This window comes from Myodes glareolus, chromosome 2 (assembly GCF_982192425.1).
Source record: "Myodes glareolus chromosome 2, mMyoGla1.1, whole genome shotgun sequence".
NCBI classification, from domain to species: Eukaryota; Metazoa; Chordata; class Mammalia; order Rodentia; family Cricetidae; genus Myodes; species Myodes glareolus.
In genome coordinates, this window is record NC_142027.1 from 54,678,143 (window position 1) to 54,966,500 (window position 288,358).

Here is a 288,358-nt window from a genome sequence, read left to right on the forward strand (position 1 = left end):
CTTTCAAGAGGAACCTAGTGACGTCTTTGAATGCTGCTTTCCTAAACAGTTCTTCAAAGAGTGGTAGCTGTAATCAGAAAAAGTCTTACTGCAGCACAGTTTGGAAATCTTGTCTTAAATATATTAGATAAGTATTTTAATTTTCTCATTTTTTTCACATGAATTGTCTATAAAAATATTTTTGAGGATTTAGCATTTCATGTTTTTTAATCAATTAATTTCTCAGCAATCTTCTCTCATTTTATATTTCTATCCCAGTTACCTCTCCTTCCCCTTTTCCTGCAACCCTCACTTTTGACACACTCCACTGCACATCCACTCCTCAGAGAGGGTAAGACTTCCCATGGGGAGTCAACAAATTCTGGCACATCACTTTGAGGCAGGATCAAGGACTTCCTGCCTTTATATAGGCTGAACAAGGTATCCCTCCAAACAGAATGGACTACAAAAAGTCAGTTCAAGCACAGGGGATAAATCCTGGTACCACTGTCAGTGGCTCCACAGACTGCCATAGTCACCCACCTTCAGAGGGCCTATTCTGGTTCACCAGTGTCAGTCCAGAGTCAGTGAGTTCCCACTACCTCCGGTTAGTTGTTCCTGTGGGTATCCCACCATGGTCTTGACCCCTTTGCTAATATTATTGCTTCTCTATCTCTTATACTGAACTCTGGGAGCTCAACTCAGTTCTAACTGCGGATCTCTGCATCTGCTTCCATCAGTGACTGTATGAAGTTTTTATGATGACAATTAAGGCAGTCATCAAACTGATTGCATGGGAAGGCCAGGTCAGGTACCCTCTCCGCTGTTGCTTAGGGTTTTACCTGCAGTCATCCTTGTAAATTCCTGGGCATTTCTCTACTGTGAGGTTTCTTGCTAGCTCCATAATGACTCTCTCAATCAAGATATCTATTTCCTTGCTCTCCCTTTCTGTCCTTCCCCAACTCAGTCATCCCAATCCCTCATGTTCTCCTCCCCACTTTCCTTCTCCTCTCCCCCACTTCTGCCCTCCCTTCCCCCCACTCCCAATTTTCCCAGGAGTTATCTCTTTCCCCTTCCCTCAGCAGCACACCAACTAAAATTGGAATGATACAGAGAAGATAAGCATAGCTCCTGTGCATTTTATGTTTTCGAAATTATGAAAATGAAGGTCACTGAGACATGAAAAACTTTTATTAGAGATGTGGGGAGCACCCCATTGAGGACATATTCATAGGACCACCAATCTGATTGGATATTAAGATTTCATCCTTTTTGTAATATAATATACAGTGTGAGCTATGTGACAAGCTTGAGAGTACATTTTTCTGTTTTCATGGTAGACTGAACACAGGTGTGCAGTATATACAGAAGCTTTATGTAGGTAGTCTGTCGCTCTTTGCCCCATCTTCTCTTAACCACTTGGGCTTTGCTTAAATTCTCAAATAATGGTTCTCAAATTTTGACCTTGGCGGAAGATCTAGAAATGTGTGGGAATCGGACTGGCTTTACCTACAGGAATCCAATTTTCCTTCCAGCAATTCTTAAATAAATTTAATAAGCTTTAAAATGATAGAAAATAGAATAGGAGACAAAACTTTAAAGAGACAGGAAGGCTCTAGCAGAGCTTTAACAAGGACTTTAAAATGTGATTCAGCTTGCGAAATTGAAAATTAATATAATGAAGAGAAAAGAGAACAAGATGCTAAGTTTCAAATGTCAGAAGAACCTTAGAGATCAGCCAAATTAAAGAGAAATGTGGGTGTACCTCAGAACATATGAACAGTTTATACCATGGCAGCAAATTCTCTGCTCAGGTTGTTTTGACCACTGTACAAGGAATAGTGAGACGAGAAATTGTTTTGTAGCTGAGACTCCATTTGAATGTGTAGATAAATTTTTCCATGCAAGGAGAAAGAACCATGAAAACAACATGTGTATTAAACTTGCTTTTCTATTTGCTTGCATGGTTGATTACATAGATGGACCATTACTTACGTAATGCAGTCAAGATGAACAACAAATTGTGAGGTAGCTAGATTCTGGTAATGAGGAGGAAAGGGGATATAGCAAAAGGTGTTTTTTCTCTCTGATTTGTGTAGTTATGGTCAAGAGGGGACTGGGGGAGTTGAGAAATAAATATAACACCTTGGAATCATTAGCAAAATAAGGAATATGTTTTGGTGTTCTAGTCAAATGATGGATTTGTGATTGAAGATGTTATCTTTATATTCCTTCATACATCAAAACTAGGATCAGGAAGAACTTCAATCTTTCAGAATAGATGCTATCTTCTCTGGGGAAGCTACCCTGACCCTTTCAGCAGAGAGAAGAACAAGAAGGTTCTTCTGGTCTATTGATGCATATTACAATTTGTAAAGTCAATAGACTATTAAGTGAAGGCAGACTTTATGAATGGTCAAGCCTGAAGGTGTTCCCGAAATTTTATGTATGGGAGGCTTGCACCAGAGTGCAGCACTGCAGTGGTGGTGACACAATTAATAAGTCGTGAGTATTAGAAGATAGTTAAGTTATGGAGACTGTTTCCCAACTAGTGGATCCGCATTGTCTTGGGTGACTGTGTCAACTTTCACAGGACTGAATAACTCCTAAGACAATGGATTGCTTTGATTGAGTGGGAACTTGCTGCACCATTAATACTCTTACATGTAGTTTTGCCAGTGTGTTCTCATTTTCCCTAAAGCCCCCACCAAAGCGGAACCAATGCCAGTGTCTTTCAGACTTCAGAATTATGAGCTAAATCAACTGTTCTTTATGAAGTGTCCAACTTTTTGTATTTTGTTATAGGAACAGAAAATGGATTAATGTTGTAATGAGACTGCTTGTTCATTTCTCAGCTACCCAGATTCTCAAAATAATCACACAGAAACTAAATAGTTTAAATCACTGCTTGGCCCATTAGCTCTAGTTTCTTATTTGCTAACTCTTATATCTCAATTTAACCCATATCCATTAATCTGTGCATCACCAAGAGGTCATGACTTACCAGCAAAATTTCAGCATGGCTGTCTTCAGCAGCAGCTCCATGGCTTCTCTTAACTCTGCCTTCTTTCTCCCAGCACTCAGTTTAGTTTTCCCCACCTAGTTCTGTCCTATCCTATCAGGCCAAGCCAGTTTCTTCATTAACCAATGATATTCACTGCATACAGAGGGGAATCCTACATCACCTCCCCTTTTCTGTTTAAATGAAAAAAGGCACTGCCTCGATGTCACCCAAGGTTCTTCTGTACCATTGGGGCATCATTCATCTTTGGCCTACAGGCTCATAGTATCCAGCAGACTTTTCCACGAAGCAGGAAATTTCAAAGACAGTTTCGCCTATATTGGCAGTTTGTCAGCCACTTTCTTCTGTGTCCTGCAGAATGTCTAGTAGACTCTTTCATGAAACAGGAAGTCTGAACGATCGTCTTACCTTTAGGCAAGTTCAGCAGTCATTTCTCTGTGGGTCTTGCTTGTCCAGTTCATACAGCATACCATCAAGCAGTCCAGATAAGAGCAATTTCTTACCCAAATGGATAGCAAACTCCATGAGAGGACTCTTCGATGCCCATCTTTCTCTTAAAGTAGATTGGTGCTGCCAGGAGCAGATGGGTTTCATTGTCATGAGATGTCCTAAGTTCTTAAACATTTTAAATGCCATATTCTGTAGTCTTTGAAAGTTTTGAAGAATCCCTATCCATCTGAAATATATCTCTGTATATCTAGAAAGCCTAACTAACATGACTACAAACTTGACTATTATAGATGATTATTAACCTGTATTTCTTAATTGGACATTACATTTTTAATGAGCTGCACAAACACCAATACCTTAATTAAGACTAGAAATAAACATATAACAAAATTGACCTTAAATTTGTATCAATACACCAAGATTCATACTAATGCAAATCTCTATAGCATATCCTCCTTTAAATGTAAAGAAACATTTACAAATAGTATTTTGGAATACATACATAGTTTACTCCAAACTGCTTCCTGCTTTTTGTTGGGTGAAGTAATTTTTGGTGTGTTCATGGCAACCTTTTGGTCCATCAAACCACATTAGTCTGGAAGGATTTCATAGGTTCACATATTCTGTGGAAACAAAAGAAGAACCTCTTTTTCAAGCAACAAATCCTTAGACCCAAATTCTGAAGACATGATACCTTTAAAGTATTGCATTGGTTACTTAGTTCCTTCACAGTCAAAAAAAATTTTAAAAAAAACACAATAATATACATAATCCAGACTCTGTGTATATTGCATCTTTATGTGGCTTACACTTTTAATCTATGACTGTCTTATTCTGTCTTTTTAAAGACTTTACCTTTTATTTAAACCATTTCCTTCTTTTTATAATTGTCTATATTCTTTTTCTTCTCTCTTCCAAGTCTATGTACATTTATTCAACACTGTCATTTGAGGCCATTTAGAGGCCTTTTCCATCTGAATTTGTCTTTATTGTATATTTATAATTATTTTTTGACCAGGAGTACTTATTAAAATGCTAAGTGCTTCTTTAAAACCTAAGCTACAGCATTACTAGAGCAAATATGGCCTGCCTGCTTGTTCCATCCAGTCCAACATGCAGAAGTCCATTCAGTGCCCCTGAGACTGCCAGGTAGGAGCCATCCTCACCACCACAAATCTGATAACCAGTTGGCCCAGGCTACCACCAAGTAACTTGCAGCATGTTTCCCACAATCCCCATTTAAATGCTCTATTGCTGGACATTGTCACAGTTTATGGCAGCAGCATGGCCCAGGAAGCCGCAGTTTCCAAACAGTGCAGCTTTTTTTCTGCTACCACTGAATCAGGAAAATGTCTCTCAAAAGAACCAGGTCTCTGATTGCTTTTAGCAAACAGAGCCTAGCCAAGAAAACGTCACTACTAAACCATGCTTAACTCTGTTTTGTGTCTAGGATTCCTTTTTAAGGTTTCTCAGGTTTTGCATGGATTTAGTCAACCACATTGGAGTGCCAATTTGTTGTATGGAGGCCAATTGCTTGTTTCCCGATTGCCCAGACTCCCAAAATAATTACACAAATACTATATTATTTAGATCACTGCTTGGCCCATTTGCTCTAGCTTCTTATTTGCTAACTTTTACATCTTAATTTAACCCATCTCCATTAGTTTGTGCATCAGCATCAGGCCATGACCTACCTGCAAAGTTTTAGTGTCTGTCTCTGGAGGTGGCTCCATGGCTTCTCCTAACTCCACCTTCCTTCTCCCAACATTCAGTTTAGTTTTACCCACCTAGTTCTGTTCTGCCCTATAAGGCCAAGCCAGTTTCTTTATTAACCAATGGTATTCACAGCATACAGAGGGGAATCCCACATTAGACTAAAAATGTGGATTCATGTTTAAATCACTGAAAATCAGTATAGAGTATGATTTCTAAAATTTCACAAAAGATCGGTAAAAGAAGTAACAAATAAATGAACAAATTGTTAAATGATCAGTTTCATTGATAGGAAATACTTGAACAAGATTAGTTTTTTAAAACAGAATTTAATCACACAAAAGTATAAACTTCAGTTTTGATGTAGGTAATTGAAATAAGTGATTTCACATAAATTATCAAAAATATTTAAATTGCAGTGTATAGTTTAAGTATGTTTAAAACAAAACATTTGCTTTCTCTAGTTTTTCAACCTCTGTACTTGATTTTACTTCCTCACTTAAAACTATACAAGCAACTTGAAAGTCTAAATCAAAAATGAGTTTGCAATATTTTAATGTTTATTATTTGAAGTTTTTGTTCTGAAATGTGATGTTTCTTCTAGCGTCCTACAGTCTGACTGATGAAATTATCCACCAACAGTGATCTTATTAGAATAAAGTACGTGCAGTTAAGTGTGTGAACTCTAGAGATACTGTCTTGGTTTTAAACAGGCATAAAAATCTAATGGTATTTTAATTCTATAGTTTCTTTAAATAATTTTTTACATTTTAGTTTATTTTCTCATACATTACTTTCTGACTGCAGCTTCTTCTTCATCCACTCCATATAGCACCCCCCATAGACATTCTCTCTCCCCTAGATCCACTCCTGCTCAATTTTCCTCTGGAAAAGTGTAGGCTTCCCAGGAATATCAACAGAACATAATAATAAGTTACAATAAGACTGGGCATATCAAGGTTGGCAAGGCAACTCAGTAGGAGAAAAGGGGTTTCAAGAGCAGGCAGTTAAAAGAGTCAGAGACACCTCCCCCAATTCCCACTGTTAGGTGTCCCACAAGAACGCCCAACTACACAATCATAACATACAGGCAGAGGACCTAGAACAAAGTTATACAGGCTCCATGATTGTGGTTTCAGAAAAAAAAAAGATTACTAGAAAACAATGTAAATGTTTAGTGAGGCATATATTTGCTTTTCATTTATTCATTGTTTGTGTATATGGTATATACACATGTTCGTGGAGTGCAATTATTTTACTGATTTTGAGATATAGTAGACTCTACTGATCATGCTACTATTTAGCTCCTGGTCTCAAGCAACCTTTCAACTCAGCCTCCTGAATAGATGGAGCTACAGATGTATATTCTTGTTTATTTTTATCCTGTGAGAAACAACAATAATAATACTGACCTCAGAGATATATGAGAATTAAGTGAGGCAATTCATGAGAAACCATTCCTTTTCTGAAATTTATTTTTCTTTGTTTGGGATTTCTCTTTTCTCTGGTTTGCAGGAGTTTTGAAACAAACAACTCATGAACTCCTGATCCTCCTGCTTTTTTCTCCTAAGAACTAAGATTACAGACTACAATTATTCTTTTTTAGTTTTTCAAGTGTTGTTTGGTGATATTAAATTTAATTTTCCTTGCTGACTCAATCTTTGGGTGTAGAGGAAAATGACATTACTTCTAATACTTCAAATGAGTCAGCTGGGGTTCTTTTCTTTCCTTTTTCTTTTGGATTTTTCAAGACAGAGTTTCTCTGTGTAACAACCTTGGCTGTCCTGAAGCTATAGACCAGGCTGGCCTCAAATGCACAGAGATGTACCTGCCTCTATTTGCCTAGTGCTGGGATTAAAGGTGTGTGCCATCATACACACCTGGAATTCTTTTCTTCCTCTAGGGATATAAATTGTGGGTAGGCTTCAAGTGCTGATATTTGACTTTGCATCCTTCCGTATGAATGCTGGTAGCGGCAGCAAGTGGTGTCCTCTAAACTTGGAAGCTTCATGAAGACTCCCAGAAGTAGGCCCCTTAGCTGTAGAAATGTTGCAGCTCTTATATATGCCCAAGGAACTGGGACCATTGGTTCTACCAGGATTGCAGATTTATTGTGCAAAAAAAAAGAAGTTAGGTTTCCTCAGTCACTGTAAACAGATGGCATTGTAGCTTGCTGATAGGCCTAGGTACCCAGATTCCCTAGCTGCTAACAATGAACAGTGCTACAGCTCCCATGCCTCGGTTCATAGAATCTTTGCCTCCATAGATCAACAAATCTCTGGAACAATTCCAAGAATAGGAGCCCCTAGTGTTTTCCTCTGGTTCTTTACAGCCTTCTATCTTTCTTTAGACTCAACTGCTTTCTCATTGCTTCTGCTATTCCTTGATTCTGTCTAACCTGCTGCTTTAAGCAGGTCACCCACCTGTTGCTCTGGCTGCTGTCAGCCATTTCTTCAGTTTCAGAGTCATCAACCACTACATTTTCATTGCTGTTGTTGCTGCTGCTGCTGCTGCTGCTGCTGCTGATGACGATGATGATGGTGATGATGATGGTGATTATGATTCTATCAACCATCGGTCTTTTGGCTGTACCTCTTCTTCCTCTGTCTATACAGGCAGTCACTCTACTACTTCTGTAGCACTACCTCTCTGCCCAGCAGTTCTGCCCCTTCATCTGTCATTACACCACTTCTGCTGCTCAGTGTGGCAGGTGCTACTCCACTCTCACAGCTACTACTTCCATCCTGTTACCACCTCAGGCTTCAGTATTACAAATAGGTAGGAAAAAACTTCCATCTTTATTGGACTTAATTTTGCAAAACTAGAGGAGGTGGCACTTAGCCAAAACGTCTTCTTTTTAGTTACCTAATGAGTCAAACATGCTGCTTATGTAGCCAGAGAGAAGCATTTGTACCAATAGAAATAGACATCTCCTATAGGTGAAAGTTTGTGCTTATATGATTCACAGCACTGTCTCCTAGGAATAGTCAGAGCAGTCCTTCCATGGTGTAACCAGAAAAACTATAGACCTTCTGCCTAAGTGGAAATGTGTGATGGTTTGAATAAAGATGGAGATGGTCCGTAAGAGTTTATACCACTAAAGACGGCCTGTGCGAGTTTCTGCCATCACCCCACTTTCCGTTCACTCTCTGCTTCCAAGTGTTGATGGAAACATGATCTTTTCCTTCCCTACTTCACTCATCTGCTCTAAGCTTCCCCCAACAGTATGGACTCTCCCTCCTGATCCCGAAGACAAAATAAACTTTTTCTTATCTACGTTACTTCTAGTCAGTCATGGTGTGTTTTAAGCACAGAAACAGAAAAGTAATTCATGCAACATGTTGGAAAGTTTCACCAAGGGTTGAGATAGCAAAAAGTCCAGTATCAACTAGAAAGGACCTGGTTAGACTTTGTAATACGAAGGGGCCGGCTTGCTTGGGGTTTCTGTCCCGCCCGGTACCCCACAACCGGCATACCCCAAGGAAAATCACACACAGGACTCCATAAGGTTATAAACTGATTGGCCCATTAGGTAAGGCTACTTATTAGTTCTTATAACTTATCTTAACCCATTATTCTGATCTATGTTAGCCACACGGGCTCAGTACCTTTCTCAGTGTTGCCTCTTCGGTGGTCTGCACAGGAATGGCAGAGGAACTTCCCTGCTTCCCAGAATTCTCCTGTTCTCATTGCTCTACCCCTACTTCCTGTCTGACTTTCCCGCCTATACTGCCTGCCTGGCCAATCAGCGTTTTATTAAAACATGATTGACAGAATACAGACAATTCTTTCACACCAAGACTTCAGCATTCAGGAGCTGGCACAGTCAACTGTAATTGTTGTATAGTGTTCTTAAAGTATCCACAGGGGAGGAGTGTTTTCAAATATATGCTGTGCCATAAGGATAGCCTGATCTTAGTCTGATGGGACTTTTGTGTAAGGCAGCCAGAGCATCAAGAAGGCACCAAACAGATAACAATTAACAACTTGTTAAATTCCACAACACTAGAAAAATGAATATCAGAAGAAGTGTTTATAATACTTAAAATTAACACTAATAGTAATTTTAACACATTTTTAAAGAGTATTTAACCCCAGGTAACACCTGCACCATTTCTCGAAGAGAGAAGGGGCTCCCTGATAATATAACTTTCTGGAGTTGAACTGCCATCAGATAGCACCCTCCTCTTCGCATTTTCAACTATACTACTATAATCTAGCTTGCTTCCATAAACTCTTTCTGAAGCATCTCTGGAAAATCAGCATTTCAAAGCTTTGGATTGTCTTGACACAGGACCTAGTAAACACTTGGAAACCATCTAATCAAGGCTTGTCCTTCTCTGGGGCTTGAGGATCCCTGTGGTAAATGACCACAGAGTCATCACTGCCCAAACAATTGTCAATATGCACTTGTTTTGAATGAATGTCTAGCTGAGACCTTGACTGAGTTCTCAATGCAGTAGCCTCTCATTTCCCATCCTTGTACTACTAGAAGGTAATATACATGAGGAAAATATTTCTTTGACATTTGAAATTTAAGCAGCAACTCAAAACAATTAGCTCTCTGACAAATGTAAAAGCAAAATTTCAGATTACCTAATTTGTTTTTATTGTGCTGGTTTGTCTTTAAATCAATGATAATTATTTATTTTTCACTCTTTGAAGGGTCTTGTATATCCAGGTTACCCTTAAACTCACTATGTGACTTTAAATTTCTGGTTCTCCTTCCTCTACCTCCCAAGGGCCAAGGGTACAGGCATGCATTCTCATACCTGGCTTTCCATGTTTTGGAAACTAGTCCGAGTGTTTTATGTTTGGAAGGCAAGCACTCTTGCTGCTGAGTTACATTCCCAAAGTGATGATACCCATTCCTTTTAAACAAATCTTACACTTACATGGTTCTTATGAAAATCAAATAGATATTTTAAAAATGTCTTGGAAACTCAGGTTTTTAGCATGCAATTTAGGAATACCAAACATCAAATTAGATTCTGACATATGTTACCATTCTGCTTTTGGTTATGGTGGTACAAATTGTAATTGGGCAAGTTTCTAAGTTATATGAGCTTCAGCTGTAACAGAGGATCGAAATGGATTTCTCCTCAGAGGTCTGATGACTGAACTGGAACTGGCATGGGAAGCATCAGGAAAAGTTCCTGGAGCACCTGCTCCATGGAGTGGTACCTAATCATGTTGTCTCTTCTTCAAGAATGATCAAAAATTTATATGTAGAAGGAGCGACGGGCTGCGTCCCACCACCCAGCTAGCTTTACCCGAAATAATTACATGGAACTGCATTCTTTTAAACACTACTTGGCCCATTAGTTTTAGCCTCTTATTGGCTAACTCTCATATCTTGATTAACCCATTTCTAATAATCTGTGTAGCACCACGAGGTGGTGGCTTACAGGGAGGACTCTAACCTGCAGCTGTCTCGGGGAGGACAGTCATGGCAACTGCCTGACTTCCCTTCTTCCCAGCATTCTGTTCTGTTTACTCTGCCTACCTAATTTTCTGTCTGATCAAAGGGCCAAGGCAGTCTCTTTATTAACCAATTAAAATAACACATAGACAGAAGGCCCACCTCCATCATTTATACAAACATTAGACATAGTTTTTAATTATATAGGTATGCCAAGAACACAAAAGCCTGACCTTCAGCATATAATAATATGTCTGTTCTGATACATCATTTGAAGTAATTATCTTTGGAGGTCATTCCTTCCATGTAAGGCCATGACTTATTTAGTCATATTCTATTGGCAAAGCAAGAAATCTAATTTATTTTTTGAGTGTTTGTTTTCTACAAACACATCTTAAATCATTCTTCCTATTACAATTTTTCAGTTTTTACATTGCCTTCAATTTCATTATTTTTCTTCGACCTATAAACCGAAGCTTCCTACACAATGCTGTGGAGATCATACCTGTAAATTCCCAAGGTTCTCTTGACTAAACATTTGATAAAATAGTCCTCTGTAGTTGCAAAGCACAGTTTTTCTGCTGTTCCCTGCCTAAGATTATGATATTTATATTAAATTTATATTAAATTTATATTTAAAGCTTCTTGACCACAGTAACAATTAAAAGGAAAGTAAAATTTAACATGTTGATGAATAAGGATCTCCAAACATTACATATGAAATTATTTTTGACAAATCCATTGCTTTTTCCTATAAAGATACTCTGGATACGGATCATAGTCTATCATCTGTGTAATAAGTAACTGCAATAATTTTTAAGATCCAAAATAATAGCATGAACACATGCTGGGATCTGTTAAAAAGACTTCTGATGTCAATTTAATTTATTCTGTGGGTTTTAAAAGAGATTTCAATACGTTTATTACAATATTTGTGATTATGTATTCAATCCATACAACATACTTTCAAAACATCTCCTTTGTTTTGTAGCTAACCTTGCTGCTGTCGTGTATGCCACAGAGGAATATTGTTTTGTCTCTCCATATGAACTCTTTTCTCACAACCTTCACAGCTATTCACACCAAGGATGTAAAATACCTTGGAAATAAGCAGTTCAGGAGAAGGTTGCATATCTTTCATTCTGCAAGCCGGTCTCTTTGAAAAGTTTCATTTAAACGACTCTACTAATGTTTATGTGTGGGCGTCTTTTTCTACTTCACAGTGATTGAAAGAACCTTCTAAAAGGTATGAACATTCAAGTGCAACTGAGTTAAGGACACTGGTAAGTACAATTTAAATAGAATTTATTAAAAAGATTTTCATTTGAACATAACTATAGTTTCCATGTAGAACATTTTGTTATGAATGTATCTTCCTATGATATATTCTATCTCCATCTTCCCACTTCAAGGTGAATATGTGCCGTATTTTCATAGAGTTTTGCAGTAATATGTGTTTAAATGACCCTTGTTTCTTGTGTTTTTATGGAGTTTATGATTTGTGACACTCTGTATTTGAATTTAACCAAAATATGTTTTGAATATTTCAATGCTAAAGTAAAATAGTGGGATCCAACAACAGGGAACTGATTGGCTTAAGGCACCTTTACATGTACGTTAGCTTCAGGGACATTATAAATAGCAATTGCATCTCCCAGGCTATATGGACTTCTGTTGCAGGTTTGACAGATGAGTTTCTTAGAACCTCTGTGTTATATACATTAGAAACCCATATTAGCACTTGTGGTACATTCCCAAACTAAAGGAACAATTAAAAGGACAGGTGAAATTAATTAACAATAATGAATAAAAATGCTGCGATTTTCATAAATCTCTGTAACTTACTAATAAGACAATCTATATAGTTTAGCACAATAAAATATATTCTGACAAATTTCCCTGTTGCTTGGGCCATTTAGACTTTCATCAGTTGTTGATATAGTACTTTCAAACCTTGGTTAAGCAAAAAATCACCCTGTCCTAATGCAGGTGACATCTGTAAAGAGAATACTGTGAAATTTTGATGTGGTATTCCCTTCTGTATGCCGTGATTACCATTAATGAATAAAGAAACTGCTTTGGACCTATAGCAAGGCAGACTTAGCTCTGTGGGAAAAACTAAACTGAATGCTGAAAGGGAGAAGGCAGTGTCAGGAAGAAGACATGTAGCCCTGCTGGAGACAGATGTTGAAACATTTGTCAGTAAACCACAGCCATGTGGTGATGCACAGATTAATAAAAATGGGTGAAGTTAAGATGTAAGAGTTAGCAAATAAGAACCTAAAGCTAATGGGCCAAACAGTGGTTTTAAAAATATGGTTTCTGTGATTATTTGGGGGTCAAACAGCTGGAAACAAAACAAGCAGCCTCCCTACAACAAAATTTTTCTCAGGCTTGCTTTTGATGATGTTTTCCATTTCCACAACAATATCATACAAAGCTCATGACTAAACAACTGGCCTCTTTAGCTAAAATTAGTACAGTTAGTTTGTCTTCGCTAAAGTACAAATATAAACACAAATCATGGTTGAGCTTTTGGTGGGTGACAGATTAGCTCATTGGATGAACACAGTATTAATTAGACCTGCCAAAGATCCAAGTCACTCTCGACTAATAAATTTGTCATTTTGCTGTCAGTATACATCTTGCAAAATGATGTTTCCGTGACACTGTGGGATAAGTACGTGACAGTACTACATCACTACTGAGATATCTCATCTCCCATATGTACCAACAAAATCATGCATACACAGGCAGACACACATGCTCACATATAAAAAAAACACACTAATACATATACATTCACACAAAATAGGCAAATAATATTCTTTATTTTTCTCTGACCCCACATCTGTTTGAAAAATTTTTGAACTTAAAATCATAAGAGCCTATGTCAGAACATCAGCAGCTATAGAACACAAGAAACAAGTTAAATCTATGAAGATTAAAGTTCAGTTATGTTTATTTTATTTTATTTTTGCTATACTTTCTTTAGTTGTTAAAACTATAAACTCTCATGATGTGTCAGTTGATCTTCCTAATACTGAAACAATTTAGTATTGTTTGTCATCTAGTAAATAAATCAACTATTGTTCTGTAGCTGGGTATAATTATAAAATCTATAACAACATAATTGTAATAAAGTATTGTATGAATTAATTTAGACACTGGATACTATCTCCTCATATGAGTCTAACTTTATATTAAAAACCAGATTTTGCTTCCTTAACATGAAAACTGCCTTTTCTATTCAGAAACTAACGTAAGTTGGAAAGTATGTACTTTTACTTTTACCAAAGTGAAAAATAAATGGCATTGAATGAATATTCTATCATTTAAAGATCAAAATATTTAAGTTATCAACTCTGAACTTTCAGCAAGCATGTGACCAGAATTTGAGGGTCAAATACCCTTGCTCTCACACTACCTAAAGGCTAGACTCTACCACCTGAACAAGAATACCAATTCTGTGTCATGCATTGGAAAGAGGAACAGAAAAAAGGGTCCAGTGATACCAAGCTGTTCAGTCCCAAAGAAACACAGAGTCTTATAATAATTGTAAACTGTTTAGCCTATTAGCTCAGGCTTATTGTTTACCAGCTCTTATAACTTAAATCAACCTATAATTATCTGTGTTTAGATGTATGTCTTGGTACATTTTCTCAGTGCAGCATTTTCGTACTGTTTCCTGTGCATCTGGGTGGTGACTGCACACTAAAGCTTTCCCCTTCCCAGAATTCTCCTATTCTGGCCACCCCACCTATACTTCCTGCCTGGTTACTGGCCAATAGCATTTTATTAAACCAATACGAGTGACAAAACTTTACAGGGTACAAGAGCATTATCCCACAGCAGTGATCTCTCTTTCACATAAGGATTCACTGTTTTCAGAATGCCAGGCAATTATGTTTTATTACAAAGATCTTTTATGCCTTCTTCTTTGAAGAGGAATGGGGTAATAGAGATTGTAATGCCTATAGAGTTAACTAAGAGTGTGGCTTGAAGTAAAGGAGACAGGTACAATGTGAATCCAGAGACATCTGGCTTTTGTCCCAATTTTTGTTATATTGTGGAACTAAGTAATGTAAATATTGTTGGATTTGTTGTTGTTTTGAAAAAACAGCTGATAGGTAACTCTCACAGTGTATTATACAGCACAGAGTATATTGCAAGAACTCACCAGGCTCTCTTCAGTCTTCCTTGGTAAACTACAAACAGTATCACCTTGGCTCATTAACTCTTTTAAAGTTCACTCATCCCAGGACAACTAGAGAGTGCAAATCTGAGTGTTGAAGGTTTTCAAAACAACCTTTCCACTTGCCATTAAGAACATTTCTTACTCTATCTTTCCAGGAAGCATTATTCTGTATCATCTATATTTCATATGGTTTTAAACTTCCTTTAGTTTTCTGAAATGCTTTCAAATGAGTTCTGTAACATTCTACTGCAAATGATATCCTCCTCTTCTCTGAAGTAGTATCACTTTCAATGTGTTTGCAATTAATGTCATTATCCTTGTTCTTCATATTTTTCTTTTGAGATATCAGTAGGTACATAAAACAATCTATTTGTTTATGGAAAAGTATTTACCAAAAGAGTAGATCAAATGTGAATATCAAGCAAGTCCAAACAGTTTATTTGAAAAAAATCACAATTCCATTTAAAGCATATGGAAACATGCATTAGACATATGAACCTAGTACAGATCAGTAGAAAGTTAATTATGTAGAACATGGTCATGCCATGGTTCAGAATGTTTTGCATTGAGCTACCACTAAATAATTATCTTGGGTAATTTTTCTCTATATCCATTATTGTTGCCTAACATCATCAAATAGATTATCTCTGCACATCTGATAGGGAAGCTGAGCTGCAAAGACTCCCTTATCTGGCCTCTGTCCCCTGTCTTTGCTGAAGGAAAAAGTTCTATTAAGACATTACCAAAGTCATTGAAAACAGACAGTGATTTTTGAAGCAGGCTTGATAGCATAGGGAAAGAGGAGCCTGCATCGAAATTACAGGCTGATAGAACTCCAGAGCTCCTTGCAGTAGAAAATCATATGACTGCTCAAATAGTGAAAAAGAAGGTCATGTAGACCAGCTGGGACTGTCTTTTCCTTCATTGTAATGACACCTTCTTGTCATTACCCTTGAGGATTTAAATATTCCTGTAATATATCAAACAACTTGATGCATCCTCCCCTCAAGAAAAACCTTCGTAAGAATAGAGGCTCCTTACCTCTTACCTACTGCAGATCATAAATAACCCCCTCTGACACTAAGCTTGTACATTAAACAAGGTCTTGCACTACAGGCTCTGGGAAACTTGGACCACACAACTCTAGTTTGTAAATTCCTCCACTTTATTATAAACACTTTCCTCTATTCCTGTACAACTCACCTCTTTACCTTTTAATCCTGCAACTCCCTGATGACAACAATTTTAAGTATTGCACCTTCCTTTTTTCTTTCTTACTTCATTTTTGTTCTTTTTAGTATACAAAGGTGTTTATTGATCTGTGCAGCAAAATCTGAAGGGAGTCAAGGACAGGTTTCAGAAGGACTGGGTATGTCAGCAGTGCAGACAGAAGAATCGGCTCTTCGCTACTATGACCATGGGGCTAGCAGACGAGTGAAGATACAAAGTGCTGGTCCTGGAGCTGATCTACCCTATCCAAGTGAACCGGAACCACTAGATAAGTAGGATTGTCCTATAGAGTTCTATTGTTACCAGCAACTCTGTGGAACTTCATTGGCCATGTTGTTTTGTATTCACATTCTGTGTAATGGTTTGACAATTTTTTTTCCTGAGGTCACAAAACATTAAAGATACCATAGTTGGACTAGTATGACAATTTGTATGTGTCCTCTTGCTGCAGGCAACATTTATACTGCCACACACATGAACAATATCAACAAAACGTATATGAAGAAAAGTACTTTTTTTCTTGTATCATCTTTCTAATCTGTTAACTACCCGCATTGCAGCATTGTATCAGAGGTTATTCCTATTACTTATGTGTGTTCAAACTTCTGGGAAAGGGTTAAATTCAGCAGGAACTGGAATGAGGCAACAGTTAATGACAAGTTCCAGCAACAGCAGGAAACAAAGTGAGGGATAAGGCGGCTTCACACCCATGTTTCCTGTGAGAACACAAGAGAAGTTATTACGACCCCATCTTGTTTCAGTTTTTCCTATCCCCTCCTGAAGGCTTCTGCTGTCACTATGGGCTCACAGTTCCATTTCTCCTGGACACTGCCTCATCCCTGCCCCTTAGGTCCCAATCCTAGATTTCAGTGTCTCACCCAGCCTGTATTGTGGCACACGTGAGAACGCAATGCTGATTGGGCCCATATATAGACAGAAGGCCCTGTGGGTAGAGCTGGATCTGAATTCTTTTGATTTTTTGATTTTTCTTTTTGTCAGATTTTCACTGAAAAACTCAGAAAGGCCTCAAACTTGCCATCTTCCTCTGGAGTGCAGACGGGTATGCACCACCACATCCAGAATTTTTGGGTGTGATTGGTTGGTTTTCATCATAAATGTTCACAAACAATTTTAAAATACCTTCAAATAGTAGGAGCATTGCACATTTTCTTTTCCACTAGTGATTTTCCTCCAGGATAATGACCACATTTAATGAAAACTATGATTCAGCATTTTTCTCCTAAGGAAAAAAGAAAGAAAAAAAGAAAGAAAGAAAGAAAGAAAGAAAGAAAGAAAGAAAGAAAGAAAGAAAGAAAGAAAGAAAGCTGAACATTTATAAACCCTATGTGGTTATTCATGTTCATAATAAATGGAATAATGTGCATGTTGAGGTCAACCCTATACTTCTTTACAAACCAATATCTATTTGCACAACCAATGCACAGTCCAAAGAGACTGTATTGAAGAAGCTATCTCCATTCATTTTTCTGAATGTCTAAGTTAAAAAAAAACAATGCATTGCTTTTCCACAAGGACTAAAATCAGAATGGCTTCCTCTAATGGCATGTCTTCCCACTACCTCACAGAAACCATTACTTCACTGCTTTTCTTCCTGGAATCTCCCTCAGCATAGTCTGTCTTTCCAAATCAGTGTTTTTAATTATTCATGGTAAGTGTTTCACAGTAGGATTAATGTACCAGCACTCAGCGTCAATTCTCCGACTCCCTAAGGAAACTGTTCTTCATACATTAGACTTCGTTTTTACAGATTATGAAGTGCTTCTGGTTTACTAAACCTGGCTTCTCAACTTTTTGTGATTTTTCTGTTATCGTATTACATAATGAGTAGATGGCCTTAAGGCTGGTTCTAAAGTACATTCATCTTTTTTGACTGGCTTGTTGCAAGGAACTCTGAGGAACACTCGATTCGAGAAATGACTGTTTTGTGAAGCAAAGACTCGTTTTGACGAGGAATTCATCATGTTTTAGACTCTGATTGAAGTTTTGCATTCTGCACACTAGAAACAAAATGTACAACAGCACTGTATATTCACAAAAGAGTGACCTTAACTTAACCCCCCACTTTCTTCCAAGAGTTTCTCCAAAAATGCTGAAATTCTAATTAACTCACCAAGTATGAAAAGAATATTACCTCTCTTTCTGCTCCCTATAGCCCACTTTTTTTTCAATTCTCAAACAAAACATTATTGAAATATACCTTTCAAGTCAGAAACAAGAGTGAGCAGCAAACAATTTAGGTTTTAATTTAAATCAAAACTATATTCCTACTACCAAATTTCTTTCCTTTTTAATTACTAAGGTATGAAAATTCATTCTCCAAACTAGGTTATCAAGAACACTGTTACATGTCTTCTGCAGCAGTATAAAAGTTGGTTGATTTACACTGAACCGCTATGTTGCACAGATTTCAGGTGTAACCAAATGTAATCTGGGGGCTTGATTAGGCTGAAATACTGCTGCTGCTGCTGGACTTGTCACATAGCTATCAGATGGTTCCGGTTTCCTGTCTTTGAATACAGCTACCACTGTCAACCAGAGTGACCTACATATTTTGTGCCAAGATAGCTTGGCTATTTCACACTATGATACCTATTTCCAAAAAGATCTGTCTCAAAGAGTCAGGAAATAAATTCCCCAACATTCAGGAGGACTGTACAAAAATTATGTTTCTGATATCATCTCAGTAAATGGCTATGGAGAATAAAATTTTATTATCTGATTGTGCAGTAATCCCAAATAAAATGATAAGTCTGTTTGTAGATGAAGGAATCAGGTTAATGATATACCTAGAGAAACATTATATACTGGGGATATAGCTGCTGAACCAGATGTAAGTACATGCATTTCTTACAAGGTTGTCCTTGTGTATCCATTCCTACAGTGCATCAGGCATAATTCTGTGTTACCAGCGTTACTGAAAAGGAATGTGTATGAATTTTGCAGCAAGGACACACATGAACACAAAAATATTTTAGCTCCTATCTCAGAATATTAAAGTAGTTCTGCCAGGAGAAATCATTTACCATGCCACAAAAACACACAGCAGAGAGAAATGGAGGCATCTGGAAACAGCCTGAATCAACCCTCTAGCTCTCTGATAAGCTTTGATACTATGGCACTTAGCTTCATCTAAGCTTCCATGACTCTAGTCATAGCATTTATCTGATAATCTTGTCAAACAGATAAATAATTCACCATGTCAGAATCATGTACTATCAGATACCAAAGCATAAAATGTTGGTTACTTGTTTCAAACAATTAAAATTTGATATGATTTGCTTAGCAGAAGGAAAGTTTAAGCATACATACATTTTATATGGCAGAGGGTGCCTCTTTAATAAAATCCCAAACATTTAAATCTAAGGTACAGACTAGAAAGCTAAAAGGATCTCAGAGAAAGTATTAGTGAAATTCAGAAAATTAGAAATTTTGAAAAATTCAAATTGAAAAGAAATGTTAACCAAATAAAATGGCTCTTTAAATAACATAAATAACTCAAAAGAAACTAAAGAAATGTTGCTGAGAACTGGAGAAAGGGGGATTATTATTATGTTATAGTTTGAGGTTTAGAAACCTTGTCACCTAAAATGAAGTGGTAAGCACAGGATCCACTTAAGGAAAGGAATCATTTAGCTAAAATGTAACATGAGGGGGGCTGGCTTGTTTGTGTTTCTGTCCTGCCTGGTTCCCCCAGCTATTTAGTCCCAGAGAAAAATCACACTGAAATCTCTGTAAGTTATAAAGCTGATTGGCGCATTAGGTCAGGCTACTTATTAGCTAACTCTCACATCTTGATTAACCCATTTTTCTGATATATATTAGCCATGAGGCTCAGTACCTTTTTCAGTGGGGCAGCTCACATCCTGCTGCTTTGGTGATCTGGGAAGGAGTGGGAGAAATCAACTTCCTCCTCCCCAGAATTCTCCTGCTCTCCTTGCATCATTTCCATTTCCTGTCTGGCTTTACCGCCTACACCTTCTGCCTGGCCAATCAGTGTTTTATTTTAAAACATGATTGACAGAATACAGACAATTCTCCCGTACCACTAAAAAAAAAAATAATAATTTCAGGTAGAGTGTGTTGGGGGTGGTTTTCTGGCTTTACATTGTCTATACAGAAATTTAGATCAAAGGTAGAAACTAAAGAAGTAAGGAAAATAAAGTACATCTGCTTTTCTAGGCTTCTCATATTCAAAATAAATCTAATCCCTGCCTCTCCAGAGAATACATAATGCTACCAATAAGAAAACCATTTCTAGAAAAAGACTAATTCCAAGACATTATTAGGCCAACATTGTTACTGTAAAAATCCTTTCTCAAGAACTTGGAAGAATACAAAGTGTCAATCATATATTAGAGGTAGAAAATGCAGACTATTGCTCTCTCTTAATGGGAGAATATCTGGTGCCTCTTAGCAGCCATACAGGGGGTATAAGACAGAGCTTATTGTAACAAGATTTATTAATCAGTGAGACTTTTATCAAGTGTACAATCTCCCAATTAAAAAAAAATAAGAACCCACAGTGTTTTTAAAATGAATTGTATTTGAATTAAAAGTAGGAGAGATAATAGAAAAGTAAAAGGTGGCTATAGACTTTGAAATTGTTATGGGCTATAAAAGACTGAAGAACTATTCAATTACAAGATAGAGTCTTTTACAACAAAGCAGAAAGGATGGCTGTGGGGGTGAAATCGGCACCTTGCACAGTAGAAGTTTAAGAATGAAGAGTTCCAAAGTAGTAGAGTTTGGTTTTAAGATTTGGCAAGACGTCCACACATGCATTTCAAGAATGTTTGAGGAAAAGTGTTCTGGTGTCCCATTATCCACTACTGTTTGAAGGAGAGGCTCCTGGAAATCTAAGTCATTTTAAAATACTAGAAATGCTTAGGCTAGATGGGCAATACAACCTTATCATGGCTAAAGAAAAAAGAAGAAATATCAAAATGGATGGCAAGAGAGGAGATTCAAGAGATAATGGTTATAAGAAGAGTTGTGGGGTTAAATATGTTTAAAATACATTGTATAGAATGTCCAAAAATTGATGAAAATGTTTTAAAATGATTGGCATATGATTTCTATCAGTGAGGAAAGAAAAGCGTAAAAGGTTTTGATAGAGCTCAATCAAGAAGTAAACAAAAAGACAATCATACCTATAGATAGCTGTAGGCAGAGGCTGCTCTTTTGTTCCTGGCCACTCAAACCCAAAATAATCACAAAGAAATTAATTTAAACACTGCTTGGCTTATTAGCTCAGGCCCATTCCTATTATTTTCTATTTACCATGAGGCTCATGGTTTACTGGGTAAGGTCCAAGGTATCTGTCTCCTTTGGCAGCTACATGGTATCTCTTTGACTCCACTTATTCTCTCTCTCTCTCTCTCTCTCTCTCTCTCTCTCTCTCTATATATATATATATATATATATATATATATATATATATATATATATATATCAGTCTGGATATATTCTGCCCTGCTATAGACCAAATCAGCTTTATTCATTAACCAGTAAAAGCAACACATATACAGAAGGACATTCTACATCAGACATCCCTCAAAAATATACTGATCCAAGAAAGGTAAAAAAAAGTGAAATTTTCCATCAGATGGGTGGAACTGAAAAAAATACAAAAATGCATTCATGCAAGGCCCAAAAGATAAACACCACATGTTCTCTCTTATATGATTGTACTAGCTTTAAATCTTTTACGTTTCAAATATAGTTCAATTGGAAACTAACAAACGAGAATTGAGCTGTTGGTAAGCAAGATATATTCAGGGAGAAGATATTAGAATTATGTGAAATGAAAGTGGAGCAGGGAAGCACTGTGGGCGGAAGAGTTCAAGCATGTAGTAAGGTGATAGGAAAATAAAGGGCCAAGTAAAATCTGAAACAAAATTAAGTGTACAAGAATATGCTACTTGGAAGTCTGTGATCTTGAAATCTGAGTAAAACTATAATAAGAATGTATAAATAAACATATTTGATATGGAAGAATAGGAGAATACCAAGAGCTAAGTGTAAATGGGAATAGGAAAATGGGGGAAGGATAGGTAGGAAGTTGGTTGACCAAAACTAAGACAGTATGTAGCAGTCTTATGAGATACCATTTGCTTTTAAGCTAATAAAATAAATTTTGAAAAGGAGTTTGAATAGAATTACCCCACATTAGTAAACAATGATGCTTCTAGAATACCTGGGTTGTTAAATTAAAATCTCTCAGAGCCAGGCACAGGTTATCTCTCTCTCTTGTAAATGGCCAGAGCAACCCCAGAGGCAGCCAAAACAACACAGGCTATCGCTATCAGCATTGCTCTTGATTGCCTATTGTAACTAGATGATAACACCCTGTTGCTGAAGACACCACACACTGATTTCAGGGTTCAGAGAGATCAGTCTTGAAAATATCAGGAAACTATCCCTGCTACCTGCAGGTTCTCTGCAAGCTTCTGAGAAGAAAATGACATAATGATGTCACCCAGTACTGTAATCATGGTGCTAGAAACTCCACTGTCAGGAATGATGGAACCACTAGAGCAATACTGACAAGACTTATAGGAGAACCAATTACTTTCTCCCTGGATTGGAAGTGTGTTCTACAGGAAGGAATTTATGCCAGATACTGTAAACATGATCAAAAAACATAACTAAGGAATTCATAATCCCTAGGCATTACTGTTGATACTGATTTTATAATGGTCATATTATTAAGTTGAAATCTAAATATTTATGCTGAAATCCACTATTTGTGCTGCTCCCAATCTTACTATAATGGCTATTGACTAATACAGAAATTAAATGCTGTTTAAAATACTGAGAATAAGCTGTGAGCGCCTTCACCATAATTAGGATATCTATAGCAATGATTCTCCAAGGCTCAGTGAACATCCTGGAAAAAGAAATATAATATAAGAATCAGAGGGTGCAGAGAGGTGAGTGGGTGCTCACCTGGGCGGCCTGCCTATCCAGGAAGGGAGCATAGCCCTTCCCCCCTCAGCTTCTGCGGCAGGGTCTTCGGTGTTCCAAGGGACCCCTCCCTTCCCCCCCACTGCTGCGGGCCCTTTGCCTCCCAGGTCCTGGGAAGACCAGCTAGCCCTGTTGCCCTGCTGAGGCGCTATTCCCAGAGAGCTGAGTGGGTGCTAGCCTGGGCAGCCTGCCTGCCTGTCCGGGAAGGGAGCACAGCCCTTCCCCCCTCAGCTTCTTCGGCAGGGCCTTCGGTGTTCCAAGGGACCCCTCCCCTCCCCCCACTGCTGCGGGCCCTTTGTCTCCTGGGTCCTGGGAAGACCAGCTAGCCCTGTTGCACTGCTGAGGAGTTCTTCCCAGAGAGGGCTGAGGAGCTCTATCCAGAGAGTGCTGTGAAGTCCTACCCAGAGAGTGCTGAGGAGTTCTATCCAGAAAGTGCTGAGGAGTTTCATCCAGAGTGGAGGAGATGGGCAGGCGCCAATGCAAGAATTCCTCCAACAACCTGAAAGGCAACATGATATCTCCAGAATCCAGGGAGCTCGAAACTAGAAGAATTGAACACCCTACTCCAGAAGAAAAAGAAGAAATCGACTCTAAGTGGATCTTTATGAAAATAATAGAGGAACTTAAACAAGAGGTGAAAATCTGCCGTAAGGAAATGGAAGATAAGTATAACAAAAAGATTGAGGAAATGAGTAAAGAAATGGAAGAGAAATATACCAAAAAGTTTGAAGAAATGAGTAAATCCATAAATGAAATTCTGGGAAACCAAGAAAAAACAATCAAACAGGTAATAGAAACAGTTCAAGATTTGAAAACTGAAATGGAGTCAATGAAAAAATCACAAACCGAGGGAAGGCTGGCTATGGAAAATCTAGGTAAATGAACAGAGACTTCAGAAACAAGCATAACCAACAGAATAAAAGAGATAGAAGAAAGAATCTCAGACTCTGAGGACATCATAAAGAAATTAAAAACTCTGACCAAAGAAAACAACAAATCCAACAAATTCTCATCATAAAACATTCAGGAACTGTGGGACACAATAAAAAAACGAAATCTAAGAATAATAGGAGGAGAAGAAGGAGAAGAATTGCAGATCAAATGTCCAGAAAATATACTCAACAAAATTATAGAAGAAAACTTTCCCATCCTAAAGAACGATATTCCTACGAAAGTTCAAGAAGCATACAGAACACCGAATAGACTGGATCAGAAAAAAACATCCCCTCGCCATATATTAATCAAAACACGAAGCATTCAGACTAAAGAGAGGATATTGAGAGCTGCAAAGTAAAAAGGTCAAGTAACTAATAAAGGAAAACCTATCAGACTTACACCAGACTTCTCGATGGAAACCATGAAAGCCAGAAGGTCCTGGATAGAGGTACTGCAGAAACTAAGAGACCATGGATGCAAGCCCATACTACTATACCCAGCCAAGCTATTGTTCACTATCAATGGAGAAAACAAAATATTCCAGGATAAAAACAAATTTAAACAATACGTAGCTACTAATCCAGCCTTACAGAGAATATTAGAAGGAAAATCACAACCCAAGGAATCCAACATTCCCAACACTGCCTACAATAACTCAGACATCTAGCGACCCTTCACAAGCACAACTCAAAGAAGGAAAAGACATACACTCTACTACCCAAAAAAATGACCAGAGTCATCAATCACTGGTCATTAATATCACTTAATATCAATGGACTCAATTCACCTATAAAGAGGCACAGACTTAGAGACTGGATACGAAAACAGGATCCAACATTCTGCTGTTTACAAGAAACAACCCTCAACCACAAAGACAGACACCTACTCAGAGTAAAGGGTTGGGAAAAGGTTTTCCATGCAAATGGATCTAAGAAACAAGCAGGTGTGGCCATTCTAATATCTAACAAAATGGACTTCAAACTAAAATCAATCAGAAGAGATGGAGATGGACATTTCATACTCATAACAGGAACAATTCATCAGGAAGAAGTCTCAATCTTGAATATCTATGCCCCTAATATAAAGGCACCCACATATGTAAAAGAAACTCTTCTAGAACTCAAGGCAGTCATCAAACCACACACACTAATAGTAGGAGACTTTAACACTCCTCTCTCACCAATGGACAGGTCAATCAGACAGAAACGTAACAGAGAAATAAGAGATTTATTGGAGGTACTGAATCAAATGGACTTAACAGACATCTATAGAACACTCCACCCAAATAGGAAAGAGTATACCTTCTTCTCTGCAGCTCATGGAACCTTCTCGAAAATTGACCACATACTTGGTAACAAAGCAAACTTCCACAGATACAAAAAAATATTAATGACCACCTGTGTCTTGTCAGATCACCATGGATTAAAATCAGAATTCAACAACAATGGTACCCCCAGGAAGCCAACAAACTCATGGAAGTTGAACAGTCAACTACTAAATCACCCCTGGGTCAAGGAATAAATAAAGAAAGAAATTAAACTCTTCCTTGAATTTAATGAAAACAAAGACACAACGTACTCAAACCTATGGGACACTATGAAAGCAGTGCTAAGAGGAAAGTTCATAGCACTAAGTGCCCAATTAAAGAAAACATAGAAAGCACACATTGGAGACTTAACAGCACACTTGAAAGCTCTAGAAAAAAAAGAAGCTGATTTACCCAGAAGGAGTAGAAGACTGGAAATAATCAAACTGAGGGCTGAAATCAACAAAATAGAAACACAGAAAACAGTCCAAAGAATCAATGAAACAAAAAGCTGGTTCTTGGAGAAAATCAACAAGATTGACAAACCCCTATCAAAGCTAATCAAACGGCAGAGAGAGAACTTGCAAATTAATAAGATCAGAAATGAAAAGGGGGACATAACCACAGACACAGAGGAAATTCAGAAAATCATTAGATCTTACTACGAAAGTTTATATGCGACAAAGTTGGAAAATGTAAAAGAAATGGGCATTTTTTTAGATAAGTACCATATACCAAAGTTGAATCAAGACCAGGTAAACAATCTAAATAAACCTGTTAGTCGTGAAGAATTCGAAGCTGTTATCAAAAATCTCCCTATCAAAAAAAAAAACCCAGGACCAGATGGTTTCAATGCAGAATTCTACCAGAACTTCCAGGAAGAGCTAATACCTATACTCCTTAATGTATTCCACAATATAGAAACAGAAGAGTCACTGCCAAACTCCTTTTATGAAGCTACAGTCACCCTAATACCAAAACCACACAAAGACACAACCAAGAAAGAGAATTACAGGCCAATCTCACTCATGAACATCGATGCGAAAATTCTCAATAAAATACTGGCAAACCGAATCCAAGAACACATTAGAAAAATTGTCCATTATGATCAAGTAGGCTTCATCCCAGTGATGCAGGGATGGTTCAACATACGCAAATCTATCAATGTAATCCATCATATAAATAAACTGAAAGAAAAAAACCATATGATCATTTCATTGGATGCTGAAAAAGCATTTGACAAAATTCAACACCCATTTATGATAAAGGTGTTGGAGAGACTGGGGATACAAGGATCATACCTAAATATAATAAAAGCAATATACAGCAAGCCGACAGCTAACATCAAATTGAAGGGAGAGAAACTCAAAGCCTTTTCACTTAAATCAGGAACACAACAAGGCTGTCCACTCTCTCCATACATCTTCAATATAGTGCTTGAAGTTCTAGCAATAGCAATAAGACAACATAAGGAGATCAAGGGGATTCGTATTGGAAAGGATGAAGTTAAACTTTCGTTATTTGCTGACGATATGATAGTGTACATAAGTGACCCCAAAAACTCTACCAAAGAACTCCTACAGCTGATAAACACCTTTAGTAATGTGGCAGGTTACAAGATCAACTCCAAAAAATCAGTGGCACTCCTATACACAAAGGATAAAGAAGCGGAGAGGGAAATCAGAGAAACATCACCTTTCACGATAGCCACAAATAGCATAAAATATCTTGGGGTTACTCTAACCAAGGAAGTGAAAGACCTATTTGACAAGAACTTTAATCTTTGAAGAAAGAAATTGAAAAGGATACCAGAAAATGGAAAGACCTCCCCTGCTCTTGGATTGGGAGAATCAACATAGTAAAAATGGCAATTCTACCAAAAGCAATCTATGCATTCAATGCAATCCCCATCAAAATACCATCAAACTTCTTCACAGACCTTGAGAGAACAATAATCAAGTTTATATGGAAAAACAAAAAACCCAGGATAGCCAAAACAATCTTATACAATAAAGGAACTTCTGGAGGCATTACCATCCCTGACTTCAAACTCTATTACAGAGCTACAGTATTGAAAACAGCTTGGTATTGGCATAAGAACAGAGAAGTCGACCTATGGAATAGAATAGAAGACCCGGATACTAACCCACAAATCTATGAACACCTAATTTTTGACAAGGGAGCTAAAGGTATACAATGGAAGAAGGAAAGCATCTTTAACAAATGGTGCTGGCATAACTGGATGTCAACCTGTAGAAGAATGAAAGTAGATCCATATCTATCACCATGCACAAAACTCAAGTCCAAATGGATTAAAGACATCAACATCAATCTGTCCACTTTGAACCTGATAGAAGAGAAAGTGGGAAGTAGTCTACAAGATATAGGCACAGGAGGCCACTTCCAAAGTAGGACCCCAGTAGCACAGACAATAAGAGAAACAATGAATAAATGGGACCTGCTGAAACTGAGAAGCTTCTGTAAAGCAAAGGACACTGTCAGTAAGACAAAAAGGCTGCCTTCTGACTGGCAGAAGATCTTCACCAACCCCTCATCAGACAAAGGTCTGATCTCCAAAATATACAAAGAACTCAAGAAACTAGACACTAAAACTCTAATTAACCCAATTAAAAAATGGGGTACTGATCTGAACAGAGAATTCACAACAGATGTACTTCGAATGGCCAGAAGACATTTAAGGTCATGCTCAACCTCCTTAGCGATCAGGGAAATGCAAATTAAAACCACTTTGAGATACCATCTTACATCTTACATGTTAAAATAGCTAAAGTCAAAAACACCAACGATAGCCTATGCTGGAGAGGATGTGGAATGAGGGGAATACTCATCCATTGTTAGTGGGAATGCAAACTTTTGCAGCCACTGTGGAAATCAGTGTGGCGGTTTCTCAGGAAACTGTGAGTCAACCTCCCTCAGGACCAAGCAATTCCACTCTTGGGAATATACCCAAGAGATGCCCTATCATACTACAAAAGTATTTGTTCAACTATGTTCATAGCTGCACTATTTGTAATAGCCAGAACCTGGAAACAACCTAGGTGCCCCTCAATAGAAGAATGGTTAAAGAAGGTGTGGAACATATATACATTAGAGTTTTACTCAATGGTAAAGAACAATGACATCTTGAATTTTGCATGCAAATGGATGGAAATAGAAAAGGCTTTACTGAGTGAGGTAACCCAGACCCAAAAAGAGGAATATGGTATGTACTCACTCATAAGTGGATTCTAGCCATAGTTAAAGGTCTTTGAGTCTATAATTTGTGATCCTAGAGAAGCTAGATAAGAAGGTGAACCTGAAGAAAATTTACATAGTTATCCTCCTGGATAATACAACTAGGCAAGATTGCCAAGCAAACTCGGGTGCATGGGGGGTGGGGGGTGGAAGTAAGGGAAGATAGTTAGGAAGAGGGCGAGAATTGGGGATGACTTGGGGGAATGGGAGGGAGGAAGGATGGTTATGGGAGCAGGGAAGTTTATATCGCAACTAAGAGAGCCATTCTAGGGTTTGCAAGAGACTTGATTCTGGAGGGGTTCCCAGTAAAAATGAAACAAAAATAAATAAATAAATAAATAAATAAATAGAAAAATAGAAAAATAAAAAAAGAAAAAGAAAAAGAAAACGCTTTACTGAGTCAGGTAAGCCAGACCCAAAAAGAGGAATAAGGTATGTATTCACTCATAAGTGGATTCTAGCCATAATTAAAGGTCTTTGAGCCTATTATTCGTGATCCTAGAGAAGCTAAATAAGAAGGTGAACCTGAAGAAAATTCAGGTAGTTTTCCTCCTGGAGATTGGAAATAGACAAGAGTTCCAGATAACCATGGGTGCATGGGGGTGGGCGGGAGGGTAGTTGGAAGGGGAGAGGGTTAGAGAGAAGGGAGCAGGGGAGAAAAGGGAAATGCTCGGGGTACTGGGAGGGGGGGAGGGAGGAAGGATAGATATGGGTTCAGGGAAGAATATACCTCAACTATGGAAGTCAGTTTAGGGTTTACTAGAGACTTGACTGTAAATGGGATCCCAGGTCCAAGGAGAGATCCCCAGATTGTTCTCTGGACAGAGGAGAGGGTGCCTGAACTTACCTTGGCCCATAACCATACTGATGAATATTTTGCTTATCACCATAGATCCTTCATCTGGCAATGGATGGAGATAGAGACGGGGACCCACGTTGGAACACTGGACTTAACTCCCTAGGTACAAGCGAGAAGCAGAAGGAAGAAGAATGTGAGCAGGGAGGGCAAGATCAGAGGGAACCTTCATCCAGCGATGGATGGCGATGCAGACGGAGACCCACATTGGAGCACCAGACTGAGCCCCCCAAGGTTCAAAGGAGGAGCAGAAGGAGGAAGAACATGAAAAAGGAAATCGGAACCGCAAGGGGAGCGATCACCCACTGATACAAGGGGACTGATCTAATGAGAGCTCACCAAGGCCAGTTGACTGAGACTGAAGGAGCGCTTGATCCAACCAGATTCTCTGGAGGAGGCTGGATTCCCTGAATGTGGCTGACCCGAAGTCTTTCTAAAAAGCCATTGACAATGACTTTAGGACTTGTTTCCTCTGTATATTCTGGATTTTTGGGGATCCAGTCTGTTTGGATACTCACCTTCCTGGACCTGGAGGGAGCGGGGAGGAACTTGAACTACCCACAGGGCAGGAAACCCGGACTGCTCTTAGGAATGGAGAGGGAAGAGGAGAGGGAGTGGGGGGAGTGGGAGGGTGTTGGGAGGAGGGGTGAAAATGGAAACTTTTATATTTTAATAAACTTTAAAAAAAAGAAAAAAAGAATCAGAGGATGCAAAGGGATATTAAATGCTGTCCTCTGGACATTATGTGTCTCTTCTTCACATTATCTGTATTAGGTCAAGCCAACTAAAAGCTCCAACATGCGGTGAGAATTGGAATAAGGATAAAACCCATATATTGCTGGTGGGAGTACAAACTCATGCAGATACTGTGAAAATCAGTGTGGTGGTTCCTTAAGAGAATAGGGATCTCACTCTTACTCTACCTCAAGATCTAGCTACAACACTCTTAGGCATATACCCAAGGGACAGTTTATACCACTGCAGAGATATTGGTTCAAACACGTGTATTTGGTCTATTTATAACTATTGGAATTTACAAACAGCTTAGATGTTTGTCAGTGGATGAATGGATAAAGAAAATGTGGTACATTTATTTACACAATGGAATATCACTCACCCATTAAAAATTAAAATCATGAAATTCTCAGGTGAATTGAAAGAGTTAGAAAACATCATCTTGAGTGAGGTACTCAGACCAAGAATCATAAATATGGTATATATTCACTTACATGTATGTGCCAGCTGTTAACTCTTTGATACGCAAACTCCAACTTGTATAACCACAGAGGTTATGTATAGAGTAATATATTAGGAAAAAAGGATGGTTTGTCCTAGGATTGGGAAATAGAATAGCTAACTATGGATGGAAAAGAAGGGGCAGGAGTGGGAAGATAGAATGAGGATGAGAAAGGAAAGAAGGAGTAAGAGAAAGAATATAAGGACTAAAGCCAAGGGCCATTTGAAGGATCACTTGGAAGCCTAATAAATCCTTCCTGAAATATATACATGTATGACAGTGAACTAAACGAAACTGAAATTGCAGGCGAGAGAATCTCAACAGGTCATCTCTTTCTTGTCACAAAATGACAAAATGTCAAGCAGATATTCAACTCATTGAACACAGAGAAGTCATGCTGATGCCTGTCTAGAGCTTTTACCCCCATAGACACTGGAAGGCACCTATCAGAGGAGAAAAGTAAACATCAATCCAGTTACAAATTCTTTAATCTGTAATGGTGACCTGCCTATATGATACACTCATGCAACAGTCACACAAAGTTTGTGGGAGTAACCAACCAATATCTGATTGGATTTAAGCTCCACTCCATTATAGAGAACACATCCATGAATCTACTTAGATTAGCCAACAGCATGAAACCAGATAGGTCAGGAGAAAACCAAATACTATTGTTCTGCTAAAGGAACATAGCAGTAAAATTATTCCTAGACTTCCAGATCAAAGTTTTGTTCAGCCATTATAAGAGCCCCCAGACAATGTGCAGAGGATGAGAGACCTTGGAATACTCAGTCCAAAATGGTATGCTTCCATAATATCTTTCTCTTCGGGACTTAGGCAACCCTGAGGAAAAGGGGTTGGAAAGAGGGAAAAAAGACACCAAGGAAACAAAGCATTCTAAACACAGCAGGACCTGATACACGTGTGAACCCACAACTATCCTGGCAGCATGCACAGGATTTGCATGGGTCTGTGCCAAATGGAATCACAACACTGAAAGAAGTAGTAGACACAAGCCCCATCACCTAACCCATAATCTATCTCCAATTGATAACCACTCAAAAATGACAAATTAGTTTTCTCCAAGATAGCCTCACTGGGGAAGAAAACCACTCTTAAGGACTGGCTCCATGCCAAACAGTAGATGGCCAACCCAAAACAAACTCTATTGCTGTGGGACAATGATCCTTCACACTGCAAATATTTGTCAGTTGTACTGGTTTAATAAAACTCTGATTGTCCAGTAGCCAGGCAGGAAGTATAGGCAGGTGACTAGGTGGGAAATATAGATGGGGAAACAAGAACTGGAGAATTCTGGGAAAAGGAAAGACTCAGTCTACAGTTGTCACTAAAGAAGCCAGACACAAAGGAAGCAAGATGAGAATGCCTAGTGATAAAAGTTACCAAGCCACATGGCTAACATAGACAAGAATCATGGGCTAATTTAAGATGTAAGAGTTAATAAGAAGCCTGAGCTAATAAGCCAACAGTTTATAATTAATATAGACCTCTGTGTGTTTCTTTGGGAGTGAACAACAGCGGGACCAGGGTGGACAAAAGCCTCTGTTAACACTGTATGGCATATTTGGATGTTCTTTGCCTCACAAAGGGCACATGCCTTTGTCAGGGCACGTTTTTTTAAACTTACAGGTCCTTTGTGTATGTACATGTATAGCTTCCGATTTTGGGTTTTTATGAGATTCTTGTGTCTATGCACGTGTGGGCCTCTTAATTTATTTGCTACTTATACGTTTTGGCTCTTTTTCTTGTTTGCTTGCTTTGTCATTTTCCAGTTTGTTTGTTTTTGTTTTATTTTATTTCATTTAATATATTATTATTTTATTAGATACTGATGTTGTCTAAACAGAGACAAAATGTATGAAATAAAATGAGAGGGGAGGTAGGGAGAATCTCAGAGATGTTGTGGGAAAGGGAAATGTAATCAGAATATTTTATATGAAAAAAAATCTATTTTCAATGAAAGAAGAATAGAAAAAATCCAGCATGAATTTGGGAGAAGATTCCAGTCCTAACTAAGGAGTTATTTGTAGTTGGATATCTGCTGTATGGGAAAGAGGAACACTTTTAAGAATGGTTCCTGGTGATTTCTTCGGGTACAAACAGCACTAAGTGGATGAGCTGTGTTCAAAACAAATAAATAGATAAGATACTGACCCAGGAAAAAATGGTCATTAATTCATCCATTCGAGGAAACTTGCAAGTTCAAAAGATCCCAAGAAAATAAAGTATTATGAAATGTATACAACCTCCATACTTGAAAAGCTGTGTTTCTAGAAATCACAAGAAAAATAATAAGAAAATCCAGCAGAACAGCATTCTGGCTTCCTGAATGACAGTCTCGATAAATGCACCTGCACCAAACGCATTCCCATCAAGGCCTGTACAGAACTGTAGCTGTATAGAAGCAGTCCAGTCATCAGATGATGGACATGCTAGCATACCTTATCAGACAACTGCTATATTACATCTCCTTACATTGTAAAATTAGATAATGAGTGATGAAGATCATAGCCCTGGAGCTCCTGACTTCATTGTGTATGTGATAGATTACTGTCAAGCAATGAAATATTTTAAAACAAGGGAAATTATTTTGTATTATTGTTGCTAAATTGAGTTTTTTTTAAAAAAAAAAGAAATGCTAACTTAGACTATCAGCATCTGAGTAGAATATTTTGTCATTCCAAGAACAGAGATTAGTAAATCCATGCCATGAAAGGTGCCATTGGTTAGTAAAGATCACATGGAAATGGGCTTTAATTCTGGCTTGTCACTTATATTAGGTATATTACCAGAAGCAAATAACTTCAGTGCCTTTACTTCAATTTATGAACCAATAGAATAAAGACAATAGCTACCTTTCAGCACCATGGTGGGTATTAAACAAGTATTAAAACATAGTACTTACTATCAGATGTGTATATTAGTCACCTTATACTCCCATGACATATTTTTTGACTTAAATAATAAAAATTTATTTCCATAGGGATATAAAGCCTGTATACCTGAGATCAGAGTTTCTGTGCCTCTGTATTCTGCTAATGTCTCTCTTCCTACTTTGTAGATACCTACCTTCTTTCTATGTGCTCACATGACCTTACTTTGCATATATGATGCTGGAAGTATGCCTTGCCCTTATGACATCATCTAAACCCAATATCTTTCCTAAATCCCATCTCTAAACACCATCACTTTGGAAGTTTTGACATGTGCAAATGAATATTGACTGGAGCACAAATATTTATTTCATAAAAATGGGAAGATCTTAAAAGAGAAAAGCAATGATTGCTATAGAGACCATTAGCATTAAAACAAACTGGGAATACTATGAATCCTAGAACTTTTTGTGACCATTTGTGTTTGTTGCACTACGGAATACTATGAGAATATTTGTTCCCTTCACAGAATTTCTAAAATTTGTTCTTGGTATGTGTTCAACATAGACATACTTAGACTGTCAAGCCTTTTGAAGGCAGTGGTTGTGCCACATTCATTTTAGAAGTTCTGATACTTAACAACATGTATCAAACATAATGGACATGTTACGGTTGTTTGATGCATGAATGACTGCAATTGTGACATGTACATTTGTTCGGTTAATTCACTGATATCTACAGTGAACAAATAGAAGCGGAAAAGGCAACATAAAAGTCTGTCAAAAATCAAACAATAGGGAAACTTGTGATAAAGAAAGGCAAATGACAATTTCATAATATACAAATATAAATGAAAAATTCTATTTCTGTATTACAATCTTAAATTTTTATGCTCTCTGTTCTCTATAAAGAAAGGTGGTTCTTCACACTGAACTGGGCGTATTAAAAATCTAACTGCTTTTGGCAGGGAAGTTAGCAGGCTGACTTGGCTCTTGTCTTTAATGGAAATGTAATCAGCCTTCTGCCTTTATGAGTGTGCACTGCTACCACCAAATATCCACTTAGGTGGTGAGGCCAAGGCAGCAGGCAGTAGTCCAAAAGCATTAACATCCCCAAAGAGACAATAAAAAGATGAAAAATGCTCATAGGGAGACAGATCCATTTCGAATTTCCTATTATTTTTAAAGTAAAAGAGAAAGTTGGTCATTTTATATCAATTTAGTCTGCTGAGGTTCTCTAATTTGCCGATAAAAGACTTTACCGTCATAAATCCAGTGAGAGCTCATGGTACATTTGTTTGTTGAAGGATGTATTCCCTTGCAGTCATGCAAAATGAACTAACTAGCTCTCGATAAAAAGCTGTTGAAATATTCCTAATCACAAAATTCTGATCCCAATTAATCTCTTGTTTGCTGGTGTCATTCCCTCTCCTGGTATCATTCTCCTCAAAATGTATATGACAAGATAGTGAGTCTGTTTGCACTTCCTAATTACATATATAAGTAGATAACTATGTGGCCACCCATTTTGCCTCTTATCTTGCAATGCCTTTCTCACTGTCTCCTCTAGTACTTCAGATCACCCCCAGATTAAGACTAGGTGTCAGTTACTCTACAGAGAGAAATCACCCCCAGTGGATCTGAGAGAAAAGTCTCTTTAGGTAATCACATCCGTTGATACTTTGCTTTGGGGCAGGATACATTTCCCCTTTTATTTTCTGAATTTTAAACTTTCATTTAAAAAGTTTGTCTCCAGCTGAGGGTAGTGGCACATGCAGGTGAATTCACTTTGTGAATTTGTGGCTAGCCTACTTTACACAGTGAATTTCAAGACAGCTAGAGCTTCTTAGTGAGAGCCTGCATAGAAAAAGAAGTTTAACTCCTCTGTTGGTTTTTATATGTTTCTTCTAAAGGACAGGGCTGTATGTTGGTCTAAGTACAGTACAAGATGAAAACATTTTGAATTTATTTGCTTAAATTAATTTCTAAATATATAGTGCAAATGAGTTTGTGACACGGTTTAAAAGAAATATGAACAAATAGCTTTCATGGTAAAAGAAACATCTAACTCTATATATAATGCACCAAATAAAGTTTACCAGGGATCATGAATTAGGAAGAGGTTCTTAGCCTCTTAACTCAGTTTAAGAGTTAACTTAGTTTAACTCAGCTGAAGAAGGAAGAGATCAAGAATACAGTAAGTACAAAGGACAACTTGTCTCCATAGAAGAGAAAAATTTACACTCACCACCTATTATTCAACTTCATATTTATCTAATTTTGTTCAACATTCTTGGATTAAGTGATCTAAGGTGCCAGGGTGTTCTCTCTAAACAATGAGTGAGGTATTGCTCTCTCTCTCCCCTTCCAACCAAGGGATCGACAATGACCTGAGATGCAATTCTAGACAGTGTACTTCAGAAGGACAAGTCTTAAGACTTCCAGGAAAGATGATAGCTTCATGAGGTAAAGAAATCTTCAGACCCTCCCTTTTGCTGACAAAAACAATTCAAAGCAAGATCAGTCAACCTGAGACCACGAGGAGAACAAAAATATCACGATAAAGATGGGAAATGCTAATAGGAAAGAATTCATAATTTCTAATGAATCATCATGTCACTAAATCAGCCAACACTAGAAATACTCTCTGTGGATGTTTTAGATGCAACAATACTGTGTTTCCCTGAAATCATGGCTCTTGACAATATCCTAATTAATAGAGTGTATTTGGGTGATGGTCAAATGTCCTTTGCTACCTCAGACATGTGTTAGAGGAGCGAAGTTTGAAAGACTGAATTTTAAGGGAAAAGAAACAAATGCCAAAAAACACAGTTTAAATTTAACAACTGAGGGAATTTCTCCCTATGGTAAGGAATCCTCTATCTCACATCTATGAAATCATGAGCATAAAATACAGAAAAATGAGCCTCAGCAACACTGGCCTATGACTGATTTCAGAGACAAAGATCCAACACAATTAAAGAATAAAATGAAAACAAAGGAAAAAAGGAAACTTAAAGTGAGTATCAGGAAAACCTTTACCATCAGAAATTATTTTTTAAACATATCATGAAGATAAGTCTTCTTTGCAAAAAATAATGGTACTCAAAAGTGTTCCAAAGTAAAAATTGCAAGTTGAGTTTAAAAAGAATCAAAAACAGGAAAAAAAATTCAGTTCTCTGTGCTTGTAACTGACATGATTATACACACACATGCGAATATATATTGTTTATATAATTATATATAGTATTCATATAAATATATATAACCACACACAAAATATTTATCTCATATATGTATCTATGTGTGTATATATGTACAAATAATATATATGCACCTTAAAAAGCTCATCAAATTTACTCATCAAATTGAGTAAATAGTTACAAAGTATAATATTAACTTATAGACATCATCCAGCATTAGTTCTATTCAATAATAGTGTATGATCCAAGAATACTCAAGAGAATAATCTTGCTTATAATAGCTATAAAATCAATTAAATGTTCATGAATAAACTGATGGAGGTGAAAAAATTTATAGATTGAAAAATATAAAACATTGGTAAAAGAAATTTAAAAATTAAAATGATTAATAATTAAAATATTCATATTCTAAAACAAATTGTTTCTTAAAATGTCTTTCTCAACAAATATATTCTGTTAAACTATCAATGATAGTTGAAGAAACAGTAAAATTCATGTAGAACCAAAATGTAAAAAATGAAAATATCTTATTCAAAAAGAAGAAAATTGAGGCTGTTGGAATAACTTGTCTGGGACATCTGTCACCCCAATGATTGCCAAAATGATCTGAACTGGCTGTGTGGCAACTGTCCTTTTCTCTTCCACTGATTCATTTATGTTCTTCCTAAAGTTGCACTCTGTATTAAAAACCTTATGTAACAGAGAAATTGCTGTATTCTCCTGCAAGATCAACTAAACAAGTCTGAAGAAAAAAAATTGATATATCATAATACATGACTACAAAACTATAGTAATCAAAATAGAATGTTGTTTCCATAAGAAGACACCCAAAGATGAATAAGAAAAATATGCAATTTATACCTGTATGCACACAGTGTAATATTATCATACCTTAGAAATCAAAAGGAAAGTCAGGCTTGGTAGTAAATGTGTTTAATCCCAGCAGTTGGGAGGCAGAGGCAGAGGGAGGTGGATGTTTGAAAATTAAAGGTCAGTCATTTCAAACTGTGTACGTGTTTTCAAAAATCATATTACATATAAAAATCCATGTGATTTTTATTTATTAATATCAATTAATCTTTAAAGAATACACCTTGACAAGATTCATGAAGTTTTGAGTTAAGTCAGGAGAGTAATAAGTAAACTATGGTATTGGTCATTATATTTAATAATCTTTATAAAGTGTTATTGTGTAACTTCCGCAGGATAACTGTAACTGTGCTGTAAAACCTCTGATATGCAGTGCTATGGAACCAGAGAGCCAGCAAGGAGTGTTCCTGCTGCTGGGTTTTCTATCCCACAACCCACCCTGTACCCAAGCCCACCCTTTCACTTGTGACGTCCTTGGAACCCAGTAACACAGCCTGTTCCAGTACTGAGGGGACCAGAGAGCAAACGGGGAGTTCCTGAGGCTGTACTTTCTTTCCCACAACCCACCCTGTCCACAAGCCTGCCCTTTCACCTGTGAGGCTCTGGGAACCCTGCAAAACAGCCTGCTATGGTGCTGAGAGAACCTTAGAGGTGAGTCAGTGGCACTTGAAGCACCACTCTGCCCCCAAGCCTGCCCTTTTGCCTGCAACGTGCTTGGAAACTTGCAACACAGCCTGCTCTAGTGTTAAGGGAAATGGAGAACCTGCCCTTTCACCTGCAAGGTCCTTGGGACTTTGCAACACAGCCTGCTCCAGTGCTGAGGGGACCAGAGAAAACCCTGCAACAGAGCTTGTTCCAATACTGAGGGGACCAAAGAGAGGGCAAAACAAGAAAAACTCCCAAGTACTCAGACAGCCACAGCAAAAGATCGGACCAAACCACCAAGACTTTACAGGCCTAACTTGAAGGAGGAGATGGTAGGTGCCAATGTAAGAATTCCTCCTACATCCTAAAAAGCAACATGGTAATATCAGAATCCAGCAGACACACAACAGGAAGACTTAGTTATCCTAACCCAGAAAAAGTAGAAGAAAACTACTTTAAATGTAAATTTATGAAAAAAAAATGAAGACCTTAAAAGAGGAAGTAAAAAACTCCCTTAAAGAAATGGAAGAGAAGACAAACAAAAATTTAGAAGAAATTAATAAATCCCTCAAAGATACCCAAGAAAACCAAGAAAAGGCAATCAAACAGGTGAAGGAAACGGTTCAAGACTAGAAGACTGAAATGAAGGTATTAAAGAAAACATAAACTGAGGGAAAACTGGATATGGAAAATCTGGGTAACCAAACAGGAACCGCAGAGACGAGTATAATCAACAGAATACAAGAGATAGAAGAAAGAATCTCAGGCACTTAAGATACTGTAGAGGAAGTAGATTCACTGGTCAAAGAAAACATTAAATCTAACAAATTCTTAAGAGAAAATATTCATGAAATCTGGGACACCATGAAAAGATCAAACCTAAGAATAATAGGGGTAGAAAAAGGAGAACTTCAGCTCAAAGACACAGAAAATATATTCAACAAAATTATAGAAGAAAACTTTTCCAACCTAAAAATGGATATCCCCATGAAGGTACAAGAAGTTTACAGAACACCAAGTAGGCTGGATTAAAAAAAATCCCCTAGCCATATAATAATCAAAACAAAAATCATACAGAATAAGAAAGAATATTAAGAGCTACACAGAAAAAAGTTCAAGTAACATACAAAGGTAAACCTATCAGAATTATACACAACTTCTCAATAGAAATCATGAAAGCCAGAAGGTCTTAGATAGATGTGTTGCAGACACTAAGAGGCCATGGAGGCAAGGCCAGACTATTATACCCAGATAAGCTTTCGTTCACCACTGATGGAGAAAACAAGATATCCCATGACAAAAACAGATTTAAATAATATGTATCCACAAGCCTAGCCTTACAGAAAGTACTAGAATGAAAACCTCAAACCAAGGAAGTTAACAACATCCACAATAACTTAGACATCTGATAACCCTCAACCAACACAACTCAAAGAAGGGAAACAGACAAACACTGTCATCAAAAAGTAACCAGAGTTAATAACCACTGGTTATTAATATCACTTAATATCAATGTACTCAATTCACCTAGAAAAAGACACAGGTTAAGAGAATGATTACAAAACAGGATTCAGCATTCTGCTGTTTACAAGAAACACACTTCAATCTCAAAGACAGACACTACCTCAGAGTAAATGGTTGAGAAAATGTTTTCCAATCAAATGGACCTAAAAAACAAATGGGTGTGGCTATCCTAAGATCTAACAAAATTAATTTCAAATTAAAGTCGATCAGAAGAGATGGAGAAGGACTCTTTATATTCATAACAGGAACAATTCATCAAGATGAAGTCTCAATCCTGAATACCTATGTCCCTAATATAAGAGCACCCACATATGTAAAAGAAACAGCACTAAAATTTAAATCACACATTAAACCCCACACACTAATAGTAAGAGACTTCAACACTCTTCTCTTGCCAATGGACAGGTCAATCAGACAGAAACTTAACAGAGAAATGAGAAAACTAACAGATGTTATGAATCAAATGAACTTAATAGACATCTATAGAACATTCCACCCAAATAGAAAAGAATATACCTTCTTCTCAGCACCGCATGGAACCGTCTCTAAAATTGATCACATTCTTGGTAACAAAGCAAACATCCACAAATACAAAAAAAAAATTGAGTGACCACCTGTGTCTTATTGGATCACCACGGAGTAAAGTTAGAATTTAATAACAATACTACCCACAGAAAGCCCACAAACTCATGGAATCTGAACAGTCAACTACTGAACCATTTCTCAGTCAAGGAAGACATAAAGAAAGAAATCAAAGTCTTCCTTGAATTCAATGAAAATGAAGGCACAACATATCCGAACCATTCAAACTTATGGGACACTATGAAAGCAGTGCTAAAAGGAAAGTTCATTGCACTAAGTGCACACGTAAAGAAAATGGAGAAAGCTCACATTAGTGACTTAACAACACATGAAAGCTTTGAAAAAGAAGAAGAAGAAGAAGGAGAAGGAGAAGGAGAAGGAGAAGGAGAAGGAGAAGGAGAAGGAGACGGAGACGGAGACGGAGACGGAGACGGAGACGGAGACGGAGAAGGAGAAGGAGACGGAGACGGAGACGGAGACGGAGACGGAGACGGAGACGGAGAAGGAGAAGGAGAAGGAGAAGGAGAAGGAAAAGAAGAAGACTCATCCAGGCGGAATAGAAGACTGGAAATAATCAGACTGAGGGCTGAAATCAACAAAATTGAAATAGAGAAAACAATAAAAAGAATCAATGAAACAAAGTGCCGGTTTTTTTTTTTTTTGAGAAAATCAACAAGATTGACAAACCCTTCTCCAAACAAATCAAGAGAGAAAATATCCAAATTAAGAAAATCGGAAATGAAAAAGAGGATACAACAACAGACAATGAGAAAAGTCAGAGAATCATTAGGTCTTACTACAAAAGCCTATACTCTACAAAATTAGAAAATGTAAAAGAAATGAACATTTTTTTTAAATAAGTTCCATATACCAAAATTAAATCAAGACCAGATGAGCAATCTAAATAGATCTACAAGTCAGGAGGAAATAGAAGATATCATTAAAAACCTCCCAGTCAAGAAAAGCCCAGGGCCAGATGGTTTTATTACAAAATTCTACCAGAACTTCCAAGAGCTAATACCTATACTTGTCGATGTGTTCCACATAATAGAAACAGAAGGGTCATTGCCAAACGCCTTTTATGAGGATACAGTTACTCTGATACTAAAACCGTACAAAGAATCAACCAAGAAAGAAAATTACAAACCAATCTCACTCATGAACATCGATGAAAAATTCTCAATAAAATACTAGCAAACCAAATACAAGAACACATCAAAATAAATCATCTGTTATGATCCAGCAGACTTCATCCCAGACATGCAGGGCTTGTTCAACATACAAAAATCTATCAATGTAATCCATCATAGAAATAAACTGAAGAAAAAAACATATAATTATTTCACTAGATGCTGAAAAAACATTTGACAAAATTCAACACCCCAACATGATAAAGGCATGAAAAATTAGATATATGGATCACAAGTAAATACAATAAAAGCAATATACAGCAGGCAACAGGTGACATCAAATTAAATGGAGAGAAACACAAAATGATTCCACCACAATCAGGAGCAAGAAACGTCTGTCCACTCTCTCCCTATCTCTTAAACATAGTGCTTTAAGTTCTAGCAATAGCAATAAGACAATAAAAAGAGATCGAGGGGATTCAAATTAGAAGGGAAGAAGTCAAACTTTTGTTATTTGCAGATTATATGATATATGATAGTATATGTAAGTGACCCCAAAAACTCTACCAGAGAACTCCTACAGCTGATAAATACCTTCAGTGATGTGGCAGGATACAAGATAAACTCAAAAATATCAGTAGCCTTCCTAAACAAAAAAGATAAAGAAGCTGAGAGGGAAATCAGAGAAATATCACCTTTCACAATAGCCACAAATCACATAAAATATCTTGGGGTAACACTAACCAAAAAAGCAAAAGACCTATTTGACAAGAATTTTGTCTTTGAAGAAAGAAATTGAAGAAGATACCATAAAATGGAAAGATCTCCCATGCTTTTGGATAGGAATGATCAACATAATGAAAATGGCAATCCTACCAAAAGCAATCTATACATTCAATGCAATCCCCATCAAAATTCCACCACAATTCTTCACAGACCTTGAAAGAACAATAATCAACTTCATGTGGAAAAACAAAAGTCCAGGAAAGCCAAAACAAATCTATACAATAAAGGTACTTACAGAGGCATTACCATCCCTGACATCAAACTCTACTACAGAGCTACAGTAATGAAAACAGATTTGTATTGGAAAAAAAAAACAGATGTTTACCAAATCAAATCAAATCGAATCGAAGGCCCAGATGTTAATCCACAAACCTATGAACACCTGATTTTTGACAAAGAGGCTAAAATTATACAATGGAAGAAAGAAAACATCTTTAACAAATGGTGCTGGCATAACTGGATGACAACATGTAGAAGAATGAAAATAGATCTATATCTATCGTCATGCACAAAACTCTAGTCCAAATGGATTAAAGACCTCAACATAAACCTGACCACACTGAACCTGATGGAGGAGAAAGTGGGAAGTAGCCTTCAATGCATGGGCACATAAGACTACTTCCTAAGTATAACCCCAGTAGCACAGACAATAAGAGCAACAATAAATGGGACCTCCTGAAACTGAGAAGCTTCTGTAAAGCAAAGGACACAGTCATTAAGACAAAAAAACAACCTCCTGAATGGGAGAAGATTTTCACCAATCCCACATCAGACAAAAGACTGATCTCCAAAATATATAAATAACTAAGGAAATTAGACATTAAAAATTTAAATAACCTAATTTTAAAAATGAACATAAACAGAGATTAAGGACATCTTTAACTTCCTCAGCTCTCAGGGAAATGCAAATCATAACAACCCTGAGATATTCTCTTACACCTGTCAGAATGACTAAAATCAAAACCACTAATGATAGCTTATGCTGGAGTGGATGTGGAGTAAGGGGAACACTCATCCATTGCTAGTAGGAATGCAAACTTGTGCAACCACTTTGGAAATCAGTGTGGCAGTTTCTCAGAACGTTGGGAATCTACCTACCTCAGGATCCAGCAGTACCACTCTTGGGTATATACCCAAAAGATGCTCAATCATACTACAAAAGCATTTGTTTAACTATGTTCATAGCAGCATTATTTGTAATAACCAGAACTTGAATACAACATAGATGACCCTCAATGGAAGAATGGATAAAGAAATTGTAGCACATCTACACATTATAACTCAGCAGTTATAAAAAATGACATCTTGAATTTTGCATGCAAATAGATGGAAATAGATAATACTATCCTGAATGAGGTAACCCAGACCCCTAAAAATGCATATGGTATGTACTCACTCATAAGTTAATTCTAGTCATAAACAAAGGACATTGAGCCTATAGTTCATGATCCTAGAGAAGCTAACGAATAAGGTGAACCCAAAGAAAAACATATATACGGTATGGGACAATGGTCTGTATTCTGTCAATTATATTTTAAATAAATGCTGACTGGCCAGTAGCCAGGCAGGAAGTATAGGTGGGAAACCAGACAGGAGGTAGAGGCTGGTCAATGAGAACAGGAGAATTCTGGGAAGAAGGAAGCCTCTGCAGTCCCGATCATACCACAGAACAAGAAAGATGTGACTGCCTTGTCAAAAAAGGCATCAAGCCACATGGCTAACACAGATAAGAATAATGGGCTAATATAAACTGTAAGAGTTAATAAGAAGCCTGAGCTAATGGACCAATCAGTTTATAGTTAATGTAGAACTCTGTGTGATTTCTTTGGGACTTAACAATTATGGGAACCAGGCAGGACAGAAACCTCTGTCAACATATATAGATTCACCTGGAAATTGGAAGCAGACAAGATTGCCTGACAAAATTTGGGAGCATGGGGTCAGGGGGTAGAAGGAAGGGGAGAAGAGGAAAATAGGGAAGAAGGGACGTGTTGGAGAGAGCTTGAGGGAATGGCATAATTGAGATTGAGGAAGGACAGATATGAGAGCAAGTAAAGAGATATCTTGATTGAGGGAGCCTTTTTGGGGTTAGTGAGAAACATGACTCTAGAAAAAAATCCCAGGAATCCACAAGGATAACCCCAGCTAAGACCCTAAGCAATAGAGGAGAGGGTGCCTGAACTGTCCTTGCCCTGTAGTCAAACTTATAATAATCTTAAATATCACCATAGAACCTTTGCCCAACAACAGATGAAAACAGAGACATAGACCCACATCAGAGCACTGGACTGAGCTCTTAAGGTCCAGTCAAAGAGTGGAAGGAGTGAGCTTATGAGCAAGGAGGTCTAGACCATGAGGGGTTTACCCACTGAGACAATGTGTTTGAGCTAATGGGAGCTCACCAACTCCAACTGGACTGGGAATGAACTATCATGGACTCAAACTAGTCCCTCTGAATGTGGTTGACTGTTAGGGCAGACTGTTATGGCACTGGGATTTGTCTCTACTGCATGTACTGACTTTTTGTGATCCTATTCTCTTTGGATGTAAACCTTGACTAACCTAGATGTAGTGGAGAGGGCCTTGGACTTTCCACAGGGTAGGGTGCCTTGCCCTCTCTTAAGATTGGAGAGGGGTGGAAAAGAGGGGGAGGAGGAGAAAGTAATAAAAAAAGAAATACAAAAAAAATCTCTGACATCTAGATGGATGACAAATCATACTTGAGTGCTAGGACCTGCTTATCCCAACTTTCCGAGGAAGATCAATCTTCTCTGTAGCTTCTTAATTGTGTACACCAGTAGAAAGCAAACTGACAAGCCTCTCTATTGTCATCTGTACTGTTGAAGACCTGTGGAGCAATATCTACTTAAACTTACTTTAATATTGTAATTACAATTCACAGTTGTAAGGTTTCAATGGCTTCTCTCTATGTTGCATTTTATGTTTTAAAAAGTTTTCACATGCATTTATTCAGTGACTATTTATTGGGCGAGAAATATTTGTTGCAGATTCTGTTAGAGTCTAGAGAAAGAATAGTTTACAAAGTAAGAAACAATTCCTGCTTCTCTTGCTATAAAGTCTTCCCAGTTCCAATTATCCTGTAGAGTCCCCCAAAAAAGATGGAAATTTTATAATTCTGATCTAAGGATGCCATTTTTACCTCTTAGTTAAGCCAGCACAGTCTGCTAATACAAATTCTTATTAAACATGGCAATCACAACTTTCCTAGCAAATGCAAACCTGTAATCTTGGTATCATAAGCAATGTCACCTATAAACCAAATAATTGATTACTGTAGTTTTCTTTTCTTGGTGAACAATTCATTTTATCACCCTTCTTTAAAAAGATTTGAGAGTCAGAGAGGTGAAGTTCTCAGACTTAATCCATATATAAAACAATTCATTTTTTGTTTGTTTGTTTGACTTCCTTCCAAAAGGATGGACTAGAAGGTATACAAGATTTTCACAGGCATCTGTTAGAGCAACTTCATACCCATTTCTTTTCCAAGTCTTAAATCTTTTTTATTAATTTGTTTTCTAAATGCTCTGTTTACTCTTACTTAGGGCTAACTCACTACTTTTTGGAATCGTCTCTCCAAATTCATGCCCCAGACTTGAGGAGGGTGTATATGGGAAGTGTAGGTCAGAATTATTGATCAGCCAAGCAAAATTGTGGAATTTTTATTCATGGTGTTTAGATTTATTTTTGCTGAGCCATTCCATTTACAGCTGTCAATCAACCTACTGAAATGCTTTCTCATTATATTTAAAGGTCATGTAGAATGTCAGTTTGTCTCTTCAAAGAGGGATAGAACAGTCATGGGAGAGGGAAAGGAAACTGCCTGCCAATTTATGACAAGCATCAATACAAACAATTGCAAAATTAATCACATTGTCCTTAAACTATTTCAGTATTAAAAATGAATGATTTACTTTCCCTCAGATAAAAAGAAAAATGTCTTTATAATCCTAAGATTATTCTCTGCAATGAGCATTCTTATGATTAATTAACCCTTTGTCTAGAAAGTATGAATCATTTTTATTCTATTAGATGAGTGTCTGTAATACAATACTGGGATATTTTAGACAAATTTTATTAATAAATTCACATAGACATAGACAGTATCCATTAGAAAATGGCTCTACCAAGAAAAACACATCCAAATGTACACATGTAAAAGTCTTTTATTTTTGGAGGCAGAAAATATTTATTAACCAGTTTCAATATGCTACTGTAATTATCTCTCTTAAAATCTTAATATGTTTCCACAAAAGGCTTTATATCTGACCCATTTCAATTTCAGTTACTTGCCAAATTTGATTTTGATTCATTTTCGCATCCACATTGTAAGAGTGATCATCAGAGAGGGAGTAGCTCTGCCGTGACAAAGGAAACAGCCTATACAAACCACGTGCAGCCTATGAAATGCTCTCCTTTAAAATGGCACAAAACACTTCACTTGCATTTCATTGAGTACAGAAAAACACAAGGTCAGGGCTTATACCAGTAGAGTGAGAGAGGCAGCAGTCAATAAAAGACCCAGAAAAACACTACTCAGAAGTGTTTTTTATATAATCATTTCAAGGTTTAAGCTAAACTGGCATACCTGCGAGTAAGACTTCCCTCAATTTGACAAGATTCTAAACTTCCCTAGCTTTCCTGAGGACATGTTAACATAATTTTCATTCACATGTACACCCAGTATTATAGCAAAAAGCTGCCAAAATGTTTCCCTTTGTCCAGGGGAGGCTATGAACAGAGAGATAGAGGCCAGGAAGTGTGCTATTCTCTACCATCTTAAAGCTACTTACCACCTTGAGAAGAACAAGTGTACTGCTGCCCCTGTTAAGTCGAGGCAAACTTCTAGAGGCACAGCTCCTACTTTGAAATATGGAACATTTGAGGGGGGAGAAAAACTCTTGGACTCTTAATCTGATGCCTATAATTTGGTACATGTATTTATTTGGGTACATGAATAGTTTCACATTAAACTGAGTTGAATGCTAGAACCAGATATTCATATTAAATAAGAATAGATTACTAGAACCAGATATTCATTTTTGGGTAAATCAGATCCCAGATGGTTGGATTCCACCTAGCAGGATGTGATTGGCAGCCTTCCTAATGTTTTTGAAGTCGTAAGTCAGCTATGCATGCTCCACACATATATGAGTTGCTAAACTCAAAACTCCTGTGTTAAAAGTCAGGTTTTTTTGTTTATGATTAGTAAGTACTACAGTAAGTTAATTGGTAGTGTGTTATTGATTAAGTTTATTACATTTTATTATTTACACTAAATTGAATTTGCTGAGATGATAGCCCAAAGTTTTGAGATTTCTTGCATAATTACCACACCACTCAATTAACATATAAACAGTGTATACAAAAACCTTCCTTTCCTTTGATCTTATTAAAACATATTAATAATGGTGAGTCTCATGTATGACTTTTTTCTAAATTAAAATTTCTGAGCAAGCACATAATGAATTGGGCAATATTGAAGACAAGTTGAGAATATTGCAAGAAGTTACTTTACAAAAAATGTATTGCATTTATTTCTTCATTTTCCATGAGGACAGTGCTTAGAATAGCATACATATGGAGGTCAAAGGTCACCTTATAGGGATACATTCTCTGTTCCACAATTTGTTTCAATCCACAGAGACTGACCTCAAGTCCTAAAACATGACAAAAAGTGCCTAATACTACTAAGCCATCTCACTAACCTGATTACACAGGCTTTCTTGGCGCTCATAAAGCAGAGTTACTAATATATCTTGTAAAATGGCCATTTTGTTAAAATTAAAATCATTAAAAAGTTAACGATTTTGAAATAAATGATACAGTGTGGGTGCTGTTTATCAATTACTGACTACAGTAATAAGTACTTTGGAACCATATCTTAGGCCTCTTCCTTGGCAGTATTTCTCGTCTTAATATTCCAGCACACCATTTACCCAGAGTAAGGATATCATATTAGAAATAATGGAAAAATATATATTCAAATGCTTGGAGTTTAGAGATAAAGTTCATACGTTCAAAACCCTGCTTAAATTTTTATTTTATCCAAGAAGTACTAAGGATAGTAAATTTAAGATGTTGGTTTTGTAGGAGATAGCTTAAGGAACATAATAATGGTTAGAATTCTAATTAATAATCAAATCAATTATATCTTTCTGCTTAATCTATACAGCATGATCTTAGAATATTTCAACTGAGATACTTCCAAAACACCTACTATACATTTTGCTTAAATCCTATAGTTTCCTGAGGCCAGATACACTGTCTGCTCATAGGAAAATACTCCAGTAACTTGTGGATCTGTTCAACCAAATTTGTTTAATTAGGAAATAAATGAACAATTTATTAAAAGGAACAAATTTTAAATATAATAAACTTTTAAAAATCTTAATATGTAAGGAAAATTCCCTCACTTCAATATTCATTAAACTTACATGCTGTAAGGAACATAATGTTGTCATGGTTCATCTGCTGCAAACTGACTTGAACGTAAAATATTTGGATCTCTGAGTACAGGAGTGTCAGGGATCACCCGAGTTCAGTCTGCCTAATGGCAAAACTATTTCAATGTATGAAACTATTATAATCGGTACAGATACTGTAACATTCTAAATTCTCCTTTTTTTTTTGTTCAGAGAAACAAGATAATTGTTCTACATTATTTGAGTAACTACATTATTTTCACTCCTTCTATTCTGCTTGGCTACTGTCTATTAGACCAAACAGCCAGCCTACTCTTGTGGGGGTTAACAGCAGCTGAAATCCTAATTTGGGAACTGAACAGTCAAGGGTGTTGTGTGGATGTAAGACTCTTTTGTTTGTGTGTCCTGATTAAAGAAGCTAAAGCTCTGGGGCGCCCCCTGCAGGTTCACTGTGGCCTCCTTCTGGATGATTCATGAGTCATGGTCTACCTTTTACTTTCTCCTACAAAATCCCTATGTTTTCCTCCTCTGTTTCTTGATATATACCTTCTAAAGGGCTGAAAACAGTACACAGTAAAACACGAGAGTAGGAGTGGGTGAAATAAATTTAAGGCTCTACTTAAGGAAATGTTTAGATTTATAGTTTTTTATAAATTGGCTTTAAACCTTATTTTTATTCTTTGACTCTATGATGCTACAAGACAGTAAGACTTTGACTTAGTATGCTAGCTTGTGAGTTTTTATATGTACGCATTGGCATGGTTTAGTCATATTATCTAAAAATCAAAGGTAACTGATTTCACAGTAAACAAGGTTTTTATAAAAGCAGCCTGTTTGTCTCTTAGGTGTGCGTGCAGCAAAGTATTTACAGCTATAATTTCAATTTCTGTCCATGACATTTATCTCGTTGCATGACAGTTATAGGACATGATATAAGTATCTCATGAATATTGTCATCTTTGACTCGTTGTGGTGCCTATTGTTGCACCAATAAAACTCCAAATCGTGCTGGTTTATTATTGTGCAAATATGTTCTTTGTCTGCAGAAGGCTTCTCTTGGGCTATTTCAGGCACTGATCTCTTTATAATTTTATTCTTTTTCAGGGCCATCTCTGAATTCAGAAGGAGTTCACAGAGCCAACTTATACAGGGCCATGATTGAATAAAACAAATGGGATATATAATACAATAGGTAGTAGTGCTTCAGAGCACTTAAAAACTATTCTCTTATTTTAAGCACACCAATGATTCCAGGGCAGAAAAACTTGAACATTATTGTCAAGATTTTCATGAGAAAAAAAAAGTGTATTGTTAAAACATTAAATCTCATGAGCTTTAAAAGTAAAGCAACAAAGTAAAGAAAATAACTGAAGCAGGGTTATACACACTGCATAAAACATTCGATAGAACAGTTGTGGCCCCATTGAACAGATGTGGCTCAAAGAAAATGGGCCAGCAACCTTCAGTGTGCCGTGCACTTTCCTTCTGATAAATTCTCCATCAACAGCAAGTTGCAGAATGGTTTTGGCCTTCATAGAATCAATGTTCTCCAAAGGTCTTTTAGATGTACAAAAAATGTGGAAGAAATCCACTCCTAGTGCTGCTGCTGTATGTGCACGTTGCAGATATAATGTATTTGGACACATGTCCACTTACTAGAGGATGTGAGATACTTTGTTTAAGTTTCAAGACATGCTGATTTCTCAAGACACAGGAGCATCTAGCATGAGGTTTAATGATGTGGAAATAAATCCTCCCTTTAAATAATCTTCAGAATCTTATTTTTAAGAAGCTTCATGGTGATTGTTTTTCTACATAACCTTGCACCCGATGAAGAGAAAATGGGAATTAAGATAGACACTCTTTTCTACATGCTACCTCTGTCTATTTATTTTCTATGGAAATTTGCTCACAGAATTTGGTCTTATCATTTCCTTCATATTGTTAGCATATTGTATGTCACCGAATCATTTTTGTTCCATTTTTAAGCTAAAATTATCGTGATAGAAATTTTAAATCTTCCCTGCAACTAATTGCTTTCTCTATATTTATTATGCATATACTGCATTTCTCCAAAGATTAAATTCTTTCTCTGACTAGGTAACAACTAGAGTATAGTTCACAACTATACATAATTTTATTTATGGTCCTATAATAGCTATTAAGCATTTTGTCACTTTGAAAGAGTATATTTTTGGCTTGTGGTTTTCCAGTAAGCATTCATATAAAAGATAGAGATAACACTGTTTGGAAGATTAGAGAGAAATTTACTAGCTAATCATGTTACCAAAGTATTTTCTTGGTAATTACCACAGCAAAATACTAGTTAGTATAAAATGAGATTTGGTTTTTTAGTTGGGCTGAATCAAAATGAAATAACAGAAATAAATATTGAAGCTAGGTTTTCAAGTAATTGGAGTACAAAATGTAAAAAAGGATACAAAGAATGGCTCAATTTTGTGTTCCAAATTATGACTGATTCTTCATACATAAAAATGAACACATGCCTCGAAGAGTGTTGCTCACTAAATAACGACATGCATTTAAAGTTCACAGGTGGTAGGCAGTCAACACAATCAGGCAAAAACAGAGACCTCTTTTCTATGCTACAAATAAAAGAGATATTGCATGAAATTATCCGTATGAGAAGGTAGAAGGAAAAAATCCAATTATCAAGCTTCTGAGACATTCTTTATATTGCTCTTTGACAAGTTATTTCTTTCCAACTAGAGATTTTCTTTCATATTAGAAATCACCTGACATTTCCTAAATGAATACTGATTGCACCTAAAACCTTGGCTTATTACATTCTGAGCCTTACTGTCACATGTCTTGAAAAGGGAAGTCTACTACATAAATTATAAGTCACATTTTTAATAGTGGGGAGTATATTTGCAAAAATTATAGTATTTATTTGGTACTATATCCAATAAGTAATTGACCAAACTTTAGAATGAAGAATATATATATCAATGCATCATCTATCACTCATCTATTGCCTATTAGTCCTCTATGTATATCAGATGTCACTTTCATATAAGAACTTTCTTAAGTTATGCATTATTGCTCTTTTAGTATATAATGTCAATAGTCAAAAGTAGTGAGAGTCTTGATTGCATCATTACATAAAGTAATTCTCAATGTGGACCATATTTAGATATCATGTGTATGATATATATGCATATATTTTACATACTAATACTACATATGCATGCATTGCTTTAGGAGAGGCCTAACACTCTATACTTATTGAATGAAAGTGTTGGTTGTTATCCAGTGTGGTCCACAGAGGCAAAGTTTTTGCCTGTTTTTATTTGCTCAAGTTCTGTGACTAGTATTAAATATTTTTATGGTATCTGTTCAGTTGTTATTTCATGAGTATATTGTCAGTCAGATGAGCTGTCAGTTTACAGGTCATATCACTGAACATAGAAATCAAGCTAACGCAGCTCAACTAAGCACACTTACTGATTCTGACTTAATTAATTTCTTGATGGCCTATTAATGCAGATATTTTTATTCTAGATGGGTACACACTTCTTTTTGGTCTCTTATATTTTCATGTTGAACTAATGTGCTAACTGCCATTCTAAAAGAGATCCAGAGAATAACTGTGAAAGGGAAAACTGATGAAGAGCCCTCTGTTCCCTAAGGATCTTTTAGGGTTAGCATGAAAACAGCTTCTAGAGTTTCCTGCAGCTGAATGAAGGGATTGTCTAAGCCAAGACTATTCTGCTTGTGCAACTAAAGAAATGTGCACTGCAATTTCATGATAGTTAGATGAAAAAAAACATTTTTAATGCAACAGCAATAAAAAGGTTCACCTCACCCTCAGCTCTTGCCCAGGAGGACAGGATTTTATACTCTCCTGAAGGTTTGACTCTGGAAGAAGGAAGCTCACATTCTTTTCCTCCAAGGAAGATTTTCAAGATCTCTTTCCTATGCAAGCTGTGAACAGTTCCCAAATGACATGATGTTTTGAAATCACTCTGTACAGCATGAAAATCAGGAATCAAAAGTCATCTGTGAAAAAGGTCATGAAAGGTGTTGTCACAAAGGATTTTACTATACGTTCCTTTGGTTCCTCATTCCAGTCACTTAACCTCAAACCAAAAGCCTTCCCCCAACACCCTGTAGGATTGGAATGGTGTGTAAAAGTCATTGGAAATGACATGGCTTTGGTTTAAAGTATCCAGATTTTTACTTGGTTAAAAAAAATCTTATTTGTGTTACCAATAAAGTTGTAATGCTGATAAATTGATAAAAAGCATATTTGAGAAAATAGGAGAAAATGAAGTTAAAATTCTAAATATCAAATTCAACTTTAGAAAAATATCCTCCAGAGCATCTGAAACTTAAAAAAAACATAAGATGCAATTTTTCTATTAAGAAAACTTCTTTTTTGATGGCTTTTGTATCTTGGAGAGATAGATTACTAAGGATAATATCTATACTCTCTTGATCAAATTGTCTTTTTGATGCTTTAATAATTAACTGGAAAACTTTAGACAATAGTTTATAGGTCAGTTTTGCTGTAAAATGGTATCTTAACTTTTCTGAAAATTACCTATTATTTTACTGCCCATTTTTTCAGCATTCTCTTTTAAACAGAGAGATGAGGTACTCCTCACATTTAAATAGTAGCCAGAGTTCTTGCTTCTTACAAGCAATAGAACTGACTGACCATTCTTAGCCTAATTACAAAGGGGAATATATTGGAAGTCTGTGGGCAAGATTGAATACAAAATAAGCCTGGGAACTTGTCTTTGAAAATGATCAGGAATCAAGGCTCCCTTGGAGAGCTAGGAAACAAAAGCACATCCTTAGGAGCAGTCTTGCCTGCTGTTCACAGAGAGCAATGAACTCACAGCTTTCATTGGCATTACTCTTGGAAGATTCTCCTTCTATCAAAGAAAAGAAAAATCAAAGGAACTGTAGCTTCCACCAAGATTATACGTGAGTGTTCCAGAACTACGTCAGGATAGATTAGAGACATAAACCTGAATATTGTTCAAGCAGGAAGCTTTTTGAGGAGTTGGAGAGATGACTCGGTAGTTAAGAGCATTCACTGATTTAGCAGACAGCCCGGGGCTTGGTTCCCAGCACCTACATAGTGGCTCACAAACTGTTTGGAATTTTCAGTTTCAAGGGATCCAATGCCCTTTTTTGGCCTCCATGGATACCATATACTCATGTGGTACACACACAAACATGGATTCAAATCACTCATACACATAATATAAAAAACAGTAAATATTAAAAAGTTACAACTTCCTAACATATATCCTTAAATAATTTCAAACTGATTGAGTCGTAGGCAGTTCTTATCAAAAGATACCATGTTTTGTAGTGCCATAAGTGACCACAGATGTTGAACAAATTGAACATGGTCAATTTTTTTCTTCCTGATATGCAGGATATGAGACTTTCTATGAGGAAATTAACTTCTCCCATCTCCTCATCAATAAATGCTCTCAAAATAGAAAATTTTTGAAGGATTAGCAGTAGCCCACTTGGCCCATAATAGAGAATAAATGATAATAATCTGCAAAGACCTTCTACCCTCGGCATCATAATTACCTTCCCTGCCATTAGTCTCTCTAAGCTAATATCCTGCTGACACTTTATTTTCAAGACATGAAAATACTATGCTTTTCACCAGTTTATTTTAAAAGACCACAAACTGACCCTTATTCTGCCAATTTTCCTTCAAAACCAATAGAAAATCTTTATCATCATTCCTTTTTAATGGCTACACATTGCTTTTCCTTTACAACCAAGACCACTTAAAGTGTTTGAAAATATTGTCTTCAGAGAAGTGATAACTCCACACATCATTAACACCTTCATGTCATAAACATTCATTTATTTTATCTTAATCAATGCATAGAGAAAAAGATTGGATCTTTAAAACTAAGGTTCTAGTTGCAGGAGAAATAATTTACAGATAGAATCTGGGAGATAGAAATCCTTCCTGATACAGGAGACTGGCCTTTCAAAGGGAGACTAAATACATTTCACAACCAGATTTTTCACAGAAAGGTAGTGTTGGTGCTATAACCTACAATTGCTTGGTTCTGTGGAGCTTGAGACTGTATCCGTGTGTATGTCCCTCACAAGTCACTGGCCCTCTGACTCTGTAACTGAACAAATGGACCTCCCTAAGTGCTAAGATTCCCTGCTCTGCCTCTAGTTACCCTCACCCCAGAAGGCGTGAAAACTTGTTCTCCCTGTAGTCAGGAAGATAAACAAGCTAAAAAGCTTGTACTATAAAACAAACACATATATTGAGGAACCTAGGGAATTAAACAAAAGAAACATCCAATTTATACCATGGATTATTACCTCAATTACAGGTAATTAGCAGAGAAACAAATACATGTACATTAACTCAAGTTATCATTAATGGGAGGTGATAATTACAGTTTACATGGTGTTAGTATAATCTCCTGTAATTCTTATGATCCCTTGAACGCATGTCAATTATCTCCACTTTGCATAAACATAAGGTAGGTTAATGCAGGTGATTGTACGTTTTACTTATAACATTAACAGTAACATTTGTTTTACAACCTCTTTGCAGATTAAACTAGGCAGCTAGTCTTTTGCTGTTATTTGCAAAATTGTTTTATGTGTTAATATGCTAATTTGTGCTACATGCAAATATCACTCAATTTTGAAAGCAGCAGTGGATGGCACACTAGTTTCGAAAGCAGTTTGTAAAATGCTTGTTCAAACATAAGGTGTGTGATGTTACATACTAGTTTTCCTTTTCAGTGTAATATGGCTGTATTTAGTCAGATGATAGTATTAGTTCTCTTTCTTGCTTAATGAGAACACATTAATATGTAGAAAGAAAAATAACACTAATTGTAAGAAAACTTACATACTTACTATTTTAACATCTACTTATTTTTTAAAACTTCTTTGTAATCTAGATTTACACTCTCACACACATACATAATGTAAGATGAAATCAGAAGACTGTTATTAATTGTTGGAACAAGAATAGCAAGAAACGGAGAGAAGGAATTAGGCGAAAGTAGTGGGTGAGCAGACAAGACAGGTGTATGTAGTACAAAGATATTATATATTATGAAAGTGTCATAGCAGGGAGATAAAGACATAGCTCAGTTAGTCAAGTGCTTGTCATGAGAGCCTGACGACCTGAGTTTGATTCCCCAATACTCTCATAAAAAGCAGGCATAATGGAGCACACTTGTAATCCCAGAGAAGCAAAGACAGGCAGATTCAGGGGGCTTGCTGACCAGCCAGAATAGCCTACACAGATTCCCAGACACTAGCGAGATATCTTACCTCAAAATAAATGTGAATGATTCCTGAGGTATGACACCCAAGACTAAAATGTGACTTTCACATGAAAATGTGTACACATGAACATTCACACATACATACACACACACACACACACACACTCAATCCTATTATTTTGTATAGGAATTTAAGAAATTAATAAATACAAATAAAACTGCTCTACATCTACCCTATCTTCCATCAGACTGGAAGATGCCATCAGTATAGACACCATATTCTGGTTCGTTATATGTAATAATCTTGGAGCTTTACAGAGAATCAAGGACACAGTATGGGCCATCTAATGGATGGATAATTACTGTACCCCTGTGACACTCCTATGCCATTTTTCATTCTTGCATCAGCATACTATCAAATCCTTTACTCTTGGCCTTTTGGGGAGGTAGTGACTAACGCATTGCCAGTCACAAAACAGTTCTTCATGCCATATATAAACTAGCTTTGTTCTCTGGAAACACATTTTAATACATTCACATGAACCTTTGTTTTGCCAAGGAAGAAGACATCAACAGACAACTTATAAGAATGCAAGGCACTGTGAAATTCAAAGGGCAACATAATTTTACCCATAATGTTCATTAATGATGAGTTCAAATGCAGCACAAACAGCAGCTTCAAAGAGAAAATAAAGCCTGTGGGGGGTGGGTGTAGACCTCTGGAAATTCCTAAGGACTTTCTATGTGTTTCTAGGGACATCCCTAAAACCCAAGGTCAGGCATGTGCAAACATTTTGTAAAAGAATGTTCACAGTAATTGAGCCTAAGGTAATGTTTCTCAATGGTGCAAGTATGGTTTTCTTCATTCTCACAAGATAGAGGAAACACATTCCCCTTGTCTATTTTCTACAGCACTGGCTCTAAACAAGAGGCATCTTTATCACCTTTCCCCCAGAAACTGTTGATAATAACTGTTTTTTCATGCTAATCTAAGGACTGTGGAGCCAATGGGTAGCTGTTAAATATCCCACAACAAAGAACTATTTATATTCAAGTATCAGTACACTGGTGCTCAGAAGTCTACACAGAAGAGAAGTTGGCAAAGAGTTGTTTTCCCACATTATTTCATATGAAAAATAATGAATCAGTGAAATCCTGTTAATGCTGAAGTACTAATATGTCTACCAAAGGCACAAACTTAGGGCTATTTCTAAGTCTGTGATTTATGTAGTGTGTCTGAGAATCCAGAACAAAGTTCACCTGAGCAGCAATGCAGAAATTGAATGTGGTAATAAAGTCTAGTATGGAGGATATGTAAAAGTGGAAGTTTTCTTCCACTGTGAAAAGAATTTTAAAAAATGCATAACTGCCATGGTAAATAATGTGGTGATTTCTTATAAAACTAAAGACATACATAGTCTATAATGTGCCATCTCCTCCTATATACTTATCTGAAAAAGTAAATCCACATATACATAAAATACATGTACAAGAAATCACAGTAATGATTTTAATAAGAGTGAAAATATATAAACATCCCAGCTACTTATCAACAAAAAAGAGATCAATTGCGAGACTATATAAATAATAAATAAATAGCCAGCAATAAGAATAAAAGCAGGCATATATTCCACAATACCGTGTTGTATACAATTTAGCCAATCTTTATCAAATTCATCCATTTAATGTTTAAAACTAAAAAAAGAATAAAGGAATGCCAAAAACATTACATTTAATTAAATAGCTTTATATGAAAGTCTTTACTGTATTATTCTACTTGCCTATAGTTCTAGAAACAGTTTGAATGGTTTGTGATCATGATATTCTAAACTATAGTTGTCTCTAGAAGATTGCAAAGAAAAAGGTAATTTGGGCAATCCTAATTAAACTCATGGGTAACAATAAATAAATACATAATTAAATAAGTAAGTAAGTAACCCAAAGCAGATATTAAAATAGAAGAACTTTTGGGGAATAAAGAATTCAGTAAGAGTAGGAAGGTAATGAAAGTGAAAATTATTAAAATATAATATATACATGACTGAAATTGTCAAAGAAAAATAATACTTTTTCAGCATCCAATGAAATGATCATATGGTTTTTATCTTTCAGTTTATTTATATGATGGATTACACTGATAGATTTGCATATGTTGAACCAGCCCTGCATCTCTGGGATGAAGCCCACTTGATCAGGAGGGTGTTGGGAGGAGGGGCTGAAATGGAAACTTTTATAATTTAATAAAAGAAAAAAAAAGAAAAATAATACTTGTATATATCAAGAAGAATAACAAGGGCCAGGAGAAAAAGCTCAGCAATTAAGAGCATTTGCTGCTCTTGTAGAGAATCCAGGTTTGGTTCCCAGCACCCACATGATGGCGCACAGGGTCTGTAGCTCTAGTCCCAGGAATCTGGTGCCCTCTTCTGGATTCTGTACACACTTCATGCCCAAGCTGCACTTACATAGAGGATGGCAAAATACTCATACTCCTAAATTAAATAAATAATTTCTTAAAAATGAACAGCAAGAAATTTATTTTTGTTTCATGTGTATGTTATCAAGCCACGCTGGTCATTGTTGTGGTTCACAGATATGATACCTGGATAAGACTGTTAATTGCTTCCCAATTTGGAAATGTATGGTACTTTAAAAGCTAGTACTTAGGAAGGAGGCATTCAGGTCAGTTCCAACTCAGGTACATTCCCATAATGAATGTTGATAAGATGTAGGAAGATCCATAGGTGCAGACAGCCCCAATGCATCTGATCTGATAGGACTCTGCAGGAAGCAAAATGGCTGCAAGTGACAGTAAGAGTTATTGGCTCATTTTGGATGCTTCCTCCATGGCTTATGACAGTTTAGGGGGATTCAGCTAAATACACTTCCCCACAGCACCCAAGGGACTCGGCAAAATCTGCAAAAGTTTGAGAGGGAGGATGGCGAACAGCAACACTCGTCACTCTGCTTTCTGAGTATGGCTGTGATGTGAGCAGCCACCTCAAGATCATGGTTCCATGACATCCCCACCATGATGACCTGGACCCTCGAACTGTGAACCTAAATAAACCGTTTCTTCCTTCATTTGCTTTGTGTCGGATGTTTGATCACAGTAACAAGAAAGGTGAGTAACGTAATGGAGCATTTCAGGGGCTGTATTTCTAGTTATTCTGGAAAGTAGCGTTTAACCAGTTGAGATTAATGAGACTGGACAGCAGAGCTAGTTGCAAGAAGACCATCTGAAAACGTCAGGAAAGAAGCTGTCGACCGTCAGAACTAAGCAACCCAACTCAACTGGACACTAAATTTATCTTAACATCTTTTGATAGTGAAGGCGAAAGAGAAGTCTGGACTTTCTAAAAACAAAATGTATACATATTCATCTCCAGACTTGTTTTTTATCCCTAGCATTTAATTCAAACAGACAACTTCAAAAATAAGGGCTTAGAGTAGCTTGCTGAAGAAATGTAAAACTATAATTGTTTAAAAGAGATGTCTTGTATATAAATTGCTCAAAGTTTTTCAGATGCAATGTGAGTCCTGTGCTCACTCTTCATAAAGTTAACTGAGGTAAAAGTTGTGATGAATCTTTGGATTTAAGGATTTGGGAGTCATATTTGCTTGCACAAAAGAATAAAATGATATACACATGATTTTATGAGGCTCAACTGGCAAACACCTCCTTACCCTTAGGTCCTTAGAACTACTGTAATATTTAAAACAGTTCTAAGTTCCTCTTCTGGAAATAGAAGGTTTGATTGGGTTAAAGACACCAATTCTCATTATCTTTGGGAAGAAAAGTGCCTAATCTCTGCACTACAAATTGTATTTCAGATTGAGGAAAAATAGAACCCGATTCTATTGTGTGTGTCCATGCGTAAGTTTATCTAATGACTCCAAGCTTGTTTAACAAAGTTAATAACACTGTAGTTTAGGCTGGAAGAGACACTCAAAGGCAATTCAATAGATACAACACTCATCTAGTACCGAGTCAGACTTCCAGGAAGTTGATATAACAGTAACAGTGTGTGATCTGCTTTGTAGTAGTTGAGTTTCTTTGTTTTATAGATGTGGAATACAACTCCACTGCCCTGAATTAAAGAACGTAGCCTAAATTTCACAGCTAAGTAGAAAAATTACATCCTACCACGTCTGTCAAAAGTCCAGCCTCTCCTAACACTACATTGCTACTTCTCAGTTATTATTGCATGCTTTTAAACCAGCTAAATCATTTCCCAAATTATATGATTGCATGGCTTCCTAAATTTTAAGCCATCATTTTGCATTATAAAAGGTCTGTGGATTTCACATTCTAAAAGGTGGGAGTCAAAAGTTGATGTCATATTTGTATAACATTATAAAGGCTCTCCCTCTGCTGTGCTCTCTAACCTTCTTCCAAGTTTTGTCTCATTTTTGCTGACACATGCCGGTCACACAACCGGACTTCATCACTGGAAAATGACACTTGTCTTTACATTTTTTTTCTCTATACAAGACCCAAGAAATCAACCTATATTCTAGACAAAGCAGGCTTGGTGCAGCAGTTTTAACTCCAAACTGCATGTCTTAACCTCAGATACAGGTACAGGAACTTCAGCTGTTAGCAGTGCTCGTAGCCATTTGTTGTGTGGAAGCATTTACTTGTTGTCATCTCTGTTGTCACTGCGACTATACCCAAGATGCTCAGTAAACTCAGACATTCTGGAAATGAAATATTTTTTTAAAAATATGATGCCAGGCACTATCAAATTATCAAAAATATTTTTGATATCAAGATATCAAAATATTTTTTTAAAACCTTTTGAGTTTTTATTTTGTCAAACTCATAATTTAAAAGTAAAAAGAACCTCAAAGTAGTAAAGAGGCTTCCTCCTGCCCCACAGTCTAAGTATTCATTAAAACCAAATAATGTGATCAGGTTCAAGCTGCTTGTGTTCCACAGCTGCCTAAGCAGCATCTGCAACCGTGTCATGCAACCAAGCAATGTCATAGAGACAACAAAGGGAGCTTGCTTGTGCAATCTTTTCTCTTTTGCCCTAATTCCATAATTATCATGGCTGACAATGTCATTTATTTGGCATTTTTCTAAGACTAGTGATTATCTGTGCTATCATTCTTACTCTTAAAGGTTACTGACAATTGAATTCCTTTGTGTTTATGCTTTTAACGATCTGGATGCTGTTTCACACACATCCATCTTTTGAGTTGGGGCTATTGTCTACTTTTATTCAGTTATTTTTTAGTCATTATATTCCTTTTGTCAAGTAAGGGTAGAATGGGATTAGAATAAATTTTCATACATGGAGTTTCATCTGGTTAATATAGAGATGAATCATCATTCCAAATTTTAAAATATCAACATTCTTTTCTACTGAAAAGAAGGCACAAATTACTGAGCATTTACAATCAATTACTGAATAGATATTGATTTGTGTTGTTTACCTCTGATATGACAGGCACTGTGTTTACCCCTGAGACTTCAAGATGTGGTCCCTGGAAGGAGCTAATGAGGAGATTAGAGCTAAGTCAGTAAGAGTTTCATTTTTGAAGGTAATAAATTTCTGGAGCTAGATGGTTGCAAAAGTGAAGGTAGTAAACACCTCAGGACACCATACCTAAAATGACTAAAGTTCTCAGTTATTGGTCATGTACATTTATCTATAATAAAACAAATGAGTTAGAGGGTTCTTGTAGAGTTTACAACCTAATAGAAGCCACAGAGAAGTAAATTATTATCAGCTACAATACCAAAAGCCTGATAATAAGGACATCTTTTGGCCAGTATATGAACACAGGTAAAATATACCCATCCAATTAGGGTAGATGAGAAACAGGGAAGATTTAAAGGGAGCTTAAAGGACAAAGTGGCAAGACTGTAGACAGAAGACTGTGCAAGCGTCCCAGTGTAAGAAAATGTACCAGAACCCACCATGTTCACCAAAGCTAGCTATGCTCTACAAATTTCTAGATTTCTCCTCTGGTTGGGTTTCCAGTGGTTCATCTAAAATCTTTTGGCCTCGCCTGTTTTACCTATACAACACCTATTGGCATTCTAATAAGTTCTAATATTACCCATCTGTAATACTCACATGCACAAGCATGCATACGTACACACAACAAACACACACACACACACACGTCTCTACCCTTCTCTAATTAGACTTTGATGTAAAGTCTTGCAGCAAAGTGTATGTCCTCAGAGATACGAAGATTGGAGGCTCCTTTGATTTCTAGCCAAGAATATTCTTCAAGCTGGCAGAAGTTTTCCATGAGGCTTCCAGGGTTTGGATTTTCTATTTGTCTAGCTATTGTTATATGACCACACTATTTGGGGTAACTGAGAAGGAGGATATGGAGAGGGTTGAGCTATGAATAAACTCCATGGAACAAAACAGAATTAAGGCTCTTAGAATGACAAAATATGAGGACAGCCAGAAGGAGGGACTTGAACACGTCATGGTTGTTACCAGCTCTCTCTCTGACCAGGTCTATCTGAAGGAGTCATACCTTCATTGCCTGTAATGGAAGCTACATTAAAAACAAAAAAGAAAACGGATTCAAGTTATTTTACCACAGTCTATGAGTGGCATCTGTAATCACAGGTCAAGACGCCCACTGTCAGCAACAGTAATACCATTATCACTTTTAAGAGACAGTGAACAACATTGGCATTTGTTTCATGCTAAGGCTTCACTAGGTACAAACATCATCAGTGTAAACATCCACTGCATGAGACTGTGTTAGTTAATCTCAGAACATATTTATAGGTATCAGAGTCAACAAAGAATATTTTTGAGACTCATTCAGAGTCTTTGAATACCATTTAATATCATTTAAAAACTAAAGAGATAGGAAGGATGGTGTCATGGAGGAGGCCAAGTGTAAGGGTGAGTGAACACATAGTGACCAACTTTCTAAAAATGGTTAGAATAGCATGGGAGAAACTGGGAGATGTAAGCTGTTTATGTCAGGTGGATTATGTAGCAATAGAACTAGTATTTCTGTGATTAATTTTATTACTCTATTTCAATGCTTGACTGATATGGTTAAGCAAATAGATTGAACATATTTGGGGACACATTATGATAATTTCAATGTTAAAATAAATGTATCTTATGTAAGACATGTTTCTACAAGGTTACAAAGAATCCCTTACAATGATCACATAATCAAAAATTAACTACATCTAGATAGTACAATATTTTAAATAATAACACATGCTTACATCAAAATTAAATATTTTAAATATTTGATTTCCTGGTAAGATTGACCATTATTCATATTATTTTTATAAGGTTGATTAAATCCCTAGGTAGAATACCCTACATTTTTACCCATATCAAAGCTAGACAACTGCACATTTGCTCTGTGATATCAAACCACATGAAAAGTCACTCATGCTTTTCTCTAAATAAATCACTTTGTCTCATATAACAGTCATAATATTCATGCCCTGAAGCATTTTAAATATTCATGCAGACATGTTAAGATGCCTTTAGGTTTTAAGATAAGTGGGTTCTCTGTGTAACCTAAAGGAATTATTCCAATTCCACAAAGCAAAACAAATCACTGAACAAATCATAAATCTTCCATCTATACCATTGCCCAGATTCTCAGCTCAGAAATACTTTTTGCTATCATAAGATGAGGATAACATAATAACATAATGCTTTATGCATATATATATATATATATATATATATATATATATATATATCTTCTCTAATGATTATCAACTCATTTATCTTTTTGACAGGCCTGAGTAGTAAGGGGGGAAGCAAAATTATTTCCTTTTCAGAATTAGGAAACTGAGGTAAGGAGCTTGTGAAAAATTTTCAAAAGGTCAGAACTTATTTACAATTAAGTTAAAAGTGGGGGGAACAGAGCAATATAGAAACGCAGAGAAAAGGGATCAGGATTCTCTATCATTAAAGGTAATAATAGTTTGCTCCATTATTGAAAAATAAAAGGAGACTAATTCCTAAATACAACCCCAGTAGCACAGACACTGAGAGAAACAGTTAATAAATGAGACCTCTTGAAACTGAAAAACTTCTGTAAAGCAAAGGACACAGTCAACAAGACAAAATGGCAACCTACAGAATGGGAAAAGATCTTCACCAAATGCACATCAGACAGAGACTGACCTCCAAAATATACAAAAAAACAAAGAAATTGGTCATGAAAAGAACAAATAATTCACCTAAAAATGGGGTACAGACCTAAACAAAGAACTCTCAACAGATGATGTGGGATTTCCCTATGTATGTTGTGATTGCCATTAATGAATAAAGATATTGCTTTGGACCTATAGCGGAACAGAAATTAGGTAGGTGGGGAAAACTAAACAGAATGCTAGGAGACAGGAGGCAGAGAAAAGCCATGTGGCCCCACAGGAGACAGATGCCAGAACTTTAGCCAGTAAGCCTCAGCAATGTAATGATACACAGATGAATAGAAATGGGTTAAATTAATTTGTAAGAGTGAGCTAATAAGAAGCTAGAGGTAATGGGTCAAGCAGTGATTTAATTAATACAGTTTCTGTGTGATTATTTCTACTCTGAGCTGCTCAGCAGCCAGGAACTAACTAGTGCTTCCTACAAACTGGTGCCGATGTGGTTGACTAAAATCCACTTAAAACCTGAGAGGTCTTAATACGGAATTCTAGACAAAAGAATAGCGTTTATCACAGCTTCTAGCTGTTTGCTGGCAATGTGCCACACTTTCTTTAAGAGAGATTTTCCTTACTCAGTGGTAGCAGGAAAAAAGCCACACTATTTTAAAATGCTGGCTTTCTGGACCATGCTTCCAGTGCAACCTCTGGCTCTTTCAGGAGACAGAGCACTTGATGGGGTTTGTGAGCAATGTGTTAAAGCTTGCTTGGTGGAAACATGGACTGACTGTGTGCCTAGATATGGGGCAGTGTGCATGGCTCTCAAAGGCAGCAAGTGGCTCCATCATGCTAGGTCGGGTAGGGCAAGCAGGCAGTGCATATTTCCCCTAGCAATGGTGCAGCTTAAGTTTTTAAGAAGCACCCTTAATCAGCAGGAAGAATTTTGGACAAAACTATGCCCATATTCACAAATATTGTTTATAAATGCTCTTTTACATTTAAGGATATGTTATAGAGATTTACATTGGTATGGATCTTGGTTTATTGATACTAACTTAAGGTCAATTTTGTTATATACATATATATATATATATATATATATATATATTTCTGCTCTTGATTAAGGTATTGTGATTGTTCAGCTCATTTAAAAATTGTAATGTGCAATTAAAACATACAGGCTAATAGATAATTAACATATTGAGTAAATTAACCCAGAGCCAGAAAGACAAATATCATATGTACTCTTTCATAAGGGCTATTAGACATAAAACAAAGAAAACCAGTCTACAATTCACAATCCCAGAGAACCGAGACAACAATTAGGACCCTAACAGAGACATACATGGAACTAATCTACATGAGAAGTAGAAAAAGACAAGATCTCCTGAGCAAATTGGGAGCATGAGGATCATAGGAGTGGGTTGAAATGGAGGGGAAAGGAAGGAAGAGGAGCAGGGAAAAATGTATAGCTCAATAAAATTAATAAGAAAAGAAAGAGAAAGAGAAAGACAGAGGGGATTTATTAGATGAAATTCCATTTACACTGAGTTCCACAGCACACTTGCTAAAGCCCCTGTAGATAGGAGGAGCTATTCCACAGGCACATAAGACCATGAAGTTCCAGTTTAATACACCAAACTTGTCTTCTCCTTTAAGCTGGAGACAAGCAAAACTGGGTAAGTTTCTTTCATAGCTGTCTCTCAAGGACTTTCTCAGGATTCAAGACCCTGACACATGGAACTGAGGTTTCCAGTGCAACCAGTTTCTAAGGTCTCCAAAGAAGGTGGAAAGGACTCTGGAGATGGGATCCTGCAGCAACAGATGTCAGCTTTGCCACTGACTGATGGCACTCCCCATTTCTTTTCTTTTGAGAGCTCTCTTTTTAGATCCATAGCCCATTTTTAAAATGTCATTTGTTTCTTGACTCTTTTTTGAGCCCTTTATATGTTCTGAATATTAATTCTATGCCAGATGTATAGATTGCAAATAATCTTTCTTGTTTGGTTGTCTTCTTCTTCACATGATACATTGTTCCTTTAGCTGTGCAAAATTTTTATTTATACAAAGTCCCTTTTGTCTCCAAATGGAGCAAAGACCTAAATGTGAAAAGTCAATCCTGACCTTATTTCACTAAAAAGTTAACCACGCATCTACATTAGTACATTCAGGCTACTATTAGAAATATTACAAAGTGAGGGGATAATAAACAAGAGAAATTTACTTTTTAATATTCTAAAAGTTGGGAATTCCAAGAAAATAGTGTGAGCAGGTCTGATGTCCATTGATGTCTTCATTCTCCGTCATAATTCGTGCCTTCCTTCTATGACCTCTCATAGGAGAAGGGGTGTAGAGTCTTCCTTGGATCTCTTTTCTAAATGTAAAAATGTTATTCGTAAGGGATCCACATTCATGACCAAATTTTATTCCCAAAGACCCCATCCTCTAATATTATCACTTGGGAGTAGGTAGGATTTCAACATAGAGTTTAGAGGCACAAAAACACCAACCTCAGGTTCTCCAATAAGCAAGGCAAGAAAATGAATTCCTGGGTAGATAGAAGAGGAGAGATTCAGGAGCCTGTAAACACCTGATTGTCTCTGCCAAAGACAACAGAAAAGAAACTAGGAGAAAGGCGAACATGTTCTAGAGAGCATCAGATTTTTTTTTCAAAAAAAAATCTATTTGATCCTATTTCTGAAGATTCTTTTAACTTTGGAGGTGGGTCAAATACCTTAATTAAAATTACAATTAATATTCCAGGCTATGTAATATAAGGGAGAGATGAAATACATTCACCATAATTGTATGGATGATGTATCAATTAGTTGTCTCATTGCTGTGACAAAATACCTAAATTAAAAAGAAAAAAAACTCCTTAAGGAAGGCATGGACTGATTTGGCTGTCATTTGAGGGTATGGTTCGTCATTATAGTCCACCATGGTAGAGGTGGCAAAGATGCAGGAGAGTGAAGTGATGGGTCACCTTGTATCTATAGTCAGGAAGCAGAGATGGACGCATACCAGTGCTCAACTTGCTTTCTCCTTTTTATTTGGTCCTGGACAGATTCAGCCATTAAATAGTATTGCCCACATTCAGGGTTAGTCCTCCATCTCATCCTCCACTAGCTTTTTCTATAAAACTCCTAATAGACATACCGGGGAAATGTTTCCATGGGAACTCCAACCAAACCAGGTGACAACTACAATTAGACACTATACACAATTCATATGTTTATTATTTGTCCTGTGGCATTCTTTTTGCTGTAGTTCATAATGTTTCATGCTTAATTTTCCACATTCCTTAATCTAAAAAAAAGAGCACAAGTCACAATCCTTGCATTAGACTATAGAAATGGAAGAAAAGGTGTCAAGTGACATTTAGAATTATTGGGATAAAGAGAAATAATATTTGTTTTTGTTTTGCTTTGGTTTTTTGCTTTTATTAAGCCATATATTTTCTACACTTTCCTCCCAACTTCTCCCCTCCCTTTATACCCTCTCTCATGATCCCATGATCCCAATTTACTCAGGAGATCTTGTCTTTACCTACTTCCTACATATATTAGATCCATGTATGTCTCCCACAGGGTCCTCATTGTTGTCTAGATCCTCTGGGATTGTGAATTGTAGGTTTATTTTTCTTTGCTTTATGTCTAAAAGCCAGTTATAAGTGAGTACATATGATATCTATCTTTCTGGGTCTGGGTTAACTCAATATGATGACTTTTCTCGATCCATTTCTTTGCCCACAAATTTCAAGATGTCATTTTTTTCTCCATTGTGTAAACGTACCATGTTTTCTTTATCCATTCTTAAGTCGAGGGGCATTTAGGTTGCTTCCAGGTTCTGCCTATAACAAACAATGCTGCTATGAACATAGTTCAGCAAATGTCTTTATGGTATGATTGAGCATCATTTGGGTATATACTCAAAAGTGGTATTTCTTGGTCTTGAGGAAGATTGTTTCTTAAATTTCTAAGAAATTGCCATACTGATATCCAAAAGGACTGTGCCAGCTTGCACTCCCACCAGCAATGCAGAAGTGTTCCCTTTACCCCACATCCTCTCCAGCATAAGTTGACACCACTGTTTTAGATCTTGGCCATTCTTACAGGTGTAAGATGGAATCTCAGAGTTGTTTTGATTTGCATTTCTCTGATGACTAAGGATGTTGAGTATTTCTTTAAGTGTCTTTCAGTCATTTTAGATTTCTCTGTTAAGAGTTCTCTGTTTAAGTCTGTACCAAATGTTTTTTACTGGATGACCAATCTTCTTTTGATGACCAATTTCTTGAGTTCTTTGTATATTTTAATGATCAGCCAGCCCACTGTCTGATGTGCGCCTGTTGAAGATCTTTTCCCATTCTGTAGACTGCCATTTTGTCTTGGTGAACATGTGTTTTGCGTTATCGAAGCTTTTCAGTTTCAGGAGGTCCCATTTATTAATTGTTTCTCTCAGTGTCTGTGCTGCTGGGGTTGTATTTAGAAAGATGTCTCCTGTGTCAATGTGTTCAAGTGCCCTTCCCATTTTCTCTTCTATGAGGTTCAGTGTGGTGGGTTTTATGATGAGGTCTTTGATCTATTTGGATTTGAGCTTTGTGTGTGGCAATATATGTGAATCTATTTTCATTCTTCTACATGTTGATATCCAGTTATGCCAGCACCATTTGTTGATTATGCTTCAGATTTGGTAGGGTGAAAGACTGGAGAAAGTTAGACCACATTGGAAGAAAATGGAATGGTAGTGAATGGGTAAATTCCCTAGCCAATAATTACACTCTTCTCCTTTGGCAAATTTTAGTTTCCTCCTGACCTTCCTTCAGAGAAAATATTGTTGGCCACCTATACTGTGTGGAATGTTTAGATGCTGTCCGCCTAGAACACAGAAAAATTGAAATTATTCTTATGGTCCTATGTTCCTATATGAGTTATAAATTGAAGAAGTATAATATAGCTTACTAAAAGAAAAACAAATAATAACTAAGTCCATATAGTGTCTTTAGGGGTTCACTTTGGGAACAATAACATCAGTCCTGTTAAAAATACCTGTAACACAGTTTACTGAGACTCATAAAATAGAGTTTGTTTCATATTTCTCCATAAACCAGGACCCTCCTGTGTTAGAACATTGTACCCTCAAAATTGAGCTATTAGTAGTTCTAAAACACATGTTACTGGTGCTAAAGACAAACGGCTGTTTGTCAACCACCAGATTACTCTTCAGGGTAAAGTGACACATAGTTTTCTCTTAACATTTTTGTCAAAACTGCTAGGATGCTGAGAGACCCCTGACAGATGAAAGCCACCTAGACATATACTATCTTGAAGTTTCTGTCTTATTAGAGAATAAATATTGTAAAGATTAACAATTTTCTATTCAGATTTGCCAGGGATGGGTTGAAAAGGGTGAAATACTTCCTGAAAAGGGAAGGAGGCTTTCCCAGTTGCCCTTCAATAAACACATTTAAACGGCCTCACCAATGCTGCTTTAAGCAGCTAATGAGGCAAATTTGTCCTTCATGTTGATAGGTAGCCATGCAATGATGAATGATTATATCAAAATCATTGCCTGATCTAAGTTCCTGTAGACTTCACTCGTTCTACGGGCAGTTTGAAGTATCAAAATGATGCTCCTCCTACTCCCTTTGAATCTGATGTGAAGCAGGTTTGATTCTCAGAAACGCTGCTGTTCTTAATGAACTGTAATCAAATCAGGCGAATTTTCTCCAGCATTCAGCTGCTATTATCTTCCATCTAGATACTATCATCATTTTTTGAAAAGGGAACAAATACTACCTTATAATACGCAAATACAGCATCTTTTGCTAAGGGTGAGCAGGAAGCTATTTCTTGATAAAACAACTAACCCTGTGGGAGCCAGAGGTTTCTTTCCTTAGTAATATAATAAAAATATAACATGCACACAATCTAGACATCTCTAAATTTTAGGCACTATAATGCATAGTTAAGTGATCTAAGCATGTTTCTAAATGTAAACAATCAAAAACTCAGTCTTTCTATTCAAATACATCCAAATCTTAAAGATTTGAAGTGATTATGGACCCTGTGTAGCTTTAAGACTATGTATATTAGATGCATACAATTAAGATGGGGTTTGAAAGCATTCATGTACCTAATGCATCTTCTTCTAAACTAAATGGTTCAAAGTGGTTCTAGGTGAAAGGCTCTGAACCTGTACTGCACATTAAAAATTTTTAGGGAGATTTGTAAAACTCATGACATCCAGACTGTACTCTAGCCCAAATAAAGCAAAATATCCCTCTGCACAGGACCCAGGAGCAGTATTTTTTTATAACACCTCCCCAGAGATTCCAAAGCTTCAGTAAATTTGAGAAATACTTATCTAAGAGATGATCACATGGAACTAGCAGCTTTGTTATTTAAAAACAGAATTTCTTTAAAAGATGGGAAAGGGCTTTGCTATTTAACCTTGGCTGTCCTCACACTCTCAACCCCCTCCCCCGACTCCCGTTCTCAAACTCAAGTGTGGCGGAACTATAGGCATGAGCTGTCACACCCAGCTAAGAGCATGAAATTTTGAGAAAAATAGATGTTCAGATTACAGACTATCACAAAACTAATCTCCAGTAATTTCCAATTATTTTCTATATCTTCTCAATGACTGCTTGTTAGATTTTTTTCTAGTGCCCTACTTCATTTTGAACATTCAGATTTATTTTTATAAATGACAGTAAACTTTTAATTAGCAAAGTCTAAAATTAGAAAAGACTGGCCTTTCTGGAAGGTGTATTTGTGCCTCCAAGTGGCAAGGGGATTTAAGAAAGCCTTTGTCAATACATTGTCTCTATGCCCATTGGAGCTGTACAAGAGCCCTTACAACCTACCTTTGCTTTAACGAGGGTGAAGTGCAGAGCTGTGCATTCCATTGCTAGCATTACAAATTTAACAATGGGATTTACGAGGTGTGCACTTGCCAGAATGTCTCTAATGTTCAGGTTCACTCATCCTGAATCTTAAATTGGCTCTCTAGGTGCTATTTTAATCTGTACAGAACCAATCACACACAGCTCACAATTGGTGGGTCCAAAGAAAAGCACACAATAATGTGCAGCAGATAGGGTTTCTGTCAGTGAAGGCCATTGTTAGCCAGGAGTGAAAATACAGGAATCCTGCTAAAGAGATGAAACATTTCTTATGGTTCCTGAATTGTGAAGGGAAGAAGCAGGCAAAAAGGTAAAATGCTAAGTCTTCTGGGAGCTGCAACAAGAGAAACACACGGACACATAATGATAGGCGGCAGTAATCCGTTTTACATTGTAACAAGCAGAGCAATAAGGGTCACAGTAGATTGCACAAAATGTATTGAATCATCACTTGGGCCTGAGGGAGCCCTGACCCAGGATAGTGCATGTTCTTTTTTTCTCTTCTACTGAGACACCAAACTATCCCATAAAAGCAAGCATTTTGACACAACAAAGAGTTCCACTCACCCACTTCTTTACTAAGATTCAACTACGAACCTGATTTATACATAAAAACCAAAATTCAACAGCAAAAAGAACACAGATGCAATTGCTTTTGTTATATTCTTTCCTGCCCCGCAGCTACTGCCTCTCTTTGAATCTTTGGAAGCCTTTCTAGCAGTTAGTAACTATTGGAACACAGGCCTGAAACCACCAGCTTATCCACCTGGAGCAGCTCCTGCTGCCCTCCTACGAAGATAGGGTCTCAAACTTTACTTTCTGGGTATTGAAGCAATCTCCAGAGCCTTAGGTACCTAAGTCTGGTATCGGGATCCTTTCGGAGCTCTAAGCACAGCAGACAGACAGTGTCTGGTAAGTGTCAGTATCTTAATGACTGATCTGGTTGAGAGAATTAGTTTCAGTCTTGCCAATGGGTTTGTAGAACTAAAGTTACAACTCAGTGGCAAAATGTTGTAGAATGTACAAGGCCCTGGGTGTGAATCTTAGCACAGTGGGGCTGGTGATGGGGGCAGAGTATGCTAGGACAAACAATCTCAGTATTAGCCTGATGATCAGGGAATGAAGCTCACTTGGAATTTTTGAGGATGGGCTTTGGCTTGGTCATTCTGGTGGTTTGGATAAGAATGACCCCCATGGAGTCATATTTGAATGCTTATGAAGTAGCCTTAGGAGGTGTGGCCTTGTTGGAAGAAGAGTGTCACTGGCGGTAGATTTTGAGGTTTCAAATGTCCAAACCAGGGCCAGTGGCTTCCTATCTTCCTGCTGCCTGATGATCCAGATGTAGAACTGTCAGTCACCTCTCCAGCACCACCTCTGCCTGCGCGTGTGCCACAATGTTTCCTGCCATGACAATAATGAACTAAACCTCTGAAACACAAGCCAGTATTAATTAAATGTTTTCCTTTACAAGAGTTGCCATGGTCGAGGTATCTCATCACAGCAATAAAAACCCTAAGACCTTTATTATGTTGTTTTTTTAAAATTTCTTATTATAACACACGTCTTTACAAAAGTTAAGGCAGGTAAGGGTGCAGGAGGGGGGAAAAGGATGAATGAAACAAAGTAAGCAAGGGACAAGCTAGTGTGATAGACAATGTCTTCAGCGGCATAAACAGTCTTATTAGCTCAGCTAATATTCCAGGCTTGCAGAAGATTTGCAGTCACAGGTTTGTGCCACTCGCAATCAATCGCTCCATTTATCAATTTTACCTGGCACAGTAGTCGGCAGAATACAAATGCAAAGAAACAGGAATAAGGATAATCTGAGCACAGTCTCCTCTAGATGGTAATGACTGTTGGCTGGAGCAGGTGCTGAGATGCAATAAAATTCATGTTAAGCAGCGTTGCTATTCTGTAGTTCATCAGATGCACTAACTAGGATTTCTCTTGGTGGCATGTGGCAAATCATCCGTCAGTTCTATTTGGCTCTTCAAAGAGCAGAGAAGGAGCTGGGCTTCTATCAAAAACAAAAACTTGTCCTGAGCCAATTCTACTGGATGCATAAGGTTAAGTCAACTCTGAGGCATGCACAGATTGGATTGTGAGAAGTCTGAGTCCCATAGCTCTGTGATCGTAATTTCTGCCTCTTTCACACTATTAACCTTTATTCAATCCAATTGTAAACTGCTCCTTTTCATTTGGTTTCACGTGGAATTTAATGGATATTGCCAGATTGACAGTTTTAAAGACTGAAGCTTGTCACTCTGGCCAAAGATACCCCCAGGAATATTCAGAAAAGAGTGTCTAGATGGTGTTTCTTGACAGACACTAGGAAGCCCCTTAAGCTATTGACACTCTAAGCCAAGAACTCACCCAACAAAATGCTGTAGCTTTCACCTTCAGAGTTTATTTCCTTTAATGTTTGCTCTGTTTAAACAAACTGTCTAAACTTTGTCATCTTTTAAGCCATAATGAACTTAAGGACATTATCAGATCCTTTCCTGAAAGAAGCTTCCAGAAGTCAAGAAAGTGCCTGAAGAGTCTCATGATTTGGAAGATAAATGTGACTGAAAGAAAAGGTACAGAGAAACGGGTGGATGAGCTAAAAACACACTGTTGTCTAACGCACATTCTTGCCTAAGTGGCCCTCTGCCTAGCTCTAAAGAACATCACCTCCTACTCTCAGCCCCTCCTCAGGCTAAATCAACTTCTGTAATCCACCCCCAGAGAGCCTCACCAACCGAGATATGATTTCAAACGGTGACAAGGGAGGCGGCTTGCCATATACAAGCATATTCTTTTCTTGACTGACACATAATTTCTTTTTAGAATAAATGACTAAATTTTCCAGACTTCCTTAAAGGTATTGCTACCCATGTAATTGAGTGTAGAGCTAAAGTGTACATCAAAGGTAAGTGAGCATCGAGGAAAGGTGACTCTCTTGTCATCACTTTCCTTCTGTTAACTCGCCTTGACTTAATAGAGCTTTAGTAATTAGCCTGAATCTATACTAAGTCATGAAAAACATTCCATTATACTTTGAATTTCCTGACCCCTTTTCTTGAGGTTTTATAAACTTGAAAACCTTCTATATTCACATCCTTCCCTCACAAAAATAAAGACAAAAACATAATGAATGAGCTCACCCTAGATACACAAAATCTACTTTCAATTATTTTCAAAATTTTAATAAAATATTTATAATAGAATATTTACCTTTCAATTGTCTTTAAGTGTACCTTTTTATTTGCATGAAGTAAATTTGCATTACAAGTTAAGCATCAGTCCAAGCATTGCTCATAGCTTTTATCAACCTATAGAACTGAATCTCTGTACTCTTTTGAAAATAGTTTCTCAAGTCCACTCCTAACTGTGGAAACCCATTCTCCTTTCTGATTTTGTGGTTATATTGGAGAATACATTTGCCGTTTTAAAACTGGTAACATTGTAATTTGTAACTATACTAGCTTCACTTAATAATCACTTAAATATCATCCAAAAACACTGATCTTGGACAGTTTTGCTTCTACAGGTTGAGGCAAAAAGGGGCCAGAGACACAGTGGTTGAAGGGACCTATAGGAATTTGGGCTTGACCTGGGAGCTGAACAGCTTCATTAAATATCCTAACATTCACAATGAACAGACTCTTCCAGAAACCAACAATGAATTCATTCCCCCTGATACTTTAGAAACTTCTCCTGAGAAGTCTTGTATTATTTTCATTTAAAGAATAAATACTTGAAAGCATTTCATTATTTATCAATGAATCTATCTATATTGAAGCTAAAAGGCAACAAACTATGTCAAAGACATCTTTTAAAAATTTATACTTCCAAACTAAACTCTTAGTTTCAACTAAAATTCTATCCTCTTGCATCCATCTCAATACAAGGCAAATCCATTCTTCCAACTTATCAGAGCAAAATCCTTGAATCCATGCTGACCTTCTTTCATAATATTGTTAGCAAGGGCTGTTGGCACCACCTTCAAATTCAATCTGGAACGTGTACATGTATTATCATTACAGCTACGATAATGGTCTAAGTTAACTTAATTATGACTAAATTGCTAACTGGTTCCCTCCTTCTTCTGTTCCACCAACAGGCTTACTTTCCTGGACTGCAATGAAAACATCTCCTAAAGAAACTAATAAATTAATTAGATAACAATCTATTCAGCATCTCCCACTTATGGCACTTAGAGACTAAGTAAGGTAGAAGTATTCATGGCTAACGGGACAGCCTATAATTTGACGTATACTGCCTGGAATACATCTTTCTGCTTAACAATATACACATTGGACTTTAGCCACATTGTCCTTTGCTTTCCCTATAGTATATCAGATCTTTTTTTAAAAAATTGTTTTTGTTGAGCTATATATTTTTCTCTTCCTTCCTCCTTTCCTCTCCCTTTCCCTTCTACCCTCTCCCATGATCCCCATGCAATTTTCTCAGGAGATCTTTTCTTTTACTACTTTTCATGTAGATTAGATTCATGTATGTCTCTTCTAGAGTCCTCTTTGTTGTCTAGGTTCTCTGGGATTGTGAATTGTCAGTTGATTTGATTTTTCTTTGCTTTATGTCTAAAGACCACTATGAGTGATTACATATGATATTTGTCTTTCTGGGTCTGGGTTAACTCACTCAATATGTTGTTTCATAGATCTATTCATTTGCCTGCAAATTTCAAGATGCCATTATTTTTTCTGCTGTATAGTATTCCATTGTGTAAATGTACCACATTTTCTTTATCCATTCTTCTGTCGAGGAACATTTAAGTTGTTTTAGGTGCTGGCTATGACAATGTTGTCATAAACATAGTTGAGCACATTCTTTGAGGCATGATTCAACATTCTTTGGATATATACCCAAAAGCAGTATTGCTTGGTCTTGAGGAAGATTGTTTCTTAATTTTCTGAGAAATCTCCATACTGATACCAGCTTGCACTCCTACCAACAATGAAGGAGTGTTCCCTTTATCCAAGATCCTCTTCAGCATAAGTTGACACCACTGTTTTTGATCTTGGCTATTTTTACAGGTGTGGGATGGAATCTCAGAATTTTTTTGATTTGCATTTCTCTGATAACTAAGGATGTTGAGCATTTCTTTAAGTGTCTTTCAGCCATTTTAGATTTCTCTGTTAAGAGTTCTCTGTTTATGTCTATACCACATTTTTTACTGGATTATTTCTTCTTTTGATGACCAATTTCTTGAGTTCGTTGTATATTTTAAAGATCAGCCCACTGTCTGATGTGTGCTTGGTGAAGATCTTTTCCAATTCTGTAGACTGCCATTTTGTCTTGTTGACCATGTCCTTTACTTTACAGAAGCTTCTCAGTTTCGGGAGGTCGCATCTCTCAGTGTCTGTGCTACTGGAGTTATATTTAGGAAGTGGTCTCCTGTGCCAATGTGTTCAAGCGTCCTTCCCATTTTATCTTCTATAAGGTTCAGTGTGTGGGTTTTATGTTGAGGTCTTTGATCCATTTGAACTTGAGTTTTGTGCCTGGCAATAAATATAGTTCTATTTTCATTCATCTGCATGTTGATATCCAGTTATGCCAGCACCATTTGTTGATTATGCTGAGAAATAATAATTGTTATGCTTCAGATTTGGTAGGGTGAAATATTAGAGAAGGTTAGATCACATTGGAAGAAATTGTATGCCAGCACCATTTGTTGAAGATCCTCTCTTTTATCCACTTTGTATTTTATGCTTCTTTGTCAAAAATCAGGTATTCATAGGTGTATAGATTGATATCTGGGGCTTTGATTTGGTTCCATTGGTCCTCCTGTCTGTTCTAATGTCAATACCAGGCTGTTTTCAGTACTGTAGCTCTGTAGTAAAGTTTGAAGTCAGGGGTTTTGATGCCTCCAGAAGTTCTTTTATTGTATAGGATTGTTTTGGCTATCCTAGATTTTTTGCTTTTCTATACGAAGATGAGTATTGTTCTTTCGAGGTATGTAAAGAATTTTGCTAGAATTTTGATGGGCATTGCATGGAATCTGTAGATCATTTTTGGTAAGATTGCCATTTTTACTATGTTAATTCTACCTATCCAAGAGCATAGGAGATATTTCCATTTTCTGATGTCTTCTTCAATTTCTTTCCTCAAAGATTTAAAGTTCTAGTCATACAGGTCTTCCACTTATTCAGTTAGAGTTACTAAATGATATTTTATGTTATTTGTGGCTATTGTGAAGGGTGATGTTTCTCTGATATCTTTCTCAGCCCATTTATCATCTGTGTAAAGGAGGCCTAGTGATTTTTTTCAAGTTAATTTTGTAACCTGTTACATTACTGAAGGTGTTTATGAGTTGTAGAAGTTCCTTGGCAGGCTATTTGAGCTCAAATATGTAAACTATCAAATCAGCAGTAAATAGGGAGAATTTTGACTTTTTCTCTTCTGCTTTGTATCCCCTTGATCTCTTTTTGTTGTCTTATTATTCTAGCTAGAACCTCAAGTACTATATTGAGTAGATATGAAGAGAAAGGACACCCTTATCTGGCTCCTGATTTCAGTGGAATAGCTTTGAGTTTCTCTCCATTTAGTTTGATGTTGGCCTTTGGCTTGCTGCATGTTGCATTTATTATGCTTAGGTATGTTCCTTGTATTTCAGCTCTCTCTATGACCTGTTAGATCTTGCTGAAGACTTTTTCAGCATCTAATGAGATGATCATGTGTTGAGTTTTTTTTTCAGTTTGTTTATATGGTGGATTTCATTGACAGATTTTTGTATGTTGAACCATCCCTGCATTTCTGGGATAAAGCCAACTTGATCATGGTAGACAACTTTTTCTGATGTGTTCTTGGATTCGATTTGCCAGTATTTTGTTAAGTATTTTTTATCAATGTTCATGAGTGAGATTGGTCTTTAATTCTTTTTCTTACTAATGTCTTTCTGTGGTTTGGGTATCAGGGTAATTGTAGCCTCATAAAAAGAGTTTGGCAATGTACCTTCTATTTCTATTGTGTGGACCATTTTGAGAAGTATTGGTATTAATTCTTCCTTGAAAATCTTGTAGAATTCTGTGCTAAACCATCAGGTCCTGACCTTTTTTTGTTTGGAGACTTTTGATGGCTATTTCTATTTCATTAGCAGTTATAGGTCTACTTAATTTGCTTATCTGGTCTTGATTTAATTTGGTAAGTGATATTTATCCAGAAAATTGTATATTTCCTTTAAGTTTTCTAATTTTGTGGAGTATAGGTTTTCAAAATACAGCCCTGATGATTCTCTGAATCTCCTCCATGTCTATTGCTATGCCCCCCTTTTCATTTCTGATTTTGTTAATTTGGATATTCACTCTCTGCCTTTTGGTTAGTTTTGATAAAGGTTTGTCTATTTTGTCGATTTTCTTGAAGAACCAACTCTTTGTCTCATTGATTCATTGTATTGTTTACTTTGTTTCTATTTTGATTTTAACTCTCACTTTGATTATTTCCTGCCATCTAGTTCTCTTGGGTGAGTTTGTTTCTTTTCGTTCTAAAGTTTTCAAATGTTCTGTGAATTCACTAGTGTGAGATTTTTCCAAATTCTTCATGTAGACATTTAGTGCTATGAACATTCCTCTTAACACTGCTTTCATTTTGTCCCATAAATTTGGGTATGTTGTTTGGTCATTTTCATGGAATTTTAGGAAGTCTTTAATCTCTTCATTTATTTCTTCCTTGACTCATTGATGATTCAGGTTGGCCTTTCTTAATTTCCATGTTTTGGGGGGTTTTCTGGAATTAGTATCGCTGTTGACTTCTAATTTTAAGCCATGGTAATCTGATAAGATATATGGGGTTATTCCAATTTTTTTTGTATCTGTTCAACTTTGTTTTGTTACCAAGTATATGGTCAATTTTTGAGAAGGTTCCATGAAGTGCTGAGAAGAAGGTATATTCTTTTATTTTTGGATGGAATATTCTGTAGCTGTCTGTTAAGTCCCTTTGAGTCATAACATCTGTTAGTTCTCTTATTTCTCTGTTAATTTTTCTGTCAGACTAATCTGTCCATTGGTGAGAGTGGAGTGTTGAAGTCTCCCTTTATTAGTGTGTGGGGTTTAGTGTATAGTTTAACCTTTAGAAGTATTTCTTTTGCATATGAGGGAGCCCTTGTATTTGGGGCATAGACGTTCAAAATTGAGATTTCCTCTTGATGGATTTTTGCTGTGAATAAAATGAAATGTCTTTCTTTGTCTCTTTTGATTGATTTCAGTTTGAAGTCTATTTTGCTAGATATTAAGATAGCAATACCAACTTGTTTCTTAGGTTCCTTCGAGTGGAAAATTTTCCTAACCCTTTAGCCTGAGGTAATGTCCGTCTCTGAGATTGAGGTGTGTTTCTTGTATGCAGCAGAAGGATAGATTCTGTTTCTGTATCTAATCCGTTAGCCTGTGACTTTTTATTGGTTTTGAGTACATTTATATTTAGGAATATTAATCACCAGAGATTGCTAGTTACTGTTATTTTAATTTCTGTTGTTAGTGATCATTTTTTGTGTGTTTCCCCCTTCTTTTTGATTTGCTGCTGTGAGATCATCTATTGTCTGTGTTTTTGTGGATGCAGCTAACTTCCTTGGGTTGGAGTTTTCCTTCTAGTACTTTGTGTAGGACTGTGTTTGTGGCTAGTTATTGGTTAAATCTAGTTTTGTCATGAAATAACTTCTTTTGTCTGTCTATGGTGATTGAAAGTTTTCCTGGGTGTAGTATTCTGGGCTGGCGTCCATGGTCTCTTCCTCTCTCCCTAACACTTGACGAGGATCTTCTAGGTTTAATTGTTTCCACTGAGAAGTCAGGTGTAATTCTGATAGGTCTGCTTTATATGTTAGTTGGCCTTTTTCCTTTGCAGCTCTTAATATTCTTTCTTTTTTCTGTATGTTTAGTGTTTTGATTATTATGTTGTGAGGAGATTTTTTTTTAAGTTTAATAAAATATAAAAGTTTCCATTTTCGACCCCCCTCCCAACACCCTCCCACTCCCCCCACTCCCTCTCCTCTTCCCTCTCCATCCCTAAGAGCAGTCAAGGTTTCCTGCCCTGTAGGTAGTTCAAGTTCCTCCCCGCTCCCTCCAGGTCCAGGAAGGTGAGTATCCAAACAGACTGGATCCCAAAAAATCCAGAATATGCAGAGGAAACAAGTCCCAGAGTCATTGTCAATGGCTTTTTAGAAAGACTTGGGGTCAGCCACATTCAGGGAATCCCGCCTCCTCCAGAGAATCTGGTTGGATCAAGCGCTCCTTCAGTCTCAGTCAACTGGCCTTGGTGAACTCTCATTAGATCAGTCCCCTTGTATCAGTGGGTGATCGCTTCCCTTGCGGTTCTGATTTCCTTTTTCATGTTCTTCCTCCTTCTGCTCCTCCTTTGGACCTTGGGGGGCTCAGTCCGGTGCTCCAATGTGGGTCTCCGTCTGCATCGCCATCCATCGCCGGATGAAGGTTCCCTCTGATCTTGCCCTCCCTGCTCACGTTCTTCTTCCTTCTGCTTCTCACTTGGACCTAGGGAGTTAAGTCCAGTGTTCCAACGTGGGTCCCCGTCTCTAGAGGAGATTTTTTTTATCTAGTTTATTTGGTGTTCTGTAAGCTTCCTGTATCTTCATTTGCATATCTTTCTTTAGGTTGGGAAAGGTTTCTTCTATGATTTTGTTAAATATATTTTCTGTGCTTTTGAGTTAGACTTCTTCTCTCTCTATTATTCTCAATTTTGTTTTTTTTTTTTAATGCTGTCCCATATTTTCTGGACATTTGGTGTTAAACATTTGTTAGATTTAAGGTTCTCTTTGACTGATGAGTTTGTTTCCTCTATTGTATCTTCAGTGCTTGAAATTCTCTCTTCTATTTCTTGTATTCTGCTGTTTATGCTTGCATTTGTGGTTCCTGATCATTTTCTCATAATTTCTCTTTCTATAATTCTCTAAGTTTGTGTTTTCTTTATTATCTATATTTCAGTTTTCAAGTCTTGAATAGTTTCTTTCATCTGTTTGATTGCTTTTTGTTGTTGATGTTTTCTTTAAGGAATTTGTTGATTTCTTCCAATTTTTGGGTTGTCTTTTCCTCCATTTCTTTGAGAAAATATTTTATTTACTCTTTAAGGGCCTCAAACATTCCCCTAATGTTCTTTTTAGATCATTGTCTTCTGTTTCATCAATATTGGGATGTTCAAGTCTTGTTGTTATAGAGTCACGAGTTTTTGTTACTGTCGTGTTGCTGTTTGTGGTGTTGTGTGTGTTCTTACCTTGTCTGCCCATCTTTTCATCTGATTGGTGTAGTTGGGGCTGTGACTCTGGTAATCCTTTTTTTCCAGGTGCCAGTGGATCCAAGACTCAGGTGGTTGCTCCTCTCCTCGTTGTGCAGTCAGGACCAAGGTTCCAGTCACCCCACAGGCCACTTGTGTTCCCAGAGTTGGCTCTGCAGTTGGGACTGCTCCCAGGGAGGTCATTTGTTTGGGGCTGCTCCCACTGAGGTCACTGGTTTGGGTCAGCTCAGGCAGAGGTCGATAGCTTGGGCCTGCTTTCTTAGTGATCACTCCCTTTTACTTGCTCCTGTGGAGGTCACTGCCTCGGTCCTGCTGTGGTGAAGGTGACTGGATCAGACCTGCTTTGGTGGAGGTTGCTGGCTCAGGCCTGTTCTCGCAGATGTACTCCCTAGCTTGGGCCTGGTCAGCAGAGGTTTCTGGCTCAGACCTGCTTCCTTGGCAGTTGCTTCCTTGTACCTGTATATCAGACCTCTTATAGCCTCATAAATTGTTACATGATTTTCCTTTGCCTGGAAAACACTTTAGATATTTGCATTTGTTACTTCTTCATCTCTTTTGTTCTTCCTTTCCTAAAATATTACCATCTCAGTACAGTCTATGTATACTTCATTTAAAATGCAATGGGAATCAAAGTAAAAGAAAAATGTCAACTGAGTGCTCAGTCACAAATGAGACATCTATATCACTCACACCCCTCCGCCTAGACTCAGGAGTCATCAGTGTAGAGAGGACCAGTTGACAGTGGTCGGGGAAGATTGGAGGAAAGCAGTGTCTTCTGGACACAACATGGCCACTACACTCATGGACTTACAGCGGCTGGGGTTGTCTGCATGAAATCAAGTCAGTCAACATTCTAGCATGGAGAAGGGAGGGCTCATGATCTCACTCTTAACTGTGATACTATTGACAGCTGATGCTTTTTGAGGGAAGAAGAGTCTTTTTTTGGTTTTTTTTTTTGTTTTTTATTTTTAAGGATGTGGCCTCTGGTAGGTTAACCACACTCCAGTGAATGGCCCAACACCCCACAGAACATAAGCATCACAAATTGGTGTATTTGAAAACAATAAGGTCATGAAGTCGGGGATGGGGAGGTGAAGAATTAATATGATCAAAATATACTATGTATGATATTCTTAGTGAATTCATTAAATATTATATTAAAATTGCAACCAAAGAAATAACAAGTTTCATGCATTATAGGTCTAAATAAAAACTAAGTGAATGAATCAGGAATAAGGCTAACCTTGTAAATGAAAGCCATAGGTTGGAAAGGACACAGTGCAAACCTGGAGACATCAGTGAAGACCAACACTGTACAGATTCTGTGTTTCTTATCTCCAAAATTATTTTAAGTTAGAGAAATAAATGTCTGTCTTGAACTTTACCATTTACAAGTTCCATCTGTACACAGCTAGGTCACCTCATCTCTAACTATCTACTAGAAACCTTTTTAGAGGGAAGAAGATAAATATTTTCCTCATCTTTCTCATGATAAAGTCTCTTGTTTCCTTCAAAAGCAATCAGCCTAATATAATCTAAACATTTAGGTTATTAGAAACTGAATATCTAGGATGGAAACAAAACATAATTTTATTTTCAAATCCAAACTTTCTTCGAAAAGAAGCAGAAAGTCTGGCCATCTTGGATGTAGAAAACAAATACAAAATAGAGGAATAGATTCAAAGTGCATTTTCTAGGCTGAAAAGAGGTAACTTAGTTGGTAAAATATCTAACAAGCATGAAAACCTGAGGTCTAAGTCTAGAATCCTTGTTTTGTTTTGTTTTGTTTTGTTTTGTTTTGTTTTGTTTTAAGCCATGTAGATGTTTATAACCCAGTACAAAGGAAGCAAGCAGTGACAGGAAGATCACTGGGGCTTGCTGGTTGGCCAGCCTGGACTAATCAGCTCCAGACCAAATGAGATACTGTATCTGCATAAACAAGGCAGACCACACTTGAGGAACTGCATCTACTGTTGAGTTCCTGCTTCTTCACACATGCACACACATGCAAGGACCCTCCCAACATATATATTCCTGACAATTTGTTGAACATGTTTTCTCATGTGCAAAAGTGCCAACATTACCATAATATATACACATGGCCATCTTTTAGTCTGGGATGAGGAGAGACAAAAATTTATCAGTACAGAATCTTCTTTACAAACAAGAGAAATCCACCATGACTGACTGCTTAAGCAGTGAGAAGAATTAGAAAGGCTAGATTTCTAAAACACCAGCCTGCTCAGAACTGTATATCTCAGAATAATGTCCTGAGTGAGGCTATGAACTTGAGCTAAGGAAAAAGGTTAGATGTGCCAGGACATGCAGAGTGTGCAGGTGAATGGTGCCATTGATACACCAGGAACAGCTTCCTTTAGAACAAGTCACTGTTCACGTTTTCCCATGTCACTAACTTCATACTCAGAAGTAATGTTCTGACTTGCAAGATCCTGACTTGCAAGAATATGGATCATTTGCCCAAATTCTGCCTTCAAATAAGGCTAAGAAAGTGAGTAGAAGACCCTTTTAGTCATTCTACTTCATAAAGTTAATATTTCTACAAATTTAAAATAGGCTATGTCTCCAGCCAAGATTCATCTCACAACAGAAGGGAATTTAAATGCAAGAGATAAAAAAATGCTAAAAAATCTTTTCAATGAGAAAGACAGTTGAGCAGGCAGAGAGAGAAAGCATGATAAGAATTTGAGGTTTTGTTAGCAGTGTTTCAGGCTGCTAATACCACCTGACTAGGAGTGATTTAAATAAGAGGGTTTTAATCATCTTGATACTAAATAAGAAAATAGACACTTACTCCCACTAGTTCAGCAGTTCAGTCAGGTTAAGAATAAATCAAGTTCTTCTGTCTTTTACCTCAGAATGTTAATATGGTTGATTTAGCTTCAAAACAGGAAAAAGAGAAAGAGGCAGAGGCTTTGCCAACATGTGTATCACAGGCAAGCAGTTCACAGAAAAGTGCATCATAGAAGTCATAAAACCAGAGGCATGGAAACCAAGGAAGGGTTCCTTCTTTATAACGGTCTTCCATATTAAGTCTTGAATCTGTAGAACATAGTAACCTCCATGGCTGTTTTATTACCTCTCCCATAAGATACAGTTCACCAGCATTGTGCTGAGTCTCACTTACCTTAACTGTTACTGAGAATGTTTTTATTCTCATACCTCTCCATTGGGGGAGGGGGGTTCTTTCTTTGTTTACTTACTTCTTTGCTTATGTGTGTGGTGTATGTGTTGCATCTGCATGTGTACATGTGTATTGGGGTGGGGGATTGTGGTGGTTCATTAAAGGCTCACTTTACCTTGTCTTGTTTGGTATCATCTAAAGTATTCTTTCTAACATACTGGTGTGAAGGATCTATTTAATTACCTTTGTGGATTCCTAGTCTGAGTCTGACACATAGACACTGGCTTTTCTTACCTCCATTTGATGCTTTATTATTAATGGGGAAGATTGGTCTGTAATTATTTTTCTTTTTTATTGATTTTTATTGAGCTATACATTTTTCTCTGCTCCCCTCCCTGCCTCTCCCCTCCTGTTCATCCCTCTCCCATGGTCGCCATGCTCCCATTTTACTCAGGAGATCTTGCCTTTTTCTACTTCCCATGTCTCTTAGGGTCCTCATTGTTGCCTAGGTTCTCTGGGATTGTGATTTTTAGGCTGGTTTTCTTTGCTTTATACTTAAAAACCACTTATGAGTGAGTATATATGATAATTGTCTTTCTGGGTCTGGGTTACCTCACACAATATGATGTTTTCTAGCTCTATTCATTTGCCTGCAAATCAAGACAACTCTGGGATTTCATCTTACACCAATAAGAATGGCCAAGATCAAAAACGCTGATGATAACTTATGCTGGAGAGGTTGTGGGGTAAAGGGAACAAACCTGCATTGCAGGGTTGGAGTACAAGCTGGTACAGCCTCTTTGGATATCTATATGGTGATTTCTCAGAATATTAGGAAACAACCTTCCTCAGGACCTATCACTACCACTTTTGGGTATATATCCAAAGGATGCTCAATCGTATATTTCTTGGTTGAGTCTTTGTGTGATTTCAGTGTCAGGATAACTGTAGCCTCATAAAAAGAGTTTGGCAGTGTTCCTTCTCTCTCTATCACGTGGAACAACTTGAGGTGTATAGGTGTTAGCTCTTCTTTGAAGTTCTGGTAAAATTCTGCTCTAAAACCACCTGGTCCTTGGCTTTTTATGGTTGAGAGGCTTTTGATGACTGCATCTATTTCCTTGCAGGTTACAGGTTTATTTAATTGTTCACCTTATATTGATATAATTTTGGTATGTAGTACCTATCCAGATAATTGTCCATTTCTTTTACATTTTCCGATTTTGTGGAATATAGGTTTTTGTACTACTGCTTAATGATTCTCTGGATTTCCTCAGTATCTGTTGTTATATCCCTCTTTTAATTTCTGATTGTGCTAATTTGGATGTTCTCTCTCTGTCTTTTGATTAGTTTTGATAAGGGTTTGTCTATCTTGTTGATATTCTCAAAGAACCAGTTCTCTGTTTCACTGGTTCCTTGTATTGTTTTCTGTGTTTCTACTTTATTGATTTCAGCCCTCAGTTTGATTATTTCCTGTCATCCACTCCTCCTGGGTAAGTCTGCCTCTTTTTGTTATCGAGCTTTTGGGTGTGCTATTCAGTTGCTAGTGGGGGATTTCTCCACTTTCTTTATGTGAGTACTTAGTGTTATGAACTTTCCTCTTAGCACTGCTTTCATAGTGTCCTATAGGTTTGGGTGTTTTGTGCCTTCATTTTTGTTGAATTCTAGGAAGTCTTTAATTTCTTTCCTTATTTCCTCTTTGATCCAGGGGTGATTCAATTGAGCACTGTTCAACTTCCACGAGTTTGTAGGTTTTCTTCAATTAGTGTTGCTGATGAAATCTAACTTTAAATCACAGTGATACGATAAGATACAGGGAATTATCCCAATTTCTTTCTTAAATGTTGAGGTTTGCTTTGTTACCGAGTATGTGGTCAATTTTAGAGAAGGTTCCATGAGTCCACCATGAGAAAAAGGTATTTTCTTTGGTGTTTGGGTGAAATGTTGTGTAGGTATCTGTTAAGTCCATTTGAGTCATAACATCTGTTAGTTCTCTGATTTCTCTGTTAAGTTTCTCTCTGGTTGACCTGCCCATTGGGGAGAGTGGGATGCTGAAATCTCCTACTATTAGTGTGTGGTGTTTGATGTGTAATTTAAGCTTTAGTGATGTTTCTTTTATATATGAGGGTGCTCTTGTGTTTGGGGCATAGATGTTTAGAATTGAGACTTCATCTTGATGGATTTTACCTGTGATAAGTATGAAGTGTCCTTCATCTCTTCTGATTGATTTTAGTTTGAGGTCTAATTTGTAAGGATAGCTACACCTACTTGCTTCTTAGGTCCATTTGATTGGAAAACCTTTTCCCAGCCCTTTATTTTGAGGTAATGTCTGTCTTTGAGGTTGAGGTGTGTTTCTTGTACACAGGAGAATGATGGATTCTGCCTTCATGTCCATTCTCTTAGCCTATATCTTTTTGTAGATAAGCTGAGTCCATTGATATTAAGAGATATTAATGACCAGTGATTGTCAATTCCTGTTTTGTTTTGTTTTTGTGTCAGTGTGTAAGTGTGTATGTGTGTTTCCCTTCTTTGGGATTTGCTTGTGGGAGGTTATCTGTTGCCTGTGTGGGGCGGGGGTTTGGAGGGATGCAATTAGCTTCCTTGGGTTGGGGTTTCCGTTCTAGTACTTACTGTAGGGCTGGATTTGTGGATAGATATTGTTTAAATCTGGTTTTGTCATAGAATATCTTGTTTTTTCCATCAATGGTGATTGAAAGCTCTGCTGGGTATGGTAGTCTGGGCTGGCATCTGTGGTATCTTAGTGTCTGCAGCACATCTGTCCAGGACCTTCTGGCTTTCATGGTTTCCACTGAGAAGTCGAGTATAATAATGATAGGGTCTGCCTTTATATGTTACTTGGCCTTTTCCCTTGAAGTTCTTAATATTTTTTCTTTATTCTGTATGTTTTACATTTTGATTTTTATATGGCAAGGGGACTTTTTTTGTCCAGTCTATTTGGTGTTTTGTAAGCTTCTTGTACTTGCATAGAAATATCCTTTAGGTTTGGAAAGCTTTCTTCTATAAGTTTGTTAAATATGTTTTCTGTGCCTTTGAACTGGAGATATTCTCCTTCTTCTACCCCTATATTCTTAGGTTTGGTCTTTTCATGGTGTCCCAGATTTCTTGCATGTTTTCTGTTAAGAGTTTGTTGGACTTAACATTTCCTTTGATTGATGATCTATTTCTTCAATGGTTTTTTTATACCAATACCATGAGGTTTACAATTATTATTATTATTATTTATTAATTTATAAAAGTTTCCACTTCGGTCCCTCCTCCCAATATCCTCCCACTCCCCCCACACGCTCTCCTCCTTACTCTCCAGCCCTAAGAGCAGTCAAGGATTCCTGCCCTGTAGGAAGTTCAAGATCCTCCACCCTCCCTCCAGGTCTAGGAAGGTGAGCATCCAAACAGACTAGGGTCCCAAAAAGCCAGTATATGCAGAGGAAACAAGTCCCAGTACCATTATCAATGGCTTCTCAGACAGTCCCCCTGCCAGCCACATTCAGAGAATCCGGTTTGATAACGTGCTCATTCAGTCCCAGTCCAGCTGGCCTTGGTGAGCTCTCACTAGATCAGTCCCCTTGTATCAGTGGGTGAACGCACTCCTCACAGTCCTGCCTTCCTTGTTCATGTTCTATCTCCTTCGGCTCCTCATTTGGACCTTGGGGGATCAGTCCAGTGCTCTAATGTGGGTCTCTGTCTCAATCTTCATCATTCGTCGGATGAAGGTTCCCTCTGATCCTGCCTTCTTGCTCATGTTCTCCCTCCTTCTGCTTCTCATTTGGACCTAGGGAGTCCAGTGTTCCAATGTGGGTCTCTGTCTCTATCTCCATCCATCGCCAGATGAAGGTTCTATGGTGATATGCAAAATATTCATCAGTATGGTTATGGGCCAAGGCCACTTCAGGCACCCTCTCCTCTGTTGCCCAAGGAACAATCTGGGGACCTCTCCTTGGACCTGGGAACCCCTCTAGAATCAAGTCTCTTGTAAACCCTAAAATGGCTCCCTTAGTTGAGATATATACTTCCCTGCTCCCATATCCAGTCTTCCTCCCTCCCCCATCCCAATCCCCCAAGCTTTCCCCAATCGTCCCCTACTCCCGTCTCTCTAACCCTCTTCCCTTCCATCCCCCCTGCACCCACCCAAGGTTGCCTGGCAATCTTGTCTACTTCCAATATCCAGGAGGATAACTACATGATTTTTTTCAGGTTCACCTTCTTATTTAGCTTCTCTAGGATCACGAATAATAGGCTCAAAGACCTTTAATTATGGCTAGAATACACTTATGAGTGAGTACATACCATATTCCTCTTTGTGGGTCTGGCTTACCTCACTCAGTAAAGCGTTTTCTATTTCCATCCATTTGCATGCAAAATTCAAGATGTCATTGTTTTTTAACGCTGAGTAAAACTCTAATGTATATATGTTCCACACCTTCTTTAACCATTTTTCTATTCAGGGGCACCTAGGTTGTTTCCAGGTTCTGGCTATTACAAATAGTGCTGCTATCAACATAGTTGAACAAATGCTTTTGTAGTATGTTAGGGAATCTCTAGGGTATATTCCCAAGAGTGGAATCCTGGGTCCTGAGGGAGGTTGACTCCCAGTTTTCTGAGGAACCGCCACACTGATTTCCACAGTGGCTGCACAAGTTTGCATTCCCACCAACAATGGATGAGTGTTCCCCTCACTCCACATCCTCTCCAGCATAGGCTATCATTTGTGTTTTTGAGTTTAGCTAATCTGACCGGTCTAAAATGGTATCTCAAAATTGTTTTGATTTGCATTTCCCTGATCGCTAAGGACCTTAAGTGTCTTTTGGCCATTAGAAGTTCTTCTGTTGTGAATTCTCTGTTCAGATCAGTACCCCATTTTTTTATTGGGTTAATTAGAGTTTTAGTGTCTAGTTTCTTGAGTTCTTTGTATATTCTGGAGATCAGACCTTTGTCTGATGAGGGGTTGGTGAAGATTTCTCCCAGTCGGAAGGTAGCCTTTTTGTCTTACTGACAGTGTCCTTTGCTTTACAGAAGCTTCTCAGTTTCAGTAGGTTCCATTTATGCATTGATTCTCTTATTGTCTGTGGTACTGGAGTTCTACCTAGGAAGTGGTCTCTTGTGCCTATGTCTTATAGACTACTTCCCACTTTCTCTTCTATCTGGTTCAAAGTGGTGAGATTAATGTTGAAGTCTTTAATCCATTTGGACTTGAGTTTTGTGCATGGTGATAGATATGGATCTACTTTCATTCTTCTACAGGTTGACATTCAGTTATGCCAGCACCATTTGTTAAAGATGCTTCCCTTCTTCCATTGTATACCTTTAGAACCTTGTCGAAAATCAGGTGTTCATAGGTTTGTGGGTTAATATCTGGGTCTTCTATTCGATTCCATATGTCAACTTCTCTGTTGTTATGCCAATATCAAGCTGTTTTCAATACTGTAGCTCTGTAATAGAGTTTGAAGTCAGGGATGGTTATACCTCCAGAAGTTCCTTTATTATATAAGATTGTTTTGGCTATCCTGGGTGTTTTGTTTTTCCATATAAACTTGATTATTTTTCTCTCAAGGTCTGTGAAGAGTTTTGATGAGATTTTGATGAGGATTGCATTGAATCTATAGATTGCTTTTGGTAGAATTGCCATTTTAACTATGCTGATTCTTCCAATCCAAGAGCAGGGGAGATCTTTCCATTTTCTGGTATCCTCTTCAATTTCTTTCTTCAAAGAGATAAAGTTCTTGTCAAATAGGTCTTTCACTTCCTTGGTTAGAGTTACCCCAAGATATTTTATGCTATTTGTGTCTATCGTGAAAGGTGAAGTTTCTCTGATTTTCTTCCCTGCTTCTTTATCATTTGTGTATAGGAGGGCAACTGATTTTTTGGAGTTGATCTTGTACACTGCCACATTACTAAAGGTGTTTATCAGCTGTAGGAGTTCTTTGGTAGAGTTTTTGGGGTCGCTTATGTAAACTATCACATCATCTGCAAATAACGAGAGTTTAACTTCTTCCTTACCAATTCAAATGCCCTTGATCCCCTTATGTTTTCTTATTGCTATTGCTAGAACTTCAAGCACTATATTGAAGAGGTATGGAGAGAGTGGACAGCCTTGTCGTGTTCCTGATTTCAATGGAATGGCTTTGAGTTTCTCTCCATTCAGTTTGATGTTAGCTGTCTGCTTGCTGTAAATGGTTTTTATTATATTTAGGTATGATCCTTGTATCCCCAATCTCTTCAACACCTTTATCATAAAGGGATGTTGAGTTTTGTCAAATGCTTTTTCAGCATCCAGTGAAATGATCATATGGTTTTTTTTCTTTCAGTTTATTTATATGATGGATTACATTAATAGATTTGTGTATGTTGAACCAGCCCTGCATCTCTGGGATGAAGCCTACTTGATCATAATGGATAATTTTTATAATGTGTTCCTGGAGTCGGTTTGCCAGAATTTTATTGAGAATTTTTGCGTCGATGTTCATGAGTGAGATTGGTCTGTAATTCTCTTTCTTGGTTGTGTCTTTCTGTGGTTTTGGTATCAGGGTAACTGTAGTTTCATAAAAAGAGTTTGGCAATGATTCTTCTGTTTCTATATTGTGAAAAACATTAAGGAGTATAGGTATTAGCACTTCTTGAAAGTTTTGGTTGAATTCTGCATTGAAACCATCTGGTCCTGGGCTTTTTTTGGTCGGGAGGTTTTTGATAACAGCTTCTAATTCTTCGCAACTAGCAGGTCTATTTAGATTGTTCACCTGGTCTTGATTTAACTTAGGTAAATGGTACTTATCTAAAAACCAGTCCATTTCTTGTACATTTTCCAACTTTGTGGCAAATAAGCTTTTTTTAAAATAAGCTTTCGTAGTAAGATCTAATGATTCTCTGAATTTCCTCTGTGTCTGTTGTTATGTCCCCCTTTTCATTTCTGATCTTATTAATTTGAGTGTTCTCTCTCTGCCGTTTGATTAGTTTGGCTAGGGGTTTGTCAATCTTGTTGATTTTCTCCAAGAACCAACTTTTTGTTTCATTGATTCTTTGGATTGTTTTCTGTGTTTCTATTTTGTTGATTTCAGCCCTCAGTTTGATTATTTCCAGTCTTCTACTCCTCCTGGGTGAGTCTGCTTTTTTTTTCCTAGAGCTTTCACGTGTGCTGTTAAGTCTCCAATGTGTGCTTTCTCTGTCTTCTACACCTGAGATTCTCTCTTCCATCTGTTGTATTCTGTTGGTTATGCTTGCATCTGTAGTTCCCATTCTTTTACCCGGATTTTTCATTTCCAGAATTCCCTCAGTTTGTGTTTTCTTTATTGCCTCTATTTCAGTTTTCAAGTCTTAAAGTGTTTGAAATGTTTGCTTCACCTGTTTGATTGTTTTTTTTCTTGGTTTTCTTTTTTTTTACGAGATTCATTGATTTCCTCCAATTTTTGTTTGTCTTTTCCTCTATCTCTTTAAGGGAATTTTTCATTTCCTCTTTAAAGGTCTCCATTATTCTCACAAAGTTACATTTAAAATCATTTTCTTCTGCTTCTTCTGAGTGAGGATGAGCAAGACTCCCTTCTGTAAGACCACTGGGTTGTGGTGTTACCATGTTGCTTTTTAAGTTGTTGAAAGAATTTTTGCATTGATGCCTGCAGAATCAAAGTTCCTCCATTTTGTCCTCCGCCTCCATCTTGTGTCTTGTGCAAGATATTTCCCATAAAACATTCCAGTCCTCAGAAATGGCTAGGGGCAAAAATAATAGGGTAGCCATCTGGAAAGTACAGGTAGCTACAAAATGTCCCTACCTGTCAGCAAATAAGAAAACTTTACAAACATCAGGTGAGTTTTGAAAAAAAAAGTTCTGAATAGTCCCTATATAGGAGTCAATCCGGGTTGAATCCATCATACCACACCCTGCTAATGTAATTTTTCTGGTTTTTGCCTTTAAATAATACCCTCTAGAAGGATAGGGTACCTCCTTCCTTTGCTGCTGCTGTGCCAATTGCTTTGATGATGTCCCTGCTGGCTTATATCGTGCACACAATAAAGCTTGTTTTTGCATTTCAGTGAGTCGATTTCCCTAGTGGTCTTTTGGGGTCCCCACAGACTTGGTACAACAGTACCTACCAACCTTTTCTTCAAATAGATGCTGGCAGTGTCTTTGCCTTTTAGTCTATTCCTTGCAGTTGCTGTCTTTCTTTGCTTTAGAGAGTTGTTCTTGATCTGCTTGGTATTGTCACTATCTGTATCTCAGGGAGCCGCTGAGGTCTCTCTTGGCCTGCTTGCTTGGTTTACTCTGTGTAGTCACAGCCTGTGCTTCAGAGTTCCTCTGAGGTCATGAGGGATAGGAGGGTTTGGGGACCGAGTGGGACTTGTGACTTACAGGATCCAATTGATGGGGTGGGGTATTGGAGCAGCTTGTCTGCAGGAAGCTTGCCTGCTGACTGGCTAGAGAAGCTGAGGCAGGTGGGGGAGGTGCCTGGGTTTTTGTCCTGGTACTGAGGACCGAGTGAGTGGGGTGCTCAGCTTGATGGGTACTCACTCACCTCTTGGTCTGCTCTATGCAGTCTCATCCTGTGCTTCAGAGGTCCTCTGAGGTCACGGAGAATAAGACGGTTTAGGGACAGAGTGGGACTTGCAGTTCCAAACTAGGAGAACAACTTTTAATATTGTCACATTAGAAAAAAAAAAGCAGAAACAAAATTCACCAACCAAAGCATGAGTGATGCTGCTGACACATTTGTCCTCCTAAACCCTTATTTATGATATAATTTTAGCAAGGCAAATGCAGTGAGCATTGCTCTGAGAACTTAATCACTGGTGCCTTCAACAAGAATCTTAAAGTCTGTTTTATGAAAAAGTTTCAGACACTGTGAGAATGCATCAATGGAGAGAGATCTATGTATCCTTGCATGAAGCATAAGTGGACAATGAAGGACAAAGAAGGGAGAGGGAAGCAGGAGTGTGCAAAGGCTATGTGCTGCACAGGAGCACAAAAATTCAGGGGATAAAATTAATTTGGCAATGCTGGATTCCACTAGCTTATACAGGGAAGGATTTGGGGGTGGGCGATTGGTTGTGTTTTGTTTTGTTTTTGATGTAGTAAACTCAAGTGAATGTTAGGGCTAGCTCATAGCAGCCCATGAATTGTCATGTCCTGTGGAGAGGATCTTGGATGCAAAAGACTTTATTTCTTCCACCACCTCAGTCATCTGTTTCCCTTTACATGAATTACTTTTCCCTTTACTCATCAGAAAAAGTGATTGTTAGGTGATGCAATAGTCTGCTCTGTCCCTTTAAGAGACAAGCTACACCCACTCCTTTAAAGTCTGCTGAGGCAAGCCGATCTTGCTTCCAGCCTTAGTCCCCTCCTTCTTCCTTTTCCATCTCCCTCTCGAAGAGGCAGCTTCTGTCTCTCCCCACTTCTCCCCTTCCCACCTTCTCTCTCTCTCTCTCTCTCTCTCTCTCTCTCTCTCTCTCTCTATCTCTCTATCTATCTATCTATCTCTCCCTCCCTCTCCCTCTCCCTCTCCCTCTCCCTCTCCCTCTCCCTCTCCCTCTCCCTCTCCCTCTCCCTCTCCCTCTCCCTCTCCCTCTCCTTCTCCTTCTCCTTCTCCTTCTTCTTCTTCTTCTTCTTCTTCTTCTTCTTCTTCTTCTCCCTTTCCTTCCATCACCCACTAAAAAAATATCCAACATCATGGTGTGCCTATCTGTCTGTCTTCTCAACCTGCAGAATGGTCTTGTGGTGTGCCTATGTGCCCATCCGGCTTTCTCTCCCCATGGGACTCACTGCCCCTTGTAGCCCACTGCCGCCACTTGGGGAACTGCACCATTCCTGCCTGGGACAGGCTGCTATCATGACCCACTGCCAGTTGCCTGCCCCTGCTCAGGGATCTCCGACATGGTCTCATGCCCACTAAAGTCACCCAGGGAACCTGAAACATTTTATTTAATCCATTACAGTTGAACTTGGATTTAATTCTCTCTCTATCTCCTCCCATAGAAAGTTTCTCTTTTATTGTTTAGAGAAGAAAAGAAAATAGAAAAAGTGTGAGATGGAACATGGTCTTTCTTTAAGTGTTGTTGGTCTTAGCAAACAAAAATAAAGACTAAAAATAAAAACAAAAATTGATTTTCAGATGAATAACAAATGCCACAATAGTATAACTCTGAACTATGAATACATCCTGTCAGATATTTGACAAGATATTGTGGAGTGTTAGAAAACAACATAAGTCACTCCTCTATTTATTGTACATCTGGCATTCAAATTGAAGTCATAGCCCTATTTTATCTGACAACCCTAAGTGCTTGAGTCAAGCACTCATCATAGGACAGTGTGCAGGGAGCAGACCCATTCTATTAGGCCAAGTCTATGGCTTAAAAATTCTCTGTTCCCCATCCAGTCTGATACCAGAATCATTGCAATGAGTGAAACAGTTCATCTGTAGCCAAAACTGTCGATTAACTCTTCACAACAGAGATGGTCAAAAAAAAAGCATTCAAACCTATTTATTAGTCTGGTGCAGGAGAATTGTCTGTATTCTGTCAATCATGTATTTTAATAAAACGCTGATTGGCCAGGCAGGAAGTATAGGTGGGTCAACCAGACAGGAAGTAGAGGTGGGGCGATGAGAACAGGAATATTCTGGGAAACAGGAAGCTTGCTCCTCCATTTCTGCTCAGATCACCGAAGAAGCAACATGTGAGCTGACAACTGAAAAAGATACCAAACCATGTGGCTAACATAGATAAGGATAATGGGGTAACAAAAGTTATAAGAACTAATAAGTAGCCTGACCTAATGGACCAATCAGTTTATAATCTTATGGAGTCCTGTGTGTATTTCTCTTTGGGGCACGCCAGTTGTGGGGTACTGGGTGGGACAGATACCCCAACAAGCCGGCCCTCACACTACATTAGTCAGTTGGGACTTGGCCAAAATAGATAATGCTGATTAGGGGTTTTGTAGTTGTTGCTGCCTCTGCTGCTGCTGCTGCTGCTGCTGTTGTTTTTCACTGTTGACAATCTACATTATTTCATACTGCCATCAATTATAGGATATTTCATGGAAAACTCTCTCCTGGTAATGTGAAAAGTAGAATAATCCCTATGTAACTGGTGTAGTTGCCACAAAGTCAATTGGTAGGGTGGGCTAAATGACCATGTTTAAAGATAGGGGCCTTGCCTGGATAGTAGGTTGTCTGCTTTATGGTTTGATCAAGATGCAGAAAGCTTCCTTGAGCTTAAATAATATAATATAATGATATTATTTATGTAATAATATAATTAAATAATATAATAGTCTAAGTGACTATTATAAAATAATGAGCAAAAAATATGTTGACTCCAGTCAGGAGGGATGATAGAAATATGGGCTCATCTAAGTTTTGTTAAGATATACTTAATTGCATTGATAATGTTTGGCTCTGTCATTTTCTAGGAGCTAATTCTTTCATTCTTTTGTAAAGAAAATGTCCCTAAAGACATCAATTTTGAAGAAAAATGTTTGATCTAAATGTAGAGACAGTGTACCAAATGATGATCAGAGTTGTAAGATAACTTCAATCCTTAAAATACAGACAGCCATTTTCAATAAATTTTACAGAGGTCTTGTAAGCAGACATAGCTATGAAATAGCTGCAAAACAGTCTCCTCATAACATCACAAAGGTTTAGTGTAGGTCCTCCAAGGAGGAGTGGGCTTTAAAATCAAAATGTTCTGTTTCATACATTCAAAATCAACAATAATAATCCCCTCTGCAAGTAAATAATCACAACCTAGCTCTAATTAAATGACAGCTATGACAATGAAACTAGCAGAGACTTTAAGACACTAATGGACCTATGTGAGATCATGCACTGGTTAGTTTTCTGTCAACTTGTCAGAGATTGAGATCATCTGAAAGGAGAGAAATGAAATTTAAAGAAAATGCCACTATCAGGCTTGTGTACAGGCAAATCTTTGGGATATCTCACATCGTGGCCAGAAAGGCGTGGTTTCTGGAACTTGAGGCAATTGGTCATTTTCCATTCTCAGTCACGAAGCAGAGAGATGGATGCCAGCACTGGACTCATTGTCTCTTTTACATCAGTGTAAGACCTCTGCCCACATAATGATCCCACTTGTACTTAAGACAAATCTTCCAAGCTCAACTATTCCATCTAGAAACTCCACCACAGATGTGCCCAGATGTCTTCCAAGTAACTCTAGCTCATGTCAAGTTGACAGTGTTAATTACCACAAGCTCCCCTTTGACACCATGAGGCCCAAACATCACAGCCATAACTTTTCACTCCTGATTTTTATAGGCTTATGACCAATCTCATAAATAAAAAAAGCATTCAGTCTAAATGTAAAAGTGTCCATAAACTTTTCAGTTGTAATGCTGTTCAAACATTTAAGTATAGAGTTGTTTCTGAGACTCAGGCCACCTCTAGATGCTGAACCCCTATAAACTAAATATAGCAAGTGACATGCCTCCAAAATAAATGGCATAGACTAAATATTCATATTTCAAAATGGAGTAATGGGGATATAGAAAGGGAAGATTAAAAGGTGCCGCTGGGCTAATGCCTTAAAATAATGCATGCTTTGAAACAACATTTCTATTTTAAATTACTCTTTTGTAATTTAACTAAGATAAGGAAATAAGAGTGTAGTTCAGACTGTAAAGGAGATGGAGGAAAGGGTAGGGAAACATTATCCTCTACTTCCTGCTTGTGATCGGTAGAAGATGAGCAGTGACTAAATTAATCTTCCACCTCTGTCCAGCTTCTCTGGAGGGTAGAACTTGAATGCCAATGGATAAGATCGTGTTCTGTTTTGACTTGTTCCACTACTTAACTATTGCATTTATTAAACACTGACAACTTTTCAGTCAAATATGTGTTGACCCTTAATTAAGTTCACACAAATCTGGGATTCTGGCTTCCTGATTTCTGCAACTGAATAGAAGAAAAGATTGAGCTAAATGTACATCAAGAATGGCAAACTCGGCCCCCTCCAGCCATCCCAGCTTCCATCCAGAGGGCCATCGGAAGGGTGAGTTTGCATCAGGCCTGCAGCAGGGGCCCTGTGAGGAGGAGCTCAGACTTTCCCCGACCCCATAGACTCCCAGGTCAACCTGTGGTGCTGGTTCCACCCTGCTAAGCTCTCCCGCCTGCCATCCCAGCTTCCATCCAGGTACAAATTCCTATATTTCTCCCTTCCCACTGGTGCCATAAATTTTCCCCCGCTCATGCACACTGGGCCTGCTCTGTAGGCGCATCCCGGAAAGAGGGAGTGCCTGTGCTTCAATAGCCTGCCTGAGGAAAGGTAGGCATTCTATCAGTGAATTCCCTGCCCAACAAGGGAACCTGACCTGCTACCAGAAGTTCCAATAGAGAGCATTTGAACGAAGAGATGGGCAGACACCAAGGCAAGACCAACTCCAACAATCTGAAAAAAAAAAACATGAAAACACCAGATCCCAACGACCCTACAACAGAAATACTTGAACACTCTAACCCAGATGAAGTGGAAAAAAGTGCCATTATGAAAGCAATAGAATCCCTTAAACAGGATATGAATAACTCCCTTAAAGAATTGGACAAGAAGTATAACGAAAAGTTTGAAGAAATGAGTATAGAAATGGATGAGAAATATAACAAAAAGTTTGAAGAAATAAGTAAATCCGTGAATGAGACCCTGAGAAACCAAGAAAAAACAATCAAACAAGTAAAGGAAACAGTCCAAGAATTGAAAACTGAAATGGAGGCAATGAAGAAAACACAAAACGAGAACCGGCTGGATATGGAAAAACTAGGTAAATGAACGGAGACTACAGAATCAAGCATAACCAATAGAATTCAAAAGATAGAAGAACAAATCTCAGATTCTGAAGATACCATAGAGAAAATAAATGCTCTGGTCAAAGAAAATGGCAAATCCAACAAATTCTCTTCACAAAACATTCAGGAAATCTGGGACACAATAAAAAAACCAAATCTAAGAATAATAGGGATTGAAGAAGATGAAGAACTGCAGATCAAAGGCCCAGAAAATATATTTAACAAAATTATAGAAGAAAACTTTCCCAATCTAAAGAACGATATTCCTATGAAGGTTCAGGAAGCATACAGAACGCCGAATAGACTGGATCAAAAAAAAAAGTCCCCTCGCCATATAATAATCAAAACACAAAACATTCAGATTAAAGAAAGAATATTAAGAGCTACAAAGGAAAAAGGTCAAGAAACTTATAAAGGTAAACCTATCAGGCTTACACCGGATTTCTCTATGGAAACCATGAAAGCCAGAAGATCCTGGATAGAGGTACTGCAGAAACTAAGAGACCATGGATGCAAACCCAGACTACTATACCCAGCCAAGTTATCGTTCACTATCAACGGAGAAAACAAAATATTCCAGGATAAAAATAAATTTAAACAATTCGTAGCCACAAATCCAGCCCTACAGAAAGTAATAGAAGGAAAATCACAACCCAAGGAATCCAACATTGCCATCACTGCCTACAATAACCCAGACATCTAGCAACCCTTCCCAACCACAACTCAAAGAAGAGAAACACACAAACTCTACTACACACACACAAAAAAAAAAAATAAACGGAATCAACAACCACTGGTCATTAATATCACTAAATATTAATAGACTCAACTCACCTATAAAAAGGCACAGACTTAGAGACTGGATACGAAAACAGGATCCAACATTCTGCTGTTTATAAGAAACACACCTCAACCTCAAAGATAGACATCTACTCAGAGTAAAGGGTTGGGAAAAGGTTTTCCAAGCAAACGGACCTAAGAAACAAGCTGGTGTGGCCATTCTAATATCTAACAAAATCGACTTCAAACTAAAATCAATCAGAAGAGATGGAGATGGACATTTCATACTCATAACAGGAACAATTAATCAGGAGAAAGTCTCAATCCTGAATATCTACGCCCCTAATATAAAAGCACACACTTATGTAAAAGAAAAACTTTTAGAACTCAAGGCAGTCATCAAACCACACACACTAATAGTAGGAGACTTCAACACACCTCTCTCACCAATGGACAGATCAATCAAACAGAAACTCAACAGAGAAATAAGAGAATTGCTAGAGGTAATGAATCAAATGGACTTAACAGATATCTATAGAACATTTTACCCAAAAAGGAAAGAATATACCTTCTTCTCTGCAGCTCATGGAACCTTCTCAAAAATTGACCACATACTCGGTAACAAAGCAAACTTACACAGATACAAAAAAATATTAGTAATCACCTGTGTCTTGTCAGATCACCACGGAATAAAGTTAGAATTCAATAACAATTCGAATACCAGAAAGCCTAAAAACGCATGGAAGTTGAACAGTCAACTACTGAATCATTCTTGGGTCAAGGAAGAAATAAAGAAAGAAATTAAAGTCTTCCTTGAATTTAATGAAAATAAAGACACAACATACTCAAACCTATGGGACACAATGAAAGCAGTTCTAAGAGGAAAGTTCATAGCACTAAGTGCCCAATTAAAGAAAACGGAGAAAGCATATATTGGAGACTTAACAGCACACCTAAAAGCTCTGGAAAAAGAAGAAGAAGACTCTCCCAGGAGGAGTAGAAGATTGGAAATAATCAAATTGAGGGCTGAAATCAACAAAATAGAAACACAGAAATGTCCCGCGCTACCGTCTCGCCAGCAAGAACCACACGGAACACTAGGATCCTTCTGCAGAATAGCTTTATGTCTCTTGGGAGCAGAGCATAAGCCAACACGGCCGTGGGGACCCAGATAAGATGGAACCCATCCCTTATAAAGGAAACAGACCCTGCCCTGGACGTGTCATTCCCGGATTGGCTGACTGCTCCCAGTCCCAGGTGAAACCTCGGGAGTAGGCAGGGACGCAGCGGTAGAGAGTTACAAAGCACGTGCGCTGAGATTAAAGGCGTGTGCCGCCACACCTTGGGGTCACAGAGGTCAATCTCTACCTTTGTTCCTAGAAGCAATGGAGAATGTGGTCCGGCCCTCCACATATCCCCCTTTTTTTACTTCTTTGCAGAAAGGCAACTCCCTAGGAAGGTAAAGATAGAGGTCGCACTTCCCAAAATGAAAACATAAAAATGGGCTTACACGGAATCTGTCCCTAGGCTCATGACACCTGGAACCTATCCGGCCTGCCCTCTGCCATTTTTCTGGGAAAGGGAATATACAGCAGAAAACCCTTAAGCAGAGCGACTTATCTCTCAGAGAGGGCCATTCTCTGTGCGATGCTCTTCAGCTCGACAACCTTCAGGGCTAGCTAAGCCAAGCACTCCACCCTGTGCAATGGACCACAGTCCTAGGGGTGCAGGAGCTGGTTGGCTTAAACCCTACTGCTTTAACATAGATAACCACACATCAGTAGAGGCCCCCTGTTCCAGGGCAGCTAGCGCTTGTGCAATAACCACTTTGTCCCTACAATTTTGGGATGAGTCAGCAGACCATCCAGAGGAAAAACACTAATCCATAGCATAGGACTGTTCCAAAACATTTCCACCCCCACCCATTCTTTGAAGTAGGGGAATGAGAGACACGGCCCAGGACTGAAGTCCTACGGCCAAGCTTATAAATCATCTCTAGGACGGTAGGGAGAGGGCCCAGAGTCTTATTGGTTGTAAAAAATCGGGGAGACACAGCCATCCTATGGTTGACTGGTAACAACTTCAGGAAGGCTGAGAGTGTCCTCCATCGGTGCTCTGTCATCCATCCGCAAAATGGCAGGAAGAACAGCAGCCAGGTCCTCAGGCGAATCCGTGTGTTGTGGATCACTCTTCACTGTTTGGGTCAATCGCTCTGGCAGCCAGAATGGGCTTTTTTGATCCTGTGGGAAAACACAAACAGCTCCCCTGGATCTCAATAAGATGGGATCCGGGCCTTTCCATTCATTAGAAAGCACATCTTTCCACTTAACCAAATCTTTGGGCATGCTCTTACAGCTGTATCGGCTATCTGGCGGTAGGCGCCGTAATGGTAGTTTGTCTGGGCAGCGGCATAGTGCCCTCGCCCAGTCAGGAGGTCAAATGTCCATTGCTGTTGTTCTGGAATTAAGGCCTGAGCGTTAGCTCTGGCCTGTTCCTGGGCTGCCTCGTGCCACAGCGCTTTCCATTCCAAATATTGACCCATGCTGATGAGCGATGCTTTTGCAACTGTTTCCCAGTCCGCTGGAGTCATGGCAGACAAGGCCAATCTATCCAACTGGGCTAAGGTAAAATTAGCAGTCACTCCATACTTTCTGACTGACTCTGCTAACTCTTTGATTTGATTGTACTCCACAGGTGCATGTACTCGCCCGTTTTCCCCTTCATAAACGGGGAAAGCCAAGTGTAGCTTTCTCTTGACCTTATCAGGGATAAATGAAAAGGTCTTTGGCCCAAGGCTTTCCTCATAAGGAGGCGCCGAAGGGGCAATTGAGGGAAGGTGTAGCCTATAATGAGGCGGATGGACCGTTTGGGATAACCTCATGGCCCTGCCGTTGGCTAATTCTACTTCCTCCTCTGTATCCATTTCTCCTTCCTCTTCTCCTGCAGAAGACTTTTGGCCTTGTGGGCCAATATTCTCCCCCATTTCTACTTCCTTAGAATTCCTGGAGGGTCCTTTTTCCTTAATTTTTTCTCTCACGCGCGCGTCTAACCTCCCACTGCATTCAGTTTCTGATATTCTGTCCTGAATTTCCTCCGCCCTTGCAACAACCGCTTGGCAAGATTCATCTTTTAAGCAATTTTTGATGGAAAATAAGAGAATTGCTAAGATAAGCATCAAGGCCTGTATGAAACCTTCCCAATGCGGAGACAAGTCGAGCTCAAAACCGAAAAATCCAGGAACAGACATTACCTCTCTGATATGCAGACCCTGCAGTTCTGAATCCTTCCTGAATCCAAAGTGAATCCAAGAGATCCCCGTCGGTGCGGTGGTCAAGATTCCTCGGCGTCCCGAGGGCTTCGGCACCAGATGTCCCGCGCTACCGTCTCGCCAGCAAGAACCACACGGAACACTAGGATCCTTCTGCAGAATAGCTTTATGTCTCTTGGGAGCAGAGCATAAGCCAACACGGCCGTGGGGACCCAGATAAGATGGAACCCATCCCTTATAAAGGAAACAGACCCTGCCCTGGACGTGTCATTCCCGGATTGGCTGACTGCTCCCAGTCCCAGGTGAAACCTCGGGAGTAGGCAGGGACGCAGCGGTAGAGAGTTACAAAGCACGTGCGCTGAGATTAAAGGCGTGTGCCGCCACACCTTGGGGTCACAGAGGTCAATCTCTACCTTTGTTCCTAGAAGCAATGGAGAATGTGGTCCGGCCCTCCACACAGAAAACAATCCAAAAAATCAACGAAACAAAAAGTTGGTACTTGGAGAAAATCAACAAGATTGACAAACCCCTAGCCAAACTAATCAAACGGCAGAGAGAGAACACTCAAATTAATAAGATCAGAAATGAAAAGGGGGACATAACAACAGACACAGTGGAAATTCAGAGAATCATTAGATCTTACTACGAGAGTTTATATGCCACAAAGTTGGAAAATGTACAAGAAATGGACTGGTTTTTAGATAAGTACCATTTACCAAAGTTAAATCAAGAGCAAGTGAACAATCTAAATAGACCTGTTAGTCGCGAAGAATTAGAAGCTGTTATCAAAAACCTCCCGACCAAAAAAAGCCCAGGACCAGATGGTTTCAATGCAGAATTCTACCAGAACTTCCAGGAAGAGCTAATACCTATACTCCTTAATGTATTTCACAATATAGAAACAGAAGAATCATTGCCAAACTCTTTTAATGAAGCTACAGTTACCCTGATACCAAAACCACACAAGACACAACAAAGAAAGAGAATTACAGACCAATCTCACTCATGAACATTGACGCTAAAATACTCAATAAAATACTGGCAAACAGAATCCAAGAATACATTAGAAAAATTATCCACTATGATCAAGTGGGCTTCATCCCAGAGATGCAGGGCTGGTTCAAAATACATAAATCTATCAATGTAATCCATCATATAAATAAACTGAAAGAAAAAAACCATATGATCATTTCATTGTATGCTGAAAAAGCATTTGACAAAATTCAACATCCCTTTATGATAAAGGTGTTGGATAGATTGGGTATACGAGGATCATAGTTAAATATAATAAAAGCAATATATAGTAAGCCGACAGCTAACATCAAATTGAACGGAGAGAAACTCAAGGCCATTCCACAAAAATCAGGAACACGACAAGGTTGTCCACTCTCTCCATACCTCTTCAATATAGTGCTTGAAGTTCTAGCAATAGCAATAAGACAACATAAGGGGATCAAGGGAATTAGAATTGGAAAGGATGAAGTTAAACTCTCGTTATTTATAGACAATATGATAGTGTACATAAGCGACCCCAAAAACTCTACCAAAGAACTTCTACAATTGATAAACACCTTTAGTAATGTGGCAGGATACAAGATCAACTCCAAAAAATCGGTTGCCCTCCTATACACAAATGATAAAGAAGCAGAGAGGGAAATCAGAAAAACATCACCTTTCATGATAGCCACAAATAGCATAAAATATCTTGGGGTAACTCTAACCAAGGAAGTGAAAGACCTATTTGACAAGAACTTTAAGTCTTTGAAGAAAGAAATTGAAGAGGAAACCAGAAAATGGAAAGACCTCCCCTGCTCTTGGATTGGGAGAATAAACATAGTAAAAATGGCAATTCTACCAAAAGCAATCTATAGATTCAACACAATTCCCATCAAAATTCCATCAAACTTCTTCACAGACCTTGAGAGAAAAATAATCAAGTTTATATGGAAAAACAAAACACCCAGGATAGCCAAAACAATTTTATACAATAAAGGAATTTCTGGAGGCATTAGCATCCCTGACTTCAAACTCTATTACAGAGCTACAGTATTGAAAACAGCTTGGTATTGGCATAAGAATAGAGAAGTCGACCTATGGAATCGAATAGAAGACCCAGATATTAACCCACAAACGTATGAACACTTGATGTTTGACAAGGGAGCTAAAGGTATACAATGGAAGAAGGAAAGCATCTTTAACAAATGGTGCTGGCATAACTGGATGTCAACCTGTAGAAGAATGAAAGTAGATCCATATCTATCACCATGCACAAAACTCAGGTCCAAATGGATTAAAGACTTCAACATTAATCTCACCACTTTGAACCTGATAGAAGAGAAAGTGGGAAGTAGTCTACAAGATATAGGCACAGGAGATCAGTTCCTAAGCAGAACCCCAGGAGCGCAGACAATAAGAGAAGCAATGCATAAATGGAGCCTCCTGAAACTGAGAAGCTTCTGCAAAGCAAAGGACACTGTCAGTAAGACAAAAAGGCTACCTTCCGACTGGCAGCAGATCTTAACAAATCCCTCATCAGACAAAGGTCTGATCTCCAAAATATACAAAGAACTCAAGAAACTAGACACAAAACTCTAATTAACCCAATTAAAAAATGGGGTACTGAACTGAACAGAGAATTCACAACAGATGAACTCCGAATGGCCAAAAGGCACTTAAGGTCATGCTCAACCTCCTTAGCGAACAGGGAAATGCAAATCAAAACAACTTTGAGAATTCATCTTACACCTGTCAGAATAGCCAAACTCAAAAACACCAATGATAGCCTATGCTGGAGAGGATGTGGAATGAGGGGAACACTCATCCATTGTTGGTGGGAATGCAAACTTGTGCAGCCACTGTGGAAATCAGTGTGGCGGTTTCTCAGGAAACTGGGAGTCAACCTCCCTCAGGACCCAGCAATTCTACTCTTGGTAATATACCCAAGAGATGCCCTATCATACTACAAAAGCATTTGTTCAACTATGTTGATAGCAGCACTATTTGTAATAGCCAGAACCTGGAAACAACCTAGGTGCCCCTGAATAGAAGAATGGTTAATAAAGGTGTGGAACATATACACATCCTACTCAGCGGTAAAAAACAATGACATCTTGAATTTTGCATGCAAATGGATGGAAATAAAAAATGCTTTACTGAGTGAGGTAAGCCAGACCCTAAAAGAGGAATATGGTATGTATTCACTCATATGTGGATTCTAACCATAATTAAAGGTCTTTGAGCCTATTATTCGTGATCCTAGAGAAGCTAAATAAGAAGGTGAACCTGATGAAAATCATGTAGCTATCTGCCTGGAGATTGGAATTAGACAAGAGTCCCAGGTAACCTCGGGTGCATGGGAAGGTGGGAGGGTTGTTGGAAGGGGAGAGGGTTAGAGAGAAGGGAGTAGGGGAGGAATGGGGAAAGCTAGGTGGACTGGGATGGGGGGAGGGAGGAAGGATGGATATGAGACCAGGGAAGAATATATTTCAACTAAGGGAGTCATCTTAGGGTTTACAGGAGACTTGATTATAAATGGGATCACATGTCCAAGGAGATCCCCAGATTGTTCTCTGAACAGAAGAGGGTGCCTGAAACAGCCTAGGCCCATAACCATACTGATGAATATTTTGCTTATCACCATAGAACCTTCATCTGGCGCTGGATGGGGATAGAGACAGAGACCCACATCGGAACACTGGACTTAACTCCCTAGGTCCAAACAAGAAGCAGAAGGAAAGTGAAAGTGAGCAAAGACGGCAAGATCAGAGGGAACCTTCACCCGGCGATGGATGGTGATGCAGACGAAGACCCACATTGTAGCACCGGACTGAGCCCCCCAAGGTCCAAATGAGGAGCAGAAGGAGGAAGAAAATGAAAAAGGAAATAAGGATTGTGAGGGATGCGATCACCCACTGATACAAGGGGACGGATCTAATGAGAGTTTACCAAGGCCAGTTGGACTGGGACTGAACGAGGACGCAATCCAACCAGATTCTCTGAATGTGGCCAGATTCTCTGAATGTGGCTGGCCCGGAGTCTTTCTGAAAAGCCATTGACAATGGCACTTGGACTTGTTTCCTCTGCATATACTGGATTTTGCGGATCCAGTCGTCTGGACACTCATCTTCCTGGACCTGGAGGGAGGCAGGAGGAACTTGAACTTCCCACTGGGCAGGAAACCCTGACTGCTCTTAGGGATGGAGAGGGAGGAGGAGAAGGAGTGGGGGGAGTGGGAGGGTGGTGGGAGGAGGGGCGGAAATGGAAACTTTTATAATTTAATAAAATTACAAAAAAAAAGAATGGCAAACTCTATTAGTCATATCAAAGGTTAGTGAAGAAGTAGGAAACTCTCCAGATGATTTAAGACTAAGAGGCTTTAAATAGGGAAGTAGCTACACAGCTAAATAAAAGACAGGAGTACCCTCGCCAGACTAGCCGAAGGATGTCTTAAAACAGTATAAACTTCTAGAAACCATTTGAACATAGATTGGAGTGATGATACCATAAATCAGAAGCTGAAATATTCAAAAGAAGCTATAATCAGCAGAGATGGTCTAGTAGAAGATGTGTCTATAAAGATAAAAGCTATACAGATAGGAGCAAGTTCCTAAAAAGGCACATAGTTCAGGCCAGCAACTGTGAGTTTAAGAGATAATCTTCAGTGAAGATATAGTCCACCTACCATATAGTGGTAGAGTACTTCCCAAGTATATGTATATCATTGAGTTACACCTTTACCACTAAAACTACCAGTGCATGCATGTGCACACATACACACACACACACACACACAGAGAGAGAGAGAGAGAGAGAGAGAGAGAGAGAGAGACAGAGACAGAGAGAGAGACAGACAGACAGACAGGCAGGAAAGCAAGCAGAAATACACAAAATAATTAAAAAAATATATCCCTCTATACTTGCAACTCTCCAGGACCTTTCAATGGGTGAATATACCTGGAAACCTAAAACACATTATGGACAAAATAGTAGGAACAGACAAGTTAGGAGACAGTGGGGAAAGAAATAGATCTAAGATCAAACAAAAACAATTTAAAAAATGGCCAGAAGAGTATATAAGGAGAATTGAGAAAACAGATATCTGTTTCACCGGTTATAACCTTAACTGTACACTGAATGTCTTGTAGATTAACGTCTGAATTCTACAAAGAAAAGAAATGGGCAAGAGGGACTTGAAATCACAGTGAAAGGAGTTATTTATACTTAAAACCTCATGTTCTATTGACAATTGAACAGCTGGGAAAATGTGCACTCAACATCATCCATGTTCTCATCTTTAGAACAAGTGGATGTGATAAAGGGAAACTTGAAGATAGAAGTAAGAGGAAGGGAGGTGAATCACATGGGCTCTGAAAAGCAAGAAATCTTCCCTAACAACAGCCGTAAGGATGTTTACGTGTGAAAGATAGAGTGTTGCCTGCTTTAAATGCAGAAGAAGGAAATCACACCAAAGAATGGAATGCTCCCCATATCACCTTACTTGGACTCTATTGTATTCCTAATTTACAAAATTATAAGAAGGTTTACTTGCCTTGTTATTGGGTACCAAGTTTGTTAGAACCACAGGAGAGCACTAGTAAGAGGAAAAGCAGGCTTGCAGAGTTTCAGCTATAATGTTTAACTCAATACTTAGAGATCCCATTGTTAGTACTTGCTTTCATTCCACTATTTGGAAGAGTGATGGAAGAATATAAGCTTAAGACCATCCTGAGCTACATAGGAAACTCTCTTTCCAGAAAAATAAGAATAGATAAAAGAGAAAGAGATAACTTCCTGACACTGTTTGCATGGTCCAGAAAAGTGTGATGGCTTTGCTGCCTTGTCCTCTCTATAGAAATTAGCATCAGCATAGTGATCCCATGGGAGATGCTTTCAGTGTGTGTTGGAAGGTGAAGAAGCTCATGATGGAGCCTGCAGGCGAAGATCTTTGAACACCTAAGAAGTCACAGTGGAAAGTAACATCAGTTACAATGAACTCGATTAAGGGACTTAACCAATGCCATACAAAAGCAGACAGGATGCCTCTGTGGACTCACACTGACAAAGCCAAAAATTTTGATGACATTCTTGTATTTCCTCATTCTGACACCCAGCATAACTGAACTTGAAGAAGCTACAAAAGTCTTAGCTGGAAGTCTTAAGTAATGAATGACAACTCAACACTGTATTTTAAGCATAATCTTAAGAGATTAAGAAATACTTTAGAGAAATAAATTAGTTACTGAAAGCATTGATTAAGTAGCTATTGCTTAATTCTCTGAATTCTAAAGAGTGCAAGAATAAACCAGACTTACGTTTTAGTGTAGTCAACAGGCTTGAAGCTTATCCAAAAAGTTGTTTGCAGCTTTTGTCCTGAAAAAAACAAAATTTAGAATCTTATTTAATCCTTGAAAATAATCTTACAAGATGTGGCATTTGATATAAATATTTCTCATACTTTTTTAAGTAATTATGTAACTTGGCATCAATACAGTGTATCTTACTTGTTTTGAGTTATTTTGCAATCCTGTGAAAATATGTTTCTAAGGCAGTATTTTGGAATCTCTACACCACTCTGACCCCTACCCCCATTTCTTCCCTAATATTACAGGGTGAAATGCATGGAGGCAGAAGTACACGGAAGATGAATTGAAAACGGTTGACATTTGGGATGCCAAATACCACTAGCAATGATCTAAGCATAAAAGCAGTCGTTTCCCAATCTCTTTTCCTCAAACGAAAATTTTAATAATGTTATAAATCCAAGTCAGCACCTCAAATGATTTTGTGCTCTTTGGATCAGTTTTCTCTCTAGGATACGGGTTTGAAAACAGCTCTCTCTTTAGCAACAGAATATCAAAGCCAAGCTGTACATTGTTCATTAAACACATGAACCCCAGACTCGACAGCTATCCATTTCTCTTCCTTTCTCACCTACTAATAGTCATCTAGAATAATCCATATTGTCCACATCCTTGAACAGCTCTGAACCAAGATAACTCTCAATGTTTGCATATGAACATAGGCTCTTATATTTTTAATTCACCCTTGGTGTTCAATACTTCTGCTCTCAAGGAGATGATCACTTTCTAGATCATCATAATAATGACATTGCAAATATCAGATTTGGGGATGAAATGTTCTATTAATCTACATTAGGCATATTTTTAATTTTTCATATACAAATGAAATAGAAATAAATGAGCCAAAATATATACATTACAAGTGAAATAATCTTTCAGCTGAAGTATTGTGCACTTGAAATTTTGGTACCAATAATTTGTCCATCAAAAGTAGCCCTCCAGAAGTGGTGGCACATGTTGTCAATCCCAGCACTTGGGAGGCAGAGGTAAGTGGATCTCTGTGAGTTCCAAGACAGCCAAGGTTACACAGAGAAACCATGTCTATAAATAAATAAATAAATAAATAAATAAATCTTTAAAAATAATTAGCTCTATGATGAAGCACCTGTTGCTGGCCTGCAGAGTGAAGAGTAGAGTTGGGATTCCCCTAACTCACATAAAGTCAGCTGTGGAAGTACAAGTCTGTAACTCCAACACACCTGCAGCAAGATGTCTAGTGGTGACAACAATCTCCAGACACTTGTGACTCAGTTTTTCTGACATATGCAATGTAGAACAAGAGAACCTGTCTCAAGCAAGGTGGAAGGTGAAAACCAACACCAGAGGTTGTCCTCTGTTCTCTAGTTGGATCATTCACATTTCCCAGTAAATCTTCAAGCTATTTCCAAGAGCAAAATGGTCTTTCTTATTCCACAATATATGCATTTCTTCAATATGTAACAATCATAGCATTTCAGGGACTGTTATATGAGCATATCTACCCATAAGTTATCTGCAGGGTATACCCCCTTTAGCCATTTCCTGTTGTGGTTATGACACTTGTAATATTTCCACTATTTTTGGCTTTGATCAGATAGTTTCCTGGAGTGTTGAGGAAGATAATCTTTATCAGATGAAGAAGGGCATTTTATTCTATCTTTTGAAGTACTCAAAAACTTCAAAATTCTACTAAGTCAAGCAACTGAAACTTATCCTCTCCCTTTAATCCCTGGTGCCTCTCTTCACCTGCAGTGGTGACTGTGGGGACAGATGGGAATGATGCTCAAAGCACAGAACAATAAGGTCTGCTGAAAAGAGTTCTCTGTATCCTCAGCTGATCTTAGCTGAGATGCATACTTTTCTGTGTTAAGCCACTGATCGTGTTGGGAAATTTGTTACTGCATCATCCTAAATAGTAAGATTTTTGATTTTTTTTTCAGTAAATTTTATTAAATTACAAAAGTTCCCATCTCCGCTCCCCCTCCCAACACCCTCCCACTCCTCCCACCCCCCCTCCTCCTCCCGCTCCGTCCCCCAGGGCAGTCAGGGTTTCCTGCCCCTTGGGAAGCCCCAGTTCCCTCCCCCTCCCTCCAGGTCCTGGAAGGTGAGCGTCCAAACAGACTGGATCCCCAAAATCCAGCATATGCAGAGGAAACAGGTCCCAGTATCATAGTCAATGGCCCTTCAGAAAGACTTCGGGCCAGCCACAGTCAGAGAATCCGGCCAAATTCCGAGAATCTGGTTAGATCACCTCCTCGTTCAGTCCCAGTCCAACTGGCCCCGGTAAACTCTCATTAGATCCGTTCCCCTGTATCAGTAGGTGACAGCATCCCTCGCAGTACTGATTTACTTTTTCATGTTCTTCCTCCTTCCGCTCCTCATCTGGACCTCGGGGGGCTCAGTCCGATGCTCCAATGTGGGTCTCCGACTGCATCGCCGTCCTTCGCCAGACGAAGGATCTATGGTGATAAGCAAAATACACATCAGTATGGTTATGGGCCACGGCCGATTCAGGCACCCCCTCCTCTGTCCAGAGAACAATCTGGGGGAATCTCTCCTTGGACCTGGGATCCCATATATAATCAAGTCTCCTGTAAACCCTAAAATGACTCCCTTAGTTGAAATATATTCTTCCCTGATCCCATATTCATCCTTCCTCCCTCCCCCCCCCATCCCAGGCCACCGAGCTTTCCCGTTCCTCCCCTACTCCCTTCTCTCCAACCCTCTCCCCCTCCACCAACCCTCCCACCCCTCCATGCACCCTAGGTTACCTGGGACTCTTGTCTATTTCCTACCTCCTGGTGGATAGCTAAATAATCTTCATCAGGTTCATCTTCTTATTTAGCTTCTCTAGGATCACGAATAATAGGCTCAAAGACCTTTAATTATGGTTAGAATCCACTTATGAGTGAATACATACCGTGTTCCTCTTTTTGGGTCTGGCTTACCTCACTCAGTAAAGCGTTTTCTATTTCCATCCATTTGCATGCAAAATTCAAGATATCATTGTTTTTTACCGCTGAGTAAAACTCTAATGTGTATATGTTCCACACCATTTTTAACCATTCTTCTATTGAGGGGCACCTAGGCTGTTTCCAGGTTCTGGCTATTACAAATAGTGCTGCTATGAACATAGTAGAACAAATGCTTTTGTAATATGTTAGGGAATCTTTAGGGTATATTCCCAAGAGTGGAATTGCTGGATCCTGAGGGAGGTTGACTCCCAGTTTCCTGAGAAACCGCCACACTGATTTCCACAGTGGCTGCACGAGTTTGCATTCCCACCAACAATGGATGAGTGTTCCCCTCACCCCACATCCTCTCCAGCATAGGCTATCGTTGGTGTTTTTGACTTTAGCTATTCTGACAGGTGTAAGATGGTATCTCAAAGTGGTTTTGATTTGCATTTCCCTGATCGCTAAGGAGGTTGAGCATGACCTTAAGTGTCTTCTGGCCATTCGAAGTTCATCTGTTGTGAATTCTCTGTTCAGTTCAGTACCCCATTTTTTAATTGGGTTAATTAGAATTTTAGTGCCTAGTTTCTTGAGTTCTTTGTATATTTTGGAGATCAGACCTTTGTCTGATGAGGGGTTGGTGAAGATCTTCTCCCAGTCAGAAGGCAGCCTTTTTGTCCTACTGACAGTGTCCTTTGCTTTACAGAAGCTTCTCAGTTTCAGTAGATCCCATTTATTCATTGTTTCTCTTATTGTCTGTGCTGCTGGGGTCCTACTTAGGAAGAGGCCTCCTGTGCCTATATCTTGTAGACTACTTCCCACTTTCTCTTCTATCAGGTTCAAAGTGGACGGATTAATGTTGATGTCTTTAATCCATTTGGACTTGATTTTTGTGCATGGTGATAGATATGGATCTACTTTCATTTTTTTACAGGTTGACATCCAGTTATGCCAGCACCATTTGTTAAAGATGCTTTCCTTCTTCCATTGTATACCTTTAGCTCCCTTGTCGAAAATTAGGTGTTCATAAGTTTGTGGGTTAATATCTGGGTCTTCTATTCGATTCCATAGGTCGACTTCTCTGTTCTTATGCCAATACCAAGCTGTTTTCAATACTGTAGCTCTATAATAGAGTTTGAAGTCAGGGATGGTAATGCCTCCAGAAGTACTTTTATTGTATAAGATTGTTTTGGCTATCCTGGGTTTTTTGTTTTGCCATATAAACTTGATTATTTTTCTCTCAAGGTCTGTGAAGAAGTTTGATGGGATTTTAATGGGGATTGCATTGAATCTGTAGATTGCTTTTGGTAGAATTGCCATTTTTACTATGTTGATTCTCCCAATCCAAGAGCAGGGGAGGTCTTTCCATTTTCTGGTATCCTCCTCAATTTCTTTCTTCAAAGACTTAAAGTTCTTGTCAAATAGGTCTTTCACTTCTTTGGTTAGAGTAACCCCAAGATATTTTATGCTATTTGTGGCTATCATGAAAGGTGATGCTTCTCTGATTTCCCTCTCTGCTTCTTTATCCTTTGTGTATAGGAGGGCCACTGATTTTTTGGAGTTGATCTTGTATCCTGCCACGTTACTAAAGGTGTTTATCAGCTGTAGGAGTTCTTTGGTAGAGTTTTTGGGGTCACTTATGTAAACTATCATATCGTCAGCAAATAACGACAGTTTAACTTCATCCTTTCCAATACGAATCCCCTTGATCTCCTTATGTTGTCTTATTGCTATTGCTAGAACTTCAAGCACTATATTGAAGAGGTATGGAGAGAGTGGACAGCCTTGTCGCGTTCCTGATTTTAGAGGAAAGGCTTTGAGTTTCTCTCCATTCAGATTGATGTTAGCTGTCGGCTTGCTGTATATTGCTTTTATTATATTTAGGTATGATCCTTGTATCCCCAGTCTCTCCAACACCTTTATCATAAATGGGTGTTGAATTTTGTCAAATGCTTTTTCAGCATCTAGTGAGATGATCATGTGGTTTTTTTCTTTCAGTTTATTTATATGATGAATTACATTGATAGATTTGCGTATGTTGAACCAGCCCTGCATCTCTGGAATGAAGCCTACTTGATCATAATGGATAATATTTCTAATGTGCTCTTGGATTCGGTTTACCAGTATTTTATTGAGAATTTTTGCGTCGATGTTCATGAGTGAGATTGATCTGTAATTCTCTTTCTTGGTTGTGTCTTTGTGTGGTTTTGGTATCAGGGTAACTGTAGCTTCATAAAAGGAGTTAGGCAATGACTCTTCTGTTTCTATATTGTGGAATACGTTAAGGAGTATAGGTATTAGCTCTTCCTGGAAGTTCTGGTAGAATTCTGCATTGAAACCATCTGGTCCTGGGCTTTTTTTGGTAGGGAGATTTTTGATAACAGCTTCTAATTCTTCGCGACTAACAGGTCTATTTAGATTGTTCACCTGTTCTTGGTTAAACTTTGGTATATGGTACTTATCTAAAAAAATGTCCATTTCTTTTACATTTTCCAACTTTGTGGCATATAAACTTTCATAGTAAGATCTAATGATTCTCTGAATTTCCTCTGTGTCTGTGGTTATATCCCCCTTTTCATATCTGATCCTATTAATTTGCATGTTCTCTCTCTGCCGTTTGATTAATTTGGATAGGGGTTTGTCAATCTTGTTGATTTTCTCCAAGAACCAGCTTTTTGATTCATTTATTCTTTGGATTGTTTTCTGTGTTTCTATTTTGTTGATTTCAGCCCTCAGTTTGATTATTTCCAGTCTTCTAGACCTCCTGGGTGAATCAGCTTCTTTTTTTCTAGATCTTTCAAGTGTGCTGTTAAGTCTCCAATGTGTGCTTTCTCTGTTTTCTTTAATTGGGCACTTAGTGCTATGAACTTTCCTCTTAGCACTGCTTTCATAGTGTCCCATAGGTTTGAGTATGTTGTGTCTTTGTTTTCATTAAATTCAAGGAAGAGTTTAATTTCTTTCTTTATTTCTTCCTTGACCCAGGGGTGATTTAGTAGTTGACTGTTCAGTTTCCATGAGTTTGTTGGCTTCCTGGGGGGAGCATTGTTGTTGAATTCTAATTTTAGTCCATGGTGATCTGAGAAGACACAGGTAGTTACTAGTATTTTTTTGTATCTGTGGAAGTTTGCTTTGTTACTAAGTATGTGGTCAATTTTCGAGAAGGTTCCATGAGCTGCAGAGAAAATGGTGTATTCTTTCCTATTTGGGTGGAGTGTTCTATAGATGTCTGTTAAGTCCATTTGATTCAATACCTCCAATAGATCTCTCAATTCTCTGTTTGGTTTCTGTCTGATTGACCTGTCCATTGGTCAGAGAGGAGTGTTGAAGTCTCCTACTATTAGTGTGTATGGTTTGATGACCGCCTTGAGTTCTAGAAGAGTTTCTTTTACATATGTGGGTGCCTTTATATTAGGAGCATAGATATTCAGGATTGAGACTTCCTCCTGATGAATTGTTCCAGTTACGAGTATGAAATGTCCATCTCCATTTCTTCTGATTGATTTTAGTTTGAAGTCGATTTTGTTAGATATTAGAATGGCCACGCCCGCTTGTTTCTTAGGTCCATTTGCTTGGAAAACCTTTTCCCAACCCTTTACTCTGAGTAGGTGTCTGTCTTTGTGGTTGAGGTGTGTTTCTTGTAAACAGCAGAATGTTGGATCCTGTTTTCCTATCCAATCTCTAAGTCTGTGCCTCTTTATAGGTGAATTGAGTCCATTGATATTAAGTGATATTAATGACCAGTGGTTGTTGACTCCGGTCATTTTTTTTTTTTTAGGTAGTAGAGTGTATGTGTTTTTCTTCTTTGATTTGTGCTTGTGAATGGTCGCTAGATGTTCGAGTTATTGTAGGCCGTGTTGGGAATGTTGGATTCCTTCGGTAGTGATTTTCCTTCTAATATTCTCTGTAAGGCTGGATTAGTAGCTACATATTGTTTAAATTTGTTTTTATCCTGGAATATTTTGTTTTCTCCATTGAGAGTGAACAATAGCTTGGCTGGGTATAGTAGCCTGGGTTTGCATCCATGGTCTCTTAGTTTCTGCAGTACCTCTATCCAGGATCTTCTGGCTTTCATGGTTTCCATAGAGAAATCCGGTGTAAGCCTGATAGGTTTACCTTTATAAGTTACTTGACCTTTTTCCTTTGCAGCTCTTAAAATTTTTTCTTTAATATGTATGTTTTGTGTTTTGATTATTATATGGCGAGGGGATGTTTTTTTCTGATCCAGCCTATTCGGTGTTCTGTATGCTTCTTGAACCTTCATAGGAATATCGTTCTTTAGGTTGGGAAAGTTTTCTTCTATAATTTTGTTGAATATATTTTCTGGGCCTTTGATCTGCAGTTCTTCTCCTTCTTCAATCCCTATTATTCTTAGATTTGGTTTTTTTATTGTGTCCCAGATTTCCTGAATGTTTTGTGAAGAGAATTTGTTGGATTTGCCGTTTTCTTTGACCAGAGCATTTATTTTCTCTATGGTATCTTCAGATTCCGAGATTCGTTCTTCTATCTCTTGTATTCTATTGGTTATGCTTGATTCTGTAGTCTCCGTTCGTTTACCTAGGTTTTCCATATCCAGCCGGTTCTCGTTTGTGTTTTCTTCATTGCCTCCATTTCAGTTTTCAATTCTTGCACTGTTTCCTTTACTTGTTTGATTGTTTTTTCTTGGTTTCTCAGGGTCTCATCCACGGATTTACTTAGTTCTTCAAACTTTTTGTTATATTTCTCATCAATTTCTATACTCATTTCTTCAAACTTTTTGTTATATTTCTCATCCAATTCTTTAAGGGAGTTATTCATATCCTGTTTAAGGGACTCTATTGCTTTCATAATGGCACTTTTTTCCACTTCTTCTGGGTTAAGTTGTTCAAGCCCTTCTGTTGTAGGGTCCTTGGGATCTAGTGTTTTCATGTTGTTTTTCAGTTTGTTGGATGAGGTCTTGCCTTGGCGTCTGCCCATCTCTTACTTCAAATGTTCTCTATTGGAACTTCTGTTACCGGGTCAGGTTCCCTTCTTGGGCAGGGACTTCACTGACAGAATGCCCACCTTTCCTCAGGCAGGCTATTGAAGCACAGGCACTCCCTCTTTCCTGTATGCGCTTACAATGCAGGCTCAGCTTGCAAGGCAGCTGAGCTGGGGAAAATATTATGGCCCCAGGGGGAAGGGAGAAATATAGGAATTCGTACCTGGATGGGAGCCGGGATGGCAGGCGGGAGGGGGTAGCCAGCACTGCAGGGCGACCTGGGCGACTGTGAGTTCGGGGAACGCCAAAGCTCTTCCTCACCAGGACCCTGTCAAGGCCCGAAGCAAACTCACCCCTCCGATGGCCCTCTGCTAGAAGTCAGGGCCCCTGCTGCTCAGGAATGTGGCTGAGCTGGCACCTGGACCACCTGTCCTCAGGGGCCTTTAGGACCCAGGAACGTCCTGGAGCCGAGCTGCGCCTACAGCCAAGGCCCAGTTTGCAAGGCAGCTGAGCTGGGGAAATTTTATGGCCCCAGGGGGAAGGGAGAAATATAGGAATTCGTACCTGGATGGGAGCTAGGATGGCAGGCGGGAGGGGGTAGCCAGCACTGCAGGGCGACCTGGGCGTCTATGGGGTCGGGGAACACCCAAGCTCCTCCTCACCCGGACCCTGCCACGGCCCGAAGGAAACTCACCCCACCGATGGTCCTCTGCTAGAAGTCAGGGCCCCTGCTGGATGGGAGCCGGGATGGCAGGCGGGAGGGGGTAGCCAGCACTGCAGGGCGACCTGGGCGTCTATGGGGTCGGGGAACGCCCAAGCTCCTCCTCGCCGGGACCCTGCCACGGCCCGAAGCAAGCTCACCCCACAGAAGGCCCTCTGCTAGAAGTCAGGGCCCCTGCTGCTCAGGAATGTGGCTGAGCTGGCACCTGGACCACCTGTCCTCAGGGAGGCCTTTAGGACCCAGGAACGTCCTGGAGCCGAGCTGCGCCTACAGCCAAGGCCAGTTTGCAAGGCAGCTGAGCTGGGGAAATTTTATGGCCCCAGGGGGAAGGGAGAAATATAGAAATTCGTACCTGGATGGGAGCTAGGATGGCAGGCGGGAGGGGGTAGCCAGCACTGCAGGGCGACCTGGGCATCTATGGGGTCGGGGAACACCCAAGCTCCTCCTCACCGGGACCCTGCCACGGCCCGAAGGAAACTCACCCCACCGATGGTCCTCTGCTAGAAGTCAGGGCCCCCCACCGATGGTCCTCTGCTAGAAGTCAGGGCCCCTGCTAAGATTTTTGATTTTTGAATGCTTGGGAATTCTCGAAAGGATGCATTTTCAGATTTAATGGTGTCAGTGTAGAACTTTAGTATTTGTTGTCTTTCTAAAGATGGCGATTTATTTTTCCTTTGTTTTCAATTTAACTATATATTCTGCCTTTCTCTGAATGTAAGATGTAACACCTTTTTTTTTTTTTAGGAAATATCCATTTCTTTAAATTCATGCTTCAATTGGTGTTGATACTCTTCTAGTTTTGAACCTCTGTGTTTATGTCACAATTTGTATACCTAATGCTCTTTATTCAAGTCTTTATTTCCCTCATGTTTGGATCCCTTCATCTTTGTTAGTATCCCCTTTCCCCTATAGGTTTACTTAGCTCATTTTTCAAATTGAGTACATGGCTCACGAGATTATGAGTGTAACTAAATTAGGTCTTTACATGGGAGTCTAACTAGTTTGCAAAAAGTTTGAAACAATGTGCTGCAGGATCTCACTCACTCCATTTAGATAAACATACGATTAAAATAATCCTCGGAGAAACTTCAGGAGTTTATTTGAAAATGAAATGAATGCATTTATTTTGAATATAGTTTTCTATTTTGTTTCCTGTGCTTAGAAAATCTGGTTTGCACAAATTCTCCCTTTTATCACATATCATTTTGGATCATAATAACATGCTTAATATTTATTAATATTTCATGGATTCCTATGAACAGCATGTACCTTCTGTTTATTGCCACAAAAAAGTTATACATGCATTCTTATGTTTAATGTAGCAATTATGTCATTCAAATCCTATTACCTTGCTTATTTCTTCCTTGATCTTCAAATTTCTAAGTGCAGGGAACTAAAGTCTCCCCGTAACGTTTGTTAATTTATTTTATTTCACTAGCTAGGCTTTGCTTAATATCCATTAGTGCTAATGGTGATGAAAGGATAAAAGCCAATTAAAATTAAAATCTTTCAGTCATTAACTTCTCGATATAAAAGACTCTTTTATATGTATAACATGAAAATTAAAGTCTATTTTGCACATATTGATAACAGTTCTCTTTCCATTAACAGGTGCTGGTTCTATTTTGGTTTCAAACCATTATTTTGAGTATTGCTTTATCATTTTATTTCAGAGTAGCACACTAAAAAGTCCCCCTTTATTTTCTTGTAACATTTATATCATTGACAATGACAGCTTAGCATACTCATTCTCAACAGCAAAACATGTGTTTACTGAACTTAGAAGGCAATGTAATCCTATATTTTTAAACTGTGCCATTTTTAAGTAAATCCTCAAGATACTTAGTGTGAACCTTCTTCATTTTATTCTAATTACCTTTATTTCTCTGAGAAATGTTTCATATTGAAAACTATTTCTTTCTTCTATAATACTTACTTCTTTCATTTCTTTCTCATGTTTCAAAATAATTACTCTAACCTACCTTCTTATTCCACAAAATAAACAGGAATGGTGGACACTGTAAAGTCTTACTTCTGTATATGACTATAGTTTGTTTGGGTACCTGGACTTGTATTTTTAAAGTCTTAATACCTTTCCTGTTTTTCCAGTGCTATCCAAACTCTATTGATAACACAAATGCAAGAATCACACTCATTCTTGACAACATATTGCAACAGAAAAGAGGTTTTCTGTTTGTTTGGCTCTCTCTCTCTCTCTCTCTCTCTCTCTCTCTCTCTCTCTTTCCCTCTCTCTCTCTCATATGTGTATGTTCTCTATCTCTGTCTCTCTGTTTCTCTCTCTCTCCATCTCTCTGTTTCTCTCTCTCTCTCTCTCTCTCTCTCTCTCTCTCTCTCTCTCTCTCTCTCTCTCTCTCTCTCTCTAAAATAGTAAATCTTTTTTTTCCAGAGGCAGAGTTTCCCTTTTGTCTCATGAATGAGAACTGCGAACTGAATTATATTTTCTTGCACAAATCATTCCATCTAACAGGAGTAAAAACCTTATAATTATCCTTTCCCAAAGAAGATATTTACTCTCCCTAAAGAAATATAAAGGCTGCTAATCACCACATAAAGACAGAGGAGGAGGAAAAGAAATAAAATGGTGTGTGTGTAGTGGGGGTGGGGGGGTAACCTGCAACCTGAGCAATGGACTGTTGGCAGACATCCAACAGAATGTAATGAGTAAGTCAAGTTTCTGTTACTCTCTCTGGAGCCCGTTAGAGTTAGGTTGGTTTCCTTAGTGTTTACTTGGCTTTCTCCCTTTTTTTATTATGTAATAATTCCACACATTTATATAATTTTTCATCATTTTTGCCCCCCCATTCCCTCATCCCACTCTCCCACTGCCACACTTTGCCTCAACCGATCCCCCCTCTTCTTTCTGTGTGGAGTCACCACGTTTAAATCAGAACTATTTGCCTGAGCCTGGGTGGTAAGTCATTCATGAGAGCAAGGACAATTTATATGAAGCTAAATGACTGATGAAAGTGACCTCCTCCCCAACAAGCATAAATTGTAAATAGTCACTCCGGGCTGGGTGGGGCCTTGTAAGTCTCTCTTTCATTCTAAAAGGACATTGGTGGATCTGATTCTGTGCAGTTACCAGGCAGAAAAGCATGGCTGCAGGGAATTTATGAGTATCATGGCCACGGCATATCCAGAAGACACTTTTCTGTTGCACATCTTCTCTCCTCTGACCTACCCATCTCTCTGTCCCCTTTTGTCTGAAATTCATTCCCTGATCTTTGGAAGGAGTGTCATAATTTTTCCAGATGAGACAAAGCACTTGACAATCACGCTCAGCACTTTGGCCACCTATGGGTTTCTGCATTAACCAGCTCCTGCTGCCATATGAAGCGTCTGTGATGAAAGCTAGACACCATGAATTTATGGGCATAAACATGAGCATGATTAAGGAACATATGTGAGTTTTTAACTTTGTCTTTAGGGTCCAAAGTTTAACCAAGAATTCTATAGGTGGATTTTTATTTTTCTCCCATCTCAGTGTGATTGGCTTATAAATGGAAAACTTGAAACTGCGCGAATTTTTTTTTCTTCTATAATATTTTTGAAAATATCCTACCTTTATTCTTTTAGCTCTCAAAACAGATTTTAAATTTAACTCTCAGGTAGGAAGGGTGCTTTCTTTCAAAATCTTTTCCCATGATTTCATTTATTCTTGTTGCTATTCACTTCATAGAATCTATTTTTATTGTCTTTTCGTTCACCTTTTCCCATTTTGTGTTCATTTATGAATCGAAAATTATCTCCAATTTACGAAACTAGTAAAAATATAAGTTCGTGTGAGTTTTTATTTTACTTTGAAACTAATTCTGTTAATCAATTCTATTGCTTCTGTTTAATCACGTGCCCTCGTCTTTATGCCAGTGATTAATTCAAATATTTAATGAGTCTAGGCTATTCATAAGTGAAGGTTTAGTTGTAAGGATATAAGAATTCAACTCAAGGTTTCTTTTTGCCGCTGATGCTCCTCTTCTTGTCCATCACAGAAGCAGTAACTGGATGACAGCTGTGGAGGGACTATTGACAACGTATATGAATGGAATGGCAAGCGATAAGCTCTCCGTTTTGAAGATGGTCAGCGACATAAAGACGGATGGGGAAAAACCACGTTGGTCAAAGTAAGGAAATACTCTCTGAAGAAAAGAAGAGCATTGAGCTGTGGTAGTAATAAAGGACGGTTCCCTCCCACTTTACTTACCTAATGTGAGAGCCATAGTTTCTCAATGTCTACCTCTTTGCTAATTCTCGTTGTTTAGTATATGAATTGCGTACCCTAGAAGCCCAGAAATTGGAAAGTATTCTCAGCAGTTGATCCTGCAAACTCTAAAGCCAGAAACCCTGGAAACTTTTGGAGAAGAACTGACAAGAAAAGTCTATAGGACATCTTGCATGAGAACGAGCATTAGAGCTCGTTTCTGTCCTGTGAACCTAAGGGAAGTTTGTAGCTTCTCCAAATTTTCTTTTCGAGAAATTTTTCTCTGTGCCAGTTCATGTCAATTTTATTTTAACTGCTTATTTGTTCCCAAACACATTCCATCTGTTTCTAATATTCTGGAAATCCTAAAGAATGTATTGAGAATTGTATTGTATTGTAATGGATGTTTCTATAGTTTCTGAAATGCTTATAAACTATAAATTAATTTGTAGTTTCCTGAGTTTTCATTAGAGAAACGGGAAATCTTGCATACAGAGCTTTCTCATTCATTCCTGAAAGCTTGTATTTTCTAAATACCTTCTCTAATTTCATTACTTCCTAATGTTCACCTGTTTCAGCATCTTCCCACAGCCTGGAAGATGTGAGAGATCACAAGGAAAAGTTAGCCAATCGCTGAGGCTTTTGCTAAATTCTTTAGGGTTATCTGTTCTCAGGGCATTCACCCCCATCTTCTCTATATGATTCAACTCAACATCACAGGCATTCAGTTTTCTCCTGTTTCCAGTACTGATAGTCTAGGAGTCATATGATCATTACCCTACCTATCTATCATCTTGATGAAAATAAAGGAAATTTTGTTACAGCAAGAAGGACTAGATAGAGTTTTACTGATTGGGTTCCTTTAGCACATAATGTGATGTGCTGATGCAGAAGAGGAGATTGCACATACCCTCCTAGGGCTTCTGACTGTCTATCTCTGCTGTCTAAAGAGTAAGTGCAGAAGAGGAGATTGCACGCTCCCTCTCAGGGCTTCTGACTATCAATCTCTGCTGCCTAAAGAGTAAGTCCATCCATAAGAGCCTACTGCTCAGATGTGAACAAGACTAACTCCAATAGTGGTTGCATAAGGCATTATTTAAATACACCCGTAAATGCAAGAACTAGGAACTCAAATGGCCTAGAGTCAGATTCTACAGTCAACTAATTACTGTAACTACATAAAATATTTAAACTCATTGCTCATCAGTTTTTTTTTTTTTATTTCAGTAAAAGTCTTCCCTGATAAGTACCTTTATGAACTCTCGCAGAGAGGTCACAGGAGAGGAAGAGAGAGAGAAGAGGTTGGGGGATAGGGGGAGCTATGTGTGATTACAGAGTAGTGTGTTTAATACCCATAGCTAGGACTCAAAAACACAATAAGACAACGTATCTGCATTTCATATAACCTATGATGAAAGAAACATTTGATATGTAACAAATGGCTTGGAACTGAAACCAGAGGCTCTTTTTTTTTCATATACAACATTCCAAAGAATCACATGTGACCTAAACAGAATCTTGTTTTTCCAATTTTAGTGAAAATGATATTCAATACAGTGAGATCTCTGTCAAAAACTAAGTACAATACCATTATCCATGAGGTACAGGGGGACAGCAAAGCGAAGATAGAAAGTCTTAGATTGCTAGATATGCGCAAGATTTGAAACCTGGAAGATTTCAAGAAATGCAAGTGTTTTGCATTACAAAAAGATTCGTTTATAAAAGTTAAAATTCATTACTTTCTTCTTGAATGCTTTTTAGTGAAAAAAGGAATAAATAAATAAATAAACCCTCTGCTGAACAATCTCCCAAGTGTGTTACAACTAGTGGAAGAAAGATTAAGAAAGAACAGAATCTAGATGGACTAAAGTATCTCCCCAGTATACCTACTAAATAGAATAATCTTTGAAAAAAATCTCTGCTGATAATAGGTAGCATTTTATGTGTATATGGATATGTGCATATGCATACATGCACATGTGTGAGCAGATGAACAAAAATGTGCACACATGTAAAATTGTGGTCGGTGGTCAATATCAAGCCTTCGCACTTTATATTTTTTAGACAGACTCACCAAACCTAGGGCATGATCAGTAGACTAAGATGCGTGTTCAGAAAGCTCTAGGCATCATGCTGTTTCTACCTTTGCTTGGATTATTAGTGCGTGCCCCACTCAGCTTTTACATGGCTTATGGGAGACAAAGTTTAGGTTCTCCCATATGCACAAGCAAGAATTTTAGCAACTGAATCACCTCTGCAGCTCCCTGGCAGGTAGCATTTTTGAGTAATAAAAAAACACCAGAAATATTTGGCATTTGAATGTTGAAAGAAAATAATACAATATCATTTTGTTTCTGCTGTAATGACTGAAGTCTGAAAGTACACACGAAGAAGGTGAATCTAAGGCATACCAAAAAACGGCACCTGTGAACAAAACCCTTGCTAACTTCAGCAATGATTTGTTAGATTTGATTAACACCTAAATGAAGTGGTCCTCATTAGAACTTCAGAAGGATGAATTATGTCGGTCCAGGGGATGACTCATGCCTTGATGGAAACACTGGCACCATGCACCACGCACCCCGCTAGCAGCTCCTTTCAATTACAATGATAAACGAGGATTTAAACTGTAATTCTTTAGCACTATCCATTTGGTCTCTAATGCCCTGCCTCTTCTGTTTTTTATTGTGATTGAAAATAGAGGCCACAATGGGATAAACAGCCATTTGGATTAGTGTCACACTCTGGACCGCGGGATAATGGAGGCTTGGCATTGGGGTGGGAAGGAGGTGCCAGAAGGGTGGAGAGTGTTCCTGATATATCTCCAGGGTGGCCATGAGTGGTGATTAAAGCTCCATAACAAGTTCATGTAGCACTCATCTTCGCCTGTGTCGTAAATAAGGCAGCCAAATTGGGGAGTGATTTGCTAATGATAGACAGCGTCTTGAAAGAGCTGCTGGGAAATTTAGTGCCCCAGAGCAGGGATGGCTCTTGCTCTCCAGCCAGTGAGTCACCAGAGTTTATTCGACCCAGTTAATCCTGGTGACATTTTAAAGCAGAGAAGACAGCAAGAGCACTTACTAAGTGACTCGTCAATCCTCGCAGTTGTTTGTAAGCATCAACTCAAGTTGCCCCTCAGCTCCTACACCTGATTCAGCTTCTGTCTGCCACGCAGTCACTTTTCCTCCTAAGCTGGAATTCTTTTCCTTCAACATGAAAATCTACCTGCGTATGTTGATAGAATTAAAAATCTTACTACACCATCTTGAGAAGCAAGATGGCTAAAATGAAGTTTCTTGGAGAGGCAGAGAAGAAAACAGTGTAGTGACTCATACAAGAGCCTTATCATCTCTGCCCAAATCTGTCTACCTGACACCCCAGGTCTCACATCCCAGAACCCCACTCCCTATAGACTCCTAGAAATTCTTCGTCTCTGTCTTCCGTGTCTTGCTTGCTTCTTGATGCCTCTGGTGTGGACTCAGAGTGTAGATGAATTTAAGATTGTTTATGCTTCCTCCGGCCTGACTCTCCTCCTGCTCCACTAGTCAGAAAATAAAGACCCACAACCCGGAGAGTGCAATAAACCCTCCTAACAGAAGGATAGGGAATCTCACTGATTACATTTTAGCTTTTATAGATAGGTTTCTTCTGCCAAGAGACGTGAAAGATCTCTCCTCATACTAAATTTCTAGAAATTTTACTGAGAGTGACTTCTGCCACGAAAACATTAAGGGCAAATGTTTACTGGGATTTTTAAATCTTACTCCATGCCAGCTTAGATTTGAAGCTATCAGAACTGCTTTCTGATTACATAAAGTAATTAGGGATAGAGAACAAAGAAATGAGGGTGGGGTGTTTTAATATGGAGACTAACAAAGGAAAAGACTGAGCCAGGAAAGGGAGTGAGACCTTAGTCAAGAAAGCAATTGAGACAAGCAATAAGCATAGAGATTCAATGAGGGATAGATGGTGGAAGGAAAGGAGAGGGAGAGAGAGAAAGAGAGAGAGAATTGGGATATTAACCCTCAATTCCTGAAACTTATATCCCACTCTTTCATTTATATCAGGATATTAAATCTTTGGGCCTTATGCCAAATAAAATAAGGACATTTGAAGAAGATCTGAAGTACCCACATGAAGTGATTTAGCTAATCTCTATCAAATATCCTACATTTCTGCAGCTGCCCAACCACTAACTACTGTCATTGCGATGATCCTCGGAACTCTATTCTCAGCTTCTTAGCTTTAAAATAACTCGTACTCTCACTTCAGGAAAATTCATGAATGTAAAAAAATGTATCATTTGTCCCCTTTTTTTCATGTCATCCTTCCCTTCTCTCCAGGACAATGAAGTAATAGACAAGTAGAAATTTCACTGTAATAACTGGCCTATGGGAACAAAGATGATTACTCCAGTCCCTCATTTTACAGTGAGGAGAAAAAGTTGTGTGTGTGTATGTATATGTATATGTATTTATATATGTGTGTGGTTTATATATATATAATCATTATATCTATTTAATTTATCATCTACAAAGAAAAAATATTTTAATCACCTGATTGATTATACTACTGGACTAAATTTACAGAATATCTACCTCTTAATGCTAACAAATTATGATGGATGAACATGTTATGGCTTCTACCACAATATGCATAGAAGGAACTGAAACATTAAGACAAATAGAAAATAAACAGGAGAGTACAGGCTGTGAGGGTATTCAGCCATAGGCTGTGAAAATCTATATAAGCAATGGATAATGACTTTTTAAAATAGTAACCAAGAGAAAAATTTTGCTGCTGTAATTATTCAGCAATCACAAACAAAACTATATGGTCACTTTCAAATTTACTGTCCTAAATGGAATTTATTGACTTTCTTATCTAACTTATTTAATGGACTTACATTTCTAATGAATTTGGCTTATTCTCAAGATAGGGGTCAAAAACACTTTTCACATTCCAAATGAATGTCAAAGGAAAAATTCTGAAGCCTCGGGGTACATGTTTAGCATCTAATTTTCCAAGGTGAATACTTTGTAAAGAACAACACTCACTTGGCTGTAAAATTTTTGGAGAGAGAATAATCTGAGTTTATCATTAGTCATATGATTAGGAAGTTAAGTGAATCTTAGACACGAGGTATGCCCTACTTCAATGAGAACACATTTTATATGCACTCCTGGAGCACTGAAGTAAGAAACCATCAACACAGGGAAGGAACCCTGTTCACAACTCAACTTGCTTTGGGCAGTAAATCAATGTTGTTATATGTTTGGTTGAACAAGATACAAATCTTTACATTTGACAGAAAAAAAGAACATCAGGCACTGTTTTATTTGCACAACTTTGAACCAGATATTTAAGGAAACTTAATCACTGGCTCCTAAGATTGTATCACCCAAAACCAGAACAGGGCTTGTAATAAACTGAATTTTGCTTACTCTGATTACTTGTTGAAGAAAAATATGGTAAATAAACTGGTTTTGAGAAAAAACTTGTGCCATAGTCCCCTGACTTTCATAGCATCATTCCCCTTTTCTCTGGAATACTGAAGTGATAGGCAAGGATAAATAATGTTGTAATAACTGGCTCATAATCAAAGACTATTGTTTCACCACCAAATCTTATAGCAATAAAGAAAATTCTGGTTTTGATTATTTTTACAAAGTTGTTTGTATTTTTATTAAACAGTTCTAGGACATTTTTTTAAAAAAAAAAAAAAGTTGTTGTCAGTCCCAAATCTTTCCACTCCTTCACCCACAAATATTGCATGTCCCTCTATGTACTTACATAATGGTGTATAATAGCTTACAAAAACGAGTTACAGAATATTCTTATGTATGTACATATATTATATGGGGCATATATAGTTTTCCTGTATATTCTTATATAGAAGGCCCTGATTGATTGATGTATTGTACCAGAACCTAAATGATGCTAGCTCTCCAGAAGATCCACATGACTTAAGGAAGGTGCCTCTGACAATATGGGTTACATAGAGAATGCTGAGGTGTATCTATTATGCAGATCTTATAATAAAAATTTTGCTTTTTACACCTTCTTATACTTTATGTTTCCCTGTGGACAAGGCTGTTTTTCTGTTGTGTGTCACCCTCTATCCAGTCAACATCTCAGCCTCCTCAATCTTGAGTTCAGCCATCATCCATTTGCTTTCTTGTCCTCTCTTACAGTGTTTGCCTTACCATCAGGAATTTTTATGTTTTTAAAATTGCTTCATTATCATATTATTACAGTTTTAAGAAAAAGCATGAATTAAAATATGTGTGTGAAAACATAATGATAAATAAAACCTCGATAATTAAAGTGTGGGCACTTGTATACTACTTAACCGAAAATGTAAACTGTCAATTTATCTCTTCATGCTAAAATATTAAGAATTTATTTGCAAGTATTTCATGTTTCTTCTTTTTCTTTCATGTGATTTAGGATTGACTCTATATTTATACATAATAAAAAAAGTCAATGATCAATATCTCTAGATCACTGGCAATTATTTCTATAATTAAAATTCAGTCTAAAATTAGTACTCAGAGTCTGTAAAAGCTCTTTTCCTACTTGGAGGTTTTCTACTATTTTTTATTGCTTTTTTTTTTTTGCTTTGTGACTAATGCTATACACTTGAGCCACTAAATGTTAACCTATGAGTTGGTTGGCCCTTCTCCACTAACTTTTATCAAAATAAGTAGTCAAGTCACTTATGCAGTTATTATGAAAACAATGTGAAGAACAAAGTGCTGCAGGGAAGAGTCTGCACGGTGACTTCTCAGATGCACTGCAGCTCTCTGTCCACGCTGTTCAGTCTGCTCCTCAGCAAAGCACATGCAATATCATTCCCAATGTAGTCCCTCCACCCCGTTTCTGCTCTCAGCTTTAATAGCGAATCATACTTAAGTTTCAAGGAAGAGGCAAACATTACTTGACTTGTCTGATCCCTTTTTATCTCTTTGTTTATCTGGGATAAGTGCACAACTCATTATCTGGGATCCTTTTGTACTGTGTAAAGACACACTACAAAATTTAAGGAATTGCACAAATCTATTAACTCTACTTTCATTAACCTCGGAGCCCCTCAAAGACATGCTTCTAGTTCCTCTATTTCTTTAAAATATATGTGTATCCAAATAGCATATGTGTGAACATGTGTTATAAGTGCACATGAACGTGTGTGTGTGTGTGTGTGTGTGTGTGTGTGTGTGTGTGTAGTGTGTCTAAAAGAATATTCTTGGTCTTCCTCTATTGCTCACCACCTTTTCATATGAGACAAGTTTCTCACTAGACCTGGAGCTCACCAGTAGGCTAACTGGCTAACTAAATTGTCCAACAAGTTCCCAGGACAAATCCACCTGTTTCTTACCTGTACCCACAGTTCACATTTTACAGTCACACTTACTTTTCATGTGGGTTCCAGAGAGCCAAAGCCAGATCTTCGGGCAGCAGGTACCTCAGCCACTGAGCCCCAGCCCTGGGATGGTTTTGTGTCATTAGTGTCATTATCACTAGTCATTAGTACACCAACTAGACATCAAAAGATTGGCAAAAAGAGTTGGGCTTAATTACAGCAAAATAACTATGTATTTGTTTCTGAGAAAGATAAAGATTCAATAATGAGGAATAGGGATAACATTAAACTCAAACTTCATAATGAAAAAGACTTTAAAGTCTCCGTGTTAACTATTCTTAACCAAGGTACCATCCACATTTCACAGATGAAAATATGAAACCAAACGTCTTGTCAAGTTCAAAATAGATGGATGTTAGAACAGGAGTAGCTCAACCTAGAGTTCTGGTTTTGTTCATTTTTTTTTATTCTGAATGTATCAGAGAATATAACATAAAAAGAACAGTTCTTCATTTGCATTCTGGCATATCTCAAAGTATAATTGACTATGGTCTTCAAGTAAAAGTTAAGAATAGAGAAATGTCCAAATGTTTGCTTTTTGATTTATTTTTACGTTGCTCATTTCTGAGCCACTACATCTGCCACAGTTAGCTTAGCCTGCTGGGAACTTACATAATCCCAGACTACAAGTACTTTAGCTACAGTTCTTAGTGCCTGAAGATGATATTCCCCAACTGTTCTTCCTTCAGGGAAAGAAGAACACAGAACCAATCCCTTGACCTGAATCTTCAGCCACATACTGTGAATCTGCAATTTACATATTTTCAAAACTGTGCCTGCTGGGGCTTAAGATTGTTTTTCTTCATAAGAAAAAAGCATAATATATTATAAGACATATTCATAATTCAATAAATCTTATAGAATAGAATTTCTTATGTCATCTTCTCTGAATACCTACACATTGACTCAAATATATTTAGGTCTATGTATATAGACTCATCTGCATTCTTGAAAAGTTAACTTCAATTTTTAAATATAAACAACTTTTTACATTGATTCCTCCTCTATTTTTCAGGAAATTACTAACCATTGAACACTGTGATTGACCTATACTTTATTTATTCACATTTGGACCATTTGGGTTTCTAGAACTCACTAGTGAAATGTTCTTGTGTATGGTGGTTTGAATGAGAATGGCTCCTATAAGTTCAAATGTTCAAATACTTGATCTTCAGAGAGAGGCACTACTTGAAAGGGATTAGGAGGTGTGGCCTTGTTGGAGGAATTATGTCACTGGGGGTTGGGCTTTGACGTTTCTAAAGCTCAAGCCTGGCCCAGTGGATTTTTTTCTCTCTTCCTGTTGCCTATGGATCGAGATGTAAAATTATCCGCTACTTCTCCAGCACCATGTTTGCCTGTATCCTGCCACTCTTTCTGCCATGGTGGCAATATACTAAACCTCTGAAACTATAAAGAAACTAGTAAACAGCACTCCTCTGTGGCTTCTGCATCAGCTTCAGCCTCCAGGACCCTGCCTTTCTTGAATTCCTGTCCTGGCTTCCTTTGATAATGAACTATAATGTGGAAGAGTAAGCTAAATAAACCCTTTCTTCTTCAGGTTACTTTGGTCATGGTGCTTCATTACCTTAATAGTAACCCTAAGACATTATAGTTATCATGTTGTCTGCCCACGAGTATAGTTGAACATAATCCCTAATAGCCACCATTCCTAGGCCTGTTGAGTGTTTCTTACTTCCATCACCTACAACTCTTTACAAAGGGCATTTATTAACTTACCAGTGAATGTTTAACCCAGTGGATTTATAGGTGTCCAAAGGTAAAGTCTTTAGAACAACCTTGAACAATTGGCAATGAAGAATTGATGGGTAAGTTGAGAGATAGTGACCTATACCCTGTAAGGATGTCTCTGAAAGTACTGAGTTCTCAGGACTGGAGAGATGATTCAGCGTATAAGAGGATTGGCTGCTCTTGCAAACTTCCAGGATTTAATTCCCAGAACCCACATAACAGGTCACAGCAGTCTATAACTCTGGTTCCAAGGCATCAGTTGCCTTCTTTGAAACTGTGTGGCACATAAGTGGTACAGAGGCATACACGTAGGTAAAACACTGATATACATAAAACATAGTAACAATTATAGCGCCAAGTTCTGCTTTGCAATTTTATACATTTTCTTATTAGAACATCATTTTTCAACTCTCATATTCCAGTAGGAGTAGTTTCTTCTCATTTCCAAGGTAGCTCGGTTTTCTTCCTACAGATACCCTGTGACAGAATACATACCCTACATACAGCAGCATAAGTAGATATTGGTGGTGGGGGTGTTGTGCCTTCACAATAAATCAGCAGAAAGTTGCTGTGAATGCTACCTACTACAGTGAGGCATAAACTATTTGTTGCTATATATAATTATATTGTTTTATTCATTGTAGAAACAAAAAACATTCAGAGTTTGGTCCTATGCTTGTTCCTTTCCAGTCTGGATGGAGTAGGTGAGCTCCCATTAGCTCACATAGACTGTTTCAGTGGATGTACCCATCATGGTCATGACCTCTTTGCTCAAATTCTTATTTCTCCCAGTCTTCAACTGGAATTTGGGAGCTCAGTCCAGTGCTCCTATGTGGGTCTCTGCCTCTGTTTCCATCAGTTGCTAGATGAAGGTTCTATGGTGATATTTAAGATATTTATCAGTCTGATTACAGGACAAGGCCAGTTTGGGCCTCTCTCCTGTATTGCTTAGGGTCTTAACTGTCGTCATCCTTGTGAATTCCTGGGAATTTGTCTAGAGTCAAGTTTCTTGCTAACCCCATAATGGCTCCCTCAATCAAGATATCTCTTTCTTTGCTCTCATCTCTGTCCTTCCTCCATCTCGACTATCCCATTCCCTCAAGTTCTCCTTAATCCTCCTTTTCTCCCCTCTTCTTTCCTTTCCAACCCATGCTCCCAATTATTTTTAAATGTTCCTCAAATTATACTAAAATATCAAGAAACTGAAATGTTTGACACTCATCATAGAACAAGATAACAGTGATTAGAATCATTTCAACAAGCACTTGAGAGATGGAAAATACATTTAAGAATGAAAGAAGTGTAGCAAAAGAAGGAAGCTAAAGTCTCCAGCAATTGCTAAGGAAAGGAAGCTATTTAATTTTCCAACAACAACCCTAAAAGTCAGACTTTGAAATCAGCCAACAAACTACAGAGAAACTAAAACTATCTAAGGATTCCAGGGACAACCTGACAAGGATGGCTAAGTAGATAGAGCACAAAGGACATGTCTGTGAAAACACTGTGTGACACTTTAATAATGGGTACGTGTTACTATAAATAGAATGTACAGTTACACCAGTGACCGATCATGTCCACTATGAACCCTCAGTGATAACTATATGTTGTCGGGGTTTCTGTCCTGTCCAGTTCCCACAATTGTTAAGTCCCAAAGAAATCACACAGAGGTCTACATTAGTTATAAAATGATTGGCCCATTAGCTCATGCTTCTTATTAACTCATAACTTATATTAGCCCATTATTCTTGCCTATGTTTGCTACGTGCTCGGTACCTTATTCGGCAATGCAGTCACATCTTGTTTCTTCTGTAGCTGGGTCAGGACTCTGAATTAGGACTTCCTTCTTTCCAGAATTCTCCTGTTCTCATTGACCCACCTCTACTTCCTGTCTGGTTGTCCCTCCTATACTTCCTGCCTGGCTACTGGACAATCAGCATCTATTTCAAGTATAATTTACAGGATACAGACCATTGTCCTGTAACATGAGGGCTGGCTGGCTGGGGTTTCTGTCCCGCCTGGGACCCCACAACCAGCAATTCCCAAACAAAATAACACAGAGTCTGCATTAGGTTATAAACTGATTGGCCAATTAGGTCAGGCTTCTTATTAGTCCTTGTAACTTATATTAATCCATTATCATTATCTGTGTTAGCCACAGGGCTCAGTACCTTTCTCAGTGTGACAGTTCACATGTTGCCTCTTCGGGGGTCTGGGGAGGAATGGCAGAGGGAGCTTCCTCCTTCCTAGCCTTTTCCTATTCTCATTGCCCCAACTCTACTTCCTGTCTGGTTGACCCGCCTATACTTCCTGCCTGGCCAATCAGCGTTTTATTAAAATACATGATTGACAGAATCCAGTTCTCCCAGACCATTGTCCCACACCAACTATATATAACTATATATTGCCATAGGTTCACTGATTACAAGAACACCACCATGATTTTGGGATTGTTTATAATTTGTCTTTATAGGACCAAGAGTGCATGAGGCATCACAGTATATTCCACTCAGTTTTAGTCTGAACCTAAAACTTCTTTAAAAAATAAAAACATAATGACTCTTGAAACGGAAACTGTCTTGGAGTTTAAATGAACCCCTAAAAATTAAAAGAAAATATCATAGATTAAATGAATCAAAATGAAGGGCAGCATTGATATTTCAAGAATGTGGGTAGCAAAATAAAATGTACCAATCAAGAGATAAAAAAAATGGAAAAGACACAGTATTAAATTAAGGAAGTATGTCCAGATTTCTATCAGATGGAGTTTCAGAGAAATCAAATAGAGAAATTTTTGAAGCAATGCTTTTATATTTCCCTGAACTGAACAAGATAAATTTTCAGAAAATCCCCCCAGGAGTGCACAAAATCATAAGTGAAAGACATCCAGAATAAGGCATGTCACACCTTTCTCCAAGTTTCAAGAGAAGGTTCCTGACCCTACAAGATGCACAGAGACCTTGGCAAGCAGGGGATCACGTGACATCAGCAACACTGATATTGAAAGACAGGGAAGTCAAGCCTCTTGTTTTATACAAACTTATGACCACTCTAGAATTCCACACCAGCATTACTGGGCCTATATGCATCCAGTTGGGTAGGCCAGGAAGAATGGTTTTTTTCATACAATATATTTTGATCATATTCTTGCCCCTCCACCCAGATCCACCCAGATCCTTCCTACTACCCTGCCTACCCAATTTCATGTTGGTTCTATCTCTTTAAGAGGAAAGAAAGAAGGAAAGGAAAGAAGGAATAAAGGGAAAAAATAAGGAAGGAAAAAACAATAAGACAAAATAAAGCCAAAAGAAATAGAAAGCATACACACACACACACACACACACACACACACACACACACACAAAATCCATGAAGTCTGTTTTGTGCTGGTTAGCTATGTTCTATATGCCCAGTGTCATTCATTGGAAACAACTGATTATCTCTTTCATAGCAGGTATCCACTGCAAAGAAACATGTCTTCCAGACGCAGCAGAGCTGATACACATGTGAATTCACAGGAACTGTAACAGCAGACATAAATGAACAAGATCTGTACAAGTTCAAACCAGGCAAAATTCCAGCAAGAGAAAAAGCAGACACAAAGACAAACTCCTTACCAAGAAGAATAATTTTTGTAAGGGACTGAAAGGCTCACCAAGCCATTAGGAATGCTATTCTTAAAATTGAATATCAAAGTTCAGTACCTTGGACCAGAGTCATGCTGCAGAACCTCTGTGATGGTTAACCTGAATTATCAAATCAGTAGAACACATAAGCTGAAGTGTCAACTGAGAAAAATCAGTGGAGAGACAAACCTCTGCAGGTATTTGAGGAGGACCCTGAACATCAATGGGCACTGCAAGGGCTGGCGACTTGAACTGAATTAAGAGCGAGATGCAGAGCACTGGTATCCACTGCTTCCTTAATGTAGATCCAAAGTGACCAGCTCCCTCCTGCTCCTGATACCACAGCTTTCCACCCTCATGAAGCACGTGACCTCAAACTGTGAGTGAAAACAAACCCTTCTTCCATAAGGTGCTTTTGTCGCAACAATAAGAAAAATCGCTGTAACAACCACCATGCATAAAACCCTTTCCCTTTTGACCCTCGTCACCACGTAATGGGATGCACCCACCGCCCTAGCCACCAATTCCAGTGAAACCGCGAAGTCTTGCCTCCCCTTCACCCCTTAACTCTTTCATTTATGTGTCAGTAAGACTGAAGTATCATTTTGTCCTGTAGTTGTAAGGCAGGTTAAAGGAAAAATCCTGCATTGCATTGAAGAAAGAGACTTGAAGTGAGAGCAAAAAAGAATGCAGGCCACATATGTGGGAGATATTCAACACCTATTCTGCTCAAATGATGGGTAATGATGGGCATCGAATATTCCAGACAAAGAATCAATCAAATGTGGAAGCAGAATAAAAATGTTTTCAGACATGCAAAGGCTGAATATTTTCCTTTTTATATGCTCTCTTGGGAAGACATGCTAGAGAATAAACTGAGAGGGGGTGGGGAAGGAGAGAATGACACCCTAGAAAAGAGGTAAAATAACAAATATTAAGAATTTCCAGTATGACCTTTGTAACACAGCCCAAAAGACAGATGGAGGTTTTGGGTATGATTCCATTACAGATTATGTTTTAACATTTGAAAAAATGTAAAGCTTATTGGAAATGTTAAGAAGATGATGATAGGATGATATGTATAGAATAATGAAATTAATATAATAATAAAATAAATTTTGGCTAGGCAGTGTTGGTGCACGCCTTTAATCCCAGCACTTGGGAGGCAGAGGCAGGCAGATCTCTGTGAGTTCGAGGCCAGCCTGGTCTACATAAGACTAGTTCCAGGACAGGCTCCATAGCAACAGAGAAACCCAATCTCAAAAAAAAAAGGAGGAAGAAAATTAATATTACATCAGTGGTGTGGTCTGGAAGTAAAACTATAGGCTGGAAGCTGGTGGTGCTACTTGGCAATATTTTAGAACCTCTAGGGTGGTTCTTTGCTGGACAAACTGGGTAGCTGGAGACTAGAACTTGGAAATGAGGAAAAGTGGTGTAAGAATTATATTTTAGAAGAGGTGGAACCCAGAGCTAGCCCTGTTGCACTGCTTAGGAGTTCTTCCCAGAGAGGTGAGTGGGTACTCACCTGGGCAGCCTGCCTGCCCGGGAAGAGAGCACAGCCCCCCCCCAGCTTCTGCAGCAGGGTCTTCGGTGTTCCAAGGGACCCCTCCCTTCCCCCCCACTGCTGCGGGCCCTTTGCCTCCCGGGTCCTGGGAAGACCAGCAAGCCCTGTTGCACTGCTGAGGCGCTATTCCCAGAGAGCTGAGTGGGTGCTAGCCTGGGCAGCCTGCCTGCCTGTCCGGGAAGGGAGCACAGCCCTTCCCCCCTCAGCTTCTTCGGCAGGGCCTTCGGTGTTCCAAGGGATCCCTCCCCTCCCCCCACTGCTGCGGGCCCTTTGTCTCCTGAGTCCTGGGAAGACCAGCTAGCCCTGTTGCACTGCTGAGGAGTTCTTCCCAGAGAGGGCTGAGGAGCTCTATCCAGAGAGTGCTGTGAAGTCCTACCCAGAGAGTGCTGAGGAGTTCTATCCAGAAAGTGCTGAGGAGTTTCATCCAGAGTGGAGGAGATGGGCAGGCGCCAATGCAAGAATTCCTCCAACAACCTGAAAGGCAACATGACATCGCCAGAATCCAGAGAGCTCGAAACTAGAAGAATTGAACACCCTACTCCAGAAGAAAAAGAAGAAATCGACTCTAAGCGCTTCTTTATGAAAATAATAGAGGAACTTAAACAGGAGGTGAAAATCTGCCGTAAAGAAATGGAAGATAAGTATAACAAAAAAATTGAGGAAATGAGTAAAGAAATGGAAGAGAAATATACCAAAAAGTTTGAAGAAATGAGTAAATCCGTAAATGAAATTCTGGGAAACCAAGAAAAAACAATCAAACAGGTAATAGAAACAGTTCAAGATTTGAAAACTGAAATGGAGTCAATGAAGAAATCACAAACCGAGGGCCGGCTGGCTATGGAAAAACTAGGTAAACGAACGGAGACTACAGAATCAAGCATAACCAATAGAATTCAAGAGATAGAAGAACAAATCTCAGATTCTGAAGATACCATAGAGAAAATAAATGCTCTGGTCAAAGAAAATGGCAAATCCAACAAATTCTCTTCACAAAACATTCAGGAAATCTGGGACACAATAAAAAAACCAAATCTAAGAATAATAGGGATTGAAGAAGGAGAAGAACTGCAGATCAAAGGCCCAGAAAATATATTCAACAAAATTATAGAAGAAAACTTTCCCAATCTAAAGAACGATATTCCTATGAAGGTTCAAGAAGCATACACAACACCGAATAGACTGGATCAGAAAAAAACATCCCCTCGTCATATAATAATCAAAACACAAAGCATTCAGACTAAAGAAAGGATATTGAGAGCTGCAAAGGAAAAAGGTCAAGTAACTTATAAAGGTAAACCTATCAGACTTACACCAGACTTCTCTATGGAAACCATGAAAGCCAGAAGGTCCTGGATAGAGGTACTGCAGAAACTAAGAGACAATGGATGCAAGCCCAGACTACTTTACCCAGCCAAGCTATTGTTCACTATCAACGGAGAAAACAAAATATTCCAGGATAAAAACAAATTTAAACAATACGTAGCTACTAATCCAGCCTTACAGAGAATACTAGAAGGAAAATCACAACCCAAGGAATCCAACATTCCCAACACTGCCTACATTAACTCAGACATCTAGCGACCCTTCACAAGCACAACTCAAAGAAGGAAAACACATACACTCTACTACCCAAAAAAATGACCGGAGTCATCGATCACTGGTCATTAATATCACTTAATACCAATGGTCTCAACTCACCTATAAAGAGGCACAGACTTAGAGATTGGATACGAAACAGGATCCAACATTCTGCTGTCTACAAGAAACACACCTCAACCACAAAGACAGACACCTACTCAGAGTAAAGGGTTGGGAAAAGGTTTTCCAAGCAAATGGACCTAAGAAACAAGCGGGTGTGGCCATTCTAATATCTAACAAAATCTACTTCAAACTAAAATCAATCAGAAGAGATGGAGATGGACATTTCATACTCGTAACAGGAACAATTCATCAGGAGGAAGTCTCAATCTTGAATATCTATGCCCCTAATATAAAGGCACCCACATATGTAAAAGAAACTCTTCTAGAACTCAAGGCGGTCATCAAACCACACACACTAATAGTAGGAGACTTCAACACTCCTCTCTCACCAATGGACAGGTCAATCAGACAGAAACCTAACAGAGAAATAAGAGATTTATTGGAGGTACTGAATCAAATGGACTTAACAGACATCTATAGAACAGTCCACCCAAATAGGAAAGAGTATACCTTCTTCTCTGCAGCTCATGGAACCTTCTCGAAAATTGACCACATACTTGGTAACAAAGCAAACTTCCACAGATACAAAAAAATATTAGTAACCACCTGTGTCTTGTCAGATCACCATGGATTAAAATTAGAATTTAACAACAATGGTACCCCCAGGAAGCCAACAAACTCATGGAAGTTGAACAGTCAACTACTAAATCACGCCTGGGTCAAGGAAGAAATAAAGAAAGAAATTAAAGTCTTCCTTGAATATAATGAAAACAAAGACACAACGTATTCAAACCTATGGGACACAATGAAAGCAGTGCTAAGAGGAAAGTCCATAGCACTAAGTGCCCACCTAAAGAAAACGGAGAAAGCACACATTGGAGACTTAACAACACACTTGAAAGCTCTAGAAAAAAAAGAAGCTGATTTACCCAGGAGGAGTAGAAGACTGGAAATAATCAAATTGAGGGCTGAAATCAACAAAATAGAAACACAGAAAACAATTCAAAGAATCAATGAAGCAAAAAGCTGGTTCTTGGAGAAAATTAACAAGATTGACAAACCCCTATCCATACTAATCAAACGGCAGAGAGAGAACTTGCAAATTAATAGGATCAGAAATGAAAAGGGGGACATAACCACAGACACAGAGGAAATTCAGAGACTCATTAGATCTTACTACGAAAGTTTATATGCCACAAAGTTGGAAAATGTAAAAGAAATGGACATTTTTTTAGATAAGTACCATATACCAAAGTTGAACCAAGACCAGGTGAACAATCTAAATAGACCTGTTAGTCGTGAAGAACTAGAAGCTGTTATCAAAAATCTCCCTACCAAAAAAAGCCCAGGACCAGATGGTTTCAATGCAGAATTCTACCAGAACTTCCAGGGAGAGCTAATACCTATACTCCTTAATGTATTCCACAATATAGAAAAAGAAAAGTCACTGCCAAACTCCTTTTATGAAGCTACAGTCACCCTAATACCAAAACCACACAAAGATACAACCAAGAAAGAGAATTACAGGCCAATCTCACTCATGAACATCGATGCAAAAATTCTCAATAAAATACTGGCAAACCGAATCCAAGAACACATTAGAAAAATTATCCATTTTGATCAAGTAGGCTTCATCCCAGAGATGCAGGGATGGTTCAACATACGCAAATCTATCAATGTAATCCATCATATAAATAAACTGAAAGAAAAAAACCATATGATCATTTCATTGGATGCTGAAAAAGCATTTGACAAAATTCAACACCCATTTATGATAAAGGTGTTGGAGAGACTGGGGATACAAGGATCATACCTAAATATAATAAAAGCAATATACAGCAAGCCGACAGCTAACATCAAATTGAATGGAGAGAAACTCAAAGCCTTTCCACTAAAATCAGGAACACGTCAAGGCTGTCCACTCTCACCATTCCTCTTAAATATAGTGCTTGAAGTTCTAGCAATAGCAATAAGACAACATAAGGGGATCAAGGGAATTCGAATTGGAAAGGATGAAGTTAAACTTTCGTTATTTGCTGACGATATGATAGTGTACATAAGCGACCCCAAAAACTCTACCAAAGAACTCCTACAGCTGATAAACACCTTTAGTAACGTGGCAGGATACAAGATCAACTCACCTCTATACACAAAGGATAAAGAAACGGAGAGGGAAGTCAGAGAAACATCACCTTTCACGATAGCCACAAACAGCATAAAATATCTTGGGGTTACTCTAACCAAGGATGTGAAAGACCTATTTGACAAGAACTATAAGCCTTTGAAAAGAGAAATTGAGGAGGATACCAGAAAATGGAAAGACCTCCCCTGCTCTTGGATTGGGAGAATCAACATAGTAAAAATGGCAATTCTACCAAAAGCAATCTACAGATTCAATGCAATCCCCATCAAAATCCCATCAAACTTCTTCACAGACCTTGAGAGAACAATAATCAAGTTTATATGGAAAAACAAAACACCCAGGATAGCCAAAACAATCTTATACAATAAAGGAACTTCTGGAGGCATTACTATCCCTGACTTCAAACTCTATTACAGAACTACAGTATTGAAAACAGCTTGGTATTGGCATAAGAACAGAGAAGTCGACCTATGGAATCGAATAGAAGACCCAGATACTAACCCTCAAACCTATGAACACCTAATTTTTGACAAGGGAGCTAAAGGTATACAATGGAAGAAGGAAAGCGTCTTTAACAAGTGGTGCTGGCATAACTGGATGTCAACCTGTAGAAGAATGAAAATAGATCCATATCTATCACCATGCACAAAACTCAAGTCCAAATGGATTAAAGACATCAACATCAATCTGTCCACTTTGAACCTGATAGAAGAGAAAGTGGGAAGTAGTCTACAAGATATAGGCACAGGAGGCCACTTCCTAAGTAGGACCCCAGTAGCACAGACAATAAGAGAAACAATGAATAAATGGGACCTGCTGAAACTGAGAAGCTTCTGTAAAGCAAAGGACACTGTCAGTAAGACAAAAAGGCTGCCTTCTGACTGGGAGAAGATCTTCACCAACCCCTCATCAGACAAAGGTCTGATCTCCAGAATATACAAAGAACTCAAGAAACTAGACACTAAAACTCTAATTAACCCAATTAAAAAATGGGGTACTGATCTGAACAGAGAATTCACAACAGATGAACTTCGAATGGCCAGAAGACACTTAAGGTCATGCTCAACCTCCTTAGTGATTAGGGAAATGCAAATCAAAACCACTTTGAGATTCCATCTTACACCTGTCAGAATAGCTAAAGTTAAAAACACCAATGATAGCCTATGCTGGAGAGGATGTGGAATGAGGGGAACACTCATCCATTGTTGGTGGGAATGCAAACTTGTGCAGCCACTGTGGAAATCAGTGTGGCAGTTTCTCAGGAAACTGGGAGTCAACCTCCCTCAGGACCCAGCAATTCCTCTCTTGGGAATATACCCTAGAGATTCCAGAACATACTACAAAAGCGTTTATTCAACTATGTTCATAGCAGCACTATTTGTAATAGCCAGAACCTGGAAACAGCCTAGGTGCCCCTCAATAGAAGAATGGTTAAAAAAGGTGTGGAACATATACACATTAGAGTTTTACTCAGCGGTAAAAAAAAACAATGACATCTTGAATTTTGCATGCAAATGGATGGAAATAGAAAACGCTTTACTGAGTGAGGTAAGCCAGACCCAAAAAGAGGAACACGGTATGTATTCACTCATAAGTGGATTGTAACCATAATTAAAGGTCTTTGAGCCTATTATTCGTGATCCTAGAGAAGCTAAATAAGAAGACGAACCTGATAAAGATTATTTAGCTATCCGCCAGGAGGTAGGAAATAGTCAAGAGTCCCAGGTAACCTTGGGTGCATGGGTGGGGGGGGTGGAAGGGTTGTTGGAAGGGGAGAGGGTTAGAGAGAAGGGAGTAGGGGAGGAATGGAGAAAGCCCGGTTGACCGGGATGGGGGGAAGGGAGGAAGGATGAATATGGGATCAGGGAAGAATATATTTCAACTAAGGGAGTCATTTTAGAATTTACAGGAAACTTGATTATATATGGGATCCCAGGTCCAAGGAGAGATCCCCAGATTGTTCTCTGGACAGTTGAGAGGGTGCCTGAACCGGCCTTGGCCCATAACCATACTGATGAATATTTTGCTTATCACCATAGATCCTTCATCTGGCGTTGGATGGCGATACAGACGGAGACTCACATTGGAGCACCGGACTGAGCCCCCCAAGATCCAAATGAGGAGCAGAAGGAGGAAGAAAATGACGAAGGACTGCGAGGGATGCTATCACCCACTGATACAAGGGGTCGGATCTAATGAGAGTTTACCAAGGCCAGTTGGACTGCGACTGAACGAGCACGTGATTCAACCAGATTCTCTGAATGTGGCCGGATTCTCTGAATGTGGCTGGCCTGGAGTCTTTCTGAGAAGCCATTGACAATGACACTGGGACTAGTTTCCTCTACATATACTGGATTTTGGGGATCCTGTCTGTTTGGATACTCACCTTCCTGGACCTGGAGGGAGGGGGGAGGAACTTGAACTTCCCACAGGGCAGGAAATCCTGACTGCCCTTAGGGACAAAGAGGGAGGAGGAGAGGGAGGGGGGGGAGTGGGAGGGCGTTGGGAAGAGGGGCGTAAATGGAAACTTTTATAATTTAATAAAATTACTTTCAAAAAAAAAAGAATTATATTTTACTCAACAGATGCCTTTTAGTTTAGTTTGGATTTTTATTAGGTTCATGCATTACTTTGATAAATGTAAGACTGGTTTGATGAAAGGTGCCTTGGCAAATGATGGTACAGTATATCGACTCTCAAGTTACATCTGCCAATAAAAATATCTTTTCAAAGAAAAATTAAAAACCAACCTGAAGTTTCAGAAGAAAAAAGGTAAATGGTAGTGAGTGGGTGGGGAAAATAACAGAATATATCCATCAAGTAAGAGAAATATGTGACACTCTTTATTATAACACTACAAGGGCTGTAAACAGAATTCTAAACTTACAAAACTTTGATGTGATTCCTGACAAAAAAAATTCTTTCTTCCTGCCTTTCTTCCTTCCTGCCTTTCTTCCTTCCTTCCTTTCTTTCTTTTACTTCCTTTCCTTCTTTTCTTCCTTCCTTTCTTTATTTCTTTCTTTAAACACGGTCTCTCTATGTATATATCCCTGGCTATACTCGAAATCACTATGTAGACCAAACTGTCCTAGAACTCATAGAAATACACCTGCCTTGCTGGAATTAAAGGTACATGTCACCACACCCAATGAATTGTTATTCTTTAAAACATTATGGGAAATAGATTTAAAAAATAAAAATTCAAAGCAAACAAAAAACATGTCTGATAGGTGGAAATAGCCTGTAGAAAGTAATTTTTTTTTCTTTTGTTAGTTTTGACTTTTTGAGACAGGGTTTCTCTGTGAGCTTTAAAGTCTCTGTAGACCAGGCTGAAACTCAACAAGATCCACCTGCCTTGGCCTCCTGAGTGCTGGGATTAAAGGAGTGGGCCACCACCACCTGACCTGAAAGTAATATTTCTGAGAATAAAGGTAAATCTCGAAGTGTTTTAGAGATTCAGAACATTTATCTTGTGAATCGATGGCAAGAAAGTGATAGTTGCTGCTTTGGTGTAAGTTAAAGGATGTATCTACTAATTATTGAGTAGGAAGATGTATGTAAAGACTGTGTTTGCTGCTCAATGCTAGGGTGCATATAAATGGCTGTGTCTCCTGCTCTACTCAGGGTGTAGAAAATGGTGTGTCGATTCTAGCCATAATTAAAGGACATTGAGCCTATAATTCGTGATCCTAGAGAAGCTAAATAAGTAGGTGAACCCAGAGAAAATCATATAGTTATCTTCCTGGATATTGGAAGTAGACAAGATTGCCAGGCAAAAGTTGGGTTCACGGGGTTGAGGGGGTGGATGTAAGGGGAGATAGGTAGAGAGAAGGTAGAAGGGGAGGATTCAGTAGAGCTTGGGGGAATGGGATGGGTGGGATGGAGGAAGGGTGGATGTGGGAGCAGGGAAGTAAATATCTTAATTAAGGGAGCCATTTTAGGGTTTTCAAGAGACTTGTCTCTAGAGGGGTTCCCAGGTCCAAGGAGAGGTCCCCAGATTGTTCCTTGGGCAACAGAGGAGAGGGTGCCTGGACTGGCCTTGTCCCATAGCCACACTGAGCCACACTCTTTACATACATCTTCCTACTCAATGATTAGTAGATACATCCTTTAACTTACACCAAAAGCAGCAACTATCACTTTCTTGCCATCAATTCACAAGAAAAATGTTTTGAATCTCCAAAACACTTCAATATCTGGCATATCACCATAGAACCTTCATCCGGCGATGGATGGAGATAGAGACAGAGACCCATATTGGAGCACTGGGCTGAGCTCCCAAAGTCCAAATGAGGAGCAGAAGGAGGGAGAACATGAGTCAGGACCATGAGGGATGAGTCCACCCACTGAGACAGTGGGACTGATCTAATGGGAGCTCACCAAGGACAGCTGGACTGGGAGTGATGAAGCATGTGATCAAACTGGACCCTCTGAATGTGGCTGCCAATGAGCGCTGACTGAGAAGCCAAGGACAATGGCACTGGGTTTTGATTCTACTGCATGGACTGACTTTGTGGGAGCTAGGTTTGTTTAGATGCTCACCTTTACATACCTGGATGGAGTGGGGAGGACCTTGGACTTCCCACGGGGCAGGGAACCCTGACTGCTCTTAGGACTAGAGAGGGAGGGGGATGTGGGGAGGGGGAAGGAAAAGGGAGGTGTGGAGGAGGTGGATATTTTTAATAAATAAATAAAAATTTTAAAAAAAGAGAAAGAAAAAAAAAAGAAAATGGTGTGTCTCCTAACCTATGCTAAGCTGTATGTAAAGGGTGTGTATGAGAAGTGTAGCACCTAACATTCACCCAGATCGCATATCAGAAAGGACAGGTAGCACATCAATTCTATAGCATCCTAGCAATTGCTTCCCATGGTAAGATATATTAACTACTTTTTGTACAGATCACTTCTTTGTCAAAGGTATTTCACCCATATGGATAAAATGGCCAAGTTTGTCCTAAGGCAGAAGCAGAAGGATAATGCTTTAGATAATTTTTCTCTGTGTAATATTTTTAGGTGAGTGTAGCAAGTTGAGGACAGTACAGTGTTGCACTTTACAATCTAAGATGCCATCACATCCATAAACAGATTGAATGGGGGACCTAGGAGGTGTGAAAATGGTGATAATTTAGAGTAATTTTTAAATATGTCCATATTTTATGTGGGTGGGTTGCTGTTGTTTCTGTGCTATCTTGTGGGAGGACTTCTGTCCCAATTCTGTTTTAAGAAACTCAAGGCCCCAATCATTCAGTATGTCATTATCATCTTGATTCTGCTGAGAGCCTTATATATTCAGCTACAAACATATAACCAACTGAAATCAATAAATTTAAAAACCACCATGTAGAAGAAGAAACTGAAAAGTTAGAATTGGACCTAATACATCAACAATGGATAATTATTGAGAAAATCTAAATGTCCCAATTTGCTACATATTTCTGTTGAATATGATGTAAAGAAGGGAATTGTTTTTTTGGAGATGATTTATCTCCCCACTCCATCTATCCATTTTCACAGTTATGTTCTCAAGAACTTTGTATAGGATCTACAGCATCAACTGCAAAAGTGCCTCTAAGAAATCTTCAGGGAATAAAATTCAGAGACCGAAGTATAGGGAATTGGAAATTATAATTAACTAGAAAATGCATATTTCTAAAGTTATTCAAATTAAATAATTTTCTATAGCAGGCAGTAGATTTTGACAGTTTTCTATGTCTCAGAAGCTACCATCTCATGTCTTATCAAAACTGGTCCATTTGCCATCATAATTTTCAAAACCAGAGTATCCTCCACCTCCTCACTTTTTACTGGCTCTTTAGGAGTCACCAGCAAGTAAGTGTTCAGCAAACTCTTTTCATTCTTTGAAAGTATGCAGAGTACCAGTTCGGTTCTAAACTGTATAGCCACAAGTGGAAACAAAGAGGAAGGGTAGAATAGGCTGAGGTCGAATAGAAACATAAGCACTGATACAGGCCCACAAATACATACAGACTTGCAAATGAAAACACAGTGTTGTGCAGGGTGCTGGGAGAGAATATAATAAAGCATTGATCTGTTTGGGTTTGCCCTAGTCTTCAAGGTTATACTTCATCTAGCAGGAGTCCCAAGATCATTTAGATCTGTTAGCTGCTGTCCCAAAGCATCTTTATCATACAGATTCAAATTTCTCTGTAACAAGTGTTTGTTTTGCTCTTCAATGATGCAAAGATCATTTCTACTTGTCAAAGAAAACAAAACTGGAACCTTTCTGCCTCTCAGTGTCGCTTATCAATATTACAGTGGGGGTCCCTAATTCATGAATTGTTCCCTCATTGATCTGTTGCTTCAAACACCAATTTTCAACCTTTGTGTCTGGTAATTTTTGAAAGATTGTTGTAGTCTCAGATCAACTGAGTTGAAGCTTTTACTTGTTTTTGGTTTGTTTGCTCCTATGCTTTTTTGAGACAGGGCCTCTCTATGTAGTCCTGCCTATCCTGGAACTCACTATACAGATCAGGCTGGTCTCAATCTCATGAGGATATGCTGGCCTTTGCCTCCCAAGTATTGGTATTAAAAATGTTTTCCACCATTCTCAACCTTGACAGCGTTATTAACAAACACTTTAGCTTAGTAGAAAGATAGTTTTGATTAATATTTGAAGCCCTAATCAGACATTAATTTATTTTAATGTGGGAATTGTACTGCTAAGGTTTTTTGTTTTAAAAATAAGAATAGCAATTCCTAGGAGGTAAAGATTAGATTAGATGATGGAAGGGAATTGTCCACACTATGCCTGCCGAACATAGAGGTCCATCTAATAATTCATGACTGGTTTTTTGTTTGGTTGGTTGGTTGGGTTTTTTTGGCAGGCTTTCTTAGGGATACACACTGATTCTTCTTTCTCACACTCAAGGTCTCATCACAAGGTACCTAGCAATAGAGCAAACAAGCAGACTGCACACTAATAACACTTGGAAAAACTTAAAAGGAAATTAACATACTTTGCATTATATATGTCTATTGGGAAAGAATACCTCTTATTCTGTAAATATTAAATTAAACCACCTTCTATTAAAGATGGTTTGCTGAAAATTGTCATCTTGATGCTTCCACTGCAATAGATGCAAGCACCATAGGTTCAGATGTCTGTACTTCCGCCGTGTCCCTATACACACAAGGATGCTGTTCTACTCTAAGATTATCTCCTTAAGCATAAGTTGGTATAAGTGGAGCTTTTATGCCAGGTACTATGTATTTAATCAAGCTTGAAATATTTTCTCTACTAGTCTTCCAAGAACCCTGTGTTAATGTCTGTAGGCAAAACCAATCTATGTACCTGCTTTGTGTGTCTTTGTACCTTTCAAGGAATTTTTTGTTGTCCTCTAAATTTTGTCAGTTCAGTAGGGGGATTTTTCTCTTTTTTCACACCTTTCCCCCGCTCTGTAAATCAAACTCACAGAGATCAGGATATCTTTGTCTCCCAAGTGCTGGAATTCAAGGTGTGCAATACAAACACCTGACTAAAACAGAAATCATTTTTAAAGGAAATAATTTCACACTCTCACAAAATATAATCAGTATTCTCACCTCTCATGAATTGAGTGTCATAAATATACCTTGTGCACTGTGAAAGAGTAGGGGGATTTCTTTCTCTTAGACTGCAATAACTTTTTATATATTAAGAACCTTAGCCATCCAGCAAACTTTTGTCAAATATCTGCCATGCAGCAAGGACGGCTGTTCTACATACATAAAATGATTACACCCTTCTCTTCAAAATCACACATCCTACCACTTCTCCTATAGAGGGTTAAAAAATGCAGATTTTATTATCTAGTGCCCTATTATGAATTAAATGGCTTTTATGTCACTGAGCTAAGAAAAACATTGGTTGCATATCCTAGTGTGTAATGCTTGAGACCAGAAAATTTTCAAATATCAGATTTGGTTTGGATTTTAAAATATTTGCATGTTTTTGATGAGAGAGCTCTTAGGAAAGAATGCAAATTTCAGCAAGGCATTCTTTTATGTTTCAAATAGGCATGGTCTCATGACCTTGAGGTTATTTTTCTATACAAAATTTTTAGTGTTCCTGCATGTTAACTGTAACTTATGATGTCATGTCAGTGTTCAAAAAGCTTCAGGTTTTGGAGCCTTTTCTATTTAAGCTTTTCAGATCAAGGATACAAAACCTGTATTATGCTGATTTAACTTCTTACATTAGACATAAAACTTATACATGTGATTTTAAGTTATTTCTAAAGAAAGAATATTTTATAGTTTAAGATTCATTTCTAAAAGTATATTTAACCCTCTAATCCCATACTAATCCATACTGGGATTTGAAAAAAGATGTTTTCTCACTCATGGGATGGTAGTGATCACAGCTTCAACAGTAATTCGCACTACCAAATATCCAGTGCTGAAGTAATTAGCATCAATACTACTGATACCAAAGAAACACTTGGATCTGAAACAATAGTCAATTCATACACACAGTCATATACATATTTAATATATTCACTGTGTAGTGCAGGACAATTGTCTATATTCTGTCAACTATGTTTTAAATAAATGCTGACTGGTCAGTAGTCAGGCAGGAAATATAGGTGGAACAACCAGACAGGAAGTAGAGGCAGATCAAGGAGAACAGGAAAATTCTGGGAGGAGGAAGCCCATTCCTCCCCAGTACTGACCTGATCACATAAGAAGCAAGATGTGACCTGCCCTGCTGAAAAAGGTACTGAACCACGTGGCTAACACCTATAAGAATAATGGACTAATGTAAGTAATAAGAGTTGATAAGAAGCCTGAGCTAATGGGCCAATCGGTTTATCATTAATATATACCCCTGTGTGATTTGTTTGTGGTTAAACGGCTGTGGGTCCTGGTGGGAGGACAGAAACCAGGCAGGACAGAAAACCTAACAACGAAGCAGGCCCTCATGTTATAACTGTGCCCACACCAGTAACAGTTTACTAGAAAACACCTAGTACATGTTAGATGAGAATAACAATAAATGACTCAGTGAATAAATCAACCAATCAGTTTAACAGAACTCTATTGAACATATTCGTGTACTAGGTACTGGGCTAGGTGTTATTGATATACACTCCTAGGCCTAGTGGAGCAATTACCTAGCATATCATGTGGGAAACCCAGTTCAATCCCCAGCACTCCAATAAAAAAAAATAAAACAAACTATCTTACACACACACACACACACACACCACAAGACAAGTGAGTTTTGTAAAAGAGAAAGGTGTATAAGAATAAAATAAATAAAATCTAATATGGAATCTTGTAGCAATATCAAGACTAAGCAGGGCTCCTGTACACGTGCTGTTTTCCCCAGCGACTGCTGGTGCTACACATACATATATCAACTTCTTTCGAACATAGCAAGGATCCCCAGAAATGTATACGGAAACAGATGTCTTGACAAAGTGAATTCTATCTTCAATAAGCTTTTTTAAAGTCATTGTGTTGCAAACATCCATGAAAAGTAAGAAATCATATCTAATCACTTTCACAACTGATCCTTGTGGTTTACATAGAGAAAGATAAATCTCCAATGGTATTAAATAATAATGTACCAAGCAGTTAGAGCCAGGAGTTCAAGGAAAGGTTGTAATGAGTTTCAGTAAAGCTCGAAGGAAATTTGGCTCCCTTCTCAGGAGATAGTTTCTCCTATTTCAAAAGAATGAGCACTCTCTGAAACAATGTAGCAAGATCAGCCTGAATATAAATATTACTTTATAAAATTATGATAATTTCTTGACAATATAAAGAATCCAGTTTAATTTTATTAACTCTTTTCTATTTTGGTAAAAACAGTATTTAGTATAATGCTATAGGAAATTATTTCAACTCCCCTGCAGCTTCCCTGGCAAGCGTATAAAGGATTTGACTCTAACTTATTTAGTTTATTTCTTGACTTCACTGTGGCCACATGATAACTAAAGTCAAGACATCCTGAATGCCACAGGCAGCAGAGCTACCATTCCCTGAGTCCAAAAAGTCAACGAGGCAAGAGACAGCAAATGGCACCTGATAAGGAAAAACTTTACCTAAAAGCAATGTTGTAGATCTAAAGACTTCTTCATGCATTCCATGGGATATAATTGCTCAGATGCCTTGGCCCTGGAATACAACAAGCTTACCTCATTGTTCAATGACCTCTGGACAACAACCTATTTTTGACATGTTAAATATACTCGTAGAGGCTAGAGTGATGTCTCATCGTTAAGAATGCTGTTCTTGCAGAGGACTGGAATTCAGTTCCTAGCGCTTAGATTGGTTGTTCACAACTGCCTGTAACTCAAGCTCACACACACACACACACACACACACACCACATACACATTTTTTTAATCTTTGAGAATAAAAGAGACTCATTATTTGTACTGTGAAAATGAAGCAAAAAGGCAGAAGAAAACCCTAAGCCAATTGAGCATCTTGACTCTATACTCCTTTATATAGTCTAGTAGTGTACCCCTCACTGGATCCTTAGTCTTATGGGTCTGTATATAGGATCAGTTTCATCCTATTGCTGAGGAATGATGCACAGTTAGATACAGTGATTCTTTAGATTGAGTCTAAGGTAGAGAGTGTTTTGTGATCCTCTCCATCCATAAAGTGAGTCTAATAGAGTATGAATGTGCAATTGTTCACAGCCTTTCACTCTTGACCTCCGCTTCCACTTCTAGGATCCCGTTTACTTCTAGGTTAACTTCCTTAAGATTTCACTCTGCCAGAATAAGATAGAGATATCCTCTCACCACTCTTATTAATAGAATGCTGCATGCCTTAGGGGATCAATTGGCCAAGAGAGGGTGTGTATCCATAATGAAAAGAAAGGAGTCAGATTAACCATGTACACAGATGATATGGAAGATTCTAAATACCCCATCAGAAAACAGAACTCAGGAAAAAATTCAGTAAAGATGAAAGATCTTTTTTTAAAAAAAATCCAATACACACATAAAAACAGTATTTTTATAACTAAAATGAATTGTTGAAAAAGTAATTAGCAAGCAATCCCATCTTCAATAGATAAAGAACTTGGGAGCTGAACAAGGACAAGGATGAAGATGGTAATGTGGACAGGGGAAGGCCTTGGCACTACACAAAAAGCTACAGGCAACTAAAGAATGCTAAAAGCAGAGTGGGAGAAATAGTCTTCCCAATGGTTGGCCCTAAAGTGGGTTATTTTTTTGTTTGCTTTGTTTTTAATTAATATTTTTAAAACTTTCTTTGGGGGATGGGATGGTATAAAAGTGAGGGGTGGATATGAAGAGGCTGAGAAATGAATTGGTATGGAGTGAGTTCCCAAAGAATCAATAAAATTGGTATGGGGTGAGCATATTGGTATGTTGTGAGTTCCCAAAGAATCAATAAAATTGTTAATAATAAAAAAATGCTCAATCTTATTAGTCACTATGGAAACACAGAAAAATAGCAATCAGATATCATTTACTACACTTACAATGACTATCATCAAGAAGAAAAAACAATTCTCATAAGTCTGAAGAAAATGGAATAAGTTTATTTTGATAAAAATATAAATTAGCATATTCCTTAAGCTATTGATAAACAACAGCAAAAGAAAAGGTCAGTAAGACGGCTCAATGGATATAGGTGCTAGCCACCAAAGTCTAAGGACCCAAGTTTGATTTCCAGATCCCACAAATTGGATGGAGTAAACCAAATTATACAAGTTTTCTTTTGACCTCGACATGCATGTTACAGCAAGCCCCTCTCAAGAAATACTTTAAAAGTAAAGAAAAATTTTAAATATTATAGGCCAGTGATTCCTCTGCTGGAAACATTTCTAAAAGGGACAAATCACTGGACACCAAAGATACAGCACTCTTAGTTGTGTTGCACAATTCCTGATGACGAAGATAAGGAGTCTGCCTAGAGGCTAATCACGGGATAAATGAGGGGAAAATCTTTCTCTGTCTCTGTCTCTGTCTCTGTCTCTCTCTCTCACACACACACACACACAGAGAGAGAGAGAGAGAGAGAGAGAGAGAGAGAGAGAGAGAGAGACAAAAAAGAAGGAGAAGGAGGAGAAGAAGGAGAAGGAGAAGGAGGAGGAGGAGGAGAAGGAGAAGAAGAAGAAGAAGAAGAAGAAGAAGAAGAAGAAGAAGAAGAAGAAGAAGAAGAAGAAGAAGAAGAAGAAGAAGAAGAAGAAGAAGAAGTAGTTTATTATTTTTTCCTTGAAGCATAGGAAGAGAACTATTAGGGGAAACATTCTACTTCAAAATGACCAGAACAGTGAGAAACCCAACACATAAAAGCAATTATTTGAGCAGATATAAATGCTCTTCATGCTGATTAAATTCTTGCACACTGTATACTTGTATACACGTAACAGATTTCCACTCTGTATCCCATAGACATAGTCAATCTTACTTCAGTAAGAAGAATGTTTTAAAAGTCTTAATTGCACCACTTAAGCGGTCTACAAATTCCAGTGGCTCTCAGTCTTCCAGAGAAAGTGTCCAAAGTTCAAACTAAGTCACTTTATTTAAGCCACCTTATTTATAGTGCACACTCCTGAAGCAAAAACAGAATATAATTAAATTACTTACTGCCAAAATATATGAATAAAAATACCAATCAAAATGCAGTAAATTATGTCTATGTACACTGAGCCAGTCACATAGATACACAGCTAGTTTATTGATATCTTTGATTCCTTTTTCTGCTGGAGTGTATGTAAGATGTTATTGTGATCTTTTATAACAAGTAGATTATGCTGAGTTATATAGCAACACAGTCTAAATGAAATAGTGACTTGGAGAGTCTCAGGTACATGGAAAACTACTGATAATAAAAGTGGTTTTTAATGATGCCTTTCTTAGCTGAGTTTCTTTGGAAAGCTAAGTCAAAAGGCAATTGTTAACATTTTTATGAAGCAAAGCATAATTTTGAGAAAGCAAGAATGAGGAAAGGCACTAAAGAAAGCAGATCACATGCAGGGGGTATATTACTAAACCAGGCCACCACAATGCCACATTTCCATGGACTGACTGACTGTGTGACCCTACTGGGTACATTTATAGAGGTAAGCAGAACAACTTGTTTCCAAAGAGACTATGGGAGGATGCAGAAGTTCACTTGGGGTTCTTTCTTGATTCCAGTCATCTTCCCAATCCTGCCCTTCTGCAGAGGAAAATGATTCTATTCCCTTCACCTTGGCAAGCTGCCTGGTCTGTGAGAGTGACGAGTGGTGCTGTTTTACTCTCTGATCTTCAGGCAAGCTTTATTTATAAAAGTACAATGAAATATCACTACACCTTAGTACAGTGATGGATATATGGTTGCTGTGGATGCTGCAACTGCACATGTTACAACCAAGTCTTCCTTGAAGAGTAATTCAAATGGTGCATCTCGACAACTCCCGTTTCTTAGTCCTTGCACCTGCAGCACCAAGAGTTTACAAATACACTTAGGGTATATAACCAAAGAATATGGAATCAGGGCATCAACAAAATATCTACGCTCTGATATTTATTATAGTATTATTCTCAGTAGCCAAATTGCCACATCAAACTAAGGGTCCATCAACAAAATGAATGGATGAAAAAAATAGAGTTCAGAGCACATACACATTCACACATAACACATAAAATGCAATACTTTTTATTTAAATTTTTTAAATTTTAGCTGGACGGTAGTGGTACATGCCTCTAATCCCAGCACAGGGGCCAGAGGCAGATGGATCTCTGTGAGACTGAGGACAGCCTGGTCTACAAGAGCTAGGTTCCAGGACAGACCCCAAAGGTACAGAGAAACCCTATCTCAAAAAACATTAATTTTGCATATTAGCCCCAGTTTCCTCTCCCATTCCCCAATTTTCCCCACCTCATCCCCCACTGAATGCAATACATTTTAATCATAATAAAATAAGAAACTTCAGTCACTGATATGACATGAATGAACCTGTGGACATTATGTTGAGAGAAATAAACCACTCACAAAAATATAAATAACATAGAAACTTACACATATTTGCAAGCAAAATGAAATTTGATCTGCAAAAGTAAAGTAAAATAGAGGTTACTAGAGTGTAGGACAGGTATAAGGTGTTGGGAAGACATTGACCAAAGAACAGACAATTGCAGTGATGTGGAAGGAATAAGATTAAGAGCTCTATTGAATAGTAAAGTAAATATCATTAATAATGATGTGGACAAAAGCACAGTGGATGGATTCTGTGTGATCACTGTAAAAATCATAATTGTGTGAGGTAGTATACTTCTAATTAGCTGATTCAACCAATGAATACATATAATTTTGTCTGTCAATTTTTTAAATATTGATTTATACTAGAAGTCACTCATAAAAAATAATAGAAAGTAGTTTGAACAATTAAGAGTTTAATGAGATTGATCCTTTAATTACAAAATTCAATGCATACTTTGAGTGTTTGTATTTCTGATTTTGTCATTGACCAATATCTTACAGATATTTTCCCCAATAACCTGCAATTATGCATCTTCATAGAAACAAATACGGTAGACAAAATAGCCAACAGTTTTTCAAGACATTTCTAAAATACAGATAATTATGATATATAAATAAAACCCAGAAATGTTGTGGGAGCTCCTTCCACTCCTTCAGCCAATAGCAGCTGAGATACCAGTCCATGGGGCGTGGTCTCTCTCTCTTTAAAAAAAAAGCAGTGGCTGTCCTCTGTTCTCTCTGGCTTCCGGCTCCACTTCCAGCTCCTAGACTCCTTTCCTGATAGCACAGAGGGATGTTGTCTGGGACGGTGATCTGTAAGTTTTTCCCCTTTAAATAGCCATTCTATTAATCATAATTCCAAACTGGTGTGGGATTGTTTGTGACTTACGCCTTCACAGAAACATATATAATATCTCTGCAACCAAGGAACCAAAAGTGTTCTATTCTCTTTTTATTCAACACAGAGCAGGTAACAAAAAAACTTTTTCAAATGAGAAGATCTGATGAATATACTGTATGGCTGACAAAGTAAGAAAAGAAATCAGATTCATATAGCTTTTCTTTGTGGTTCCTAAGAGGGGAAAATGAAATATTTAAATATCAAATTTGGAAGGAGAGCCAGGTCACAGTAAACAACCTTGTGCCACCCCGCAGGGGGATCAACATATTGGATTTCTTCCACATCCTGTATGTCTCCTACATCTCCACCACAACTTCCCTGAGACTTTATTAGAGTTCTCTCGGTAGCTCTGAGCACAAACGGGTATCTAATGATTTCCCTGTGGAAAGATCAAACATCCTTGGAGAGAAGGCTGAGCTGGAACTTCTCAGCAACCAATACATTCTTTCCTAACCTGGCCGCAGGTCTGCATGAGGGAAGAATGTATAGGAAGTCCCCATTGGAGTAGACCACGTTCGAAAAACTTCTGTGGCAGAAGTCCTAATTTGCTCCCCCATGGGAACTCATAGCCATTAGTAATAATCAACATTCATTAGAGAGATGCTGTGTGACTCAAACTTGATTAACCCCTAGTAACAAAGAACTGTAGTGAGAGCAGTATGAAGTTAGTAAAGCTAACTCTCCTATTTATCTGTGCCATTCATGAACACTTGTTTCCAGGGGTATGTGCCTCAAACAAAGTGGACACTGGAAAAACAAAGCACTCTTGATGTAGCAATGACAGCTGCTCTTACCATTTCTGTGACAACAGGAGATGAAGAATAGAAGGAGAAGCCTTTCACACTGCTACTCTTCCTGTCCAGTCTGGTTGCTAGTGCAGGCATGTGCACCCACCTCGATTCTGAGCTTAGAAGCCCCTTTTGGTTACTGCTCTGTCGCTGCCATCTTGTATTTCTTCAGAGTTCCCTTGCATGTCATAGGAAGTCCTGCTAAGGCTATCTTGAAATTAGCTGAGTGCTTGCCTCTGTATTGCCCCATTATATCATTAAACCTTGAGAGATAAGACAGATTTTTGTTGCCTCTCTTTTACAGAAATACAAATTGAAGTTCAAAGGAGATAAACTTTTTCCCCAGAAAGCTAATCTCTAGGGAAGGCTGAGACCTGCAGCCAGGCCTTTGCTTCTGGGCCAGAAGGGTTCTTTCTGGTGGCTACTGCCTCGTATATTCTGAGCAGCATGACATGAAGGACTGCACAGGCCAGAAGAACCTCCTTTCTGGGGGACCCACACTACTAATGAGATTTCACCTCAAATTTTTTTGTGCTTCTTTAAATAGTTTACCGTTTGGCAATTTAGTCATTATCTAAACCCCACCAATCTTTATGTGTAAGTTTCCTTTCTTAATTGGCAGGGTCATATCTTACTTCTCTGTGATAGTTTGACCTCTGTCAGTACAGAGATAGTATCTTACTTGCTGCATGTGTACCGTTCTGCAACTTTCTTAGCTTTCAGCTGTAAGGAGGGTTGCTAATTAGGAATCCCATGAGGCATAGCTGAAAGATTTTCAACAATGGGTAATAAAGTGCGTCTATCCCACTAGAATATGTCTAGGAAGACCAGGTGAGGTGGGAAAGAGCAGCAATGATTGAATCCTGGGTTATGAGGATTACAGAAATCACGGAGAGACAAACGTGCCAGGCATAACCAGGATTCCTCATTTTGCCCTGAGGACAGATCTGAAGATAGGGCATTTCTAAAGGCATTCATTTCTAAGTAAAAAAAAGCAGGTTTGAACCTCAGAGGACAAGGTTGCTTTTCCCTTTAACATTCCAAGGCCCAATTCCAAATTAGTTGTGTCCTCGGAGGACCCAGTATTTGAGACACCACTGTGCATTGTGTGAGGGGAGGCACTAAGAACTCTGATTACATGCTGCTTTCAATACAGAGTCATTTCATGTAAGCTGCAATTAAACATTTACAATTCATTTAAGAGCAGTAAAAGAGACATGGTTTTAAGACATAATTGCAATGTGAGCTTTGCAGGGTTTTTCTTTATATCCAAACATTTGCAATCATGAGATTGATATATAGAGAAAATTGCCTTTGGAAGAAGAAAACACTCCACAAATTTAGTAAGGGGTGTTCCGAGGCTGTTGCTATCAGATGTTATGAACAACCTTTTAAATGTTTAAGTATAGTATAAGAGTTTGTATTGATATTATGAATCATCATTTTCAGTTCTATATGTAAATAGTAATACTCGACATTCTATCTTTCAGTGTGGAGCTAGGTTGTATCAACTTGGGTCAGTACAGTTCTCAGTCATTATAGTAATCCAACCACATGCCTTTATGATATAGGATCTGCTTCATAATAGCAGAGTTTTTTTCTAAAACTGTCAACTCAGATACATAATCTTCATTTCTTACTTTCACACGCAGTCATTATCTAACTATAAAGGAGTTCCCAAATATTTTTGTATTTTTGTTATGTCCACATCATGAGTCCCCCTCCGCCCCAGAGTCCAGCAGGAGTCTGAGTTCATATGCAAAAGCAAAGAGCCTGTATTGAAAGCTTGAGCTTGGACTCTCTGTCAATTCCGAACCAGCAGTGGGATCAGGGAGCCCTGAGCTTAGTTGAGGCAGGGTTTTTAAGGAGTAAATGATGGAGGGGATAGAGGCATTATGGATTCAGATGGAGGTTGAACTCTTGATTGGGCAGGAGTAAGGTAGCAGAAGTTTTGTCAAACAGTAATTGGCACTGGCATTGCAGCAAGGAAATTGGCAACCTATATCCAAGTTAGGTAAACTGTTTTTAATGTTTTGGAGCATCTAGTACTTGTTTGTCTCGGTTCTGATTGCTTCCTTGTAGGGTACAATCTGTGACTTTTCCTGATAATTGTAATGGTGAAGCCTAGTCCTAGTATTGTTAGTCTGCAGCCTGTCATGGCCTCACTGATGTTTAGTTAGGCCTCTTCAATTTTCAATGTGAAAAAGGCCAGCATAGTAAGACATAAAGAAAAGTATGACAGTATGAAAAGGCAGGAGACATGAGTCCTATTTCCTATTTATAAATTCATCATGTTTGACTTTAGTCAATGCCTTTCTGAGTCATTTCTCTAAGCATGCCTAACTTAAACTATACATTCTCTATCAGGTATAGCTCCCTGTACCTCCTTTCCTTTTATGACTGTCTTGTTACTATAAAGAACAAGTTGGTCCTCCCTCTACTTCATTCTCTCACTTTTTCTTGCTTGCTCTATCATGTATCAAAATCTTGTACCAGAAAAAGTGAAAAACAAAATAGAGATAAATGAGCCAAATTTGTTTCCCCAAAGCAGAATCTGTGGATTAATTCACATCCTAGAATAAAGTGTCCATTACCAGGTATGAGGGTTAACTGTCTTAAGTAATGATTGAAAACTAAGACACAAAATAACAGATTAATGGCAAGGCAAAATTAAAGCCGGCGTCTCATCTTGTGACTATAGCCCATGATTTTTTTTTGTTCTTCAAATGTGTCAGTATTGACATGAGCGTGACAGTGGGTGAGAGTTTAAGTAATCTTATATAAGCAAAACTTAAAGCTACATTATCAATCTTCTTCTTCATTTCTCAGGATCCTTTGTCCCAAGTAGCATGCAGAGACTTGGAAAGAAGAGTAAGGTGTGGATACTGACAGGAAGGTTTGGGCCAAACCATACTGACAGCAGTTGTTTGTGGCATCTATGGATACCAAAGTATCTATAGATACTACAGCATCAACGGATATCATAGCTTCTATGGATACCATAGCACCAGCATCTAAATTCAGGGTTTTTAAAACTGATGACACAGTTCATCAATTAATGTATTTTAAACAAAAAAATAATCTTTAAGCAATCAACTGGAATGATGTTACATGCCCATAATCCTAGCACTCAGGAAGTCTGTGTTTGAGGAGTTTCAGAGGAGCCTGGTCTACACAGCAAGTCCCTGTTGAAGACACAGGAGTAGGAAGAGGTCCACAGGAAGAGGTGGGGTGGTAGTGCTCTCCTACAGAGACAATTAGTATATTTAACAGTATTTTAAATCGATCTTCAATTGAGTTATGGTAACAATTAGTGATCATACATTAGCTGTGCCTGTTTCCTTTCTGCACATCATCCCCATTTCTTTTTTATTGTTAATAAAATATTTATTGACATCTAAGCTCTGAGTCCTTTCTCCTTGGTGGGATATTTCTCAAGATCTCTGTAAAGTCTTAAAGACTGGAGTAAAATGGCCTTGGTCTGGCAGAAACAACAGATGCTGTGACTGGTGCCTATGATGAGGGCACCGTATGAGCCCCATCGTGGCAAACTGGCAAGTTCTCGCTGCAACTCCATCCCTCTGTAGAAGGAGGGAGGTCTCTTGTTCTTACTGGCCACCCAGATAGCTTGGACCCAAAATAATCACACAGAAACTGTATTAATTAAATCACTGCTTGGCCCATTAACTCTAGCTTCTTATTGGCTAACTCTTACATTTTAATTTAACACATCTTCATTAATCAGTGTATCACCACAAGGTGATCTACCAGCAAAGTTTCGTCACATCTCCAGAGGCGAATCCATGGCATTTCTCTAACTCTGTCCTTCTTTCTCTCAGCATTCAGTTCCATCTCCCCACCTACCTAAGTTCTTCCCTATCAACAGGCCAAGACAGTTTCTTTATTCATTAACCAAGAAAAGTAACACAGAGACAGAAGGACCTCCCACACCACCCCTCATCTGTCTTGTTCTTATGCTTTTAACTTAGCGTCCTTAAAAACACCATGCTGCATCTTACTATTTGAATATACTCATTTGAGCTGATTTACAGCATCAAAGCTAAGAAATAGTTCTGTAGACATCAGTCCTAACTCAAAGCAAAAAGAACAGATTAAATGATTATGTGAAAGGTAGCTCTCAGAAGTCAGCTTAGCTCTTTGTGTGTATTTGAGTTATTTATTAAGGGTTGTGTTCAGAGTATGGCAGTCTACGGTAGTGTAGGAGAGCCTTCTTTCTATGTGCCGCTTTCATTGGTTAATTAATAAAGAAACTGTTTGGCCTGATAGGTCAGAACATAGGTAGGCAAGGTAGACAGAACTGAATTCTGGGAGGAAGAAAGCAGGGTAAAAGAGAGCCTCCATGGAGCCAGCCGCCAGGTCAGATATGCTGAATCTTTCCTGGTAAGCCACGAGCTCGTGGTAACATACAGATTATTAGAAATGGATTGAATCAAGATGTGAAAGTTAGCCAATAAGAGGCTAGAACTAATGGGCCAGGCAGTGTTTAAATGAATACAATTTGTGTGTTGTTATTTCAGGGTATAAGCTAGCCAGGCGGCCAGGAGCCAGCTCCACTTCTGACTACTAGACTCCTTTCCTGATCACGCATAGGGCTGTTGTCTGGGATGGTGATCTGTAAGTTTTTTCCTATAAATAAATAATCATTCTATTAATCATAATTCCAAACTGGTGTGGGATTGTTTGTGACTTACACCTTCACTACTAACTTATAGTTAGCATATTAGTTTGAGCAATTATTTATATTAGTCCTTGCTAATTTCTATAAAATTCAGGAAACTCCTCATGGAATTATTGATCATCTAAGGTCTCTTTCATAAATTGTTTACTCCTACTTTTCCCTATTTTATAGAGGACTTTTGATTAAAGAATTTGTATAACATTACATAACAGGACAGCCACACGTAAGAACTCACAGAGACTGTGGCAGCATGCATGGAGACAGCATGGATCGACAGTGGATGGGTCCTAAAGCTGATGAAGTGGACACAAGCTCCCATTCCTAACCCAGAAGCAATTGATAGCTACCTGCAAATATTTTTAGTTATTATTCAGTTGTGTATGAACTTTTCATTTAATGGTGTTTTCTTTGTGGAATCTTTCCCATTTCCTTTGGTTTCATTATTTATTCCTAAGTAATGCTCACTTAAGGAGTCTGGAAAAGCTTTACAAACTTTTCATGCAGCATCACAAAATACCCTGAGGAGTTTTCTAAGTTTCAAAATAAAATTAGCTAGAAGAGATCTTTCACTCTACACTCTAGTTCCCGGGATGAGCTCACCAATTTATAAAATTCCCCTCAGCAAAGTCCTTTACTATTGCTGTTATCTTGTAAGCTAGCTGTTTACTTTGTGTGTGTGTGTGCATGTGTGTGTTCGTGTGTGTGTGTATGTGTGTGCGTGTGTGTGTACTTATGATCACACCGAAGAACAGAGGACAATCAGAGGAGTCAGTTCTCTTCAACTAGTACATGGTTTTGGGCCTCACTCATGTTATCAGGCTAGGCAGCAAGTGCCTTAACCTTCTGAGTCACCTCACAGGCCCTCAATTTCTACTTCCTAAGGGTCATTACTGATGCTTGATTTTGCTCTTCCTTAGTGTCATAGTTCCCTGCTTTCTTGCCATCTTTATGTTTTGCAATGATATGTTTGCATTTGAAGAAGCCAGCTTTGATTCTTGTCAATGCAAACTGGATTCAGCAGAATCCTCCATTAGTCATCACAGTTAGATATTCTTAGCACACAGGGTCCTTTCAGAGATCTCAGACAGTCTAGTCTACATCTGGCTCAGCAGGTGGATAGTACTACTTATATAGGTTTGTCATTTGGGTTTGCAGTAGGTGGACCTGGGACAGAGATATCAATGATATGGGCTTGCAGCTTATATTTTCAGAGGCTACTGTCAATCCTGGCCCCATAAGGGTCGATTTGCTCTAAACCCTAAACCTTAATCTGGATAATTATCTTATACTGGAACACATCTGCTTTTGACTCCATACAGGTGAACTTGTGGCCCAACTTTATCAAAAGCTAGATGGAAGCCAGGAGTTACAGGGATTTGATTAAGGCCTTAACTTTGAAAGTCTTGAGCCAAAAGAGACATTTCCTTAGCTAGGTTTATGGAGGGTTGCCTGACATAGGAGCCAGTCTACAGTCATAGTCAGCCTATAGAACGTGTCCATGGAGTGGGTTGGACCACAGTTTGCTGAGACAGGAGCAGTGCCAGAATCCATGCCAAAGTTGGATTCTCACTTCATATGCCATCCTGATGTGGTTGCTGTCTCTTTCCACACTGTATTACAAGGCTTGGGGAAGGCACAGCTGGATTGGGGAAGGCACAGCTGGATTGGGGAAGGCACAGCTGGAAGGGAAAAAGCAACTTTTCTATTGCTCCCACTATGCCTTTTCTTTTCTCTGTTACAGCCAAATAATGTACTCCCTCAACTAGACTTCTCAGCTCTTGTGAATATGTTTTCAAGTGTAGAATTATCCCAGCTGATAGCTTTACAAGACAGCAAACACTGAAACGTCCTATTCTCTTGCTCACCATCCTGATAAATCATTTATCATCTACAGGAAAAGTAGCTCCAGGCTGAGGTGTGAGTCAGAGTAAAGTGCTTACCTTAGCACGTACAAATCTTTGGGTTCCACCCCCAACAATGGTGAATCTCTGACTTCTAATTCAACATGCAGGAATATCTGAGGTCTATCCCAAATATGCATAAGTTTTGGGGTTCCATTCCTAACATGTATGAGTCTCTGGGTTCAATTCCCAGTGATGAAAAAAAATCTCTAAGACATTTTAGCTTGATACCAGCAATAACTCTGTCTTATTCTTATTTGGAACTTTGACTCAAATATAATAATTTTATAATTAATGATGCATTCCTTATGAGAAATCAAACAATAATGAAGCCAAGCTATTAGACTTTTATTATGTCCACAGTTACAGGCAGTGTTTGAATAATTGTGTATCACACAAGTGTATTTAGGAAAAAAAACTCAAATAAACTATAAATGAAAGAAATGAATAAATGAAAAAGGACTTTTAAAATTGCAAACATCTATCTCTTTATTTTGTAAAGCACCATTGCTTGTACTTCACTTTGCCAAACCTTTGAATGAATGCTTTTTCAAAATATTTTTCAATGTTTATCAGCAATTGATATCTAATAGGCAATAACTCTCTGTGTGTGTATGTGTGTGTGTGTGCGCGCGTACATGTGCACATGCATATAGAATGATGAGTACATCCAAGTATGCAAGACTGTTATCAGATCTGGTATCAAGGATGTAAAAGTATGTCAGAAACAATAGAAATAAAAATCAAGTTTGCTTTAGCCTGTTATATTTCTTTTGGTTCCATCACATTTGAAGACTTGGGGAAAACTTTTCCAAATCAATACCAAGAATAAGGGCTTGATAAGCACATCTACAGAAGGAAAAGGATGTCATTTTAAAAGGATAACTGGTTGACAAACATTATATGAGAGTAGCAATCAGAAGTAGCCCCAGAGCCCATGTTTCCCCCATTTCCCTGGAAGGGGACACCTTTGTGAGTCTGTACACAGGGCTCCTCTGCCTTCTCCAGGGAAGCAACTTCTGGTGACACAGAACACCCTTTGCTGAAGGCTTTCCTCCAGTTTCCTTCCTGTCCAGTGACAGTCCTCAGTGTCCCTATTTTGGGGCATGGGTGGATAGAGATGAATGTGTTCTGTCAGTGATCCCAGCTCAGGATATAAAGCTTCTCTCTTAATGTATGTCCTCCCTGTCTGGGAACTACCCCTTCATAAAATTTTCACTAAGAGTTAAGTCATTTTGTTTGTTTCTTGACCAAGTTCAGGGTTTGCTTTTGCCTGTGCTGTGTAGGCACCAATCACTTGGGAAAAATCAAAAGTTCAAGGCAAACTTGGAAATCTTAGAGAGATTCTGTCTCAAAAACAAAATGAAAAATGAAGGATGGGACTATGTCTCGGGCCAGAGCATTTGTGTAGTAAGTCCAAGGCCCTGTCAACCTCAGGACTATAAAAAAGTAAAATGAAAAGACATAAGGACATAAACCTCTCCCTGATCTGTATTAAGGTCCTTTCTTCCTCTAAGAATCAAATATTTGTTTTAAAAACTACTTATTACTGATGGCATACAAACACATAGATAAACAGAGAATATAGCATTGAGCTATTCAGATGTAATTCATTTTTAAAAAGCATTCTTTTAGGATGCTCAATCCACAAGTAAACGTGCTCATCTATGTTCACAGAGGCATTGTTTGTCATAGCAAGAACCTGGAAACAACCTAAATGCCCCTGGACTGAAGAATGGATAAGGGAAATGTGACACATTTTCACAATGAAGTATTATACAGCAGAAAAAAATAATAATATCTTGAAATTTTCAGGCAAATGGATGGAGTTAGAAAACATCATTTTGAGTGAGGTAACCCAGACCCAGAGTGACAGTTATCATATGTACTCATTCATGAGTGACTTTTAGACATAAAGCAAAGAAAACCAGCCTACAATTCACAATCCCAGAGAACCTAAACAACAATGAGGACCCTAAGAGAAACATACATGGATCTAATCTACATGGGAAGTAGAAAAAATCAAGATCTCCTGAGTAAATTGGGAGCATGGGGACCATGGGAGATGGTTGAAGAGAAGGTGAAAGGAAGGGAGAGGAGCAGAGAAAAATGTATAGCTCAATAAAATCAATTAAAAAACATTCTTTTTCATAAAAAGCACAATGTTTAAAAAATAAGTAAGCTTATAAACAATGCTATTAAATGACGCTTAGACTTCTTTCAACTGTTTTTCACTTTCCTTACAACTTCAAACCCTAGAATTATTATTGAAGTCTACATCTTCACATAACAGAGTCTACTTTGAAGTAAAAATGAGTGACCCAATGTCATCCTCATGGAAGGTAAGGTGACATAGTATAGGGGGTGGTCCTAATTCTTTTCCTTTCCATTGTTGCTGCATTTTGATGTCTACTGGGCTTCTACTTATCCCCAAGAACTAGACTTTGCCCTCTGGTCCAGTTTGCAGTTTGTGCATGGAGCCCAGCCATATCATCTAGTCTTTCCCTTAACACCTGCTTGGGTCCCAGACTCTTCTTGATGGCAATTTCGGTGTCTCTGTCTCCACCCTACATGACTTCACTAAGCCATCCCATCTACAGTTTCCTAGAGACCACATCATGACTCAGGAAACACTGATACTGTGTCTTAGACTGTCACTTTATCCCTAATGTGGTCTCTCAGAATTCATGCAGTTCTGTGCTTTTCCCCTATAAAATAAAATTGTCTCTTACAAGACAAATGCACATGCATGACTAGGGGGCAGAAATTTTATTTTATTCATTTTTTTTGCTGGCCATAAGAAGAGAATGGAATTTAATTTTAACCTTTTGCTTTTCTATTTCTTTCATTTAAACCAATAACAAAACACAGAACAGTTTCAGACTAAATGATGTACGTCATGGAAGGTACAGAGGATAATGCATAGATTTCTATCAAAAGACACTGATATTGTCTTGCAAAAACACTATATATATGTATATATACATACACACAAAAACACTATATATACATATATACATACATACATGCTATTCTTTTTTTTAGAATGTTGACTCTAGGATATCTCAGTGATTAAGAGCCAAGATTTTCTCTTCCAGAGCTTGAGTTCAATTCCTGGCACCTTTGTTAGGTGACTTAGAACCACCAGGAACTCCAGCTCCACACCATCCAACACCTCTGTCCCCTACAGGCACCCATTCTTATGTGCATACCCACACATATACACATATTTAATATTAAATTGAAAAAAATTTGAATGTAGGTCTAAAGTGCAATAAAAAAGGAAGGTGAGTCACAGCCTTTTTAGTGGCAACGCTGTTCCTTACACAGCACAATCCCTAATGATTTTGAAGAATCTTTTCATAACATTATTTCTCTCTGAGCAAATTTAGAATTTGCCTGGTAATAATGTGAGAGGCTGCTCTAGGATCCTCCAAATACCAGTGAACAACCTTTAATAAGACATAAAATTCTTAATATATGTTGGTACTAGTCTCCCACAAGAACAGGTATTTCACCAGAAGAGCAGACCTGCTAACTAATCTTTAGATTAGAATCTGGCGCCAGGACTGTTCCCGCAGCTTCACGGAGAAATCAAAGCCAGTGCTCTGTCTTTTGATGCAGCATTGCCCTTTTCCCAGAGGGCTAGCTAATTACTGGGGCTCTCCCTGGAAAGAAAACACCTATGCCCGCATGTTTGTTGTCAGTTGACAACGCTGTGGAGCAGAACTGGCTGATAGTGATGGGGCTACTCTGTGTCTCAGAGAGGAAAAGGCTATTAGCAGGTTTGGTTATTAGCATGCCATGCCCAGCTCTGCTAATAAAACTATCTCCTACCCCAGTGCCACCATTTGTGATAAACTGCTATCTCCTCAACACAATGGTATGGGTAAGAAAGAGCTCAAGACTCTAAAACTAAAATCTGAAGCTGACTCCCACTGCTTACACTGTTATTGCCTTAAACTTAGATTAAATCTGTCCCAAAGCTTCAACTTTCTCATCTATACAGTGGATCTATTATTCCTACTCATAAAGGTCTGCACAATGGTTAAGAAAGTGCAAAGGTATAGGGGCTGGAGAGAAGTCTCAAAGTTAAACATTCTTGCTGCTCTCCAGAGTTCTATTCCCAGCATCCACGTAGCTGTAATGTTAGTTCTGGGGTGATTGACACTGTCTTCTGACCTGTGCTGATTCCCCCACATATGTGAGAGCACACACAGACACAAATACCTATAATAAAAAAATAAATATTTTAAACATATGAAGCTTCAACATATAGAAATACCTATTATTTTTATGTTCATCCTCTGGGAAAGTTTTGTAAAAATACTGAATGAAGCAAGGAGGAGCGGTGGGAAATAGCATAATCTGACTATTCCTGAGTCTGATGTGGGAAGGGACATGGAATGATTTCAAAAACTTCCTGCACAGCAGGCATGGCTGGGAAGCAAAGCTGATTCACATATTTAAAGGAATATTCGAGACACTAAAGAATGTCTCTTATCTCTAAAGAGTTCAAAGTCTGTTATAATAGAATGGAAATATAAATGAAATCTCCACTCTTCTATTATCTCGTACCAGACAAATACACATGCATGACAAGGGGGCAGAAATATTTTTTTGCTGGCCATAAGAGGAGAATGGAATTTAATTTTAACCTTTTGTTTTCCTATTTCTTTCAAACCAGTAACACAATGCAGAATGGTTTCAGACTGGATGATATACATCATGGAAGACACAGATTTCTATCAAAAGACATTAAAATTGTCTTGCAAAGAAAACTCAAGTTCTGGGTTTCTACCTGTAACCACAGGCAACAAAATGTAACCACAGTGGCTCATGTGTGTGTCATTTACCCAAAATATTGGTGGAAGTTGTAGATATTACACTAACTGAAAATGGCAGTCTGCCAGTAAATGACCCACAGTGGTCTGGTCATCTCCAGAGTGAGTTCAGAATATCTGGCAGAGTGCCAATCAGTAGAGCAAGAGATGAATGTGAGGAACCGTAAAGCTTCCTGGCCTCAGGTAGTCATCTGGATTTCTGGTCACGTGATGACCCTCCCTGTATGTCAGCATCCCAGGAGGGTGTGTCAACATAAAGCTCATAGGATCTGGACAGGGACTCCTACTCCTCCTCTTCGGTCCCTAAAGCTTCACACTTCTAAGACAGGACACTTTCTGATATTGAAGATTCTCTGAGCATCTTTTTCCTTGTTTCTTCATGTGAGAATAACTATGATTAGAAATGGAAGGAGGAGAACATGGGGTAAAGCGCTTTTCTGCCGATCAATAAAGATGGGATGCTGGGTGGTGGTGCTAAAAGCCTTTAATCTTAGCACTTGGGAGGCAGAGGCGGGTAGGCCTCTGTGAGTTCAAGGTCAGTTTGGTCTACAGAGCAAATTCCAAGACAGCTAGGACTACACTGAGAAACCCTATCAGAGAGGGGGAGAGGGAAGGAGGAAGAAAGGAAGGAAGGAAGGGAGGAAGGGAGGGAGGGAGGGAGGGAGGAAAGAAGGAAGGAAGGGAGGGAGGGAAGGGAGGGAGGGAGAGAGGGGAAGAAGGGAGGGAGGGAGGAGAGGGAGGGAGGGAGGGAGGGAGAGAGGAAAAAAGGAAGGAAGACAAAAAGTCAAGCTAGGGTGGAATTGGTGGTCACACTTATCTAGTCTTTAATAATCAAGATGCAGGTACATCATGATGAGGCTGATGCAGTTTTTGGAAATGTAGAGGTGGTAAGAGACTATGGTGAAAAACAGCATCACTGCAGTGATTGAGTGAGGACAGAAGCAGTAAAGAGCCACAGACATGACTTTGGGTGTCTGACTTACAAGTGAGTATTCTGTCTTAAAACAGAGACTCTGAAAGTCCCAATAGAGGGAAACAATATAAAACCAAAACCAGACTTCAGGGTGTGATGCCGTCATGTTCCTTTTTATCTTACTGATATTTTCAATTAAAGCATTTTAAATGCACATGTATTTTGTGTATCTTTAATGTGTTATTGCTTGGGGTTTGTCAATTAGAGAACAGTTGTTGTTTTACAATACTGAAATATAGCCACCATCTAGTGGCCAAATCTGGTTACAACAGACTTGTACAGTTGTGGATGAGAACATTTCATATCATTTTCTGGTTTTTTTATTATTTATTATTTTTTAAGATAAAGTTCAGTGAAATTGGAAATCACAGTATTGACAGAACCACAAAAGAAAATTCTCTTCTCTGAGATTTCAAAGCACTCTTAGAACAACCCAGGCTGTTACCAAGACAATAACTTGCTCTCTGAAAACTGTCAGCAAGAGCTTACTGTGAAGAAAACATCCACACAACCCACTGAACATGGAGAGGTTGAACTGATGCCTATATAAAACCTTCACCTCTATATTCTAGTGTCTTTGGTATGAGAAGGTTCTCTGCAGGCTACCATAAGAGAAACATAAACACCAACTCAATCACAAAATCTTTGATCTCCAATCTTCCTTACTGCAACATATGGTAGGGCAATGATGGCACAAAGCTTTTGGGATTACCAACCAGTGTCTGATTTAACTTTTGACTCACATGGCAAGATGGAACCAATACCTGATACTGCTTGGGTGAATAAGAACCAGATGGTCCAGTGACCTAGATAAAACCAAATACTACTTGTTGAAAACAAAAGTAACAATTAAATGATTCCTAATGATATTCTACTATACTCATAGATTAGTGCCTTATTCAGCCAAAATCAGAGATGCTTCTTCCTGAAGCAGATGGGAATAAGTACAGAGAACCATAGCCAGACATTATGCAAAGAGTGAGACCTTGAAACACATAGCTCTATTTGGGATGTCTCCACCAAATATTCCCCCATTCCTGAACTTGCAGAACCCCATGAGAGAGGAGACAGAAGAGCCAGAGGAGATGGAGAAGACCTGGAGAACAAGTCCTTCTAAATCAACTGAGCAAAGTCACATGAGCTCACAGACACTGAAGCAGCATGCACAGGGCCAGCACAATTCTGCAGAAGGACCTCTACGTATTTATCATAGTTCTCAGTTTACCATTTTTATGGAACTCCTTAATGTGTGAATAAGTGAGTATCTGATTCTTGTGACTTCTCTCAGGGCTTTTCCTTCTGTTGGTTTGCCTTGTCCAACTACAAGGTGAGGATTTTTGTTTTTATCCTACTGTATCTTATTTTATTATGCTTAGTTTTTGACACTTAGAATCTGTTCTTTTCCAATGAGAGACATAAAGGAATTAGATCCAGATGGGAGGAGAAGTGGGGAGGAACAGAGAGAAGAAAAGAGAAGGGAAATAACAATCACACATACACACACACACACACACACACACACACACACACACACACACACATATATATATATATATATATATCAAAGAAGAAGAAGAAAAGGAAAAATATTTCAAAGCACAAATTCTGGAAAACAAGGAATTTGGGTATAGCCACCTTGGATTAATGACCAACACCTCCTATAAAGTTTTCTGTCCAAAAGTGACTTGCCAATACCTTAATTAGAAGGGTAGAAACTTGAAGAGAAGATACAACAAAACAATATTTTCTATCTGTTCCCCTATGGTGAGTATAGCATGAGTCACAACAGCTTGGGTGTAGAACAATCCAAATGTTCGTGAATTAATGGATACAAATATTGTTGTGTGAACAAAAAATGAAATGCCATGAACGGCTCAAGAAAAGGAAAATCCTGCCACCTGCTGAAACAGATCAACCCTGGAGCCATTATGCTAAGGAAAAAGAGTGGATCTCACAGGACAGAGTCAAGTGTTGATTTATAGGAAGTGGAAAAAAAGAAGGAGCAAAGTGAAGCTAGAAAATGAGTACTAACATGCCTACCATGTCCTACAGCATAACACTGTCTACAATAATTTTACTTTGAGATTTATCACCAAACAATGGCAATTGCAATTTTATGACTCCATGCTTACCTCCATATTCAAGTTGCATACCTTCAATTTGCATGGCTATTATAAGGCTTCCGTGCTTCAAAGTCTTTGCATGTTCTCTTTGGCCTTCATAATCTATCAGCTTGGTGTGTGGGAGGTCCTTCTGTCTATGTGTTGCTTTTATTGATTAATGAATAAAGAAAATGCTTTGGACCTATAGCAGGGCAGAACTTAGGTAGGCAGGAAAAGGTAAGTTAAATGCTGGGAGGAACAAGGGCAGAGTTGGGGAGAAGCTATGGAGCCACTGCCAGAGTCAGACATGCCAAAACTTTGCTGGTACGCCACTGCCACATGGTGATACACAGATTAATAAAAATGGGTTAAATTAATATGCAAGAGTTAGCCAATAAGAAGCTAGCACTAAAGGGTCAAGCAATGATTTAATTAATATAGTTTCTTTGTGATTATTTCAAGTCTAAGCTAGGCAAGTGGCTGGGACGAACGTAAGGTGAAAGGAAGAAAAAATAATTAGTTGAAAACATAGAGTTTATACAATGGTCCTTGAGGTTTAGTCAACTGTTAGGAGCTAAGGCTGAAATAATGGGCTACAGGCCTCTCAACTCAAACTTTATCCATGTTGACTGGTCTTTGGGTGTTTATTCCATAACATTTTCTCCTCTGGCCATTTCTTTTCCTCTCCTTTCTACACACCAGTCTAGTATCTTGGCAATGACTAGAGGACAGAATGTCCCCAGAACAGATAGCTCTCCGACTACATGTTTCCTATGGAACCCCAGTGGCCCCACAATGATGCAGAAGAAGAGGCCCTTCTGAGTTCTAGCCTAGGTGATGAGCATGACTGTCCCAAAGGGCCTCAACTGAGGTGGCAGGCAGAACCAGATGCAATTTGTTGCAAATACTATTCTATATGTAGAGGAGAGTTTGTTATAGAGTTTGTAGCAAACAAATACTCAGCACCACTGGGAACAATCTTTTCACCACTTAAAAGAACTTAAGAATGTCAACACCAATCACATGTGCAATCTGTAGTTTTCAAATTTCATAATGTAGAAAACCATTTGAGTGGGAGACTTAAAGGGCTAATTCAGTGTTTGGATTCTGCTGAGGTAGGCTTGCCTGGGTATGTGGACTTCTGCATCTGTGACCAGGGCTCTTAATATTTGCAATACACTTTTGCCTGTCATTCACCTCCTCCTACTCTCTATGTCTGCTGAGAAGTACACTCAGTAGTTTTTCACTTATTGTAGTCTCAAAACATTTTATTATAGAATATTACAAACAAATAGTCAAGTACAGTATATCATAATGAACCTCATGAGCTATGAGATTCAACAGTTTCCCCTCTACTAAAGTACACTCCCTTGCAAATAGTATATGCTTTGATTGAATTGCAGAAACAATGTTTATAGGAACCAGAAAAGAGACTGCCACTTTTATCTTAGGAGTGTACCTGTGACGTGACCAAACCCATACACCTTGTTGTCGAATAAAGGCTAGAACTCATTGTCTTACTACTGCAAACTTCAGAGCTGAGGATGATTTTTCAGCTCTCTTTCCTTTTTTAAACATCTGGATATGGATCTTAGGGCCTCATAAATGGTAGGCAAGTGTTTTTCCACCAAGCTATATCACATGACTTTTTTTTGTTAAAAGACAAACAAACAAAAAGAAGGCAAAAGTCCCTTCACACATATTCTAAGTTGCCCATGAAAGCTTAAATGTGAGAAGCTCACTCCTCTGTTCCAAGCTGGGAGTGGAAGCCTGCACGACAAGTCTTCTAAAGCATATGATTTATTTCTTCCAAGGTTAGGGGGTGGTATATTTAGAATTATTTCTGCTCTCATCTGACAAGAGACCTTTGTAAGCCAGAGATCCTCTTGTAACGAAATGCTTCACTGACACAAAGTCTCGATGTGCTTAAAAACCTAGAGCCGGGAAGAAACTGCCCTGAAGACACCCGAGAGAAAAGCAGAGCTGAGGGCCAGAGAACGGCAGTGGCCAAACCCTTCAAACACCTGAGCTGTCAGGCAAACGAGAGAAATGGCAACAGCTTCCTGGGGCTGTCACGCGGGTGATAAATGAAATGCTGGCCAGCGGCTCATCTATTTTCTCTTTAAACAGCCAGCCTGTGTGTGGTGCCGGACTGCCCGCTGCAGGTGGCACGGACATACAGGCCTGTGGCTGAGTCCTGCCCTATCTCAGCCACACTGCTTACTACCTCTGAGAAAATGTAATTAGCACCCAGCAGGGGAGTAGACAGGGGTTCAAATAGGCTACTATAGGTCCCAAGGGAACCCATATGGGCAACATCACACAGAGCTCTTGGTTCCAGGGCTTACCGACCGCACGTTCTGTCGGGGTATGTCTTCCCTAGAATTCTTTACATCAAGTCATCATGAATTCACTAATGTTTGATGTGGATAAAGCAGTACTATGACAGTACTATGACCCTCCTGGTTAAAACCTTCCCATAAAATAGTACACAATAGACATCATTATGGCTATAAAATTGAAAGTGTTTAGAATATTGAGTAGTTGGTAATCCTCCATGTGCAGAACCTCAATGTAGAGTAGCTATTCTTCTGCATAGCCCACTAACAAAAGTCATGAAGTTTGCAAGTACCTGGGAACAGTGCACAAAGTTCCTACTCCTGGGGCCCTTGCTGGATCAACAACAAATTTGGTGTAAACTCAGGATAAATTCTGGAGATAAGCAATCTGAGAAAATCAGTACTAGATTTCCTCCATACATGTAACAGATAAAAACAAAATCTCTTAAATTCGTTTAGAGGCAGATGTTTGATTCAGCTGAACGTGGCATGTTTCCCTGTGGTATGAGTCAAAGGAAGTAAAAGAAAACATGAAAGGGAGATTGAGAGTGAGTACAGAATGCCAGGAATCTCAAAACAAAAAGAGATTGTGGAAAGACATGAGATTAGTCATTTTTTTTTAATTCAACAATTTTCTGTCTCTGAAAAACAAAATGGTAAAGGTTTTGGAATATCTTATAGAATTTTTTCAATAAAACATGACACTGAATCTCACTGAATAAATTTAGTTTCCAGAGGAGACGTACCGGATAAAGGGAATATGTCAACATAATTCTGTTACCCTGGCTCAGAAAAACATGACTATCGAGACACTATTTTAAGTCAATGAAGCAATACAAAGAAAACTTCTATTTTTATTTTCCCTTGGCGTTCAGAAAAACTTATTTCCTCTGCCCCGTCACTGCTCCCTCCCTCAGTGATAACTCTAAGTTTATTTCTGCCATATCCTTGAGTGAATCATCTCTTTGCCAGGGATCTCATCACTACTGTTGATTTTGTCTGTAATTTCTTTGAACCCAGTGGAATCATATTTTCTGCACTATATTTAATACTTCATAAAATTTCTACTTAAAATTAACTAATGAGAAACAAGACAAAATCCAAACAGCAATATATTTTTTGAAAAAAAATTCTCTTTCTTAAACTATTTAATTTTATTTAGATTTCCACCTATAATAATTCCAGAGAGGTGTTTCCTATGAATCCACTAAAATCTTCCTCCATTATTCTGAAACAAATTGATAGCACTTAGTTTATTTTTGAAAGTGTTTTCAGGCTTCTCCTCCACTTCCCTGCTTTTCTCCCTCTTCCTCTTCCTCCTCTCTTCCCATCCCCCTCTCCCCATTCTTTCCCTCCTCTCCCCCTCTTCCTTCTTCTGTTTCCTTGGCAAAACACCAAACAGCAGATGATACCCTTGCAGCAGAAGTGTCCAGAGGACACAGGAGCCCAGGATTAGGATTCCACCCTGATTGAGTGGAGGACTTGGCAACAGTCTGAAGAGCTGAGGTTGTGATTGAAGCCTCTGGGTTCATGGAGGTAAAGCAGAAGACAGGAGTGAATTCCTGTCACCAAGCTGGACCCTCTGGTTAGAACATGAAGATCAAGTCCCTGGAAAAGATATGTCTATTCTCCCTGCCCATTAAGAAATCTGGGATCATTGATTTTTTTTCCCCCTTTGGCATATCCCTGAAGGATGAGGTTCCAAAGATCATGCCAGTACAGAAGACGACTCAGGCTGACAAGCAGACCAGGTCCAAGACTTTTGTCACTACTGGGGAGTACGAGGGTCAGGTTAGTCTTGATGTTAAGTGTTCCAAAGGGGTAACCACAGCTATCAGATGGGTCATCATCTTGGCCAAGCTTCCCATTGTCCCTGTGTAGAAAGGCTGTTGGAGGAACAATATTGACAAGTTCCACACAGTTCCATGCAAAGTGACAGGGCAGTGTAGCTCTGTGTTGCTGAGTCTCATGCCTACGCCCAGAGGCACTGGCGTAGTTTCTGCTCCTATGTCCAAAGAAACTGCTGCTGCTGGCTGATATTGATGACTGCTACACATCAGCCAGGGACTGCACTGCCACCCTGGGCAACTTTGCCAAGGTCACCTTTAATGCCATCTCTAAGACCTGCCATTACCTGACCCCCAACCTTTGGAAAGAGACTAGTTTACCAGTTTCCTTATCAGAAATTCACGTACCATCTTGCAGGAAAACTCACACTAAAGCCTCTGTTCAGAGGACCCAGGCACCAGCTGAGGTCACCACATAAGGATTTTTATGTAAGAAAAATTAAGGGAATGAAAGATTTAAAAAAAAAATTCTGTTAACTGCTTATTTGGAGATTGGATAACATCCTTCTATTATCTCATTTAATATTTTTAGTCTCAACTTAGATGACCCTTTTATTTGCCTTTATCTGTTTCATATCATCATACTCTCCAGTACCTAACTTAAAAGATCTTGGTTAATGGAACTTTTTTAGTGTCCATAGCTTGTGGACCTCATGTCCAGGAATGATCTTTAAGTGATGACTTTCAGAGTTAATGTCTGAAGGAATAAAGCATCATATCCCTTGAGATTTCCTCTCAGCTTGTCTGACTATTGTGACTCTCTGCACCATCATCTGAGTGCACTCTTCTTGGTTCTAGAACATTCTAGCTAACTAAGACAGGCTTGTGCATACTGCTTCTGCATTCTCTTTCCTTATTTTACCTAATCAAAATAGATTGACTCCACAAAACACAGGCAATCCAAGAAAACTGCACAGGGATATTTTACAAGACGTATATTTGGCAAATACAGACAAATTATCCTCTTGCAAATACAACCCACAAGATGACTGTCAATTTTCATTTTTATTTCAATGTGGCCTGAGAAACTGTTTGAAAGGAAGACACTGGGAGAGATCCTGTAGTTGATAAAGATTGGTATAAGCATGTGCACCACACACATGCACCCAAAGGCCTTGCCTAAAGCATCTATAAATAAAGTGCCCACCCTCTCAGTTGTTCACTGACTTTATATTTACCAAGAGTCAAATTCTCTAAATATGGGTGATCAAGGAATTAAGAATTAAATTAATAGAAGCACGCTTGTCCTTTCTGCTGACTTAGAACAATAGCATTTATAAGATACTATTTGAAGACCATACAGGAGGCAAATGAAAACTCTTTTTAGTTTGACTTATCCCTTGTTAACTGCTCTAGAGGAGGTTGGATCTAGGAGAAAGAAGGTGGTAAATGAGGTAGGCTAATGTCTCATGAGACAGCTCACTTTATTCAGCACATCAGACAATTTATACTGTGAGGATTAAAATAGTCAAATGTATAGAGTGTACAATCGTAAGAGGCATATACACAAATATCAGTAATTAATATTTGTAAAGAATAATCTGAAGTAAACTCACTTCTATCTGCTATACCTGGGAGGTGCACAAAACCATAATCCAAGAAAAGTTCTGTGTTTTTGAAAAGACTGAGGTCTCAAGACTTCGTTTTGGTTTCTTGGAGTTTTCTCACAAGTATTCACAAATCTCCTCACAGGAATTTATTCTTGGACCATGTTCTAACAATCACTTTTTTCAGAACATACAGAAGAAGCAGGTTCTCTGGGACTAAGAACTAAAATTAACACAGTAGTTTACTTTGTGTGATATCTGTCTAGACCACAACAGCTCAGCCTTAAGAATAATGTAGGGCCACATAAATATAGTAAAGCAACTCTTACGAGCTAACCCAAACACCTCACTTGTGGCCCTAGTTATCTGTACCAAAGATAGACATTGATTGAAAGTGCTCAGATTCTGTCTCCCAAGATTGGTAATTTGGGCAATGAATCAGCCATTCATAAGCACATGGAACCACAAGACAAAAACAGTGAGTTATGTGTTACCAGGGCCCAGCTTCATCCCTTTCTATAGTTTCTATGCACTGTCTCTATTTTTTTCTAACCATAGTCCCTTTTGATTTTCTTAATTCAGTTTATCAAACCCTCAACTAGTAAAAATGAGGCTAAGAAAAAATGTTAGAATGTGAGTCACCAGCACAGACCTCAACTGCCATGATGGAGTAGGTGGGCTTTCTGTATTTCTGATGCTTTCATTGGTTAAATAAAGAAACTGCCTTGGCTTTTGGATAGGGCAGAATTCCGATAGATGAAGTAGACTGAACAGAGTGCTAGGAGAAAGAAAACAGCGTCAGTCAGACGCCGTGATTCCCCTTCCCGAGATGCTGGCTAGACTCATGCCGGTAAGCCACGACCTCGTGGTGACATACAGATTATTAGATATGGGTTAGTCAAGATGATGAGAGTTAGCCAATAAGAGGCTAGAACTAATGGGCCAGGCACTGTTTAAATGAATACAGTTTCCGTGTAATTATTTCTGGTGTAAACTAGCCAGGGAACCAGGATCCTGGCGGAAACGCAGCCCGCCACTCCTTTTGCAACACCATTATCATCAAGACAAATCATTTGTGATTCTTCCTCTGCTTCACCTACAGATTCATCAGATTCTTAGCTTCCTGTACATTTCATCAAATTGATCATTATACATGGGATTCTGCTTGTCTTTGTGAAAGTAGATGACTAGAGCCGGCCTGCCTTGGATTTCAGAGAGAATCAATTCACCAATCTCTTTAGCTATATGTTCATTTGCTCTTGTTTTCATTATTTTTCTCAGCCTGTAGGTGGTCACTATAGCTTCCATAGTATACCTATTAAATCTCTCTCTGTTTTTCTCTAAGTCTAAACAAATTAAGGGGCTTTCATGAAGAAGTATGAAAAATGGCACTTTTTCCTTTTTGACATCTCTACAAACCTGTTCCTCTCTGGCAATCACTAAATATGAACAGACTGTTAGAACTATCTTGCTAATGCTCAATATAGAAAGGATCACATTGCACCAGGTGTAGTGGTACATGCCATTATCCCAGTACTTAGGAAGTAGAGGCAGGAAGATCTCTGCAAGTTTGAGGTCATCTTGATCTACATAGCTAGTTTCAGATCAGCCAGGGCAACATAGGGAAATCTTGACTCAAGAATAAAAAACAGACACCTACAATCAATAGCCCTACAGAGAGAAGCAAACTTAGTCTGGCTGAGCTAGTGCAAAGGTTCTAGTTCTTCTATATGTCATATCTTCTGACCAGTGACTTCAAACTCTTCCTTACACTACCTTATAAAAAGGCATTATGACACATTTCCAACAAGGTTTATTGCTGTCTTTGCTCTAATTAAATGCTATTACTTCTGTGTCTCAATTATATTTTTATTGCTATCCCCACCTTCTTCCACCAATTACATAAGTGATTTTTGTCTGCTATTGTGAAAACAGAATGAGATGGATAATCAGATCTAAAGAATATACCTAGCTACAAGAATGACACTCTTATGTCAATTTCCCCCATAAATTAGGAAGAATGACAAGTTGCTCCAAATGGTCTCTAAAGTGTTTCTCTATGCATGCTTGAATCACAAAGACAAATGTTCTTCTTGTTTAAGCTCTATGTTATTTGAATCTTGAAGATAGACTTAGCTGTTCAAGAGTCTGTGACTGAGGAAGCAGTAGGATCCAGTTTCACCCTCCATTTCTCTGTAGCACATGTCTCCAGATGTTTAGCCAGTCTAAAAGAAAGTAGTGGAAACTCTACACAGATAGTCCAGATTGGGCTTTGCTGTAATCTGGCGGGTATGGTTTTTTCTAAGTCTGATCATTTTTCAGTACAAACTGTAATGTTGATGTGAAGCTCATCTTATATTTAATAGATGTTAAAATTAAAATAAACACGTTACACTGGCTCCCCAAATCAAAACCCACTCTAAATCCAAATCGATAAACACTTGGCTAATTTTATATAACTGTTTATAAATGTATTTCACACATTTTCTTACTATCATCAAAATATTTTTAATATATATCTACTTTGTTTATATATGAGGGGGCCGGGTATATATGAAGGTCAGAGAACAATTCAGAGAAGCTGTTCTAATTTTCTCATCATGTGGTTTCCATCATGTGGATGCCAGGGATCAAACTAAGGTCTTTGATCTTGGCAGCAAGCATCTTTACCCACTTAGCCATCTCGGCAGCCCTCTCATTATTATTCATAAAATTCTTACCATTTTTCTTGGGTTAGCTCATCTCATTGTCCTTGCTGACTGCTGGAACCTTGCTATTACATCTGCAATGTGTATGTAACAGGAAAGAGAGAGTTGCAGATAAAGATATGTCCTTAACTATAGAAACTGTTCTATAAAGAACAGCCAAAGCTGTTCTTGGCTTCTTTTTACATCCTGTCTAGAATCTAGGACTGGATTGGCTCCTGGGACTGAATTGGTTCCTGGCTTCTGCTCCTGTGGAGCTTGTTTCCTCAGGCCCACTCTGTTCTAGGTAGCTGATTCAATCCCACTTCTGTAGAATTTGTTGCTCAAGGTGGAGTTCCTTGCCTCAAGCCAATATTGGCCTGGGTTACCAGCCTTGACCTGCTTCTGCAAATCCTAATCTGAATCCCCTATCAGAAATCCCTAGCTTGGGGTTGACCCGGAAGAGGTTTCTGACTTCGATCTACTGCCTCAGACTTCCCAGGCTCAGAAGCATCCAGAACCACAGTGACCAGGGTTAAGTTTACTCCCTCAGAGGTCCCAGACCAATGCCTGGCCCCGCAGAGATCTCTGGTTCCTGCTTACTCCCTTGGAGGTCACAGATTCACACATGTCATTATGTGAGGCAAGGAAACCTGGGAAACAAGTAGAAATCTTTCTTCCCTTTCACTTTCTTTTTCTAGTTCAGGTCTCATTCCCTCGGAGTTTTATTTGACATTGCTAATTCCCATTTCTTTTCTTCACTCTGAAATTCCCACTACATTTAACATGTGCCAGGGAGTTTAACACTTAATTATATGCTGTCTGATAGCATTTCATGCATGCTAAGGTCCTAAAGGACATAGATGTCTTACATTTCTTTGCAAATCCACACAGTCTATAGCAGTAAGTGATTAATAATACCTGCTGTATAACTGAGTTTCCTTTTGTACTGTAGTCTAGAGTAGTTACATAAGAACTTTGTACTTGAACCTAGTAAGAATGGATCTATTTAATGAATATAATGAAAAGAGGGAGTTCATGATGCCCATGAACTTAAAAAAGTGTGTGTGAGTGAGTGCCTGTGTGTGTGTACACGCACACACAGCCTTGAATGCACATGATCCTTATAATGAATAAATATAACTAAAACATTGATCTATAGATGACTGTGACAGTTGCATGTATATGAACATGAATATTTGTGTTTGGACATGTATTTGAAACTAGCACCAATAAATGAACCTATGAGTTCTAATTTGGAAGGTATTTCTTGATTGCTGTTAAAATATGCTTTCTCATTCCATTTGTCTTAGAGTTTCATAATTACAATTAAAAAACATTGAAAAAGCAAACAAGAGAATATGACACAGGCAATTAAGTCTATGTTGGTTTGAAGGGGTCAATGATAAACTCAGAGTCACAAATATGGTCAGTAAATTAAGGACAAAAATCAATGCACTTAATTTTAGCATCATTTAATCAAAAGAGAGCTTAAATTTTAATTTTATACTTTGCTTTCCCTATATCTTTCATCATCCCTAACAAAGGACTTTGCACTATATTTATTGAACATCACATAAAGCATAGCTTGAGGAAGAAATGACGGATACTTTACAGATATCTTTGACAGAGTTTTACAAGGGATTAAGTCACTAAATCCAACTGACTCCAACTGATCTAGAAAACAGATAAACACTATTGAACAACATCAGAATGCCACTTCTAGTATTTATAGCGGTTATTCATTTTTTTAGGCTGCTGTTGGAAACATTTTCTGTTTCCAACAAGGGATTATCACAATATACCTACAAATACCCAAGCTCTATTTGTGCCAGAGACATGAAAGAGTACATAACTTAAGATTATAACTATACTTTAACATCTGTTGTAAAAGCTAAATGTCCGGGAAACCTTAAGGCAAGTAAAGTTGCCTTAAAGGCAAGTTAAACAAAAAAGCTGAGTACATAGTAGGATAGCAGCCTTATGTCTTAAGTGACTTTGGGCTGTATTATTAATTCTGACTGTGAGGTCCAGCAGTGGCTCCAGCCTCTTAGGATATAAAAGATATTTATATAACAATGTATCATCACATAAATCCAGTCTACTAGAAAGGATTTCAAAGCAGAAAGTAGATTCAGGTTTAAATCTTAGCTTCTTGAAAACTTACTCTGAACCCATTCAATCTGTTAAAACAAAGAAGATGACAAAAAGAAGGCACACTACCCAATACTAAGAATGAACTTTACATCCCTAACTCCTTTTATTTGACAGGCTGACCTGCTTCACATCTGCAGAATCTCAATATTACTAAATTCAGAGTTTGAGCTCTCTGTATCCATGTCTACACACTCAGTTCACAGATGAGTAACTGTCTATCAATATCAGAATGTAAGTTTTAGAACTATCAGGAGAACAAAAATGATTCTTTTATTATCAGTTTAACGCCTTTTCCATTGTATTTTGATTCTTGAGGATACAAATATACTGAGGTCCTCTATACAGGAAAAGCAGGAGAAAGAGTTAAAGCTAGATAGAGATGACAAATAGATGATAAAGATGCTAGCCCTCATTCAGGGCGTGGGGGCAGGAGCATTCGTTACACTTTCTGGATCTTGCTTTGCCCAGTTGCAAGTTATAGTTATTTGTAGGTCACAGATATCCACCAGATGCATAGAATGATTAAGATCTATGCAAAGCACCTAAAGAAAACAGATTGGCATATTATATAAGCATTTTTGTTACTCTTACATTTAATCCTATAAACACAAGAAAATTCATGGATAATTGAACTTTGGAAAAGTGGCATATATACGCAGCTGATTATTATTTCTGAAGAAAGAAGTGTGTCGTTTACTAAAACATAATTGAACCTAGAAGAAATTAGTTTGAGATTTTTCTAATCTGATACCCAAGGTGTTCGGGTCTTTGACATTTAATTAACAATGATGTCTCAAATATCCCTATTTGTCTGAAAACTTATTTTACTATTTGATAAGACCTATTTCCTACTGAGTATTGTTCTTTGGTAATTAAAATTTGTTACATATGTTTTTAGTGTGTTCTCTTTGAATATTTTGGTCACAAGTAATAGCTGAAATAATTTTATATTAAGCCTCAAATACCTCAGTCAGCCATCTTCATGACCCAAAATGAGTTTTCAAGCTGCCTTAATAAGCACGCTGCCCCAGATCAGCTTCATTCAGGGACTGCCTCTTCCTTAATTTGTATAAATGGATGGCGCTGAAGTGCCGTAGACATCACAGAGCTTCTTATGGGTGACAGCATTCATTGGCAGCACAGATTTTTCGGAGATCGATAGAAGTAATGATTTTGCAACTGACAATTGCCTGTGCTCGAAGTATTATTTCCACTGAATCATTTTTCCTTTGCTCTCCCATTGCCCTGTGTTTGTGAGACAAGTCCACTAACGGAAACATTCTGCTTTTGTCCTTGAGTCATCCTGATATTTGATTTATTGCTGTGCTGATTTGATTCGTGATGAGATAACTGCTGATTGCATCGACAACAGTTTCCCAGCCAATGTTGAGACATAATGCTGGAACAGAGCAGAAAAATGTTACTGAAATGTAAGTAGAATGTTTGAGTTCCACGTATTCTAGTGACTTACTGTTTAAGTGCGGGGGACACTCAGGATCTTCTTGCATGTTATTATTTATGCAGTGAATGAAATACCTCAAAAAAATAAAAGTCATGTTCAAAATTCCCCTTAGACTATTTTAAGATCATTGAAACTCAGAAACTGGCACCTAGTTTCTATATACAGTATCACAGTCAATATCAACTCTGTGCTACTTTTTACTTCTGAGTAGCTTATTATACTTGTAGTTAATCTAATAATGATTTATTGCCTATATGATTATGAAAAATCTAATTGACTTACAAAGAAAAAAGAGAAAGAGAAAAAGTATGTCTTATGAACAGACAATAGTGGCTTCAAGAACAGAAATGATGCTCCCTAAGTGTCCATTCACCCATCCTTCCTTCAATTTGGATTTTTCTACTTTCTCCTACTTCCAAAGGCTTCTAACATGAGAGGAGGAGTGTTTGTACAAAAGTACAATGCTGAAGGAACGGCGGGCTGCTTTCCCGCCACCCGGATCCCGGCTAGCTTACACCCGAAATAATTACACAGAAACTGTATTCTTTTAAACACTGCTTGGCCCATTATCTGTAGCCTCTTATTGGCTAACTCTTACATATTGATCTAACCCATTTCTAATAATCTGTGTAGCACCACAAGGTAGTGGCTTACCAGGAGGATTCTAACCTGCATCTGTCTCGGAGAGGAGTCATGGCGATTGCCTGCCTCTGCTTTCTTTCTCCCATAATTCTGTTCTGTCTACTCCACCCACCTAAGGGCTGGCCTATCACAAAGGCCAAGGCAGTCTCTTTATTAACCAATGAAAGTAACATGACCCTTCTCCATCAGTACAAACTTTTACTACCATTACTATCCAGAGGACAGGAGACATCTAGCTTTTCTATACAGGACCCCAGGAAAAGCTTGTCTGCCTTAGAAAAAGAGTCTTGCTGTTTGCTTTTGTAATTTGTTTAATTAGTTGGTTGGTTGATTTTTTGATGTTGTTGTTGATGGTGATGATGATATTATTTTTTGTTTGTTTGATTTTTCTGTTCTGAAGGGAAGGAAGATCTTTACTTTGGTTAAAATCCAGGTCATATTTCATTTCCCTGGGTGTGGAGAGTGATGAGAAAGGGGAGAGTGTATTGAAGACCATCCTCTCTTAAAACTTACATGTGGAGAAGCCCAAGTTCTTCAGAAAAAAAATGCAAAGATTCTAAAATGGAGAGAAAGGAAGGATCTTTTACTCAGTAAAGCATCAGATGAATGCGAGAATCTGCACTCAAGACTCTCCCTGTATTTCATTTTCATTGTCGTGCTAAAGTGGACTGATGAAAACAGCTTAAGGAAGAAAGGATTCACTTTAGCTCACCCTTCAAGGTTACAGACCATCATAACAGGAGTCAAGGCAGCAGGGACTTGAAGCAGTTAGTCACATCCAAGGTAAAGAACAGAGAGAAAAAAAATCAGTGCATGCATGAATGCTTACTTGTGCTCTGTGGTAATATTTTGTTCGTGCTTTAACAAAGTTTGCCTGACAGTCAGAGTGTAGAGCTAGCCACTAGTTAGCCATAGAGGCCCAGCACTCAGGAGACAGGGCAGAAGGAACTCTGTGAGTTCATGGTCACTCTTGGCTACACAAGGTTGATTGAGTATAAAAGAGAATCAGAGCCAGGTAGTGGTGGTGCATACCTTTAATCCCAGCACTAGCAAGGTGGAAACAGGAAGGGATATGACTAGACAGAGAAAGGAATATATGACAGGAGCTCACAGTGTTCAGTCTGAGGACTTGTAAAGACAGGCTATCCCATTTGGTCTGAGAATTTTGTAGAGTTAAGAACTAGTGACTGGCTGCTCAGTTTCTCTGATCTTTCAGATTTCACCCCTAATATTTGACTCTAGGTTTTTATGATTAAGACAAATTAGAATTTATATGACAGTGTTCAGCATGCCTTCTCCATGCTTACCAGTTCAGAGCCCCTGACCAAGGAATGAGTCCACCCACAGTGGGCAATTGTTCCCATTTCAATTAACTTGACCAAAATAATGCTTTCACAGACATGCCCACAACTCAACAGGATCTAGAAAATTCCTCCTTGGGACTCCCTTCCCAAGTGATCCCTGATGATCTCAAGCTGACAAAATTATCCCATTCCTGTAACAAAATACACCACACTTATTTTTCTGCTTTTGCAAGCCTCTAATTCTCCTTGGTGGTATTTTTCAAGATGTTAGAAGCCTAAAACTGGATGATCAAATTGCAGAAATGTATAAGGTGACTGTTTTCAGTTGTGTGCCTTACTAAAGACACTACTAAGTAAATCCTCAGGGAAGACTAAAATGTTGTAGTTGGAGTAAGCTACATTAAACTTCTCCGTATTGTCTGCTCCCAGCACCTGTCTTTGGTTCAGGTTATTGTGGAAGAGCTTATCAATCTATGTTCTTATCTGTGTTTGGTTTTGTAGAGTGTTTTGTTTTTGTTTTTTATTGGCACATACTTGATCTCTTCTGAGAACTTCAATCCTATAATACTGTCTCCCAAACACTGTACTTAAAATATAGTTTCTCTGTACATAATGGAGACTCAAGTTCATGATCTCAGTCCTTATTAGAAACATTGAGATTCCCATGGGTCTTAGATTTTTGTTACATTAGAGCCTTCTATGAGAGCTATTATCAAAATCTTTGCAGTTCTTGGCTAGAATTTTTACATGAATGAGGTCATAGAATGCATTTACTATATGAATGATGCTGTCTTTCTTTCTGATGACCTTCAGGACTGAGGGATAATATACATCTATCAATATTCCCCCCACTATGCTTGTGATTTAACCAGTAAGTTTTAAAACGTATTAAACAATACCAAACAAACCCTACGTTAACTAAAGCTGATGGTTTTCTTTACTTGGTAGTTGTCTTTCACTGATAATCAGTTTTATCATTGTGACTTACATTCACAATGATAGAGAAAATATGACTTGTTACGCATTAAGTATATGTGGTTCTCTACCACTATGGTATACATAGACTGTGTCATGTAACAATAATTAAAGTGTTACTCTTAAAGGGCTTTATTTTTCATTGCCTATGTCCCAATTTCCTCTTTGTGTCTGAGGCTTTTCTCTCTTACCTGTATATGGAGCCATTCTAAAATTGTTCACCAATTATGCCTCTCCTGTCAGAAAACAACTCTCTTCTCTAAGCTGAACTTCTCACACAATTTGACACCTTTAGTGGCCTCTCCCTGCTAGAAACATGTCTTTCTCTTGGTGACCTCGTCCTGCTAGAAACATGCCTTTCTCTTGGGTAATTAAATAAAAGTGGCAAACTTTTCTCTGTAAATATTTTAAGCTTTAGGGACTTTTCTGCTCCAACTACGCATTTCTGCTATAGTAGCATAATGGCAGGCACAGACAATACGCAAATTTAGGAGTGCAACTAGGTTCAATAAAACTTTTTTCTCAGTGTTATGATTTGAATTTCATATAAATTTTATGTGTCAAAATGTTGTTATTTTTTTTAAAAATAAATGTGGTTCATATACATGGTTTTCAGCTATAATGAAGAACCAAGTTATGTGATTTGCAGGCAATATATGAGACCAGAGGGAATTACGTCAGTCACACAAAAAAATATATTAAATGTTTTCTTTCATTTGTGCTTCCTAAAGTTTACACAACACACACACACACATATATGTATATATATATGTATAATGATATATACATGATAGAGATAGAGATGAGATAGAGAGAAAAAGCAAAAATGTCTGAAGGAGCAAAGGGGACTAGCATGTGGAGGGGAGTAGAAAGATGGGGGTAGGTATGTGCTCAATATACATTACATAATAATAAAAATTGTCCTTATGGAAATCAATATCATGTACAACCAATATTTATCAATAAACTGTTGGGTCATTCTTTTGTTTAACCACTTAAAAATGTAAAGACCTTTCTTTACCCTTCAGTAATTCCAAACAAGTAGCAGATCTGATTTAACACATAAGCATAAGCTTTCCAACACCAAACTATATGCATTTTCCATAACAATTTTCCCTACTTTTGTGAATTTGTTTCACTTGGTCTTGTCTGGTCTTCAAGCATTTCACAGTGTCCCCAAGTTCCATGTTCAAGCATTTCCTCTGTTTATTTCCACTTTCTCTGTTGGTGACCTCATCTAGTCTAACTTTGAGAGTTGTCTATTTCTGTCCATTTTATGTTTTTAATAACCCAGTATCGCTGACCAAGTTTTATGAAGGAAAAAGGTATATGTTATCTCACAGTTTTGACATAAGATTGACAGGCCACATCTGATGATAATTTTCTTGCTGGCTGAATCTCAAGGTATCACATAGACACAAGGAACGTGTATAAAACTTATTCAAATGGACTTTTATAACAGATCCACTCGAGAATATTTATTAGTCTATTATCTATGAATTCACTAATGGTGTGATTGGATTAATCTACTCAGTGAGAATAAATCAGACACATCTTCAATATTCCATCTTGTACTTCTTCATAAGATCTCATATAGAGATTAAATTCTATCTTTAGCTTCATTAAGTATAAACCACATTTAAGTCATAATCATCTGTCTATGCCAAAGAGTCACAAACTTATGCTTTTCCTGAAACTCTCTGTAAACTCATGTATTTATGTGTCTCTCTCCCTCTCCACTTGTATATCTAATACTTAGAGAATAAGTGGTTTATTGAACCTGTCATTTTTATCCTTTTCCTTAGGCAGCCCTTCTTTCAACTTTCCTCATCATGATAAGGAATTTTCCAATTTCCTCAGTCACTCAAGGAAAAACCCCAGGCTCATCATTGAACTCTTGGTCTCTGACACATCCAAATCCCAAACAGATTCTGTCAGTGGTACCACTGCCAACCACTCACCAATTCCAATTTGGATTAAGGCTGTAAACCTCTTGTCTGGAAGATTTTGTTAGCTGTGCAGCTGATTTTCCCATATTTTTCCTGTCTCCTCCTTTCTGTTCTCCCCTCCGCTGCCACACTGATATTTTCCCAATATAAAAAAGATTTATATCATATGCCTACTCAAAACTATTATAAGTTTCTCACAAAAAAAAACCAAACGATTCTAAAAACAGTATCTTATCTACAAAGCTCTTCATGACCTGGTTCCTGCTTATCTCTAAAAATTATTTACCTACTGTTATTTTCTACTTGTTTCATCTGTTGAAACCATAATGGTTTAAGGTTTTTTTTCCTATTACTTCTTCTGGTATGCTATGTCACTAAATGCTTAAATGATACTGCCTTAGCAACACTTCTTGTGACATGATACCCAGATACCCAAAACATAATTCTCCTTTCTCCTCTCTGCTGTTATCTTTTTATCCTTTTTATTCTTCATTGGGCTTCTGTCTCTGGGATTGGAGAGATATCTCAGCAGTTAAGAGTATGTACTGCTGTTATAGAGGATCAAAGTTCAGTTCCTAGAACCAAGAGCAAGCAGCTCATAGTGACCTGCAAGTCCAATGCCAGAGGATCCAATACCATGCTCTCTTCTCACCTTAGCAGGTACCTAAAATCATGTGTGCATACTCCCTAACAAACACTTGTGAAAGTTAAAAAAATAGACCCTTAAGAAAGCTTATATCTATAAGATAATATGTTTGAGTGAATGTTTAGTGACATCATCCACTAGAATATCAGCTTGTGTAGAATCTGGTCTGTTTCTCTTTGTATTTTTTATATTGATAACTAGAATAGATCTTATCTGTGAGCAAAGGAAAGAAAAGTAACTTACTGGAACTTCTGGGGAATATGAAGGGCTAAAGGCTGCCTCTGTGTGAACCAGGAAAGAAACATCTGAATAAAAACAGACACTATCCCAAAGACATAAATAGAAAAAAGCTTCAGAAGTCAGGAAAGGAAGTGAAATCACATTAGAAATGAACAGAAAGAAAGATCCTGGGACGCAAGACGAACACAGCTTTGGAAACACAGCTCTGTGGGTTTTTGTGAGATAGAGACCTCTCTACCGAAACAGAGGAAAACCCCATTTGTACTGCTACATTACTCGGAGGGCAGAGGCTATGTACTATCTTGAGAGAGAACTTATCAATTAAAAATGAACTACCCTAGAGGCCTGAGATCAGGAAGCATCCACAGGTCAAGAAGCCTCCATTTGGCATGCCACAGCCCTTGGGGACAAAGGAGAAGAAAGGCAGCTCTGGAGAACAGGAGGTCCTGACACTGGCAAGCAAAGACCACACACAGCAAGAAGCTAGACCAGGCTATGAAGAGCATGTCGAGATGAACAAGCTTGTCCTCGATGGCTGGGAAAGGTTCTCATTTATTGAAAATTTATCTGAAGTTCTATAGCACTGAGCCTAAGTCAGTGGAGGGGTCAAATTCTGGTACCATCTCCCCATTGTCTACTATGAGCAATTTAGCACAGTGAAGCACTTAAAACACATGACCATGTCAACTCGGGCAGAAAAAGTCTTTAACAAACTTCAGCACCCCTTCGTGATAGGAGCCAAGAAAAAAAAAACACTAGAAATAGAAAGAACATAATCTCATGTAATAAAGGTTATATATGCCAACTTCCAGTCAATATTATAATAAATACAAAGAATTGAGAATTTTCAATAAAATGTAGAATAGGAGTGTTTTTTCTCTCCTCTCTTTTTCAGTATAGTGCCTGAAGTCTTAAGACTTAAGACAGTAAGATAAGAGAGAGAGAGAGAGATAAAAGGGATTCAAATAGGAAAGAAAAATTCAAATATTCCTATTTTCACATGACAAAACTCTAAAATTTCTTCAAGAAAACTCATGGATTTGATAAACATGTTCATCAAAATAGAAAAAATATAAAATCAGCATGTCAAAATAAGTAATATATACATGACCTTCATGAGCAAGAAAAAGGTGGGAAATTTCACTTATAGTTGCTTTAAAATTAAATAGATAAATTCCTGTGAAATAAACTAAGCAAAGATGTAAAATACCTCCATAATGAAATTTTAAGACACTGAAGTAAGTCACTGGAAGTATCTCTCATACTGCTGGTTGAGTAGAAACAATATTTTCAAATATACACATATATATATACAATTGAAAATAATCTGCAGATTCATTTTAATCTGTATTAAAATCCTAATGACATTGATCACAGAACTAGGAACAAAATTCTAAAATCTATATAGAAACAAAGAAAAGTAAAGCAATCATTTGAAGAAACAGTAAGGCTATAAGTATCACAATACTGGACCTCAAATTATACTACAAAACTATAGCAATAAAAACAGCACAGTACTTGAAAAAAACCAAACATTTAGACCAATAGCAGAATATAATAAAATCGACCCAGAAATTAACTCCTACAGATATATCTAACAAATTTTTGACAAAACTATCAAAAAATATACACAGGGAAAAAATACAACATTTTTAACAGATAGTGCTGGTAAATTTGGATTTCCACAAATAGAGGAGTTTGATCTAAATTTGATCTATATCTCCTATCTTGAATAAGAATCAATTCAAAGTAGGACGTAGACATTCATATAAGAACTGAGACTTTGAAAATCTTGGGAGAAAGCATGGTAAATCATTCTGAGATACAGGCATAAGCAAAATTTTTTAAACAGAACTCCAGAAGCACAGAAAATAATTCAGTAAATTAATAAATGGGAGTACAGGAAATTGAAGGTTTCTCAGCAAGGCAAGAAAAACAACTGGAGGGATCAGACAACATGCAGACTAAGAAAACCAAGTATTTGCTAACCACATGTCAGACAAGGGGATTGACATCCAAGATACAAAAAGAACTGCAAAAATCACACACACACACAGAGAGAGAGAGAGAGAGAGAGAGAGAGAGAGAGAGAGAGAGAGAACATTCAATCAATAAATGAACAAATGAAGCTAAGAAATACTTCTCCAGAGAAGAAATACAACTGAAAAATTTTCAGCATCCTTGACCATCAAGAAACACAAATTAAAATAGCTTTGAGATTCTACTTTACTCCTATCAGAATGACTATCACAAAAAGAGAAATTACAATAAATTCTGGGTGGGGTGTTAAAAGAAGAGCAGGCAATATCTGTTAGTTGGGATATAACTTGTACAACACTATGGAATCAGTGTGCAGATTCCTCTAAAACTAAAAATCCAACTACCCTGTGGTTTAGTTACTCCAGTCTTGGGTATACACTAAGGACTAAATCAGCAAACCACAGAGATACTTATGTATCTACAATTATTGATACATCTAGAATTATGTCTACACTACTCTCAATAGCCAGGAAATGGAATCAGTCTAGAAGTTAATGAATATATTAAAAAATCTGTGGTTCACATAGAAAATGGAATTTTATGTAGTCATAAAGAAAACTAGAATCATGACATTTGTAGGATGTCGTGATATTTTTGATATTAACAAATAAAGTTTGTCTGAATATCAGAGCTAAGTTTGGAGCTAAGTCAATAGTTCACCATAGAGGCCAAGCAGTGGGGCACATCTTTAATCCCAGCATTAAGGAGGCAGAGGCAGATGGATCTCTATAAGTGCAAGGACACCTTGTGCTTCACAAGAATGTTCCAGTCTAACAGAGAAAAAGAGTCAGGTAGTGATGGCTCACACTATCAATTCCAGTACTTGGGAGTCACGTGCCTTTAATCCCAGCACTATGAAGGTGGAGACAAGAAAAGATATGGGTGGGTTGAGAGAGGAATATAAGGCAGGAGGAGACAGGATCTCATGTCATTCAGTCTGAGGACTCGTAAAGATAGGATACCCCACCTGGTCTAAAAATTTCATAGCAGTAAGAACTAGTGCCTGACTTCTCTGCTTTTCTTATCTTTCAGCTTTCATCCCTAATATCTAATTCCAGGTTCTTATTACTAAGAAATCATGCTCTATCTGGTGCCCAACATGGGGCATGAATTCAAGAAAAAGCCACTTGTCTATGGCTTTGCATCCACTGGCATAGGTCAGAGTCACTACCTTGCTGGCTATATTTTCCTTTCTTTTCTCCTGGTGGGTTGTGGGCTTTCCCTGGACCCCATTTTTGTGCTGCTGCAATAGTAGGTATTGCCATGAAACCCACTCAGGCTTCTGTTGTTCTACACAGCATCAGTCAGTCTCACATCTTCACCATTAGCAGCAGCAGATTTGGTGAGACACTAAGAAATTCTTAAAAAGGAGAATTAGTTTTAAAAAATGCAGAGAGACTTTTTTCCCTCTTTTAAAAAGGGGAGACACAATTATAATGGGGAGACTCAGGCCTCTAAATGATTATGCAATGTATGATTTAAATTGGGACAATTTAATAATTAAATAGATAATCAACTGGAATTTACATAATGTTAATTATCATCTTCATAATTTTTGGTTTATCTCTAAAAAGTTGGTTGATATGAGTACCAAGATACAGGCCTTAGAAAAAGTTCTTAAAACAGATCATAGAGATATTCAAATTCAGACAGAGAAATTAAAATGAGAACCAATTTCAGCATTATATTATAAGGTTAGAGAAGAACAGCCTAAAGTTTCAAACAACCAACCTTAATTTATGTAGCCACCTTACAGGAACTGCCCAATGACAGATTTCCCAAAGACTGTTTAAGTGTTCACTGGAATCTGGTGGAATGTTAGATTTAAGGAGATTCGAGGGAGCAACAGTCTCATAGGGCATGCATTTACCTTTTGTGAAGCAGATGTTAAACTCATGATCAACTTGTAATATAATTATCCCTGAAGACTAGAGACTTGGTTACAGCATTCTTGGAGCTTAGTCCACAATTGCAATGGAGGACTTGGTAGAAAGATGAGGCTAAGACAATTGAACAATGAAGTAGGGCTAGAGATATGGGAATCTCCCAAGACTAACTTCTTGGAGAGATTATGTTGATATACAGAGATAGTACATATATGATGATCACACCCTGGATGTTATGGTTGTTCATCACTTTAAGAGACAAGCCATGCCCACTCCCTTTGGTCTCTCCCCTCCTCTCACCATCTTGATTCTCTTTGTTCCCTTTGGCCCCGTGCACTCCCCTTCTTCCCCCTTCTTCTCTCTTTCTCTCTGTCCTCTTCTCTTTCTCTCTCTCCCCCCTCCCTTCACCCCTGCTTCTTCCCTTTTGCCTTCCCCTCCATAACTCAGCCAATAAATTTTTAACCTCATTCTACATGTCGTATCTATCCACGTTTCTGTCTCCTGCCCGCCCGCCATGTGTCTCTCTGCCTGGAGCCAGCCACCAGTGGCTCAGGGACCAGCAGCCGTCTCTGCCTGGGACTGGTACTCCCAGGGCCCGCTGCCTGCCACCACATGACCCTCTACTACCATTTCGGGACCTACAGCATTTCTGCTACCTACTGCTGCTGGGGATCTTGCAGCATTTTTAACACTGGATTTATGCCATACAGCAGCTTTGAATGCTTGGGGCAGAATTGAAGATGTAGGAAAGAAAATTGAATCATTTACTAAAGGTACACAGGGCACAAAAGAAACCTTCACTGATTTCTTACAAAAATTGACTTTACCAGTAAATAAAATGCTGCAAAATTCAGAATCTAGAAAAATAATAATTGAATCTCTGACTTTTGAAAATGCTAATGTACAATACAAAATGGTTAATTAGGCCATTAAAGGTAAGATCAGCACCCTTGAAGGAATGGATCCAAGATACAATGAATAATAAATCTCATGATCATGATGATGCTTGAATAGGAGAGGTAATTTCAAGAGGTTTGAAAAAAAATCCAAATGTCAAGTGTTTCAGTTGTGGCAAATATGGTCATAAAAATGGGGTTATAAACAGGGTATTCCTAGAAATGATGTTTTTCTAAGCATAAGCCAAATAGAATGTCCCTCCCTTCTGGATTATACAGAAGGTGTAGCAAGGGGCATTGGACAAAAGAATGTAGATCAACAAGCGACATCAAGGTAACCCTTTTGCCATTGGGAAACTCCTTGATGAGCCTCTCACAGGCTCCCATGTCAAATTTAGTTCAGTTGTTTCCTGTCATCATGGAGAAAACTGTTCCCCAGGACAATTAAAGAACCTAATGCCTACTGTTAGAAACCATACTGCTCTGGATGATAGACAAGCTTTAAAAAATAAAACAAAAATTTCAGGAAAATGCGTAAATCAAAATTTGCTGCACCTGCATGGCCTGGAACCAAAACCGAGCGAAGGACATCACAATTGAACATACATACACCTCTCAAGCTGCTGATAGAAGAAGCCCTTTATTGAACAGCACCACAGAGGTTTTATACCTAACTCAGCCAGGTGGGTCAACAGGTGAAGGCCTCATCGACTGATCCTTGGTTAAGGCCAGGACAATGCGTGCTCAGGAAGCAGGGTTGGTAAACAATTTTGACACAGTTCGCGGAATCTCAAATCAAAAGGACAAGGTCACTAGCAGGGAAGAACAGCTGGAGGCCAGAACTCCAAACTGTCCCAACAAAAATTGATAAAGCTTAGATTTGAACAAGAGAGCCCTCTTAATTAGAAGAGGTGACAGTTCACCAAATAGCATAACCACTCAATCTAAACTAACTTATGTGACTAAAAAATGCTTCTCATTTAAACACATATAACTTGACAAAAGCAAAACTCCCTAAAGTTAAGGTTGGGGAAGGATTTTGTTGGTTTTTTTTTTCTTTTCTTTTCAGGAGAATAAAGGTATCCAGCTAAAAAAACTGAAGACCATTGGATAAATGGTACATCTGAAAAATAAAGGGACAAATCATTAGAAAAAAGAAAAGAGTAAATTGGCCTATTGATATATCACATTTCAGCAGGGTAAAATTCCATAGATCTTCCCAAATGTTTGTTTCTGCTACTTTCTACAGACACATAAAGAAAATGGTCTTTTTGTAGTCCCAGTTCAATTGAAAATTAAAGCTGGCTTTGGAGTTGGATTGTGGCTTTCTCCTTCTCTAAACCCAAACATGCTTGTTAAAGTAAAATCTAAAAATCTCTGTCTCATGTCACAAAAACCATCTGCTATGACATAGAGGAAAAACCTAAATTTAGGAACTATTTTATTGTTATGAATTTCATTATCCTTTTATTTTACTTTGACTCTTTCAAGTATTTTGTAAGGTATAAATATTATCTCAAAACTTAGAGGATTAATATACATAGACATATTAAACTTTTGATCATAATATTAATGGTCTTATAGAGTACTAACTAATTATAGAAAAACATTTCATCTAGCTTCCTGTACATAATCTCAGGTTTGAGTCTCAATCAGTTTTTTTGTAGTGAACCATGACCATGCCTAACAGTGGCCTTCGAAATCTCCAAAAGGAGGATGGGGCCCTACACTGACAAATCCATCAGAACTATGATAACACCACTAAGCAGAAAACACCATCTAAAGATTGGGTTTGGACTACAAACTGCTCAGGACAACTCTGAGGTGGCTAACTGAGATAATCCAGCCTTAAAGACTACTCTCTCTAGTCAAGACTTAAGACAAGTCCAGCACATTTCCATTTCTCAGAGACTAGACTACAAACGATACAGCTACCTCTCCCAGGACTTGACAATTAACCCAAATTTTCCTTTTCAAGTGAATTTAGGTCATTAAATGAGTTATGGATATTTGTCATTGTTTAGGGTTGGTTACAAGTTGCTATTGGTAATGGTCAGAAAAGATAGTTGAACAAAGGTGATTAGATTTGGGGTCCTTGTTCTGATAAAATGGAGGCATACAGATATGATAAAATATAAGGTTAGATTATTGAATCTACTCTGAAAAGAAAAGAGAGAGTATATAGAAATAGGATAAAAAGGTAAATTATTGAACCTACTTTTAAACCAAAAAAGCAACTACTAGTTTTAAATATTTTATGCTGGTATGGATTTTGTATATTGATACAAATTTAAAGTTATTTTTGTTAGAATATAGTGTACATACATTTTAAATTTTGTCCAAGGTATTGCTTCTATACAGCTCATTTAACATTGTAATGCAAATTTCTAGTCCTTGAAAGTTATTGTTATCAACAATTTAGAATAATAAAGAAATGCAAATTAGAACTTAGTCACCCATTACAATAGAACTTGAATAATATTAGGTATGTTTTCAAGGTCAAACAGAGATCTATTTTAGATACACAGGTCACCTTCAAACACTTCAGAGGTCTACAGAATATGGGATTTAAAATGTTTTAATACCATAGATACTTTTTTATGATAATGATATACGTCTGTTTGTGGTAGCGCCAATCTACTTCAGAAAAGATGATACTGAAGAAACTCCACATGGAGCTTACTTTCTTTGTGGCAAAAATACATCACCGAGAAAGAAAGTAGCATTGCCTCAACTGCTGACATTATGCTGTCCAAATTACACAAGCAGGACACAGAAGAGAATGACTGCCAAACATTGCCAAGACAATGTGGGACAGTCCTTCTAAAATTCTGCTTTATTTAAAATCTGCCAAATATTCTAGGCCAAAGGTGGATGCCCTAACATTTCAGAAAAACCTTGGGTGACTGTCCAGGCATTCAGCAGTTTCTGTCATTTCTCTTATTTTTTGGAAGCTCTTTGTTTGCATATCCTGCTTACTCAGCTAATATTGTCTCTTTCTTGAGTCTCTGAATGAGTTGAAGACTAAATAATTATAGCTATAATTTTCCTTGTTTACCAGAATCACAAAAGAAACTCAGTAAAGAGGTGTAAAGTGTATAAGGTTGACAACAAAAAATAGTTTTGGATAGTAATGCAAGTTAGGAGGTGTGTTAAGTACAAGAGTTTGTACCTAAAAGTGATTTAGATATGAGACTTTGAACTCACCAAGATAGGCTAGAAAATGAAATATTTTTTTCTGAATTTGTCAAGCCAAATGGACAAGACATTGGTGATATTTATTGCCTGTATGTATTATTTATAGTTACTATACTTATTGTATATAGCTTTCCTTATATTAGTTATAACATTCTTTTTATTTTAGACAAAAAAAATGTGGTGATGTTTTGTTTGTACTTTAATAAATAAAGCTGCCCTAAAGATCAGAGTGTGATGCTAAGCCACTATTTGTCATAGAGGTCAGGCAGTGATATCACACACCTTAAATCCCAGCATTCAGGAGACAGAGACAAATGAATCTCTGTGAATTCAAGGCCACCCTAGGCTACACAAGATTGTTCCAGTCTAAAAGAGAAACAGAGCCAAGCAGTGATGGCTCACACCTTTAATCCCAGCACTTGGGAGTCACATACTTTTAATCCCAGGACTATAGAGGTAAAGACAAGAAGGGATATGGCTGGACTTGGAGAGAAATATATAAGGCAGGAGGAAACAGGAGCTCATGACATTCAGTCTGAGGCTATGTATACCCCATTTGGTCTGAGGATTTCATAGAGATACCAACTAGTGTCTGGCTGTTCTGCTTCACTGATCTTTATTATTTAAAGATCAGTTTTTATTAAGATCAATTAGAAATTGCACTACAGTAGGAAAAAAATAAAATTTAAAATTATTATGTTAATCCAAATAAGCCAACCTCAAAGAAAAGTACTACACATGTAACTTATATGTAGAACATAAACGTAAAAGTCTATATGTATGTGTTATACATATGCATGTGTGTGTATTTATCATGAAAACTTAAAAGTGATTATTGAAGGGAAAGAAGATGACATAAAAACAGTTGGAGGTTGGACATGGGTAATAGAATAGATGTAATAGGGGAAATTGTAAAAGGAACTGTGGGCTGCTTCCCACTGCCAGCCACCCGGCTAGCTTTACCCGAAATAATTACATGGAAACTGTATTCTTTTAAACACTGCTTTGCCCATTATCTCTAGAGAGTTAGTTACTGGCTAACTCTCACATCTTGACTAACCCATTTCTAATAGTCTGTATATCGTGGCTTACCGGGAGAGATTCAGCATGTCTGACCTGGCGGCTGGCTCCATGGTGTCTGCCTCATTGCCCTCTTCCCAGCATTCTGTTCTGTTTACTCCGCCTACATAGTTTTCTGTCCTATCAAAGGGCCAAGGCAGTCTCTTTATTAGCCATTATTAATGTTAATATTAATGAAAATAACACATAGACAGAAAGCCCACCTACATCTGGAAATAGAGACTAACTCTGGAGGAAGAGAATCAGCTGGAAGTAAAGAGAACATATAAAGGAAGTCATCAGGGAGGGGGATAAGAATTAAGTAAAATGTAACATATTTATGAAGATACAATGAAACATTATCTTGCATGCCAATTTATTAGTCTTGTATGACTAATAAATTAATCAAGTTTGTTTTTGAAAATATGCCTTTCCCCAGCTCATTAGCCAACGCCTATTGGGAGTTCCTTTCTTTCAATCCCTGTTTTATTTAGAAATAAAACAAAAATTAATCAAATTAAACAAAAGAATTTGTTGATTGGTTGATTGGTTAATAATTATAACCAAAACATCAGTACAGATTTGTTGCAATAGTTAATTCTAATAGAATTATGTTGTCTTCTTTTTGACAGATGTTAAGAATATTTCCAGGTATAAGATTTTGAAGGTTACATCTCCAGTTGACACATCTATCTACAAAGGACTTGATTACTTTGCATATTACTAATGTACTTTATCAGTAAACAATGCAGCTTCTCATCTAGCTTGTGTATTTGACCTTTTATACTTGTTCATACCTTCTACAACATGACACACAAACTTGCACATTCATGTACACACCCATACTCAAACTCATGCATGCACATATGGATTTCATTTTCAAAACTTGTTGAAGTATTTTAATAAATGCATTATTTAAGAAAAAATTTAATGGAAAGTTTAATAATGGGGCTGAATTCAGTTTTAATTGTCATGTTAATATTTTGCTGAGTATTATTACAAGCTATACTTGTAATTGAACACACATGATTGCCAAATAACTAAATATACTGAATATTACTGACATACCTTATTGCTGAATAATAGAAAATAAAAATTATACCATGCTAGATATATTTAAATACATTTATCTGAAACACACTCAGTTACACTATTCTACAATGTCTTTTGTATGCAGTTTCATTCTATTTAATTACTTTGTCCTTTCAAGGTTTTACGTTGTGTTCTTTCTACAATAAAAAGGAAACAGACTTTACAAAAATTATAAAGAACTGAAACAATAGAATGAACAATGAACAGTCACATTAGCTTGAAAAACAGATCCTGCCAAAATTACCATTATAATGCAAGCTCATTGAAAGTTTGTACATCTTTCCATATTATCCTAAACCAAGATAAAAATAGGACACTAAGTATAAGGTAGACAACTTTTAACAAACATACAAGGCATGTCTTCTCTCTTAATTAAATAAAATGCACTGTTAATTAAAACAATGACATACTACCAACAGTTCTTATCTTCTCTTGCCTCTTATTATGTTTTCAAAAAGGTAAAACTGTGTCTAAGGGCAAATCTTAGACTCCTCAAACAAGCAAATGTTGAAAGGCCTGTATGTCAGAGGGTGTTAATGATATCCTGCTTTAATTATCTGTCTTCCATGATTTGGTGTTAATCCCTAACTCTCCTATCCAGTACCTTAGAAGATCACTAATCAGTCTAACATATTCCATTTGATCTGCAACATCTATCTAGAGCAGTGATTCTCATCCTTTGGGTTATGACCCCTTTAGGGGTAGAATGACCCTTTCACGGGTTCCTTAAGACCATCAGAAAACACGTATACCTACATTACAATTTGTAACACTAGGAAAATTACAGTTATTTTTGCAAAAGGAGCAGCAGGCCGCTTCCCACCACCCGGCTCCCTGCCACCCAGCTCCCAGCTAGCTTTACCTGAAATAATGACACAGAAACTGAATTCATTTAAACATTGCTTGGCCCATTATATCTAGCCTCTTCTTGACTAACTCTCACATCTTAATTAACCCATTTCTAATAAATCTGTGAATCACCACGTGACTGTGGCTTACTGGGATGAGTCTAACCTACATCCATCTCAGAGAGGAGAGCCATGGCATCTGCCTGACTCTGCTTTCTTTCTCCCAGCATTCTGTTCGGTCTATTCCACCTATCTAAGCTGCTATCCTAGCAAAAGGCCAAGGCAGTTTCTTTATTTGACCAGTGAAAGTAACACATAGACAGAAGGCCCTCCTACTCCAAGTTATGAAGTAGCAATAAAAATAATTTTATGGTGGGGGTCACTGCAAGATGAACTGAGGAACACATTAAAGTCATGGCATTAGGAAGGTAGAAAGTCTCTAATCTAGATGTCTTCATTTGGCCCTAGACTTGAAAGACAAGTTACTGGCAGAGATAAAAAATGCATGTTTGTTATGTTATCAGCAATGAGTCAGTTTTCTCTGACACAGAAAAGACAAAAGTAGTAGAAGCTACTTTTTGGCACTTTAAAAAGCTAGAAGGAGTCTGAGATGATGGCTCAGTGAGTCATGATGCTTACCACTAAGCCTAATGACCAAATTCAATCCCCAAGAATCACATGGTATGAGAAGAGAACAACTGAAATCTACATGGTGTCTTCTGACCTCCAAGTAAGTGCTATAAGGTGCACACACCAACATACACACACACAAATTTAAAAAAATAAAATATTAATTAGTTAACTAATTAAAAACCTGGGGGAGTAGGGTACTAATTAGAAGTATGGTAGATAGTTCACATAATGGAAGATTCAAACAGGCACACCTCAGGAAAATATCATATAGAGATTTCAACAGAATGGACCTTTAATAGTTACTTTCCAACTCTAGCATCAGAATGTCTAGTTAGTTAATGACTATGTGTTTGGTCATGCCATATACTCCATATTGAATCATATTAAACCACGTATTCATATTAAACCAAATCCCTTAATAAGGACATGTGACTAACTTATGCTATATACCCAATCTCAATGCTCCTAAAGTAGAAGAAAGTAGAAGCTTAAAACTGATAATCACAGCATTTTCTTCCTGAAGAAAATTTTCATGAAAACTGTAGATTTTTATACACACAAACTAAGGAATAAGCAATTGCCCTATATATAAACCCCTAAACAAGCATGCCACTATTTCACTCCCTATAACTTTACACATACTGTTTCTATAACTGAAAGTCTCTTCTCCATTTTGTCCATCAGTTTAGTTTTTAATCAATTGATGATAAAAGACATGCATAGCTTGTTATCCTTTCCAGGACCACAAAGAGCAGCTTTGGGCCACTAACAATGCTTTAATGGATAAAGAATCCTCACAATAAACACTGAGCTTGTACACACCCATGGAAGTAACCTTCCCTTTCTGTGTTATTTTGATCATGGGTATGTCTTATATAATCTTGTCAGTCTTGCTGCTGGAACTTCTTCCAATAAGAAAGGAATGGGATCCTTTCCTTGTAATACAAAAGAAAGGAGTATGTGTATTCCCCTGAATCTGCTGTGTTGCAATGTCACAGGATAACCTAAAATCTGAAGATGATCTTGCTCTGCTTTTTCTGCACACAACCAAGATGCTTCTTTGCTTAGTGCCTCTGTGAGTCATGCCTGTCTTAGTGATGTTAATGCTTGCAATACAGGAAGTAGAATGACATACTGGGAGTGATGGTGGTAATGATAGATGTTAGGTGATGTCTTGTCCTCTAAGCAGAGAGACTAATGCCCTGAGAATACTAACATATGACAGCTGCTAGATGTTCTCATAGATTAGAGGTAGAAAAAGTTATTCTCCCATTCTTGTTTAACTACAGTGCTCTTATTTCTATAATTTAACCTATATTAACATTATCTGAAATTCATTGTTTAAATGTTTATTTCTGTTAGTGAATCTATACTGCTTTCAAAGAGGTGTTTATTTATTACTGTGTCACCAACATTTACTCTGGTTCCTGACTCCTTTTATGATAACATAAATATTTAATTACATAAACGAGTTAAAGAGGATTTGAAAAGCATGTATACATACACACACACATGTCTTATGATGTGAGTCAATGATACCCATTTTTCAACCAGTGCTGAGTCTTATTTTTTCTTTTGCGGTGATAACATATAGAGACAAAAGTCAGTTAGGACAAAATGGGTTTCCTTGAGTGTACTTTTGATGTTACAGTCCATCATGTCAAGAAATCACAGCAGTGGGAGTTTAAGACAATTCATCACATTAACAATCAAGAAACATACAGATGATAAATGGTTGGCTGTTGTCAATTTCTTGTATTTAAGACAGTGCCCAGTAAATAGTAGATATTCAACTCTTGCAGCTGGAAAAAAAATAAATGCAGAAGAAAGACTCCACATAAAAATAAAATCTTAACCTAAATTTATTTTACCTAAGGCCCACTCCACAAAGAACTCATACCCAACACTGTTTAGATAACTAAGAGCCAGACAGTAGATGGCCCAGAGTACTAAAATAAAACCAAATGCTGCTGGTATTAAACAATAATAAAAAAATAAAGTGATTCCTAATGATATTTTGCTATGCTCATCAATCCAGTCATCACCAGAGAAGTTTCTTCCTACAGCAGATGGGAACAAATATAGAGACCACAGCCAGACATTAAACACAGAAAGAGTCTAAATTGGAGGTCTCCATCAAATTCCTCCATCCAGAGCTCAGGGAATCCAGTGGAAGGGGAGGTAGAAAAAGTATAAGAATCAAAGGAGATATAAAACAGCAGTAGGGCAAAGTCCTCTGCTGCAATTAAACAAAGTACTCACAGAAACTGAATCAGTAAGAACAGAGACTACATGAGTCTGCAGCATGTCCTCTGAGCATACATTATAACTATTAACTTAGTATTTTTATAAGACTCCTGACTATAAGCACAAGTAAGTCTCTGAATCTTGTGCTTGCTCTTTGGACTCTTTTCTTCTTGCTGGATTGCTGTGTTTTGCTGTGGGAGCACATTCTGCTCCTTTAGCCAATAACCTTTAATATGCCAGCCCATGTGGGCATGGTCTCTTATACTATAAAAGTGGCTGTAAAGTGTGCACTCCCTCTCTTTCTTCCAGCTTCTAGACTGTGTACCTATTCACACAGAGGATTGTTATCTAGGACAGTGATCTGTAAGTTTTCCCTTAAATAAATAGCCCTTTTATTGCTCATAACTCTAAACTGGTATGGGACTATTTTGAAACTACCGTCATCAGTGTTCAACTTCAATATGAAAGTTTTTCCTTCATATTATTATATTTTATTTGGTCATATTTGGTTGTCACCTCTTAGAATACGTTGCTAATGAGAGACAGAAAAGAAGTGAATCTGGGGAAGACGGGAGGTGGGGAGGAGCTGGAAGGAATAGAGGGAGGAAAAACTATAATCAGGATATATTGTATTAGAAAAAAATCTATCTTCAATAAAAGAAAAAATAGCCTGTAGCAGGAGATACAATGGAGGGGTAAGTGTGTTCCTGACCCGCCACACAAGTCCGGTAAAGGAACACACAATCTTCCCGCCATCCCTATCTCCCTGAGTATTCCAAAGGGGCGGCTTCCCCCACCTAAACCCTCTCTCCTCCTATCCCATCACCAATTCAGCCAGGAACCCCTTCCCTTCCTCTCTCACTTTTTCAGGGCATAAAATCCTCCAACTCAGTCTGGGTGGGCGCCGCCAGGACAGGGTGGTGAGTACAAACCGGAAGTAGTTCCTTTTGTTTTAATAGCCTGCCTGCAGCAAGGTAGGACTGCAGGCAAAGTGATTCCTGACCAGCAAAAAGCATTAATCCTGTAGCAGAAGACCCAGCGGAGGAAAGAGCCATTGGAGAGCACCTGAAGGAAGAGATGGGCAGGCACCAAAGTAAGAATTCCTCCAACATGAAAACACCAGATCCCAGCGATCTTACAACAGAAGGACTTGAACACCTTAATTCAGAAGAAGTGGGAAAAAGTGCCATTATGAAAGCAATAGAGTCCCTTAAATAGGATATGAATAACTCCCTTAAAGAACTGCATGAGAAGTATAACAAAAAGTTTGAAGAAATGAGTAAGAAATGAATGAGAAGTATAACAAAAAGTTTAAAGAAATGAGTATATCTGTAAATGATACCCTAGGAAACCAAGAAAAAACAATCAAACAGGTAAATGGAAACAGTTCAAGAATTAAAAACTGAAATGGAGGCAATGAAGAAAACACAAACCGAGGGCAGGATGGATATGGAAAATCTAGGAAAATGAACAGAGACTACAGAATCAAGCATAAAAATCAAATACAGGAGATGGAAGAATGAATCTCAGATTCTGAAGACACCATAGAGAAAGTAAACGCTCTGATCAAAGAAAACAACAAATTCAACAATTCTCATCACAAAACATTCAAGAAATCTGGGACACAATAAAAAAACCAAATCTAAGAATAATAGGGGTAGAAGAAGGAGAATTGCAGATCAAAGGTCCAGAAAATATATTCAACAAAATTATAGAAGAAAACTTTCCGAACCTAAAGAACAATATTCCTATAAAGGATCAAGAAGCATACAGAACACCGAATAGACTGGATCAGAAAAAAACATCCCCTCACCATATAATAATCAAAAAACAAAGCATTCAGATTAAAGAAAGGATATTAAGAGCTGCGAAGGAAAAAGGTCAAGTAACTTATAAAGGTAAACCTATAAGACTTACACCAGACTTCTCTATGGAAACCATGAAAGCCAGAAGGTCCTGGATAGAGGTAGTGCAGAAACTAAGAGACCAGGGATGCAAGCCCAGACTACTATACCCAGCCAAGCTATTGTTCACTATCAACAGAGAAAACAAAATATTCCAGGATAAAAACAAATTTAAACAATACGTTGCTACAAATCCAGCCTTACAGTGAATATTAGAAGGAAAATCACAACCCAAGGAATCCAACATTCCCAACACTGCCTACAATAACTCAGACATCTAGCAATCCTTCACAAACACAACTCAAAGAAGGAAAACACACACACTCTACTACCAAAAAAAAAAAAAAAAAAAAAAAAAAACATGACCGGAGTCAAAAACCACTGGTCATTAATATCACTTAATATCAATGGACTCAATTCACCTATAAAAAGGCACAGACTTAGAGATTGGATAGGAAAACAGGATCCAACATTTTGCTGTTTACAAGAAACACACCTCAACCACAAAGACAGACACCTACTCAGAGTAAAGGGGTGGGAAAAGGCTTTCCAAGCAAATGGACCTAAGAAACGAGCGGGTGTGGCCATTCTAATATCTGACAAAATCGACTTCAAACTAAAATCAATCAGAAGAGATGGAGATGGACATTTCATACTCATAACAGGAACAATTCATCAGGAGGAAGTATCAATCCTGAACGTCTATGCTGCTAATATAAAGGCACCCACATATGTAAAAGAAACTCATCTAGAGCTCAAGGCAATCATCAAACCACACACACTAATAGTAGGAGACTTCAACACACCTCTCTCAACAATGGACGGGTCAATCAGACAGAAACCTAACAGAGAAATAAAAGAATTATTGGAGGTATTGAATCAAATGGACTTAGCAGACATCTATAGAACACTCCACCCAAATAGGAAAGAATATACCTTCTTCTCTGCAGCTCATGGAACCTTCTCGAAAGTTGACCACATAATCGGTAACAAAGTAAACTTCCACAGATACAAAAAAACATTAGTAACCACCTGTGTCTTGTCAGAACACCATGGATTAAAGTTAGAATTCAACAACAATGCTACCCCCAGGAAGCCAACAAACTCATGGAAGTTGAAAAGTCAACTACCAAATCACCCCTGGGTCAAGGAAGAAATAAAAAAAGAAATTAAAGTCTTCCTTGAATTTAATGAAAACAAAGACACAACATACTCAAACCTATGGGACACTATGAAATCAGTGCTAAGAGGAATGTTCATAGCACTAAGTGCCCAATTAAAGAAAATAGAGAAAGCACACATTGAGACTTAACAGCATACTTGAAAGCTCTAGAAAAAAAAAAGAAGCTGATTAACCCAGGAGGAGTAGAAGACTGGAAATAATCAAACTGAGGGCTGAAATCAAAAAAATAGACACAGAAAACAATCCAAAGAATAAATGAAACAAAAAGCTGGTTCTTGGAGAAAATCAACAAGATTGACAAACCCCTATCCAAACTAATCAAATGGCAGAGAGAGAACATGCAAATTAATAAAATCAGAAATGAAAAGGGGGACATAATCACAGACACAGAGGAAATTCAAAGAATCATTAGATCTTACTACGAGAGTTTATATTCCTCAAAATTGGAAAATGTAAAAGAAATGGACATTTTTTAGATAAGTACCATATACCAAAGTTGAACCAAGAACAGGTGAACAATCTAAATAGACTTGTTAGTTGCGAAGAATTAGAAGCTGTTATCAAAAATCTCCCTACCAAAAAAAGCCCAGGACCAGATGGTTTCAATGCAGAATTCTACCAGAACTTCCAGGAAGAGCTAATACCTATACTCCTTAAGGTATTTCACAATATAGAAACAGAAGAATCATTGTCAAACTGCTTTTATGAAGCTACAGTTACCCTAATACCAAAACCACACAAAGACACAACCAAAAAAGAGAATTACAGGCCAATCTCACTCATGAACATTGACGCGAAAATTCTCAATAAAATACTGGCAAACCGAATCCAAGAGCACATTAGAAAAATTATCCATTATGGTCAAGTGGGCTTCATCCCAGAGATGCAGGGCTGGTTCAACATACGGAAATCTATCAATGTAATCCATCATATAAATAAACTGAAAGATAAAAACCATATGATCATTTCATTGGATGTTGAAAAAGCATTTGACAAAATTCAACACCCCTTTATGATAAAGGTGTTGGAGAGATTGGGGATACAAGGATCATACCTAAATATAATAAAAGCAATATACAGCAAGCCGACAGCTAACATCAAATTGAATGGAGAGAAACTCAAAGCCTTTCCACTAAAATCAGGAACACGACAAGGTTGTCTATGCTCTCCATACCTGTTCAATATAGTGCTTGAAGTTCTAGCAATAGCAATAAGACAACATAAGGGGATCAAGGGGATTCGAATTGGAAAGGATGAAGTTAAACTTTCCTTATTTGCAGACGATATGATAGTGTACATAAGCGACCCCAAAAACTCTACCAAAGAACTCCTACAGCTGATAAACACCTTTAGTAATGTGGCAGGATACAAGATCAACTCCAAAAAATCAGTGGCCCTCCTATACACAAAGGATAAAGAAGCAGAGAGGGAAATCAGAGAAACATCACCTTTCACGATAGCCACAAATAGCATAAAATATCTTGGGGTTACTCTAACCAAGGAAGTGAAAGACCTATTTGACAAAAACTTTAAGTCTTTGAAGAAAGAAATTGAGGAGGATACCAGAAAATGGAAAGACCTCCCCTGCTCTTGGATTGGGAGAATCAACATAGTAAAAATGGCAATTCTACCAAAAGCAATCTATAGATTCAATGCAATCCCCATCAAAATCCCATCAAACTTCTTCACAGACCTTGAGAGAACAATAATCAAGTTTATATGGCAAAACAAAAAACCCAGGATAGCCAAAACAATCTTATACAATAAAGGAACTACTGGAGGCATTACCATCCCTGACTTCAAACTCTATTACAGAGCAACAGTATTGAAAACAGCTTGGTATTGGCATAAGAACAGAGAAGTCGACCTATGGAATCGAATAGAATACCCAGATATTAACCCACAAACCTATGAACACCTGATTTTCAACAAGGGATCTAAAGTATACAATGGAAGAAGGAAAGCATCTTTAACAAATGGTGCTGGCATAACTGGATCTCAACCTGTAGAAGAATGAAAGTAGATCCATATCTATCACCATGCACAAAACTCAAGTCCAAATGGATTAAAGACATCAACATTAATCTGTCCACTTTGAACCTGATGGAAGAGAAAGTGGGAAGTAGTCTACAAGACATAGGCACAGGAGTCTACTTCCTAAGTAGAACCCCAGTAGCACAGACAATAAGAGAATCAATGAATCAATGGGACCTCCTGAAACTGAGAAGCTTCTGTAAAGCAAAGGGCACTGTCAGTAAGACAAAAAGGCCGCCTTCCGACTGGGAGAAGATCTTCACCAACCCCCATCAGACAAAGGTCTGATCTCCAAAATATACAAAGAACTCAAGAAACTAGACACTAAAACTCTAATTAACCCAATTAAAAAATGGGGTACTAAACTGAACAGAGAATACACAACAGATGAACTTCGAATGGCCAAAAGACACTTAAGGTCATGCGCAACCTCCTTAGCGATCAGGGAAATGCAAATCAAAACAGCTTTGAGATACCATCTTACACCCGTCAGAATAGCTAAAGTCAAAAACACCAATGATAGCCTATGCTGGAGAGGATGTGGAGGGAGGGGAACACTCATCCATTGTTGGTGGGAATGCAAACTTGTGCAGCCACTGTGGACATCAGTGTGGCGGTTTCTCAGGAAACTGGGAGTCAACCTCCCTCAGGACCCAGCAATTCCACTCTTGGGAATATACCCAAGAGATGCCCTATCATACTACAAAAGTATTTGTTCAACTGTGTTCATAGCTGCACTATTTGTAATAGCCAGAACCTGGAAACAACCTAGGTGCCCCTCAATAGAAGAATGGTTAAAAAAGGTGTGGAACATATACACATTAGAGTTTTACTCAGCGGTAAAAAACAATGACATCTTGAATTTTGCATGCAAATGGATGGAAATAGAAAACGCTTTACTGAGTGAGGTAACCCAGACCCCAAAAGAGGAATATGGTATGTACTCACTCATAAGTGGATTCTAGCCATAGTTAAAGGTCTTTGAGTCTATAATTAGTGATCCTAGAGAAGCTAAATAAGAAGGTGAACCTGAAGAAAATCATATAGTTATCCTCCTGGATATTAGAAGTAGACAAGATTGCCAGGCAAACTTGGGTGCACGGGGTGGGGGAGTGGAAGTAAGGAGAGATAGTTAGGGAGAGGGGAGAGGGGGAGGATTGGGGATCGCTTGGGGGAATGGGAGGGGGAGGGAGGAAGGATGGCTATGGGAGCAGGAAAGTTTATACCTCAACTAAGGGAGCCATTTTAGGGTTTGCAAGAGACTTGATTCTGGAGAGTTTCTCAAGCCCAAGGAGAGGTCCCCAGATTGTTCCCTGGGCAGCAGAGGATAGGGTACCTGAACTGGCCTGGGCCCATAACCATACTGATGAATATTTTGCATGTCACCACAGAATCTTCATATGGCGATGGATGGAGATAGAGACAGAGACACATATTGGAACACTGGACTTAACTCCCTAGGTCCAAATGAGAAGCAGAGGGAGGGAGATCGTGAGCAACGAAAGCAGAACCAGAGGGAACCTTCATCAGATGATAGATGGAGATAGAGACGGAGACCCCCATTGGAGCACTGGACTGAGCCCCCAAGGTCCAAATGAAGAGCAGAAGGAAGGAGAACATGAAAAAGGAAGTCAGAACCGCGATGGGTGCGATCACCCACTGATACAAGGGGACTGATCTAATGAGAGTGCACCAAGGCCAGCTGGACTGGGACTGAACGAGCATGTGATCAAACCGGATTCCCTGAATGTGGCTGACATGGGGGCTGACTGAGAAGCCATTGACAATGGCACTGGGTCTTGATTCTATGCATGGACTGGCTTTTCGGGATCCTGGTCTGCTTGGAAGCTCACCTTCCTGGACCTGGAAGGAGGGGAGAGGAACTTGGATTTCCCACAGGGCAGGAAACCCTGACTGCTCTTGGGAATGGGGAGGGAGGAGGAGAGAGAGTGGGGGGAGCGGGAGCGGGAGGGTATTGGGAGGAGGGGAGGAAGTGGAAATTCTTTAAATAAATAAATAAATAAATAAGGAAAAAAATAAAAAGGCAAAAAAATAAAAAAAGAAATAAAAGAAAAAATATAAAGGTAAATGGCTCAGTTTAAAAAACTATTTGTATATGGTTCCTGACTGACAGAATAAATGGGAGAGTAAATGAATAAATATACCACAGTTTACAGACAAGAAGGAGACCCCAGATTGTCATTCTTGGAAGGTAGTCACGGAAGCTTTTAGTTCCATTTTTTAGACACTTAGTTAAGGTTTCTATTGCTGTGACAAAAACACCGTGATCAAAAGTAACTGGGGAAGAAAGGGTTTATTTCAGCTTATACTCAGGTCACATTCCATCATTGAGGGAACTCAAGGCAGAAACATAAGGCAGGAACTGAAGCAGAGACCATGGAGAAACAAAGCTGGCTTGCTCCCATCACCTGTTCAGCCTGCTTTTTTAAGCAAACAAGGATGACCTACCCCAGCAACATTGCTCCCACTGCATTCTATAGTAAACTGAATCCTTCCACATCAATCAGTAATCAAGAAAGTGACCTACAGATTTGCCTATAGGCAATTTTATGGAAGTATTTTCTTTCTCAATTGAGCTCCTTTCCCAGATAACTCTAACCTGTGTCAAATTGTTTAAAAAAAAAAAAACTAACCAGGACAGATATCATGTATTTTTCTTAACACAGATGACCTCCTTTATCATTTTCTTCATAATTATTTTTATTCCAAGGCCCCTTCTTAGTCATGTTTTCGGTTTAAATTTATGCCCCATTTCTAATGTTAACACTACTTCATTCTGTTCCCACAATTCTATCAAATATGGTTCCTAGCACCATGTAACTTTGGGAACCCTTGTGGTTCAGTTAACTAGTCAGTAGCTAAGTTGAGGCACCCCTATAACTAGTACCCCATAATTATTACCCCAAAAGCTAAAAGTGATATTTCTTCCCAAATGGCACAAGTTAGAGCATAATTGTGGTTGTCCACTTAATTTTATGCAATAAAGAATATGTTAAGTTATGGTGTGATATTTTGATGTCATTCTAACAATAAAGTTCTCTTTAAGTCAGCGGGCAGAGCTTGCTACTAAATGACCAAAATTAACCTTAGAGGTTTTGGAGTACTGGGAGGGGGGGAGTAGTAGGGCAGGGTACAAAGTATCTTGGCCCTTTTGGATGGAGGAGCAACACAAATAGGAAGTCACTGGTCCCTTCTCTGCCACTTCTCTAATCAGGTTCTTGCCCCGATATCTGACTTCTCAGTTTTTATCGATAAATAATTAGATAAATGTAGCACCCCAGTCCCCTCTTCTGAGATTTTAATAAGCAGATCAGGAAACTGTAGAACCGTAAGAAGCCTAAGAACATATTAAAATCCATGGAAACCCTGATGCCTCCTAATTTTTTGTTTTGTTTTATTTTTGAAGATTCTCCCTTGAAGTTTTGTTTCAAATCACTCCACCATCATGGTGAAGGATGCTGTTTTTTTTCAGTCCCCTTATTTGTGAAGCCAGAGAGGGGAAAAAATTGTCATATGCACCAAAGTCACCTCTCCTTCAGGACTTATGAAGAGGAAAATATTTTCCTTTTTGTGGGCCTTAAAAAAAATAATTGAAACATTCTCTCTCTTGCTGGCTAATTGAGCCCATTCACCTGTGACAGATGCAAGCTGTGGTGCCTTCAGGACCACACAAGTCTGTCAGCAGGGTCACTCACAGGGTGCTCTCTGCCAGTGCAAAACTGCTGATGTTTTCAGATGCTCTTCCTTGTTAAATTCTAGTGGGTAAGCATAAACAAATAGCTCGATTTAGTCAGGAAATGGTAATACTGAGAGGGGAGAGGAGGTGTGACAGCACTATTTCCATTCTCTTGATAAATCAACCAGAGTCTTCACAGAACCACAGATGCATTATACGTACTGTCTCCCTTCTACAGCAGAAGCACACCGGCTTAATGCCTCCGGGACATTTTTTAACTCCTTCCTCAGTATTTTTCCTCTATCCTAGATTCACCTAGAGCAAGAAATCAGGGGGCAAATCAGAGCAAATAAAAATATAATGCTATTATACATCTTAATTCTCATGATGCTGTTTTTCCAAAAAGCCGTCTGTCAGTTCTCTGTGCACCCTTTCACGGATGCTTCACGAATACTCCGATTGAACTACTAAGCCACCTGGCATTCCAAAAGAGTGTAAACGAATAAATGGATAGAAAAATTAATAAAAAGCATGGTTTTTTTCCTCTAACTGATGAGTACACTTTCTGTGTTATATTGCTGAGCTTAACGTCCCTTATGTGCCTAAACAGTTTAGCAACATAAATTTTAAAAACTCATACAAAATTTCCCTACTACCTGTAGTCCTATAATAAAGAAAACATTGACTATAACTATGGCACTTCTATTTCTAAAAGGTTACTTACCTCTAAAGTGCTGTTGGAACAGCTTGGTCATGAAGAGTCAGACTTGGGAAACATGTCCTAACCATCTTTTTGTCTTCTTGGTCTTGTCAGGATAAGTTGTATGATGCAGACAGCCCAAGCTGATCTTGAATTTGCTATGGATCTTTGAATTCCTGCTCTTCTGACCTCCGACACACATGTGTTGAGATTACAGGCGTGTCCTATCCTGCCCATGTCAACTCTTTCTAAGTAGCCAATTTCACACCACTCTGTCCTTTTGGACAGTCAACAAAATTTGTGAAATAAAGAGAAACTGCAGCCAACAGTTTGAGAAAGCCGCTGCTGCTCAGTTGCAGCTGCAAAATACACAACCTTGTGGGGAGGGCCTTTACCTGCTGCTGAGCTACTCCCTGTTCTACGACAGCTACTCTTAATTCCCAGTGTTCCTTACCAAACCTGCCAATACTTCTTCAGTCTTCCAGTTATAAACATTTTCTCAGCAAAAATCACAAGGATTCTGTTAGGAGCAAATGCCTAGAAGTTACAATAACAGCTTACTAAGGGTCAAGTGATTTTAGTGAAACTGAGTTACATGGCATATTTCTTTAAAAGGAGCTTGTTTTTGAAAATTATATTTATGATGAATGCTTATATTCAGCTGCTGTCTTCCTAGAATGGCAGTGTGAGAGTCAAAGTTGTTTTAACCAAAGACAGAGAGAGAGAGAGAGCGAGAGAAAGAGAGAGAGAGAGAGAGAGAGAGAGAGAGAGAGAGAGAGAGAGAGAGTGCTCTTGTCACAAACTTGGTCCAAGGCAAGGGGCTGAACTTGAGGTTTCTGCCCAACACTCTTTGGCAAACATCAAAAACTGACAACTGCTGTGCTGAGATATCCTGAGAACAAGTTCACCTTCCTTTCATGCAGGCATTGAAATTTGCCTCCTCTGATCCGGTACTCTTTCTTCTTCAAATTGTTGCTATATCAACCTGTTTTGTTTTGTTTTGTTGTTTTGTTTTGCTCTTATCTTTCAATGAGAATTTGTCCTCCAAATGACTGCAGAGTAAAATATGAGCTGTGCTAGAGACACTTCATTAATAATTGACTGTTATCCAGTGAAAAACGGGAATGATAACTGTGTGTTTCACTTAAGGTAAAATTCAGAGTCTTAAGAATAGAAAGTATGAGTCCAGTGGGATTACTGAGGACATAAACACACTTGCTGTCAAGACTGATGGCCCGTGCTCTGTCCTCACAACTTTAGAGGCCGAAGGAAACAATGGACTCCCACAGCTTGTTTCTGACATCTAAATACATGCCATGCTACACAATTGTGTGTACACATACATATGTCAAGGTAAAAAAAAAAACACAATATTATAAGAGGTAAGAGTAGACCCACATCCATTCATTTTCATGATGGAGTAGCCTAAGAAAGATGAACTTGCCTAGAAAAAGTCAGGATAGAATCTCTTATGTTATAGTTGAGAAAGGAAAACCAGCTGTTGCAGGTGTATTCTCACTGTTTCAGGCAAACAGGAATTTTTAGTAAAGCAAATAAAATCAAGAAGCTCTTAATGAATGTAAGTTTGAGAAACAAGCAAGACCCTGTCTTAGACCCGAAGCAGGAAGTGGTTTCTTCCCGAGACAGCCATAAATCTCCAGTAGCAACGCCATACTGAATGAATACCAAATTCCTGGGAATTAAATGAATATGCTGTCTGTTCATATTAATTAGGGGACCGCATTTATCCATACTAATAACCATTGATTTGCAGAACACAGTTCATGAGCTAGAGATACAGTACTTCACAACCAACTATAAAGAAACAACTATCAGATTTCACACAAAAATTAGTAAATATTTCATTCAAGAAACAAAGGTATTTTCTTACCTCAGTGTTAAGCTCAAGTATGTATGTTAAATTAACATATCTATTGATAATAGCAACAATTCCATCAGGTACCTAGGACTAATTAAACAATCATTATTTTTAGTTAAATGTGAGCAAATCAACATCTAAGAAAGAACATTTGCATTTAAACCTTGTCTGTGACATACAAGAGATAGTGCAAAGACATTAATCTTCCTCTGAATTACTTTATGAATTCAATTTCAGTAAAATATAAATTCTATTTTTTATTGATAAAAGCCTCTTTTGAAGCAACTCTCATACCTTCTTGACTCTGCATTGACTGCTTTGATTGGCACCATCTTATAAGCATTAGACTGGTAACTACACATAACTGAATAAATAAAGGAATAAATAAATTCAAGTAATAGATGTGATATAAAAAGTATATAAAAAGAGTCCAGCATTCTCAAGAGAGAAAAAAAAACTGCTGCATATCAGAATAATTGTGAAATCTTCATAGAGATCAAGGCCCACCATGACTGACATGTGCTAAACCAGCTGTCCTATTATCCTATCAAAACTGCAGAAAATGAATAATGCAACTGCTGGACAAAAACGGGGGAGGACTGGAAATCTGAGTGCAAGAAACTGACGAGGGAGCCCTGCTCAAGCCATAGCTATCTGCTCATCTCTATTTCCTGATCATATCTAAAATAATCAAAGAAAATATTAGTCCTTTAATAAACAGCTAACATGATGCCTGATCTTGATTATCTATTTGTAGGACTTAGAATCACCATGGAAACAAAATCTCTGGGCAGGCCTGTGAAGCATTTTCTGCATTAGATGAATTGAGGTAAGATGATGCATACTAAAGTGGGCGGTGCCTTTGGGATAAGGATGTCCTATGGGCTGGCATCTCAGACTGAATCAAAAGGTAAATGGGGGCTGGGCAGCAGCATGCAGCACCCTCTGACTCCTGACTGAGGAGGCAATGTAACCAAAGGACTCACAGAACTGCTCCTGTGACTTCCTCACCATGAAGTACTGCACCCTCAAACTGTAAGCCAAAAATAAACCTTCCCTGTCTTGTGTTGATTTTGTCAGGTATTTGATCCCAGAAGTGAGAAGGAGAACAAGAGCACCTGGTAACGGCACACGAGTAGCTTGCCTGACAGTAAACAGAACACACCCAGGAAAATGCTAGCAAACCTTTTTGTAAAATACATAAAAAAGTAATATTTTACAAGCAAGTAGTGTTTGTCAGGAATATAAAATGGTCCACCATTCAAAACTCAGTGTAAACTACAGCTTTGAAGGACAGATAATAAAACCAACATAATTAAAAAACAAACAAACAAAAAAAAACTTGTGCAATAAGGGCCTTGTAAGAAATAAACGTCCTATCAGATAACTTGGCTCAGTCTAAGCTGTATGCTGCTCAACAGTGAGGACCTGAATTTGGTCCTCAGCACCCAGGGCAAAAAGAAAACATGATGGCACTTGCTTGTAAACCAAGTGTCAGTGAGATGGATACAGCAGGACCCTGGGGCATGCTGACCAGTTGGCCTAGTCTAACCATTGAGCCCCACATCCCAGTGAGGGACCACCTCAATAAACAAGGTAGATGCTCCTGAGAAACAGCACCCATGGTTGACTTTTGGACTACACACACACACACACACACACACACACACACACGCACAATTATATACACACTTTCAAATACATACCTGCACGCACACACACACAACCATATTCTCATTTTCATATACATACCTGCACACACACACACACACACACACACACACACACACACACAAAGACATGCATGTGTACAGAGAGAGAGAACACGAATTTTCCTTATAAAGCAAGATATAATCCATCCCTGCAAATTCTTTTAGCCTTTTCATAACCCTGAGCAGACAAGCCTCCTTGGTTGTTGCTATCTAAAAGCACCACGACTCTTTCTGGTTGCCAATATTCAATAATTAAATGGACAAAGAATTGTTATTTGCTCCCTTTTCAGAATGTAATTTCATATATCAAAATGTTATTCCAATAAACAATTTAAGCTTCAGTTTTCTGTTCTAGATAAGCACCAGTGCTAGAAAAGGAATGGTGGTACCATCATGCAAATTTTGCTTTCATTATACTACTTTTAAATTATTTGGGAGCTTGCTGTCTGCAACTCCTCTAAAATAAGGAGGTGTGGGTCACTAGTACATTTCTGGCTCTCTGAATTATAAATCTTACAGAGCATAGAGAGGCCCTTACAGTATCACAGATAAGAGACTTGGAGAAAGGACTGTCGGGAACAATTTGCTGAACTTGAGAGCTCTGAAGGATGGGAATTGTTTAAGAAAGGAAGAAATATCTATTTCAGCAGATGAACCTTTTTGTCATTTGCCTCACCTCTAATTTAAGGCATTTAGTCTACGGCTGATACCTTTTGTTCTGACCACTCCTGGGCCTTGCCCTCCAGTGCACTCCTTGTCATTTTCAACCATCATTTTCTAGTTAAACTAAGCTCACGATGTCAGAAATATAGAATCATCTGTGTCTTTCTGTAATGTCAGAACTTACTAAATGACAACAGTTTCACAAACTGTTAGGCCCCAACTTCTTTGGATAGCACGATCATTGGCAAACAACATTTATTCTTTAATTCGTCTGCATGATGTTGTCAGAAGATAACCTAAAGTACCATCTTTAAGAACACCACCACTTCATTTGAGACAAGGTCTCTCACTGGCCACGAGTTCCCCAATAATACTAGACATGCTGTTTAGGGAGTCCCAGAGATTCTCTCTTCTCTACCTCCCCAACACTGAAATTACAAGTCTGCACTACCATGTACAGTTTCTTTTTATAACTGGGTACCAGAAGATGAAATAAAGTCTTTACACTTGCAAGATATCACTGGAAGTTATCTCCCAGTTTCTCTTTTATTCCAATATTAATTACTAATATTAACCCTGAGATCACATACTATACTTCATACATATGCATTGGTAGAAATGATAGATGATATAAGATAGGTAGGTAGGTAGGTAGATAGATAGATAGATAGACAGATAGATAGATAATGTAAGATAGAAAGATAGATAGATAATGTAAGATAGAAAGATAGATAGATAGATAGATAGATAGATAGATAGATAGATAGATAGACAGATAGACAGACAAATATTCACCATAAATGTCACAAGGATATTTTTCTTTGGGTTCCTTGATGCACAAAGCAGGTAGTCAGTGGGGTCATTGGGACCATGTCAATTACCTTATTAAGTATTATTCATTTTATGAACTCCAGATGAGGGTTCTACACCCTTCCATGATATGGTATGTTTGACAAATATACAGACTTTTTTTCTGACAACTATAAGCCATAAATTCCAACCTACTTGATAATTTATAGATAACTTCTTTTCACTTGTGAGACTATGTCATGTATAAAACCTCGTGATTATCAATGGGTCAGGTACATGCACAAAGAAAACGCATACACATCTGCCTCAGCATTTGTACCCAAAATGGTGGCAAATGCTGCTCTCGAAAACAGAGTTCGTCTCTGTTGGGCAAGGCCCAACCTGACAATCACTGTTTCACACAATGAGTAGACAGGGATTTAAATAAGTGATTTTATTTATTTATCCATGACCCTAGCCCTTTATCTCTGTTACCTGATAGTGGTGACAGTGATTCCCAACTGCTACCAACCAGCGTGGCCATACCATCTATGTGTCCTCTCTTATACGCACAGTGTACTCTGTATAGCATAAATAATAAAACCCAGAGATAGATATTAGGGTTCAACCTAAAGATCAAATTATCAAAGCAGCCAAGCCCTGGTCCTTATCTCAGACCAAAATGCTAATCTCACCTCCATGAATCCTCAAAAAGAGACTGCACAAAAACCTACCTTCTTGCTTCTTAAATTCCTCTCTAGTGCCGGGATTAAAGGAGTGTTCCACTACTGCTGGTTTCTATGATAAACTAGTGTGGCTACTGGGATTAAAGGTGTATGCCACCACTTCCTGGTCTGTATGGCTGACCAATGTGGCTATTTTACTCTCTGATCTTCAAACTTTATTTTTTAAAATGCAAATGAGATATCACTACAAGTCTGTGCATATGTTGTTTCTGATTTAAATACTCAGAAAGGATATTATTATCTCAGACTTAGGTAGGTGAGGAAGATGGAACTGAATGCTGGGAGAAAGAAAGCGGAGTCAGGGAGAAGCCATGGAGCTGCCACCAGAGACAGACATGCAAAAACGGTGGCCAGTAAGCCACTGCCTTGTGGCAATACACAGATTAATAGAAATGGGTTAAATTAATATGTAAGAGATTAGCCAATAAGAAGCTAGAGTATTGGACAAAGCAGTAATTTGATTAATACAGTTTCTGTGTAATTATTTCAGTTCTGGGAGGCTGGGACAAACAAGCAGCCTCCCCCAACAGTTATGACTTAAATAGACTTAACAGACATCTATGGAACATCCCATTCAAATATAAAAGAATATACCTTCTCTTCAGCACCTCATGGAACCTTGTCAAAAATTGACCTCATACTAGGTAACAAAGCAAATCTCAACAGATACAAAATAGTTGGAATAACCCTACATATCTTATCAGATTACAACGGCTTAAAATTAGAATTCAGCAGCAACACTTATTTCAGAAAGCCCACAAAGACATGGAAATTAAATAAAGCTTATCACGCCACCTCCTGTGGAGTCTGTGTGGCCTCTCACATAGGATGTGGCACAAATTTTAAAAAAGAGTGATCCAAAAAAGGTGTATATATGTGCTGTGCTTTCTGCATCAGAGCCCTCAGGCTTTTGATGTTACCTGCTTATGTTCTAAGAAATAGGGTCTGGTTTCCACTATCAAAAAGGATAGTATGTTTAAGTTTCCAGAGCCGACTAGTGAGTCATTGCCATATACAGGAGTATGTGATGCTAAAATTAATAATAATAATAATAATAAGTTAACATTCAAGGTGAAAGGGTTTCATGTTTAATCTGGTGCTTATTAAATAAAAAGCAAAAGGCAAACTTAATTATACAATTAAAAAAATTAAATAAAAATAAAATTTAAATTTAAAAATGCCTATAATTTCTTAAAATTGGTTTTGGGGATGGTTTAAAAAGGATTCAAAATAAAAAAAAGTTCTAAATAAATTACAAAATCATAAAAAGAGTATAAACTGTGTGACTGTTAACCACAACTGTTTGCCCTTAGCTCAAAATGGCATAAACTCATAGCCTAGATAATGATTTATATCAAAACTAATGCCAAGGCAGGTCTAGCATAATTAACCACAGACATCTGTCTGATATAAATCTGTTCTCATGTATCTTATATATAACTTCTAAAAATAATCTATACTACACAAATAAACAATACATGCTGTTAAGCAATCTTTTCTGTATAAAAGATGAACCTCATGCCTAGTAAAGACACATTCAGATACAATTCCTTTAAGTAATGTCTGTTTGTCATTTGCTGACTCCTTACCCATCTATTCCTGAGACCCTGTCTAGTTGATCCCAGTACTCTAACTGAGCTGTTCCATCACAAATAATCACCTGAATCACCAATGAATCAAGGAAGAAATAAAGGGAGAAATGAATGACTTCCTAAAATTCAATAAAAATGACCACACAACATACCCAAATTTATGGAACACAATGAAAGCAGTGTTAAGAGGTAAGCTCATAGCACTAAATGCCTACATAAAGAAGCTGAAAAAAATCCCACACTAGTGAGTTAATGGAACACCTTAAAACTCTAGAATAAAAAGAAGCAAACTTACAAAGGAGGACTAAACTACAGTTGAGTCAAATTGAGAGCTGAAATCAACAGAATAGAATCAATGAAAACAATACAAAGATACAATAAGACAAAGAGTTGGTTCTCCCAGAAAATCAACAAGAGACAAACATTATCCAAACTAACCAAAAGGCAGAAAGAGAATATCCAAATTAACAAAATTAGAAATGAAAAGGGACATAACAGACATGGAGGAAATTCAGAGAATCATTAGGTCATATTTAAAAAATCTGTACTCTGCAAAATTGGAAAACTTAAAGGAAATGGACAACTTTCTAGATAAATATTGCTTACCAAAATTAAATCAAAGCAAAATAAGTAAATTAAATAAGCTTATAACTGCTAAAGAAATAGAAGCTGTCATTAAAAGTACAAAAAAGCCCAGGGCCAGATGGTTTCAGTGCAAAATTCTACAAGATTTCCAAAGAAGAACTAACACCTACACTCCTCAAATTGTTCCACACAATAGAAACAGAAGGAATATTGCCAAACCCTTTTTATGAAGTCACAATTACCCTGATACCCAAACCACATACAGAAATTACTAAGAAAGAAAATTAAAGACCAATTCACACTTGAACATTGATGCAAAAATACTAAATAAAATGCTGGCAAACCAAATCCAAGAACACATCAGACAAAATCATCCACCATGAACAAGTCCACTTCATCCCAGAGATTCAGGAATGGTTCAACATATGAAAATTTGTTAATGCAATCCACCATATAAACTGGGGAAAACCCACATAATCACCTCATTAGATACTGAAAAAGCTTTCAATATGTACAACATCCCTTCATAATAAACGTCTAAGAAAGAACAATAATACAAGAAACATACCTAAATATAATAAAGGCACTATTCAGCAAACCAAGAGCCAACATCAAATGCTGTAGAAATTCCTACCACCGGTAGTCTCTATGTTACCTGCCCACTTGGGCATGGCCTCTTATACTATATATGACTAAGTAAAGCAGCATACAGCCTTTCTTACAGCCGGGGGATTTGTTTGCTGTTCCACATTCAACCAGAGGACTGTAAACTGTGAGTCTACCCCTAAATAAATAACCCTCTGTTATACTCAATTCTGAGCTAGTATGGGATTTCTATTGTCTGTCTTCAATCAAACTAAATGAAGAGAAATTCAAAGTGATCTCACTGAAATAAAAAACAAGACAAAGTTTTCCACTCTCTCCATATCTATTCATTATAGTTTTTGAAGTTCTAGCTAGAGCAATAAGAAAACAACAGGAGATCAAGCAGATACAAATCAGAAAAGAAGAAGTCAAACTGTCACTATTTGCTGATGGTATGATAGTTTACAGAAGCGACTTCAAAAATTCTACCAAGGAACTGCTATAACTCATAAACACCTTCAGTAATGTAGCAGGATACAAGATGAACAAAAAAAACAGTAGTCGTCCTGTACACAGATGATAAGTGGGCTGTGAAAGAAATCAGAGAAATATCACCCTTCACAATAGCCACAAATAGCATAAAATATCTCCGAGTAACTCTAAACAAGCAAGTGGATAATGTGGGAGTCCCCTTGGTGTGCTGTGATTACCATTAATGAATAAAGAAACTGCCTGGGCTGGTTGATAGGGTAGAACTTTGGTAGGTGGAGAAAACTAAACAGAAAGCTGGGAGAATGAAGGTAGAGTCAGGAGAACACAATGGATTGACCACCAGAGATAAATGTGCTAAAACTTTGCTGGTAGTCCATGACCTCGTGGTGTATTACAGATTACTAGAAATGGGTAAAACTAAGGAGTAAGAGCTAGCCAGTAAGAAGTTAAAGCTAATGAGCCAAACAGTGATTTAAATAATACAGTTTCTGTGTGATTATTTTGGTTCTGGGCAGCCAGGAACGAGCAAGTTGGCCCTACTCCTTGCAACAAGTAGTAGTTTTGGCCGCAGGCCTGGACAGGCAGTGAGTGCAAAGGGACAGGAGTCCCTTTGTTCTGATAGCCGGCCTGCAGCAAGCTAAGACTGCAGGCAGGGAGACTTCTGACAAGCGAGTGGCTCTGATCCTGTACCAGAAGATACAATGGAGGGATCCTTCATCTGGCGATGGATGGCGATACAGAAGGAGACCCACATTGGAGCACAGGACTGAGCCCCCCAAGGTCCAAATGAGGAGCAGAAAGAGGAAGAAAATGAAAAAGGAAATAAGGACTGCGAGGGATGCTATCACCCACTGATACAAGGGGACGGATCTAATGAGAGTTTACCAAGGCTAGTTGGACTGCGACTGAACGAGGACGTGATCCAACCAGATTCTCTGAATGTGGCCGGATTCTCTGAATGTGGCTGGCCCGGAGTCTTTCTGAAAAGCCATTGACAATGACACTGGAACAAGTTTCCTCTGCATATACTGGATTTTGGGGATCCAGTCTGCTTATTTAGCTTCTCTAGGATCAAAACTAATAGGCTCAAAGACCTTTAATTATGGTTAGAATCCACATATGAGTGAGTACATACCATATTCCTCTTTTTGGGTCTGGGTTACCTCACTCAGTAAAGCATTTTCTATTTCTATCTATTCGCATGCAAAATTCAAGATGTCATTGTTTTTTACCGCTGAGTAAAACTCTAATGTGTATATGTTCCACACCTTTTTTAACCATTCTTCTATTGAGGGGCACCTAGGTTGTTTCCAGGTTCTGGCTATTACAAATAGTGCTGCTATCAACATAGTTGAACAAATGTTTTTGTGGTATGATAGGGCATCTCTTGGGTATATTCCAAGAGTGGAATTGCTGGGTCCTGAGGGAGGTTGACTCCCAGTTTCCTGAGAAACCGCCACACTGATTTCCACAGTGGCTGCACAAGTTTGCATTCCCACCAACAATGGATGAGTGTTCCCCTCATTCCACATCCTCTCCAGCATAGGCTGTCATTGGTGTTTTTGAGTTTGGCTATTCTGACAGGTGTAAGATGGTATCTCAAAGCCGTTTTGATTTGCATTTCCTTGATCGCTAAGGAGGTTGAGCATGACCTTAAGTGCCTTTTGGCCATTCGAAGTTCATCTATTGTGATTTCTTTGTTTAGTTCAGTACCCCATTTTTTAATTGGGTTAATTAGAGTTTTAGTGTCTAGTTTCTTGAGTTCTTTGTATATTTTGGAGATCAGACCTTTGTCTGATGAGGGGTTGGTGAAGATCTTCTCCCAGTCGGAAGGTAGCCTTTTTGTCTTACTGACAGTGTCCTTTGCTTTACAGAAGCTTCTCAGTTTCAGGAGGTCCCATTTATTCATTAATTCTCTTCATGTCTGTGCTACTGGGGTTCTACCTAGGAAGTGGTCTCCTGTGCCTATATCTTGTAGACTACTTCCCACATTCTCTTCTATCAGGTTCAAAGTGGTCACATTAATGTTGATGTCTTTAATCCATTTATACTTGAGTTTTGTGCATGGTGATAGGTATGGATCTACTTTCATTCTTCTACAGGTTGAGATCCAGTTATGCCAGCACCATTTGTTAAAGATGCTATCCTTCTTCCATTGTATACCTTTAGCTCCCTTGTCAAAAATCAGGTGTTCATAGGTTTGTGGGTTAATATCCGTGTCTTCTATTTGATTCCATAGGTCGACTTCTCTATTCTTATGCCAATACCAAGCGGTTTTCAATACTGCGCTCTGTAATAGAGTTTGAATTCAGGGATGGTAATGCCTCCAGAAGTTCCTTTATTGTATAAGATTGTTTTGGCTATCCTGGGTTTTTTGTTTTGCCATATAAACTTGATTATTGTTCTCTCAAGGTCTGTGAAGAAATTTCATGGGAATTGGATGGGGATTGCATTGAATCTATAGATTGCTTTTGGTAGAATTGCCATTTTTACTATGTTGATTCTCCCAATCCAATAGCAGGGAAGATCGTTCCATTTTCTGGTATCCTCCTCAATTTCTTTCTTCAAAGACTTAAAGTTCTTGTCAAATAGGTCTTTCACTTCTTTGGTTAGAGTTACCCCAAGATATTTTATGCTATTTGTGGCTATCGTGAAAGGTGATGTTTCTCTGATTTCCCTCTCTACTTCTTTATCCTTTGTGTATAGGAGGGAAACCGATTTTTTGGAGTTGATCTTGTATCCTGCCACATTACTAAAGGTGTTTATCAGCTGTAGGAGTTCTTTGGTAGAGTTTTTGGGGTCGCTTATGTACACTATCATATCGTCTGCAAATAAGGAAAGGTTAACTTCATCCTTTCCAATTCGAATCCCCTTGATCCCCTTATGTTGTCTTATTGCTATTGCTAGAACTTCAAGCACTATATTGTAGAGGTATGGAAAGAGTGGACAGCCTTGTCCTGTTCCTGATTTTAGTGGAATGGCTTTGAGTTTCTCTCCATTAAATTTGATGTTAGCTGTCGGCTTGCTGTATATTGCATTTATTATATTTAGATATGATCCTCGTATCCCCAATCTCTCCAACACCTTTATCATAAAGGGGTGTTGAATTTTGTCAAATGCTTTTTCAGCATCCAATGAAATGATCATATGGTTTTTTCTTTCTGTTTATTTATATGATGGATTACATTGATAGATTTGCGTATGTTGAACCAGCCCTGCATCTCTGGGATGAAGCCCACTTGATCATAATGGATAATTTTTATAATGTGTTCTTGGATTCGGTTTGCCAGGATTTTGTTGAGAATTTTTGCATCAATGTTCATGAGTGAGATTGGCCTGTAATTCTTTTTCTTGGTTGTGTCTTTCTGTGGTTTTGGTATCAGGGTAACTGTAGTTTCATAAAAAGAGTTTGGCAATGACTCTTCTGTTTCTATATTGTAAAATACCTTAAGGAGTGTAGGTATTAGCACTTCCTGGAAGTTCTGGTAGAATTCTGCATTGAAACCATCTGGTTCTGGGCTATTTTTGGTAGGGAGATTTTTGATAACAGCTTCTAATTCTTCACGACTAACAGGCCTATTTAGATTGTTCACCTGTTCTTGGTTCAACTTTGGTATATGGTACTTATCTAAAAAAATTTCCAATTTTGTGGCATACAGGCTTTTGTAGTAAGATCTAATGATTCTCTGAATTTCCTCTGTGTCTGTGGTTATGTCCCCCTTTTCATTTCTGATCTTATTAATTTGCATGCTCTCTCTCTGCCTTTGATTAGCTTGGATAGGGGTTTGTCAATCTTGTTGATTTTCTCTAAGAACCAGCTTTTTGTTTCATTGATTCTTTGGATTGTTTTCTGTGTTTCTATTTTGTTGATTTCAGCCCTCAGTTTGATTATTTCCAGTCTTCTAATCCTCCTGGTTGAATCAGCTTCTTTTTCTTCCAGAGCTTTCAAGTGTGCTGTTAAGTCTCCAATGTGTGCTTTCTCCGTTTTCTTTAACTGGGCACTTAGTGCTATGAATTTTCCTCTTAGCACTGCTTTCATAATGTCCCATAGGTTTGAGTATGTTGTGTCTTTATTTTTGTTAAATTCAAGGAAGACTTTTATTTCTTTCTTTATTTCTTCCTTGACCCAGAGGTGATTTAGTAGTTGACTGTTCAACTTCCATGAGTTTGTTGGCTTCCTGGGGGTAGCATTGTTGTTGAATTCTAACTTTAATCCATGGTGGTCTGACAAGACACAGGTGGTTAAACTAATATTCTTTTGTATCTGTGGAAGTTTGCTTTGTTACCGAGTATGTGATCAATTTTGGAGAAGGTTCCATGAGCTGCAGAGAAGAAGGTATATTCTTTCCTATTTGGCTGGAATGTCCTATAGATATCTGTTAAGTCCATTTGATTCGTTACCTCTATTAATTCTCCTATTTCTCTGTTGGGGTTCTGTCTGATTGACCTGTCCATTGGTAAGAGAGGTGTGTTGAAGTCTCCTACTATTAGTGTGTGTGGTTTGATGACTGCCTTGAGTTCTAAAAGGTTTTTTTGTTTGCATAAGTGGGTGCTTTTATATTAGGGTCATAGATATTCAGGATTGAGACTTCCTCCTGATGAATTGTTCCTGTTATGAGTAAAAAATGTCCATCTTCATCTCTTCTGATTGATTTTAATTTGATGTCAATTTTGTTGGAAATTAGAATGACCACACCTGCTTGTTTCTTGGGTCCGTTTGCTTGAAAAACCTTTTCCCAACCCTTTACTCTGAGTAGATGTCTGTCTTTGTGGTTGAGGTGTGTTTCTTTTAAACAGCAGAATGTTGGATCCTGTTTTCGTATCCAATCTCTTAGTCTGTGCCTTTTTATAGGTGAGTTGAGTCCTTTAATATTATGTGATATTAATGACCAGTGGTTGTTGACTCCGGTTAATATTTTTTTTTATTTTTATTTTTTTGTGTGTAGTAGAGTTTGTGTGTTTCTCTTCTTTGAGTTGTGCTAGTGAAGGGTCGCTAGTTGTCTGAGTTATTATAGGCAGTGTTGGCTTCCTTGGGTTGTGATTTTCCTTCTATTACTTTTTGTAAGGCTGGATTTCTGGCTATGAATTGTTTAAATTTGTTTTTATCCTGGAATATTTTGTTTTCTCCATTGATAGTGAACGATAGCTTGGCTGGGTATATTAGTCTGGGCTTGCATCCATGGTCTCTTAGTTTCTGCAGTACATCTATCCAGGACCTTCTGGCTTTCATGGTTTTCATAGAGAAGTCTGGTGTAAGTCTGATAGGTTTACCTTTATAAGTTATTGGACCTTTTTCCTTTGCAGTTCTTAATATTCTTTCTTTAATCTGAACATTTTGTGTTTTGATTATTATATGGTGAGGGGATTTCTTTTTGATCAAGTCTATTCGGTGTTCTGTATGCTTCTTGAACCTTCATAGGAATATCATTCTTTAGGTTGGGAATGTTTTCTTCTATAATTTTGTTGAATATATTTTCTGGACCTTTGATCTGCAATTCTTCTCCTTCAATACCTATTATTCTTAGATTTGGTTTTTTTATTGTGTCCCAGATTTCTTGAATGTTTTGTGAAGAGAATTTGTTGGATTTGCCGTTTTCTTTGATCAGAGCGTTTATTTTCTCTATGGTGTCTTCAGACTCTGAGATTCATTCTTCTATCTCTTGTACTCTATTGGTTATGCTTGATTCTGAAGTCTCTGTTCGTTTACCTAGATTTTCCATATCCAGCCGGCCTTCAGTTTGTGTTTTCTTCATTGCCTCCATTTCAGTTTTCAATTCTTGAACTGTTTCCATTACCTGTTTGATTGTTTTTTCTTGGTTTCCCAGGGTATCATTCACGGATTTACTCATTTCTTCAAACTTTTTGTTATACTTCTCATCCAATTATTTAAGGGAGTTATTCATATACTGTTTAAGGAACTTTATTGCTTTCATAATGTCACTTTTTTCCACTTCTTCTGGATTAAGGTGTTCAAGTCCTTCTACTGTAGGGTCGTTGGGGTTTGGTATTTTCATGTTGTTTTTCAGATTGTTGTAGGAGTTCTTGCCTTGGCGTCTGCCCATCTCTTCCTTCAAATGCTCTCTATTGGATCTTCTGATACTGGGTCAGGTTCCCTTGTTGGGCAGGGACTTCACTGACAGAAGGCCTTCCTTTCCTCAGGCAGGTAGGTATTTGAAACCCAGGAACTGCCTCCTGTTGTGTTGTGCTTCCTGCCCAGGCCTAGTGTGCAAGGGAGCTGAGCTGGGGAAATTTTATGGCCCCAGGGGGAATGGAGGAAAAAGGAAGGTGTACCTGGATGAAAGCTGGGATGGGAGGCGGGAGAGGTTAGCAGGGTGGAGCCACCACTGCAGGGTGACCAGGGAGTCAAGGAGGGTGGGGAAAGTCTGAACTCCTCCTAGCCGGGCTTCTGCCACAGGCCAGGAGCAAACTCACCCCTCCGACGTATGTCCACCAGGGGCTCAGTCTCTTCTCCCCTTCTTGAACTAAAAATTTTCAACTAAAAATTCTGTTTTACATAATAACTTTGCAAATACATTCTACAGCACAGGATAATTCTTGTGGGGTCCTGAAGCTCAAGTCATAAGCCGGGAAGGATCTTAACTTATGTCCTTCTCGGGTTGGAGGATAATGGTGACTCTACTCTTATTACTCTAACAGACCTTGTATGCTTTTTTCAATGGCCTGTCTGTAGTCATGTGCCAGATCTTCAACCAGGAGGATCTAAATCCTTACTTTCCATGTTCTCATTCTCCATCCAGTATGGCAATGTAGTCTGTTACTAGACACAGAGGGACAAACCAATGGACCTGAGTGCACAACATGAGTTCAGTTTTCTATCACTGCTATAATAATTTATCAGATTGAAAGTACATGTTCAGTCTCTTTCACTGCTAGAATTTTATCATCAACATTAGTTTCCCAAGGCTAACCCCAATAGATTGTCAGGCTTGCTCTTTCTCTAAGTGCTAGCTTTTGGTGTCTCTATTCTTCAAGTACCCTCATCTTCATTTTCAAATATTATTACGCCAGTCCCTGGCTTGCAATAGCCTTTTGCTTTTCTGCTCTTCTGCAGTAGAACCCTGATCTTCTTTCTTCTGATAAGGATAGGATGACCACATTGAAGGCTCTCGCTGGTAACCAAGGGTAAGCACGCCATCTCAAAGATCTTTCTTGCACTGACAATGGCACTGCCATGCAAGGTAGTCATCACAGACTCCACTAATTAGGATATGTGATCTTTTGATCCACTATTCAGCCTTCCATACTATGTGATGACTAATTTTATTTGTTAGCTTGACGAGTGTTTTGTTTTCATCTTAATACTTAAATCCATGAGATTTGAGAAAGATGGCTGCCCTGAATAAAGTGTATGGACCTCACAGAATATGCTAAAGGCCTGAGTAGGACAAAAACCTGGTCTTCACAAGCAAAGGGGAATTTTTTAGCTTGTAATGCATCTTCATTACTGGTTCTCCTGGTCTTTGCCTGTAAATTTCTGTACAGGAAAGTCGAAATAATTTCTTTTGGGTTCTCAACTTTACAGGTTGGACTTGCCAGCTCATGTAATTGCTGCAAGTGTCTAACCTTTTGCACGTGATCCAAGCCAACTCTGAAATGAGAAACTTGCTGTGAATTTTCTCATCAAGTTGTGTGGCTTTGTTAGATATGTTTGACTTCTCCCTCCATCTGGTATTGCTATTACAACTAAATATAAAGATCAAAAAATTTATTATAAAAAGGAATATACAATATGAATGTTTATGTACAAAACAGAAATTTTGTTCCATGTGGCCTATCCCAAAAATGGTCATATATATTTTGAGTTTTATCTCTTCTATTCTTGGTTAACTGTAAGAAAATTAATAAACATCTACACTTAACATGCTGGGTAGGAATTGCTATGAATCTTTCTAAGAAAAGGTTTTTAACCATTTCTCAAGGAGCCTGCTCTCAAAATATCATTTTAAGACTGTAAGATAATAATAAATTCAAGACTTCTGACTGCTAACAAAGTCCAGAAAACAAGCAAGAATAGCAATAGTTATGAATTATGCATACTGTTAAATACAACTAAGTAAGTGACTAACAGTTGAGTCTTCCTCCTGCATGATTTACAGTTTATAAGAATACTACAGGATTTTATCTCAATTATCTAAATACTTAAAGGAAAACACCTGTAGGAGATGTCTTGAAACTATCTCATGAAAGTTACTTAAGATTTCCGTTTGAAATGTCAGTCTTCTAGACTATAAGATGATGACAGAAATTCAGGACCTAGCTGAAATGTAACCATGTAAGGAGCACATAATATAAAGAGCACATAAGTGCATATTACAGTAAATTATATTATTGATACCTTCCCAGATTTACAGTTGTATATGCTAAAGGTCAAGCAAGTTATGCAAAGTTTCAGTGAATGATTTCTAAGAGACCCAGGAGTTACTCAAAGTTCCTTTTTCCAAGAAAAATGTTAATAAGGTCGCTCACATTGCATTATTCCACATGTCTGCTAGAGCATAGTTCACAAAATAAATCAGAATCATGTAACTCTTGATAGTCTAAATGCAGTTCTGGGACAGAAAGAACTCAAATCTGCAGAAAGTGACCACCAAAATGGTCTCTTTAATTTATATAGGAAAAATAAATAATTATAAATCTCATACATAAGTATGAACAAAAAGTCCAACCCATTTTGAATCTTCTGAGCCATTTTGCATCTTAAACCAAATAAGAGATATTTGGATATGTGTATAAAATTTCCTTTCATTGATACTTAAAACTAACTTTTTGTTCACATCATTTTATGCATGCAAATCATCAATAATCAAGTTTAATTCTAATTTTCTTAAAGAAATGGAGGAAAAGGCAAGCAAAATTTTGGAAAAAAATCAACAAATCCCTTAAAGAAAACAAAGAAAAAGCAATCAAAAAAGTGACGCAAACAATTTAAGTCTTGAAAATGGATACAGAGGCAATAATGAAAATGTAAACTGAGGGAAATCTGGAAGTGAAAAATTTGAGTAAATGGTCAGGAACCACAAATGCAAGCATAAACAACAGACTATAAGAGACAGAAGAGAGAATCTGAGGTGTTAGAGATACCATAGAGGGAATAGATTATTCAGTTAAAGAACATGTTAAGTCCAACAAATATTAGAGAGGCCACTAGTTAGTTCCTGGCTGCTTAGCCCCAAAATAATCACACAGAAACCATATTATTTAATTCACTTTTTAGTCCATTAGCTCCAGCTTCTTATTAGCTAACTCTTACATATTAATTTAATCCATTCCTATTAATCTGTGTATCTCCACATGGCTGTGGCTTACCAGCTAAAGTTGCAGCATCTGTCTCCAGGTGGGATACAAGGCTTCTCTCTAACTCGACCCTTCTTTCTCCTACCATTCACTTTAGTTTTGCCTGCTTACTTCTATTCCCTGAACATGCCCAAAACTGTTACTTAATTAACCAATGGTATTCGCAGCATACAGAGGGGAACCTCACATCAAACAAATGCTTAACAAAAAATATCCAGAAAATATGGCACACCATGAAAAGACCAAACCTAAGAATAATAGGGATAGAAGAAGGAGAAGTCCAACCCAAAGACACAGAAAATATAGTCAACAAAATCATTGAAGAAACCTTTTCCAACCTAAAGAAGGACATGCCTATAGAAGCACATGAAGCTTACAGAACACCAAATGGACTCGACCAAAAAAAAAAAAAAAAAGTTCCCTCACCACAATAATCAAAACACTAAACATACAGAATAAAGAACAAATATTACATGGATCTAAGAAACAAACTGGTGTAGCTATCCTAATATCTAACAAATACACTTCAAACTAAAATCAATCAAAAGAGTCAAAGACGGACATTTCATATTTGTCACAGAAAAAATTCATCAAGAGGAAATCTCAATACTGAACATCTATGCCCCAAATACCAAGGCACCCTTATACGTAAAATAAACACTTCTAAAGCTTAAATCACACATTAAACCCTACACCCTAATAATGGAATATTTCAACACTCCATTCTCACCACTGGACAGGTCAGCTAGACAGAAACTTAATAAAGAAAGAAGTGAACTAATAGATGTTATGGCTCAAAAGGACTTAATAAAAATCTTTAGAACATTTCACACAAACATAAAAAAACATATCTTCTTCTCAGCACCTCACGGAACCTTCTCAAAAACTGACCACAGTTCCCCGCCCCCCTCGACAATCTGGTCACCAGGCAGAGGTGACACCTTCCTGCGGAGCTCTCCCGAATCCCGTCCCAGCCTTTATCCAGGTACACCTTCCTCTCTTCCCCCCCTCCCCTCTGGAGACACAAGATCTCCCCAGAGCTGCTCCCTTGCTCACTGGGCCTGGACTGTGGGCTCAGTCTGGCAGGGGCAGTTCCGGTGCTTTGAGAGCCTGCCTGAGGACAGGCAAGCCCTGTCTCAGCTCAATAACATCCCTGGTCAGCAAGAGAGAGTGAACTTCTAGCAGACTTCCATTGGAGGAGGGGTGAGTTTTCTCCTGGCCAGAGGGCTTCCGCTAGGAGGAATTCAGCCTTTTCTCGCCCCCCTCGACAATCTGGTCACCAGGCAGAGGCGACTCCTCCCTGCGGAGCTCTCCCGAATCCCGTCCCAGCCTTTATCCAGGTACACCTTCCTCTCTTCCCCCCTTCCCACTGGGGCCACAAGATCACCCCAGAGCAACTCCCTCGCTCGCTGGGCCTGGGTTGTGAGTACAACACGGTAGTAGGGAGTGCCTGTGTTTCAATAGACTGCCTGAGGAAAGGTAGGACTTCTGTCAGTGAATTCCCTGCCCAACAAGGGAACCTGACCTGGTACTAGAAGATCCAGTAGAGAGCATTTGAAGGAAGAGATGGGCAGACGCCAAGGCAAGAACTCCTCCAACAATCTAAAAAACAACATGAAAACACCAGAACCCAATGTCCCTACAATAGAAGGACTTGAACCTCTTAATTCAGAAGAAGCGGGAAAAAATGCCATTATGAAAGCAATAGAGTACCTTAAACAGGATATGAATAACTCCATTAAAGAAATGGATGAGAAGTATAACAAAAAGATTGAAGAAATGAGTAAAGAAATGGATGAAAAATATAAAAAAAACATTGAAGAAATGAGTAAATCCATGAATGACATACTGGGAAACCAAGAAAAAACAATCAAACAGGTAATGGAAACAGTTCAAGAATTGAAAACTGAAATGGAGGCAATGAAGAAAACACAAACTGAGGGCCGGCTGGATATGGAAAATCTAGGTAAACGAACAGAGACTACAGAATCAAGCATAACCAATGGGATACAAGAGATGGAAGAACGAATCTCAGAGTCTGAAGATACCATAGAGAAAATAAATGCTCTGATCAAAGAAAACAGCAAATCCAACAAATTCTCATCACAAAACATTCAAGAAATCTGGGACACAATAAAAAAACCAAATCTAAGAATAATAGGGATTGAAGAAGGAGAAGAACTGCAGATCAAAGGACCAGAAAATATATTCAACAAAATTATAGAAGAAAACTTTCACAATCTAAAGAATGATATTCCTATGAAGGTTCAAGAAGCATACAGAACACCGAATAGGCTTGATAAAAAAAAAACATCCCCTCGCCATATAATAATCAAAACACAAAACATACAGATTAAAGAAAGAATATTAAGAGCTGCAAAGGAAAAAGGGCAAGTAACTTATAAAGGTAAACCTATCAGACTTACACCGGACTTCTCTATGGAAACCATGAAAGCCAGAAGGTCCTGGATAGAGGTACTGCAGAAACTAAGAGACCATGGATGCAAGCCCAGACTAATATACCCAGCCAAGCTATCATTCACTATCAATGGAGAAAACAAAATATTCCAGGATAAGAGCAAATTTAAACAATTCGCAGCCACAAACCCAGCCTTACAGAAAGTAATAGAAGGAAAATCGCAACCCAAGGAGTCCAATATTGCCAGCACTGCTTACAATAACTCAGACATCTAGCGACCCTTCACGAGCTTAACTCAAAGAAGGGACACATACAAACTCTATTAATCAAACAAACAAAAAATAATAATAACCGGAGTCAACAACCACTGGTCATTAATATCACTTAATATTAATGAACTCAATTCACCTATAAAAAGGCACAGACTAAGAGACTGGATACGAAAACAGGATCCAACATTCTGCTGTTTACAAGAAAAACACCTCAACCACAAAGACAGACATTTACTCAGAGTAAAGGGTTGGGAAAAAATTTTTCAAGCAAATGGACCAAAGAAACAAGCAGGTGTGGCCATTCTAATCTCCAACAAAATTGACTTCAAACTAATATCAATCAGAAGAGATGGAGATGGACATTTTATACTCATAACAGGAACAATTCATCAGGAGGAAGTCTCAAACCTGAATATCTATGCCCCTAATATAAAGCCTCCTACTTATGTAAAAGAAACACTTCTAGAACTCAAGGCAGACATCAAACCACACACACTAATAGTAGGAGACTTCAACACTCCTCTCTCACCAATGGACTGGTCAATCAGACAGAAACCTAACAGAGAATTAAGAGAATTATTGGAGGTATTGAATCAAATGGACTTAACAGACATCTATAGAACATTCCACCCAAATAGGAAAGAATATACCTTCTTCTCTGCAGCTCATGGAACCTTCTCCAAAATTGATCACATACTGGGTAACAAAGCAAACTTCCACAGATACAAAAAAATATTAGTAACCACCTGTGTCTTGTCAGATCACCATGGATTAAAGTTAGAATTCAACAACAATGCTACCCCCAGGAAGCCAACAAATTCATGGAAGTTGGACAGTCAACTACTAAATCACCCCTGGGTCAAGGAAGAAATAAAGAAAGAAATTAAAGTCTTCCTTGAATTTAATGAAAATAAAGACACAACATACTCAAACCTATGGGACACTATGAAAGCAGTGCTAAGAGGAAAGTTCATAGCACTAAGTGCCCAATTAAAGAAAACGGAGAAAGCACACATTGGAGACTTAACAGCACACTTGAAATCTCTCGAAAAAAAGAAGCTGATTCACCCAGGAGGAGTAGGAGACTGGAAATAATCAAACTGAGGGCTGAAATCAACAAAATAGAAACAGAGAAAACAATCCAAGGAATCAATGAATCAAAAAGCTGGTTCTTGGAGAAAATCAACAAGATCGACAAACCCCTATCCAAATAAATCTAACGGCAGAGAGAGAACATGCAAATTAATAAGATCAGAAATGAAAAGGGGGACATAACCACAGACACAGAGGAAATTCAGAGAATCATTAGATCTTACTACGAAAATTTATATGCCACAAAGTTGGAAAATGTAAAAGAAATGGATATTTTCTTTAGATAAGTACCATATACCAAAGTTGAACCAAGAACAGGTGAACAATCTAAATAGACCTGTCAGTTGTGAAGAATTAGAAGCTGTTATTAAAAATCTCCCTACCAAAAAAAAGCCCAGGACCAGATGGTTTCAATGCAGAATTCTACCGGAACTTCCAGGAAGAGCTAATACCTATACTCCTTAATGTATTTCACAATATAGAAACAGAAGAATCATTGCCAAACTCTTTTTATGAAGCTACAGTTATCCTGATACCAAAACCACACAAAGACACAACCAGGAAAGAGAATTACAGACCAATATCACTCATGAACATTGACGCAAAAATACTCAATAAAATACTGGCAAACAGAATCCAAGAATACATTAGAAAAATTATCCATTATGATCAAGTGGGCTTCATCCCAGAGATGCAGGGTTGGTTCAACATACGGAAATCTATCAATGTAATCCATCATATAAATAAACTGAAAGATAAAAACCATATGATCATTGCATTGGATGCTGAAAAAGCATTTGACAAAATTCAACACCCATTTATGATAAAGGTGTTGGAGAGACTAGGGATACAAGGATCATACCTAAATATAATAAAAGCAATATACAGCAAGCCGTCAGCTAACATGAAATTGAATGGAGAGAAACTCAAAAACTTTCCACTAAAATCAGGAACACGACAAGGCTGTCCACTCTCACCATACCTCTTCAATATAGCGCTTGAAGTTCTAGCAATAGCAATAAGAAAACATAAGGGGATCAAGGGGATTCGAATTGGAAAAGATGAAGTTAAACTTTCGTTATTTGCAGACGATATGATAATGTACATAAGCGACCCCAAAAACTCTACCAAAGAACTCCTACAGCTGATAAACACCTTTAGTAATGTGGCAGGATACAAGATCAACTCCAAAAAATCGGTAGCCCTCCTATACACAAAGGATAAAGAAGCAGAGAGGGAAATCAGAGAAACATCACCTTTCATGATAGCCACAAATAGCATAAAATATCTTGGGGTTACTCTAACCAAGGAAGTGAAAGACCTATTTGAGAAGAACTTTAAGTCTTTGAAGAAAGAAATTGAGGAGGATACCAGAAAATGGAAAGACCTTCCCTGCTCTTGGATTGGGAGAATCAACATAGTAAAAATGGCAATTCTACCAAAAGCAATCTATAGATTCAATGCAATCCCCATCAAAATCCCATCAAACTTCTTCACAGACCTTGAGAGAACAATAATCAAGTTTATATGGCAAAACAAAAAACCCAGGATAGCCAAAACAATCTTATACAATAAAGGAACCTCTGGAGGCATTACCATCCCTGACTTCAAACTCTATTACAGAGCAACAGTATTGAAAACAGCTTGGTATTGGCATAAGAACAGAGAAGTCGACCTATGGAATCGAATAGAAGACCCGGGTATTAACCCACAAACCTATGAACACCTGATTTTTGACAAGGGAGCTAAAGGTATACAATGGAAGAAAGATAGCATCTTTAACAAATGGTGCTGGCATAACTGGATGTCAACCTGTAGAAGAATGAAAATAGATCCATATCTATCACCATGCACAAAACTCAGGTCCAAATGGATAAAAGACATCAACATTAATGTGACCACTTTGAACCTGATAGAAGAGAAAGTGGGAAGTAGTCTACCAGATATAGGCACAGAAGATCAGTTCCTAAGCAGAACCCCAGGAGCGCAGACAATAAGAGAAACAATAAATAAATCGGACCTACTGAAACTGAGAAGCTTCTGTAAAGCAAAGGACACTGTCAGTAAGACAAAAAGGCTACCTTCTGACTGGGAAAAGATCTTCACAAACCCTTCAACAGATAAAGGTCTGATCTCCAAAATATACAAAGAACTCAAGAAACTAGACACTAAAACTCTAATTAACCCAATTAAAAAATGGGGTACTGAACTGAACAGAGAATTCACAACAGATGAACTTCGAATGGCTAAAAAGACACTTAAGGTCATGCTCAACCTCCTTAGCGATCAAGGAAATGCAAATCAAAACAACTTTGAGATATCATCTTACACCTGTCAGAATAGCCAAACTCAAAAACACCAATGATAGCCTATGCTGGAGAGGATGTGGAATGAGGGGAACACTCATCCATTGTTGGTGGGAATGCAAACTTGTGCAGCCACTGTGGAAATCAGTGTGGCGGTTTCTCAGGAAACTGGGCGTCAACCTCCCTCAGGACCCAGCAATTCCACTCTTGGGAATATACCCTAGAGATTCCGTAACATACTACAAAAGCATTTGTTCTACTATGTTCATAGCAGCACTATTTGTAATAGCCAGAACCTGGAAACAACCTAGGTGCCCCTCAATAGAAGAATGGTTAAAAAAGGTGTGGAACATATACACATTAGAGTTTTACTCAGCGGTAAAAAACAATGACATCTTGAATTTTGCATGCAAATGGATGGAAATAGAAAACGCTTTACTGAGTGAGGTAAGCCAGACCCAAAAAGAGGAACACGGTATGTATTCACTCATAAGTGGATTCTAACCATAATTAAAGGTCTTTGAGCCTATTATTTGTGATCCTAGAGAAGCTAAATAAGAAGATGAACCTGATGAAGATTATTTAGCTATCCGCCAGGAGGTAGGAAATAGACAAGAGTCCCAGGTAACCTCGGGTGCATGGGGGTGGGGTGGGAGGGTTGATGGAAGGGGAGAGGGTTAGAGAGAAGGGAGTAGGGGAGGAATGGGCAAAGCTCAGTGGCCTGGGATGGTGGGGGGGAGAGGGAGGAAGGATGAATATGGGATCAGGGAAGAATATATTTCAACTAAGGGAGTCATTTTAGGGTTTACAGGAGACTTGATTATATATGGGATCCCAGGTCCAAGGAGAGATCCCCCAGATTGTTCTCTGGACAGAGGAGAGGGTGCCTGAACTGGCCGTGGCCCATAACCATACTGATGTATATTTTGCTTATCACCATAGATCCTTCATCTGGCGAAGGACAGCGATACAGATGGAGACCCACATTGGAGCACCGGACTGAGCCCCCGAAGGTCCAAATGAGGAGCAGAAGGAGGAAGAACATGAAAAAGGAAATCAGGACTGCGAGGGATGCTATCACCCACTGATACAAGGGAACGGATCTAATGAGAGTTTACCAAGGCCAGTTGGACTAGGACTGAACGAGGACGTGATCTAACCAGATTCTCGGAATTTGGCCGGATTCTCTGAATGTGGCTGGCCTGGAGTCTTTCTGAAAAGCCATTGACTATGATACTGGGACTTGTTTCCTCTGCATATACTGGATTTTGGGGATCCAGTCTGTTTGGATACTCACTTTCCTGGACCTGGAGGGAGGGGGGAGGAACTTGAACTTCCCACAGGGCAGGAAACCCTGACTGCCCTAAGGGACGAAGAGGGAGGAGGAGAGGGAGTGGGGGGAGTGGGAGGGTGTTGGGAAGAGGGGCGGAAATGGAAACTTTTATAATTTAATAAAATTTACTTAAAAAAAACTGACCACATACTCGATAACAAAGCAAACCTCACTAGAAATAAAAAAATGTAATAAGCCAATATATCTTGCCAGATCACCACACCTTAAAATTAGAATTCAATAGCAACACTAATTTCAAAATGTAAACACAGACATGGAAATTAAACAATCCTCAACCGAATCATCAATGGGTTAAGAAAGAAATAAAGGAAGAAATTAAAGACTTCCTAAAATTCAGTGAAAATTACTTCAAATCATACCCAAACTTGACGCAATGAAAGCAGTGGTCAGAGGAATGTTTATAGCACCAAATGCCTACATAAAGAAGCTGAAAAAAATCCCACATTAGCAAATTTACAGAACATATTAAAACTCTAGAATGAAAACAAGCAGACTTACATAGGATGAGTTATTGGTAAATAATCAAATTGAGGACTTAATTCAACAAAATGTAAGCAAAGAGAATCAATGAGACATAGAGTTGGTTCTTTGAGAAAACCAACAAGACTGACAAACCTTTATCCACACTAACCAAAGGAAGAGAGAGTATATCCAAAGTAACAAAATCAGAAATGAAAAACAGAGATAACAACAGACACAGAATCACTAGGTCATACTTCAAAAACCTATACTCCACAAAATTGGAAAACTTAAAGGAAATGAACAATTTTCTGGATATGTACTACATACTAAAATTAAATTAAGACCAGATAAAGAAATTAAATAGACATGTAAACTCATAAAGAAATAGAAACCACCACCAACAGTCCCCCGCAAAAGAAAACCCAGGACCAGATGATTTAAGTGCAGAATTCTACCAGAATTTCAAATAAGAGCTAAAACCAATACCCCTCACACTGTTCCACACAATAGAAGCAGAAAGAAGAGTGCCAAACTCTTTACAAGGCTACATTCACCCTGATACCCAAATCACACAAAGACACAACTAAGAAAAAGAATGACATTCCAATCTCACTCATGAACATTGATGTAAAAACAATAAAATACTCACAAACTGAGTCCAAAAACACATCAGAAACATCATCCACCATAATCAAGTAGGCTTCACCCCAAAGATGCAGAGTTGAAAATCATATGAAAAACAAATGAAAGTTTGCCAAGGTAATCTACCATATCAAAAAAAAAAAAAAGAACTAAAAACATGTTACCATTTCATTAGATGCTGAAAAAGCCTTCACCAAAATCCAAAACCCCTTCATAATAAAGGTCTTGGCGAAATCAGGATGACAAGGGACATTCCTAAACATAATAAAGGCAATATGCAGCATCCCAACAGCAAACATCAAATTAAATGGTGAGAAACTTAAAGTGATCTCACTGAAATCAGGAACAAGACAAAACTGTCCACTATCTCCATAGCTATTCAATATAGTACCTCAAGTCCTAGATAAAGTACTAAGAAAACAAAAAGAGATCAAGGGGATGAAAATTAGAAAGGAAAAAGTGAAACTTTTGTTATTTGCTGATGATATGATAGTATATATAAGTGACCCTAAAATTCTACCAGAGAACTCCTACAGCTGATAAACACCTTCAGCAATGTGGCAGGATACAAGATTACCTCAAAAAATCAGTAGCCCTCCTACCTATATACAGACGATAAATGGATTGAGAAAGAAATCAGAGAAACATCACACTTCACAATAGCCACAGACAACATAAAATATCTTGAGGGAACTCTAACTAAACAAGTAAAGGCTTGTATAAAAAGAACTTTAAGTCTTTGAAGAACAAAACTGAAGAGGATATCAGAAAATGCAAAGATCTCCCATGCTATTGGTAGGTAGGACTAACATAGTAAAATGGCAATCTCACCAAAACCAATCTACAAATTCAATGCAATACCCATCAAAATTCTAGCTCAGTTCTTCACAGACCTCGAAAACCCAACACTAAATTTCATATGGAGAAACAAAAATCCCAGAGTAGCCAAAACAACCCGGTATCATAAAGGAACATCTAGAGGCAGCACCATCCATGTCTTCAAGCTTTATTATAGAGCTACAGTAGTGAAAACAGCTTGGTATTGGCATAAACAGGTGGACCAGTGGATTCAAATCGAACACCTATGAACACCTGATTTTTGCCAGTAAGATAAGCATATAAAATGGAAAAAAATAAATCGTTTTCAACAAATGATGCTGGTATAACTGGATGTTAACATGTAGAAGAATGAAAATGGATCCACACCTATCCCCATGCAGAGAATTCGAGTTCAAATGGATCAAAGACATCAACATAAAGCCCACCACACTGAAGCTCATAGAAGAGAAAGTGGGAAGTGTACTTGAAAGCATTGGCACAGGAGACCACTTCCTAAGGATAACCCCAGTAGCATAAACACTGAGAGCAACAATTAATAAAGGGGACCTCCTGAAACTGAAAAACTTCTGTAAAGCAAAGGACACAGTCAACAAGGCATTACAGCAGTCTGCAGAACAAGATCTTTAACAAACCCTCATCGGAAAGAGAACTGATCTCCAAAATATACAAAGAACTCAAGAAACTAGATATCAGATTTCCAAATAAACCAATTAAAAGGGGGTACAGACCTAAACAGAATTCTCAGCAGAAGAATCTCAAAGGGAATGCTCAACATATTTATTCATCAGGGAAATGCAAATTAAAACAACTCTGAAATACCATCTTACACCAATCAGAATAGCTAAAATCGAAACCACAGATGATAGATTATGCTGGAGAGGATGAGAAGTAAGGGAAACCCTCCTCCATTGCTTGTAGGATTGCAAACATGTACAGACAATGTGGAAATCAGTATGGGGATTTCTCAGAATATTAGAAATCAATCTACCTCAAGACCCAGCAGCACCACTTTTGGGCATATACACAAGGGAGGCACATTCACACCACAAGGAAATTTGCTCTACTGTTTTCATAGCCAGAACCTGGAAACAACCTAGATTCCTCTCCAAAATAATGGATAAAGAAAATGTTGTACATTTACAAAATAGTGTATTACTCGGTGCTTAAAAAAAGAAACAAACAAAAAAACCAAAAGAACAAAAACACTGACATCTTGAAATTTGCAGACAAATGAATGGAACTAGAAAAAAAAAAAACACACTGAGTGAGGTAACCCAGAACCAGAAAAACAAATATATTATGTACTCATTCCTAAGTGGATATCAGACATAAAGCAAAAATAACCAGCCTACAGTCCACAACCCCAAAGAAGCTAGAACCCTCTTCGAGACACAGATGGAAGCAGATGCAGAGATCCACAACTAACCACTGGGCCAAGTTCCCAGAGTTCAAATGAAGTGAAGGAAAAGTGGGAATATGAAAAAGGGATCAAGACCATGATGGGGAAACCCACAGAATCAGCTGACCCCAGCTAGGGGGAAATCACTGACTCTGAACAGATCAATGGGAAACCTGCATAAGACCAAACTAGGCCTCTGAATACAAGTGACAATGGTGTGGCTTGAGCAGTACATGGGGCCACTGGCAGTGGTACCAGGATTTAACCGTAGCGCATGAACTGACTTTGTGGAGCCTATTCTCTATGAAGAGATATTTTGCTAAGCCTAGGCACAAGCAGGGTGCGGGGAGGGAGGGAGTCTTGGTCCTGCCTGAAAGAGGTGATAGTGCAGATTTAGTTGACTTCCCAGGGGAGGACTTACCCTCTCTAAGGAGCAGATAAGGATGGGGGAGTGGGAGGGTGAACTGGAATTGGTATGTAAAAAAGAGAGGGAGGGAGGGAGGGAAAAGAGAGGAAAGGAGTGAAGAAGGATGCTGCGGGAGTACCTTCCGCTGCTTCAGCCAATAGTCGCTGAAGGACAAGCCCACAGTGTTGCGGGAGTGCCTTCCACTCCGTCAGTCAATAGCTGCTGAAATACCAGCCCACTGGGGCGTGGTATATTTCTCTTTAAAAGAAGAGCGGCAAGCTCAGCTCGGCCTCTTGGTTTCAGCGCTTGGTTCTGGCTCCTGCTCCCGGCTCCTGCTCCAGCGACTAGGCTCCCTTCCTGATGATTTATAGTGTATGTAAGTTTTACCCCCAAAAATAAATACCCCCTTAAAACATAATTGGTGTGGGATTGATTCGCCATTAGAAGGAAGAAAGGGAGGGAGGGAGGGAAGAAGGAAAGGAGGGAAAGAAGGAAGGAAGGGAGGGAGGGAAGAAAGGAAGGAAAAAGAGCAAGAAGGCAAGTTAGCTAAATCACTTAAAGCCACACCCTACCTCCATCTCTGGGCCAGGTGAATTTGAGATGCTTGCAGTCCTGTGTTTTATTAGCAAATGTTCATTAGAGGAGGTTTAGGACTCTTCAATCCCTGTCAACAGACCCCCTGTTCTGATAACTGCAAAATTGCAGTCTCTACTCAAGCTGTAAACTACATTTTCTCTGGCTGTCTTTCAGAGCTAAGTGGTTTCTGAGTTGAGAAACTGAACAAACAACTGAAAAGTTTTGAGACCTTGGCAAGGTTGTTTCTGTTTTCATGTTGGTGCATTTCAGTATCCACATGTCATCTATATTTTGAGACTGTGGAATTTTCCAGACCATCACTGAAATTAAGATCTGCTATATTTTTGTAAGGAAGAGTGAAGTCAACAGTGGATGGTTTCTGTCCCATGACAAAGCTAAGCTGTTCAAGAATTTATTAAGAGCTAATATACCTTAAAATTTCATTCTGTGGAATATAAGTTGACTCTTTGGGGGAAAGATGTGAGTGGTTTTTTATATTTTATTCTGTTTACGTTTCAAGAATATTGCTTACAATAAAAATGATATGCTATCATTATAATTCTAGACATATAGGAAGTGCCTGATATAGTTCCACTAACATACAAATGAATTTAGTGATTATACATAGTCTTTCACAGATTGAGAACCTGAAGAAACAGAAATTCTCAAAAAAAGAAAACTGATAAGCCAGTGTCTTAATGCTTGGATCAGTTATTCTGTTCATCTGCTTTTGACCTGAGAGATATTAGCTTAGATTTTGACTAGTAATTTTATTGTGTCTACTTGACCTCCCTAGACACAAATAGTGTAGAAGCAAGCTATTTAAACATCAATGAATACAAGTCAATATGTATCCCAAATCTATAGAGTGAAACATTTTAACACTTAAGCAAGTCTTCATTCAATTCTTTCTCTATAGGAAATAGGAAGAACTGGTCACCACCCTGTATGAGTTCACAGTCCTCACCCTTGTATGAGGGCATAGCCCACTGAGGTTCAGTCTCTGAAATAAAGCTACCAACAGACAAATAAGGTGACTTTAACACAAAAAGTTCAAAGACGAACGTGGTTTCTGAGTAAAGCCAAGTGGATGCTCACTTGAAGTGACTGAGGAGACCATGGGTATTTTCTGTTCATATGCACAGACACAGAGAAGAGGAAACTGAGGGGACCATGGGCATTTTCTGTTCATATGCACAGACACAGAGAAGAGGAAACTGAGGGGACCATGGACATTTTCTGTTCAAATGCACAGACACAGAGAAGAGGAAACTGAGGAGACCATGGGTATTTTCTATTCATGTGCACAGACACAGAGAAGAGAAAACTGAGGGGACCATGGGCATTTTCTATTCATATGCACAGACACAGAAGAGGAAACTAAGGAGACGATGGGTATTTTCTGTTCATGTGCACAGACACAGAGAAGAGGAAACTGTCACTTTCAATCTTCCCTTTCTTCTCATTTAATCCCAGGATAGTCTACGTTCTGCTGATTTCCAAAAAAGGGATATTTTTTCAATAATTTAACAGTTCATTAATTCAATATTATCAATTTATCTAAATTACACATAGTACATGTAGCATATATATTAGCGATTACCTTTCCAGTGTCTAATCTGCATATGTTGGCCAAGATGTGTGTAATTTAAATAGACTGGTATTCGTTGGATGAAATTTCTCTAAATAAACCATTGCGATAATTTTTAGTCACAAGTCTCAAAGTTGGAAAATAATAGAGAAAAAATCCTCTAAACATTGATTTTTTTCCGAAATTGAATAAATTTTATAAAATCTTAAGTGGTTCTTAAGTTAGATACCTAGATATTTCTGATTGACCCACTGAACTAATTCCTCATTAGTACTGATTCATTTGGGGTTCATCATGAGAAAGGATGTAATTAAGAACTGGTAGTTATCTGGATGTGGTGTTCATACCTTTAATTCCAGAAATATTTAATTCCTCTCCAGGAGGGAGAGGAAGGCAGATCTCTGACTCCAAGGCCAGCCTACTCTATAGAGTGAATGTCAGAACAGCCCTGGCCTGGTATACACAGAAACACCTGTCTCAAAAAAGAATTTAAAAGGCTAGTGTCAGCTTACAGTTCTACTAAAGCAAGAGTTTTTACATATAAAACTGGAGGAACTGCTGCTTTTGGAGATTAGGGGTGTCTTCTCAGCTGGAGTTACTAAAAAGGAAAGTTATTGATCTTACCTGGAAGCTACTGCAATCTAGTGCTCTGCACAGGTCCTGTGACCAAATTTAAGACCGAAGTCACTAAGCCAGTGGTTCTTCCAAGACTTGCAAGCCCAACTCTGGCTGCATATTTGCTGCAGTTCGATCCAGAGAACAGTGATACGTTTTCTCTTCTGAGTTCTTTTCAAGAGCAAACTCAGCAAGAATGGATTCTGGCACATAGTTACAAGTTGAGTCGCTGAAATACAAAGGAGACCTTAAATTTTTGTCTAGGGGAATGTTGCCTGTCTAGTGGATCAAAAATGATACAGCCACAGAGTGTCTGTTCTTTACTTTGCTTTGTAAGCTAATGCTGGTGAGAGGCTTTATTATCTTCAAAGGACATTTATGCTCCACTTAAATGGAGAGATTTTCTTAATGAAATATGAATATGAGAGATGTGATATATTTTAAGCCAATTTACAAATTAACTGTAAACAACAAATAACAGAAAAGGCACCAAAAAACTATGTGGTGCAGGCATGTTCAACATTTCCGTATGCACTGGACGACAGGATTTTTTTTTTAAGTAATTTTATTAAATTATAAAAGTTTCCATTTCCGCCCCACCTCCCAACACCCTCCCACTCGCCCCACTCCCTCTCCTGCTCCCTCTTTGTCCCTAAGGGCAGACAGGGTTTCCTGCCCTGTGGGAAGTTCCAGCTCCTTCCCCTCCCTCCAGGTCCAGGAAGGTGAGAATCCAAACAGACTGGATCCCCAAAATCCAGTATATGCAGAGGAAACAAGTTCCAGTGTCATTGTCAATGGCTTTTCAGAAAGACTCCGGGCTAGCCACATTCAGAGAATCCGGCCACATTCAGAGAATCTGGTTGGATCACGTGCTCGTTCAGTCCCAGTCCAACTGGCATTGGTAAGCTCTCATTAGATCCGTTCCCTTCTATCAGTGGGTGATAGCATCCCTCGCAGTCCTTATTTCTTTTTTCATTTTCTTCGTCCTTCTGCTCCTCATTTGGACCTTGGGGGGCTCAGTCCAGTGCTCCAATGTGGGTCTCCGTCTGTATCGTCATCCATCTCCAGATGAAGGATCTATGGTGATAAGCAAAATATTCATCAATATGGTTATGGGCCAAGGCCGGTTCAGGCATCCTCTCCTCTGTCCAGAGAACAATCTGGGGATCTCTCCTTGGACCTGGGATCCCATATATAATCAAGTCTCCTGTAATCCCAAAAATGACTCCCTTAGTTGAACTATATTCTTCCCTGATCCCATATTCATCCTTCCTCCCTCCCCCACATCCCGGTCCACCGAGCTTTGCCCATTCCTCCCCTACTCCCTTCTTTCTAACCGTCTCCCCTTCCAACAACCCTCCTACCCACCCCCCATGCACCCGAGGTTACCGACGACAGGATTTTTTTTCTTTTCCCATAGCACTTCCTAACAAGGTTCCAATATCTCTTCTTTCTCCTAACACACTTCTGATAGGACTGCACTAGGTTTTTAAGGCTGTAACACAAAATGAATTTCAAAGAAAATATCAGAGACTACATGTTTTAGTATTCTTCAAAGGTAGATAATGCTTGTAAAATTTTGTAGCTTGCAAATGTCATTTAAAATAGTTAAAAAACGTAATGACCCAAGAATTAGTCCCTTAGATGAGAACTCAAGAAAGTTTATGAGTGAATGGTCAGGCTTCATCATGGGGTCAGATACTGACCCTCTAATTAGAAGATGGGGTGAGAACTGGAAGATATGAAATGAGCATATAAGCTACAGATGGAGAACAAAATTTCAGGTTTTGAAAGTGGCAGACTATTCATGGGATAAGAGAAGGGTTCTTTAGTAATCATAATACTTGAAACACTGAGGCAAGAGGATGGAAAATCCCAGGCTAACCTGATCTGAGAGCAATACTCTGTTTCAAGAATAAGTAAAATAAAGGTTATAAAGTGATGGTTTGAAAGATTGAAGACTAAGGATTTAAGCTCACTCCCATCCAAGTACTAAGCAGGCTCAATTCCATGATGCTTAGTTTCTGAGATGGATCTGGTTCATTTGGGTGGAATGACTTCACAGACAAAAACATCTCCGTGAAAGATCTATCCTAAGGCTTTGAAGAGGTTTGGTTGCCTTAGATAACAATAATGTGGCATATATGTCAGCATTTTGTAAGCTACAAAGTACAATGCACAAACTAGAATTTTTTTCTCTCCACTGTCATATAAAATAGTCATTCCTTGTTCAGATCCTAAAATTAAGAAATTATTGAAAAATTCAGCTATTTCCTCAATCTCTCCAAAGAATACACATATCAGAATTGTTTGCTCTCCACAAACAAAATGAAAAACATGTATGCAGCAATAAAATATACTGTGATTTTCCAAATGCTTTCACACTGAACAAAGTTAATCTTTCTTGATCTAGTATAGCAAGCCCGAGGACTACACTGGTTTTGCTAGAAAAGACCCCTATATTCCATAATTATCTTTCCTCAAATAGAGGTAGCTGTTTCTTCACACACACTCTACCGAATCTAAACAAACACAGACACACACACTTATATACATGCACACAGACACACTCATACACAGGCACATGCACACACACACACATTCGTACTTGCCCTCTGTGCCTCTCCCAATCCTTCCAGGCAGGTTTGCTGACTGATCCTTAACCATGCTCAGACCCACTGAATTTAAGAGCTAGCCACAAGCTAAGGAATATGCATGGAAGAGGAGATCTGTTGTGGAATATTATGTTGCAATATATTACATTTGTTTATGTTGTGGAATGATACAAAGATGTGTTACATTATTTTATATTGCACTTGTTTGACTCTGTAAAGCTATGTTACTTTGTCTGACTAAAACACCTGATAGTCTAATAAAGAACTGAATAGTCAATAATGAGAGAGGAGAAAGGACAGATGGAGCTGGCAGGCAGGGAGAAATAAATAGAGGGAGAACTCTTGGAAGAAAAAAAGAAGAAGGAGCAAGAGAACACGGAGAGGAGGATGCTAGGGGCCAGTCATGGAGTAAGAGTGAATGTAAGATATATAGAAGTTAAGAGAAAGGTAAAAGCCCAGAGGCAAAAGGCAGATGGAATAATCTAAGTTAAGGAAATCTGGCTAGAAATAAGTCAAGCTAACGCCAAACATTTATAAGACAGAAAAAGATTCTGTGTGTAATTTATTTGGGAACTGTGTGGTGATGTGGGATTTCCCTCTGTATGCTGTGATTACCATTGATTAATAAAAAAAAATGCTTTGGCCTATAGAAAGACCGAATGTAGCTAGGCGGGGAAAACTAAACTGAATGCTGGGAGAAAGAAGGCAGAGTCAAGAGAAGCCATGTAGCCCCACCAGAGACAGACGCTGGATGGAACTCTACCCATTAAGCCACAGCCACATGGCGATACACAGATTAATAGAAATGGGTTCAATTAAGATGTAAGAGTTAGCCAATAAGAAGCTAGAACTAATGGGCCAAGCAGTAATTTAATTAATACAGTTTCTGTGTGGTTATTTCGGTGCTGAGCAGCAAGGAACAAACAAGTGGCCTCCTACTACAGCGTGGTGTGCCCCCCAAAGGCAAAGAGTAAAAAAGTAAGACTATAAAACAAAAACAGAGATCACTTCCTTTCATTTTGTAACCTCACATTATCCAGCATACTTAATTCTGCTTTGAAACTATACAGCAAAATTTAGTGTAGCTTTTTAACTAATTATTGGGTTAAGTATTTGGTATTCTTTCTGTTAAGTCACAATAATTTAGAGGCATTAAATTGCCTGCTTGCTTTTAAAAGGACAACTGAAGTGAAAGGTTAAGTAGGTATTGGTTGAAAAGTGAAACCGTTTCTTCTATTCTCTGTATTCAGCATGCTAAGTATATCTCAACAACCAAACTAATAGCATTCACCAAACCAAATGGTGGTCTCTCTTTTCTTTGACATCCATGAATAAATTCAAATTTCAATTTACAAGCTAAAGTATTGTCACTAATTCTTGGTCCAACTGACCTTCCACCACCCTGTCCCACTGTGGTGCTGAATTCCTGCATGGTATCTTTTGTTTATAACCAAAGATCATCTTAAACTATTGTCTGTGCTTTCCACCTACGTAGACTAGCCCTCCAGTGAGACTGTGAGGGACTCTGTGCATCATTATAAAATGTCTAATGTGTTGGAAATCAGCCAGAGAAACAGAGTAACTAGAGGATGTACTCATTGCAAAGAATTAGTATAACTGAGGGAGCCAAGCAAGCCCAACGTCCCATGCATGGCCACACAGAATGGTAAGACAGCATGCTGCTTAAAGACATGGGTCATAATGAAGCTTCCTGTGCTGAGATGCAAGAATTTTTAGGACTGATTGATTAGGAAAGCCAGAGAGGAAACAACCGCAGGTGCAGACCTAGAAGTTCTACAGAGTGCTGACTGTCAAGAACTGACTTAGTCAAACCCACCTAGGATAAACTTCATATTGGTTAATTTAAGAGCAATTGATTAGGAACTTAAATAACATCTCCAAAATCCCTTTGTAGCAATACCTACAGTACTGTTTTGATGAATGGAAATAATTATATACACTCTAAAAAGTGACTGCTAACTTCCTTCTCATGAGACTTTGTCACTTATATTAACCAAGCACACATACAATCGAGACTAAGACTGTTACTCAGCATTGATGACATTAAGTCATGATGACACTCCAAAAGCCATCCTCTTTTTGAAGTGTTGACCTTGGACCCCAAATGTCCAATTCTGTGAAAGAGTCCTAACCAATGCAAAATAAAACTTGAAAGAATAAAAGACTTGGTGGCATTGGCTAATCTTTATCTAATTTTGTTGTGATTAACCAGGATATAACCTATAACATTTCAATAAAAAGCTTAGCAAGTTTTCCCAAGCCTGCATCACAAGAAGCATTTAACTACTGTGTCTTGCTATGGTGAGAGAAAGTGATGACATCACTAAGTGACAGGAACTTTACAGCTGCACTACAGTCTTGAGAGACAACCATCAGAAAGGTGGTCCAGCATCAAATGGGATGCTTTTATGTGGCATGAATGTTTCAGGTACAAGCCTGATAAGACATTTAAGTTTTTGATAAGGCATCAATGGGAAAAAGACCCCTTTGCTTTTATTCTATACATCAACTTGTAAGAAAGCTTTCCCACAGACAGTGTTGGGTGCCTAGAGCATCAGATTCTGTTTTCTTCTTGCTGTGAACAGCACAGATTGTGAGGAGACTTCTGACCCTGTGCTGCCTTTCATAAATGCATTCTATTTTCCCTTAAGTTAGTTCCAGACAATACTTACTGCCCTCAAATACTGCTGGACAAGGGGAGAAAGATGACACATGATTACAGCTCAAATAATCATATTTATATCATCTTTACAAAAATATACAACTTAATGAGAGGACCAGGAAAAAAGAGGGCCAAAATGAGCTTGGCATTTTGCAGGAACATCATACAATTATGTGACAATTGTATTAAATGGTGTTGTAGTATCCTCAGACTGTTCCCTGACTGTGGCTCATCTTATTTATCTTCATCGGAAATGCCATTGATTAAAGTATATTGTGGGATTCTTTACTTTTCACTGGGACAGTAAATAGGTGAGTTCAATTTCAATTGTAGGAATTTCACCTCACTAGTACCTTTTGGTAGAATATATTTGAGAGATTAGTGATATTTGAAATGCTGTTCATTTTTATTCTTGCATGTTTGTTTGTTTTGGGGCATCAGTTTCCTACCCCAGACAAGGCCTGGACCTAATTTTTCCACACTAGCTAAGTAGAGCTTTTATATTTTCAAACAGAGAAACAATACTACCCAGAAAGTGCTGCCTCTAATCACATATCAGGGAATGTTTGTACACTGAAGAAGCGTGAGAGAAATGGAGGGGATGTGGTGAGACTCGGGGTGTCAGAAACAAAGGTTGAAGGAGTACAGAAGATGGTCTGGGGAACTCATTTCTGGTTCTATGCCCTGTTTCTAAGCAAACCTCTGGAGTGTCACCAAGGTTCCAAAGAGGAAAGGATGTCTGCAGTACCTCCATACATCATGGCAACCCCTCACAACAGAGACCACTTAAGGGGATGCCATGCAGGAGCCTTAGATGTGCCATAAGGGGACTGTATGGTGGATGGCCAGATAAGATTTGTAGAAACAGGCATCTGTGAGGACAGACAGCATAAGAGACAAAGAGGGACTTCTCCAAATGCATTTTACCTTCCAGAATGGAAGACTACAAGTATATACCAAATCAACACAAGAAATAAATAATAAATAATAGAGTCTTTAAATAAAGTGAATATAATTAAAAGTCAGGTATGTAATCTCATGCCTGTGAGCCCAGTAGTTGTGAGACTAAAACAGGACGACTGTACAAGCTTGGTGTCTATCTGGGCTACGTGGTGAGTACCAAGATACAACATAGTGAACCACTGTCTCAAAAGCAAATAATGTAATATATACATGTCCATATGTGTGTATCACAGTCTTTCTCTCTCATACACACACAGATGCAACACACATACACACACACACCTTGCAAACTTGAGTTGTATCTTAGAGAACAAATCTTATCTCCTTGTTTGCCAGAGGTCAAACATTTCTGTTGCAGGTATTTTTCTAAAAATGGTCCTTTCTTTGTAAATATCACCACCCAAAACAAATGTTAGGGAAGATATGGAGAAAAGAGAGTAATCGTTCACTGTTGTTGGGATTTCAAACTTGTCCACACACTCTGGAAATGCATACTCAGTGTTTACAGACTTGAAAGGACAATTCGCAATTTTAATAAGGAAAAACAAGCAAGTAAACAAATAAAAAAGAACAGTATAGCTAAGACAATTTCAAGCAATAAAAGAACTCCTGGAGGCATCACCATACCTGATCTCAAGTTGTACAACAGGGCTATAGTAATCAAAATCACATATTATTGACAGAAAAACAGACATATTGATCAATGGAATCAAATTTAAGACATAAATATAAATCCACACACCTGTGGATGCCAGATTTTTTTATTAAAATAAGGTATAAAAACACAAGAGAAAAAATAATATATCTTCAATAATAGTTTTGATCAAACTGAATGACTGCATGTAGAATATAAATAGATTCATATTTATCACCCTGTGCAAAACTCAAGTTCAAGTAGATCAAATACTCAACATGAAAACAAATACACTGAACCTGACAGAAAGAAAGTGGGATATAACCTTGAATTCAGTGTAACAGGTGACAATTTCCTAAACAGAACACCAATACTACAGGCCCTAAGATCAACAATTAATAAATGGGACCTCATGAAACTGAATACCTTATGTATCAATAGGGCAAATGGCAGCCTAAACAAAGGAAAAATTTTTACTAATTACAAATCTAATAAAAGATTAATATCTCCAAAATATATGAGTAACTCAAGAAACTAGATATCAAAAAAACCCAAATCATACAATTTTAAAATGGGGTACACATTTAAACACAGAATTCTCAGCAAAGGAATCTCAAATGGCTGAAAAACACTTAAAGGAACATTCTTACACATCAGAAAAAAATGCAAATCAAAACTGTTTGGAGATTCTATCTCACACCTGTCAGAATGACTAAGATCAAAAACACAAATGACAACTTATGCTGGAGAGGATACAGAACAAGAGGAACACTCCTTCATTGCTAGTGGTAGTACAAACTTGTACAGTCATTATGGATACCAATATGGTGGTTCCTCAGAAAACTGGGACTCGATCTACCTCAAGACTCAGTTATACCACTCTTGGGCATACCCAAAGGATGCTCAATCCTACCCAAAGATAACTTGCCCAAATACATTCATTGTGGCTTTATTCATAATCGTCAGAAACTGGGTACAACCTAGATGTTCCTCAACCAAAGAATAGATAAAGAAAACCTGGTGCATTTATACAATAGAGTTATTTAGATATTTAAAAAAACAAAAAACAGAAAAATTTCCCCAGCTCAACTGCCTTGCATCCTGGGCCTGGGCTGTAAGCACAACCCAGCAGGAGGCAGTTCCTGTGTTTTAATAGCCTGCTGAGGACAGGTAAGCCCTGTGTCAGCTCAGCTACATTCCTGGCCAGCAAGGGGCACTGATCCTCGAGCAGACATCCATCAGAGGGGTGAGTTTGTTCTTGGCCCGCGAGGCAGAAGCCCAGAAAGGAGGAGTTCCACCTTCCCAGAGCCTCTTGACTTCCTGGTCACCCTGCAGGGGTGGCTCCACCTTGCTAAGCTCTCCCACCTCCCTTCCCAACTTTCACCCAGGTACCCCCTTTCTCTATTCCTCCCTTCCCCCTGGGGCCATAAAATTTCCCCAACTCAGCTGCCCTGCTTGCTAGGCCTGGGCTGTAAGCGAAACCTGGCAGGAGGCAGTTCCTGTGTTTCAATAGCCTGCCTGAGGACAGGTAGGCCTTCTGTCAGTGAAGTTCCTGCCCAACAAGGGAACCTGACCCAGTATCAGAAGATCCAATAGAGAGCATCTGAAGGAAGAGATGGGCAGACGCCAAGGCAGGAACTCCTCCAACAATCTGAAAAACAACATGAAAACACCAGATTCCAACAACCCTACAATAAAAGGACTTGAACACCTTAATCCAGAAGAAGTGGAAAAAAGTGCCATTATGAAAGCAATAGAGTTCCTTAAATAGGATATGAATAACTCCCTTAAAGAATTGGATGAGAAGTATAACAAAAAGTTTGAAGAAATGAGTAAAGAAATGAAAGAGAAGTATAGAAAAAGTTTAAAGACATGAGAAAATCCATAAATGATACCCTGGGAAACCAAGAAAAAAACAATCAAACAAGTAATGGAAACAGTTCAAGAATTGAAAACTGAAATGGAGGCAATGAAGAAAACACAAACCGAGGGCCGGCTGGATATGAAAAACCTAGGTAAATGAACAGAGACTACAGAATCAAGCAAAACCAATAGAATACAAGAGATAGAAGAACGAATCTCAGATTCCGAAGATACCATAGAGAAAATAAACGCTCTGATCAAAGAAAACGGCAAATCCAAAAAATTCTCATCACAAAACATTCAAGAAATCTGGGACACAATAAAAAAAAACCAAATCTAAGAATAATAGGGATTGAAGAAGGAAAGGAATTGCAGATCAAAGACCCAGAAAATATATTCAACAAAATTATAGAAGAAAACTTTCTCAACCTACAGTACAATATTCTGATGAAGGTTCAAGAAGCATACAGAACACCGAATAGACTTGATCAAAAAAAAAATCCCCTTGCCATATAATAATAAAAACACAAAATGTTCAGATTAAAAAAAGAATATTAAGAGCTGCAAAGGAAAAAGGTCAAGTAACTTATAAAAGTAAATCTATCAGACTTACACCGGACTTCTCTATGGAAACCATGAAAGACAGAAGGTCCTGGATAGAGGTACTGCAGAAACTAGGAGACCATGGATGCAAACCCAGACGACTATACCCAGCCAAGCTATCATTAACTATCAATGGAGAAAACAAAATATTCCAGGATAAAAACAAATTTAAACAATTCGTAGCCACAAATCCAGCCTTACAGAAAGTAATAGAAGGAAAATCACAACCCAAGGAATTCAACATTGCCAAAACTGCCTAGAATAACTCAGATATATAGCAAGCCTTCACAACCACAACTCAAGGAAGGGAAACACACAAACTCTACTACACAAAAAAATAAAAAAATAAAAAAAATAATAACCGGAGTCAACAACCACTGGTCATTAATATCACTTAATATTAATGGACTCAATTCACCTATGAAAAGGCACAGACTAAGAGATTGGATAGGAAAACAGGATACAACATTCTGCTGTTTACAAGAAACAAACCTCAACCACAAAGACAGACATCTACTCAGAGTAAAGGGTTGGGAAAAGGTTTTTCAAGCAAACAGACCTAAGAAACAAGCAGGTGTGGCCATTCTAATTTCCAACAAAATTGGCTTCAAACTAAAATCAATCAGAAGAGATGGAGACGGACATTTTATACTCATAACAAGAACAATTTATCAAGAGGAAGTATCAATCCTGAATATCTATGCCCCTAATATAAAAGCACCCACTTATGCAAACAAAAAAACCTTTTAGAACTCAAGGCAGTCATCAAACCACACACACTAATAGTAGGAGACTTCAACACACCTCTCTCACCAATGGACAGGTCAATCAGACAGAAACCCAACAGAGAAATAAGAGAATTAATAGAGGTAATGAATCAAATGGACTTAACATATCTTTAGAACATTCCACCCAAATAGGAAAGAGTATACCTTCTTCTCTGCAGCTCATGGAACCTTCTCAAAAATAGATCACATACTTGGTAACAAAGCAAACTTCCACAGATACAAAAAAATATTAGTAACCACCTGTGTCTTGTCAGATCACCATGGATTAAAGTTAGAATTCAACAACAATTCTAACACCAGAAAGCCTACAAACTCATGGAAGCTGAACAGTCAACTACTAAATCACCCCTGGGTCAAGGAAGATATAAAAAAAGAAATAAAAGTCTTCCTTGAATTTAACAAAAATAAAGGCACAACATACTCAAACTTATGGGACACAATGAAAGCAGTGCTAAAAGAAAATTTCATAGCACTAAGTGCCCAATTAAAGAAAACGGAGAAAACACACATTGGAGACTTAACAGCACACTTGAAAGCTCTAGAAAAAAAAGAAGCAGACTCACCCAGGAGGATTAGAAGACTGGAAATAATCAAACTGAGGGCTGAAATCAACAAAATAGAAACACAGAAAACAATCTCCAAAATCAACGAAACAAAAAGTTGGTTCTTGGAGAAAATCAACAAGATTGACAAACTCCTAACCAAACTAATCAAACGGCAGAGAGAGAAAATGCAAATTAATAGGATCAGAAATGAAAAGGGGGACATAACCACAGAAACAGAGGAAACTCAGTGAATCATTAGATCTTACTACGAAAGCTTATATGCCACAAATTGGGAAAATGTAAAGAAATGGACTGGTTATTAGATAAGTACCATTTACAAAAGTTAAATCAAGACCGGGTGACCTGTTAGTCACGAAGAATTAGAAGCTGTTATTTAAAGACTCCCTACCAAAAAAAGCCCAGGACCAGATGGTTTCAACGCAGAATTCAACCAGAACTTCCAAGAAGTGCTAATACCTATACTCCTTAATGTATTTCACAATATAGAAACAGAAGAGTCATTGCCAAATTCTTTTTATGAAGCTACAGTTACCCTGATACCAAAACCACAGAAACACACAACCAAGAAAGAGAATTACAGGCCTATCTCACTCATGAACATTGATGCAAAAATTCTCAACAAAATCCTGGCAAACCAAATCCAAGAACACATTATAAAAATTATCCATTATGATCAAGTGGGCATCATCCCAGAGATGCAGGGCTGGATCAACATACGCAAATCTATCAATGTAATCCATCATATAAATAAACTGAAAGAAAAAAACCATATGATCATTTCATTGGATGCTGAACAACCATTTGACAAAATTCAACACCCCTTTTTGATAAAGGTGTTGAAGAGATTGGGGATACAAGGATCATACCTAAATATAATAAAAGCTATTTACAGCAGCAGACAGCTAACATCAAACAGAATGGAGAGAAACTCAAAGCCATTCCATTGAAATCAGTAACACGACAAGGCTGTCCACTCTCCCCATACTTCTACAATATAGTGCTTGAAGTTCTAGCAATAGCAATGAGACAACATAATGGGATCAAGGGGATTCGAATTGGAAAGGAAGAAGTTAAACTCTCGTTATTTATAGATGATATGATAGTGTACATAAGCGACCCCAAAAACTCTACCAAAGAACTCCTACAGCTGATAAACACCTTTAGTAATGTGGCAGGGTACAAGATCAACTCCAAAACATCAGTTGCCCTCCTATACACAAAGGATAAAGAAGCAGGGAGGGAAATCAGAGAAACATCACCTTTCATGATAGCCACAAATAGCATAAAATATCTTGGGATAACTCTAACAAAGGAAGTGAAAGACCAATTTGACAAGAACTTTAATTCTTTGAAGAAAGAAATTGAAAAGGATACCAGAAAATGGAAAGATCTCCCCTGCTCTTGGATTGGGAGAATCAACATAGTTAAAATGGCAATTCTACCAAACGCAACCTATAGATTCAATGCAATCCCCAACAAAATTCTTCACAGACCTTGAAAGAAGAATAAGCAACTTTATATGGAAAAACAAAAAACCCAGGATAGCCAAAACAATCTTATATACTAAAGGAACTTCTGGAGGTATAACCATCCCTGACTTCAAACTCTATTACAGAGCTACAGTATTGAAAACAGCTTGGTATTGGCATAAGAACAGAGAAGTCGACCTATGGAATTGAATAGAAGACCCAGATATTAACCCACAAACCTATGAACACTTGATTTTCGACAAGGGAGATAAAGGTATGCAATGGAAGAAGGAAAGCATCTTTAACAAATGGTGCTGGCATAACCTGTAGAAGAATGAAAGTAGATTCATATCTATCACCATGCACAAAAATCAAGTCCAAATGGATTAAAGACCTCAACATTAATCTGACCACTTTGAACCAGATAGAAGAGAAAGTGGGAAGCAGTCTACAAGATATAGGCACAGGAGAATACTTCCTAGGTAGAACCCCAGTAGCACAGACAAGAAGAGAATCAATGAATAAATGGGACCTCCTGAAACTGAGAAGCTTCTGTAAAGCAAAGGACACTGTCAGTAAGACAAAAAGGCTACCTTCTGACTGGGAGAAGATCTTCACCAACCCCTCATCAGACAAAGGTCTGATCTCCAAAATATACAAAGAACTCAAGAAACTAGACACTAAAACTCTAATTAACCCAATTAAAAAATGGGGGTACCGATCTGAACAAAGAATTCTCAATAGATGAACTTCGAATGGCCAAAAGACACTTAAGGTCATGCATAACATCCTTAACGATCAGGGAAATGCAAATCAAAACAACTATGAGATACCATTTTACACCAGTCAGATTAGCTAAACTCAAAAACACCAGTGACAGCCTATGCTGGAGAGGATGTGGAGTGAGGGGAACACTCATCCATTTTTGGTGGGAATGCAAACTTGTGCAGCCACTGTGGAAATCAGTGTGGCAGTTTCTCAGGAAACTGGGAGTCAACCTCCCTCAGGACCCAGCAATTCCACTCTTGGGAATATACCCAAGAGATGCCCTATCATACCACAAAAGCATTTGTTCAACTATGTTGATAGCAACACTATTTGTAATAGCCAGAACCTGGAAACAACCTAGGTGCCCCTCAATAGAAGAATGGTTAAGAAAGGTGTGGAACATATACACATTAGAGTTTTACTCAGCTGTAAAAAACAATGACATCTTGAATTTTGCATTCAAATAGATAGAAATAGAAAATGCTTTACTGAGTGAGGTAACCCAGACCCAAAAAGAGGAATATGGTATGTCCTCACTCATAAGTGGATTCTAGCCATAATTAAAGATCTTTGAGCCTATTAGTTGTGATCCTAGAGAAGCTAAATAAGAAAGTAAACCTGAAGATAGTCATGTAGTTATCCTCCTGGATAATGGAAGTAGACAAGAGTTCCAGGCAACCTTGGGTGCAGGGAGGGGGGAAGGGGAATGGAAGGGGAGACGGTTAGAGAGAAGGGAGTAGGGGAGGATTGGGGAAAGCTTGGGGGATTGGGATGGGGGGAGGGAGGAAGGAGGGATATGGGAGCAGGGAAGTATATATCTCAACTAAGGGAGCCATTTTAGGGTTTACAGGAGACTTGATTCTAGCGGGGTTCCCAGGTCCTAGGAGAGATCCCCAGATTGTTACCTGAACAGTGGAGGAGAGGATGCCTGAACTGGCCTTGGCCCATAACCATACTGATGAATATTTCGCATATCACCATAGAACCTTCATCTGGCGATGGATGGAAATAGAGACAGAGACCCACATTGGAACACTGGACTTAACTCTCTAGGTCCAAATGAGAAGCAGAAGAAGGGAGAACATGAACAAGGAAGGCAGTACCGTGAGGAGTGCGTTTACCCACTGATACAAGGGGACTGATCTAATGAGAGCTCACCAAGGCCAGCTGGTCTGGGACTAACGAGCATGTGATCAAACCAGATTCTCTGAATGTGGCTGGCATGGGGGCTGTCTGAGAAGCCAGTGATAATGGCACTGGGACTTGTTTCCTCTGCATGTACTGGCTTTTGGGATCCTGGTCTGTTTGGATGCTCACCTTCCTAGACCTGGAGGGAGGGGGTGGAACTTGAACTTCCCACAGGGCAGGAAACCCTGACTGATCTTAGGGCTGGAGAGGGAGGAGGAGAGGGAGTGGGGGGGAGTGGGAGGGTATTGGGAGGAGGGGCGGAAGTGGAAACTTTTATAAATTAATAAAAAAATAAATTTAAAAAATGGCATCATTAAATTTACAGGCAAGTGGATGAAACTAAAAAAAATTTTAAAAATCCTACATGAAGCAACCCAGACCCAGAAATACAAATATGTTATATTTCCACTTATAATTGAATATTAACCATTAATCAAATGATAACCAACCAAGAGTAAACTCAGACTCAGAATGAGTAAAAAGGAGGGCTCTAGGAAGAAATACATGGATCTTCCTGGGAAGAAGAAATAGAAAAGCTTTTTTGGGTGGCCTGGGGTGGGGTAGAGGCAGGACTGAGAGGGATCAAGTTTTTGGGATGAGATATAGGAGAGTATGGGGAGAAACAGCCAGAACTGGGGCACATTTCGGGGATGGTATTGAAACCTAGTGCTGTGAAAACTTCTTGGAATCTACAAGTCAATCCTAGTGAGGACTCTTAGTAATGGGGGATACAGAATCTGATCTGGCCATCTCTTGTAGTCAGGCTAGACTTCCAGTGGGGACTGAGTTGCATTTGGGCAGAGGTCTCATAGAGATCGTTGAACAACCGAGGCTGATGCTAGGACCGAGGGTTGCTCTCTGCAAACTTATGTTGTGACCCATTGCCGAGGACAACATCCACACAGCTTATTAAATGTGAAGATGTTGAACTGGTATCTACATGGAGTCTTCATCCCTATTTTCTAATCTGTTTTGGTGTGCGAAGGTACTCTGCAGGCCACCAAAAGAGAAACATGGACACCAACACAACCACAAAACCTTTGACCTATAATCTTCCCTGCCTGCACAAGATGGGGGTACAAAATAAGTGGGAGTAGCCTACCAATGTCTGATTCAAGTTGAAGTCTATGCCATGAGAGGGAGCCCATGCCTGACACTGCTTTGATGACCAGGAACTGGAGACTGGAAAGCCTAGAGGCCATTCTGCTATATTCGCAGATTGATGCCTTGTCCAGTCATTATGAGAGGGGCAACCCACAGCAGCAGATGGGAGAAGATGCAGAGACCCACAACCAGACATAACACATAGAGATAATCTAAACTGTAGGTCTCTATCGGGTTCCTCCCCTCATAGCTTGGGGAATCCCACAGAAGAGGGTGAAGAAAGGAAGATTGTAGAAGTCAGTGGGGATAGAAGACACCAAGAAAACACAGCCCACTGAATCAACAGAGCAGGATGCATATGGCCATACGCAGTCAGAGTGGCAAGCACAGGTCCTGAAGGATCTGCACCAAGTCCTCTGCATGTATGTTGTCACTGCCGATTGGTGTTTTGTGGAACTCCTATCTATGGGAGTGGATGTATCTTTGACTCTTTTCCTCCTGTTGGGTTGTCTTGTCCAGCCTCAACATAAGGTCATTTGCCTTGTCTTACTGTATCTTGTTTTGTTGTGTTTGGTTATTGTCTCTTGGAGGCCTGATGTTTTCTGAAGGGAGAAAGAAGCAGCGGAAAGAAGCAGGGAAGGTAGCTGGGAGATCTGGAGGGAGGGGAAACTGTGCTTAGGATGCATTGTATGAGAAAAGGAATTATTCTCAAGAAAAAAAAAACGAAAGAAAGAAAAACCAGAAAACCTCAAAATTCTCAACGGAATATTTTACAATGTCTAGTAACTCAAATAAATTGTCTTTAATGTTCAAGATCCATGTGTTCTAGGGGTTTTTTATGGTATTTTTATTTCACACACTAAGTGGAACAAATCTTTTTATGTATTCAAATGTTATCAAAGTAACATCTTCATCACAAACATCTAGCTTTAGCACTGTTAATATCAACATAGTCAGGTTTTTATAAATTACAAGATAATGAAAAAGTTTACACTAACTTAGAATATATTAGTTGTAGTAGAGATTAGCTTCTGGCTATCTTTTTCTGATGGGAGTTATTCATAGAGTTTAAACGAATAAATTTCAGATCATCTAAAAGGTCAACTTCAAATCAGCAAATGTATAAAGTCAGTAGCTAAATGGGTCTAACTTAAATCTTAAAGGCATAGATCATTCTTTTTTGAAATTGTATTTACTTCTTCAGGCTTGCTAGCTTGAAGTGGTATTTGTCATTCACCTAGAGCAAATGGTCTGCTCAGAGCCTCATGAAGAAAGGGTATACTCATTTCACCTAAGATTTTCAGTGCCAAATGAAGGATGCTAAACTTGAATAACAACCATCAGTAATAAAATAAAACATGGCATTTTTGAATGCATTGTTTATTTTTCTATTACTCTGAGATAGTCCCACTTTCTTGCCATGATCGTGTACACTGACTGCTGTGGGAGTTCCTTCAGCTCCTTCAGCCAATCGCCGCTGAGTTACCAGCCCATTGGGGCGTGGTCTCTCCCTTTAAAAAAAGCAGCGGCTGTCCTCCACTCTTTCTTTGTCTTCCGGCTCCGTTTCCGGCCCCTGGACTCCTTTCCTGTTCGCGCGGAGGGGCTGTTGTCTGGGACGGTAATCTGTAAGTTTTTTCCCCTTTGAATAAATAACCATTCTATTAATCATAATTCCAAACTGGTGTGGGATTGTCTGTGACTTACGCCTTCATCTGGCGCCCCACGTTTGGTTGTAGAACCCCCCCTTCCCCCCCACTCAACTGCTTGCTACCAGCCCGGCTAGCTCAGTCGGTAGTGCATGGGACTCTTAATCCCAGGGTCGTGGGTTCGAGCCCCACGTTGGGCGCCATATGTAGCATGAGGGCCGGCTTGTTGGGGTTTCCGTCTCGCCCGGTACCCCAACAGCCGGCAAATCCCAAAGAGAAATTACACACAGGACTCCATAAGGTTATAAACTGATTGGCCCATAGGGTCAGGCTTCTTGTTAACTCTTGTAACTTATATTAACCCATTATTCTCATCTATGTTAGCCATAATGGCTCCGTACCTTTTTCAGCTGGGCAGGTTACATGCTGTCTCTTCGGTGGTCTGCACAGGAATGGCTGAGAGAGCTTCTGCTTCCAGAATACTCCCAGTCTCTTTGCTCCACCCCTACTTCCTGTCTGGCTTTCCCGCCTATACTGCCTGTCTGGCCAATCAGTGTTTTATTAAAATATGATTGACAGAATACAGATAATTCTCCCTCACCATAATTGGATTATGGGATAAATAGATTTGTACTTGTGAGTTATTGCTTTTAGACAAACATATTGGTATCGATTCTTATATATTGATACAAAGTTAAATTATGTTGACTATTTTATGCATGCATGCTTCATGCTTCTACCTCTGTTTAAAACATTTTTATGTATTTGTATATATATATTGTATTGATATATGTATATTTACCATATTGCATTGTACACTTCTACCTCTTATTAAGATACTTATATATTGTTTATGTATTGATATATATTTACCATATTGCAATGTATACTTGCACATTGTTTATATTTGGAGGTCTCATTGTCCTCATTTATTGCACACTTGTTTATTATCTCAGTCTTTAAGTTAGATAGATATTGAGAATTATATAGATCAACAGTCATCTAAGTTTGTCATTTATAATTAGACTAATCAGGTTCTTTAGATATATAGAGATTATATTCAGTATAGATAGATAATCTTCAACCTCTTCAAAGAGCTGTAGAAAATGGCCTTTAATCTAATTCAGAGTTCTATGGTAGGGAGACACAATCACTCCTGGCAACACTGATCTATGCCCGAGAGAATGTTGAGCACCAAAGACACTCCACCTGGAGCCTTTCTTCTTGGCAAAACTGGCCTTTGGGTAAAGAAATGCTCATACCTCAACTACTGACAGAGTTACAGAATATCCGTAAATGGATAAAACAAGACTGTCATATCCTGCCAAGATAGGGTAAGATAGTTTTGAAGTTTCTTGCCTTTGAAAATGGTATGTCAGTTACATCAGGCCTTAGCCAAAGTTGGTTGCTTCAACGCTGCAAATGTGACTTTGGGTGTTTGTCCAGGTAGCCAGTTGTCTCTGCGATTTGTTACATGTTCTGGAAGTTGTTTGATTGCACTTCCTAATTACTCAGATAACATTATTTCCCTTCTCAGATCTTCGATGGGATTGAAGATTATATAAATGTAGTTACTTTCCTTTCATGACTTGGCCAAGTTATTTGTTATACAAGACTTAAGCTAGTTAGAATAGGATATTTGTATTTATTGTATATAATTTCGTAGGTTTGTACTTATTGTATATAATTGCGTAGTAGGCTTAGAACTCTCTTACTTAAACAAAAGGGGGAGATGCTGTGGGAGTTCCTTCAGCTCCTTCAGCCAATCGCCGCTGAGTTACCAGCCCATTGGGGCGTGGTCTCTCCCTTTAAAAAAAGCAGCGGCTGTCCTCCACTCTTTCTTTGTCTTCCGGCTCCGTTTCCGGCCCCTGGACTCCTTTCCTGTTCGCGCGGAGGGGCTGTTGTCTGGGACGGTAATCTGTAAGTTTTTTCCCCTTTGAATAAATAACCATTCTATTAATCATAATTCCAAACTGGTGTGGGATTGTCTGTGACTTACGCCTTCAACTGACTGTATAAGCAAAACAAGCAGAAACAAGAGGATGGTGAGTTCATAACCAGCCTGACTATATCTTATAAAAAGAAAAGAAATATCGCCATTGACAAGGCGTATGGCAGCCCATCATGGGAAAGGTATACTCACAGAACAAAACTGCTTCTGCCGTGACAGGGAAGTGAAACAAAGATGGTGAAGTACCATGATTCCCCAGGTCCTCCTTCTCGTTCCCATCACTTCAAAGCTCTAACTCAGTATTTCGAAGCTGATGAAGCTTATAATACAGGGGCTGTGGGGAGACATTCAAGATGGAAACTTGAGCAGAAACAGTTTCTAGTTAAAGTTTTAGTTTCAAAACTCTAAAGTGATTTCAAATGCGATCCTAGATATGTTAGGAAGGGACTGGGTGAAGAGCTTGCTGAAAAATTCATGAACTTTCCTTTATTCTACTTTATTGTCTCTTTTCATGTGCTTGCATAGTCACCTGGAATGCTCAGGGGCCTTTGTTCTTAGAATTATGACAAGTACGTGTGTGTGTGTGTGTGTGTGTGTGTGTGTGTGTGTGTGTAGGGGAGCAAAGATTGATCAAACAATTTACCAAATTAATATGTATCGAGCAAGATGCAGCCTTGCTACAGTTTGCATATGAATGTCCTGCACAGGCTCATGCATTTCAAAGCTGGGTGACACCTGAATGTACTGACTTGATGCCTGGATTGACTATTTTGGGAGACTGTGTAAACCTTGGGCAATAAGCCTACTTGGAAAACACAGGGTAACCTCTGCTGGAAGTTATACTCAGTCTGATAGCTTCCTCTCCCTCTCTTCTATTCTGGAATTTCATAAGGCAAACACAGCCTCTTTCTCCACATGTTCCTGTCTTCCATTGCTGTGCTGCTCTTCTAACATCAGGCACATAGAACTGGATCCAGAAACATGAATTGAAAGCTTGGAAATCATGAGCCAAAATAGCCCTTTAGTTGTTTTGTCTCCATGTAGCATCACAGTGACCCATCTGATGAAGATTAAAAGGAATGGTACTAGGGAAATAGGGAGATGGCTATGACTAAACCCAACCATTTGTATTAGAAGTCACCCACCTCTGCCAACCACATGTCTTTCTCCAAAGACTTCACAACATTTCAGAACAGTACTACAGTTGAGGACCAAGTATTCAAACACGCAAGCATTTGAATCTGATATTTCAGACACAAAACATATAAACATTGGGATTACGCAGGCTTCCACCCAGATTTAAAGGATGGCCAGCCTGAGAGGCCACGAAATATGTGGTAATTCAAGATCCAAAGACAGTCCCTGAGAAGATGCCACATGAAATTATGAGAATGAGGCAAAATGAGGCATCCAGGGATGCCCGGAACATGGGTTTTCTGCATAGAAACCTGAGCTCAGCAAACAGAGCCAACCTAGGTGAGGAGCCATGTAGGCTGCAATCATCAGGGTCCAAAGGGCAGTGTGGCCCACCCAAAAGGCAGTATGCCCCACTCTCTTGGTACTCACATTGTACCTCCAGGTGCCCAGACCCAGAGATAGAGATACAGAATTTAACAAAGCCACTGCTGGGTTTTGCATTTTTCCTGTTGCTCCCTTTGAGGCTGCACACCTCCTCTGTTGGATTGGGCATGCTACTGTATACCACTGTATGTGGCAAGTATGTCATTTTCTTTGTTTAACAGGGGCTCATGAGAAGAGTTTTTCTTGAGTCTCAAAAGAGAATTTGAGCTTACACTTTTCAAAAATATTTGAATTCTTAAGGCATTGGGTTTTATCTATGGAATAAGTTCATTTTACAAAACGAGATGGCCATGAACCATTGGGGACCAGAGGATTTGCACGTATTGGTTGAATATGAATTGCTTTCCACAAACACGCATGATGAACAATTGATTTCCAGAAAATGAGCCTATCTTGTGGGGTAGAAGAAACTTTAAATGGGGAGGCCTAGTTGGAGAAAGTAGGTTATGGTAGTAAGTTAATCTGGGCAAGCTTTTAAAGTTACATCTGATTTATGCATTCTCTCTCCCTCTCTGCTTCTCATCTTCCATGCATTAAAGAGCTTCCTCCTATACCTCTTCCTGGTCCCACCCACAATACTCTGCTTTACCTCTTCCCTACAGATGATAGATCCAGGAAACCACAGATTGAAATCCATATTTAAAACCATAAACTGAGGCAGGGATTTTGTCAAAACTGACAATGGATAAAGTTGACGTTCTTTGGTGGGTTATATTTTAAATACTTGCTTTTATTTCATGAGTGTGTTGCCTGCATGTGTGTAGCTGTACCACATGTGTGCCTTGAACCTGTGGATGCCAGAAGAGGGGGTCAGAACACCTGGTCTGGAGTTGAAGATGGTTGTAAGCTTCTATGTCGTGCTGGGAACTAAACCTGCATCTTCAAAAGGACTAGTATTCTTAAACACTGAGCCACTTCTTTAGACCTTGGTGGTTTATGTTTTTCTGTGGGAGACAGTAAATACACAAATACCAACTATCATATGATAACCCTTATGAAAAAATGGCAATTTTCAAATTTGAATGACAAATTTGAAATTATGTGAGTTATGGATGAATATATGCTACTAAGGATTCATGGGTTTGGTAGTTTAGAACAGATTCTCTTTGGAGATGACATTTTATTGGAAATTTGAGTAAAGAGAGAAAATGATCAATGAGAAGAGTTACAGGTGAAACATTTTAAACAAAGATTCCTTTGTTGTACAGGATTGCTTTGGCTATTTTGTTTCCTTTTCCATATGATGTTGAGTATTGTTCTATCAAGGTCTGGGAAGAATTTTGCTGGGATTTTGATGGACATTGCATTGAAACTGTAGATAGATTTTGGTAAGATCATTGCTACCATTCTCAAAGGGCAGTTGCTTTTTCAGAATACAATAAATTTTAACCCTAAGAAATCTCACTAAAATATAATTTAACTCCACAAATCTTAAAATAATCCAAGAAAATAATAATTTATACACAATTTGCCCTTTAAAACTGTTAAAAATTTAATTTAAAAATTGGAGAAACTAGGTATGGTGGCATATGCCTTTAATCTTAGCACTAGGGAGGTAGAGGCATGAGGATCTCTGTGAGTTTGACGCCAGCTTAGTCTATATAGCAAGTAGACTAAGGATAGAGAGACCCTGTCTCAAAAATAAAATTGGAAAACATTTAAATCTATATTCCTCAGTTCTATTGCATTTTTACAAAATGTTACCAAATTAATAGGAAATAATTTTAAAAATGAAAGAAGATGGCATGGTCAGTCCTTTCTGGAATATGACAAAGGCATTTCTTTTGATTAGTATAGATCACTTAGATTACCCTCTACAATTTTACCTTTTTAAATAAGGCAGCAGATTATCTGGTCAACTCAAAAGTTCAATTCTTTATTACAAAATTATTTAGAATGCCGGAAAGAGGTATATTTTCAAACTAATGCTATATTATTTGGTCTAATAACAGCAGAAATTTGGGGGACCTATTGTTTTACATATTCTTGTCTTACTAGACATCCTACCTGATAATGACTGGCAACTCTGTTGTATATAAACAGTGGGGTATGGTTTAGGGAGCTATGGGGCGGCAGTGCTTACACAAGACTTTTTACAAAACTCTTCTTGTTTCAGTTGGATCTTCAAGAAAATCAACAAAATAGACAAACCTTTATCCAAACTAACCAAAGGCAGAGAGAAAATATTCAAATAAATAAAATCAGAAATGGAAAGGGAGAAATAAAACAGGCATGGAGAAAATCCAAATAATTAGGTCATATTTCAAAAACCTGTACTCCACAAAATTGGAAAACTTAAAGAAAATGGACAATTTTCTGGATAAATATCTCTTACCAAAATTAAATAAAGACCAGATAGGCAAATTTAATAGACCTATAATTTCTAAAGAAACAGAAGCAGTCATCAAAAGTCTCCCAACCAAAAAAAAAAAAAAAAAGGGCAAGATGGTCTCAGCACAGAGTTCTACAAGATTTTCAAAGAAGAACTAGTACCAATACTCCTCAAATTATTCCACACAATAGAAAGAGAAGGAACAATGCCAAACTCATTTTATGAGGCTTAATTACCATAATACTCAAACCACAGAAAGACATTACTAAGAAAGAGATTTACAGACTAATCTCCCAAATGAACATTGGTTCAAATATGCTCAAATAAAATACTGGAAAATTGAATCTTAGAACACTTCAGAAAAATCATCCACCATGATCAAGTCAGCTTCTTCCCAGAGATGCAGTGATGGTTCAACATATGAAAACCTGTCAACGTAATCCACCATATAAACAAACTGAAACATAAAAACTGCATGATCATCTCATTAGATGCTGAAAAAGCCTTCAACAAAATGCAACATCCCTTCATGATAAAGGTCTTAGAGAGAGTGGGAATACAAGGACATACCTAAACATAATAAGGCAATATACAGCAAGCCAACAGCCAACATCAAACTAAATGGAGAGAAACTGAAAGTAGTTCCACTGAAATCAGGAACAAGACAAGGTTGCCCATTCTCTCCATATCTATTCAATATAGTACTTGAGGTTCTAGCTAGAGCAATAATACAACAAAAAGGATATCAAGGGGATACAAATCAGAAAAGAAGAAGTCAAACTCTCCCTATTTGCTGATGATATGATAGTTTATATAAGCAAACCCAAAAATTCTGCCAAGGAACTTCAACAACTTAATAACACCTTCAGTAATGTATCAGGATATAAGATTAACTCAAAAACATCAGTAACCCTCCTTTACAGAGATGATAAATGGGCTGTGATAGAAATCAGAGAGACATCACCCTTCATAATAGCCACAAACAGCATAAAATATCTTGGAGTAACTTTAACCAAACAAGTAGAAGACCTGTATGACAAAAACTTTAAATCTTTGAAGAAAGAAATTGAAGAAGACACCAGAAAATGGAAAGATCTCTCATGTTCTTGGGTATTTAGACTTAACATAGCAAAAGTAGCAATCTTACTAAAAGCAATCTACAGATTCAGTGAAATACCCATCAATATCCCAGCAAAATTCTTCACAGACCTCAAAAGAACAACGCTCAATTTTGTACGGAAAAGCAAAAATACCCAGGATAGACAAAATAATCCTGTACAATAAAGGAGCTTCTAGAGGTTTCATGATCCCTGACTTCAAACTCTACTACAGAGTTACATTACTGAAAACAGCTTGGTACCGCAGCTGGGGACTATGGTGATGTCCTTGGCTTTTGTTACCACCTAAGATTATACAAATGTCTGTGGTTTGGATTGATACCTGAAACAGTGTTGATTAAAGAGCCATACTGATACTAGGATCATACTAATCTGAGTGGCCTGTGCGTCCACCTGAGGCCATGGTGACATCTGGGCCAATGCTGCATCCGAGGGCCATGTCTAGATTCATTGCTCTACTGCCGCTAAGGTCTGTGTTGATCAGTCCATGGCTAGTGTTACCATCAAAGGCTGAGGATAGTAGCCATGTTCTAGACTGCACCCTGAGGGCATGTTGATGCCTGAGGGCTATGCTGAGCCTGCACCACTCCATGCTGGCCCTGGGAGAGCTAGCCCTATTCCTAACCAGCTGGTACAGCAGAAGAACTGGTCCTGCCTTTCCCAGGAGAGCTGGTCCCATTGGTAAGTGTAAGGGAGACCTGGCTCAGCCCCCCACTGTGGGGGTGGAGTGGGGAGAGGTAGTCTGATGAAAGCCCAACCCAGCTGCTATCCAAGCCCACATCCGGGGTTTTCTGTTGACCCACATTATCTATGACCTGCTGGAACCTGTTAAAGGAGACTGGTCTTGTAAAAGCATAGCAAGGAACTCCATGACTCAGACCAACAGCGGGATATCTGAGAAGATTCTCAGTGAAGGTCCAGTATCGATACTAGAGTAGAAGCCAGAGGCCTTGAAGCAGATCAACAACTCATTGCAATGAACATTTACAAGTAACGTTGTTTGGAGAAAAGGATCTACAGCAGCTCCCAAGGCAACTACAATAAACAAATAAATGATGGGGATGCAGGAAAGATGACCTCTTTTCTGGGGGAGCTACGAGCATGGAGGACAGACATGGAAGAACTGGGAAACGAGTGGGATTGGTGTGCATAATGTGAAATTCCTAAAGAATCAATAAAAAAATGTATAAAGTAATGACAGGGGGCTTTTTAAAAAGAGAATAGCAGCAACAAAGAAAAGGATAATTTCAATGTGGGCAAGGAATTTAGTTAAAGTGCAACAAAGCCAAGGACAAGAATAATAAATCCTCACTTTCTGAACTTCAGAGATTTATATCAACCTACCATTCGAAAATAATGTTGGCTTACTGTCCTCCTTCCTAAGAACTTCATTCTGTCTAAGCATTTATTTAAATACTTGGTATCAGAAAGGGATTTAACAAAATCAGTTTTTTAAGTGCCTGCTGTATGATGAGTTCCATGAGAGATGAATCATGGATTCTTGTCAACTTACAGAGTTATAACAAAATAGCCTCAGAAGATGATTTTCACCTGAGTCACTCTTATCGACTGCTCTAACTTGAGTTACTGCCAGAAGCAGTGGCCGGAGAGAGCAAGCCTGGAGCATCATGACCCTAATCTTCTACTCTCAGACATTGCAATTGAGAATAATAGCTTGTCAGGGGTGAATTCAATTTTTTCTTTTTTTTTCATCCAAAAAGCATAGAGTCAAGTGGGTAACTTTCTTAGACACATTCATATACTCCCAGCCCAAAAATCTGAACAACCACAACAGAAGTCACGATTTATTCCCATTACTTATGTTTATAAACACTTCTTCTGGACAGAGATAAACTGCTATCTTTGGCATTCAAGTGAGAATATTACATCATAGAAAGTATTTTACCATCTTAACCCCTTGCTAAATAAAATAACTGGCGTGGTTGTACAATAGTTAGAATTCACATCAGTCACCTTGTCAGAGAATCCAAAGGCATTGTGTGAGCTCAGCAGACTCTAGATTTCAGTGAGCAGAAACAACTGCAGATGGATTAAGAACCATTAGTTCTCCTTTCATTGTGAATAACTGTGTATCTATCAACTGAAAGTGAATTGCAGAATGTCACTTACTCAAAGTCAGTCATAATGATAAAGTTGCTAACTATCCCTGCTAAAAATCTAATAAAAATTTTCAGAGACAATGAAACATATGAATGCAGCATCCACACAAAATCTCTTTACAAAAATGTACTTCCAAAAATCTCAAAATGAATACTGACAGTTCAAATAATGCCTGTGTCCTACATATACTTGAATCTGTATTTCTGAAACGCAAGTAAAACTTTAAAAATACATGTTAAATCTTTAAAATTCTTATTCATGTATATATATATGTGTATGTGTGTCATCAGCACATAGCTGTGTGAGGTGTGGGGGTGTGGTCTTTACATAGCAGTGTGAAGTGTGTATGTGTGTGGTTCGCACATAGCTGTATGAAGTGTGTGCGTGTGTGAGCATGCACACATGTGTGGTCTACACATAGCTGTGTGAGGTGTGTGTGTATGTGGTCATTACATAGCTGTGTGAGGTGTTTGTGTGTGATCTGCACATAGCTGTATGCATGCTATGTTTGTGTGTGATTTGCACATAGCTGTATGCACGCGTGCACACAATTGTGGTCTACACATAGCTGTGTGAGATGGCTGACTACCAGAAAACTCGAGCACTGCTCTTTACATGCTGGGTTACAGGTGTGTACAAGCAATTTTTGACTTTATATGTGGGTGCTGAGAATTTGAATTGAGGTCCTCATGCTAGTGTAGTGAGAACTCAGCCTGTGAGCCATCTCCCAAGCCCTCAAAATTCTCATTTTTAAGTCATCTGTAAAGTATTTATTATTTTCAACAACAATTCAAAGTTCTAGAAATCAATGATAAAAAATTAATAGAATTTTATCAGAACATTGTTAATAAAAATAAAATTGTATTAAACTGGACATCTGCTCCTAAAAATGAATCTGTAATAACTCATGGCATATTAGAATATCATCTATCCTTTAAAACTCGTATCTTCTTAATAGTGTTTGTTTGAGTAACCCTTGCTTTATATACATTAGCCTCAAAGCTCAAGAGTAATGATCTTGGCAATTCTATTTTAGTAAGTAATAGTAAATTATTCACTATTATTGGTAATCTCTTTTAGTTTCTAATTTATAAATTAAACCTTAGTGCATATGATTGTATATATGTGATGGTTGGAGACAGATTAGCAGGATCTAGAGTCATGTAGAAGTCAAGCCTCTAGACACACTTCTGAGAGTTTCTAAGTTATGCTAACCTCTGGTCATACCTGTGAAATAAAGTGTTACTCTAATTATTCTTTATCAATAAAAATTCAGGAGTCAGATATCAGGGTAAAAGTCTGAAAGATTAGAGAAGCAGAGGAGCCACCACTTTGAAGAAGGACCCTTAAAGAAAATCCCACACTAGCTCAGAATTGAGAAATAGATGGTTATTTATTTAGGGGTAGACTCACAAATTAGAATCCTCTGCTGGAACGGAGATCAGAAACCAAATCCTGCAGCCAGAAAAGGCTGAACGCATGCTCTGCATCAGCAAATACAGTATAAGAGGCCACGCCCCAGTGGGGGGTAACCACTGGCTGTAAGACTTCCTACAGCACCAGTTCTCCCTATTGGCTCCATCCCTTCCTCCAAACAGCACCAGATCCCTTTCTGCCCTGCCATACGACTTTTTCTTCTATCTGTCTTCGAAAACCTCTGTGGTCAGTCTTAGTTGGCTAATGGCTAACTCCATCCTCTGACTCCAAGCAAGCTTTATTTTTCAGAACACAATCAAGATATCACAAAACAGTAAAGGATTATCTTTATCAGTTTAATTGATGCAAAGGGTGATACCCTTCCCTGGGTTGGGTATGGGCCCATAAATAGATGGAAACTAACTGAACATCAACACATTGTCATTGCCCTCTGCTTCCTGCTGTAGATATAATGTTACCAGTTGTTTCAAGCCACCATCTTAATTCAACCCGAATCCCCACCATAGATTGTATCTTGAACTTTAAACCAAAATAAAACACTTTAGAAATCAAAAACGTTTATCTTCAAACAACTTTTAACATTTATATCGGATAGTTTCATGTCAACTTGATGCAAGATAAAGTGATCAGAGAAGAGGGAGCTCAGCTGGAAAAAAATTGCCTCTATAAGGTCTGGCTGTAGGACATTTGTTTAAAACTTAGTGATGATGGGGAGGGCCCAGCCCATTGTGGACGGGTTTACCCCTAGGCTGGTGGCCTGAATCTATAAGAAAGCAGGATGAGCAAGCCTTGAGAAGCAAGCCAGTAAGCAGCACCCTTCCATGACCTCTGCATCAGCTTCTATCTCCAGGATCCAGCTTTGCTTTAGTTCCTGTCCTCACTGATTCTGAGAATGAACTGTTATACGGAAATGTGAATAAAATAAACTTTCTTCCTAATTTGTTTTCAGCATAGTTTTTATCACAGCAATAGCCACCCTAAGACAAAATCTTAAAAGTTTTTTTATGGTATATTGGTATGTGAAAAAATAAAATTCAAAATATTATACACTTTTAATAGTTTTTAATTCACAAAAGTACAAAAGGGGAGATTAAGAGAATAAGTTAAAATAGTAACTCCTGGGCTGATAGATGTCTCAGTAGATAAGAACAATTGATGTTCAAGCATGAGGACCCACGTTCAAATGCCCAGCAGCAAGTTAAAAAAAAAAAAAAAAAAGGTGAGCATGGCCTTGTGTACACCTATAAAGCTAGAACTATAGCACACAGTCATAACTGGGCCTTGACAGTCACCAGTCTAGCTCCAGGTCTACCAAAAAACCCTGTCTCAAGAGGTAAGGTTAGAGCAAGACACATTCTCCTTCTAGCTCTGTGCACAGATATGTGTACATACACCTGCATGTGTGTACGCCACATTCATAAACACATAAAAAAATAATCATTTCAGAGAAAAACAAATCAAAACAACTCTGAGATTCTATCTTACTCCGTTAAGAATGGCCAAGATTAAAAACACTGATGACAACTTCTGCTGGAGAGGTTGTGGGGTAAAGGAAACACTTCTACATTGCTGGTGGGAATACAAGCTGGTACAGCTCCATTGGATGTCAGTGTGGCAATTCCTCAGAAAATTAGGAAACAACCTTTCTCAAGACCCAGCAATAGCAGAGGATGCTCAATCAGGCCACAAGGACATATGGTCAACTATGTTCATAGCAGCATTGTTTGTCATAGGCAGAACCTGGAAACAACCTAAATGTCCTCGACCAAAGAATGGATAAGGAAAATGTGGTACATTTACACAATGGAGTACTACACAGCAGAAAAAAATAATGACATCTTGAATTTTGCAGGCAAATGGATGGAGCTAGAAAACATCATATTGAGTGAGGTAACCCAGACACAGAAAGATAAAAATCATATGTAATGACTCATAAGTGACTTTTAGACATAAAGCAAAGAAAACCAGCCTACAAATCACAATCCCAGAGAACCTAGACAACAATGAGGACCCTAAGAGAGATATACATAGATTTAATCTACATGGGAAGTAGAAAAAGACAAGATCTCTTAAGTAAATTGGGAGCATGGGGACCTTGGAAGAAGGCTGACAGAAAGGGTAAAGGCAGGGAGGGGAGAAGAGATAAATGCAGAGATCAATAAAAATGATAGCAGCACTTAGAAAACAAAGGCAGGCAGATTTCTGTGGGTTTGAGGCTAGTCTGGTTGAACTAGTTCCAGGACAGTCAGGACTATATAGAAACACTCTGCCTCAAAAAAAAAAGATCATTTCTTTATATGTTTTTTGTATTTCTGAGTATTGCCTATAATAGACATACTTTATTCAATATAGAATACTGATGTTTATTTATTTTTCTATGTCTAATATTGAAAATATTATAAACAGTAAAAATACATTGTAGAATATTATTTTAAGTTGTGTTATGTTCATTTACACTGCAGGGCATTTGCTTAATGATGCAAAGATATGTTGCATTTGTTTAACTCTCTGAAGCTGTGTTACTTTGTGTAACTTTGCCTGTCTAAAATACCTGATTGGTCTAATTAAGAACTGAATGGCCAATAGCAAAGCAGGAGAAAGAATAGGTGGAGCTGGCAGGCAGAAAGAATAACTAGAAGGAAAAATCTGGGAAGAGGGTATTGAAGAGCAAGAAAGGAAGTTGAGGAGGACTCTGGGAGCCAGCCACCCAACTGCACAGTCAGACACAGAATAGGAAGGAAGGAAAAGATGTACAGAAATAGAGGAAGGTAAAAACCCAGAAGCAAAAGATAGATGGGATAATTTATGTTAGAAAAAGCTAGCTAGAAACAATCCAAGCTAAGGTTGGGCATTCATAAGAAAGAATAAATCTATGTGTGTGTGTGTGTGTATTTATTTGGGAGGTAGGTGGTGGGCCCCCAAAGGAGTCAAAAGAGTTAAAAATAAACAATGAAAATAAACATGTATAAATATTCATGAATAAATGTAAAAATATTCATATATATATATCAGAATTATCTTTTTAAAAATTCATTTCAAAGTGATAAGTTTACATGCAGATGTAATATGCCAATGGCTATGTCAAAAGTTCTCTGTTGTGCTCAGTTCATTGTTTTATATAGTTCATCAGTATAGGAATTTGCTTTTGTTTTTCCTTTTTGTAATTCTTATCATAATTTTTCCCCATCTATGGAAATTCTGTTGTATCTTGCCAATCCCCGTATTATCAGAAATCTAGAACCAAGATCAATTATGGAATTTAGTTATTCACTTCAGGTCAGTTGTCACTTGGCTTAGGAGACAGATGCCTGGACCATGTAGCAGCAATATTTTCCTAAGCTATATCTAAGGTCTCATCACCAATACGTTTAGAAATATCGCTCAGCACCTCCCGCTGCCTCCCAAATTAAAAGTCAGAACTTACCAATGTTATTGGTAACATTAAGTGTCCATGGCAGCTTTGGAGCAAGGTCAGAACAGAAGGAGAAGGAAGGAGAGGCAAAAACAGCGACAGACAGACGAGGGAGCCAACCCTCCCTCTTATCAGCGCAGCACTCAGGAAAGCAGGCCGTGCTCCTCCTCTGGGCAGCACAGTAGAGCTGACCCTGTTGGTGGAGGCGAGGGTGAACTGACCCTGGAGATGTGAAAGTGAGATAGCTGGCCACATCCCACCTTGTCTGCCATGTGGTGGTGTGGGTGAGAGAAAGATTCCCTCCCCCTTTTGCTCCTACCACCCCTGGTGGGGAGGGAACTGACCCTCCCTCTTACCAACTGCAGCACTAGGCAAAGGGGGCCCTGCACCTCATCTGTCAGCACTTTAGAGCTAAAGCTACTGACTGGGTGCAGGTGACCCATTGCCCCTAATCTGCCACTAGGTGGTGTAGGGAATTGGGGGGGGGGGTGCCACTACCACTTCTACTACCCACCGCCTCAAGACCTGCCTGTGGCATATGGGAGAGCTGGTCCTCTGGTCATAAGAGCTAGGCAGCCATGACGGTGTGAAAGAAGGAGAAATGGCCAGGCCCCTTGCTCATTGCTGAAAGACAGGAAGTAGCCAGGGCAATGTTGGAGAGCTCACCCTTGTGATGAGGAGAAGGGAGAGCTGGTGGTTGACCAATCGTGCAACTACACAGACCCAGAACCAAGGTTATGTTAGGCTCACCCTAACATCCACCTCATCTATTATCTGGTGCAGCACATGAAGAGGCCGGTCCTGAAGTCCCAAAGCTTCAGGATCTCAATGACACAGGACAACAGGATAGTCAAAAAGAACTCCAGTGAGGACCCAGCACTGATGGTGTAGTAGAAACCAGGGGCCTCGAACCAGACCAATGGCTCTTTGCAGTAAACGCTCGGCAAGTAAAAATACATGAACAAAGGGGGTTGCTGCGTTACTCACTGTGGCTCAGCACAGCTTCCATATTGATTTTTTTTTCCTTTTTCCCCCTTTTTATTTTATTTTATTTTAGTTTGGGAGCAGAGGTCACAAGGGCAGAAGGCAAATACAAAGAGACAAGGAAATGAATGGGATTGAAATGAATGATGTGAAAGACACAAAGATTAATAAAAGGAAAGTTTAAAACAAATAAATAAAAAGGAAAAACGCTTCTCTTGATGATAAGATTACTGAAATCACATATATACAAACAAAAGTGTACACATCATATTGTTTTATATATTTGTGCAAACATACATACACACACACACACACACACACATATATATGCAGTAATAATAATCAAAGAAAAAGAAACCATCAATTAAGAAAGAGTAAGGATACGGAAAGGGACTGTGGTGGAATTAGAGAAAGGGAATATAGTAGCATCTGAAGGGAAGAAAGGAAAGGGGAAGTTATAGATTTATACTTTAATTAAAATATTTTTTAATAATTGAGTGCTGATAGCCTGGATAATGGGTTCTCAGTTTTCCTAAACATAGGCAGTAGCTCATTTACAGGAAGTGTGTTACTTAGTGCTCACGTCTTTCCTGCTTGGATAAGGTTAGATTCATAATTGCCTTGCTTTATTAATTTTTAGGTGGTGGGAACTCTTGCCTGTTCTTTAAAGTCTTATAAATTATCTATCTTCAAAGCAAATCAGAGATTACATTTCTTGGGTCTTAAATATACCTATTCAATATATTCAAAATAAAATTGAGATAAAGTAAAATTATATTGCTAAATAGTCTTCTGCAAATGTAATCAGGAGGACTGAATTGCTTAGATTTCGGATCACCTAAAATTGTGGGAAAATTTAAATATAGCAAGCTTGGCAATGTGTGTTCCCATTTTGAATTATGTCACACCATGAAAAGAAGGAGGGTAACTAGAATTAAGTTGGTAAACTCAGCAACACTTCTAAACTTCTCCAAAGGCATATAAAGTCTAATCTCAAAAAAGAAAGGAAGGGAGACAGGGAGTGAGGGGGAGGGGAGGGGAGGGGAGGGAAGGAGAGGGGAGGAGGGGAGGGGAGGAAGGGAGGGGAAGGGAGAAGGGGAGGGGAGGGGGAGGGGAGGAGAGGGGAGGGGAGGGGAGGGGAGGGGAAGGGAAGGGAAGGGAAGGGAAGGGAAGGGAAGGGAAGGGAAGGGAAGGGAAGGGAAGGGAAGGGAAGGGAAGGGAAGGGAAGGGAAGGGAAGGGAAGGGAAGGGAAGAACAGAACAGCTACAGGACACTCCCCACCCAACCAAGGATTTATCTGGTAGAAAACATCAATAATGCCAACTTTGAGAAACCCCGTTGTACAGCCAAGTATCTGTGCACCTTCCTTTTGTTTTGATTGAGGCAGAGCCCCTTGTGCCCATGGCATAATCTAAGGGAAGGAACTGGAGCAATCACAAATCCTTATCTAATTATAACAGGTCGTGGTGTCATTTTTAATTGCTTATGAGTTGTGCTAAACTACTAAAAAGCCACGATTTCCCAGGATATGTTTACAACCTCATAACTTCCAACAGAGTACCTGAGTTGTGAGAAGTGGGAAAGATTAGATATAGATATAGATATAGATATAGATATAGATATAGATATAGATATAGATAGATATAGATATGGCTCGAGATGGTACAGATGAAGTGGAGGGAAGCTGTGATGGTGGCACAGTTCCCATACCCGTGTTCATGCAGCATTGCCATGCTACATACAGAATAGAAAGGATGGTCCAGCAGAAGAGATAATAAATTACTCCCTGCCATAAGTTTTGTTTTTGGGGGTTTGGGTGGGGAAGTTCTGTTTGTTTTGATGCAGAGCTGTTTTTGCCTAGACTGGCCTTGAACTCATTAAGCAACTGAGGTTGGCCTCAAACCCCTGTGCCTTCTGTGTCCATCTTTCCTGTTCTGGGATAACAAGCATACGCCACAACACACCTAGCTTGCCATACTTTTTGAGCATATGGAAGTACATAGTTTTCACATCACTAGTCCCACTAGGAGGATGTCTTTCAAGGTAAAGATAATTAATGCAAGAACACATATTGGGCTGAAGGAGTTCAGAATATAGAAAACCTTCTAGGACCTGCCTTAAAGATATCCACTTAGGGTTCAAAAAGAAGCCGCAATAAGCATAGGAACTAAAGTCTGATGGCTATAGGAAAAAAAAGTCTCTCTTATTTTCTTTCTTTTCATATGCTCTTTATTTTTCTCTATTTATTCTACTACCTCTGCTCTAATTCTTCTGTCCTAATTGCCTATAATTTCTTTGCTCTAAAATTCTCTGTCTCAATTCTAATTCCAGTTCTCTGTTCCAATTCATTCTTGTTGTAATTACTTTACATTCTTTTTTCTTCTTCTTCTACTTCTCCATCTTATTTCTTCTCGATCTATTTCTTCTACATTCTTATTTCTATATTCTTATTCCACTTCTTCTGCCATTACAAATTTCCAAATATACATTATATATATATATAAAATATATACATCCACTATATAAAATATATATATACATCCACTAGCAACTTGGTAGTAAAAAAAAGCTACAAGGAAAAATTCCCAGGGATACAGACATTCTTTGAAGATATATAGCAAAACTTACCTGTTACTTTGTAACTAACTGCAGCTTCAACTATAGGAAGGTCCCCACCATCTTTAAAGGGGCAGCTATAGGTTACAAAGGAAGGAAACTAAATTATTGAAAGATCTAAGGAAAAGGCAAAGAATATGTGCAATATTTTACATTTGTTAAATGTGATTAATAATATCTGAATATGGATAGTCAGCTTGGTGCTGTTGTCTCTTGAAGGACTAAGATAGAATAAGGGTAGATATCTACAATACCACTCTAATTCATCATAAACCCTTTGAAGGCTTAAGACCTACAAAGCCAGACCCTACAATTCCGTATGTAAAATCTGTGAAAGTTCCATTTGTGATCTGTCCAGAAGGATGCATATCTGGCCAACTTGCTCTGTCAGTAAGGTTAATGATAGAGAACAGCTTTCTAAGTTTCTCGCTGCAATGTGGAGAACACAGCAAGAAGTCATCCTTTGGACCATCCACAAATATTTGTGCCCATAAGACTGAGAAGTAAGTGTGAGATTCTGTATACACATTACATGAAAATGCATGATAATGGGGAGATACCATAGCTGTTATTGCACAAGTGAAATTACAGATGAAAGCAACAGTTTTCTTAGTCGGTGGTCCTGCAAGCCCGGCCAGGCAGTGTTCCTCCATCTGAGAATAATTTCTCAGGTGGGTGGACATCTGAATTATAAATTGCTATAAGCTGTAATTGCATCATGGCCCACAATCAGTTAATTTATAAACTGTAATTGCATCATGACCCACAACAGCTTGTGATAAATGCTCCCGACAAGAATATGTGGTGGGGGGGAGTGGTCAGAGAAAATTCTCAGTGGGCACAGATGAGGCCCCAGAGCAACAAAACAATCTGTAAGAATGTCTAAACCAAATTCCACCATGAATGGAGAGGCTGTCGCATGATGTGAATGGGCCAGACAATTCTATTGGAATTTTTCATTGCAGTGAATAGAGAAAGTAGGTCTGGGTACACAGTCCCATAAGGTCTACAGAAAGAATGACATTATTACAAAAGCACTAGGTGATAGTCGTAATAGCGATTGTATTATCTGAAAAGCAAGATAGCATACCATCTTGGTTGGGAATTTTGCTTTTAAATTTAAATTATCAATGTCATTGTAACGCTTACCTTTGAAAGAAGGGGACATTGTAATATTGAGGTCTTTGGCACACAGACTGTACGACTCTGAAAGCGATGGATGACTGGACACAGTGGCATCTGCAGAGATAAATGACAGGGCTTTAAAAGGTACTAAAATGCACATACAGAAATTAACACAGCTATGGCAGGAGAGGAGTATCGCTATTGGTCTCTTGGCAGGTAGCTTGTGGAGGCTTTGAAGTGAAGGGCAAGGGGATGCTGTGGCAGTGGAGGAGCTGGAGAACAGGTCTTGGGAGGTTAATAGGGTTGCCACAGCAGGAACCCAACTGAAGCAGTAGAGGTGGTAATGTTGCTTGCCAGGTGGCTGGCAATTGCTGGTGAAGCTGTTAGAATCAGGGAAGCAGGTGTGCTTCGTGGCAAACAAAGAACTAAAGTATATTCAGGATGGAAATGGGGGCCAAGGAAAAAAGCTATGCCAAGAATGATGGGATCTGTCAGTGTGCCCTAGCCATCAGATTGGGGCTACTATGGCAAGGTATTGAATATGACACTAGCTGCTTGGAAATTTCTATTTCTAAACGAAAATCTTACAAAGCCTATCAAGATCAATCAAAAGTAATCTGGAGTTCGGGAGTAGCCTAAGTGTGGCCAGTCTACGTCTGAACTGCCTGAGAGAATGTCTGCACACCAGGCAGGTCTGCATCAGAAACTTCTTATTACGGACAGGAAAATGAATGCACAAGTTTCCAGTGTGATTGAGAGCGACACTCATGGGTGAGAATAAATTACAATAACACATATGCATGCAGCGGTTTGAATGAGAATGGCTTCTAGAGGCTCATATATTTGCATGTTTCGTGTCCAGTTGATAAAGGTTTGGAAAGGACTAGGAAGTGTGGCTATGTTGAAGTAGATGTGTTCTTTGTGGAGCAGAGGTGTCACGAGCCCCAGGGTCTGGTCTCTGTCTCTCTGTCTCTCTAAGTGTCTCTGACTCTCTCTGTCTTTCTGTTTCTCTCTCTCTCTCTCTCTCTCTCTCTCTCTCTCTCTCTCTCTCTCTCTCTCTCTCCTACCCCCTCTGCTTATTGCCTGTAATCAGGTTATAAATCTCTCGGCTACTTCTCCAGCACCACGCATGCATGCCTCCATGCTCCCCACCATAACAATAATGTACTAACCTTTTGAAACTCTAAGCAAGTCCCAAGTTAAACACTTTCTTTTATAAGAGTTGGCTTGGTTAAGGTGTCTCTTCACAGTAATTGAACAGTAACAAGACAAAGAATGAAAATTCTATAATGAAGCACACTTATTACTTTGCCCGATAGCATAAGATATTCATTTAAACATTGTTGAGATGAACACCCGAAAAGGAGATAAAGCCTACACTGTGATCATGGGTGGTCACAGGTCCACAAGAGCTGGACAAGAATAGAGACTTTGAGCTCAGTATATCCCCTACTTACTCCCTGTTTATACACTGTTCAGAAAAACCTTCTCCGTGAACCTTTTCTGACTGTGTCTTCAATAAGTGACTTCCTGGATTTGTTTTTGTGCTACAGTTACTGAAAAAGATAATAAGAAATTATTGTGTAAAATGGACTATATCTCTTAAGGCTAATATGCTACGTGTGTACAATAATTTAGTAAGCATAAGGACATAGTCACAGTCTTCATAACACCTATTTTCCTAAGAAAATGAATGTCTACAGTATATGCTAGCCTAAAAGATTTTTTCTTTTCTAATTATTTTATATTGCTTTTTTTTCCAGTAGAGCAATTCTCCCCAACTGGGCTCTTTCTTCTGTTTTGGTTTATTTATAATTTACAAATAATAGATATTCGTAATTATGAAGTAAAATGTGATATTTTGATACATAAATAGATGTGATACAATGATAAAAATGAAGTTAATTAGCATTTTATCAAATCATATTGATCAGTTTTTATAGTGAAATTGTTCAGAATCCTCCTTTTGAAGGTATTTTGAAACATGCAATACATTATTACTAATTATAGACATCATACAGATAGAATTCTAGAGAGAATTAACATATCTAAAATAACTTAATGCCTATTGACCAGTGTCTCCCCTGTACCTACTCACATCCTCATTTCTAACCTCTGCTAACATGATTCTGGTATGAATTTGACCTTTTCTGTTTCCACATATAAGTGAAATAATGCAGTGTTTTCTCTGTGTCTAGTTAGAGTATACACTTGAGGGAAGACTAGTCTACCATTTCTCTATCCTTGAATTATATTTAACTGATAGTTACTGACTTAACAGAATACTAGAAAAAAATTAAAATGTGGAAAAAAGCAGCTGGCTAACATAATGCAACATAAAGGCTATATTCAAACAAGAATCATTAGGAAATGGAACAGAATATTCAAGAAAATGTACAATAGGAAAAACAAAGGAAAAAAGCTAAAAAATTTCAAATAAGCTTTCCATCTCAATGACTTGGCACCTGCCACCAGGCCTCCTGAGGCACAAGGGCCAGCAGAGCCAAGTGGACAGAGAAGAGCAATGGCAGAGTGAAGTATGAAGTCGGGGGAGACGGTACAAGGCCCAGGGCCTTGCTAACCAGAAGCCCTCCATGATGGAGTGCTGACCTCCATCAAAAAGTGGGCGATGTCGGCTTGGTAGCTGAAGAGGACACTGCATTTTATGGGAAAATGTTGCATCATGAATATATAAGAAAGGAAGTTTTCTCCAATAACTTCTTCAATAACCAGTTAAAGTTCCCTCTGTACAGGGTACCAGGCCCTCTTCAAGCTGCTACCCTCCCTCTCATGGCACCCTTGCTGTGGCCCTGCCTTAGCTGTGATCTTCCCCACACTGGGTCTCTGACCTGACCAGAGACTTATTTATCGTTTCACCCCTTAATCAAGGCTCAGAATGAACAGAAAATGTTACTTGATCAATTGCTCGAAATATAAATAAATAAATAAAATCTATGGAAGGCTAGAAACATTAGAAACTAACAAAAAAAAAATCAGTACTCCAAAAACATAAAAGATGACTGAAAAATAGAAAAATATGCCTTACTGTTAATAAGACTATCTTATAGAGTTGTCAAATTCTTAAATCTCAGTAAAAATCAAAAGTTCATTAGTGTACAAATGCTGAGATTCCTAATGACATGTTCATATATATATATATGGGGTTTATCTTTATCCTTCCTCTGGTGGCTCCTTTGTCTCCTCTCCACTCCCCCAGCTGTCCTCATCTGGACTGAGGATGCAAACAGAATGACTCCTAAGGATTCACTGTCTGGTCCACATTCTCTTGAAAATACTCTGATTTAGGTGCACTGTGGCTCAAATAAGTTCTTATGGTTTGGATTAAGAACCCAAAGTATATAGAGTATTTTTCTGTGGGGAGAAAAAGGGGGAGGAACTTCCAGTTCTGTCTAGATGTTAAAAGAAGAAATTTCTGAAAGATAGTCCTTGTCAAAGAAGGATTGCCATACTAGAAAGAGAAAAGAGCGCTTAAACTCTGATGCTTTCAGCCCTGGATTCCTGGGGCTCTGAAACGTACCCCACAACCTGCAGAAAGCTCCTTTGCCAGTCAGTGTCCCTAAGATCAGCAGCAGCAAATCTTAGAAAGCTAAAATATAAATTAAATGAAATTAAATGAGCTCTCTTGTGATTTGCTTTTAGGAGTGGCCTTATGCTGATGAATCCATTCCTTTTTCTTTTCTTTTTTCTTTTTTTTTTAAGGTAAATTGTGTTTCAAAGAGAAAGAAATGAGGAAAAGATGAGGACAATTCTTTGGGGGAAAAACCCTGAAAATTAACTAAACTGAAAGTCTTCCCTTCTGCCACTGTGGCAAAGCCAAAGTTCTGTACTGTGAAGCAGAGCTGCAGGCTGCTGTCTGGAGACGTCCGCTCTACAGAGTGTTGTGATAATATCCACCCTGTAGCAGCTGCTCTTTCACTGGCAAGTGGATGGCGCTGAGAAAATGAAGGTATTTCTCCAATACAATTTCTGTAATCTTTGCCCTGCCTTTTGGCCTTTCTGCCTCATCTGGCTCATGATTTATAGAGCATAAGAACTGCAAGGGACCTAAGTCACCCTCAAATATAATTCCCCCCTATTATACTGAAAAGGAGAAGAAATTGAAGGAAAGTGCTCGGTCCAAATATCAGCCTTCTGGGACATTTCGTACTTTCCAACCTAGAGCTAACCATTATCTTGAATGTGCCACTTTTTTGCTCATTTTACCCTCCACTGGTAATCTCACTTACTGAAATCTAGTTCAAGGGTAAGAACTCTATTATATGCATCACAGAATATTTGTTTTTAAATTTAAAATTAATATTAAAATAACAAAAGTCTTGTTACTGTAAATAATTCAAACCACTCAGAAGAGTGTGAAGTACAACGAAAAGTCCTTCAGCTACTGGTGTGCTTTCCAAAATGCTGTACGTGAGAACAAATACAAATATGGCCATGAAGACATACATCTATAGGATTTTCATCTATTAAATATTGTGAAGACACTTCACGTGTCCCTAAAGCTTGGCTGCAGCTCTCTGGCAGCACACACACACCTGTCTAACCCCATTGTTTTCCTTCATATAATAGTTAGGACGTCATTCTTTTACAGTCATGTTGAATATGCTCAGGAAGTATTGCATGCCACTACTATTAAAAGATGAAGTCTCATTCCCTCACCTTAAACATGAGTCAGCCATAGTCACCTATGTCTATGGCATAGAATGTGAGAAAAGCTGTTTTCTTTTCCTTTTTACTCCTAAATATTCTTGACTCTGAAGCTTTTCATACTTATATGTGTATTAAATATTGAAGAATCACGATGTGAACTACAAATATGTAGAGTTGTTAAGGGTAAACTCGAAATCGGAATTGAGGACTAATGCTCAGTAGCAGAGCATTTGCCCATCATATTAAAGGCACTGGAATAATAGCAAGAACAAATAACATTAACAAAGACATGTGTCTTAGTTAGGGTTGCTGTTGCTATGATGAAAACACCATAACTCAAGGCAACTTGGGGTGGAAAGGTCTTATTTCAGCCTTACAACTCTCAGGTTACACCACCATCTAGTGAAGTCAGGTCAGGGATTCCGTGTAGAAACCTGGGAGCTGGAGCAGAAGCAGAAACCACAGAGGAATACTGCTTACTCTCATGCTCCTCCTGGCTGTCTGAGCATACTTCTCACATAGTTGTTGGCTACCTGCCTAGAGGGTGGCACTGCACTAAGTGGGCTGCTTCCTCCCATATCAATCATTAATCAATAAACAACCCCACAGGCTTGCCTTATCTTTATCTACTTCAGGGCACTTTCTCAACTGAGGTTCCCTCTTTTTCACTTAAAAAGCTGTGACAGTTCTCTTTGGATTGTCAGCTTGACTACATCTGGAATTAACTAGAACCCTAGAGGCTAGGAACACCTTTGAGGGATTTTTCTTATTAAATCATTTGAAGTGCAAAGACCCACCTTAATCTAGAATTTTTGAGGTGAAATGATCCATCTTTAATCTGGGCCATATCTTGTGCAGGCAGCCAATATAAAGGACAAAGAAGAAAGTTTTTGTTCTTTGCCTGCTTACCCTCACTCTCACAGGCAAGGTCCATTCCTTCACTACCATTACTTATTTCAGATAAATAAGTAATAAGCCTACTTATTTCAGATTCCAGTGTATACTGAGGACCAGATGGGACATCCAACCTCATGGAATGAACAACAGTGGATTCTTGGATTTTCTGTTAGTAGACAGCCACCGTTGGCCTAGCTGAACCAAAGTCTATAAGCTACTCTAATAAATCCCCTAGATAGATAGATAGATAGATAGATAGATAGATAGATAGATAGATAGATAGATACGTACGTGCGTGCGTGCGTGCGTGCGTGCGTACGTACGTACGTACATACATACATACATACATACATGGACATAGAGACAGACAGACAGATAGATACATTCATTCTATCAGTATTGTTCCTCTAAAGAACCCTGACTAAATACACTGTCTTATGTCAAATTAACAAAAATAAGCTGGACAAGAAGATTTTCAGGTACTAGAGTATTGGTTGAAAGATCCCTGATTTGGGAAAAGAGATAGCTAGTCACATTCAGAAACAGTCAGCTGGTATATCCAAGAAATGAGCCAGAGAAAGTTGATAATAGATAACAGAAGTTATGTGTGTTACCCAAGCATTTGGAGACAATGTCCAAAATCATCTATCCCAGACGGATTCACTAGGTGCAGTGGTTTAAATAGGTTAGGCCCACACAGGCTCATGTGTTTGAATGCTGGGCCTATAGAGAGTGGTACTCTTAGGAGGAGTCGCTTTGTTGGAATAGGTGTGACCTAATTGGAGGAAGTGTGTCACTGTGGAGGAAGGTTTTGAAGTTCCAAATATGCTCAAGCCAAGCCCAGTGAGTTCACTTCTCGTTGCCTGCCAATCCAGATGTAAAACTCTCACTCCTTCTCCAGCACCGTGTCTGCCTGCATGCAGCCATGCTTCTCACCATGATGATAATGGACTAAGCCTCTGAAACAATAAGCCACCCCAATTAAAAGTTTTTCTTTAGAAGAGCTGCCGTGGTCATAGTATCTCTTCACAGCGAGAGAAACCTTAACTAAGACACTAGGTTTGGGGAGCTCTCTTTATTTATCCAATAAGAGGGAATGCCAATGGTAGAAAAAAGTGTAAGTTACAATAAAGACAGAAAGATTCACAATGTCTGCACTGTATATTGAGGAATGATGGTTTTAAAGGGAAGAAATGGTGGGTGTGGAGGTGGCATTCAAAAGCCTTTGGTAGTAGTACAGAAGGAGAGAGAAGAAATGCCAGGGAAAGCTCCCTTCTCAGCACTTGGCTGGAGTAAACACTAAAGGCCATTTCAAAAGAAAACAAACAACAAGCAAAAAAATCTGCTGAGCATCCCAGCAATTAAGTACCCTCTAATTTAGTACCCAGCACCGGTGGGAAACTCAGAAAAAGGGTCACAGGAAAAGTCTCTAAATCCTAGTCTTCAGGGAAGAAACTCTGAATCAAAACCACTCAATATTCCGAAAGATCAAAACTGAGTCAGATCCCAAGAAATGCAGACTCCAGAGATATAAGCAGAACACTTAACATTGAGAAGGATCTGAGCAGCGGTGGGTCCAATATTCAAAATCCAACTTCTAAGAAGAGACCACCATCTGTGATTCCACTTCACAATGGGCTGCTCTTGGGTGGCACTGGTATTCTCTGTCAGACTCCAGAGACTCCCAGAGGGGTGACCAGTGTTTGCACCTCAGCCTGTAAGCCACTGACTGGTCACTGACCAGTCTAGCAGCTGTAACTCCATTTCTCAAAGGAACGTGGGGAAAGAACAACATTTGCAGATTGACCCTTGAAGAACCACCATAAGGTGGGACCGGCATCTAAGGTGTAACTTCTCAGAAGAGTGACTGGGACTGTAACAGGATATGTTGGAGGCATAGGAGAAACCCCAAGACATGTGAGATGACAACTAGCAAACAGCCAGACATTCCTTCTCTATTCCGATCCAGCCTTCTTCCCGTCACATTTGTTTATTCTGTATTTAATATGCAACATCGGTATAGCAGGTCAGCCCTCGTCTATTCTGTTCTTGTCTTCTCTAGCTTTGTATTCCCCTCTTCTTTCCCTGTTTAGTTACCTTTCCCAGAGAACATTGACTCACTTGGTCTGCAGGGTCATTGTGTCTCAGCCTTCCAAGAGCTAGAATTATTTCCAATTCACTGGCTGCATTTCTTTACAATGACCCTTCTCTTTTACTGTTATTGTATTTCTACAAAGGGCATGCAGTATGAGTAATTGTTTCTAAAGACGGTGTTCTAACCTCAGTGAAGTATTGTGTTTTAACAAAGCTTACCTAAAGATCAGAGTGCAGAGCTAAACCTCTAGAGGACAGGGAGAGGTGCCACACACTCTTAATCCCAGGACTCAGGAGGCAGAGGCAGTGGGATCTCTGTTAGTTCAAGTCTACCCTGGGCTACACAAGATTGAATCTGTCTAAAAATGAAACAGAGCTCACACAAAGATGCCAGTACTTGGGATCCCACGCCTTTAATTCCAGCACTAAGGAAGTGGAGACAGGGGTGATGGGGCTGGATGGAGAGAGGAATATAAGGCAGAAAGAGATAGGAGCTCACAGCAGTCTGAGTTTTAATGGAAACAGTTGCAGTCTGAGGTTTGGGAGAGACAGTTGCAGTCTGAGGCTTGGTGGAGACACATGGAGTCTGGTGATGCAGTTTGAGAACAAGATTGCTCCTTCTATCTGAAGATTGGTACAGGTAAAAGAACTCTCTAGTGGCTAGCCTGTCTGTTAATGCCTTAGCATTAACCCCTATATCTGACTCAGGGTTTTTGTTATTAAGACCAACTAGAATTCATGCAACAAAAAAAAAAAGTACTACTGGGCATTGAGCTTGGTGTCTCAGTGTCAGTATAGCAAAGTAAAAAACAAAAAACAAAAAAAAAACAAAAACTCAACACTCCTACTGCTGTGTAACTCATTTTTTTAACCAAAATAAAATAGTAAAGTGACACCTACCTACTGTATTTATCTTGAGGATTAGATTATTTAAATTATGAAAAACACAAACACAGTGCTGGGCACAGTCAACATTATTACTATGGTTTTACTCATCAGAAAATATACCTCTCAGTTCCTGAAAAAGATTGTAATAGCACAGGAAATAATTTCAAGAATTGACATGCAATTACATGAAATGGAAAAGCTTCTGCACAGTGGACATGCACTGACCAGACAGAACAGGCAATCTACAGAATAAAAAAGCCTTTATGAAATGAACGTTGAACAGGATCTCATATAGAGAGAAAGAACTAGGGGAAAAAACAACACTAAAAAAAATCCCAAATTGTCCAATCAAAAACTAGGTCAAAGAAAAAAATAGAAGAAAGGGAAATGAACAAAATATTTGAAATAGTATCCAATATTCCAAATCTTTCGGGAAATACAAATTAATATGACTTTAAGATTCCAGCACATGCTGAGCTGTAGAGGTGCATGCCTTTAGTTCCAGCACTTGGGAGTCAGAGGCAGGCTGATCTCTGAGAGTTTGAGGCCAGCCTGGTCTACCAGAGTTAGTTTCAGAATAGTCTCCAAAGCTACACAAAGAAATCATTTCTCAAAAACAAAAAAAAAACAAAACAAAACAAAAAAAGATTCTATCACACGCTGGGCAGTAATGACTCATGTCTTTAATCCCAGCACTGGGAGGCAGAGGCAGGAGGATCTCAGTGAGTTTGAGGCCAGCCTGAGCTACAAAGCAAATTCCAGGACAGCCAGGACTGTTACACAGAGAAACCCTGTCTCAGAAAACAAAACAAAACAAAGATTTTATCCCACTGCAGTCATAATGGTCATCATCAAAGACAACAAATGTGGGCCTGGATGGCAAGAAAGAGACCCCTTTCAGTATTTGTGAGAGTATGAACTTGTACCACCTTTATGGAAGTCATAAGTCCTTCAAAAATTATAA

General features: G+C 38.4%; 1 long non-coding RNA gene across 3 annotated transcripts; it reads right to left on the bottom strand.

Annotated features, from left to right (window-relative positions):
* Window positions 1–1,148: 1,148 nt before the first annotated feature.
* Window positions 1,149–211,234, bottom strand: LOC125413130 (uncharacterized). Of its 3 annotated transcripts, none has more exons than XR_015000598.2 (5): window positions 210,973–211,234; window positions 128,790–128,861; window positions 108,498–108,555; window positions 3,954–4,074; window positions 1,149–3,571 (listed from the first exon to the last, which is right to left on the bottom strand). It is a non-coding gene; the product is annotated as an uncharacterized LOC125413130 (long non-coding RNA). The 3 variants fall into 3 exon arrangements; XR_015000599.2 differs by lacking the exons at window positions 1,149–3,571; window positions 3,954–4,074 and adding exons at window positions 15,262–16,730; window positions 17,155–17,254; XR_007235846.3 differs by lacking the exons at window positions 1,149–3,571; window positions 3,954–4,074 and adding an exon at window positions 94,803–95,023 and having other exon boundaries at window positions 210,973–211,232.
* Window positions 211,235–288,358: the final 77,124 nt, after the last annotated feature.